Here is a 256,981-nt window from a genome sequence, read left to right on the forward strand (position 1 = left end):
TCAAATTGCTCATTGGTGTAGCCTATTAATCAAATATAGCAAAATGTCTTTATAGCACAACTAAAGTAAAGCGCGCGTTCTGATTGGTTATTTAGCATCTACTAATTCAGTGCCCATGAGTGCACGCTGACGTATGCTTCAACCTGAGCGCGCGCGCTGATCTGTTGCGACATGGCACAAGAAAGGGCCACTACTTCACGCGTTTTTACTTTTTTTCTCGATTTTCTTGCGAATTTGAAAAGCTAAACATAAGAAAAACCATTTCTCCATAATGCTGAGAGACTTTGAGGTATAATGCAAGTTTGAAATAATTCAAAACTTTGTTTTGTTTGTTTTTTTCTTTTAGGTTTTCGTCAGCGTTTACACGAGCACTACACGCAATTGTTCAAATAAGCGCGCGCACTCTTACCTCAAAGAAACTTTAATAAATCTCCTAAAAGTTGTGCTATAAAACAAATGGTAAACGTCACAGCGTGCACTGTTGAGCCACAGATGTCCTTGGGAGGTTTTCTAAGCACTCAAGAAGCTAGAGTCTCCCTCGGCTATTGCCTCGGGCGACTCTTACGCATCTTTCGTGCTTAGCAACCTCCCGCGTGCATCTGTTTATATAATAACCTGAATTCTGCGCGCATTTTGATTGGTTCTTACTGATGATCTATTAGAGTACAGACACATAGATGACGTCACGCGGTGGTGTGACTCGCGCGCGTGATCAGAGTTTAAATTCCAGAGTTGTCGGCAAAGTTTTTTCAAAACTCGCGGGGCCACAACAAAGCAAAAAAGTTCAGCTTAATTACAAATCTACAGTGAGAAAAAATACACCAAGCATCGTTCACCTTTCGAAGCATTTAACTGGGCTAAACAAGCTTAAAGAAAACAGTGAATTATTCGAGAAATCATCGAAATCTGTTGTGAAAGTGTTTGACCGATGTTGAAAACAACGTAGCTCGCGGGTAGCGGCATTGCTCACACTGAAGTTTACTGAAGTCTCGTGTTATTATATGAAACAAATAGATTCCATTTTGCCGTGGTTCTGTTCAGTTGTAGATCACAGAAGACGTCAAAATGTGGTATGAACATCAGTGACCCACTCGCCTAGCGGCTTGTGGGCCACTTTTCTGTTCATACCACATTTTGACGTCATCTGTGATCTATAACTGAACAGACGCACGGCAGAATGGAATCTATTTGTTAATAACTCAATAGTGCACGCTGTGACGTTTACCATTTGTTAAATAGTAGAGGTGTGTATTTACATAAATATACAATGATCTCAAAGATTACTTTTTGATCTCATTAAAAGCAGCGTCGAGCTCGGCACAAAATTTCCTTTATCGCAATATGTGAAAATTATAATATGTTTAACAAATAGATTCCATTTTGCCGTGCGTCTGTTCAGTTATAGATCACAGATGACATCAAAATGTGGTAAGAACAAAAAAGTGGCCCACGAGCCGCTAGGCGAGTGGGTCACTGATGTTCATACCACATTTTGACGTCTTCTGTGATCTATAACTGAACAGACCCAAGGCAAAATTGAATCTATTTGTTTTATATAATAAAACTCTGATTTGGACTATGAACTCTGATCACGCGCGCGAGTCCCACCACGGCATGACGTCATCTATGCGTCTGTACTCTAATAGATCATAAGTAAGAACTAATCAAAATGCGCGTAGAATTCAGGTTATTATATAATGGAAATTAGATTTCAGTTACTATAACTCGCTATAAATTGCATTTGTCCTGCCGTGCTTTGAGGCAAGACAGGCAGGATGGTGCGAAATTGATTGGAAATGTAAATTGTAATAATCCGACGGCATTTCCTTGTGCATTTTGGAAATAAATAGAATCTCTTTTTGGGTAGCAACATTCGTGATTCTCGGTGAAAATAAGATCTCGTTTGGTCAACAAATTTTCGAAATTTACTCAGGTTAATACGATTTTTATTTGGTCATGTGGTCAATACGTAACTTACCCGGTAGGTTTTTTCTCTCTTTTGTCAATTTCAAAACAAACATGTACATATTTATTTTAAAAGAACAGCTCCAAATGATGCAATAAGATCAAATGAAATATGGACGGAAATTAAGAAAGAAGCCCAAATTTAACCATTCCAAGCAAAGTAAAGCTATTTCCGTGAACTACTAACGAACCATTAGCTAACGAACGTTTTGGCACGAGCACAATATTACCATGTCAAATGGTGCTCAACATACCAGGTTCGATACCAGGTGCATAAAAGACATTAAATGGGGTGAGTAGATATTACCGTGTGTAACAAAACAGATAAGTGTGGAGTTTCAATTTAAATAAAAATGCATTTAATGCATGTTTAATGATCTCTTGGAAAAAACAGGTCATTTCATGCGAAAAGAGTGAAAATCACGTCTGAAGAAACATCGAAGAGTTTTTCGAGAAGTTCTTCAAAAGCCTGAACGTCCTTCACATCTGAGAAAGCGGTTTGTAACACATCCTATTAAATCTTCATTTCTGAAGTGATTGAAGCAAAGGAGGCGGGACGTTTTCAAACGCGGGTGGGGGGGGGGGACATCGTACTCCAAGCCAAGCACATACTCCTCCTGTGGCACATCCCCCTACTCTAGACCTTAAGTGTTCAACGACACTTATATCTTCTTCGGTTATTTGGGGCCCCGCCGGAAAGCAGGGCGACGAAAAATTAGTCTATAGACTCATTCAGTTGTTCTCCTCCACGGAAATCTTTAGTAAAAGGCGAAAGATTTATGCGTGTTGAAGGAAAACCAGAGTTGACAAAGTCCGAGCGTGATCAGCGGGTGTTATACGGCGTTGTAACAAGACACGTGGGACAAATAATCTCTCAGTGAGCCCTTTATGTGCGCATGCGTATTGCATACACTCCAACTTTTATGTGACGGGCTACACTTGAACGATTTTTCACGGCGATTTTTATTCCATGTAACACAAAACGACTTTTAACGCAACTTTGTTGCGGCGATAACGAGTCGAAAAAGTTAACGCAACGTTTAAAACTTCGTTCAACATAATCTCGTTCCCAAGGACGAAGCCACAAGAGATCTGGAAACGAGATGACGTTCAACAATGTTAAAGGATTTTGAATTGAAAACTAATTAAAGACCCTGAGCATCTTTTCGCAACAAAATGTTGCGTTTTAAATCGTCTAGCGCGCAAACGTATCACAAGCAAAAGCACAGGTTTTCAATAACCTTGTAAAATTTGTGGGTTTTTTTTTACAGAAAAAAATGTGAAATGGATGTCGTAAAAAGCAATTCGTACTGTTCCTGCCAATCGCACCAACCCCGCCCAATATAAAAGAAGTGGAAAGCACGAGGCAAACACGGGTAAATTAACTTTTACCTTGATGTTTGTATCTTTAAAACACGACCAGACAACAGATAAAAATACCAACAACTTTAATAAGGAAATCACAAGCAAAAACCACTGGTTTTCAATAACCTTGTAAAATTTGTTTTCTTCACAGAACTTTAATAGGTGGTTTTCACTGTCACGCCACTGTCCAAAATTAACTATCAAGTAAAAAAAATCTAGAATATTACAGGTTGTAGAAAACTTCTATATAACTAGACTTCCTATTCTGTTTTTATTACCGCGAATTGCCCTATCTAGACTTCAAATAGGTAATTCTCTTACTGTCCAGAAACCAATAATTAAAACTTGACAAAAGCATCAGTTACGTAGTTGCCAGGGAGAAACAGTTTTCCAATCCATTTGAGTCCGCTCCAGACCCACTCGGTCAACCATACGAGCCCGAGGCTCTGTAGCAAAGCATATCATCACTGATCCATCCTCTTCCCCAGGGCCACGCGTATTTTTTTTAAATGACATGACGTAGTGGCCCTGGTAACGGTAAAAAATATGATTTTTTTGATTGGCTGATAAAAACTGCATGCGTAATTAGGTAAAAAACGAAACGCTTCTACGCAATTTTAGTTATACTTCCGGTCATCGAAACAATTGAAGATGTAGCGGGCAAGTTTGAAAATAATACCGGAAAAAGACCGAATAACACTGGGAGTTTGTTGGAATAACGTATTCACGAAGCAGACCTTTGTTTATGAACGAATGACAAGTACATCTCTTGTAAGGTGTTACTCGGTTGTACTTTTTATTGCATTAAAAATATTGCAAACATTTGCACCATCAACTTAGCTTATACAAGATATACACACTTAATGAAGTTCATGAATTACATGAAGATTTTGAAATTCAATGTGATATTTCTTACCGCTGCTTAATAGAATGATACCTCGTCGATCAGCGGCTTTTTTAGTTCTGAATTTTCTGCAATACCTCCGCATGGCAGTATCATAAACCGTCGGAATGTTATCGGCTGATGATATCCTCGACTCCATGTTTAAACACTATAACAGCGCGACTATAACTCCAATTCCTCTGGATTCTAACTTTGCCTTCAGATAATATTGCGTGTAGAGACGACACAACAAGAACACATCTATCAGCCATGCAATTCAATGTGTTCCAAACGAATCGAATTGTGTAAATATAAGTTATCAACGACTTGAATTGCCAAAACCAGCGGGCAAAACACAAGGACAGTCGTTCTACTTAACGACTACAGCAGGCAGGGCGGCTTCCTGTTCCATTTCTTGTTTCTTGATGTCCTCCGACAGTTGTAGCAAGGATTGCTGTACAGCTCTTTCGAACACCAAACTCAAATCTCGTATTCTTTCAAAATTCGTTTTCTTCTCGTGTTAGTCAGCCCCAGCCTTCCCCTTTCTTTTACTGAGCAGACGCAGACGAACATTTATGCAGTAGGCATGCGCTACCGGATGTCGTGGATTTTACGACATCCGGTAGTCAGTGTTACCAGAGCCCTTCGTTTCGCCGACCACGTGACCAAAAGAAACGGAGGCTCTGGGAACGAGAATGTCACTGATCGTGCATGTTCTATCACGAAGCATATGCGTACCAATGCGCATGCGTATTTGAATAGCTTATAAACTTCAAAATTTTTTTGTCCCACATGTTTTGTCGCACCAAGTTCAACATCCCGCTGATCTTGGCCGTCTTTCATTAACTCTGGTTATCCTTCAACACGCATAAATCTTTCGCCTTTTACTAAAGATTTCCGTGGAGGAGAACAGCTGAATGAGTCTATAGACTAATTTTTCGTCGCCCTGCCTTTCGGCGGGGCTCCTAACAAATTAAAGAACAACAACTTATACAAACATGGCTCCTGATACGAATTTGTAAAACGACTTCTTTACACAAGCGGGAAAAGTTGCGAAGTCGATTGCCGAGTTTTAAAGCTATCTATCATTTGGACGACGCAGAAATTTTACTATCGGGCGGGAAATTCTCGCCCGTTCCAAATTACCAAGGAAAAATCCCTGGGAACGAGGTTGGGAGAGGGCGATAAACGGGATAAGCACGTTAAAGGGCGAGTGGCAAAAATGGCGAGGGGACTAAGGCGAGGAAGCGAGGGAGCCCTTGCCTTCTCCTCCATTGGAAATTTCCATTGGAAATGTTTTGATCCGCAGATCAAAACAAACAATTATCCAATCACTGCGCGAAATTGGAGTCACATTGTGTGAGCTCTGTTTTACATGAAATATTCATGATGAATTTTTTGATCGAAATCTAGCCTACAGAACAATCGGTTTACAGAGAGATCAAGAGAGAAGTTATTTGGCATTTAAAAAACCCCTAAAAACAGTAGTTTTCCTAAGCTAGATAAACACCAACGGAGTAATAAAAAACTGAAAATAAACAAGGATGGTTTCGACTGACGAAGAGTAAGACGGATTATGAACAACAAATTTTTTTAAAAAAATTGTCATTTTTTTTGTCTGGGACGTAGCTCCTTTAAAAGGCAAAACCATCGTGAGGTAAAGTCGTTTGATAATCATCTGCTTTTTCTAATAAACAAATTGCTTGTTATAGGCTATTAATCAGATATAGTACAATGTCCGAATGGTGAGGATTTACATGAAATATACAATAATCTCAAAGATTACTTTTTGATATCATTAAAAACAGCGTCGAACTCGGCACGAAATATTTTTTATCGCAACACGTGAAAACAACGATATGTTAAAAAAGCCCGGAAATTTAATTGAAGTTATCTATATAAATTGCTTCTTCTGTCTAACTGTGCTTTGAGGCACGAAGGCTCGAGGCTTTTGAGCTGATCAGACTGGCAGAGCGATTTACTGCAAATTTTATTGGAAATGCAAACTTTAATAATCCGACAGCATATTCTGATGTATTTTGGAAATTAATAGAATGTCTGTTGTTGGGTAACGACTTTCGTGATTCTCAAATAAAACAAAATCTCGCTTGGTCAAAAATTTACTCGGGTTTATACAAATTTTATTTGGTGCCCTCGAAAATCGGTTTGTTTCCCTTGCCAATTTTAATAGCCGACATACATATTCAGGAAAAGCTCTATGCAAATAAAACGATGTCATCAAATAAAATTTGGACGGAAATTAAGAAAGAAGCCATGATTAAACCATTTCAAGCAAGGTAAAGCTATTTCCGAAAAAAGCTACTAACGAACCTATAGCAAGGGAGCATTTTGACAAATAAATGACTCATACAATATTAATATAACAAATGAGTGATCCGCAAAAGTCGTGTTCTTATTTGCGTTTTTAACGTCGGTTAAAATCAACAACATACCTGGCGGATAAAAGGGTTTGAGTAAATATGACCGTGTGAAACAAAGCGGATAAGTGGGTAGTTTCCATTCAAATAAAGATGCATTTTAATGATCTCTTGGAGAAAAACAGGTGATTACATACAAAAAGAGAGAAAATCACGTCTGAAGTTACAGCGAAGAGTATTTCGAGAAGATATTCCAGAGTGTTTTGAGTTTAAAAACTCCTTCATTTTTGAAAAGCGGTTTGATTTCTACACGCCCTAAAAATCCTCATAATTCGTCGGAATTGAAGCCAAGTGAAAGCGTAATTCGGGTAATACACGTCACTGACTTTTCAAAGCAGTTTTTAATCTAGAACATTCAGTTCAGAATGTCTTTTCCTTCGAACAGGACAGTTCTTGAATTCGCAGAGAACCGCAGTGCTACAAACGCTCCCGCCTTGTGGTTCGAAGACAACGATGTATCAAAAGGAGCAAAAATTGCAGCCTATCTCTTCATCTTTCTGGCCTGTTTGCTCGGCAACTCTTTGCTGATTGCCGTCGTATACAAGAACACTAACCAACGAATGCGAACGCCAAGTAATTATTTCATCGTCAACATGGCTTGTGCCGATATGTTTCTTGTTGCGTACATGATTCCCCAAAACATGATCCTCACCGCGTATGACCACCGATGGCTCATCAATGGAGTAGCAGGCGAGGTGTTTTGCAGCCTTTTCTTCTTCGCTGGTCAAATGTCTATATTGGTTTCCACTGGAAGTTTATTTTTCATTGCTTTGGATCGATATTTTCTGGTGTTTTATCCATTAAAAAGAATGATCACACCTCAGATTGCCCGTCGCATAATTGCTGTGGTGTGGACTTTTGCAATAATCTTCACCGCGCCTCTATTTATCATGGGCAGTCTAATTGAAGTTCGCACTAGATATCTCGTTTGTACTTTTAATTTTGCGATCATAGGTCTTGTCATCGCGTATTACTTGTTTTGCTTTATCCCCATCATATTAATAGCACTCATCATCATTATCATTCTGTACATCGCCATTGGATTCAAAATCAAATAAGTTTTAGTTTCAAAAAGACGGTAAAATCGCAAATTTCACTGAGCTTGTACTCTGACAGAATCGACTAAGGCCTAGTTCAGACGCCGATTTTTTCATGAGCCGAACCTAATTCCTTGAATTAAGTACATGAAAAGATCGGTGTCTGAATCAAAATAGAACGGCTCCTTTAATTTGGAACGGCTAACGCGTTCTTCCCGCCTGGCTTAGCCGAGAATTTCGCCTGTGGAACGCCTTTGGAACGGCTTTGATTCAGACGCCGTACTTTTCATGTGCCGATCCTAATTCATAAATTATTATAATGTATTTTGACAACTTTAACTGGTTTATTGGAACTGTATTAGGAACGGCCTCGGAACGGCCAAAAAGTACGGCGTCTGAATCAAGAGGCGTACTTTTGTTAATTTGGGTTGGTACGGCGTCTGAACCGGGCCTAAGAGCTCACTGATTGACGGAACGGGATAATGTCTGCCGCCATCGAAAGTTTGCCTTCCATGGTAATACACAGTGATGTGATACGAAATATTGCCACGCACGCACTACATGTTAATTACGAGAGGCCAATGTTTGATTATTATTAGACAATGTTTACAATTGAGGTCAAAACAGTTTTGAAAAGTGGCGTGACTATTCTTTTCCCAAGTCTCCAATTGTACTTCATAAATATTACCGATCGATTTTTCAATCGTACCTGACTCGACTACAGCTTGCTTCAGCTTATTTGTGAAAAATCAGATAAACCTCAGCTTATTTCTAATGAAAACAACAGCAAATAAATAAGCGTAAGCCCCCCTTAAATTATATGTATCTAAATATTTATGACAGTTTATTTTTTTATTGTAATTGTAATGAAGGTAGCAAACGCGAAAATTCTCGCCGATTAGTCAGTGCTTAATCCTTACTTTTCATTACAGCTTCCATAAGGTGAAGAGAAGGTTTATTTCTTCCTGCGAAAGTTACGAATTGACCAAACGATTTAAAGCCTATATTCATTTCGCTATGAAATTAATATCCGACTCTCGCGTCGGCCTGCTTTTCGCGGCTGTGTTTGCGATGTCCTTTGCCTTCCATTGCATCAATGCCATGGACGAAACCCTTGATGGTTTGCGACGAGAAGATCAGGTTGCTGCAAAACATCCCGAGCCACTGCGAGAAAAAAGATCTGTTAAAAATAATGCAACACCCAACACGCCGGACATTCTTAAACGACTGCAAGCATTGGAGGAAAAGTAAGTTCAATTTAATATATACTTTTGATACGTATCTGGTATTTATTTAAACTTCTACACCTTTTACTCAGTTCAACTGAAATAGAATGAAGCGTCGTTGAATGAAATTAATAAATACTTGTTGTTGTTAGGGCGATCGGTTTTTGTCATGAAAATATTTTTAAGGGCAGTTACAAACCTTTTTTTTTATCATGATAGAGACTTCTTGCTCGAAGACTGTAAATTTCGCACAAGAAAGACCAAAAAAGAGAAAAAATGAGAACATGAGTAACATTTTTTTAATGTAGATGAAACTTTATTGTTTATTAGAAGAATATTTTCGTCCAAAGAGTAAACTGGATTTCATTCATTCAGTGGACCGCTATCATTCACCATTTTAACCATGAAAAATTCTGAAACATTCTTACATTAACAGCTATATCCTATTCTCACAGGCATGCCAACAGTCTGAGAAGTGCAAACTTTACAGCTAAACGACTTCAAGAACTAGAAAAGAGGTTAGGAATTGTTTTGCAAAATAACATATTCTTGTTAAAAAAGCCCAGGTTGTGATGTTCACTCGTGCATGGGGTTACTTGCGAGAAAACCGTTAAAACGATGTTAAAAAGAGTATGTTTAAATAAACTTTCTTGTAACTCAATTTATTTTTATTCATTTCTTCTAAAGTTTCGCAGATAAGTTAAGTCTGTGCAAGATTTAGTTTCGCTGTCTCCCCTTTTTTGTGTGTGTAGCTGGTTATACATTAACAGTGTCTATAACCGCCATAGAGTTTACAGTTACTGTTAATTAAAAGAGGTAATTACTGTAATTACTGTAGTATGTGTACATGTACCAAGTTCCTGTCATAGACGTATTTCTTCAGTTGTTGATTACAAAATCACCAGCTTTTATCATTTATCTACTGAATCTATAGACTGGAGGCCTTGCTCAAACCTAAATCAGGCGATTCGTGGTTCTTGGCCTATATTTTAGGTATGTATATGGTACACATTGAAAATACAAAGAAAACTGCCTTTTGATTTTGAGTACTGAAATGTTCATGTGAACAGTCAGGACAATGGTATTTTGTTCCCCACAACGAGAAGAATCTCAAGCTGATCTCAGGAAATAGATAAATTATTGATTTAGGGCAATTTAAGGTTGAGGTTTATAAGTGCACTGTGCACTTAGTGAGCAAGAAATGCACTATGATATCAGTACCAAAAATGAAACTAACTATAAAAGCAGCAAATAAAATATGCAAGGGGTGAACGAGGAATGATAATTGGCATTTTGTTTTTTAAGGACGTTCGCGCTAATTGTTTATGCGCATCCCTACTGCGTACGTAATTCATGTCGCAACGCCATGCCGCGTCATTCTTTGAGCGCGCGCGCTGAGTAAAATTTCTTCCCTTGCAATTTGCTCTCTTAAATGGTTGGTGACCCCTACTTTTTTCTTAACGAATCACTTTTATTAATTAATATCCACGTTTTGCGAGAAAATGAAAAAACTCTATCGAGTGGAAGTTTGATTTTTTTGTCACACTGACGGTTTGAATTCCGCTTTTTGAAATTTCCTTTTTGCCGTACGACAGTTTCAAATGCGTTTTCCAGGGTTTAGTTTTACAAAAAAGATGGCAAAACTAGAAGTTATTTACGCAACAGACGCACTTCTACAAAATGTGACTAAGATCGTTAGCCTCTGTTTACTCATCTTCGATTTTTAACTATAAACCCTGTAAACCATGCTGAATTACGTGCGTTTTCCACACGCTTTCTCTCTGAAACGAAGTCGGTGACCCCAACTTTTTTTGCATATCTGACACAAGTAACTCATTATCTGACCGCAGCAAAAAAATTAAAGAAATATATCGAGTAGAACATTTTGGCGCGAACGTCCTTAAGAGCGTGATTGGAATTAAAATATTTGCTGTTCATTGAGCTTATTTTCTATTCTTGCTTTGAATATATTTTTAGGGCGAAAAGGTCAAAATAATGGGCAAGGCATGAAGGGACCACCTGGACCACCCGGAAAAATGGGTCCAAAAGGGTCAAAAGGTATTCAAGGACAGCACTTACAAACTAGACAGTTTTACAGTAATAAACATGCCGAATTTAAAAACATGCGGGCGTTGCACTGAAAAACGCTCAAAACAAAAGGTGTTCATTATGACAGTAGTTACAAACTAGACAATTTTACAGCGATAAACATGCCAAATTTGAAAACAGGCAGGCGTTGCATTAAACGGAAAACGCTTAAAATGTTGCATTCTAAGTAGTTGTACTGTTTTCTTTGAGTGTCCAGAAAGACATTATTTAATACGTGTTGATCATGCTAAACTAAATAACGGATGCAAATTGGCAATGGAAACCTCTACATTGTCAGAAATATATTTTTTTTTTTATGTGTCTATCTTTCAGCTGGAGGATTATTGCTGTAGTTGAAAAACTAGTAAATACCCTCAGCAGCAAGTAGCATGCACTCAGAGCATATAAAGATTTGCAGTTAAGAGCTGGAAAAGTGGTGACATCCATATCATGACCCGTCATGACCCGACACCTACCTTCACACTGATTTCTAAAGTCTTTTCGTCCTTATCCGGAGACAAGGATGCGCATAAGAAAAGCAAACGCATTATTTATAATCACTCTAGAATACGTTTGGTACACCTTAAATCTGTTTAAGTATTTTAGATGTTAATTTGCGCCATAAAAATCTTAAATATTATTATTGCTATTATATTGCAGATTATATTATTATATTTATATTGCAGGAGAGGCAGGAAAGCCTGGTAAAAGTGTTTTGGCTCCAGGCCCTCCTGGACCTAAAGGAGAACGTGGAGCTGTTGGGAGAACTGGACCACAGGGAGCCAAAGGTGAAAAGGGCCAAGATGGGAAGTCTGGGGTGCAGTATGTTCGCTGGGGACGAACCACATGTCCTGGTGGTGCTCAGCTTGTTTACAAAGGTAGGAATTGGCTAACGTCAAATACTTCTTAATGTGTTTTTGAAATTGACAATTTTTTATACCAACAAGTAAGCCTTTTGTTTTATATATCAGGTGTAATTGGTGGTGAATATTTCGTTATAAACTGGTCACGAATCGAAGTAAATTAAGGTGTTCTACCAAATTATTCAGAAAAAAAAGATAGTGTATTAGTGCAAAGCACTAAATACGCTGCTGATAAATAAAAGGTAAATAATAATACAAAAAAAAAACCATTTACATGGCGAAAATAATTAAAAGTCTATAATAATAAAAAACGAACGTTTTCCACTATTCTTTTTTTATTTTTTTAAAATACCATTGAGCAGCACACAGCAACAGATCTTGTCAACTTTCTTTAGTTTCGACCCGTTTCGTCAGACTTCATCAGGGAGTTTAAACAAGATACATAAAGGAACCATTTTTATACCTATGCTATAGAGTACAAATCACGTTCCAACTAGGGTGTGAACAGCAAAATACACCTACAGGAATTTCAATTAGCTAGCTTTTAATGTCAACTAATTCTTATTTTCTACAGAAACAACGCATTTTCCTAATCATAACATCCAACCTCTTTTGACATCGTTAGGTATAATGGGTGGTGAGCATTTCACTCACCAAGGCGGTGGAGTAAATTACCTTTGTCTTCCACACAATCCAAAGTATGACAGATACAAGAACGGATGGCAGAACTCGGGATACGTGTATGGCACTGAGTATCAAGTCAGCGATAACGACATATTTAAGAAGAACGTCCATGACTATGAGGCACCATGCGCGGTTTGCTTCGCGAAGTCACGTGGTTCAATGCTTATGATTCCCGCACGGAACGACTGTCCATCTGGCTGGACCGAGGAGTACCATGGGTACTTGATGACTGGATACTACGGTCACGCCAAGGGATATGACTTCATCTGTGTTGACCAATACGCAGAATACGTCGCCGGTACGAAGGCCAACAAGAATGGTGCGTTACTGTACCCTGTGCAAGGACGGTGTGGCTCACTACCGTGCGGTCCATACGTCGCCGGGAGAGAGTTCACATGCGCTGTGTGTACCAAGTGACGAGAAGATTGTCACTACAGGGGCTATTAAAAGGCTTCCAAAAAAAAAAACAGACCAGTGATTTCGTAGTCTGTCTTGATTTAATGTAACGTAAAACTGAACAGAAACTAGATATTTCAGACAAAGATGTAAACCATGATAAAGTTCACTGCTTTTAGTATATCCGTGCAGGCGATACACATGGACTCAGTGTATAATAACTACAATAAACAATAGTATAATCACTCAAAATGTTGTCTCGTTTGCTTCACTGCCATGTCGTCTCCAGAGCCCGTGATCCAGTTTGTTTACGCCAACAATAATATTGATACCTTTAGCTGACTGCTGTATTGTGGACCCCAGCTGTATTTTAGCAATTTATAATGCCGAGGAAGCAGCACTCAATTCAAACCACTAAATTTGCAACTGATTGATTAAGCCAGGAAATGCACAACAACTGCCCAAGCTAGTTACGTAAACTATAGATCGGCTGGGTGGAGGAAACTTTAAGGGAGACGTGTCGCTCATGCAGTTGTTCGCTTTCATTAAACTTTTCCTAAACCTTTGGGCAAAGGGAAGAAATCACTTCTAGCTGGATAGAAACGAAAATTTCCATTACGCCAACCCTCATGCAATTTCCCGCAGTTATTTCAGTAAAACGCAGGTGTCATGATGGCGTGAATTAAGCGTCAATGTTTTAAACGTGGCCTACAGCCCGGGTTAAACGTGGATGAGAGTAAACGAGAGTTCAGATATATTCTCCACCTGTGTTGTTACATATGGTCACATAAGGTAGATTCTGAAGCGGGTCAAAACTTAAACTTATATAAATACTCTCGCACTCTCTGAAATTAGCTATATCACAGGAAAAAACTTAAACAATGAGAATATTTTAAATCCACTGTTTTTTGCTTATAAATAGCCATAAATCCCGCTTAAAGGAGGCTTCAGTGGTTGCAGTGGAAATTACTGACGAAATTTAAATTTAAACTAATTTCGTGAAGGGTTGAAACCAAGACTAAACCACCCAAGCAGAGGGTAGTAAGCCTGCGGTTCGCCCTCTCGCTCTCGTTTGACCGCCAAATTTCTAGCGCTTTCATCTTCTCCTATAGCTACTCATGTCGAATTCGGAGCTTCTTACAGTTCAACCATATAGCATGTGCAACTATGAAAGTTTACAGATTTCCGGTTCTTGTCAACGATAGAACTAGGCCGAGGGTATTATTTTGACGCTTTTTTTATCTGTGCTTTAAGACGTAATGTACGTGATGCTATGGTAGAGATATACCTTCTCTCAAAAGCCCATTTACAATCAGGTTTCTTCAAATGTCTAAAAAGCTGATTTGGTTGCCTTTCATTTTTTTTGCGATTTTCAAAACTTGCAATTCTCTTTTAGGAGAATTACATAGTATGGATTTTATTTTAAAAAATGGCCTTCGCCAGATTACAAAAGTTCCACTACAATTTCGAGGAAACACTGAATGTTGTTTTATAACACAATATCCCGGTACTACTTATTATCTTTCATCGTATGCACCATCAATCTCGTTCCCAGAGTCCACGTTCCCCTTGACCAGCGGTCGGAAACGAGGGACTCTGGGAAAGAGTGTTTGAGAGCGACATTTCATTGGCAAAAGGTGAGCATGCTCAGTTGAACCGGAAGTTGAAGAGAAGCACAATTTTCGTGACCAGATTATCCAGAGTTTGCCGCGTTGAGAGAGAAGTTCTGGTGTCGAGTTCAAAATACCGGGAAAATATGGCGGACAGAACTTCAATTCGGAAAATCACGTCTGAAGTTACAGCGAAGAGTATTTCGAGAAGTTCTTTTATATTTTATATCTATTTATCTATTTTTATAATATTAGTATTTTTATATTTTATATTTGTATATCTATTTATATAATATTAGTATTTTTATATTTTATATTTGTATATTTATTTTAGTGTCCCCAATTAGCTATTAAGCTAAATACCCAGACAGACAGTTTATGTATATATACCTGATTGAAGAAACGTTGACCCGTGAAAAGCCTAAACGATAAAGGATGCGACCCAAATGTTTACTGGGAAATCGGAAAAAAGTAATCGTCATCTGTGACAGAATGAACATTATCATACGACAGGTTCACAAATCATGCTCTTATAGCTCTAAAAAATATATTGCCTTGATCATGAATAAATAGGATATTACTAAGCTTTTATAATGCTGTCTACCCATAATCCCATTCGGTCTTATCGTTAATGGTTTGAGCTTTTCATGGGTCAACATTTCTTCAATCAGGTATATGTATGTCTTCAAAAGCGTGAACGTCCTTCACTTATGAGATAGCGATTTGTAACACACCTTATTAAATCTTCATTTTTAAAGTGATTGAAGCAGAGGCGGCGGAACGTTTTCAAACGCGGGTGGCATAGGCGTACGAGGCGGGGAGGCGAGAGGGGCTGCTGCCCTCCCAACGCCGAAATATTTCGGGCAAAATGCTTGGAATTCGGGCAAAAGCATTGACATCTTCGGGCAACACCACGAAATTAATTAAAAAACGTTCGTTTTCTTAAAGCAAGCAAGCAAGTTGAGGTTTGTACACAACTATTTCAATGCACGTTTCGTTGTCCATTTTAAATGCCTTTTTATTCGGCTTTCAATGCATGTTTTTTTTTCCGGGCAATTAGGTCTCCACCCCAAAGGTCCGAAGGTGCCCGTACGCCTATGTCGGGTGGAGAGGGCATCGTACTTCAAGCCAAGCGCATACCGTAAAATTCCGGTTATAAGCCCCCCCGCTTATAAGCCCCCCCGGTTATAGGCCCATCAACCTGGAAACAAAAAAATACATCCGGTTATAAGCCCCCCCGGATATAAGCCCCCCTCTACCGGATGACAGCACTGAACTGAGCTCAATGTTGCTTTTTTGTGCGTTTTAACTTAAAAACGTATTTCGATCAATACTCCTGAGGCTCTTTTCGAAACGTTTTTTTCCTTCCGGTTATAAGCCCTCCCGAATATAAGCCCCTCCGCTTATAAGCCCACCCAAAAACCCTTACGAAGTTGTATAAGCCCAGGGCTTATAATCGGAATTCTACGGTACTCTTCTTGTGACGCATCCCCCTACTCTAGACCTAAAGTGTTCAACGACACTTATATCTTCTTCGGTTATTTGGAGCCCCGCCGGAAAGCAGGGCGACGAAAAATTAGTCTATAGACTCATTAAGTTGTTCTCCTCCACGGAAATCTTTAGTAAAAGGCGAAGATTTATGCGTGTTGAAGGAAAACCAGAGTTTTTTTATGTTTAAGGCGGACGGCCAGGCTCCCTTGCGGGCGGTGCAATGCCTGCCGACCAAACACGCCTCATCCTCCCCCGAAGAGGAGGGTCCACCTAAACTGAGGGACAACCATGTCGCCAACTTCGCCGGGGGATCGAACCCCGCCTCCTACAAAAATTAAACACAAAACCAAACTGAACACGAACGGGACATTAAACGGAAACAGACGGGAAGGCAGTACTTCCAATCAAGGAGACCGCAAAACATGGAAACAACGAGGCACAGGGCAAAACAAACATACAGGACAACACTACAAATGCAGTACACCAAAAAAGGAGACCGCAGCACACGAGGGGAAAACAGGCAGACGGCAGGAAAACAGAACAACGGCAGGAAAATCAGCGTCTTGAAGCGGGACGAGGTTTCGGGGGCTGACCACTCGAAGCAGAACGAGGCTTCGGGGGTTTACCACCCGAAGCAGAACGGGGCTTCTGAGGACGACCAGGGAACTTTTGCGGAACAACATCAGGAGACAAAGGAGTACCAACAGAAGCAGCAGGGCCAGGGAAAGGAGCACCTGCAGGAGGCCGATTAACATAACATCTATAGTCTTGTTCACGATACACCTCATAATTCCCAAAGATCACTTTAAGCGTCTCGAGAGGGGCGTTGATATCAGCAGCATGGATGGGAACAGGATCAACAGCAAGACAGGCAGAGGACTCGGGAGCAGGACTGGCAATGGACTCAGCAGCAGGACTGGCAGAGGCCTCAGCAACAGGACTAGCAGTGGACTCAACAGCAGGACTGGCAGAAGACTCAACAGGAACAGCAGGAAAACTGGCAGGAGGAACACTAGGATCCAATAAGCGAGTCTCAGGAAGCGGGTCGCGACCAGGTGGAAACTCACTCATGGCAGGATGACAATCTTTCATCACAGGATCAAGGTAGAAACATTCACGGTACATTTCAGGCGAGGCAGTGTCATCTAGCACACAGCGACGGGTAAGACGACCCAGGTCAATGAAGGAAAAAGAGCCATCAGACTCACGAAGAACAACAGCATTAGGGCGATGGGCGCGATGAAAGTCATCAATGGAATCCTCACTCACAAAAGAAGGCATCGGAGGAGGCGGCTTAGTCGACACAGAATCATCAGCAGGAGCACCAGTACCAAGGTCAAGGGTAGACGTGGGGACAGGCTCCGCAGACTCGACAGAATCAACAGCAGACTCGGACAATTCACCAGACTCAAGGTCAGCAGCTGAATCAGACTCAGGGCGTTGACGTTTGGAAGCACGTACACGCTCATCAGGCAAAGGATCAAGGGGGACAGAAGTGTCCATCTCATCAGAAGGGGCATCATTAGCACGACGAGTACAGTCACGGGCGAAGTGGCCAGGCTGAAGGCACTTGCGACACTTGTCGCGAATCGGACAATTGGCAGCACGATGACCAGACTTGCCACAAATGTGACAGTCCAGGGGCTGATCCCGGTACCAGACACGGCACGGATAACGGAGGACACGAAGCTTCGACGGAATCTCATCACGAAGACACATCTTCAAAATACGGGAACCGGTGAGGATGTCAGAGGTGCCATAAACGCACGACCGGATATCAAGGACTTCGCCATAAGCAGAGAAACATTCAGAAACCACAGCGTCAGAGACTTCAACAGGACAATGATGCAGATAAACGAACCGGACGGAAGGCTCAGCTTCGATGAGGCGAACTTCAACACCACCAATACGAAGACCAGCACTATACACGTTATCACGGGCTCGAACAGACTCGAACGTCACGCGGACGAAGAATCCAGGGACAAACTGAATGGCTACGATCTTGTCATCATCATCGACAGCATCTACGATCTTCTTAGCAAAGTCTTCCTTCTAACCACTGCGTAACTCTTCAGGTACCTGCAAAACAAGCGTCCTAGGACGCTCAACCTTATCGCCAAAAGGCATGACGAAAAGGAAGAAAAAAGCGAGGACACCAACTGGCTTGGTGACCTAACCGGAGAAGAAACCGGGAAGGTCCAAAATGGCTTCCAACAAGAAACACACTTTGACAAACTGTCGATTTCAAAGAAATCACAGCGCGTCCTTACCAACTTGGACACAAAAACCCAACCAAAAAATGGCAGGGCCTCCGGCCATACAAGCGTCAGGAAAACCAGAGTTAACAAAGTCCGAGCGTGATCAGCGGGGTGTTGAACGGCGTTGTAACAAGACACGTGGGACAAATAATCTCTCAGTGAGCCCTTTATGTGCGCATGCGTATTGCATACACTCCAACTTTAATGTGACGGGCTACACTTGACGATTTTTATTCCATGTAACACAAAATGACTTTTAACGCAACTTTGTTGCGGCGATAACGAGTCGAAAAAGTTAACGCAACGTTTAAAACTTCGTTCAACATAATCTCGTTTCCACGGACGAAGCCACAAGAGATCTGGAAACGAGATGACGTTCAACAATGTTACACTCCTTCTTATAAAAGCGTGAACACTAAAAAATATGTCTGGAATGACACCGCGGCAAAACGCACTGCGCATGAGTGGAAAATTAACATCCGGTCAGTTTTGTATTTCCGGTTGACTATGTAATCCAGTCGCGTAAAGTTTAAACACAAAACTTAAAGAATCCCGCCCACCCACTTTGCATTGCGCGCCTCTATTGTTGTTATTATCCGGGGACTCCTGATATCCGTTCCTTATATGGGCACAGATCTAAGACACCGTATCTGTTGTGTACATGCAGAGAAAATATGAGGATTTCAACACAAGAAAACAAGATCCAGTTCAGGAACGTCAACAAATGGACAAATGGCTTGAAAACAAACTTAAAACTAACAAAATTAATTACTGTTGCTCTCTAGACTGATGTGAAATATTTTAGTAGACTGGTTTAAACAAGGAATATTTCGCTCAGAACTTACTTGGAACGACTTCATCTTCATCTGCTTCGTATGATCTGCACCGTTCACGAAGGTCTTCCAGGCTTTGGTGAAGTAATATTTCGGCAAACTGGCTATTACTAAGCCCTTTGATACCAAGGCTTTCCTTCCTTTGAATCCAGAGGTCGAACGTTGATTGCCGCAGAATAATTTTCTTGGTTTGTTCCGTCTTCGGCCGACCGTGCTTTGGAACGCGAAATGCCATCCGACATACAAACGAGTATTTAAATGACAAATTGAAAGAAACCAATAAAATAGACACTCGAAATAAACCACAGATAATTACTAAAGATTTTGACGGGAGTTAAAGCGCTTGGATTGTTGACCACAATATTGAAATTATCCAAAACTAGATGTCATACAAAATGGCGGATTATGCTTTTGAGGCGCGCAATGCAAAGTGGGTGGGCGGGATTCTTTAAGAAATTGCAAAGAAACTTAAGGAAAATAATGGTTTAATTCAAAAGTTTATTTATTTTTGTAGCTTCATACTTTTGCACCATAGGGTTTCCTGCTTGCACCAACATTGAAAATGATGCTTGAAGTTTACAGTTCGCAAGCGCTCGACAGTCGACAGCGGCAATTTCGTTTTGACTGTGTCTATCACTTTGCCCACTTTAATTGCTCGCAAATTAAGGGGCGACAAATGAGAAAGAAAAACAACATAAAACCAAAATAAAGAACCACTGAACTTTTAAGTTTAGGCTTTCGATAATTCTTGCCTTCACTGAGAAAAAAGTCACAAAACAAGAAAGAAAACAGCGACAACAAATTATTCAGCGTGGCCGAGTGGTTAGAGCGCCGGACTTGGAATCTGGAGGTCCCGAGTTCAAGTCCCGTTCTGACCATTATCTGGATTTGTTCTCGGTCGTCCCGAGTTCAAATTCTCGGTCATGCTTGTAATGCATTAGTCAATTGAAACCCCGGCCCCCCGACCCCCGGGACTTAGCGGGGATTTAACGCGTCCAAAGCCGGGATTTAACGCACTTTTAACGGCGCGTTGGCCCCGGTGGGCGGTGGTTTTAACAAAATGTCAGTAGACCGGGGCCATGGAGCGGTGATTTAACAGCACGCGATCACTTAAAGCGGGGACGGCAGCCGGGATTTAACATAAAGGACTAAATGTTTTTCTCAAAATGTTCGTTCTGAGGAATCCCTTCTGAAAAGTCTCCACGCTTCTTCCTTGATATTTAAAGCCTTTCGCGACGCCTGGGTTTGTATTTAATATGTTCACACGATAAAAATAGACTCATTGTACTTGAAATCTGCCATCTTTGTACACTATCGTCTCCAAGAAAGTAGTTTCTGTTTCTGAGATTTCAGCCGTGAATCATATCATAGGGTGAAAGCTGTTCACCTTTAGAAGAAATTCTTCTGTTTTGTCACTTCTTGTGTCCGTCGTCAATAAATCGTTTCCAAAGAATAGGCTCATTGCTACTTGTCTGAGTATTTCGTTTTCTATTTTGGCCGTGAAGATGACAGCGGAAACTGCGGCGATTGTCGTGCCCATGGCTGTTTGATGTGCTTAAAGATAATCTTTTCCATTGAATTGGAACGAGCTTTCTTGAAAGATCACACTGAGCAACTCTCTTACCGAGTACGGCAGGGCCGTAGCTAGCCAGAGGCAAGACGAGGCACTTACCTCGTCTAGATTTTAACCCAATTTTAATAACAAATTTTTTTGTTGGGGAAATGATCCCAAGTTAAAAAAGATTTATTTCTCTCAAGAAATACCTTAAGAAAAATCTTGAAGAAAGAGTTTCAGGGCTTCTAGATTTCAAAATTTTCTGAAGGGCATGCCCCCAGTTCCCCCTAGCAAGATCTTGCCTCTTCTATGGCAAATGCCCTGTACGGGAGGGTTTCCTTGATGAAATTCTCCGTATGCTTCGCATACAGTGTTAATGAGAAAAGGAAAGCTTTTTTAGGCTGTTTGGGCATGGCACTGTAATCTTCTCAATGAAGTTATTAAAGTCTGTCGCACGAAGCTTGTCGCTGTGCTATCGGCTTAAGTAGATGGTCAACAAAAGCTGAAATACGTTCTGTAGGGCAATCACACCCCGATATTATGGGTCTTCCGGCAGGCGTGTTCATAATGGCTAATTATGGGTTTTAAATTTGACAACTTTGTGTCTCTGACCACGAAAAACAATTTTTTTTATAAGTTTTTGGCGGAAACAAACTACATCAGGTTTCTTTTCGACCTCGTAACTATACATGGACAATAAATAAAAGAAATAGATATTTCAACTTCGGCCACGAAATCAAGATTTTTGTCCGTTTTTTTTTCCTGAAAGTCGATTCGGATGCCCCCGCTATGCGGGGTTTTTAACAGACGTCTAGGCCCCTAGGTTGGGGAAATAAGCCGGGTTTTAACACTTGGTAAATGTTAAATTCCCCGGTAAGTCCCGGGGGTCGGGGGGCCGGGGTTTCAATTGACTGATGCATAAATAGCCAACTGGCCTGCCTCCTGCCAGTTGGGATTTTTAACCATGTTATGTTTATTTAATAGATTTTATTTGTTCAGTATTTGTTTCATATACACGGCCCCACAAGCTTCTAGCTTTAAACACAAACCGTGTATAAATAAAGTTGCTTTACCTTTACCTTTACCTTTTAAAACAACATTTGCTCAGTGTTTGCTTGGTTCAACATGAATGAATTGAGTCTTCGATACTCCCGGACTACCTGGAGTTTTTGCTGGATTGAAAGCTGTTAGCCGAGAAGCTAAACAAGTTTAAATTGTGTTTCCATTCAAGACAAAGGCAATTTGATTTTCTTAATCCTCCTCACAAGGTCAAATATTCGTCTATTTGGCGGATGTTTTCCACATTTCCAGTCCGTGTGGCTGCCTCACGCGCGAACATGAAACTTGCAGATTCGCACATGGCGTTCAATTTACCAAACTTTCAAACTATCGTACCGGTTATCTCTCCTCAATCTAAAAGGAAAAACAGAATCAAAGTCTAGTTTAAAAACTTGCTTTAAACCAAAAACCGAATAATTAAAAATCGGACCTCACTACCGGGTGTTATTTAAAAAAAAAACTTTAAAAAGTTTTTATACCTCTGCTGAACGAAAAACAAACGAAGCCACGGCGTGCTGTCATTTTTTAGGCCGAAGTGTTAGGTTAAATAAATGTAGAACTGAAAACAATTAAAGCTAAAAAATACACAAACATGCAACCGATTACTGGATAGGAAAGTATGAATTTAGTCAAGGTTAATCGATCAAGAAAAACTGGCAAGTAAAACTCTGCCTTCTCGCCTTGTGTGATAAACCAAAGCTTGTTTAAGCTCATCTGCTGCTCAAATTCAGCGAATCCACGACTTACCTTTACTAAATCTATCGAGTATTGTTTCGGTCATATTTATCCATGACAGCAGATTAAAACACCGCAATTCACAAAGCAAAACAACTAAAACGTGGGCCACGACTGACCTTGAACCGAAAGCGTAGCGACTAGCGAGTGAAGCCCGTTGAGTGACTGGAAAGATGACCGGAAGTGCTAAATTCAGCGCATGCGTAGACGTTCTGCCGCGGTGTCGTCTGGAATGTTTGTGTTTAGCCAATCACAAGCGAGAACTTCAGACCGCAGAAACCACAAACAATAAATGAGTTTCTATCGGTCACGGAGCAACTTAAGTTCATATTTTGTTTCAGGATACACGCTCTGTCTTTTTCAGGAATTTAAAGAACTGCTATTCTTTCGTATCGAGGGCCACATCCAGAACATGGTTTCAGGGATTTTTGAAAGAAAAAAAAAAGGACAGTTTCTCTAGCGACGTTATACGACATGGTTCAGCGCATGCAGTATGTTGTAGACACGTCTAGACATAAGGGGCGCGATCCATTGGACCAAATTTTTCGGAAATTCCGGTACAAAATCAAATGGAACAGAAAGTTTCCGGAAACTCGTTTCGAAAATTTTGGTCAACTTCTGGAGGTTGTCCTCAAATTCCGGAAAATCGGAATTCTCGGAAAATCCTGTTCCATTCGCCAATTTATGCTCGGGCCCAGTTTTTCCCAACCCGGAAATCGACAAAATTCGACATGGCGGTCATTCCAGCTGCTCGACACTGATCAGTGTTCGTCTTGTCTTCTTGCGGCAGACAGCTTATAAACTACGTTATTGGAACACGTGTGCTTAGCAAGCTTTGGTAAGCAGTTCGAAAATACGTGCACACCACGTATAATTGTCTTAAACGAATGCGATAAGAGCACATCTTGTGCATCCAAATGTTTCCGTAGATGTCATAAAAGCAGACGTATGTGTTTCCAGTGTAAACTTTTCGCATTCTTTACGTTTAAAAAAGCGTGGAGCTACGTTTTTGAGCTAAGTGAAAGGATAGATGGCTTCAGAATTTATCAAGAGGGAGTAATATCTTCAGTTTTCTTTACTGTTTGCGGGAATGGAACTAGCCTGGCCGATTCAAGTGGAAAATACCGTTCCATTTGACAGATGAAAATTTCGAAAATTCAAACCGAAAATTTTGGTCCAATGGATCGCGCCCAAGATGTAAACACGATAAACCGAATATAAAATACAAAATTGTGGAGTTTTCGTTACTGATTGTAAATCTTTTCGGTAGAACAAGGCATTCGATTTATTTTGGCAAACGATTTCAACCTTTAAACAATAAGAGGTTCCGTGATCGTAAGACTGCAAACTGCAAAGGCTCCAGACGAAAATTATTGAAAATGTTGGTATGATTGGTGCAAAGTAAACACCTCAATCGCTCAATCGTTTGATTTTCGCTTTTCCTTCCCGCTATCGTTTCGCTGTTATCGAAGAAACGAACCCTCCTTCTATCAGTGTATCAAATACGAATTGCAGATACGAATTCGTTACAATTTTTGAAAATTGCCGGCAACTGGGGCAAATCGTAGCGTCGGGCGCATCGGTTTTTCATTTTTTTTATAAAAAAAAAACACTCAAACATATTCTTCAGTAGGGCATTGAATGTTCTCAAAAAGGAAGGAATTACAGTTAGTGTTTACTTGTAAATTGGAGCGAAACGAGAACCGAATATCGTTCCGTGACCGATGGAAACCCATTCGTTGTTTGTGGTTTCTGCGGTCTGAAGTTCTCGCATGTGATTGGTTAAAACACAAAGAACATTCCAGACATATTTTAAGTGTTCACGCTTTAATAAGAAGCGGTGTAAAGGATTTTGAATTGAAAACTAATTAAAGACCCTGAGAATCTTTTCACAACAAAATATTGCTTTTAAAATCGTCTAGCGCGCAAACGTATCACAAGCAAAAGCACAGGTTTTCAATAACCTTGTTGTTTTTTTTTTACAGAAAAAAATGTGAAATGGGTGTCGTAAAAAGCAATTCGTACTGTTCCTGCCAATCGCACTAACCCCGCCCAATATAAAAAAAAAAGTGGAAAGCACGAGGCAAACACGGGTAAATTAACTTTTACCTTGATGTTTGTATCTTTAAGACAGATTACTTTTTGATATCATTAATAGCAGCCTCTAGCTCGGCACAAAACCTCTTATAAAGCAATACGTGAAAATAACGATGTTTAAACGAAACTCCCGTAAATTTAATTGAAGTTATCAATTTAAATTACTTCTTCTGTCTTGCTGTGCTTTGAGACACGAAGGCGTGAGGCTTTTGAGCTGATCAGACTGGCAGAGTGATTTACTGCAAATTTTATTGGAAATGCAAACTTTAATAATCCGACAGCGTATCCTGATGTATTTTGGAAATAAATAGAATCTCTGTTGTTGGGTAACGACTTTCGTGATTCTCAAATAAAACAAGATCTGTCTTGGTCAAAAATGTACTCGGGTTTATACAAGTTTTATTTGGTGCTCTAGGAAATCGGTATTTTCCCTTGCCAACTTTAATAGCCGACATACATATTTAGGAAAAGCTCTATGCAAATAAAACGATGTCATCAAATAAAATTTGGACGGAAATTAAGAAAGAAAGTCACGATTAAACCGTTTTAAGCAAGGTAAAGCTATTTCCGAAAAAAGCTACTAACGAACCTATAGCAAGGGAGCATTTTGACAAATAAATGACTCATACAATATTAATATAACAAATGAGTGATCCGCAAAAGTCGTGTTCTCATTTGCGTTTTTAACGTCGGTTAAAATCAACAAACATACCTGGCGGATAAAAGGGTTTGAGTAAATATGATCGTGTGAAACAAAGCGGATAAGTGGGGAGTTTCCATTCAAATAAAGATGCATTTTAATGATCTCTTGGAGAAAAACAGGTGATTACATACAAAAAGAGAGAAAATCACGTCTGAAGTTACAGCGAAGAGTATTTCGAGAAGTTATTCCAAAGTGTTAAACTCCTTCATTTTTGAAAAGCGGTTTGATTCGTACACGCCCTAAAAATCCTCAAAATTCGTCTGAATTGAAGCCAAGTGAAAGCGTAATTCGGGTGATACACGCCACTGACTTTTCAAAGCAGTTTTTAATCTAGAAAATTCAGTTCAGAATGCCTTTTCCTTCAAACAGGACAGTTCTCGAATCCGCAGAGAACCGCAGTGCTACATACGCTCCCGCCTTGTGGTTCGAAGACAACGATGTATCAAAAGGAGCCAAAATTGCAGCCTATCTCATCATCTTTCTGGCCTGTTTGCTCGGCAACTCTTTGCTGATTGCCGTCGTGTACAAGAACGCTAACCAACGAATGCGAACAGCAAGCAATTATTTCATCGTCAACATGGCTTGTGCCGATATGTTCCTTGTTGCGTACATGATTCCCCAAAACATGATCCTCACCGCGTATGACCACCGATGGCTCATCAATGGAGTAGCAGGCGAGGTGTTTTGCAGCCTTTTCTTCTTCGCTGGTCAAATGTCTATATTGGTTTCCACTGGAAGTTTATTTTTCATTGCTTTAGATCGATATTTTCTGGTGTTTTATCCATTAAAAAGAATGATCACACTCAGGACTGCCCGTCGCATAATTGCTGCGGTGTGGACTTTTGCAATAATCTTCACCGCGCCACTATTTATCATGGGCAGTCTAATTGAAGTTCGCACTGGATATCTCGTTTGTACTTTCAATTTTTCCATCATAGGTCTTGTCATCGCGTATTACTTGTTTTGCTTTATCCCCATCATATTAATACCACTCATCATCATTATCATTCTGTACATCGCCATTGGATTCAAAATCAAGCGGGCGACACCTCCTGGAAATCAACTGCCATCAACTCAGGAACGACGCGAGCGAATGACCCACAAGGTGCTTACAATGCTTGTCGCTGTTGTGGTTGTGTTAATCGTGTTTCGTTTTCCATTACTCGTTGGACTGTTGGCATGTTTTACCGGTTTGACAGATCTTTGCCGCAAACCAGACTATATGTTCGTTGCGTGGTTTTTGACTTTTTCTAGCAGCGCAGTAAATCCCTTTATTTATTTCATCTTTAACGAGCAGTTTCGCCATGGAGCGAGGGTAGTCTTAGAAAGACTCATTCCTTGTTGTTTTAAAACTTCAAATGAAGTAGCTGCAATGCAAACTAGTGTTCACCAAATGCCGACCCACTCTGCACGGCAACTTGACGAAATTGTCCACATGGATCAGTCAGAATTACATTAATTAAACTGCAAGACAAACGAAAGGAAGGACATTTTGGAAAAATAAGAATAGTTCAACTTTAATGGTAATGATGTTGGCGAAGACAGTTATGTTTTACTTTGGCCGCAGGGAAAGTTCCGTGAAAAGTTGAAAGTGCGATACGTTATTCCAGACCATTTTTTTTTCATCAATTTTTAGTTTCAGATAACTGTTTAGGGTTTGCTTACTCGTTATTGTGCTTACAAGCAAAATTTTATGTACATGTACCTGTATGAATTCTCTCGATAGCTCAAACTATCTCTGAGCTCACACAAAAGCTTATCGGAATTTGTTTTTTTATGAAACTACAAACGAACGTTAACGCCGAAATTTTTTTAAAGTAGATCTGCTTTTTATAATGATTTTGCTCATTTATAGCCTATTAATCAAGATTTGCATAAATAACAATGATCACAAAGATTACTTTTGATATCACAATTTGTGAAAATTATAATATGTTGGAAATTAGATTTTAGTTACTATAACTCACTAGAAATTGCATTTGTCTTACTGTGCTTTGAGGCAAGAAAGCATCAGAAAGGAAGGATGGGGTGAAATTGATTGGAAATGAAAGTTTTAATAATCCGATGGCATATCTTGGTGTATTTTGGAAATAAAGAGATTCTCTGTTTGGGTAACGACTTTCGTGATTCTCGGTGAAAATAAGATCTCGTTTGGTCAACAAATTTTCGAAATTTATTCAGGTTAATACGAATTTTTTTGGTCATCTGGTCAACTTACCCAGTAACTTTACCTAGGTCTTTTTATTCTCTTTTGTCAATTTCAAAACAAACATATATATTTAAGAACAGCTCCAGATGATGCGATAAGATCAAATAAATTTTGGACGGAAATTAAGGAAAGGGCCCGTAATTAAACCATTCTAAGCAAAGTAAAGCTATTTCGGTGAACAGCTACTAACAAACCACTAGATAGCGAACGTTTTGACACGAGTACGATATTACCATCACAAGTGGTGCTAAAAAGTCGGTTTTGTATTTTTAATGCGGTTATTAAAAGTTATCAAGTGACAAAAAGGTTTGCATCAACAAACATACCACGCCTGCATAAAAGGGTTTGAGTAAATATTATTGTGTGAAACAAAGCGGATAAGTGTGGAGTTTCCATTCAAATAAAGATGCATTTTAATGATCTCTTGGAGAAAAACAGGTGATTACATACAAAAAGAGAGAAAATCACGTCTGAAGCCGAGCCAAAAGTGTATTTCGAGAAGTTTTTAAAAAGCATTAACGTCCTTCACTTCTGAGAAAGCGGTTTGTACTCTGAACAAGGCGTATAAAATCTTCATTTCTAAAGCGATTAAAGCAGAAGCAGCGGAGCGTTTTGAAACGTGTGGATGTGGGGCTGGCATCGTACTCCAAGCCGAGCGCATACCCCCTGGGGGCGCATCCCCCCTACTCTGGTCCGGATTGTCCGTAATCGATTTGTGAGAATGCATATATACAAGGCATAACCAGACGACCCGCTTCTTAGGCGGTTCTTTAGACGTCGGGGGGCTGACAATGTACGCTATGAAGTCACCACTGCACAGGTAATGTCAAATACAATCTTTACAGATTGCGTACCTCTCCTAGTAGCGTTTTGAGGAAATGAATTTCGCTGAAAGCCCTACACCATATTATCCCGCCAAAGAACGCTCTTGATAAAACGATTTGTTTCTTGACATGTACAAACCAATTTATGCTGCGCTAGCGATAATAGGCACTGAAATGTCGAGGGGGGGGGGGGGGGGGATTTTGTTTGGGGGGAGCTACAGCTCCTCTAACCTCCTAGTCTGCCGCCTATGTGAAGGAGTGAGCGAAAAATTCGGCTGATACACTGCTTGAAATCAGTTTGTTATTTAAAAACTTCAGTTTGAATTCCTTTTCTTTCAAACAAGACAGTTCTCGAATCCAAAGAGAACCACAGTGCGACGAACGCCCTAGCTCTGTGGTTTGTTGAGGACGATGCAACAAAAAGAGCATCAACCTCGTTCTTAGGGTCTCTATCGAGAGACACCCTAGGAACGAGATGAAGGAGCAAAAATCGCTGCCTCCCATCCTGACTCCCTCACTATTATCTTTCTAGCCTGTTTGCTTGGCAACTTTTTGCTGATCGCCGTCGTGTACAACAACGCTAACCAACGTATTCTAACACCGAGCAATTTTTTGTTCGGTCTCTTGATTGCCTAAGCACTTGATCGGACCCTCGGCCTAGTGCCTAGGTACTTTCTTCATCTTTCTTCGCGATTTTGTTCAGTTCCTCGTTGTGTTTTATCACAGGACAATCATGGTCAAATTAATTCACTGGTTAGTCAAGTTATGTCTTTCGATAAATAAGTCTCAAAAGCTTCTTGCTTATTTTTAAAAAATGTTTTTAAAACAAAGTTTATTTCGACGTTTTTGCTTGTTTACAAGCTAAAAACGTAGAATAAGGGTTATGTGAACAAAATTTGGAACCACATATTTGTAAACTCTCAAGGGACTTTTTTAATTTCTCAAGGGACTGTTTTAATTTCTCAAGGGATTACTTTCCGCTGTGGGTGATCACTTGCGATCTCGTGAAAAAAACGTGACTTGTCACATTTACAAACGTTATATAACAATTTTAAAAGTGACATGTCAGCTTTCTTATCTCAACGCACGTGCGTCTGAAAGGCGATCTATAAAAAGCGTCGCACAAACAATAGCCTGCGTGGCCGGCGTTCGAAGGGGAGGGAGAAGGGAAGTTCGAGCGCGAAGCGCGATCGTTTGGGATTGGGAAGGGTAACGCCGTCTCCTTTCCCCCTGCCCCCCACCCCCGCGATCCCAAACGATCGCGCTTCGCGCTCGAACTTCCCTTCTCCCTCCCCTTCAGACGCCGGCCACGCAGGCTACACAAACAATGGATTGCGTAACTAAAACACGAATAAATAATAACTAGCACTTACATCGTTTAAAAATTACAAACGTCAAAAATAAACCATACCAAAAAACTCGCTCTTTTCAAAGATATTATTGAAGTTAAAACAAATGCAAGAGATGGGGGCTTCTTTTAGCTTAGGAGCGGTTAAAAATTAGGCCAAATTTGGTCGCTACATGCAAGCGCAACTCTATTTCGTCATCAGCCTAGGTCGTTAGGGACGTGACCTCGCGTTGACAGGGAATGACAGCAGTGTTGCATGAATCGGCTTTACAACATGCGATCGTATCTACGCAGTTCGAGTGGAATTTCAGTTAAAGACAGCAAAATTCTTTCGTATTTCATCTTCAAATATAATTCGAAAGCATTCACTGTATATATGGCTTTTGTTTAATCCTGGGTCTTGATATCCGACCCTCGCAGAGCCTAGACAAAACGCAGCTTGAGTGTAACGATTTGTTTACGCCGCAATTTAATATATGCGCAATGTTTTCTGCGACAGTAGTCGGAAATATCCGTATTTTTTTCGTGCTTTTTCGCAATCGTAACGATACGGCCTTGAACACATTGAACAGCGGTCTACCTATAACAATTCAAATATGGCGTCGCAAAAACAAAGCGTCAAACGCATATTTTGCTGTTTCATTTGCTAATTTCGCTGCCGTAATCGACTGCCTCGAAAGGTCCTTGCAATTTTAAAGTATAGAATTGTCAGATCTCGGTGAAACTTGCACTGTTTATTTGTGTAATGTTAAGGAATATGTGTATAAATACCCGGCGCGGACGAGCCATTTTTGACAAAATTATATGGCTGCATTTCCTCCGCGAAGATAGGAAATTGTTAAACTAAACTACAAAGAAACTGTAATGATAAGTTCGAAGAACAATGCACAGGATAAACCTTCGACTCATACTTCATGCAAAAACGTCGATATCTCGAAGAGACTTTGATTTTTATTTTTAAAATGTTTAACAAAGTTTATCGGAGTTACGCTAACTACTTCTATTCAAGTTGGGACGAATAAATGCAGAGGGCCGCACAACTCTCTGGCCCTGTAGAAGACTAGTTGACTAGTCGAAATATCGGCCAAATCCAATTAAATTGTTCAATACAAAGTGTCGTCGTACTAGCCGTGCATTTAAAATTACTGTTTTATTTATTGCTATACCTAAAGTGTTCAATCTTGTTCAGTTATTTGGAGCCCCGCCGAAAGGCAGGGCAACGAAAAATTAGTCTATAGACTCATCCAGTTGTTCTCCTCCACGGAAATCTTTAGTAAAAGGCGAAAGATTTATGCGTGTTGAAGGAAAACCAGAGTTAACAAAACATGCCGAAGATCAGCAGTATGTTGAACTTGGTGCGACAAAACATGTGGGACAAACAAATCGAAATTTATTAGCTATTCAAATACGCATGCGCATTGGTACGCATATGACTCGTGATAGCACACATTCTCGTTCCCAGAGCCCGCGTCCCCCTGGACCAGCGGTCGGGAAAAAGCGACATTCTTTATCATACCATTTTTTGTTTGAAGATGATTGGACGCGTTTATGATTTTTTATTGTTTTTATCTTTAAGCAGCATTTTGCAGTTGCAATGAAAATGTTTTCTACTTTTTTAAGGGTGATGTTAACATCTGCGGTTGATTCGTTGTCGTTTAGATACTCTCGAATTAACGTTTGCATAGTCGGAGACCGTAGTGCGTCTTTGAATTTTTGTGCGGAATCATGCTCCCAGCAGAATTGTTTCGGTATAAACTCGTCAAAGCATCATTTGCAGGTATTGCATCCCGATTAGAAATATTCGTGTTAATATTCAGCCAAGTCAATACTGGGCTATAATCTGATAAACAGGATGGCTCTTTCATAATCTATCTCTTTACAATAAAATATGCTACATGTTGAAATAAGTCTTAATGACATATTGAATAATCGACGACACTTGTTCCGTTTTCGTCTACCATGAAACGTGGCTCTTCCTAATGAATTACCAGTAACTCTGCCATTGAGAATTCTGAGGTCCGCGCTTCGGCAGAGTTCAAGAAGGCGCTTTCCGTGGTTATACAAAACGTTCTGTTATCGGCCGTTCCCCACCGACCCAGGCTGCAATTTTTGCTCTTTTTGATACATCGTTGTTTTCGAACCACAAGGCGGGAGCGTTTACTGCGGTTCTCTGAGGATTCGAGAACTGTCTTGCTTGAAGGAAAAGACATTCTGAACTGAATTTTTCTAAATTAAAACCTGCTTTGAACAGTTTATCACCCAAATCATCGCTCACTTCTTCAATCACTTCAGAAATGAAGAGTTTTTAGGTCGTGTTACAAACTGCTTTCTCAGAAGTGAAGTCGGACGTTCACGCTTTTGAAGAACTTCTCGAAATACTCTTCGCTGTAACTTCAGACGTGATTTCCTCTCTTTTTGTATGTAATCACCTGTTTTTCTCCAAGAGATCATTAAAATGCGTCTTTATTCAAATGGAAACTCCACACTTATCTGCTTTGTTTCGCACGGTAATATTTACTCAAACCCTTTATCCGCCAGGTATGTTTGTTGATCTAAACGTTAAAAACGCAAATAAGAAAACGCCTTTCATGGACCATTTGTTATATTAATATTGCAGGTGTCACTTATTTGTTAAAATGTTCGCTAGCTATAGGTTCGTTAGAAGCTGTTTACGAAAATAGCTTTACTTTGCTTGGAATGGTTTAATTACGGGCTTCTTTCTTAATTTCCGTCAAAATTATATTTGATCTTATCACCTTTGTGGAGCTGTTCTTAATATGTATATTTCTATAAAAATTGACAACACACAGAGAGAAAAAGGCCTACCGGGTAAGCTACGTATTGCCCAGGCCAAAAAAAAATCATAATAACCTGAGTAAATTTGTTGACCAAGCGAAAACATATTCCTTCTGAGAATCACGAAAGTCGTTACCCAAAAAGAGAATCTACCTTATTACATGAAATTTTTATTTGGCGACACTTTAATGTTAATTAACAAATTGAGCGATTTTTCAAAAAAATCGCTAATTTAAAATGTTGTTAAATACGGATTTTCATGAAACTTTGGAAAATTAAGTGACTTATATTCCAAAATTTTGGAAAAATCGGTAAATACAAGTGTCACAAAATACGCGGATTTTTCAAAATCGAGAATTAATTATTTATTAAAATTTACATTTCCAATCATTTTCGCACCATCCTGCCTGTCTGATCAACTAAAAAATCTCAGGCTTTCTTACCTCAAAGCACAGCAAGAGAAATGCATTTTACAGTTTAATTGAATTTCCAACGTATTATAATTTTCACATATTGCGACAAAAAATATTTCGTGCCAAGTTCTACACTGTTATTAATTATCGTCGTAATTTATGTACATCCTTTCTTCTACTTTAGACATTTTTGATTAAAAGGCTATATAAGTGAGCAATATTATTATTAAAAGCAGATATATTTTGAAAAAGGTCAGCATTAACAATCACTGGGTTTGTAGTTTAACAAAAACAAACTCCAGTAACCTTTTTTTATGCCGGAGCTCTCGATAGTTTGAGCTATCGAGAGAGTAATTCGCACCGGTAGATGTACTGATAAAGATTTGCCTATCAGCACAATAATGAGTCAGCAAACTCTAAAACTGTTACCAAATAAAACTAAAAATTGATACGAAAATTGCTCAGCCTGAAAATACCCGAGAGTATTTCTCTTAGCGGTACACCTTCGATCCCCAGTTAAGTTCCCGGCGGGATTTTCTCCCCGCTGCCTGCAGACGGGGTAAAACGTATTAACCGTCTTCACCGTCGTTGTGAATAAATTTAAAAAAGTTCAACACCAAAGAGATATTAAACCATTCTTTTAACCCAAAGTGTCCTTCCTTTCGTTTGTCCTTTGCAGTTTAATGCATTTCTGACTGATCCATAGGGACAATTTCGTCAAGTTGCCGTGCAGAGTGGGTCGGCATTTGGTGAGCACTAGATTGCATTGCAGCTACTTCGTTTGCAGTTGTAAAACAGCCAGGGACGAGTCTTTCCAAGACTACTCTCGCTCCATGGCGAAACTGCTCGTTAAAGATAAAATAAATAAAGGGATTTACTGCGCTGCCAGAAAAAGTCAAAAACCACGCAACGAACATATAGTTTCTTTTGTGGCAAAGATCTGTCAAACCGGTAAAACAGGCTATCAACCCAGTGAGTAATGGAAAACGAAACACGATTAACACAACCACAACAGCGACAAGCATTGTCAGCACCTTGTGGGTCATTCGCTCGCGTCGTTCTTGAGTAGATGGTAGTTGATTCCCGGGAGGTGTCGCTCGCTTGATTTTGAATCCAATGGCGATGTACAGAATGATAATGATGATGAGTGGTATTAATATGATGGGAATGTAGCCAAACAAGAAGTAAGAGATTACAAGACCTATGATGGAAAAATTGAAAGTACAAGCTAGATATCCGGCGCGTAGTTGAATTAAACTGCCCATGATAAATAGTGGCGCGGTAAAGATTATTGCAAAAATCCATACCGCAGCAATTATGCGACGAGCAATCCTGAGTGTGATCATTCTCTTTAATGGATGAAACACCAGAAAATATCGATCCAAAGCAATGAAAAATAAACTTCCAGAGGAAACCAGCACTGACATTTCACTAATGAAGAAGAATAGCCGGCAAAACAATTCGCCTGCTACTCCAGTGATAAGCCAGTGATTCCCATTCGCGATGTTAGCTATGTTTTGGGGAACCATGTATGCAACAAGGAACATATCGGCAAAAGCCATGTTGACGATGAAGTAATTGCTCGGTGTTCGCATTCGTCGGTTAGCGTTCTTGTACACGACGGCGATCAGCAAAGAGTTGCCGAGCAAACAGGCCAGAAAGATGACGAGATAGGCTGTAATTTTTGCTCCTTTTGATACATCGTTGTCTTCGAGCCACAAGGCGGGAGCGTTTGTAGCACTGCGGTTCTCTGAGGATTCGAGAACTGTCTTGCTTGAAGGAAAAGACATTCTGAACTGAATTTTCTAAATTAAAACCTGCTTTGAACAGTTTATCACCCAAATCACTCGCTCACTCCTTCAATCACTTCTGAAATGAAGATTTTTTAAGGTGTGTTACAAACCGCTTTCTCAGAAGTGAAGGACGTTCACGCTTTTGAAGAACTTCTCGAAAAGCTCTTCGCTGTAACTTCAGACGTGATTTTCTCTCTTTCCATTTGTATGTAATCACCTGTTTTTCTCCAAAAGATCATTAAAATGCATCTTTATTTGAATGGAAACTCCAATCTTATCTGCTTTGTTTCACACTGTAATATTTACTCACACCCTTTATCCGCCAGGTATTTTTGTTGATCTAGACGTTAAAAACGCAAATGCGAAAACGACTTTTGCGGACCATTTGTCATATTAATATTGCAGGCATAATTTATTTGTCAAAATGTTCGCTAGGCGGTGAGCCATAGGTTCGTTAGTAGCTTTTTTCGGAAATAGGTTGATCTTGCCTAAAATAGTTTAATCATGGGCTCTTTTCTTAATTTCCGTCCTAATTCAGTCATTTGATAATATCGTTTCATTTGCATGGAGCCTCCTTGAATATGTATGTTTCTATTAAAATTGGCAAGCCTTTTCCGGGAAAAACCGAGTTACTTTGTAAGTTGAGAATTGACCAGAGCACCAAATAAAACTGTATAAACCCGAGTAATTCTTCAGTTGACCAAGCGAGATCTTGTTTTCTCTGAAAATCTCAAAAGTCTTTACCCAAACGGAGATTCTATTTATTTCCAAAATACATCAGAATATGCTGTCGGATTATTACAATTTGCATTTCCAATCAATTTCAGAGACAAAACATCACTCTGCTAGTCTGATCAACTCAAAAGCCTCACGCCTTCGTGAGCCTCAAAGCACAGCGAGACAGAAGAAGCAATTTATATCGACATCTTCAATCAATTTCCGGGGTTTTTTTTTTTGTTCGACGCTGCTTTTAATGATATCAAAAAGTAATCTTTGAGATCATTGTATATTTTATGTAAATCCTCACCTCTACTTAGACATTGTACTTTGTTGATTTGTAGATTATAAGAAAGCAATTTGTTTATTAGAAAAAGAAAATGACTTTCAAACGACTGTTCCATACGATAGTGTTGTCTTGTCTTGTAGTAAAGGAGCTACGTGCCTACGTCACGGACAACGCATCTTGAAAAAATTACATTTTTTTTCAAGTTTGTTGCTCTTAATTTGTCTTATTCTTCGTCAGTCGAAACCAACCTTGTTTATTTTTTGGGTTTTCATTACTCTGTTGTTGTTTTTCTAGCATAGAGAACTGCTATTTTGATGTTTCCTTCAATTTAAAATTAATCACAAAAATGACTTAAAATACCGTGATATTAAAATACTCCTTTAATTAATAAAATCATTTTTTTTAAGTTCTGACTACTCTAATCGCTCGTATAATCTCGTCCTCAGGGTCTCTGGTTGTCGTTGAAATCAGAAAGGACGTGTTTCTCGGGATGTATATTTTAACCGAGCGATTCTGTTTCTTTTAGATTCTCCGAGAAGGAGCATATTTTAATAGCTGTTGCACAGTGTAATCTGCATTTAGTTATTTGTTTTATTTGTTTTCTGTTTTTTAACCATCACCAGAAGATCATGTACTTCTGCCATCACTAAGAAGAACAGAAAGGATCCTATCTTGACTCTGCTTGTGTTAGGACTTGAAGAAATTAGAAACAATGAGGCACGAGCGAAATCGTAGTCATACTTTCCTGCTAGCTGAGTATCCTTTCCTATTTTGAAATGCCTCAAAATATAAACGGAAAAGGTTACTGAAAAAGAACTACCACAAAGAAATCCCGTCAAAACTTTATGTCAAAATTCAATCACCGCACCATTTTGTCAATTCTTCCCTTTGTTATCCTCTACCACGCCCCTTTCTCCCTGGGGTTCTAGACTACGAGCAGTCCCTATTTTTTCGCAGGGTCCGTCGAGCTTGAAGCGAATTTTTTTTTTCGAAGAGTCCGTCGAGCTTGAAGCGAAAAAAATTACGCGCGGGGGGAGGAGGCGGGGCGAGGCGAGAATTTTTTTTCGCTTCAAGCTCGACGGACTCTTCGAAAAAAAATTCGCTTCAAGCTCGATAGACTCTGCGAAAAAATAGGGACTGCTCGTAGTCTACAGGGGTTCAAGCACAAGGAAGGCACTTTTCGCGCGAAGTTTTTCGTGCTCGATCACACGACTCATTCCCAGGCTCCTTTCTTTTCTACGTCGAAAAATGAAATGACGTCATTAATGTACACTTTCAACATGGCGGCGGAAGCAAGTTCCGGGTTGAAAGCTCCATGGCAGGCTATGAAACATCCTACAGCAACGTTTTCAGCACTTTGCCTTTTCAGAATCAAGAGGTATGAGATATTTTTCGTTTCGTAATAAACTACAAGAAGCAGAAGCCTTCGGCTGAAACTCCTATCCTCTGATGATCTTTCACACTTTCTAATTTGCATCTAGTACCAGCTTGTCATTTTACAAGCGTAAGAAATAATATCAGTAAGATCAGACAGGAGCCCATGGATCAGACTACGTCGCTGTTTGGTGCTTTGGCAGTCATTCTTGACTTTAAAGCTTCCTTTTACTCCCTCTGGTTTTGCAAGATGCGAGCTTTCCTAGCAGGGGAAGCTCTATAAAAATACATTCATGTAGTATTTTGCAGACTTGACAGTTTTCCACCCGCGTTAGTTAGGCTGCTGTCAGTTTACAGGCTGGGTTTCGGGAAAGGTCAGAGGAATTTTTTTTTTTTTTTTTTTTTTGGGGGGGGGGGGACTCACTTGATTTAGAGAAGAGTGAAAGAAAGGGAGGATCATCTAAGGGGCTGTTGACATATTTGGGTTTACCACAGTGTAAGAACCTGTGAAATTTTTCTTTGCTTTGGAGCTTTTGTTTTCCTGCTCTATTGTCTTGAGGTTCTTTGTTGTCTTGGACGTTCTTTGTTTTACGTCACTCAGGTGAAGTTCACAGGTTCTTACACCATGCACATATTCATTTGTTCCCTGCTTAACGTCAACTTGTGAACTGTGGGTTTATCTCAACCCCCCCCCCCCCTCCACCTCCACCTCCCTAAACTTATGTCCATAAAGGAAAAGCTCTCCTGCAGGCCTTTTCCTAGATTAACTACTTTCAGTCGTTTTAGTTTGCATTACTGATGTAATTTCAAAACCAGGAACATTATTATGTCGATATATTTTCGAAGACAGTGGAAACTGAAGCTTTCTTTTATCAGATCAGCCGAAATCTATGTGCATGTCCACTTTTCCTATGTATTTTCTTGATTTTTCACTAACATTTTTCAACTACCGTCAAACTGAATTTCACAACAGAAGATAGTGATGAGCATGGAGAGCCCCCCCCCCCCAAAAAAAAATATATATTCAAAACTGAATAAGCTTAAGGAGAGTACAACATTAAGGAAACATTAATGATTTTAGCTGGTTAAAATCACTGGAAAAATGCTCTCAGAAGACTTGAAATGTTATTTTAGAGACCCCAGATTCAAAAATCTCCCCCCCCCCCCCAATACATTAAAGCTGATTTCCAGTCCGTACTGCGCAGACTCGGGGTTTGTTTTCGTTTTTGTTTTGAATTCGTTGAAACCTTACACTTCGGTGATAGCATACATGAAGTTTTTTAGTCCGCCATTACAGCTCGTTTCGTTCAAGAATTTCCGATGAGCTGAAACTTCGGTTTGAAATAGCGTCAAGGTTCTTCTACTCATTATTATTTGTTCTGCAAGGATATCTGGCGTTAATTATGAAGAAAAAGGTAAGTTTGTCGCGGAATTTTTAGTTTTGCTTGTAACTGATTCCTTCATGGTGGGCTCACATAAACATTGCAGCCGAGATTGCGCAGTACGGACTGGAATTCATCTTTAAACCCTGCTACGGCACTGAAAGAGGTGGTGAGCATGTGACTATTTGACTCCTCTGAAGCCCTCTTACCCTAAAGGAGTCCAGTTGACATCAAGTGGGGAACATGTGAATATTTTCTAAAAATAAGTTGCACATGAAACCTTTTTTGACAAATACTGTACATGATTATTGTTTATTTTGTGTGACTAGGGATATAACAAGTATGTATAAAGAACCACCACCAGGCTTGTATATAGCAGCAGATGAAAATGACATTTCAAAGGTTTGTTAACTTAACTTTAACTTAACACAGACAACCCTCCAAGTTTATTTTTTTTCCTTAGTGGCTGTTTTGGCACCAACTGCTAAAGTTTCGTTGCCAGTGAAAAATTTTAGTTGCAAAATTAAGCTCATGCTTCCAATTAGTCTTCGCAATTTAAGTCCCCAGGCTGGGGACTTTGGTTCCAATTTAGTTGCCAGCTCCAAAATTTTAGTTGTCATGATGGCTAAAAATGATCTTAACTTGGAGGGTTGACAGACCGAAGTATTACACTTTTCAGCACTTGGGTTGGTGAAAGCTGCACTTTATTTTAGCCAGTTGGAATACTGAGTGGGTTTTCAAGTGTATTATTTAGAATGATAAAATAAATGTTAAATAATTATAATTGTTATTGTGTATATGTTAATTTTCAGGTTCATGCATTGGTCATCGGTCCACGTGGCACACCATATGAGGGTGGATTTTTTTATTTTTTGATCTGTTTTACTCCTGAGTACCCAATCAAGCCTCCAAAAGTCATTTTTATGACAACAGGAAATGGAAGAGTCAGATTCAATCCCAATCTGTACAAAGATGGCAAAGTTTGCCTTAGTATTCTAGGGTAAGCTGTTTAAATATTCAGGTTACTATCTAATGTTGTTCTGGTTCTAATTTTTAAGGTTAAGTAAAGAGCACATTCAAGGCAAGTGCCCACAAGGCTGCTGCATCCTTAACTGAGATTACAGTTAATTTTGTACCATAAAGTGACATTGGGTATTTCTACTCTCCCCTGCATGGAATGCTTCTTCATCACAGGGCTACTCCCCAGCATTTTATTTACACATACCTTACCTAGTACGTGTAAATTCATACTCCTGGATGGAGAATCAGGGTAAAAAGATACTTCCACAGGGGCAGATCTAGGAGAAGTGTGTAGGGGGTGTGGACCCACCCTGAGATTACCTGTGGTGTTATAGTTATGTACAACTGGTATTCTGCAAAAAAATCAGTTATGCCATACTTTAGGGGTGCACTCCCTCCTAACAAAAATCCTGGATCCACCCCTGTCCTAGATGTGAGCTACACCATGTAAATGTAAAGGGGTTTAATTTACAGCCAGTCTGGGATAGGGTATAGAAATCAGAGAGTTTTGGTCTAGAATAGGGTATCATTATGCTTGAAACTAATCAGTTGCGTGAAGAATTTAGTCTAGACAAAGTTTCCTGGCAGATTACCTTTTTAAAAAATCAGTACGGCAGGCAGTATGGCAACTTTACTGATCCCTGGTAATACTTAGTAACAAAGATAGAGTTGATAAATAGCTTTAGGATAAGAACAGTGTTCTCCCTAGTTTTCAGCACAGCAGGTAAGAAAACTTTTTAAACCGGTAATTAAAGAAATTATTCCCGTAAATCCCAGCCGTTCGGCGGTCCTGTTTCCTCTTTGCTACGAATTGCTGCAGTTCTTTTTTTCTTTGCTTCGAATACTCAGCATTCACGACGGCGTTGTTACAAAGTTGTATTCTGAGTGCTTCTTTTAACCTGTCGTCTGGGTTTTGTTTTAAATACTTACGAACTTATGAGAAGAATTTGACATCGAAAGCTGCCTTTGCCTTCACCACGCGTCAGCTACGGTCAACTAAGCAATCAACTGTTATCTGCATTTTGCATGTTTTTGAAAACTGAACTATTATATGTAAGTAATATTTATCACTTCTGAAATTATTTTTACCTCTTTGCCTTTGTGATTGTTTTTATTTTCAATTGACAAAGTGAAAGGACAGCAAGGATTGCTGCCGCTTCAATGTGGAATTGATCGTGGAAACTGTGCAACAACAGATGTGCACTTGCCGCCAAGTGAGAAAGACCAGCAAAACTTGCTCTTTCTTCGATACCAGCCCTCAGAGATTCGGAAAGCGAAAGGAAATAAAGAATATTGAATACTGGCACAAATTCGTAAATAAATATTGCATTTGTCGCTGTTTATTTTCAATGTGTTATTCTATATTTTCGATCATGACTACGAAGGTGAAACAAGTGGTGTTACTTTGTTATTTACCTGTTGAATTTACAAGATATCTTAGCGATTCTAGGCGGTAAAGAGTCGTGTTACAAGCGGTAAATTTTACCGGTTACCGCCTGATAAGGAGAACACTGTAAGAAGGGGATTTTCCTTGGTTAGTCAAGAACAGGGTCTAAAATGCAGCTGAACATGGTCTAGTATAGGTTAAGGGTGCCAAAGTCCCAGCGGCACAGCCCAGCTTAAAATTTGCAGAGTACTCCCTTCCCCCCCCCCCCCTGGGATGTGGAAGGCACTTTTAGTCTTTTGAGAGTAAATTGTTTTACCCAAGAACCCGAGTACCAGTCACTGTGTTAAGTCATTAAAACATGAGTTGGATATGATTCGTTAAAACCGTCTTCATTTGTTATCAGGACATGGTCTGGACCTGCATGGAGTCCTGCCCAGACCCTCTCAAGTCTGCTCATCTCGATCCAGTCTCTACTAAATGAAAAACCTTATCACAATGAACCAGGATATGAACGGGTAAAGGTTGGTAAAAATCCCACTAAAAACACACTGCTGCCAAAATGATCTACATTTTGGTTTTGGTTCTATTTTTAGTTTCATTATCCTCAGAATTTCCTCAATACTGTCGCTGTTTTGAATGTAGCAGTGATCATTTCAGCAGCATTGCCTTACTTTTAAAGCTGGGAGAAGAGAAAAATGTTATCTAGCATTTATAGCATACCTGCCAACTCTCCCCATTTTCCCGGGAGTCCCCAAATTTTTCATCAAATCTCCTGGTCTCTAGGTTAGAGCACCAAATCTCCCAGAAAATACCTACTGTGGCGGGTGATTTTGGAGAGTATTCAGACATTGTCGAAAGGGACATTCTTACAATGCAAAGATTTCTAGACGTTTCCAGATTTTTGTACTCTGGGGTTTGGCTTGTATGTGATAGGTGCGCAGGCATATAGAGGATAGCTTTACCAGTATCATATACATATGCATTGCATGCAGAGAAAAGCTACCAAAGTACTTATAATATACTGTAGGGTACAAATTGCAGCATGTGTATGTGTACACCCCCTTTTTCCAGGCTAATACTTAAAAAGATTTAAAATTATGTGAATATTTTTAATTTGCTGGAAAATTATATTTGATCAACAGGAAAGTCGCAAAGATGACTGCAAAAGATACAATGAATGCATAAGACATGAAAACCTCAGAGTTGCTGTTTGTGATATGTTGGAAGGAAAACAGAGATGTCATTCAGCTCTCATGTAATATGTACTTGTGATTGGTTCATTTTGTAATTTTAACTTTAGTGTTCCTTTTTTTCTATCTTACTTATGTTAAGTTTTAATGTATTTGTAAAACTGTGGTTGAGTGTTTTTTTTTTAATCAAAATGTTAATATCCGTACCTCTCCTGTAGAAGGTTTTTGCTTAGAACTCCCCCCACCCTACCCCTCTGAAATTCCATTTTAGCTTCATACTTTCCTTCAAAAATTTTGGCTTTTGAGACTCCCACCCCCCACCCCCAAAAAATTTCATGCGCTCTCATCAACTTTGAACATGCTCAAAATTTTCTTGAGAGTCGAGAGAGTTGGACGGACTCTTGTTCTCGCTTGACCAGAGTTGTTGACAGTTGATGAGAGTTGACGAAAAACTCTCATTAGAGTCAACTCTCCTCAACTCTTATCCTCGTTTGGCCCGGGCTTTAGCCAATCTTATTATATGTTTGATCAAAACTCATTGTTGAACAAGAAATACAGCCAGAGTCATTTATTATTTGATTTATTTACCCTTTCTACTGATTGGTTGATAGCACACCACCGTGCACAGCACCTTTAAAATGTCTGCTTGTACAAATAATAGTCTACTCTGATGACCGTTTTTCATTTTCTGTGTCACTGATGCAATTTAAATAAAGTTACCGGTAAGTTATTTTTACTGATGTATTAATTTTTTAATCCAATCACTATTTCAGAAAAAGAATGGAGAAGTTATTCCTTGAGTTTTATGACAGTTACTGGTCAGTTGTCAACGAGAATATGAATTCATCTGGAAAACCAATGTCGGTAGGGAAATAATATGTTTAAGTTCTACAATGGCACTAGCTTGGGGATGCTGGGCATGAAACAACAGGGAAAAAGTGGTCTTCAGGTGCAAGGATTTATAAATTAAAGAATATCATGTGGGCCTTGCATGCAGGGGGGGGGGGAACTCGCATAATTAATTATGAAAGTGACGGGGATGCTCGTTGTCTCGCTTATGGTGGATTCCACGACGCGTTACGGCGTGAACAATTAGAGACAATGTATGAACGGCTTGCGTAAACGTTACGCAAGTCCATACATTGTCTTATTTCACGCACGTTAAAAATTATTCGTCAGTGGAAATCCACCATTAGGGGTGCAAATTTCAGATATTTGGTCTCGCTTAGGGTGTTCCAGGCAAAAGACCAACATTTTTAGCCATAATGGTCTTGTTTAGGGTTACACACGAAGAAATATAGAAATATAAACTCTATTCTTAGTTTTATTTTTTGGTATCTTTTAGGGGTTCTTTTCAAAATTTCCGACAAGCATCCCCGTCCATTTCATATAGGAGTTCCCCCCGGACTTGCATGGCTTTATTTGTAAATCCTTGGTTTATTTGTCTTTTTCGTGGTGATTCTAAAGCTATTGGAATTGCAGTCTGTAAGATCACTTCATAGTCAGATGGCTCCAATCCATATTGCTCTAGATAACCAAAAAAAAGAAATCGCTCTAACCAAGAAGTTTAGTTACGTGGTTGTTTGGACTCTTGGATAAAGGATGAGGCTTGTTCATGTGCAGCATGGATTAAATGCACTCGTGGATTAAAGAACAAGATACCGGTATTTTCGTGCGTAGCCCGCTTGTTTCTTTGTTTTGCTCGGAGTGAAGTCACTTTTTGATGGAGCGATTTGACTTGGAGCAATCTGATCATGGAGCAATCTGACTGGGTACCAGCTATTAACAGTCTAGTCACTGTTAGTGTCCGGGGGGGGGGGGGGGGGCTACTCCCTAGAAATGGCCTATATGGGGAGGCTCCGCCCAAAAGGGGAACCTTTTTCAGGCTTCAGGTATATAGAAGGGTAGGGATTTCACAAGTTTAGGTATACAAAAGGGTATGGAAATCTGTCATTTAGGTTTCTGAAAGGGCCCTTAATTAAAATATTTCGAACAGATGGAATTTATGGCTATGTTATTTCAATTTTTTAAGCGCTACTTGAAAATGACAAGAAAATGTCATGTTCTAAGTCTATACCATGACATTCAAGTATATGAAAGGGGTACCTTTTTTCATATATGTAAAAGTATACGAAAGGGGTACAATTTCTGGCAAAATGGTATATAAAAGGTAAGGGGTGAGAGCTCGGGGTGGAGCCTGCCCATACAAAACTTTTTTGGGTTCCCCCCGGGATAAGTGCACCACTTGCAATATGCAGCAGCAACCTTGGTAAAATTATACATTCATTTCACGTTACACCTGTCATATTGGTACAGGTTGAAGTGTTCAACATTTTTACAGGTCTGTTAAGTCCCAAAAATGACCATCATCAAATTTCTCCTCAATACATTTCAATACTTCATCAAGGGAAAAGGTTATAATAATTATAACTAAAGGTGATCATTAAAGGGAAATGGCTTTGAACTTTTGATAAATTCTCCCAACCCAAGAGAATTTGTAAACAGTGGATTTTGGGGCTCTTTAAATGAAGCCTGGTTAACATGATGTCAATTTGCTTGTAGGATCCTTTTCATGAAAATATGGGTACCTTTGATTATGCATCTATTAAACAAAGACTAGAAGTCATCAAGAAAAGACTTGATGCAAAGAAAGCATTAGGACATGAACTGGATGACCCTTTGAGTGAAGACGAAATAGAAGTAGAAGAAGAAGAAAAAGAAAAAGAGGAGAAAAAAGCTAAAGAAAGTCCTCCTGAAATAGACGATTGGGAAGCGTTTTTATATGGTGATGGTGGTGGTGATAGCGATAGCGATGATTGACCTAAATATAAATTTATGTCTTATTTGTTTATGTGTTGTTTGGACGATCAGTGTTTATGAAACTGATCTAAAAAATCTAAATAAGTTAACATGATGTTATATAAAAAACTAAATTAAATTCAACAACTCTCTGTTGCCTTCCTCAGAGTTTGCATAATTAGAATGCGTAATTAGTTCTTATTTGATAGTTTTTTCAGTAACATCTCATTTGTTTGTTGGTTCATAGTTTAACATTTCAAGATATATAGTCTAGTATGATGCAATCCAGGAAATAAGTAGACAATTGTTAATAAACCGAACAACATTTAATAAGATATATATTTAGACAAACACACTTGTATTTAATTAATTAAAAACACTTCTGACAATAACAGGCTGAAAAATGCATAAATGACAGATATGCAACTTAGAAGTAGAAAAACCATGCTAGACATACAAAATTTAGGTTCTCACAAACTATTGAGGAAATGTCTGATTCCTATCTCCACGAGGAATCACTTGTTTATAGCTTACAACAATACTGTATGTGAATGCTTTACATAATGAAACATCTCTTAAAATTTAGTGCAAGAAGTCAAACAGTTAGGTTGCCCCAGAAATAAAATGGCACAACATTGTACATGATGTACATAATATATGTTTTAAATATTGAATTTGTTTATCTATGAAAAAAGAAAAGACATATTTGTAAATTTTAATCAGAATTAAGGCTCGATAGACACCCATCATCACATACTGTATTAACGAAATTATGTGGATTCGTAAAGCTATTAATGGAATCTTGCTAAATTTTTTAAGTTTTGTTATACAAAAAAATAATAAAATAAAAACTCACTAAGTCTGACAAGTTGTTGCATAATTATTGAAAACAAATTGTCTGGACGACTGGTTTGCTAAGCTAGCTCAACTTTAAAATGTTTGAATTGCAGTAAATGGAAAAAACAAAATAGGCTAAAGCTATAGCTAAGTGGGGCAAAATCAAGAGTCAAACAGCCTTATGAAACAGCTAGGAACACAGGGTTTAATGATTTGGCACGATATTGCCAGACAGTGCAACAGTCTCAACTTCATGCATGCTGCGCACCAAGGAGGGATCAATAGGAATGAGACAGACTAGTTATTTAACAATCACGCATGTCACAGGGCAACCAGTCACACCTCAGTTCCCATGCTGGCCCCAGTTTTTCAAAAGGTGGATAACGATATCCACCGGATAAATATATATATGGTGGATAGTGCAGTATGTTTTGTAAACACTTATCCACTGGATAGTGATTTATCTGGTGGATAGCGTTATCCACCCTTTAAACCACTGGGCCCCAGTTGCTGGGCCCATGTTACTGTGTACTTCAGTCATCAAGAAGGAAAATATTTGTCCTCTACCTTAGTTCACTTTTGATTGATTTACTGGCTAGTCATACTTGCATGGTCAAGGTCCCTAAGGAAACCTTTCTCTGGAGCCTAGTCTTCTTGCAGTGCCAACAATAACATGGATTCACCTACTTGATGAAAAAACTCATCTTTGGCCCCATCCACATTAACCTGGAGAAATATAAAAATGCAGTGTAAAATGTTTTCCGTCCACATTAACCCGGGTAAATTTGAAAGTGATATGCTCCATCGCAGGTTGAGTTACAATGCATGCACCGAGCTATTGTTAAGCTTATGAAACCTTTTTGTTTTGACAGAGAACACACGTCTTTTTTGACGTCAGCGTTTTCAAAAAGTCCTGGTTTCGCTGTCCACACTACACCACCAAGCAGGCGTTCTTGAATTTACCCCCTTTGAGAGCGTTTTTGAAAAGTACCGTTTTTGGTAACCAAACAGACAGACAGTTGGCCTCTCCAGGTAAAAAACGATGCGTTTTCAAATTTACCCATGTCAGAGTGGATGGGGCCTTAGCCAGACCTCAAAAAAACCCTCTAGCTCCATGTGCAGTTCATTTCTAGAGTCACCTTGAGGTACTCTTACCCGGCCTTTCTGAAAGTATGAATCAGATACATTATCAAAGTGTTGCCATCTAGTTGGGGGATACTATCAAAATCACCAGTGTGGAAAAACCACCGTTGGGAATTTGAACCGCTGGAGGCACAATTCTTATCACGTGATTGAGGTTAAATACTTCTCATGAGTTTTCCGACCCTGTTGCCTTGATAGTGTCATTGTTTATACAAATTCTGGGAAAAGAATGTTAACATGGCCATCGCACGACTGTTAAAAAATGATATAATGATGGTCTAAAAAATAATTTTTAGACCATGTGACATTTTTTTCAATCACATGATAAGAATTGTGCCACCCCAGTTAAAATTTCTTATGGTGGTTTTACCACTAGTGATGTTGATAGTAGGAGGACAGGGCCTGGGGTACTAGGGGGCAGGAGGGGTATAAGAGGCAGGGAGGTAAAGATAGAAAGTGGGATTCCCAAGGTGTTAGAACAGGGTAAAATTAGAAATGAGAAAAAAAATGCAACAGTTGCATAATACTTTGCAAAAAAACAGCAGAAAGACAACAATGAAACAAAGAGGCAGGGACAGGAACCAAGAGCAAAATGTATGGGGTAGAAAGACCTCCCCCTGCCCTGTCCCACAACTATCTTGGCTTCACACCCTGGTTATATAGGATCAGTAAGGATGACCCTAACATTCATTAGGGCCAACAACATTTGAACAACAATTTTATTTGTACCAAGACGAAAAAAGACACTTTAAAATATGGACTAGTGACAAAAAACAGCAAAGAGCTAAACTATCAATACCTTATTCTCACTATTTCGCGAGTATCAAATTCCGCGATTTTCGCAAAATATAGGACAGGCGAACTTTCAAATTGCGAAATTTAATATCGTACTGATAATATAAAAAAATAATGAAACTCGGTGTGTTTTATCAGTTATTCTAACATGTTTGAGCTTCATGTTTAGGAGTTTTTTTTGTTTAATTTTGTCCATTAGTTATCTCCCACTCTATCAGTCGCATTGTTTGAACTGTTCTCTGCCGTCAAGTTCCTCAAAATCTTGCTCTTGCAGTTGTAGATGAACCTATTAGGGATTTAGACTGTTGAATACCTTATGTTTTGTTTTGTGTAAATTGTTTTGTTTGCTGTTTTTACAATGACTTTCATATTAATTATGTTTTTAGTTTCGAGGTCAAAGCTTCATATTGAAGAATAGATAAAAATCATGAAATTTAATACACTCCAATTGTAACTTCCTCTCAAAATCGCGAAATTAAGTACTCGTGAAATATGGCTCTAATTTTTCGCGAAAATTAAGTACTCACAAAATTTTGTGAGAATAAGGTATATTACTACAATTAAATATAATGCATTACCAGTAAGCAGTTGAGACTTATCCACTTTACGAATTATCAATCCCCAGTCTTTGTACAGTTCACCACACATGGAAGCCTCTATTCCACTCCTGTATAGTGTGGTGAGACAAACTTGCGAGGGTAATGGCACGCTGTGTACCATATTTCAATTATATACAGGCAAACCAAATCTTCATCTCTCTTTTTTTTTTTCATTTTAAGACAAGTACATTATTTTTAAACCTATAATATCTGCCAAATACAAGCAGCAGTCCAGTACATGAACAATATAGTAATAGCCACAATATACATGCAACATTACACACACTTTCAGTGTTACGTCCATAGGGGCTTTCTTTCGCATCCATCTTTTGACATGCTGTTTGAAATGAGCCAATCAAAACTGGTCCATTCTGGTATTTATTTCATGCAAATGTGCCACAAGTTCAGAAGGTCACGCTAGTGGGCTTTGATCGGTAGAATTCGATCTGTCATGTTTGTTTAGCATGTCGAAAGACAGCCCCTATGCAAATAACACTGAAAGCAGGTGTAAAATTAAACTCTCAATGTGTTTCCACTATACTGATTCACAGTCTGATGCCTTCACTTTAATTTTATTGCTCTTGTCAATTGCTTTGCTCAGCAAAGCAATCAGTTCAGACAGATCATGTGAGAGGCACACTTGCATCTGATGTTCCATTTACCACAATGCCTTCGTCATTCTTCATGTTCGGCAATTCTTGTGCAAGTTGTTGCACCACACTCTCGAGATATTCTGGAAGTGTTTTAAATGGATTAGTGCTCGGCTGGAAAAAGTGATGGCTTCTCCGAGCAAGAAGACGCAATGCTCGCCAACCAAAGTTCCCATTTTTGATGACCTTGTATTCATCTTCTACCATAGCATCAGGATCAGCTTGCTCTATGGCCTCAGAGAAATATTCTTCAAGTGTTGGCAGAAAAACTCTGTTATCAGCTTTGCAAGCTTCTAGGTTGTCAGGACATAGATTCCACAGACGGGTCAATTCATTGCTTCCCATTAGCACTTTTTTGGACTTCCACCCAGACGCCATCTCGTCTCCAATACTCACTTTGCGCTTCCTTGTAGGTTTCGGTTTTGATTCGTCTTTCTTTTTCTCCTCTCCTCTTTCTTCGTCTTCGCTCTTTTCTTTGATGAAACTTGGACAACCCTCATTCTTCCATGAAATCCAATTCTCTTCTCTTTCCAAGATATGCTCCACAGCTTTGGCAAATTTGTCACCATCTGGTGGTGTCTCTCGTAGCAGTTCGTACACTTGAGATGTTGTTTCTTTCACCCAGGTGCTTTGCGCCTCATTCAAGACTTGGTTTGGGCTTTTAAACTTGATGTTACCAACAAGGTACTGGCATATGATCAACATTTGCACAAGAATAGTTCTTCTGAAATTACTGTCACTTAGTTGCAAATCAAGGAGCTTCTCATTGGTTAGAAACTTTGCAAAATAACGAGCCACGTCTTTGCTGTCACTCCCTTGCAGATCCTTCAACTCCTTTGCCTTCTTTTTCCACGTCACATGTTCCAACTTGAGACTTCTAAACGCATTCAAAACCTCTTTTGTATTGTTGGTAAATGTCTTCCAGGCCACAGCATTGTTGTAGCACTGAGTGGGGTTTCGGAAATAATCTTGTAAAGCCCAGAATTTTTTGTAAAGATTGAAATCAATTGGAACAGTACTTGACGTTAATTCACCAGCCTCTCTGTCGTCTACTTCCATTTCACTTCCAACAATTTTGTCCTTCTGGTCAGCAGATGCTGTATAAGTTGTGATGTTTTCGTAATTAAATTGACTCATTAAGTTCAGTCCAGATCTTTCAGACAGAGGAAAGAGCCTTGCCAGAAACAGCTGAATTCTTCCACAGAACACTGTGTTCTGAGATGTCGACAAGCGACGTAGCAAATCGTTGGACATCCTGAGCAGAAGATTCTTTCCAGCGGAAAAGAATAAAGGCATTGTCCAAGTGGAAACTTTTTCCTCAACAAATGTGAACAGGGGATCACACTGCTCTAACGTGATACAATCAAACACATCACTTAGCAAAATGAAAACCAAATTAGGCGAACAGTGGCCTTGAATAGCTGACTTAATAACCAAACTAATCAAGAGTTTGTATCTTTCCAGACTGGCCCCTTTGACAACAGCTTCTTTGACAAGATCTCTGAAAACTTGATCAAGGACCAGTTTTTTCTCTTGCTCGCTTCCAGGTGCCTTCTGGAAAACCGCGACTAACTCTGTCTCGTCATTTTCATCCTTGGCTTTGTTCACACAAGACTTAAATTTCTCCCTGGCTGCTTCAAAATTCAATTTCCCCTCGTCCGCCATTTTTAACCGCGTGCAAGGAATCTGTCTTTTGCGCATCGACTATTGCGCATCTTCGTTCCCAGTCCCGATGGGTCAACCGCCATCTTTTATCTGTTTTGACGAAAAATGCCGAAATGTTTACGTCTTGTTGTTGTCGGGGGAAGTTGTGTTGGAAAAACGGCAGTGATTGAGCAAGCCGTGTTTGGAAATCACTCTCCAGGCCAGGTAAAGCTTTTACCTTCAATATTCTTCTTGCTGTTTGCAAGTGTTCTTTGGTATTGGTTGGTGGTACATGATCAAAGATTACTAGCTTAAGTGAGCTATCTTGTTCCTGTACATGCAATAACCCTCTTAATAACAGCCCTCTAAGAGGTCATGTGGTTACCGATATTTTAACAGACTTGTGTTTACAGTCGAACTGAGGAAATAGTGAATAGCTAAAATGGTTCTGGAATGTTCATAGTGTAGTAAATACTAGTAATGATGAAAGTACTGTCCCCCCACTCCGGCCTTCATCAATTATTTTACAAGAAATCAGATCGACAAAAATATGTTAAAGATTTTCTGACAGATTTTTGGTGAACGTAGTTGTCGTAGGCTTTCTTGCAAAACAAATAACAGATATTGATGCTGGCGGGTCTAAATGTGTTTTTGGTTTACCTCTGGTCCTAATAAGGGGGAAAACATATTAAAAGCAACGGGTTGACCCTTTTCTGCAAAATATAACGATCTCCTTATACTCAGAGATAAATTCAGATATTGATTCCAAGCAATATAAATATAAATAACATTTCACTGCATTTCAGACATGTGCGTTCGTACTGTACGTAATACACAACTCTTACCTCGATTTTGATCGATTCATCGGTTGTATTTCGCAGTTGACGATCAAGATCTTACTTCCTTCTTGTCGTGTAGGCCACATTCAAATTTGCAGGGGGATTGGGTAATAACCTTGTCATGCATTCTACCAAAATTTGTAGCGATCGGACGAAGAATAAATTTCGAGGTGAACTATTTACACAGTGGAGGCCACTATCCAATTAGGAGAACGCTCGCAACCACAAAGTAAATAAGTTTGACCGCAGGCAATTAGTTTCGTAAAAGCATGCTCTTCAAATATCGGAAAGATAATCATCAGCAAGACCAAGAAATATTGAGATTCCTTACAAATACAAATATCCGACGACTGCAATGGTTTTAGGTTTGATTAAAGCGATGTATTGAAAAAAAATTAGAGTAAGCTCTTTTAGCGTTTAATTGTAAAGTAAACATTCTAGCTATATTCTGAAACGGAAGAAAACTTCCACCAATCAGAGTATTTGTAACGCAAACAAAAGCGTGATGACATGGCATATCCGCCGTGTTTGCTCGCACGGAAGGGCTAGTGTGCCCCGAAAACGGGCAAGTTGATTGAAGAGAAGGGCCGATATATGCAGGAGAGTTACAAAGTTTTTACAATTCATGTAACAGATTAATGTATAAATGTGTATAGGAAAATTCACGGCATCTTCGACGTCACAGGCCGCCCGAATACACGCAAAATTGCGTGGGTTCTCGCGTGGACGTATCCGGAGTTGCGTGATCAGTGTCACGTGAATCGCGAAAACATTCGACTCGGCACGAAAAGTTCAGAACGAAAAAGAAGACAGTCAAGTTATGTTAAAACATCAAATTTCGTATGGACAGTTTCGTATAGCAAGCTGTGCAAATGCCATGTCGAACAACATTTATCCCCTTGATGTAAAGCTCAAGATTACGCTATTCTCACCCTACCGCAATCTGGAAACGAAACACTATTTGTTTTTGAAATAGCTGCTTGTTGGTAATTATTTTAGCCATCGCTCCTGAAGAAACGATATTTAAAGGACAGTGCGGTAAAGAGTTTTATGCATGGCCAGAAGTTAATAGTTAAATACTCGTGCCGTTTCAGGTTCGCTTTCGTTCTTCCTTCGTGCTTCGGAAAGTCTCACTTCGAAGCAATATCCACGTGCGAAGGATCATATTCCAACTACGTTCGGCCATATGTACGTGCGAATCATCATATTCCAACTACGTTCGCCCATATGCACGTGGGAATCATCATATTCTAACTACGTTCGTCCATACACACATGTCAAGCATCATGTTCCAACTACGTTCAGCCAGCGGTTCATCAAAGCAGTCGATTGTCGATCGTGGACAGTTCGAACGCGCCATAATGATTGTGAAAGTGGCTTTTTTATCGGAATCCTCATATTTAACTAAATCCTAACAATTCATCACCGTATCCTTCTAAAGAATAGTATTGTAATCGTAAAAAGCTACCAGGAGAACTTGAGAAATCCTCGTGCCGTTTCGGTACGCTCTCGTTCTTACTTCGTGCTTCGGAAAATCTTACTTACACTTACAATTACATTACAATTACACTTACTTAACCAGATAGCAGCATTATGGTTACCTTGGTAACCACAATAAATCGATCAGGCTGGCAGTGTATTGTTGTTAATCTTATATATTCAATGAGAAGTTTTATGGTCATCCTAAAAACAATTACCAAGTGATTTTAAACGTTTCGGGGTTCAGTGTATTTTCAGTTCTTTATATATTTTAGGGGCCATTCCATTTAATATCAGCACCCCCCCCCCTATTGAGGGTATTTGGTCTCAACCCCCTCGGAAATAAGATTTGAAGACCCCTTCAGATTGTTTGATCAAAGTGCCGACACATACCCCCCTTCAGAAAAATAAAAAGATCCAAGGTGCCGACATGGCTACCCCCTCAGAAATAACTGCTGAAGAGGGGGGTGCAGATATTAAATGGAATGGCCCAAGTGAGGAGGCCCTGCCAAGGGGGGTCCCCGAGTCGCTTGTTTGAATATTCTCAAAATGTCCGTTGTCGCTGTTTCATTGGTCATTTTAAGCCTTTTTGTCACTTGTCGCAATTTGGCTAGAAAGGTTTTTGTTTGTTGCAATTTCATTTTATGTGCTGTCGCTACTTTTAAGGCCATGTCGCCTGTCGGAGTTTAACTTTACCCTAACAGGGTCTCTTTAGGTAATCGTTTTCAATGAACTTTTAGCCAACGTTTCATACAGTTGAGGACATTTATGAAGTTCAGTTGGACACTGACCGAGGAGTGAAGGAGAGAATAAGAATATTTGACACTGCTGGTGTGGTGAGTCATTTCACATGTTCTTTGGTAATTCATTCTCATCCCAAGAGCCCCTTGTCCCTCTTAGCCAGCTGATCCAGTGCACAAGAAATTAAACAAGTGGCTCTGGGGACACATGATTTGTTTGGCTGGTTTTAACAAAAAGAACAGCCAAAATTAAAATCTCTTTGTTAAATGAGAGTTTAGAACGGTTGATTTGATTGGTTTGATTTGAAACTCCCTTTGTTAAAATCCAGCCAATCAAATCATGTGTGTCCTCAGAAGCACCTGTCTCTCGTGCACAGGCTCACCCAACTAAGACAAACTAGCTGCTCTGGAGATGAGAACGGTAATCATTAACATTATCTATGTCACTTGCAATGTTACATTTTTATGTTGTGCATTTGATCTCTTTCTCCATTAAATTGATTTTATATCTAAAGTTTTGCACTCCCCCCCCCCCATCTCCCATACTGTGTTGAAAAAAATTTCTGAAGTTGCTTGGAAGTCATTTCTGGGGGGGGGGGGTGGTTCTGTTGGCATGTTTTTGTCTTTTACATGTAAATATATTTTTCTGAAGGGGTTTAGAAAAAAGTTTTTTTTTTCTAAGGTCAAAGGAGGTGAAGAAAACTCAGGGTTATTTCTGAGGGGGCGTCACATGGCACTTCAATTTTCTTTCACTGGGGGAACATTTTGACTTGAAATCCTCATCAAAAGGGGGTTTGGGGGGGGGGGTTATAATCATGTAAAATGGAATAGCACTGCATTTCTCACTTGTCATTTTGTACTAAGGACAGTTTTGTGATTTTTCTTTGATCCAATGACAGGACTCAAGTAATGGAGAGCTTTCTAAACACTATCTTAATCTGGCAGATGTAAGTATTGCATATTTTGTGATGAAGATAAGAAATGTTGTGACCACAATAATTGTGGTAATTATTACAATGTTTGTAGTTATCTTTTATAGTTTTTAAAGAAATTAATTGTGCTGCTCTCAGCAAATCATGTGGGAGGTGTGGTGTCCTAATGGCTAGCATGCTGAACTCCAGATTGAGTGGTCTGGGTTCAAGTCCAGGCCTGGGGCACTGTGTTGAGTTCCTGGACAAGACATTTTACTCTCAAAGTGCCTATTTCCACCCAGCTGTTCAATGCTGGAGGGAAAACCTGCGATGGACTAGCATCCCATCCAGGGGGGAAGTAGAAATACTCCTAGTCACTTCGTGCTATTGAAACTGGGATAAGCTCCGGCCTGATGGGCCTCTAGGCTTGAATGCAGACATAACCCAGCAAATCAGGATTTAGTTATTGTATTGAGTAGACTATTATTATTTTTATACTGTTAGCCTAAATTTGAACACAGACTAGTTAATTGGTTAGTAAATGTAACAGGAAATGGACTCAGAGAGAATGCAGGAATATCAATTCAGAGAGTATGCAAAGATTTTGAAAATTTCTCAGAGCTCTAGGAGATAGGTACATCTTCCCTGACCTACCTAGTTGGCTTGCATCTCCAGTAATCAGGAAATCAGTACCTCTTTGAGAAAATTTAAACCAGACCATGAATTGAGAGCATGGTAAAATTGTGTGTTCATGTTCCCTTGAAACAGAGATCTAGAACAAAAGTGATGAAAATGAATGAAATTAATCACATTCAGACACATGACTTGTGGATGTAATGTAAAGCTAAGAAGTGAGGATAGACTTGTTATGTGGGATCAAGGGCTTGATGAATATGCTAGTCACAAGAAAGGAGCCATATTTATTGAGTTTTCATGTACAAATCATTGTTATAAAACAGCTTTGTTTTCCTGTTTTGTAGGGATTTCTTCTTGTCTTCAGTGTGACTTCAAAGAAATCCTTTCAGCATGTTCAAGCCATCAAGAAAGAAATAGACAGAAACAGGGGAAAAGATGTAGGTTTACAGTTTTAGTAAGCAAATTTAATTGAGCACTTTAGGTAGAGAATGGAAGGGGGTGGCTTAATGGTAAGCACATTGGACTCGAGATCAAGCGATCTTGAGTTCAAGCCTTGGCTGGGCACTGCATTGTATTCTATTGGGCAAGACACTTATCTATCATAGTTGCTCTCTTTACCCAGGTGTATAAATGGGTACCGGCAAATTAAATGCTGGACCTGATCCTCTGTTTGACTATCATCCCTTCCAGGGAGGAGTAGAGATACTCCTTAAGTCACTTCATGCTACAGAAACCAGGATAGGCTCTGGCCTGATGAGCTACCTGGCCCACACGCAGGCTTTACCTATAGGTGGAGAACGCGGGTTGTGAAAGTGATAATCAGTTATCCAAAGGTCAAAACCTACAGATCCAAGAGCACAGAGAACGCAGCACCATGCGTCAACTTTGTTTACTGTTGTTGACTATTTTAAATTATTGTCTAGTAAAAAACTTTTATTTCTAGACAACTTAATATCAGGTTAGACCTTTGAATAGTTTTACAATATTATCTTGTAAAAATTCTTGTTTATAGTTTCCAATGGTTGTTATAGCCACAAAAGCTGATATAAAGAATGAACGGGAGTGTGAATCCCTTGTCATCAAAAAGTGGGCTGAGGCAGAAAAAGGTACATTGTAAACTGGTACAGGTGCATTATTTAATGGCCATGGTAGCTTTACCGAAAAATGTAAATTAGCAAATTGAAAACCTCTTGTTTGCTGTGTCTGGCCAAATTTTTTGGTTTAAATTTTAGGAAAGTGGCTCCAATATGAATGAATGAGTTAAACTTTGTTGTGCACTTTTACCTTAAAGGAGAAGTTCACTCCAGAAAAGCGATTTATTTTCTTTAAGCCAACAAAAAGTTTACACAAAGATAATAATTTTATTCACCAAAATTTCAGCCTCCAACGTTCGCTATAACCCTACGAAATCTTTCCCAAAACTCGACAACTGAACGCTGCCATCTTGGAGCTGGTAATGTATGTGTGACGTCAAAGAGCTCAGCCTGAAGTTTGGCAGCAAAATTTTGATAGTCCAAACTCCTTGTTTTTTGTATATCTTGGAGCTCTGTTTGAGCAAAATGGAGCTGCACAAACAGGCATTTTGACAAACAAAAGCCACTACGAAGAAACAAGGAGTTTCGAGTATTTAAATTTTCCCGCCAAACTTCAGGCTGAGCTCTTTGACATCACGTATACATTACCAGCTCCAAGATGGCGGCGTTCAGTTGTCGAGTTTTGGGAAAGATTTTGTAGGGTTAAAGCGCACGTTGGAGGCTAAAATTTGGGTGAATAACATAACTTTGTATAAACTTTTTATTGGCGTAAAGAAAATAAATAGTCATTCTGGAGTGAACTTCTCCTTTAAAATGTTTGTTTGTCAGCAAGGTCATCAAGAAACCAATATATATGAAAAATACTTTGTTTAACTATAGCTTGCATATTCTGTATTGGTCTCACTTGTTTGGGTTTTATGCAAGGTGATGGATCGACCAGTCCTTAACTTGCAAAAGAAGGAACTCAACTAATTTTCCTTTTCCCAACATATAGACTGAACAAGCTAGTTCATAAATACTATATATAAAACTATATGCCAAAATTCCAAAAAAAAGATATTGCACTAAACACAATCATGTGTCTTTTTGGCCACTGGTACGGGCAAGATGGCGGAATAGACGTGTCCGTAAGAGCTCCGCACTTATTAGCTAATTTAAACCTAATGTTGCCCATGTTGGATGATATTGTCTATTCATCCAAGAAATCTATTACACTAAAGCGAACATCAACACAGAGAAGCGATTCTAGCGCGTCTGAATCGAGCTCTCCATCGGATAAGCGACTCAGGAATACGAAGCACATTGAACTGGAAGGCGAAGTCCAAGAAGTCTTCGAAGGAGCAGTCGAAGCCTCGCTTGCCGTAGATATGTCCGAAATGATGGCAGAGAAGCTCGACGAAATATTGGCCAAGCTGAATAAGCTTGACAGCATCGAAACAACTCTAAATAATCTTTGTTCAAAGATGGCCACAGTGGAAAGTGATGTATCGAAGCTGAAAGACGGCGCACGTGTTACCGATGGTAAACTGGAGAAGATGGATAACGGTTTACAATGGATGAATACAGAAGTCGAAGACTTGAAATTGAAGATAACGCTTCTTGAAACAGCTAAAAAAGATCTACACACGCAGCAACTTTATGCAGAAGCTTATAGCCGAAGGGAAAATTTGAAATTCTTTGGACTAGCTGAGAGAGAAACAAAGAGCAGCTCAAATAGCAGCGAGGTGATCAACACGCGTAATATCCTATTTGAGTTCCTGGAAAAAAGGCTTGGCCTTGAAAACCCAGAAAAAGAAATAGAGTTACAAAGAGTTCATCGCATTGGAAAACCAACTGCTGGAAAAACGCGACCAATTATCGCAAGATTTCTTCGCTTTCAAGATCGTGAGATGGTATTAAAAGCTTCCTTTCGTCTACAAGATCCGGAGATCAAAGTGCTGGAAGATTATCCGCAAGAGATTATCGAACGCCGACGAAAACAGATGAAAAAGTTAAAGGATGCCAAAAAGAACGGTATAAAAGTCTCATTTAGTAAAGCCGAACCAGATAAACTCTATATAAATGGTAAATTCATTCCAATGTAAAGCTCTGTTTACGTTCGGACGCGTCTTTTAGGTCGCAATTCAAATGGTTTATGAATTATTATTGTTAGCCGCGGGCCAAAGAGCAAAAATTGTAAACATGGGCTAATAAGTATCGAACGGAGTTCTGAATGCTTGATGAAGTTATCTTTATTTCATCTTGCATTCTTCGAGGGGAGCTATGTGTATGTTTATTTATATGTGATTTTTTGTTGCATTTTAGTTAGTTTCAGTTTAGTGAGATGTTTTTTCGCTGAGATCACACAATTGGGCACTACACGAAGAAATTTTCCCTATGTATTGTACTCAAAACAGTCATTAATCTATTTATTATGGATGTTCTTGTTTCTTCAGCCTTCTGTCGTTTATTCAAAATTTAGCTTTCAGATTTGGATCTTATTATTTATGCATGTTTAAAATATGTCAGCTTGTTTAAAAATAATTTCTTTGAATGTAAGGGGAATTAGCAACTTCAAAAAAAGGCGCACTATCTACACGTGGTGTCGCAGAAAGAACGCAGACGTAATTTTTCTACAAGAAACGCACTCAAGTAAAACAACAGAAATACAATGGAAAAATGAATGGGGCGGAACAATGCTTTTTTCACACGGCAGTCCGAATTCATGTGGGACCGCAATACTTATAAACAACAAGGCCAATTGTACAGTGCTTTCCACAACTCCGGATCCCTCGGGGCGCTTTATTATTTCTAAAATACAAGTCGATGACAAAGTTTATGTTCTTGTTAATATTTATGCACCAAACAAAGATAAAGATTCGGTCCAATTCTTTAACAAATTGCACACCTTGCTTCAAACTGAAAATTTAGATTCTGAGGAGAATATTATTTTAGGCGGTGATTTCAATTGTCCTTTAAACCCAACTCTAGATAAACGAGGGGGCATTATGATACCAAGAAAATCGGTCGTGAGTAGCATAGAATGTTTGCAAAATGAACTCGATCTGATTGATATCTGGAGAGTGCAAAATCCTCAGACAAAAAGCTTCACTTGGAGTCAAAACTCACCGACAGTACTGTGTCGTCTAGATTTCTGGCTCATCTCTAACAATCTTTGTGATTTTGTCAATTCCACTGACATTATACCTGCGATACGAACTGACCATGCGGCAATAAGTTTAATTCTCGGTAAAGTTGGAGAGGTAAAAGGACCTGGAATGTGGAAAATGAATGTCACACTTTTAGATGACGAAGAATATCTGAATTACCTAAGTGTTAATATTCCAAAATGGAAATCAGAGGGCGAAAAAGAATTATCAAACAAACGCTCGGTTTGGGATTGGATCAAATACAACATCAGAAAACACAATATTAAGTACTCTAAAGACAAAGCTAAACAACGAATCGACAAGGAAAGAATAATTCAACAGGAATACAAAGAAGCAACTAGGCAGTTTGAAAATGATCCAAGTGATTTGAACAGATGTTGTCTGAATGAGATTAAAGAAAAACTGGAATTATTGTATGAAGAGAAAACAAAAGGAATAATTGTACGAGCAAGAGCTCGCTGGCATGAGCACGGAGAAAGAAGTACTAAATACTTTTTAAATTTAGAGAAAAGAAATCACGTCAAAAAACATATTAGAAAGCTGCTAATTAGCGGCGCGATTACAACTGATCCTTACCGTATACTTACCGAACAGAAAAATTTTTATCACAACTTATACAAAACAAGTTCGACAGACACCGATTCTATCAAGTCGTTTTTAGATAATTTAAACATACCTCAATTGTCTGAAGATCAAAAGCAATCATGTGAAGGCCAAATTACAATTGACGAATGCAAACGGATTTTAGAAACTTTTCAAAACAACAAGTCCCCTGGAATACCAATCGAATTCTATAAAAGCTGTTGGAATCTTATTTGTGAACCGTTCATTAACTGCGTAAATGAGTCCTTTGAAAATGAAGAAATGTCCAACTCCCAAAAGCAAGCTGTTATTACTTTAATAGAAAAACAAGGAAAAGATCGCACGTTAATGGAAAATTGGAGACCCATCTCGCTTGTCAATGTCGATGCCAAAATAATATCGAAAGTAATTGCTTCTAGACTTAAAGAGGTCCTACCTCACATTATTCACTGCAATCAAACCGGTTACGTTAAAGATCGTTATATTGGTGAGACGGTAAGATCGATTCTTGACATCATGGATTTCACGGAAAGAGAAAATATACCTGGTCTGTTGATATTCATAGATTTTCGAAAAGCTTTTGATACTTTAGAATGGAACTTTTTGTTTAAGTGTCATTGTCAGAGTAAACCAGGCAATGCCAAAAGATGGGGGTCAGCCGATTTCCCTCATATTTTCAGCATTTAAAACCTATCAGATAAGATTAAGATTGGTGGCATTTAAATGATTTTCTGCCTTTTCAATCTTGAGATTGACCACCCCCCTAGTTTTTGGCACAGAAAGTGCCAAAAATCCTCATAAAAAAGGCCAAATTCTCAGTACAGGAAACAGATCTTCCTTTTGCATTTCGTGCACAAAAGTTTTTCTCAAGGTAAATTAACTGGTTGTTGATGTTTTACATTCTTAGAAACACCTTTCCAGTTCAACTGTAATTTTTACTATATTTTCTAAACTAGGTAGGTAGCTTGTGTCTTGCCACAGAGTGAATTTGGGGGATTTTCAAATTCAATTTTTTCAAAAGTGCGATAGTTTATTTTTTATTAAAAGCCATTTTATAACAGTCCATACCCTTCTTATTCGAAAACAAGAATTTATTGATTGGCACGATAAATTTTTTCTCCACGAATTTAGTTCAAAAATTGCTCTGATCGCTCTTATGGCTATTTTCCCGCCAAAATTAAATCACACTAAAATATCACATAACATCGATACAATTATATTTTGAAATGAAATAGTTGTATTTTAATTCATTGAAAGGAGTAGAAACTTCATTAAATGTGTTAATAATTGATTTCGAATTAACTATGTTAATTAACCCTCGGACGTACAAGGGGGGGGGGGGGGGTGAATGCCACCACCCCATGAGGTTTTTTCTAAATTTTGAAAAAACGATTTACTCTACAATGCTGAAACTTTCATTAGCTGTTCATTCATCCTTTGCGGAAATTTTGATATGTCAACGATGTGTCCGTGGTGTGTGACGCTGCCGTGACAACGTCATAGATGCAAGCAGGTCTTGCCAAAAATCGTCATTTTTACCATTTTTCTTAATTTTTTCAGGTTTTTTAAAACAGAAGTGCAAGATGTGTTTATTTTTACATTCCGTAAGCATTCTGGCTTGATTTTGCATCAACTCCCGTTATTTTCTGACTTTCTAAGAAAATGTTGAAATCCAAGATGGCGGATTCAAGATGGCGGCTCTAATGACGTCACGTGATGTCATATGACGTCACAGCCAATTAAAATTATGTCATCTTATAGAGTACGCTGAGGGCTTTCTTCCAAGTTCAAAATAATTTCTCTACGCCTTAATATAACGAAAACTCCGGGGGAGGGGCTCCATCCACCCCCCCCCCCCCCTTGTACGATGGTGGGGGTGTGAGTTGGCTTGTACGTCCGAGGGTTAAAGTAATAGATACCGCAGTCCGTGCATAAATTCATTGTGTATTTCCTGCGAAAACTAAGTTGTATTACGTAAGCATTGCTTCGATTTTCATAGTTTAGTTTGGTATGTCTTAAAAGCGAGATTATAAACGTAATATATAAGGCGGTCTTTGAAGTAATGATCCAAGGTACCAAAGAAAGACACCACGAGTCGAGACGTTATTTCTCACGTTCGACACGGAATTTTGTCAGTTTCAATTCATACTATCACGTTTCATTCGGGACAAACACTCTTATATAAAGTATGAATTGTTCGTTAGCTTCACAAGAATCACCTTGTAGTCTTCTCGAATATAGAACAACTGTTCTACCGTTAGATGCTTGAAAACATGATGTTACAGTTCGCTTACTACTCGAGGTCTTGTTGTGAGTGTCAAGCGAGGATGGCGATCTCGAAGTTCAGAAATCACTGAGGGAGCTTTCTTCATTCAGTTCAGGTCACTTTGACTTATCCGTAGATAGAGTGGCAGGTATGAGCATCTGTCCAGAACACTGAAAAAGAAGTAACAGGCGACTGCATTTTCAAGTTAGTCTCGAATTCTTTTCATCCTAAAAGAGACACAAAACACACACACAAGACCCAAGTAAACATAGGTAGAAGTTCAGATCAGCTGTGTATTTTTTTCAAGAACCTTTAGTGACAGGAAGCATATTTTTTCATTTCTATAACTCAAGTGTCATCGTGACGCACCCGAAGTAAGTAGTAACACCAATTTAACCAATAAAAACAGAAAACATCTCTGTTTTCATCTTTGTCGAGGACTGCATTTTCGTTTTGGTCATTGGAGAAAACTGAAATGTGACCCAGCTCGTGTGTGAATTTTCATAGAAGCACAAGGTTCATCAATTTATATGGGCATCGTTTACCGATATAAGAGATAAACAAAATGTTCGTTTCAGGTCACGAGAATCAATGTCTAGTATATGTCTGTGTCATATTTTATAACTGAATCGTCTGGTCAGATCAGAATTCGTACCCAAGGGATAGTCAAGCTAATCCATTATAGGATGCTTAAGATGCACACACTTTTGCTTATGATTCGCCACTATAAGAAAACTTATTTAACTAGCTCTGGTTTCCTTTCTTATTCAAAACTATTTGTGAATTAAATTAAGAAAAATAATTCTTAATTTTTCTAGCACAAACGCCTGGTCAAACTTGACAAAGGTCGTGATAGTGGCAACAACAGTAGTAGTAGTAGTTGCCTTTATTTAAAAACACGATATGGATAAAAGCTTACAGCTTGTGGGGTCGTGTAAATTAAGTATTTAAAGTTAAAAATATTTACTTACAATTAATTAGGCCATTTACATTTGTATTTGATTTTATTGTTTCGTGTTGTGTACCTTTCAGCCACGATAAATTTCTGTGAGGGCGTGGTTCACCTACAACCTTGAAGCAGATTTCATTTGTACTGTAAAAGATTTGTACTACAGAAACCCTAAGAAAAAATCGTGCAAATGGAATATTAAGCCGACCTATTGCCCGGCTTTTTAACTATCAAAATAAATAATTGGGCGGGGCGAGAGTTAGCCGATGTACAGGAGAAATGCTTACACGAGTATACATCGCGCCAGTGACACTGTAGTGCATGTCTAACAATTATATTCGTTTTTCCTTTACGATCACTTGATTGCCTGTACAACAAAATATCCAACATTCAACCAACATAAATTAAAGGAAAGAGTAAGCAAGTGATCTCGTTGTTCAAATGTTGAATATTTATAGATGTAACCCACTGGCATTTCAAAAAAATGATGTTTTGTATACATCAGTTTCCTTGATTCTAAGAAGCTGGGTGTGGCCATTACAAAACTGTGTATCACTGTTTTATATTTGAAAATTAGTAACCCGAGTTTTCTATGAGTTAGATTAATCAACGAGGCTCAGCCGAGTCGACTATCGCTATCCAAAACATACAGTGGACTATCGCTATCCAAAACCTAAAATTTAAAGCACTTTTAAGCCAACGCACAATCATGCGCTATCAGCGATTATAGTTCACCAAAAAATTTTCTCAGATTCTGATTGGATTAAATTGATCACGTGACGCGATGGTGTCCATCCGCGGAGGGCACTATCAGCTCATAGTGCCCGTCCGAGAAAAATGCCCGGATGGATAGTGCCCGCCCGTGAAATTTTTTGTAAACAAGTGTGCCTGCAGACAAAAAAAAACAACCAAAATCACTGCATTTAGTGGATTTCTTGTCTGATTTTGTTTCGTTTGTTAAATTTCGGCTTTCAATTGAGTTTTTTGTTTTGAAAAGTAAAAAATAATTCACGATGCTCGTTTTTGAATGGGCGCGCCGAAGCCGGAGAAAATTTAGTGGTGAATAATAAAAACGATAGAGTGTTTCTGTCTCGGAACTATCGGTCTGATAGTTGCCCCTTGGAAATTTGATGTTCTTAAAACTAGCATATTAGCCCTTAAAGCTTCGCTTCTCGGGTTAATATTTTTTTTTAAGAACATCAAATTTCCGCGGGACAACTATCAGTCGATAGTTCCTCGACAGAAACACTCTATTGTTTAAATAGTGCCCGTCCAAGGAAAATACCCGAAAGGATAGTACTCGTCCGTGAAAATTGTTGTAAAGCGGGCCTGCAAACAGAAAAACCCCACAAAAGTCACTGCATTTAGTGGGTTTCTTGTCTGGTTTTGTTTTGTGTGTTAAATTTCGGCTTTGAAGACTTTCATCTGAAAAAAGATGTCCTGTTTACAGTCATAGCAGTCAAAATGCAATCATCATCGTCATCATCATCACCACCGCCACCCCCACCATCATCATCATCATCATCATCATCATCAACAACAACAACAACAACAACATTATCATCATTATCTCCACAGGTGCTCCATGATCTATGATTGTTATTTTATTATAGGAAATGAAAGCTCAAATCTATGAACTTTATGGGCCATATTGCTGAACGTTGTGCTTCTGTGCAAATTTAGATGGGTGTTGGGACATATTACAGTCGTCTTCAGTGATAAAAACGAGAATACAGTCTTCAACAACATATATCCAAAACAGAGATTTGTGCGTTTATTGGTCAAATGAGAGTACATTAAATAATTAGCACACAATTTCATCAAGAGTGTTACAATAACAGTTGCTCTATAGCCAGATTGTATAAGCAATGGTATAAGGAAAAAATGCTTCCTATTACTAACGATTCTAGCATAAAAATTGCTCAGCTAAACTTCTACCTGTGTACGTCTACTTGGGTCTTGTATGCGTGTTTGTGTCTGTTTTGGTATGAAAAGAACTAAAGACTAACTTGAAAAGAGAGGAGCTCAAATTACAACCAGCGTGACAGTGTTACAAAGGTCATGCAAACACGGCGTGGGTCATTAATCTGTTTGCATTGATCTTTGTGCAGTGATAGCAACAGGTATCTTTTCAAGGTCGCCAGTCGCATGCAGTCGCCTGTTACTTCTCTTTTAGTATTCTGGACAGATGCTCATACCTGCCACTCTATCTACGGATAAGTCAAAGTGACCTGAACTGGATGAAGAAAGCTCCCTCAGTGATTTCTGAACTTCGAGATCGCCATCCTCGCTTGACACTCACAACAAGACCTCGAGTAGTAAGCGAACTGTAACATCTTGTTTTCAAGCATCTAACGGTAGAACAGTTGTACTATATTCGAGAAGACTACAAGGTGATTCTTGTGAAGCTAACGAACAATTCATACTTTATATAAGAGTGTTTGTCCCGAATGAAACGTGATAGTATGAATTGAAACTGACAAAATTCCGTGTCGAACGTGAGAAATAACGTCTCGACTCGTGGTTTCTTTCTTTGGTACCTTGGATCATTACTTCAAAGACCGCCTTATATATTACGTTTATAATCTCGCTTTTAAGACATACCAAACTAAACTATGAAAATCGAAGCAATGCTTACGTAATACGACTTAGTTTTCGCAGGAAATACACAATGAATTTATGCACGGACTGCGGTATCTATTACTTTAACCCTCGGACGTACAAGCCAACTCACACCCCCACCATCGTACAAGGGGGGGGGGGGGGGTGGATGGAGCCCCTCCCCCGGAGTTTTCGTTATATTAAGGCGTAGAGAAATTATTTTGAACTTGGAAGAAAGCCCTCAGCGTACTCTATAAGATGACATAATTTTAATTGGCTGTGACGTCATATGACATCACGTGATGTCATTAGAGCCGCCATCTTGAATCCGCCATCTTGGATTTCAACATTTTCTTAGAAAGTCAGAAAATAACGGGAGTTGATGCAAAATCAAGCCAGAATGCTTACGGAATGTAAAAATAAACACATCTTGCACTTCTGTTTTAAAAAACCTGAAAAAATTAAGAAAAATGGTAAAAATGACGATTTTTGGCAAGACCTGCTTGCATCTATGACGTTGTCACGGCAGCGTCACACACCACGGACACATCGTTGACATATCAAAATTTCCGCAAAGGATGAATGAACAGCTAATGAAAGTTTCAGCATTGTGGAGTAAATCGTTTTTTCAAAATTTAGAAAAAACCTCATGGGGTGGTGGCATTCACCCCCCCCCCCCCCCCTTGTACGTCCGAGGGTTAATTAACATAGTTAATTCGAAATCAATTATTAACACATTTAATGAAGTTTCTACTCCTTTCAATGAATTAAAATACAACTATTTCATTTCAAAATATAATTGTATCGATGTTATGTGATATTTTAGTGTGATTTAATTTTGGCGGGAAAATAGCCATAAGAGCGATCAGAGCAATTTTTGAACTAAATTCGTGGAGAAAAAATTTATCGTGCCAATCAATAAATTCTTGTTTTCGAATAAGAAGGGTATGGACTGTTATAAAATGGCTTTTAATAAAAAATAAACTATCGCACTTTTGAAAAAATTGAATTTGAAAATCCCCCAAATTCACTCTGTGGCAAGACACAAGCTACCTATCTAGTTTAGAAAATATGGTAAAAATTACAGTTGAACTGAAAAGTTGTTTCTAAGCATGCAAAACATCAACAACCAGTTAATTTACCTTGAGAAAAAATTTTGTGCACGAAATGCAAAAGGAAGATCTGTTTCCTGTACTGAGAAATTGGCCTTTTTTATGAGGATTTTTGGCACTTTCTGTGCCAAAAACTAGGGGGGTGGTCAATCTCAAGATTGAAAAGGCAGAAAATCATTTAAATGCCACCAATCACAATCTTATCTGATAGGTTTTAAATGCTGAAAATATGAGGGAAATCGGCTGACCCCCATCTTTTGGCATTGCCTGGTTTACTCTGACAATGACACTTAAATGCCTGGATGCTTTTAATTTTGGCCCTGAATTCAAGCGTTGGATTAGTACTTTTTATAAAAATATTCAAAGTTGTGTGATAAATAATGGAATGTCATCAGAATACTTTAATCTTACACGTGGAGTCAGGCAAGGTGATCCTTTGTCTCCATATCTCTTCCTTTTAGCTGTCGAGAGTTTAGCGATTGCCGTTAGGGAAAACGAAGAAATAAAAGGAATTGCAATTGAACGACAAGAAACTAAACTTTTACAATATGCCGACGATACAACTGCTGTTCTTTCTGACATAGAGTCAGCCCACAAACTTTTTCAGTTATTGGACAAATTTAGAAAACTCTCAGGTTTAAAGGTCAATAGTTCAAAGACAGAGGGACTGTGGTTAGGCTCTTTGAAAGGAAATGAAATGAAACCGCTTGGAATCAAATGGCCGCAAGATCCTATAAAAGCACTCGGGATCTTCTTCACATACGATAAAAAACTGCTCTATTTAAAGAACTTCTCAGAAAAACTCGACAAGATAAAAAAATTGATCAATATCTGGTCTTCTAGAGGTTTATCTCTCTATGGGAAGGTTACTATCATCAAAACTTTGCTCCTACCGAAGGTTGTTTACATATCCTCTTTGTTACCTACCCCTGAAAATATAATTAAGGAACTAAACCAATTGATATACAAATTTTTATGGAAAGGTAAAGACAAGGTAACCAGGGTATCTGCGATAAATAACTATGAGGAAGGAGGAATCAAAATGGTTGATATTGAAAGCACGATCAAATCTCTCCGCCTCTCCTGGATGAAAAGAATCTTTAATGATAATTCCGGCACATGGAAGAAATATTTAGAATATCTTCTAACGAGGGAAGGTGGCTTCTATCTTTTCAATTGCAACTATAACATTAAAGATTTAACTATAAATTCTCAATTCTATAGAGAACTATTGAAGTGGTGGTCTGAATTTCGCACAGAAAATGCAGCTGACACCAATTGGAAAAACTTAATTTGGAATAACCACGAAATAAGAATAAACAACAAAACAGTTTTCTATAAAAGGTACTTTAATTATGGAATTCGGACCGTGGAAGATCTGCGCTTTGATCTTGACAATATTGATTCCTATGAATTACTTGCGAAACATATAGAGAAGACGAACTTTCTGGAATGGACTGGTCTACGCCATTCTGTACCGCCCAATTTAAGAAATACCAATTTTGTTCCAGATTACGCAGAACTGAATCCATCTTTTAAGATTGACGGCTGCCTTTTCGATGTTACTAAAAAGAAATCAAAGGATTACTACTCTCTTTTTGTCCGTAAAAAGGCACGCTTTCCTAATATTGCACAAAAACTTAAGTGTGAATTTAATTTATCCGATGATGCATTGAAAAAAGCATTTTTTCTTCCTCATTCAGTTGCTTTTGAGCCATATGTCAAGGCCTTTCAGTTTAAGGTATTAAACTCGATACTTTATACAAATTCAAAACTACATAAAATCGGTTACATTGAAGATGATCTGTGTTCTTTCTGCAAACGGGAATCAGAGACAATACAACATTTCTTTTTTGACTGTTCCTACTCAATTTCCTTTTGGAAGGATTTTGAATCATATTACTTAACTTTGACAAAGCAACAAATACATCTCAATTTGAAAGATGTTGTAGTCGGTGTTCTAACTCCGGAACGTCCCTTACTAAATTATCTATTACTTGTAGGAAAAATTTACTTATGGGGTTGCAGAAGAAACAATGAACTTCCGAATATAAGAGGTTATAAATTAAAAGTAGCATTAAAGTATGAAACAGAGAAATACATTTGTACTAAAAATAATACATTAGATTTATTAAAGAAGAAATGGGAAATGTAATTGCTAAGTTGTTAACTTAGATATACATTGTATAAGGCTCAAACAGGTGTAACTTTGCTATGTAATTCTTGTATGTAATTGTGTGATTGTGCGATGAGTGAGCGAGCGAGTGGGTAAGTAGGTTTAAGGTTTAATGTAAAAACTCGTAATGTTTTTAAGTATTGTTAGTGGTATAAGTAGTAGCTTGTATTGTAAATAGTGTATGTAACTATGTGTTATGCAAATAAAAATTATTAAAAAAAAAAAAAAAAAAAAAAATGTGTACTAGCTTTGGAAACAAACTTCCAATGTATATGGCTTGTATATGTCATTTACTGCCCATTTGAGCCAATTAAGAAGTATCTCATCTTCTAATCAGTACCAATCAGTACCCAACTACCAGCTGTGTCAGCTGTCTATATCTTAATTATTAAGAAAATTGTTAATACCTTTAAGTATATTTTAACAATGTCAAAATTTTGAAAAATCAATGTTATTTTTTACAGTTCGCCTGACAGAACTTAATGTTGGTGACAGGAAAGCTCTGCAAGATCCCTTTGTGCAGATAACATCAAGAATGGTCTCATGTGCTGGTAGGCATTACTCCCGCTGTAGTTGCTGATGGCCCAACAAATTTTGTTAATTTAAAAAATCTCCTGATAAAAAATGAGCTAGAATGCAGCAGGCTTTACAAGTCTTCTGAAGTTACTAAGGAACTGAGGGTGTAAACACATTATGCTGACTTTTAAATAGGCTTTCTTCAGTTGCTTTAACTCAGATTTGTTTGGGTTTTTTGTATTTTTATTTCTGCATGTGGCAGAGTGTCACGAAAAAAAATTGAATTACATCTTGGCTTTTGCACAAGCAGTCCTTGATTTTTTCTTGCCCTGGGTTGTTGCATGCTTGTGTTCAGTTTACTGTTTTTCAATTTAGTTGGCAGACGACTTGCCTGGGCACTTGTAGCCTGCGTAGCAGGCGTCTGAGTAGTTTTTGTAGCGCTCATATGGGAGAAACGCGAAAGGTGCGAGAGGGCCACGCGAAACGCGCTGAAAACTACACAGACGCCTGCTACGCAGGCTAGGGCCCTTGCCTATGCAGACAGCATTTTTCTCTAACCCTGATATTTTTTTGCAGTTTTTTTTCTTCAGTATGTTAAAAACATTTTTTAAGTCTAATAATCAAAAAAATCCTTGATATAGTCTTTCTGCGCAACGGCTCCCAGAAGCAACATAGCTTATTTTTTTTTATTTTTTTTTAAGGTAAGGGGTATCTGCAATCAAGTCATTCAGAAGTGAAGCGATTTCTGTCCATGCGTAAAAGCAGCAAATCCATGTCTGCTTCCAAGGACTCTGGTCTTGATGTCACAAAGGAATAACAACTTATTTTGACAAAATAACTCTTATTGTAAGGTATGGAAAAACATTAGACTTTTGTACTAGCAGTCTGGGTTCAAACTTGGCCAGGGTTACTGTGTCATGTTCTTGGGCAATACACTTTACTCGCATGGTACCTCTCTCCGCCCACAGGTATAAATGGGTACCAGCGAATTTATAGTGGGGGTAACCCTGTGATGGACTAGCATCCCATCCAGGGGGAGAAGAAATACTCCTGGTGATTACAGTCAAAACCGGATATTCTTTTGATGGGATGATGATGGCGCAATCTTCCAATATTGATGGACAGTTTGTTCGTCGCAACTTGCAACTTGCAATTCAAATTTGCCTGAGCAAGTTGCCAAGTTCCGGTTTTCATTTTTCCCGAATGAAACATAATAATTCTGCCTCTGTCTCAAAGAAGGATGAAATAAGTGTACTTTGGTCGACTGCTTATCAACAGATTGCAGCAAATTAGTGATAGGCTTAGTTGAAATTGTTAAACTTAGAATTGCGCTTAAAAATTCAAATTTGCTCCACAAGTTACAGTTTACTGGTTTGTAATTTTGAAGCGTAATTCCTAACTTAGCAATGTAAACTAAGCCTGTCGCCTATTTCTTGCATAATGGCATTCTGTTGATGAACAGTCAAATAAGGGGCAATTATTTTCTGTTTCTTTGATACAAAGGTGGTACAACCTCGTTTTATACGGCAAAATGAAAACCAGAACTTGGCAAATTGCTCAAGCAAATTTGAATTGAAAGTTGCAAGTTGTGACGAGCAACTTAAACTTGGCTCGACGCAGGCTTTACCTATAGGCACGTAACATGTGCAGATGTTATAACACTGTGTATTCCATTGCATGTGTAAAGCTCCTATTATTCTATTTATTGTGTTTTTCAGAGTACAATTCCAAGAAAGTTGACCCAGTACATGTGTATACATGTATGGACATTGACAATGGGCAGGCAGTGGTGACTTCCTCCTCTGTTTACTAAACAGAGGAGCTGTTGTACTCACAAGTGCTCTTGGAAGCTTTAAATTTCCCAGATGGTTTTATATATTGATGTATATAAGATTTGTATAAAAAATATCATATTATTTGAACAGTATTTCTGACCATTACTTGGATTTGTAACAAGGCAGTCCCTAGTAAAATTAATTTAAAATGAAGAATTGTCAAGCATATGAATTGGATTGTAATGAGCTAAACATTCTGTCATTGAAATAATAAAATTACAAATAAGCTTATAAACAAAACTGAATGCAAAAGAAAGAGAACTACATGTAATATATCGGACGTGAGAGAGAATGTTTCTTCACGTTTCTAAACACCGAGAAGAAAGTTTAAAATACGACGCACGGCGGGGTATTTTGGACGATTCAAGCTGTCGGTGGTTAAAGTTGAAATGTTTCTAGGAAGTAGTCCATCAACTCTCTCCTACGCAGAGGCGCCTTTAGTGAAGGGGAAAAGGCGAAAATCGCGCGCTTTCGTTCTCTCTCCCCAGGCTCTGCGCGCTTACTTTTACCTCTCCCCATTTCTGCGGAGGAGAGAGGTCCAACCATCTTCTGTGATCTTCCTTGTAAATGATAAAAGAACTTCTAAAGTGTAAGCCTGCGTGCAGCCGTCTCCTATTTCCTTAGGCGGAGACAAAAAAAAAGAAGCGTGCAGTCTCGGCAAGCGTGGCCGAGTGGTTTAGGGCGCTGGTGTTGTAATCCGGAGGTCACCGGTTCGAGGCCTGCCCTTGCCACTAGCTGGATTTGTTTCTCGGTTGTCCCGAGTTCAAATCCTCGACCACGCTTTGTATATAGCCAACTGGTCTGCCTCCTGCCAGTTGGGATTTTTAACCCTGTTATGTTCATTTATAAATTATTTGTTTCCTTTGTTTCAGTGGCATGCCTGTAAACTAGCTATCTCGTTGAGATATGAAGCTAAGTGCATGACCACTATAAACACATATTTTTATTTTTTAAAGACCGGGCCAAACGAGGATGAGAGTTGATGACAGCTGACCCTCTTATAAGGTTTCGTCAACTCTCATCGACTATCATCAACTCGGGCCAGACGAGAACGAGTGTCCGACAAACTGTCATTGACTCTAGTGAAAATTTGAGCACGTTCAAAGTCGATGAGAGCGCAGTACCATGCCAAACGAGAGTGAGAGTTAAAATTCTCATCAACTCTTATCCTCGTTTGGCCAGGGCTTAAGAGATGTCTTTTTTAATATTACCCCTCAATGAGATGCTACTCCATTGCAGGTAATTTTACCCCCTACTCCTTCACCATTAACCCCTACCCCCACCCCCAATCGCAGCCATTTGCTATATGGTCCTATATTGCCTTAGCAATTTACGCTATTTGGTGGAGAGGGGTACTGTGAGAGTAAAATATCTTGAGCAATAACACAACGCCAGGACCCCAGCCACGGCTCCTCAAGAAAGAGTGGACTATTTTTAAACTAGAGTCAAAAGGTAAACTATATGACCTACCATGTTCCTTGATCTTATGACAAAGTGTCAAAGTTTCACATTTCTCGGCGTCGAAAAATACCGCTTTCGAGTCTTTGATTTTTGTTCGGAAAAGCGAGAAGCAAAGGGGAGCCAAGTTGAAAATTTTAATGAACTTTTAAAACGAAAAGTAAAATGCTAAACTAAGCTCAAGACTGACAAAGTACAACCTTCGTTACAATCTAATGTTACTTTCCTAATGTAAGGTCTGAGCAGCAGCTTTCGGCTTGGCACTTCCAGGATGGTATGATTGGAGAAAACTGCATGAGCGTGAGCTACGATTGGTCGTTGAGGATCAATGGATGTTCTTGGAAACCATCGACCAACTATAGCTGCATGGCGCTCCGAAAACTGGTGCTCTGTCTAACCGCGCCCAATGATTTAAACAAATACATAAAATGACGCCTCAATTTATATTAAACGGCGAACTAGCTTCGAAATAAAAATCGACAAGATAAAACGCTTGAATGTTGACTTGCTCAGCTGCGCTTTTGGTCTCCAATATTAATTTCTAATCCAAGAGAAAGTGATATTTTTCATGTTGTTTCAAAAATTCAGTTCTAGCAAATAACTTCATAACAAAAAGCTTTCTCTTGTGGTATTTTCACGCTTTTCTTAGCCAATCAGGGGCCGCGGCCTAGCCACTCCGATTTATAAAATAGGGAACAACTTCACCTCGTGAAGTGCTTCGTTTTAACCTTTTTGTTACATACAATTAAAATACAAGTAAACGAAAGTTAATTACAAACTATTTACAATAAAAATTCATAATTAGAAAATTAAAAAAATTAAAATATATACAATAGTTCTAAGTTAATTTAAAAGTAATTAAGAAAGTAGTGCAAATTGTCAAAAACGTCCGCGTGGTTACACAACTTAATACTTTAGTCGAACGCGTTCTCTTTTTTAGTTGATATTGACTAAAAGATCAATCTCGGTGATGCCACACCTATCCGCCATTTTTTCGTTAATGTGTTTCCTCGATACGTTTTCGCCTACTGTCCTAGACTGTTCACAGCCTCCCGCTCGCTCCCGCCCCCTCCCCCTCCCCCGAGCTTCGCGCTCACGCTCGCCAATTCTCTCGCTTTCTTTGAGTTGAAATATAGAGAGGCTTTGGTAGCAAAAGGCCACAGCGATACTAGTGATTATTAAATAAATCTCATCCCGTTGCTTTATCTAATACAATGTACATATAAAGTCTATGCAAGCTGTGCGCACAGCAAGTTTTTTTAAGTGCATCACGCCAGCATCAAACCTCGAGCTGTTAGATCATGAGTGACTTGCAGATTATGTCGGTGTTTCTCCAAATACGCTCCGTGAAGGAACCACCGTCTTTCAATTTCGTTGCAAATCGCATTTCGTCTGGTTCTTTGGGGCTGTTCACGGCTTGGTTCTTCAGTTGATAGTTCCTCTGGTACAGTTGTTGTCTCAATTTTTGAAGTTGTCACAAGCTTCTTCGCTTCGCAAGGTTTCAAACTCTTTCTCTTGTATTCGCGTTCCTTACCATCCGCAAAACAAGGCGAACCATCAAAGCTGACATTACACGCTGATTGTCTTTGGACTGAAATTATTGCTTCTTGATCTGATTTTCGTCGCAAACTGCCGATCCCAAATCGTGGCATAGCTATCTGTGAAAGAAATGAAGATGCACCGTTTGTTAATTACACTAATGTTCCTACAAATCAGCATGTGTACTTGAAACTTCTTTCTTTTTTAGTTTGAGCGGCGACAAAACGATTTTGTAACAAGTGCGGAACGATTGGTCATGTGCCGTTTTGAAATCTTCAAAAATCTAAGACATTCACAGTAGTAAAAAATGATTAACAAGCTTGAAGAATTATATACTTACATTTGTAGCGCTACTAGAGACTTCGTAAAAGAAAAAAATTATAGAGCCAAAAACCTTTACTTGTGAATGACTTCAAAATTATGGCTTCAAATGACTTCAGAGTGCGCGTTTACAACGGATAGAAACTAAACAGAATACTGCGTAAAGACATGCTAATAGGTATGCTCATACCGTTTGCCCACATTCACTATAAGTATGTCTCTAATTAACACGCATAAGTGTAAAAAAAGTACGATAATTTCTTCAAAACGTTTGGACGCTTCACAAGTTCCTTTGCAACTTGACAAATTGAGCTAATTGCTCTTGTTTGTTTATTTGTTTGTTCCTTTCTTTCTTTCTTTCTCTCTCCGTCTGAATGGAATGCAAGTTGTTGGAATGTAAGGACCCGCCACACCTATCCTCCATTTTTTGTTAATGTGTTTCGTCGATACGTTTTCGCCTATTGTCCTAGACAGCCACTCTCTTCACTCGCTCCCGCCCCCTCCCCCCTCTCCCGCACTTCGCGCTCACGCTATCTTCGCGCGCCGATTGTCCACACTGATACGATTAATCAAGGATGGGCGCTAACTGAGGAAATGCATAATATTTAGTATTACCCTACAAACATCAATGGCGGATCAAGAGGGATCCCTTTTTCGCGTGTGTATGTTGCAGCTAGGGCTTTCCACAAGTTGCTCGAGATTTCCAAAAAAGTTGCCCGTATTTTCTCAAAAAGTTGCTCAAAAGTTGCTCCAAAAATACAAAAAAGTTGCTTCTGATAATAAAAGTTGCTCGAAAGTTGCTCCAAAAAATCCAAAACGTTGCTTCTAATCGAGAGAATTTCTCTAAATATATGCTAATTTCCCTTTGAGAGTAAGATTTCTAAGCAGTTTTATGCACTTTTACAGCAAAAGAAGTATCTAAACAACATATTAGGGGGAAAATTTGTTAAATAACAAGGAATTCTTTAACTGAGAAAAATCGTGATGATATCGATGACGTCATGTTTGTGACGAATTTTGTAATGTTTTAATATGCAGAATGAGCCGAAAGGTGGAACGTCTTAAGATGTTCCTCCAAAATCTTCGGCAAACTTCGTAAATCTTCGGAAACGTTCGTATTGCCTTTGAACAACACTCGGATTATCTTCGGAGATCTTCGGTCTGAAAATTGCTTAAAATGCAAAAAGTTGCTCGAGAGAGAAAAAGTTGCTCGAAGGGTAAAGAGTTGCTCGAAACATGAAAAGTTGCCAAAAAGTTGCCGAGCAACTTGTGGAAAGCCCTAGTTGCAGCTTAAATCCGTTTTCAAATTAAATCCGCGTTTCCGACCTTGATTAATCTGCTTCAACCTGAAGATAACACTTTTACATGACAAAAAATAACTTGAATTTGTTAAAAGAAAGTCCAATAGATTGTTATCTTCAGGTTGATACAGATAAAACTAGGCTGGAAACGGATTTAACCATAAAACCCGGAACATGTTCACCCAAAATATTTTTAGCGAGGGGGGAGGGAGGGGGGGGTCATTTAAAAAAAATGTCTCTCATAAAAAAGGAGGGTGCCCAGAGCCCCTGGGCCCATCCCCTAGATCCGCCACTGAACATTTCTTATGCTTAGCACAAACTGGTTTAACCCTTTCACTCCTAAACGCGCATTCAGGCGCTATTTGGAGGTGCAGTCATTGATTCACTTGTGACGTCATTAATTAGCACGTCAGTGGAATTTCGTGATGAGAATCTGATAGAGCTTGAATCGACCTTTCTACAGGACTGTTCATTTTGAATATCAGTTGCATTCTGACAGAGCTAATCAAAGAAAAACAAAATCCATTTTTGGTGCAAAATCGTTGTTAAACAGGCCAGTACACCTGTAATTGGTCAAGGTCCCCTTTTCAGGATTTTTCCATTGATAATGTCAAAACTTTTTTGGCCAAAAGATAGGATATGAAGAGTAGAAAGTAACGAGAATAAGAAAGCGAGAAAAAAAGGAAGCAAAAGGGGCAAAAAAAATTTGGAACGGTTCAGCAAAAAAAAAAAAAAAGTCCAAATTTTGGCTTATGCGCATGCACCAAAGTAAAATATTGTACATTTTTACACAGAATCTTCATGAAAATGTTGCTGAAGTGTAAAAAAGTGCTTCTTTAGCAAAGTTGAGGTAAATTCCAGACCATAGCACCAAAATTTCAGTTTAGCGGCTAAAAAAAACGCGTTTTTTGAGGAAAACTTGGGGGTCAAAGGGTTAAGAAACTCAACAATACTAAACTAGCTTGTTTGAGGAAAAAAAAACCTGGGAACGAGCTGATCGATCCTGCGCGCGCTGCGTCATAAACGCTTATTGTGACGTCAAATTTTCACTTCGCTCTTTTTCGCGGAACGAACAAGTTGTGTGTTCATTGTGAGAAGAAAAAAAGTTTTGTTGTAAGCATGAAGTTGGTACATCTAACAACGGCGCTGACGTTTCTCTTGTTGTTTTCATATCTTACGTTTCCTGCTGAACGAGAAGGTAAGATATTTCTGGTGTTTTCAAACTCAATTCCCGTTTTTCTCTTTCTCGCACTCTAAAATTACTACCCGCGAATCTAAAGAATGCGTTTCTCTGTTAAAATGTTAGACACATTTGCTTCACTCAACAAGTCATATAGATTTTATTCGCTGAAAACAGAAAAAAAATAAATGCCAGCTTAAGGAAAAATACTGTAGCTATTTACCGATTGGAAAATTGAACGAACAAAGTTGTTTGATTTTCCCGTAAACTAGACAACTGTCTTTACCATGGAAATATTTACAGTGAACACGATGCACGCGCTTTCTTTTTTATTTCTTTTTGACGCGCGCGCTCAAACCGTTACATTCAATATTCAAATTCGTTTTTGTGTCTAGTGCAAAGCGCAGACATTAAGCTATAACGCTAAAATTTTTCAGTAAGTACTTCATATATAGCAAATTATGACGTCATACTAACCAAATTCCACTGAGATTTCTAATACGTGACAGCGTACACGAAGTATTTTACAGAAATGCTTCTCTGCATAATAGTAGTCGATAATCACTCGTTTTGCCTTCGTTATTCCTTCGTGAACAACTGATGACAACGTAGAACAAACGGAACAAGTCTAATTTGAGATAATTAAGACATTAATTACGTCAAAAAACGTCAACACAATGTATTGCGCTAAAAATAATAAATTCTCGGACGTTTGAAGACCGTTAAAAGACAGCACGCGCAAGACCCTGCATTCAAATGGGATGAACGTTGACTTTGCTTTCTTGGGACAGTGCAAGCGCGCGCTTGCGGCGAAGATGCATTTTAAATTAATTTAAATGTACACGCGCGTGCTGTCTGTTAACCTCATTTTTTACACTTACGAAGACGCGCGTGACGGTATTTTTAACGCTCACGAAGAGACAGAAGTGTCGAAACGTCCGAGAATTTATTGTCTTTTAGCGCATCAACGACACTTTTGTTCAGATGTACGCGAGAGTAATTTATTTAAATCTCTTAATGTACAAATTGCTTCTCTGACCATGGCGCGTGCCCGATATCTTACATTGTGACAATGCGAGCGCGTGCTAAAAGCGAAGACGCGTGCTGTCTGTTAACGGTATTTTTACGCCGATGAAGAAACAGAATTCTCGAAACATACCAGAATCTTTTGTATTTGAGTGCACCAAGAATACTGTTGTTTAACTTTGTTCATACCATACATGCGCTACACAGTTTTTTCCTGATTCGCGTACAGCTGTCGTGTACACAAAAAGTTTACAGTCGTGTACAGTTGTCGTGTACGCAAAGTTTGCTTTTCCACAAAGCTAACGGATCCAGCTTAGCTTTTCCACGAAGGTAACAGATTGGAAGAGTGTCAGAGGTGAGTGAGCTTTTAGTTTCTTTCTTAAAACGTATTTTTTCGGTTCGCCACAGCTTTCGAACTAGGTGTCAATCCGGCCGAATGAAAGGTTTTGAAAGTTTTCGAGTTAATTGTAAGCTTACTTGGCGCCGACAGAATCTTCATGCTGTAAATTTGCGAGCGACGTCTTTGAAGCTTGAGGGGAGATGCACGCGGGAGGTTACTAAGCACGAAAAAAGCGCAAGAATCATCCATCTCTTGCTTCTATGAGGCGACTCTAGCTATTATGCAACGTCTACTGCAGATGGCTTTCCAGCATCACCTTGCACTTGTTGATAACTTCTACCCATATTTCTTCACTACACTGTTGAAGCTAGAATCCTCTACAACTATAGTCTATGCCGACAAAAACCTAATAAATACACTACCGTGACCGAGCAATACAGTAATGCACAAAGCTCAATAAAGCTCAGCACTAGACACATGTACGCAGTGCGGACCTATTTTTCTCAGCAGCTATACCTTTCATTAAAGAGTTGTCCTCTTTATTTGTTTCTCTTACTATTAGACATATTATTGTCATACACGGCCACATTTGGTTTTTGGCTTAATTTTGGCTTTTTGAACGAGGAAGTTAAAAGTTTTTTGAAAACAGAATGCAAAACGTGACAGTTATAAAATCGTTTTATTGCAGAAACTCTGCAACCAGTTGAGAATCAGGACTTCTTCTATATGGATTTTACCCATGGCATGATGGGGCCGGAAGCAGGCTTGACAAGGTTGGTGCGTAAAAAGACTAGTTTTAACTGTTGTCTCGTCATGTTTTCAAGTCACAAACCTGGTCCCCCGGCATCTCCGGGCGAAAAGAATACCCTTATTCTTCGCGCCTTACCGCTACCTTGAAAGTGGAGATGGCCGGGGGACCAGGTTGGCCGTGCAACCGATTGAATCAAACTTTTACGGCAATTTTTGACGGAAAACACTGTGAAGTTATATTTTGTTGATAAGCGATTGCGTTGGACAGTCCAAACTTCCTCCCTCCATTAGGGAAACAATGATAGATACAGCTGTCCATGGCTGCCATATCCTCGTACCCAGGGTCTTCGTTCACTTTGACCAGTGGTCAGGAAACGAGCGTTTCTTCAAGCCTGCGCAGTAAGGAACGAGACTCTAGGTACGAGAATGTGGCTGCCACTGCCTGGGTGATATGGCTGTACACATGCGTGAGGTACTAGCCAGGCCATATGGTGTTTGCTTTTGTATGTGTGTATGTTTTAAAGAATAGTTAAATTTTCTTTTTTTTGTAATCTTTTTAAATTATGTACATATTTTTTCATATATTTTTAAGATCTTCTATCCCTGTGCATTTTATTTTTATTTAATGTCTTGCAGTGATGGGAGCATGCTTCCCTTTGCAAGACCCCCCACGATGTAGATGAAGTCTCCTTCCTAATTCCTCAGTTCTTGCTTTTCTCTCAGACCGCGCCCACAGGCCATTCTTGAAAACAAAAAATATTTTTCTATTTATCACTGATCATTCTTGAGAGAGCTTGGAAAAGAGGTCTGGATATTCTCCGCTGCTCTCCTTCTTCCGCTCTACGTGCACACTTTCGCTTACCGTTTACGTACATAATAGACATAAGGGAAACGACAGAAGGAAGTCGTAAAAGGACTCCTACTAGTTTGAGATATTTGCTTGTTTGATAAGTGTTACTTTTTATGACGAATTTTTTCGATTAATTTTCAGTGTGCACACTTTTTCTACATTTTTGATGGTTTGTTTTGATTTTTTACTTTAATGCCAGCTTGATGCCGAGGGAGAAGAGGGCAAGGTTTTGATTTTTACTTGAAACGTTTTACAGATCAAGTTGAAGCGTAATTTAATAGAGAATTCCTAAATTAATTTATTTAACTTTTCGAAAAGCGCGCTGGGAACGGGGTTATTATGTCACAACGAATGTAGTGCGACTAACGTCATCACTCTGATTTGTCATATCAGAAGCACATAATCTTCAAAAATATTTTATCACACTTCGACGTCTCGCGAGGGAGGGGTTCAAGAGACGGAAATTTCTCAATATTCCTCGTTCCTGTTAATAGTTTTGGACAATTCGTTTGTCTTGTTTTTTACAGAGGGATAACATTCTTTATTCACCCTTTCTGTATATTGTTGTCTTTTCTTTACTGAGTTTATAAAACCAATTTTAGAGGTAACGTCAGTGAATGTGACATGAAGTGTAAGTGATCTGCCTTGCGTGACTGACGTCATCACTTCGATACATCCTGAATTTACCTATCTGGGGGGTCTTGAAGTCTTTTGGTGTTTGTTTTTTTTTTTGATAGAAAAGCTCTTTGCGAGAATCAGCAAATTCAACATGAGTAGCCCAAACATACGAGCTGATTTAATCCTTTAATATTTCTTTCTATAAATTTTCCAGGCGGATTTTTTTTTTTGGCTGACCGACTTCCGGTCACTAAAGGATTATGCATATGGACGTAACTGATATGATAAATATACAGTGTGATGAAAAAGATTTGCATATTTATATTTCTGTGTGGTACTGTACTCATCGATTGTCACGAATTTTCAGTCAGTTACACTAAGACGAGAAACTTCGACCTAAAGGCAGCGCTAAAGTAACTGAGGCGAAGAAATTTCAATCGAAGTAACTTACAACTATTTTGTCGCCGCGAATATTTTAGGTGGGTTTTATTTTATTGTTACTTTTTGCTCATTTCGTGCGTAGGTCGATTTTGAAACGAGGGATTTGTTTCTACACATGTCAACTGTCCGCATGCGAAACTAAAAGATGCGGCTTTTTTCGCTGCCTTCAGTTGCTTGTATTTGCCACTGAAGAAAACCACATTTCTCACGGTGTTTAGTTTCAGTTGTTTTTTATTTACGAGACTCTGTCACAAGAGCGAAACACTGGAGTGGATTTGTTTCTTGTCTAAATATGTAGAATTAATTTGGTCGGTCAGTGGTTACCTTTATGTGCCCCTATGGTTTTATAATAACATCAGTAGAATTTCGTCACAGCGCGATACATTATATAAGATCATATAAAGCCTGTATCCCAATATGCTTGAAGCAATCTTAACGTGAAGCAACTGCAATACAGGTTATGTATAGAAATAACACGCAAATTCGGCCTGTTTCATTTATATTCCTAGATAGATCGAAAACGATGGACAACAAGTATTAGATTGATCAGTTATTAGGGAAAGGGCGAAAGGCTCCCTGTTTCCCTGAACAGTTTAGAGTGAAAAAAAAGAAATACAGATAAATAAAATACCAATATATTTTTCGTGCAAAGACACAAGACACAACCAATCTACCATCTGAAAATAATCTGTCTTTGTTCTGTCAATATTTTGAAAAGTTTGATATATTATTCTGTATGAAGCAATATTTTCCTCTCAAAAATCATTCCAAGAAACCAGGTGAGCGGAAAACCAAGAATATGCGACAGAAAAAATACAGCAAAAGGGCTGAAACTTTGAATTGACAACGAAGCAGATGAGAAAAATAAATATTGTTGTCCTTGGAGACTAGCTTATGTAAACCTCATTCAAAACACTTCTTTGAAGTCATTTGGAGCTGCCGCTGCATAAGTTAAGCGTTTCTGTCTTTTTTTGCGTTGGTTTTTCAAAACGCTTTGTAAGTTTTAAAGCAAGATATACTTTAAAAGCCGGCTTTCGAAGCTTTAAAGGTATAAAACATTTAATAAACCGACTTTTCTTGTCGATAGAATTACGAATGGGGCGAGCGAGCGATTGGGTTTACACTCCAAAACTCCGATTCTGTCAGTCTTAGCTGAGGTGAAAATTCAAATTTGAATACCAGCTGACACTTTTTCCGACAAAGGAAATTGAAGATGTCTGCACGCAAGCAAAAACTGGCTTACTTGTCGGAATTAAATGGCAAAGGCTTTTTTTATCAAACCTATACCGGTTGCCATTAAACTAAGGTACATATTTATTCAACCGTGATCTGCAATCAAGTTGTCACTTTAGCCGGTAAAATACGAGAAACAAGATGAATTTGCCACGGTACTTGAGAACAATGTAAATAGATATGGCGTGACAGCTTATGTCACGACATATTAGTCACGTAAGAAGCATCGACATAAAATTTTATGTTACTAAGGTAGAAAAATACCGAAGATTTAATTTAACCATGGTGAACACTTGGTAGATTGGGACGGATTTAATATGAACGACAAACTTTAAAGTTGGGCGAAATGTTTTAGATACATCATACGGAGTGAAATGGGGTTAAAAAGATGTGCCAGAAATTATTTATTTGGCCATTATGATAAAGAATTGTCTTTTAGCGGGCTTTTAATAATTCCTCTTTTCAAATCCATTAAGCTGTCAAGTTTTGACAGCCAAATATGACAGCCATGAACAAGTTGGGGGCTTTTATAAATATCATAACTACTCATATTTTTTAATTAAAATGAGTTCAAACAAGAACTGGCATCCGTATGAATTACCGGTTTGTTCTATTTATGGTTTATCTGAATCGTGTCTGAACTATTACAAACTCTGGTTACTTCAATTACGCTATGCGGACGTATTTTTTTTTTGAAGAGTTTATGCTCTCAATTTAGACTGTCCTTGGAAATGGCTGAGAACAATTCATGCGTATCGTCGTCCACCGATTTTAGTGTATTTGTTTACTGAAAAACTTAAGCTTTCGTTTCATTACAATTTTCATTTTTCAAACGCCGGTCAAGCGGGAATTTTTTTTTTTTTTTTCAAAAAATGAAATTGATCTAGAAACTGTCATGTTTCATTTTCCACTCTCAAACCACATATCTGTGTGGATTTAGGCTTACAAAAGCGGCATTTGTTACGTATATACCTAATAAAATGGCTGTACCGATTTACTTTGTAACACTTTTAATGTTTCTTTATCAGATGAATTTGTGAGTGTCGATTTACCAAGTTGGATCAAGCACAAGTTCACCGGGTAGCTTGGGCTTTAAACTCTGAAATGGCGCCGGATAACAACGAGACAAAAGGGTACGTCATTGTTTAATTCTACTATTTACTACTTGTAACAACGTCAGAACTGCTCTAGATAGCTATAAAGAAATGTATCGTGCAAGTCTCTAAAACAGACTGGGATGAGTTGGAACCAACTGGAAAAAGTGGCCAAGGACAGGGAAAGATGGAGATCTCTGGTGGACGACCTATGTTCCACAGGAACTTAAGGGTTTAAGTCAAGTCAAGTCTCTACAAGCAAAAACTCCGCTATCAATGCCTTACTTACTGATCACTTCAGGGTGGAGTATTTCCCGGTATATAGGTATATGTTGCCCAACGGGTCCCCAAAAAGTATGGTTTTCGACCAATTTTACACGTTCTAGTTTGAATACTATATGGTGAAGACTTTCTCTGCTTGGACTGATTGGTCTAAAAAATCGTTTCGTTATTGAACGGACCGGCTACAGGGAAGTTATTTTATGGGACCAATATATACGTTAAGAAAAGATAGGAAAGTGACCAAAAAGGTCACTGGATAGACAAAAACTTCTTCAGATTTGAAAAAGTCTGCGAAGTTTAGAGGACAGGTCTAAAAAGTGGTAATATAAGGCTTCGGCTAGAAAATAAGTCTATAAGCAAGATCTCAACTAACATCTCCGCAAAAATCGTGTATAAAAATGATATCCAATGTTTGACAACTTCATTCGTCTTCAATTATAAATCTGACGTATCTCCATTTTCTTTCAGTTGTTGCTGTGAACACCGCTATAATCCTTGTTCTCTGTGGTCGTCGTTCTGTAGCTGGTTTGTGCGCCGTCTTGAACACTTTTTCGGTTGGTTTGGCGAAGGAATTGCGAAACACCCGCTTTTTACAATCCCAGTATGTCTCGTGTTCGTCAGTATTTGCTCCGTGGGCTTTGTCTGGCTAAAAGCCGAGAACAGAACGGAAAAGCTGTTTATTCCTCAGGATAGTCAAGCCATTAAGGATCTTGACGTCGCGGAGAAGTATTTTAGAGTCAAAATTCGAGAAGAGATTTTACTACTTGTTGCGTCTTCTGATTCTGGAAACGTTCTTACTCGCGATTGCCTAGAGCAGGCACTAGAAGCACATGAAGCGGTCGTGAAGTTGAAGTCTTATTCAAAAGTTTGCGCCACGTTGTCCGGAGAAACTGCAAAATCTCCAGAGGATTGCATGATGATAAACCCCTTGGAGCTCTTCCAGTTTGAGCAAAGTAAACTGAACGTCTCAGATTCAAAGATCCAAGCTCAAATCTCTAGCGAGTACACAAACCCGAGTTTTTTTCTCATGCGCAATGGCCGTCCTTTCAGATACAACTTCAATCGCATGTTTGGTGACGTAACAAAAGATGGTAGCGACATTACCAGTGCAAAAGCTTTGCAAATGGTTTATTTATTCCGCGATCCGAGTGATGAAGAGGCGAACAAAGAAGTTCTTGAATGGGAGAAAACATTCGTGAAAAAAGCCGCCTCGTTGGTGGACAAACTGTCCTGCTTTTCAGTTTATTATTCCAGCGAGCGGAGCTTAGATGACGCAATCTCTGAGAGCAGCGGTTCTGATATCACACTCGTGTCAATCACTTTCACTCTGATGGTCACCTTTGCTTGCGTCATGCTGGGCAAGTTCCTGAATCCGCTGACCGGACACTCTTTGCTCGCGAACGCTGGCGTCTTCGCAGTGGCTCTTGGGATTTTAGCCGGGTTCGGTTTAGCGATGTGGTGCCGAGTGCCTTTCGTAAGCATGGTCGGAGTGTTGCCGTTCCTGATCCTCGGAATCGGAATCGACGACATGTTTATTCTGGTAGACGAGCTCGATCGACAGCAAACTAGCATGTCAGTGGTAGTTGGGGACAAACAGTTAAAGAGGTCATGGCCCGTTCAGGTGCCACTATTACCATGACAACAGTGACAGATTTGGTAGCATTTGCCGTCAGCACCTCTACCTCCTTTCCAGCGATAAGGTGAGCTGCATAACGCGACAAAGAGGAGAATGTTGAGTTGTAATATGCTAATGGCCGTTTTTATAAGAAGACCACCTTATCCGTAAGAATAGACACATTTAGTATATACTAAAACAGTGGGTAGCGTTTTTGGCGCGCGCTGATTGGCTACCATAGGCGTACGGGCACCTTCGGACCTGGGGGGCGGAGACCTTATTGCCCGAAAAAAGGCATGGGTTGAAAGCCGAATAAAGAGGCATGAAATGGACAACAAAACGTGCATTGAAATAGTTGTGTACAAACCTTGCCTGCTTGCAAAAAGAAAACTATAGTTCTTTAATTAATTTCGTGGTGTTGCTCGAAGGTGTAAATGCACTGAATCCTTTTTCTTCGGAAATATTTTATTTATTCACTCTAGTTCAGCAAAAATTAAAGTATTTTTGGGGAGCCAATTAACATTGTTTTTCCCCCACTTGAAAGTTATACAAAAGCGTGAGAAACATTCAGGGATGAATGGTATAAACATTTTGTTGAAAGTTTTGAGCTAGCCCTGAGAACTTAACATTTGAGTCAAAAGCATTAGCTTCATCATATTTGTAACAGGGTCTTACACTGGATCCACCGCGCTCAAACGCTCAAGCTACGGAAAAGCTGATTGCAACTAAATCAAACTGAGGGGTCACGCAGAATTTGCGAGAAAAATCGAATACGCGATTATAGCAATTTGCGAGAGGAAACGAAAGCAGATGAAAGAGAAATTTGGACTTTTGAACCACAAAGAACGTTATATTTCCAGTACTTTTTTCTCTTGATGTAATTCGTTTTAACCATAATGTTGAGATTTGTCGGCTTATTTTCTATTTTTTCTCTAGGCTTCTTGCCCGAATTCTAAGCATTTTGCCCGAAAAATTTCGCCACTGGGGGGTGCTGCAGCCCCCCTTGCCCCCCCTTGCCCCCCCACCTCGTACGCCTATGTTGGCTACTCAAACTCCGAATATCCTTTGTTATTCACCTCCGAGCAACGCGCACGAGAAAATTGTAATCTTTGAAGGGTAAAAACTAGTCAAAAATCATCCTTTCGGGCTATATTATCCCACTGTTTTAGTATACACTAAAACAACTATTCACCTCAGTGTTGGTGGCTAGTGGTGGATTTTTACCTCGCCGCTTTGCGTCTCGGTAAATACCCACCACTAGCCACCTCCACTCCGGTGAATATTTGTTAATTATCCCGAAAGCATTTAGCCGGAAAGATAATGCGACCGGACGAATAGTGCGTCTTCTAGTATAAAGACGGCTACAAGACGCATTATCCGTCTAGATGAGTACTTTTGAAGTGCCCTGAACGACGAACTACGAAATATACTTGATCAGACAGAGCCTGTGCCGCAACAGAGGACTATCTGTCCGGACAGAAAATGCGTCCTCTAGCGTCCTCTAGTATAAGAACGGTTCATCGTAACCTCCCTTCAGTTTATTATCACTTCTTTGGAGTTTTTCTATCTAAGAAAACTGTTATTTTGACCTCGGCCTTCAGAAAAATGACTTACAAAATCCTGTCAGCTTCTTTATAATTGGACTGAGAATATTAAGATGGATTACAAAAAAAGGTTATTTTTTCAAGCGCGCCATACATAACGTAGCTTGTTTCTTGACGTTAAACCAAATTCTCTCAAAGAGAACAATAGAAATGTTTACAAAACAGTAATGAGAATTTTAGTTCTGATCATTGTCTGTTGTCGTTTATTGTCAGGTACTTCTGTGTGTACGCTGCACTAACGGTGACTTTCTCCTACCTCATGATCGTCACCTATTTCGTCGCCATTATGTCTTACGATGTGAGAAGAATCAAAGCCGGTCGCCGTGACTGTTTACCATTCTGCCGCGCACCACCGCCAAAAGAAAACGAGCCGGCCTGGGACGAGCCTCGCCCACAGACTTCGAACAAGGCGATGCTAGCTTGGGCCAAGTTTCTTACTCTGCCTATCACCAAGGTAATGGTGGTCATTTTTTCACTGTCGTTTCTTGCCGCGGGAATATACGGAGCTACGAAAGTGGATGAAAGCTTCGACAGAAGTATCTTAGCCAAAGATGACTCATACCTAAAGAAATTCTTGGGTGCACAAGAAAAGTATTTCGAATTAGCCATACCCGTCAGTATTGTCGTGGATGGCGATGTTAAATATGAAAAAAGTTCAGTTCAAGAAGAGTTGAGAAACTTGGCGAACATTGTCACCTCCAACGAACATTACAAGGAAACTAATTTGTCCTGGATCGATACCTTTTCTAAGCACGCTCAGGCCTATAATATGAATATCAAGGGAACAAATTTTGTACCGGGATTATTATCGTTTCTCGCCATACCGCAATATTCATACTTTAAACAAGATTTGAAGTTTTCAAGCGATAATAAAACACTGATAGCATCTCGTATTATAGGCGTCATGAAGAACTCGAGCAGCTCGACATTTCAAAAGAACGCCATGCTAACCCTACGCAAAGATCTCTCGGACGAGTCGAAACTAAACGCCTTCCCGATCACTCGTGCGTTTATCTTCTTTGAGCAGTACGCAATAACCTCAAGTGAGACCATAAGGAACCTTCTGATCGCGGCTTTGGCGGTGTTGATCGTTACGAGTCCTTTCCTGGTGGACTGCACGGTGACGTTCCTTGTGGTCCTCAATTTTGTGGCCTTGGTCCTTGAACTGTTTGGTTTAATGGTCCTTTGGGATGTGTCCCTGAATTCCGTTTCCATGATCAATCTTGTTATGGCCATCGGTTTCGCAGTGGACTACAGCGCACACATTGCGCATGCGTATGTGATGTCAGACAAGGAAACAGCCAATGAGCGGGTCGTGGACGCTTTGAGTACACTGGGCGCCAGTGTCTTTATGGGAGGTGAGTTTAATTTAGCACGCTTTGTGTCATAGTGTTTGTTAACGTAGTTTTTGTTTGGTAAGCTTTTAAACTTGCGCAACGTATCATAATCAATCAGAGCAAAGTTTTGTGCTGTCCAACAATCAAAGTAAAACCAAAACCAATCCTGATTGTAGTAGCAGCAGCTGTAGTAATAGTATATCCTCACTGCACACTCATTAAGTCATCGCATAAGGTTAAGTTATGGGAAGAGTCCAAGACTGATGAGGTAATAGGCTGTACAACAAGGATATGCACAGAGCTTGTCAACCGCCACCAGAGGAGGTGGGTGGGTTACAAAAGATAACTTTCTATTGGTAGTACAGGATGAAAAGAACATGTTTGTGGGGCAACAAAATTTATACTCAAAACGCGCAAAAGCGTTACTAATACTACCAGCACGAGCAATCACGGGGGGATGCGAAGAAATAATGAGCTTATTAATTATGAAGTAAGAACAGCTATTAAATGCGGCAAAACCTTGTTGAACAAGGGTTACTTAGTACTTATGCTTCTTTGCCGTAGGTTTCAGCACCTTCCTTGGTATGATAGTTCTGGTATTCGCCGCTTCGGAGATTTTCCGAATATTCTTTCGGATGTTCCTCGGTATAGTCCTGTTCGGCCTCCTCCATGGCTTGTGCATTCTACCTGTTTATCTATCTTTGTTTTGTTGGAGACCCGCTGTTACCAAGCCCCTCTCGGGACGCGTCAGCGTAGAAAGCCTGGAGGGCGGGGCCGCTGACAACGAGGACGCGCCGTTGGAGAATTGCGGCAAAGCGGTTGCCGGAGGATCAGGTAGGGGAAGAGATCTGGGGAGCGCGTCTTCTAACGAGGGGTTTGAACTAAACGAGCCAGTGAAACAAATGGATGGCAACGTTAATGAACAAAACATGAGCCAAGAAAACGAGGATGGCGATAAAAGAGTGGAAGACGCAGAGAGCCAAAAAGACGTGCTTCCGGTTAACAGCAATGAAAATGCTAACCAAGAGCAGGAACCGAATAATGAAAAAGGGGACAATGCGGAAAGTGAAAAGAAAGATCTCGCTACAGAAGAAAACGAGTCCAAGAGAGAAAAGCCTGAGACATCGGCCAGTAAAGATACTGTTTCAAGTGAAGAGAACTTATCTGATGCTTCGACAAAGTTGTAGACTAGGCTTGTTTGATTCAATAGTTTGTACAGATAATTTTTTCTTTCAGTGGCACGTGCCGTTGACAACAATCGGTAATTGACATCTTTATGTTGGTATTCCTACTGCTTGACCAATCAGAAGCCACATGTTGGAAAACCAACAGAACGGTCAGCTGTCAAGAGTTATGAGTGACAGCAGTACAAAAGCCAAGTCTCTGGCTTCATATGTATGTAATGTGATCAGTGAGATTTTCGTTCTATAAAACAGTTTTGCTTTTAAATTATAAGGTATAGTAAGTATACATCAACACCTTTGTTGTATATTTGTAAAAAAAAAAAAACCCAGCAAATTAATGAAATCATTATTGATGACTTATATGCCCGAACTTTAAAACTGTTTTTGTCAAAAACCGTTAATCTTAGAACCGAATTACAAAAGAAAAATCATCCTGGAAACTTAACTACAGGGTGGAACCCCAATATCACACTGACTAACAGTGAAATATACTGGAACAGAACCCCGGTATAACGAACACACTTCTTCATACCGGAGTTTCACTGTATTTCAATTTGAAGACGAGTCATAACATTCACAAACAATAATTATGTAGCAATGTAGCGTTATTTTTGACCGGTAAGTAGCCTTTTATCGGCTTCAGTGTACCCCGGGCAGTGTACTAACGAATTGTGATGATCATTTTTGTATAAACTTATCTAAGTTTAATTTAATTAGTTATTGTATATTTGAGAGAATGTACAGAGAATGTAATTGCGATATCAAACGGTTTGTTGAACTGTAACTTGCATGCTGAGTGTTATACATGTACATACAGAAGTATTTTTCATAACCCGACCCATAAAAATAAACGTACGGCATCTATGCATTGATTTCTGGTGTGAATATGTTAAATGAGTGAATAAATCTACAAGGACAATATAAACAAAAAATTTTCTTTGACGTTTATGTTACGTTTCTACTCAAAAAGGGAGAAAAGATCCTTGGAAACCACCCTCAATCTCCATTCGATTGCATTGGGCGGACATTTTGAATTTCTAACCCTTTCACCCGGCCGTGAGTTTTCCCCCCAAACCGCGTTTTTTAACCCTTAAACTGAATGTTTGGCGCTATGATCCTGAATTTTACTTAACTTGGCTAGAAAAGCTTTTTTCACACTGCAGCAACATTTTGATTACGAATCCATGTAAAAAAATTGCAATACTTCACTTTGGTGCATGCGCATAAGCCAAAATTTAGACTTTTTTGCTGAACCGTTCCAATTTTTGTGTTTTGCTGCAGCCGCAATGGCTGCAAGCAAAACACATTGAGAGCTGAAGTTTGTGCCGTAAATGGTGTAAGTGCCGTAAGGTGTAAGTGCCGTAACAGAGGAGAAATCTGAACTACCGATGTCAATCAAATCCATGAACAAACAAAATCGAAACCAATGAACCGTAGCGCTGATCGCATTCGAAGTTACGGGCCAAAGTATTCGAACGCAAACCACGTTGGACACGTTGGAAAACAGAAAACCGATTTAAAAGTATATCGCATTGGGAAAGAAAACAAACTGTGGCGCGACCACTCCAGTTTTATGAGAAAATTATTCTGCAGTTTTCATCATTTACGAAAAGAGCGAAGACTTGGAACCTCGCCGAAGGTCATAAATATTTTCTCCAAAGGACCGGTTAGTGCACAGTTTGTAAACTTTCGCTTTGAAAATAAACTTACCCTCACCTTGTCTACACTGTCTACAGCATACTAGTACTGTATTAACTCTGAACTTCATATTTTAAAATAAAATGTATGAACGTGTAACTTGTCACGCAAAGACAGCTGGAAAGGAATATACCATGCTGGTAGGCTGCACCGCTAATTGTAGCTGTATTCGAGCTATATAAAAGACAGCTAGAAACGAATTAATACTAGTAACATCACAATGGGAAAGAAACTTATTCAGTGGTGCACACCGTCGAAAACAAAGAAATATTAAAGGAAGTTCTCATTCACCAGATTCACTGCATCAGATGCAACATTCGTCAGTTCGTGTTTAAATGCGTGGCGACCAGTTTGTTTACTAGTTATTAAAAAATAATACGGTCTTCATTTAATAAACAGTTCATCCTTAAATTTCAGCTTTTCTACGACTGACAGGTAGGTACTATAGTATAAGCCCCGCTAAAATAGCTGGAAAGGGAAAGTTTTTTGAAAAATGAATTTTTGACTGCCAGACGCGCTGGCGCCACATGTTTATTTTGTGAAGATTAATTAAACGCCGTGAAAAATAGAATTTGATGTCCAGCGAGCCACTGCATCTTCGGCTACGCAGTCCTCAGTGAATCCTCCAACTTCACAAATTTCTAAAACTTTAAGAAAACGAACTTTCGCAGAATCAAAAATTGGTCCTTATCGATCTTCCGATCTTGTTGTGAAGACACTGAAATTCGACGAGTGTTCATGCGTGAAGGGATGACTGACGAATGATAATAATTATTTGTAAACTTTCGCTTTCAAAATGAACTTTGCGTTACGTTCAACGCCGTCTTTCTGTTGTTGTACGCCGGTGCGCGTGCGATTATTTATAATTTCTGAATTTTGCATATTTAACTCAGGGTGACACAACAAGTTTGTTAAGAGTTAGTTGTTCCAGTGGGTGAAAGTAGTTAAAGAACCACTGTCTTGTCACTAATAAATATATCACATTGAGTTCTTATAAGGTCAATAGATTCTGTCTTTTTCGTTGTTGTTAAAACGCTACCATTGTGACAATGATTCCAAATACAACTAACGGTAACCAGTGAGATAACGCCACTAAAAGAATCACATTGAGTTCATTGAGATTTTTTTATAATGTTAAGAGTTACTGTTTTTTATCAAAGAGACAATCATGTCAGACATTACGTTAACTTACTAGTAATTAAATTATGTTTGCTGTCTTTGATTTCAACATAACATTGATCAGTAAAATTATCAGGATTGAATTAACACAAAGTGACTACAATATAGTGCAATTATTAACCTGCACACAAGTGACAGACAATAAAAGACGTTGGATTTCAATCTCGACTCACTTGTCTTTCATCAACATGTTCCCTAAGACTTTGCTCTAGCAGCAAAACACATGGACCCATTGGGGCCCTATTTTTTTACTGCGCCCCAGGCTAATTGCTGGTTTTCACTGTCACGCAAGTAACGACACTGTTACACGCTGCAAAAAAATATCTAAATCTTTTGAGTAAAAAAAAAAACAACAAGAATCAGTTACAGGTTGTAGAAAATTACTAGATAGTCTACGTGTCCAAGTCTCAGGTCTGTACAGTATTCCGTACTCGAGTTATCCGTTAAAATGTTTCACGAAATTTTGGAGAGCACAGTATGGAAATTCCATGCTGGAGTCCGTGTGAAGGGGCACCAAGATGGCCGCCGGAAATGAATGAAAACATCTGGCATTCACTTCTGCTATAAAAAGCGGTCAGTTCACCTTCGTGAATACGTAAACACTTACATAAACATTTCTTGTAAAACCTCAATTGTTCAGATCGTTAAAAATCACAGGATGAAGCATTTTTTTAAAAGTATACGTGACAGCCTTCAGGGGGCCATTCTGATGTCGTGTGACGCAAAACTCCGAAATTCAAAATGTTATATCTCAAAAACAGCGGATGCTAATGAGCTGAAAACCTTCAATAAGATATGTTGATGACGTCTAATAGCCAGTAAAGGGTAAAAAGTCATGAAACTCGCGATTCTGGATTTTCCAATTTTGATGACGTCACGTGAAAACCAAGAATACCCTACTCTAGGCAAATTGCAATAACTCGAGTACGGAATACCGTACAGACCTGAGACTTGGACAAGTAGATTATATTGTAGTTTTCTACAACCTGTAATATTCTTGGGGTTTTTTATTCAATAGGTTTGGATTTATTTTTCTCGCGGCGTGACAGAAAAGACCAGCTATTTTCTTGATAAAAAGCATCATTTAGGAATTTTTAGAGCAACTTTCGAGCAACGTTTTAGATTTTGAAGCAGATATCGAGCCCCTTTTAAATTATGAAATTTCGAGCAACTTTTTGGGACATTTCGAGCATCTTTGGGACAGCGTTACCCCTCAGTCGCTTTGGCCACCAACTGTGGATTGCGTGACGTCAACTCCGACCGATAAGGACTGCGAACGAACGTAAACATGGCGGCAATGTTTCAACGAAGAAAGGTTGACTTGTTTAAAACCATTATACTACGCCTTCACAGGGGCTGCTTTTGCCCCATAGAAGGTAGTAACGTGGATCAATCAAACGAGAACACTTCTGATGATTCAGGGGCCGATCTTCGTGGAAAAAAGCTCGATTTAGTTGTTCCATCTTTGCGAGTGGACCGAGTGCTTGCCAGTGCCCTGGGCATCGGAAGAAGGTTTGTGGCCAACATTGGCCAAGATAGAAATTCTCTTAACTTGTTTCATACATTGGTTACAATAATTTTAAAGTATTTGTTACCATATCTTAAAATTACGATAATGAAACTTGGACAATTTTTCCTCAAACGTGTTTTGACGGGGGCTTGAGTGTTATAGATGAGAAGGGGGGGGGGGGGAGGTGTTTGGGGATAGTTTTATATTTGAGGAGGGGGGGCTCCTTCCTCCCCTTCCCTTATTTTACAAAGCCATAACTTAAAAGGTCTAACCTAGCCACACAAGTAAGTTAAACATGTCAATTAACCACCAAAGTATAAACAACTCATGGACACTGCCTTTAATTTTTTCAGCTTTTTTTGTTTATCAACTTCAAAACATTAACCTATTTCTTGTTTACATGATTTACAGCAAAGTGAAAGACTATGTTGTTTCCAGAAATGTATATGTCAATAAACAGATAACAAGCAAAGCAGCATCAGAAGTGAGCATATAACATTATTGCATTGTTTCACTTTATACTTATGTAGCTGAATATGAGTAGCTTGTGATGGGGTAGATGAGGTTGTGTATTAGAGTACACAAACCTGCCAATTCATTCTTGTGCTTAGCCCAATCTGTCATCTGCCACTATTTGTATTCAGATCATGAAAAAAGTAAAAAAACAATAGAAAGGAGGCAGTGTGCCGAGTGGTTTAAGGCGCTGGTGTTGTGATCCAGAGGTCCCGGGTTCAAACCCTCCAACCTGCCACTAGCTGGATTTGTTCTTGGTCATCCCAAGTTCAAATCCTCAGCCATACTTTATATATAGCCTAGCTGTCTCGATGAGATATGAAGCTAAGTGCATGACCACTTTAAACAAAATTTACATTTACATAGACAAAATGCAATAATACCAACTGACAAGACTGATAAAAGATCTGTTATCCAAACTTGGTTTAGGATCCATGATCTTAACTTCAAGGTAGTCAGTCAGTCCTAAACCACTCAATTTGTTCCGAAAGTCCACAATCTGTGTGATTTTTATGGCCAAATCCATTGATCTGAGAGCCTATATTCATCCACCTTGTTAATCAACCAATTTGGGTGCAGTGGCAGGAATATTTCCATAGTGACTTTAGTTTCTTCATGGCACAGAAACTGAAGTTAAGCTGCCTTACCCATAAGCCATGTGGCTCCTCTGATTTCTTGCCTTGCAATACTCAGTTACCTCACTTATATGTTGACTAAAATTACACTGGAAAGGGGAAGGAGGTGTGTTGTAGTTTCGGGTCCAAGGAATCAGGATTTATGAACAGAATATTCAGAGAACAAACTCAGCGGAGCAACACAAGGTTTTTATTCTCCAACACACAAGGACTGGCATTTAGTACGCATGCAGAAGTCCACAAATTATGACCAGAAATGGCATTATAAACTACAGCAGGGTGCTACCTCACTCTATGAACAGTTGCCTTTCTAAACTAGGACTTGAATGGCCTAGGTTACCATGCATTACCAATTAACCCCTTGTAGTGGCAGATCTAAGGGAGAGGCATGGGCCCCCACCTTATTTTTAGGCCAAATAGAGGCCCGTAGAGCCGAGAACAATTATTTTTGAAAGCCCCCCCCCCCCCCCCCCCCTCCTTCTTGGGTCTCAATGATCAGGCTCCCCACTTCTGGATCCACCACTGCCTTGTCATGTTAATTCTGAGGAATATTCAGCTGTGGCATGTGCTAACACTTTGTGCTTCCTGTATCTTAGGTAAATGAGGGAGATGAAATTGACCTCACAAGATCCAAAGAGGACGACAAAGTAGCAATGTCCCGGTTCAAGGTGTTAACAATTGACAAAGATTTGACAAAGAAAGCCAAGCGACGCCTAAGTGGGGTCCGATATGGCAGTATGACAATTTCAAGAACAGATTTTGATAAAGAATACACCCAGCCTCTGGAGTGAAGCTCATTCATATCCTGACCAAAGGAGGAAAATACAACTGAAAAACCTCCATTTGCTGACAGCTTACAGACACCTTCCATAGGTGGACACCTCCACCTCCAGTAAGGGGACACTTAGCTATGGTCCTTGCATAAGCTGACACCTCTCCAAAGTGGACACTTTTTCAGCTCCCAAGGGTGTCTACCACAGGAGGTTTGATTGTATACTATCATGGCAAAGCAGGGTTTGGCAACAGAGGCATGCCAAAGAAAAATCAGTGTGGCATCATTTTCACCGGGTCTGAACACAAGGACTGACGGTGCAACACTCAAACAGAAATTTATAATGAACGGATAAACCAACCACCATATTGTGCACTTGGCTGCTGATGAGATCACAGATGACCATAGAGCAGTTTTCAATTGAGTGTCGTAAAACCAAAACCAAAGTAATCAGTCTGGCCAATCACAAACGACACAAGCAATCCAGTGAACCAATCAAAACTCGAAGCAAGTACATGTAGCTGGCACGAAGCGCGGGAAAACGTGCGCGAGCGAGTCACGATTGGTTTTGGTTTTACTCCTGATTGGCTGAGAAAGTGGCGCAAGATTTTTTAGCCAATCACTAAGTGTAGTAATGCAAAACCAAAGCTAACGCAATTTACTTTCGACACTCAAGTGAAAACCGCTCTATGCATACCCCCTGATAAAACGGGTTTAGTGGCAAAACCTAACGATGAAACCTCTCTCATTTCATACTCAACTGACAATCTGTTGAGTAGTCACCAGTACACACTTAGATAGATACTTTATTTATTCTCAAGTAATTAATTGGGGCTTTTTATGCCCCCAGCTTTAATGGATGGCAAATGTGTCAAGACACAAGTAAAAGAGATAGCAACTTCAGCAATTACAGAAATGGGAAAAATCCTTTTTCAGTTGGTATGATTGCATTTTGTCAATGTAAATATAAATGTTCGATCGGCATTTGTTTATGCTGGTTGATATTCAAAACCATGGAGATTGATACACAGTACACATGCTTCACTAGGCTGATGACATTTGAAACAATTATGGAAAATGCTAGTTCCATAAGGAACTCACCACCCAAGTAAGACATAACAATCCATAGGCGGCAGAGCAGGGGGGAGGGGGGGCAGGGAGGCTGTTGGCCCTTCCACGTTTTGGTGCCGAAAATATCGCATGCGCAGCTAAAATTGGTTAGTCAAGATATTCTTTCTCGTGAGTGTGTTCTAACATCTTCTAAACTTATTTGAAAGTTTTCGGGAAACTTCGTTTATCTTTAAAAAAGTAAGAAAAAATGATCGAAAACGTTCGCATAGCCTTCGAACAACAATCGGAGAATCTTCGGAGATCTTCGGTCCAGAAACTGTTTAGAAAACAAAAAGTTTATAGAGCAGAAAAAAGTTGCTCCAAAGATGAAAACCTGCATGCCGAATATTGTAAGGACAGTCTTAGCCCTCTCACGTTCCAAAACGATCCGCCGCCTCTGTAATCTAGCATGAGGTCAATATGCTGCCCTCGGATAACAAGAGTTTTGTAAAGAACTCATTACCCAAGTTAGAGGGAATAGTCTAGCGCGAGGCTGATTTTCTGCCCCCCAAAAAAAACAAGAGTTCCATAAGGAACTCACCACACAAATAAGAAATAATAATCTAGCACGAGGTTAATGTGCTGCCCTCATATAACATGAGTTCCAAAAGAAACCCACAACACCCGTCAGACGTAATAATCTTGTACGAGGCCAATATGCTGCCCTCAATAGGTTGAATATATGAATACTTAACGACCTCACACATAAATCGGCGTAAAGATGTAACGAGGAACTTACCACCCAAGTAAGACAGAATAATATAGCACGAAGTTAGTATGTTGCCCTCAGATAGCATGAGTTTCATAAGGATCTCACCACTCTAGTTAGACAGAAGGATCTAGCACGAGGTTAATATACTGCCCTCAGATAAAATGAGTTCCATAAGGAACACACCACCCAAGTAATATAATTATCTAGCACGATACGCGCGAAATCAACATGCTGCCATCGGATAACATAAGTTCAAAAAGAAACTCACAAACCTGGTAAGACATAACAATCTAGCACGAGGTTAATATGCTGCCCTTAGATAACACGAGTTCCAAAAGGAACACACTACCCAAATAAGACAGAATAGTCTAGCACGAGGTCAATATGCTTCCCTCTAATGACATGAGTTCCATAAGGAAATAATCTAGCACGAAGTCATATGCTGCCCTGAGATAATATGAGTTCAATAAAGAACCCACCACACAAGTTAGAAAGAATAATCTAGCACGAGGTCATATGCTGCCCTCAGATAACACGAGCTCCATAAGGAACTCACCACCCAAGTAGGACAGAAAAGCAGTCTAGCACGAGGTCAATATACTGCCTTGAGATAACGAGTTCCATAAGGAACTCATCACCCAAGTTAGATATAATAATCTAGCACGATGTTAATATGCTGCACTCAGATAACACGAGTTTCAAAAGAAACCGACCACCCAAGTAAGACAGAATAATCTAGCACGAGGTCAATAGGCTGCCCTCAGATACCATGAGTTCCAAAAGAAACTCACCGCCCAAATAAGACAGAATAATCTAGCACAAGGTCAATACGCTGCCCTCAGATAACATGAGTTATAACATAAGTTCAAAAAGAAACTGACAAACCAAGCTAGCACAAGGTTAAAATGCTGCCCTCAGATAACATGAGTTCCATAAGGGCCATAAGGAACTCACCACCCAAAAGAGAAAGAAAAATCTAACACGAGGTCAAAATGCTTTCTTAAGATAACATAACATGATTTTCAAAAGGAACTCACTTCCCAAGTAAGACAGAATAATCTAGCACGAGTTCAATGTTTCCCTCAAATAACATGAGTTCCATAAGGAACTCACCACCCAAGTAAGACATCGTAATCTAGCACGAGGTTAATATCCTGCACCTCAGATAACATGAGTTCCAAAAGAAACCCACGACCCAAGTTAGATAGAATAATCTAGCACGAGGTCAATATGCTGCCCTCAGATAAAATGAGTTCCATAAGGAACGTCATCGCCCAAGTAAGACAGAATAATCTAGCGCAAGGTCAATATGCTGCCCTCAGATAACACGAGTTCCATAAGGAACTCACCACCCAAGTAGGACAGAATAATCTAGCACGAGGTCAATATGCTGCCCTCAGATAACACGAGTTCCATAAGAAACTCGCCACCCAAGTAGGACAGAATAATCTAGCACGAGGATATGCCCTCACGTAACACGAGTTCCATAAGGAACTGCCACCCAAGTAGGACAGAATAATCTAGCACGAGGTCAATATGTTGCCATCAGATAACAAGAGTTCCATAAGGACTTCACCACCCAAGTAGGACAGAATAATCTAGCGCAAGGTCAATATGCTGCCCTCTGATAACACGAGTTCCATAAGGAACTCACCACCCAAGTAGGACAGAATAATCTAGCACGAGGTTAATATGCTGCCCTCAGATCATACGACTGTTCCATAAGGAACCCACCACACAAGTTAGAAAGAATAATCTAGCACGAGGTCATATGCTGCCCTCAGATAACACGAGCTCCATAAGGAACTCACCACCCAAGTAGGACATAATAATCTAGCACGAGGTCAATATGCTGCCCTCAGATAAAATGAGTTCCGTAAGGAACTCACCATTAAAACCAATTTTAATTACATGATGCTTTGTCATCACCCATCAGCATTTAGTCATGTAGCATGTTTTTAATTGTGCTGCTGCTGGTATCCGTTCAATAAGGACTATTTAATACACCCTAAAAAGTGTAGCTTGAAGTTTTCAAAATGATGAAGGCTAGGAAAGAAAGCCATGAAAAAAAAAATATATATATCTTAAGACTCGAAAAATTCATTGTTTATTATTCGTTGCAACTTCAAATTCTACAAATGGTGCTGGAATTTTCACTTGTCCTATTAACAATGCTCAGCAACATAAAACCACAGGTATTTAGTTACACAACTGTATGTTTTTTGCTGCCATATGTGAAAGAAAACTATTGACTGTCGGCAAAAAAGGTTTGACGCTTATGGATTATTTAGTCTTTCTATTTTTGCAGATAAGTTTTGAATTGCCAACTCCAGGCCGCATTCATTGCTGATTTTAAAATGTACCTGTATTCACAAAAATTTATGGAAGCTCACTGTTACACTAAACATTAACCCCGGGGGGGGGGGGGGGGGACTCCCATATGAGAGTGACGGGGATGCTCGTCGTCTCGCTTAGGGGTATAAATTTCGGACTTTGGGTCTCGCTTAGGGTGTTCTGGGGAAAATGCAAGAAAATGACAATATTTTTAGCCGTCAGGGTCTCGTTTAGGGTTACACACGAAGAAATATACCAATATAAGTTTTATTTCTCAGAATTTTGGTATCTTTTAGGGGTCTAAAATAGCTTGAGCCACGCCCAGATTGGTCTCTTTTAGGGGTTCTTTTCAAAATTTCTGACGAGCATCCCCGTCCCTTTAATATGGGAGTCCCCCCCCCCCGGACATTAACAGTATTCCCAGTTTATACAAGTAGGCTTCCAAACCTGCTAACTTGTTGATAATATGTACATTACCATGCATACGATGTATAAAAGATCAGGCTTTCAACATTTGTTCTAACTATACCCACTTATAAATGTACATGTAACTGTAATAAGACTGTATTTTTTTATTGCTGACTGTGCTATTCTATGTAAATGTTTGATGATTTACAATGGCATCAAACATGGCAAAAGTTGTGAATACAACAAAAAACTCATTTTTTATGAGGGCTTGAAAATGGCCATATTTGACTCAAGGCGATATTTGATTTTGAAATTATCTGATTTGGCAGTTGACAGCCTACATGTATTGTGAGCCAAAGCATCTAAGCTCCCTTTACAATTGGCAATTAATTATTTAAAGCCTACACCTTTTTCTACCACTGCAGCAATTTTCACTATGCATTTTCCTGCTTGACATTGTGTGTCGTTTTAAACTATGTATTAACCTACTTTAGAGTAGTATATTGACAATGCAAAGTTGTTCAATGTCTTCATTTTTTATAAGAAGAAAATAAATTGGTTTCACTGTATAATGACCTGTACAGACTCAACCCTTATCATTCTAGGTAGAGATAAATAGAGAAGTTTTCAATTGAATGTCGTAAAACCAAAACCAAAGTTATCACTTAAGTCAATCACAAAGAACTCAGACAATTCAGTGAACCAATCAAAACTCAATGGTTTTGGATTTACTTCCGATTGGCTAAGAAAGTGGCGCGAGAGTTTTAAACCAATCACTGAACGTAGTAATGCAAAACCAATGCAAACGTGAATTAATTTCGACACTCAAGTGAAAACTGCTCTATGCTAACACTGGTGAGGGTGGGCCAGATAGATTTTTTCAAAGCTGGAGTACAAAATACCATCTAGTCTTGGGCACTGACATGATCATATATATATATTCAAAAACTTAAATATAATGAGTTTTCAAAGTTCTCATTATGGCAAAACACTTGGTTCCTGGTAAAACGAAGAGGTAGGTACTGAAGGGATCAAATGACAGGATATGCAAATGAAGCTACAATTGAATACCTCAAAAAAACTGTTCATGCAAAAAAAAAAAAACCCAAAAATAAAATCCTTCAAATGAAATGAAATAAAGCAAGGGATGACATAATATATGATATAAAAATTAAATTCCAACCTTTCATACAAAGTGCACCTTAGATTTAACCCCACAAAAATACCTGCTAGAACAGGATTTCCCCGGAAACCCTCCACAGCTACCACTAAGTTTGATTTGCCACTTTCCTCCTAATTTTTATCAGGTTCTTCCCTTTTAACTCTTTTTACATAAATATTCAGATAACCCAAATATTAAACTCTGGATCAACAATATAAGATGTCTGACACATTTGCCTTCGTATAATGTTATTATCGCAAATTAGATGAAAATTGCAAGATAAGCGCAAGCATAGGCACAAGAAAATCCTGGGTAAAGTAAGAACAAGACAGTTCCTTATCCTTGTGCTCATTTCCTTATTTCACCAGTGGGAACCAGTGTAAAAAAAGTTCAAGAGTAAGCCAGTAAATTTTCAGTGACAACACCATCACGAGATCAGTGTCCTCCAAAACAATTGACTTCAATCATGCAATGCCAAGGACTGCTAATGTGTATGCCACTTTAGCCTCTGTGTCCAGGCAAACTATGGCATACCCAAGCATATCCAAGCCACAAGGAGTATGAGGAGCAGTGCTGGAAATAATTTTCTTACTTAAAGGACATGTGTCCTTCCAAACTTTTATTTTAAACGGACAGTAGAAAATTGGTTGGACATCAATTCGCATTTCAAATCAAACACGTTAAAAATTTTCCATGACGTAGTCATGTAAGTTCTCGGATAATGTCCGAACATATTGCAAAATTGGCAGGACATTTTGGTATATTTGATCAGACAGTGTAGGATGACTGACAGTAATTTCCGGCACTGGAGGAGGGGTTAAAGAATTTCCTTCCACGCTCCTCCCCATTGTCCTCCTGGTAAGGGTCATGAATCATGAGATTGAGAAATAGAGCGGTTTTCACTTGAGTGTCGAAAGTTAATTGTGTTTGCTTTGGTTTTTCATTACTACACTTACTGATTGGCTAAAAAATCTCGCGCCACTTTCTCAGCCAATCAGAACTAAAACCAAAACCAATCGTGACTCGCTTGCGCACGTTTTCCCGCGCTTCGTGCCAGCTACATGTATTTGCTTCGAGTTTTGATTGGTTCACTGGATTGTCTGTGTTCTTTGTGATTGGCCAGAGTGATTACTTTGGTTTCGGTTTTACGATACTCAATTGAAAACTGCATTAAAGCAAAAGATCAAGAAATAAAAGCTGGAACAAGCATGTTAACGTAACCTGGTGTTGTGCTTATTGCAAGTGTGAATGTTCTTGTGCTTATGCTTGTCCTCAGTTATAATGTTTATGCTTATTTTATAAGTGTGAACCACCTGGGGTCACAACGTTTGCTTACATGAATCAGTCAATATTTTCTTCTTAGGGTGAATTGAAAAATGTACAGGAAATATGCAAACAATTCAGACTAAACTTGTTACAATCCCAGTATTATTATGAGTAGTATTGTTACCATACTCATATTAAAATAATTTTTACATTTTTTAAGTCGTGCGAATATTGCTAAATCTACTACAGTATTTGGAAAATTTAAGCTACTCTGTACATGTAAGGTTTCCAAAATCTATACGTGCGCTATTTAATTTGAACACATTTAGTACTCTTCCCAGCAGACTGCTACACTTATAAAGATTTTTTCCTCCTTACAGTGGTTGCATATTATATACAGAGGATAATACATGGTTGCGTGGAGATATGAAATTTTTCTTCAGGTGTTCAAATGGATATCTCACGATCGCAAGTGCATGAGCACAGTGAACAAGTGAGATATCAATTTAAAAAAAAAGGAGAAAAGAAATTTCATATCTCCAAGCAAACATGTATTATTTTGTTTATTTAATAAACCTACTAATAATGAGGTTTTTGACAATTTTCCAAAAGTTATGTCACAGTCTTTCAAAACAACAATGTAAAATAAGTTGATCTTGTGGTACAGCTAGATGAAACCCGTGATGCACTTTTAATCACTGTAAAGATGACGTAAAAATCTTGGGTTATACCGTACCATCTCCTGGGAAGAGTAGTAAAAGAAGACATCCTAACTATCTACTCTGCATTTTGCCAATGATCGGCAGTGGATGGGCTTCTGTGTTGAAGACCCAGTGGTCCAATGGAATAAGGCTGTCCTCAGAAAATATCAAATACAAGTACTTCAGTGTTTCCGCCAAGAAAAAACTCTGTTGGACATCGTCATGTGAGACTGCTGCTGTGGCAACATCTCTTATTCCACAGTATCCTACACCAACACGACAGTACTTCTCAATGTTCTAAAAAACAAAAACGAAAAAGACACAATTACTGTATATAAAACCTTGATTAATACATCTGATAGGTTATCAACTCACTAAATTTAAGATAACAGTTGTAGGCCAAATTGCTGGCAATAGGGCAGTCATAATCTATTATTTCAGACTTCTGTAAAAGATACATTACATGTTTTTTGTTAAGCATAATATTATTATGGTGAGAGCCAACAAACCTTAAAAACCAGAAACAAACAGAATGCAAAAAAAAAAAAACACACACACAAATCAACCCACAGACATGACTTAACTAATTGATTAAATGAGCATATGTTTCCTGAAAGGTGACGCGTGCTTAAATGATTGATAGCAGTGAAAAACACATTAGTTGATTGAGCAGAGTTTGTGTATCAAAAGTTGCAGTGATAAATGGCCAGTTCTTTGAGGGTTTTTTTATAATATTATTCCAGAGGACTGCATATATCGGGGCTTGTTAGGTTTAGAGTATTCAAGTAAGAATTAAACTTATTGTTACTAACCTGAGCTGCCTCCCAGGCCCATTCCCGATATTTGGGATCATGTGTGAAGCGCCACATGTAGAAGTATGCCTCAATAACTTCAGGTCGAAGGATGTAGTATCTCTCATTACTCCGTAGACCTACTGCCTCGTGCGGGCCCTCAAATCTAAATGCCTCTGGACCAATACCAGTAGCTGCAGAAATACAGTTAGAGGTTACAAGCTGTACTTAGAGGTAAAGTCTGTTGCAATTGAAAGGATCTGGTGCCATTTTCAGGAGGAAGAACCAACTAATAGTATTGCTGCTCTCACTGGCCTGGACGTTTAAGTCCACTATAGGGCATACCCCAGCATTTCTGCAAAACTTCCCAGCTAACAATTCGCTAGTACCAATTTATTCCCTTGCATAGAAAGGGCCACCATGAGAGTAAAATTGTTTGCCCAAGAACAACACCATAGCCACAGTCAGGGCTCAAACCCAGAGGACTCAAGCTGCGGACTAACACACACTTTCACTGTAACCATTAGGTTGACACATGTTATAGATAGTACATGATTGTATAACCTGATAAAGGCACTTTAAAACAAGTGTTGCATATAATCTTAAGAGTTACTCCATTACCTGTTTTGCGGTATGACTCATGACAAGTGTTAGCAATCTCTCCTCCAAGGTTGATGAAGTGCTTCTCATTTCTTGAACCTTTGGCTCCAAGAGCAAACATTCCAGCAGTGAAACATGCCTAAAAAAAACAAATAGAAATTTTTTTTATGTGAACTGTGATGACTGGCATTCTTTGCTGTTTACCAGAAGGCAAGCATACTGTGAAAGGCACATTTCCATGCTTACTATTTATTCTGATGACATGGAAAGTTGCATTCAAAGTCTTACCAAGTGATCCATCTTGTGTTCCAGCCTGCCAAACTTGTACTCCGCAATGTATGTAAGGTTGGATGGTGATGACCTTTTGACCAACATTCTTTCTATTGCCTAATAATAAATGAATGAAGAAAAGAAGGAATATTAGGAAGAAAAGAAGGAAGGAAGAAAGACAGGGAGTGAGGGTGGGAGGGAGGGAAGAAGAGAGGGAGGAAGGAAGTAAAAGAAGGAGGGGTTGGTTGGACTGAGGGAGGGGAGGGGAGAGACAACCTAAAGAAACAGACTGCATGTGGCAAATGCTAGCACATACTGCAGGGGGATATGTGTAGCTAGGTCACCAGATGGAATAACTGACAGGACACATGCTTTTTCAAACCCTTATACTCAATAACCCTAACTAGTAACTAATAGGGAGCAGGGATAAAGCAGTGGTGAGAGCTCTTGCTTCCCACCAATGTAGCCCAGGTTTTTATTCCTGGAACCGGCGTCAGATGTGGGTTGAGTTTGTTGTTGGTTCTTGTCCTTGCTACAAGGGTTTTGCTGGGTTCTCCGGTTTTCCTCATCCACAAAACCTGCCACCTCAAAATTTCAATTCAGTCGGTGGTTCAGGGCCACAATAAAAAATACTTATTGTGCTACCCCATAAAAAGTTTTTTTTTAGTAAACTCTCAGCTGTGTTTTATTACAAAACTGCAAACCTGATTGGTTCTCCCATTGTTGTTCTTGGAAAGTGAAATAATAGTTTCATAATTATTCTGGAAATTTGGCTTAAAAAGCATAAAAATTTTGGTTTTGGACTGCAATTCTTCAGTGTCTACTAAACCTATGAGACTACCCCCCCCCCCCTCTCCCTATTTTCTTTGATTGATAGCCAACTCGGCTGCACCTCGATGACTATTTGCTCATAGAAAACTCAAGCTCCTAGTCTTATTGTTAATTAGAGCACTGCTTAAATTTAAAGCCAAAATAATAATAAACAACTTAGATAGGGGTGTTTGATTAACATCTTGCGAGTAATGTGAGCATTTATATTTTTCCTTTTGAAATTCACACAATGACCTCACATCTGATTGCATGTCAGTAATACGAGACAGAGCATTCACGGATTGAAATGTTTTCTCTTTTCAGGTTTTATTGTGATATCACCAGTACTGGCAACGCAAAATAACACTTCAAGTAGTTAAACAAACCTCCACGGCCTTGTCGTACATCTTTCTGGCCTGATTGTCTGTCTGTCCGGTCATCACCCATGACTTGATCAAGTACTCATAAAAACTGTCTCCAAGTGCACCCAGAGAAACATGCTCTGTTGAGTTCAGAGAAACAAGTTGTTTATTTACTTTCTGGAATATCAGATAACCTGATACCAGTTCAGGATAACAAAATTAAAATTAAAAAATGTTTTCTTTGAATCTATTTTACCCTTTCCGGTATAGGATCAAAGTAATGTTTTCCTTTCTAAAAAATGTAATTGCTACTGGACTGCAGTTCTGGATATTTTGATTTGAAAGGGTGCCTCAAAACAATGTAGAACTGCTAAGGCCAAGATAAGAGAGATAAATTAGCCAACAGTGAGATTCTGGTAAAGGTACGGCAGGTTGGCCAAGTGTAGTAATTCACATAAGGTAAACCCTAATGGGCAGTAAGGTAAAGTTAAAGTCTGTGTGGGAGCCTAAGTGGCCCATACAGCCAGAGCTTATCCCGGTTTCCGCAGCATTAAGTGACTAGGAGTATTGCTACACCCCCTAAGATGGGATGCTAATCCATTGCAGGGTTACCCCCCCAGCAGTAAATTCACTGCTACCCATTTATACACCTAGGGTGGAGAGAGGCACTGTGAGAGTAAAGTGTCTTGCCCAAGAACTCAATGCAGCGCCCCTGCCAGGTCTCGAACCTGGGACGCTCAACTCAGAGTAGAGCGCGCTAACCACCAAGTCACCGCGCCTCCCACAATGGGCAGTAAAGTAAGTTAATAAATAAATATCATTGTTTGTATTGAATAGATAAACTTCTGTCAGCAGCATCTTGTCCTTGGACAACTTTTGTGAAAACTGAACTTTATATATAAATCATCGCATATTAATCTTCACAATTTACTTTAGAAGAATATTGTAAATAATTCATAACTTACGTGAGCCCCAGACTCCACTTCTGGGGTTTAAATAGTTGGGGTACAATCCATTTGGCTTGTCTATCTGATCCAGAACTTCTCGAACCCTGTGAACCTAGACCAGATTGTTCAAGTTCTATGTTAGCCTTTGCTTAGATCTTCAGGGTGTGGTTGTGAAAATTAGGAAATGATAATCCCGGAACAGTGTCAACTGCAAACTTTACTATAAGTTGTAACTTTTTTTTTTTGTTTATGTTCAAATTCCTTTAATTTGTAAATGATGTGGTAATCTGAAATGGCTGAAAAATCTAAAAACACTTGGTAAACTTTTAATCCTGGATTGAAAGTAGAAATAAAATCTACTAGTTCAGTAGTCTGTGGGTTTACCAGAAACCACCACTTTGGATGTAAAACTAAATTAAGTTCTCTTTAGTTAACCTAACCGGCATGCCTTGATGATATCTTGTCAGTTAATAATTGCTTCAAAAAAATATCCGTAACTACATGTAAGCTATGTACAATGTACGGGGATCTCCAAGGGTGGGGGATTATTTCAGCTAACCACCCTTACTCTCAAAGCACCTTTAAGGTGTATATGCTATCTACACAGCTCACCTTTTGAGCATAGATTGGGTCTCCTGTTATTTTTGAGAGGTAAACAAACTCCAAGTGCATAGTGCCAAATTCTGCAAGAATGGAACATCCGCCTGATGCCCAGCCCCAGTTATGTCCACTGCCACTAGAGACGAGAAAATAAAAAGAAAATTCCAAACTTGCTCTATAAGATCTTACAACTTGCTACATACACATACACCTACAGTTATGAAATGGACACCTAGTAATGGAAGCATTACAGCCTGTAGTGTATAAACCGACCCTGATGCTTTATAAACAGTATGGTACAAGTCTGTTAATGCCCTCCCCCCCCCCTCTAAAAACGCGGTTCCATTAACTCAGATTTAAAATTTCTTACAAAAAAACTGTTTTTGTGTTTCACATCATTATGTTAAGATCTTTACTTTACTTTACCAAGGGATATTCTTGAAGGCACCTTACATTTTTAAAATAAATACACATTTTTTTGAATTGCAAAATCTCTTCCAATGATAGGACCAATGATAAGACCCCCCCCCCTTCCCCCCCTAATAAGCACACCCCAAAAAGAAGGCTTTTGAACAAATTTAAGTCCAGTCCTGGCTCTTTACCAGAATTTTATGGCATCTTGCTTTAAGCCAATGAAAAGGTTCGGATTAATTTTGGTGACGGCATCACAAGTTCCTACCTGGCAAAATTTACCATTGCCCATGGTATTCCTGTTGGTGAGTTGAATGCTGGCAGAAGTTTGTCTCCGACCTCTTTGGCTTTGACTTTGAATACCTGAAAACAAGGCATTACAAAAATAATAAGAGTTGTACCTAAGTCACAACTACAAGTACAGTATAACCTTGGTAACTTGAACTCTGATTACTTGCACTCCCCCGCTAACTTGAAATGAGTCCCAGGGGGGTACTTAAAGTATACATGACGGGGGGAGGGGGGACCAACGTATTTTTTTGGGGTTGAAATTTTACACGCGAATCTGTCACATATTTTTTTAGCTCTTAAAAAGATTCACGTATTTTTTTGAGGTCTTATCTCCGAGCAAACTTTTCGTTTCGGGTTTTCATTGCGATCAGTGGATCATAAAAATATTCATACGAATATTCAGCGCCGTGTGTTCCAGAAAAACTGTATCAAGAAGACAATACAATGTATTTAAGTATTGTATTTTTTGGGGTTGAAAATTTTGATGCCAGGTATTTTTTGGGGTCTAAAATTTCAGGCTTGTGTATTTTTTTGGGTTTGCAATATGAAGCTCTGTCGCATCCCCCCAACCCCCCCCCCCCCCACCCGTCATGTATACTTTGAGTACCCCGCCTGGGAAATGAGTCCCATTTCCCTTGGATTTGACCTCACTTTTCAGCCATTTTTACTCGGTTAACTCGAACTTGGATAACTTGACCCCTGCTAAGTCAAACTAAATATTTTGTTTCTCTTGATCAAAATTTGGGTCAAATTTACCCACATACCTCGAATTCCAGTATTTGCAACTTGCAATGGATGCCAGTTGAATTATCCCATTAGCTCTTCTTGTGTATTTCACAGTTATTTCCCAATTTTATGAGTCAAACATACATTCATGTTGTGTCAGTAATAATAATATTATTATGCTAACCTCGTCTCCACTGAATGCATAGGCTGACAGAAGTCCACCAAGAAATCGAATTGTAGTTTCAAACACAGATACATCTGAAGCCTATGAAGAGAAAGCACAACTGGATAAGTTCTGAAAAGGAATATCCCCTTACTTTTCCATTATACTAGGATATTAAAAAGTAATCAAAATTTAATGCATAATTCGTTTGATAGCAAGTCTGATATAATTTACATGACTGTGTTATAACAGTCAAAATGGCTGTTCAAAGCATTTGGTGCCACTAACAACAGAAACAGTGCTACTTCAGATCTAGATTATACTCACATGATTGAAGCTAAGAGACATCGCCACCCATTTCCTGGCTCTTTCAAACTCTTCCTTCATGCCCATGAGGTAAAGGGTGTCCAAAGCATCAACAATTGTGGCGCCAGATGACGAGGACCCAAAAATTGATGCAGAATGTCCTGACTTGGAGATCGGTCGTAACTCGTTACTGCCCCAAGCATGGTTAACATAGCCAGACCATGCATGTTCCATCATCTAAGAGAGATAATTACTAAGTGTGAACAAAACAATTACCAGGGCTTTTATTTTAGGCATAAAGGCAATATTATTGGTTTCCTCACGAGGGCAAAAATTTTTAAATTCAACTTCTTTATAGCAATAAATTTAGTAGAGATGCCTAAAGCAGAGAGGTAAAATCATGCTTCACTTATTTCCTCCTCCCATGGTAGGGAATATACCTTTCCTGCATTCCAACGGTCAATTGCCAAGTCGAGGTGAGGGTGGACAAAACTACAAGAAATGTATGAAAATGTCCACCCCAACTTGTTCTGGTGCTATTGTTCATACGCACTGAAGTAGAATGCAGGAAAGTTCTATAGGGCCAAAAAAAATTATGCTTACAGATTGATCAATTTGCTCCTACCCAGCCCTTAATAAAATCTCTGAGTCAGTTGTCTAGGTTTCCTGGTCAGCTCTAAATTATTTTACAAGGATATTTAGCAGCTCTAAATCTTGAGAAGGCAACACTTGTTCAATTACACCTGTGTGAGCAAGTGACACCAATCCTGCTTTAAAAAGGTTTCGGAAGCCCTATTTAAGCTTATTTTTTATTTCTACAGGTAATATCTCAAAGAAGCGCTGCCTTAGGATGTAATACCAAAAATTGGTCTGAAAATTCACTATGGTAAAAGATTTAGGAACCTTTGCCATCACACTGGCATTGGGAAATATTATAATTTAACAAATACTCCAAGATGCTATAGGGTACATGTAATTTATTTGACAAATTATTTTGAATTTTGCCAATACTTGCAAATAGCTCTTGCTGGAGTTCCACTAAAATCGGGGAAATATTTAAAATCGTGATAAAATGAATTGCATAATTTTACTTTGTCTTTTACACCTGTGAAACATAACAGCTGAATATAAGAAACTCCAGCTAAACAAATAATCTAAACATTTCAGCATAACATAAAATAATTAAGTCACTGTTTTCAGTCAGATTTAGTATAGATGACAAAAAATACAACGCATTTCCAATCTATCTTGATCATTGTTTCGAAATGGGAAGTTAAAAATTAACATTCAGAATAAATCGCGTCATTGTTTTAGAATACTTCAAATAGCGTTTTACGAACGTGTACAAACAAGAGTAGAAAAACATTAAAAATTACTCGTGGCAAACTGTCATCAGGACTGTAGCAAAATACATTAAACTTTTAACGCGGAATAAAAGACCATGCAGTTCGCAGTTTTATAACTTTTTAAAAAACCTTAGGACAAACATAACCACATAAGCTTATCAAACGAGCCGAAAGCTTAATTAAAAAACAAATTATGCAAATCTCCTTTACCCTAAAAGTGACTGAGTATAATAGCACTCAATAAAACGTTAACACGTCAATAGGAACTCCTTAACCTACCCTTTTAACAAAGTTTCTTCTTTCTTTTGCAATTTCGTCCAAAGGCTCTCCTCCAGTGATTCCCTTCGCACCAGTATCATCGACTTTTGAACTATTGACTAATTTCTCAATTTTAGCTTGCTTTTCAGCATGTTCTTGGGATTTTTTCTCTTGAATAAATTTCTCTTTTTCCTTCTTTATCTTTTCTATCAACTCCTTGTGGTTTAAAGCCGACATTTTTTGTACCCTTATCACCGTTTCGTCTCCACCTTCACCGCGAATTTCTCCAAGTGTCGAGTCTTTTTTCTCGCTAGTGAGTTGTGGATTGTCTGTTCACATGCAAATAAAAGAATGAAGATAATTAGTGAAAACCACGTTAAAATACCACAAGGTTTCCTCCATGAAGCCATGAAGTCTACAAGTTAACGAATGTCAGGTATTATACCTGCTACTTGTTTCACAATTGGTGTTTTAGGTGCCTTGATTGGCATTATGTCGCCTCCGGCACCAACAAATCTCTTGTACGCGTCCTCTAAATATGTCCTATCTCTCAAGTCAGGCACGAAAAAGAAAGCTCCAAAACATAAAAGAAGAAAAGCTACAAATATTAACATTAAAACATATTTTTCCCTAAGCCTAAGTCCCGATCTATGACCGGGAATTGGATGAAAACCTCTACTGTGGTGAGTTGGCAAGATCGCCATGTTTGAAGAACTTTACGCCGCCATAATGGGTAATACCGCTGTGTCACCATGCTCAAGGGCGCCTTATACTGTAGCGTGGCTGCTGGATTGGCTTCTTCCAGCGCGCGAGTAATCACACGCGCGACGCCCACGCGCGAGCAGCCACCTGTCCGCAGGTAAGTCCGCAGGTTAGGCATTTTTATAGCCTCAAACGAAGAGAAGGAAAGAGGGAGAAGGAAAGTGTTGGCTAAAAGAAAAAAATTCAAAAAATTCGTCATCCTCATTTTACGTTAAAGTAAACCCTTTACTCAGATAAAGCGACAATACGTTTGATCGTAAATGAAGGGGCTGACTGACCAGCTCAACATGGCGGCATGAAGCAGTTTCTTTTCACTCGAGCATCAGCCGTTCGCGTTGGTTTCAGAAGAATGAGTTCTATTGCTGAGTCAGTAGTTCAGTATGTATCCCCAGCTCCTGGGGAATTTGTGGCATATCGACAAACTCCAGGGAAAACCCCAGGGGTGATTTTCTTGCCGGGACTAATGTCCAACATGGAGGGTACTAAGGCGATGGCCTTGGAGCGATACTGCAGAAGTATTGGACATTCGTACGTAAGATTTGACTACAGGGGACATGGGATGTCTAGTGGAACAAGCCAAAAATGTACAATCCGAATGAGGAAAGAAGATGTGCTGACGATTCTTGACAACGTTACCAAAGGTATAAGCTCATTTTAATTTTAACCAATCATAAAATTCTCTCTCCCCCGCCCCCGGCCCGACCCAGGGGCGGATCTAGGGGGAGGGTGCAGGGGTTGCGCACCCCCCTGAGATGACCTGCGGCTTTCAAATACAACTGGTATTTTGCCAAAAAAATATATGGTTTATTGGTGCACCCCCTTCTAAGAAAAATCTTGGATCCCCCCCTGCAACCCCCCCCCTCTGGACATTCAATGGTGGAGTGGAGATACAACCACCACCACTCCCCCTGTTATGTTGCATTTAAGAATTTGATAGTATACCAAGACTGTCCCATTCAATTATTATTTCCTTCATAAAATCACAATTTCTGCCATCACTTATTGATCACAGTTGGTGATATAAAAGATAAACTGAAAAAGATAATTATAATATCATACCTATAACGTCCTTGGTTACAGTCTCATTAAGACAAGATTTTTGGTGTTTTGTGCACCAGCATTCCAAGAACCCCTCACTTGCAAAAATGATTTTGGAAATAACACTTTTAGGGTATTGTTTTTAAGCCCATCAGCCTGGTAACAGAGATTCATCTATTCCAACTATTGTCTATATGCACCCCTCTCGGCACTGTCACATTGTAGCTCTAGAAAAAGCTACTGGATGCAAGATTGTTGCTAGGAAAGAGGTGTCAGGGTAAGGACAGAGGGCAGTAAAAGGGACAACAACTCTACAGCAGGTGGGAGAAGAGAGGTTATGAGGTGGGATTTACTAAGTTGGTCAGAAGGAATAAAAGGTATTGGATTGACAGAAGTCCAGAACCCTCTGTTCCACCACCCCCCCCCTCCCCACCCACCAGATGCAGATGTGTGAAGGGTGATAGTAGATATACCTCTGACTTCTACTCACCCCTTCCTTCATAGGCATTCACTGGATTCTCAGCAGATTTTAAGTAGCCTACTGTTTTGCATTTTTTTTAGGTCCCCAAATCCTTGTTGGCTCAAGTCTCGGAGGATGGATCATGCTACTAGCTGCCACGGCAAAACCTGATCAGATTAAGGGTCTTGTTGGGATTGCTAGTGCGGTGGAATTTTTGCAGCGTCGTTATGATAACCTCCCAGACACAATTAAAACAGAAGTGGAGTCTACAGGAAAATGGATCATACCTTCAGAGTACAGCAGTGAAGAACCATATGTGTTGGATTTAAGGGTAATCAAGGAGGCACGACAGCACATTTTAAAAGAAAATGAACTGTACCCAATCCACTGTCCGGTTCGTCTTATTCATGGCATGAAAGATAGTACTGTACCATACCAGGTTTCACTTGATCTCGTCAACCAACTTGAAAGTGATGATGTTCATGTTACACTCATTAAAGATGGAGGTCATAGACTTTCTGATGTCAGTAATCTCCAGTTTATAACAAGAACTTTGGGAAATTTGATTGACAAAGTGAAGCACGATGAACAGTGTTCTCTGTAAGTTACAGTGAATGTAAAGGCTTTTCCGATCAGATGGCTTCATGGTAGATCCTGTAAGAGCTTAGATCAAGTTTCTTTTGCATGAAGTAGCAAGGGATGTTATTCCTCTTAGATGAGCACAGTGATGAACAGTATGACACTGAAAAATCTGAGGCACAGAAGGCACAGTTGGACACTATGAGGCACAGCGAGGCAGGGTTGGGCGCTGTGAGGGGTGCTGTGAGGCAAGTTTGGGCACTGTGAGGGGTGCTGTGAGGCAAGTTTGGGCACTGTGAGGGGTGCTGTGAGGCAAGTTTGGGCACTGTGAGGGGTGCTGTGAGGCAGGGTGAAGCACAGTGAGGCAACAAGTGAGGCAAAATGGTGCACAGTTAGAAGGAGTGAGGCACCAAAAGGCACAGGACAGCACAGTGAAACACAGTGAAAAACAGCGATCTGCTAAATACAATCTCGTGAGCCGTGATATGATAATAATTGACCATAAAGCAAGATCCCAGATTTATTTTTTGCTGAACTATAATTTTGGAAAATTCTGTGAAAGATCTTGGTCTGAATAAAAGATGAAATGATTGTTTAATTTTACTTCAAACGTCGTCTGTAGCCCTCTTACCCCTTTACCATCATTTGGACATTTTGTCTTGTGTAAAGCACAGTTAGCTATAGAAACTATCACGCATAAAGCACCAAATTCGCCTTAAATATGCGTTAATTTTATAACGCGTTCATTTTGTTCGCGTTGTTAAAATGCTTCGTTATATTTCTATAATAGGATAAAAGTTTAAGATGATTTACGGCTGAAGAAAATTAAACTCTAAAGAAAGATTATCACCCTGAGACAGAACGTTTTATGCTTAAAGCTAAGTTAAGCCAGATAAGCGACCAGCCTCTATTGTTTAAGCGTGTGGTAGCTACGAGAGTGCATGCATTCTCGTAAACGACAGCTCTAGTTACAAGCACTCCTTTTTTGAATTTCCGCGTAAGTCGCGACACCTTACAAGAGCTTCGACTAATACATAGATTTTGCCAGGGCTAAAGTGGAACTCCACAGCTATTTATTTGTTGAGCGAGGTGCCGACTTGTAAATAACGACAATAAATTAAGATCTCGAATCATCGTGACGATTGCAAACAAGAAAATACTGGTAGTGAATTGCTATTTCCTCTTTTTTTTCCACTTGTATATCTACCCTACCCTCACCTCTACCCTTCCCTTCCCTACGCTACCCTACCCCACCCCACCCAAAAAACGTTGGAAGGCCAAACTACAACGCAATCGTTTTCTTCTTCATTACCGTCCAAATGACATCTGGTCAAGACAAAACAACGTGTGCAATGTCAAAATTTCCGAGAGATTTTGCTCGTCGAAAATGTCAAAACTACGAAGATCATTTGTGCACAATAAAATCAAACTTAGGTAACAGGAATGTACAAGAAACAACTTAAGTTATAGTTATCAAACAACGTACAACTGCGAGATAACTGGAGAAGAAGGGGCGTGTTTCTCAAGTTGGCTCTGGCGCGACTCTATCCATATTTTAATACTAAATTGTTTACCACCAAGATTCAACGTAGTACTTTATAGAGCGGTTTTCACTTGAGTTTTGCTTTGCTACGCTAAGTGATTGGATTAAAAATCTCGCGCCACTTTCTCAGCCAATCAGAACTAAAACCAAAACCAATCGTGACTCGCTCCCCCACGTTTTCCCGTGCTTCGTGCCGGCTACATGTATTTGCTTGGAGTTTTGATTGGTTCACTGGATTGTCTGTGTCCTTTGTGATTGGCCAGAGTAATTACTTTGGTTTTGGTTTTACGACACTCAATTGAAACCTGCTTTAATACCTTTAATTACAGATAATCCCTCCCTGAATAACTACGTAATATCCGACACGTTCCGCTCCTAGCAAGAGTGCTGCACGTGCAAAAGTTTGTTGAAAATAAACGTGCGATAAGTAGATAGGCAAAAGAAGGAAAGGAAAAAAAAGTATTAAACTATTAAATAAATTCTCTTTTCTACCTTACTATTTATTACCGTATTAATTTTAATAAGTGCCCTGAGCGCTAATTAAATTTTTGGACCCGATTAAAGTGGGCGCTTATTCAAGGTGGGCGCTAGTTCGAGGCTGGGCCCTTATTAAATGTTCACCATTTTTAGCAAGAAGTGAGTTTATTTTTGGAGCAAAACAATAAATAACAACAAAACGTGAAGATGTACCAAGGCAGAATTTTAACTGTGCATTGACAGTTTCTGTAAAATACTAAGAAAACTCGATCTTTGGCGGGGAAGTCTCTCCGTAGTACTAAGTCAATTTCAATCTCATTGTCCCAGTACTCCTCTTGTGCACTTCACTTTTTTTTTTTTTGGGGGGGGGGGGGGAGGGGGGGGGGGAGGCTGGGCGCTCGTGGGAGCTTATTAACTTTTCCTACCTTCAGGATGGGCGCTTATGGACACTTATTTGAGGTAGGACGCTTATCAAATAATTACGGTAATTATATAAACAATCATCTGCCCACAGCACTCCAGAGGCATGGATGTTGAGCCATTAGCCAGGCTGGTTCCTTTGGTCTCCCTTGTTACGTGGGAAGTCGACGTCTTGACTTTTTTTTATTAACAGTTTTCATATACATCACGTTACAATTACACATAACACGAATTTTTACAGGAAAAAAATAGGAAAAGGAAAAGAAGTAACATCAATATTCACACAAATTAAAGATCTATTTTACATGTAATGCATTCAATAAGCTATATAAGACGAGAGGTTCATTAGCACTTAAAAGTATTGTCATTAAATATATTCTCAGGCATACATGGCTTTTTCTTTGCAAAAGTTTCTGGTGAAAACTGCGTTTTATGGGGGTACAAGATTTCGACATGCACCAACGGTCGGAAAGAAAGCCTGGAAATCCTTCTATTTTGGGATTTACTTCTTTTGTTCTGCAGGTCCATATGAAATACCTGGCCACAAGAAAGTAAAAGTATTGTTTTGTGTGGGAAACGTCTTGACTTAAAATCGATCTTGCATAACACCTGTCTGTTCGCTCAGTACGTATGGTCTTGACATTTTCTTTCTACATGTTTTTGTCCTCTTTGCCGCCACTTTGTTTTGTTCATGTATTCAGGCAATATACCAACAGTTCCACTTCATCTACCATTGGATTACGGAAGTTGCAATTCCACAGTAAAGAGTTCTTCAATTTCCTCATCAGAGACAATCTAGCACAAAAAAATGAAATAAAAATTACTTGTTATAGCTTTCATAACTGATGTTCAAAGCATGCCTTAATTTTTATACTTCTTTTGTCCATCATTTATGTTCAAGGACATCTACAACATACCTTTTTGTGTTGAAGTTTACACGGAGACTGATTTAGTAACATATCAGAATTTTATTCTGATAAATAGTGCCAAACTGAATGAAATGCGTAGTGTCTACGTACGGCACAATATTGTGATAATTAATTTGTCCGTTTTTAATCAAAGAATCTCATTTCCTCGAATGATGGCAAATAGCAAACAGAATTCCCAATACGGACCTCCCGACCGGCAAATAACATACATTTATTTTGCACATTTTTTGCTTAATATGGTCAAATGGCACAATAGTGTAATAGTGGTAGTATTGATCCATCAAGGTATAAGGACTTGAAAGTGCTGAAAACCATTGCCAGCCACCTCACTATACTTTGTTTTTGTTGAAGAAAGTCAAAGCCCAAACTCTGTGTAAGTCAGACAGTTAAGAAATTAAAGGGACAGGTTATCCAACAATGACTTCTTCACTGTTTAAAGGGACTACATCACAGATTTTAACAGATTTTTGAACAGCTAAAATTTATATTTGTGTCATAGGAAACTTTAATGGTTCATTTTTCTTAACAATTGCTATTTAAGAGCACTAGAACTGTTTAAAAGCGTGTTTGCCAACGTTTTTTAAGCCATTTCCGGGCACCTTCAAAAATATCGGTACCGTTTATAGCCAAAGTTTGATTTCTATCCCCATAAAGGTTGTATCTTCAGTTTAATATTCAAAGATAAATGTTTTTATGGGTTAAGTTGCCTTCCACTAATTTCAGAACAGTTTAGACCAAAAGTCTGCGAAATCCCTGTGACATACTCCCTTTAAAAAACTGACCCATATCTTACTTGCGTGAATTCTTCAAATGTCAATCTTGTAGGTTGCTGCAGGTCACTCCAACTCAAAATGCTTGTTATAATTCCCAAGACATAGTCATCTGTCATTTTTGGCCCAGTAACCATTCTGAACAAGCTAAACAGTTCACTGTACGACAAGTATCCATCATTATCAGTGTCCAGTAATTGAAATGCAACTGGTAGGAAAAAATACTCTTAGATTAGATGCTGAATTATGAGATACACATGGACATCTTTCTCTATCTCCACACAGGATGTCTTTGACCTGGAGGGACTCCCATATGAAAGGGGTGAGGATGCTTGTTGGATAAGAGACCAATCGGGGTGTGGCTCAAGCTTTTCCTGACCCCTAAAAGAAAGCAAATTACAACCGGTAATTTATATTTGTATAATTGTTTCTTTGTGTGCAACCCTAAAGGAGACTTCGAGGGCTAAAAATCAAGCGTTTTGCCCGAACACCCTAAGTGAGATTAGGTAAGGGCTTGCTGCCGGCTTCTTCCACTCAGTGGCTGAAAGAGAGCTTATGATGGGGTGAAATTTCACTAGAAAACAAAAGACTTTAAAGACTATAAAGACCAAAAAAGCCACAGAAAAGCCGGCTGGGCTTTGTAACGAGTCTGATCTTATCTTTTCTTAGCTTCATCCCTGCTTCATCTCTCTGGTTATAAGCCTACCCAAAACCCCTCACGAAGTTGTAAAAGCCCAGGGCTTATAACCAAGATTTAACAGTTTACATTAACATCTTATTGGACAAAGAAAGAGGGAGGTGTTGTGGTCATGCCTAATCCTTGAATTATTCTCTTTATTTTTTAAGACAACTCACTCTGATGATGATTAGATGCAAAAACGGGCATAGGCAAAAAATTAGACAAAAATGGAGGTATATATATATATATTATATATAACACAAGAGACAGAGTTCACGGGAATCCAACATAAAAAGCAAGTTAAAAATATGATGTGCAGCAGAGTATTTGACGAAATGCGAGGTACCGGTGTTGGATAGCCGATGAAACACTGACTCAAGTGTTTATATATCTCTCAATCAAACCAAACATCTATCCTGACCGGGCACCAAATCCCCATTTATTTTCTTTTTTTATGAAATTTGATTTGAGAAGTAATCAACAGACCCCACACAGGGAAATGACAGTATTCCTAACAATACTCACACTGTTTCTTTCATCAAGTGAGTTAGTGGACCAACAGACAGAAGCTATGAATGATTGATGTCAACTTTTTCCTTGCCAAGATAACAGATGCCACTTTAGGCATAATGGTAATTCTCTGTATGTCCAGGAATGTTTGAGTTTATACCACCATGTCTGCCCTCTGGATCAAGCGTGCAAACCTCTTCAACAGCCTTGATATCCTTCCAGTGACTACAACAAAAAAAGTTTCAGTGCACAGAAGAAATATTACCGGTAATTTTATTATGTATAACTAATTTATGGAGGGGGACAAGGGGGCCTGAAACTCCTGCCTCCTGAACTTTTCACTCCTGCTTCTTGCCCCTTCCTGAGTAGTACCCTCTTTTTGTACCATAATAATTTATTTTCTATTGTGAAATATAATAAAATGTTGCAAAATTTTACTCATTTTCTCCTGGCTCCTACCACTGTAGGAATCCTGCTTCCAATTACAGCCCAGTCAAAATGTGCCGGCAGCGGCAATTTTTTCGCCTACAACAAAACAGCTGAGCGCCTACTACACACTTAAGTTTATTAAACTTGATAAAATTAATCAGGATTAATTAATTTTGACTTTGCCATAAAATCATCATACAATAAATTAATGTTAAAACAACAATTACTTTGATCTTGTTTTGCTTGTATCACAAGAAATATAAACCAAAACACAGCAACAAAGTTTCTCCCCGCTCATAACACAGCCAAGAACTGCCATATTTAAAAATCGCCACAGAATGCACTGCAAACCATTGAAAGAAAGAATGTATGTCATGTATGCTAATGGATAGGATACTGGTGATGTCTCACTGACTGAAGAAAAGGCAATATTCTAGTTGAAAATAATTAGTTTAGCAACAAATATTGCTGTAAATGGAACTTAATCAAGCTGTTGACGTTTTATTTACCAGTCTTCTGAACATGTAAAAATGCTCTTGCAGTTAAAAAAAGATGGTGTCCAAACAAGCTTGTGGCCTCTGCTGCCTACTACTCCAGTCATCTTGCCTACTACTCAAAAACATTTTGACTGGGCTGAATTATTTTCTCCCTTTTTGACAGAGAAGTGATATGGGAAAAATGAAATCTGGAACTTGTCAAAACTCAAATGGAACTTAACAACTTGCTGGAGAAAATTTGAATCAAAAGTTGCAAGTTGTTTTGAGCAAAATATTGATCAATATTGAAACACTGGGCTGCAACATTGTAAAGTTTGGGTACTGAAACAAACTGTATATATAACTTCTAATAATCAATAAATTACAAATAAATAATAAGTTATTGTGTGATTCATTTATAATGTTACAGGGCTTAAAAAAAGTGCTGTCCAGTCATCAGCTGGGACAAGTAGATTCCTTTGTTTGGAAAGCAACTTTTCATGCTCATTTGCCTGATGGGCAAACTGGGCCCAGACAAGTCATCTGCCTACCAAATCACAAAAAAGTAAATTTAGACAAGCATGCACTGCCCTGTTAAAGTAAACTTTGAAAGCTACATGTCCAAAGGCCAAAGTTCTTTTTCAAGCTCTGTTTTACAGTCCACAATAAGTCACATGTACATACGGTTTGAATTAGCTTCTAACTCTCTTATTTCATCTTCATTTCCAAGTGAAGCTCCTGCCCCCTAAAAGAACAAGAACAGCAAGGACAATATTTAATAAAAGTAAATTATTTTACTGCTGTATAACATTCCTATAATAACTGTAAACCTACTATATGTCTCAACTATAACATAGGTGGTGGAGCAGGGGTGCCCCCCCCCAAACAATTTTTTTTTGGGGGGGGGTCAGACCCTCCACATTTCAGTGTCAAAAGTATCACTAGTACAGCATAAAATTGGTTTGGCAAGACACAAATCGTTTTATCAGGTTTGTGCTTGGTTGGATAATATGGTGTAGAACTTTTAACAACGCTCCTTTCTCCAAAATGCTACTAAGCTAAGGAGAGGTCCGCAATCTGTTAAGAATGTGTTTGACAGGCATTGGCGACTGTAGAGCATACATTTTCTTCCCTTTGATGTCTAAAGAACACCCCCCCCCCCCCAGGAGATATGTGTTTTGTAGTAATTTCAGAATATAAAGGGTTAATAACTCTCCCTGCCAAAAATAAAGAAATATGGAAATTTGCAGTTTTACTTATCTATATAATCACTTTACACCTAGAAATTTTAAAATCCCTTGGATTGAGTCATTATTATCTTTCAATCAAATTAATTTGCAAAGGCGGGCATTTCCATTCACTTTTCACCTTTTAGCAGCACTTTACAGACCACTAATGTCCAGAGTTAAAAAATGCCATAAGTAAACTCATTATTAGATATCATTCTGCTAATGGGCCTACTAGACACACAGTTTTTCATATTTTTTACTTTCATTGGTTTTCAAGATAGACATAAGAGTGAGTCCCAAGTCAGTTCAAAATCAAGCATTTAAAATATATCTGAAAGAATAAAAAATTATGTTCACTGTTGATCAAAAACCTGTGGTCAGGAATGAGATAAAATGAGAAAATATATTCAGCTTGCCTGATTATGACAGTGTGGATTAAAAAAGTAAAAATTTAGCTGGATGGAACGTCCTGAATTGAATATAGGTATATCAAAATAAGAAACACAGAAACAGATTTGAAAATCAGCTATAGGAAAAATAGCCCAAATTCAGGACTTAATTAGGAATAATCCATTTAATGGGATGTTACTTAAGTGGAAGTCAGCTCTGTGGGATTAAAATGGTAAACCCCCTTGTTAGTAATAGGAAATGACAAAGTTAATGTACCTTTTAAAATACTACATATGGTGTATTTTGATGACTTACCATAAGAAAAAAGTTGCAGGAAATGACTAATATGTTTTCCACTGATAATGAAATCTTATATTTTCAAGACAAAATGATAAAATAGTCAAACTATAAGGAAATAAAATGTCATGTTCCTTCATTTACAATCACTATGAAATATTTTATCATTTATGCCTTTTCAATTTTGGTATCATAAACAGACATTTTGATTTATATACAAAGTACAATTTCCTGGAACCTGAAAAATTATGGACGTAATGTATAGTTTTTTCTAAAGACAAGGCCATTTAAAATGGCTTAACATATTGACAATTTTTATCCTTAATAGATCCATTAGTTGCCATGAAAACTCCACTATCTCAGGAAATATTACCAGCAAAATGATCCTAGTTCTTAAATACAAATTGCCTCAAGGTAAAAATGTTGATCTGTGGAGATCTAAAGTGGAAACACAGACATGCCAACCTAGCAAAATCAAAACCTGGGAGATCACCCAAAAACGGAGTAAAACAATAAAGCTTTGCCTTGCCGATTCAACCACAAAAACTTATCAAATATCTTAAAGGTTCCTCTAAACTTGACCAAAATAAGTGTGAAAGCACATATTTCAAGCACTTTCCGTGTATCCCAAAGATTTGGTGACCCATTATTTAGGAAGACCAGGAGATTCGGTCTTTATCTGGGAGACTCGCGGATAATTCAGGAGAGTTGGCATAGATCAAACTAACCATGAACAATGACCAGGTTTTTTTGTCTCAGCCATGCACCCATCTATACACTTTATTTTTGATGAAACCTCCCCGAAAGGGTCACCATTAAATGAGGCCAGATAATTCTGCCGCAGGGTAGCTGCTGCAGAAAGGTTCAATCGTAAAATACCCTAATTCGCTTAAATTTTATTATTTTTCATACCAAAAAGTTTTTACTCTAGACTCATAAACCATATATTTTCATTAACATTTTTGAGTTCCTGAATTATAAATGAAGCACTAGGATCCACATTAAAGTTGTCATGTTTGACAGCCAGGGTAAATAAAGAGACCCCTCCCACCGCATTTTAGAATAAAACACCATGCACATTTCCAGCTGAGCAAACCAATATTTTTAATTAAAACGAAAGACAATTTCCAAGTCCTCAAGTGGTACGCTTTTAAATCTATTTCAGCAGCCAAAGCTTTTAAGCATTATGTACAGGAAAATAAGTACTTATATGCACTTACGGCAAATGTTTATCGACCCCACCGTCCATCTTATCACAAAGGCCTCCGCCAGGAAAAATTGTCTTTGAAACCATTATGAGAAAAATACCCCGCTAGAATCACCTGTTTCGCCCTATTGTTCAAATAGTCCATTAACTTGTAGCATTAGCGGCCTGTAAACGCATTGAATTTCGCTTTTCATGTGCAGTAGATTAAATTTCTTGCGCTTTTATCGAACAAAAGTGCAATTTTGACGCGGCTCGCAGTAAAAAAGCTTTCTTCGACCTTCGGTAAATCCGCGAAAATTTGCTAAACGGAATGAAAATTACTGTATTTAATACCTGGGAGTTCTCGCACCTTTGGCTAATCTAAAAACAATACACATCTCACTTCTTACCATAGCTGAATAAGCAGAAAACTTTCGTTGCCTCCAAGAAGCACAAACATGGCGGAGAGTTTACAAGATGACCTCCGGTGGGCCCCCACTGGAGGCCGGATACAAATCATCTACACTTACTGGGGGAGGTGGAGAGGAGAAAATGTCGAAATTTTAAATTTCCTCTCGTGAAATTTGGTGATAATTTTGCGCGAATATTACACACTTTTTCCGGATAAAATGAAAAATTACTGAGTATTAGGAAATATATATTAATTGAGTTTGACTTTAACAACAATCATTCCTGTCCAAAAAAGTCAAACCATGCTAGTACCATGCGGACCATGCTCTAAAAAAATCCGACTGCAAAAGCCCTGAAGATAGGCTTTGCAGTCGTATAATACAGAATAAAGATAAATTTACATTTTTAAAATAGATTTAAGCACAACAAAGAAACAGGATTGTTTTGCGTGACCAATAAGCCATGTGTCTTCGCAAAACGTGTGCTTTGCTTTTAATTTACAACCTTTTTGCTTCTTCCGACACCACACATGTCACAATAACCATATTTGCATTAGCTTTGCCGCCTGAAAAGTACTAATTTGCTTTTTAAATGTGTGAATTCAAACGCTGTGTTTACGAGTTTTCGACACGAGCTTACAGCGGCGCACAAGGTTTTTGTGGAAGCCCCGACGGTCAAAACAATGAGTTGTCTTTGAAGGCTCGAGTGATTGGCCAGAGTGACTCTAAGGTGTGAAAATCTCCTAGCTCCTGACGACAGCCGAGGCACGTCTAGACTGTATTTTGGCGCTGCTCAAACATTTTGTTAAAGATTTCACGCGTTCCTGTACTGTTCCGTCTTGTCCTAGATCTAACACGACTCTTCCGTGAAGAAGACCTTTTCGTTGTTTTCGTGACTTCTGGTAAGTGCGTTATACGGGCCAATTCTTGTCCAACATGATAACGTATTAAACTCGAAAAGACGCATATTCCTTGCTCATTAACACCTAAGCTTTTACCTTGTTCACCAGTCATTGCCATTTTAATGAAGCTGTGAAGTTGCCTGTGCTTTTCCATTCCGCCTATCTTTGAAAGGAACTGGGAAATCCTGATCGCGTATCGAGCACATTAAGGTAACTTTACAGCCCATGACTACCTAATTTCGTAATAGAGTGATTTCGTGACTCAAGGTTGGCTCATTAATTCTTGAAATTATAATAACATAGCTCCTTTCTTCTTCCGATTGACAGGAAAACCGAGCAAGCCTAGAAGAAAACACCCGCCGTATAGCTAAGAGGATCTTTTATTTCTACTGAAGCCGCAAGATGAAGTGAGTGCTTTGTTGTTACAAATTTGTAAATTGGTTAAAAGGAAGCCGGGCTATTCAAAACAGGAACCTGATAAACTAAAGGGGTTTTCGTGAGCGTTGAATTGACGGTGTGCAGTGCAAAGAAGGAATTTCACAAAGTACTGTGTCAACAGACAAATTATGTCGTGTTAAGCTTTACTGAAAAGAAAGCACGAAAAAACTGCACGAAAAGAGTTTCAGGCGAAATAATGAAATTGATGTCTTCCCTTCTAGCTTGGAATCACTTGCGCTTACAAAGGGGTTCTTGTGTAGTTGTCATGTTTTACCGGTGAATTATGCACGGAACACAAAAACCAATTACTTGTACATGCAGATCCGTGAAATCAATGAATTTGGCCATTTGCAAGTATATGTCGACCTTAAATTCATGCGAAGCAACATGCCACACTTTTCATTCACGGCGTGTTCGTAAACTCATATGTTTCTAATCATTTCAGCAAAATTTGGCGCCCATGGATCGAGTCACCCGAAGATCATCAAAGAAAGCAGCGACCACGATACGCGGTAAGTTCACTGTTTTATTCAATACGACAGCTTTTAAAACTATAATGGTATGATTATTTCGCAACCCAATTGGGTTACAGCCTTACAGCGGGCAAAAAGAACATTTTTCAGTGAAAGTTGTACATTTCGCTGCGGGTTTCAGCACGAAATTATGTCACGCGCGTTCACCTCTTTGTTCCCTGTTAGTTCGCAGTTTTTAAAAACGTTCAGATAAAGGGTAATAAGGCCAAAGATGACAGCTTAGTCAACGCTTTCTATCAGTTTTCTCATCAGTGACGATTTTTTTTCGTTTTTTTCTTTGTTTTAGTAAGCTGGCGGATTTAACACGAGGAGTATTAAAGCAAAAGCCACTCCTTCAATATCTATTCATGAGCTATTCATGGTTTTCTATGATAAAAATTAAATTTACAGTAATTTAAAAAAAAATCATTGCTACTCGTTGTTAATTTGGATCCAACTTTTTTTAAAGTTGCACTGAGACCCAACTGGATCGAACAAATCGACACTGATTCTTGAATGAAAAAAAAAATACAAATTCAAATGAAAAATTAAACTAAGAGAGTCTTTCAACGCCGCCACTTTAGGCCGGGAATCAGAAAATCTTATATAGGTAAGGTGACAGAAAGATGGTTATAAATGGCAAAGAAACATCGGGATTTAGTCCCTGAACATAGCATAGATCAGGTCAATTGAATCAAAAGATCTATTTCAATGGAAATTCCCTTGCAATATATAGCCGCGTTTCTAGCTATAACGGGTCCCAAATGATATCCGATTTTCGGCCGGGCGAAGACGGCCGGCGGGCTATATTGGACACTTTTTATTATCGGTTATTTTTTTAAAAAAAACACTTGTCCACAGTTCTATATATCCAGATGCATTCACTTCAGTAAATCCTAGAATTTCTTAACGAGTTTCGTTAGACGCTTCAAAAGCCACAAATCTGGCGGAGGGATGGCAAGTACCCACGGTACCTGGAAAAATTGATGCTCTCTGATTGAGCTTCCTCGAGTAACACCCCTCCTACACCTGCTCTTGAAAATTTCCTTTGGTTACTATTTTTTTTTTTTTTTTTTTTTGCATTCATTGGACCTCGTGAGATTGTGAAAGTTTTATAATTTGCACAAAAAATGAAAGAAAACTATATGGTCTCGTAATTTTCCGGCCAAACCGCCCCGGCAAACGCCCGAAAAAAGAAAAACAGGGCCGATAAATTTAAGGTCTTGACCGATTGAGAAACGCTTCGGTGAAAAGTACTTTTAAACGGAGTTGGACTTTAAAACTGAATGCTAAATTAGTCAGTTTTGGAAAATTTTGATCAAATAAAAGATGATTTCGATCGAAGGCTTTGTTGTTGAAATAGATTGCATGCGACATCAGTGTTGCATGTGAATTTGGATGTAACAAAAACTCAGGCTCCCGAATAACGAACTTCCATGTTTTAGGGTTAAGCATTGCCGTAGCCGCCATTTGGAATTGAATGCTGCAGCAGAAAAAGCCGATGACACTGAACTTTGTTCATGTACTGATTGATATAAACGGACATCGGAACGAAGCAAATGAAACAGTTTTGGAACCTAGCGAGCCAGATAAACAGCCAAAATCACATGAACAAAGAGAGTCGCCATGGCCGGTAGATTCGTTTGTAGACGGCTGAAACAACAAGCGCGAATGTCAAACCACTCATACATGTACTCATTGAATCTTCCAACTTTGTTCTCGATATTATTTGATAGGTACAACTTTTAGAACTATTAATAATTATAATAAACCGTAGAACTGAGAATTAATGAATCTGATATCAAGAGATGTTGAGTGACTTACAGCATTACAAAAGCGTCAACTCAATTTTCAACAAACAGTGAATTTTGGGCGTCAACGAAAATTAGCTTTCTACCTTTATTACTAAATTACGATGAAACTAGTCAATACTTTGTTCAGAAATGTGGAAAAATCAATCAGCCTTATATGTAAATAACAATAGTTACAGCAGAAATATATATATAGTTCGTTAGCGAACCGACTTCAGATGTAGGCGAATCGACCAAAGAACGAACTGCATGGTCGTTAGCGAATACACTCGTAGACGAAACGCCGGACCAGCTACCCTATAAGAAGTTCTAACTTCTATTAAAACCCCCTGCTTAAAGGACCGCAAACCATTTACGGAAATACGAATGTAAAAAACCGAGCCACTGACCACAAATTGATTTTTAAAGAACCCCCTGACATACGGTATGTTAAGAGGATATTGCAATGGAAATTCCCCGTTAACAGAAAACATTGTCGCTGAGTTTTCAATACTTGCTCGCTTCCCTTAAAATCAGCCACTTCTTTTCCCGATAAAAAGCACTGCTGTAAAATCTTAAGATAATATTCTGTTATAATGTCGCTTGCTCATTCATTTTTTTTACTTTTTTTTCTGAACAGCCCTATGGACAGCTGAATAGAGCAGGAAATATAGAGCAACAGCCACAATTTAAACATCCCGTCAGGTAATTTCAGCTGCCGAGAATCTTAGTAAAACTACTGAGGATCTTAGAAGTCAGCTAGCTCTTGAAAAGCACTGTTTTTGCGAGAATTTAGAGAAATTGCCGGGAATCTTATTGAGAACAACCAGACCAGTTTGAAAATCGAATAAAACCTTTCCTTAATGGTTTAAAACTGTAGAAAAACGTTAAAGGAATACTATGAAGCTTATAGGAGTATAGAGATGGGAAAACCGTTTAATCAGTGAGACGTGAATGGATTGCATTGAGACAAACTCGACTTTCGTCGTGTGGACAGAGTCAAGCTGGCTTATGGGCTACAACAATCAACTATCACCTTTATTCAATATTTCACTGACAGTTGGTCGCTACAACTGAACTGAAGTTTTTTATCATAGCGGACCTCATACAGCTCAATTTTATCAATAACGTTAAGCCGTGGTACAAACGTCGAATTAAAATTGTCCATCAGACATTGTCGACAAAGCGGAACAAGATTTTCTATAGTTCGCAGTTATAAACGATTTTCTTCTGAAAAGCAGATCGGTAAAACAGTATTGCAAAATTCGGACCGCTCAGTGAACTAATCGGAACTTTTCCTTTACACTGGACTAGTTTGCCATACACCCGGGAGTAAAGCCTCGAAGGTTAATTCAAATTTAGGGTGAGCTAGAGTCGGGGGGGGGGGAGGGGTGGGAGGGGGCACTTATTCGGCGGGATGGGGTACTTGTTTAATTTTCCCAAATCATGGCTGCCAGTTTTGATCCCTACACCTCAGCCGACTCAACTGCCTTCTGCCTTGGTGGGCCCCTCCATAGGGAGGCTTCAAAGAAGCTGTTGCTGACATAACTAGTGCACTAGAACTGCGATGACGATCGCCCCAAAATTTCTCAATATTTTTCTGATAGCCTTTTTTTCTAGTGCACTAGAACTGATTACATTTCACATGGTATCCGTAATTAATCTTGCTTAGTTAGTTAGTTAACACGACAAATATCATATTCAACCTTTGTGGGAGGGGGGGGGGGGGGCGCTAAGTCAAAAGGGGACAATTACTTCAAATACTAGATACCTTTTGCTTACTACGTTTAAAAGTAACTTTCTGTTTACATTTCATGACATTTAGTTTAATTTCTCTTATAGATTACTTTGGACAAAAGCTGCGTATGATTACATGTATTCCTCAGGTGAAACACTTCTACGGAATTTCCCTGTTCAGGCAACAATTCAAGTCGTAGATCAGTATGACAGTGATAGCAGTGATGACGATGAAGACGACGATGAAAACATCGGCAATGAATGTAGCGAGCAAGAAAATGCAAAGAAATGCAAACAATAATATTTATTATTTTAAAAAGAAACATTGTAAATAAGCGAACCTTGAGAGGAAATATTCATATATCCGTATATACACACAACGAAGTGTAAGAAAGTTATTTAAAAACAGCTTTAAAGCATGTCGTGAGTTTAGGGTTTATATGATAAACTTTTTGAATAGAGTTAGAAAGTTTAATATAAGTAAAAAGTAAGAATGCAGTTTATTGATCACAGTTAGATTTATCCAGATTTAACATGATTTTAATAATATTTAATAACATTATCAAGATTAAATTGTGATTTTATTTCGTTTAACTGTATGTACTCATTGCTGTACACAGCTTAAATTGTTGGCTAATAACCTATTATTTTTTTTTATAAATAATAGTTATTATACAGTTGTCAATTGTTTTATCTGAGCTGTCAGATATAGCGGTCATATAAGTCTATTCGATTCATTGTCTATTTAGTAAATCATTTTGTTGTTGTTTTTTCTGTTCGATATTTTGTAAGAAATAGTCATTTTGTTTAGTTTTAAGCTATTACTAGTAATTAAATAATATACACTACCATGCTAGCTCTAACACGATTGAGAGTTTAATAATGGATATAAAGGATCAATTTAGATACTTGCTGCATGCAGGCTTAAAGAATAATTCTTACTATTATACAGTTTTGTAAAAAAACAAACAAACATGCATATATTTCTAAAGATATTATATAATTCATCCAAGCTTACAAAAGTATGTGTGATGTGAATGCAAAGTTCTGCTTCAGTCCAATGTCTATAGGAGGGGTTATGCAGCAGGGTTTTGTCTCAAAAAAGAAGGTCTAGTCTTAAAACAACAAAACACTGGTCAAAACAAACAAAAAAATCTTTGTTTTTATCACAAATTATGACAAATACTATTAATTTTCTATGAATCAAGATAAACAAATTTTCTCTGTTATTCAAACTTTATTCATATTGTTTATAATTTTTCACACACAAGCATTCTTTTAAGAACATCAGTCATTTGTAACAGGAAAATAATATTTATGATAATTATTATTATTACCAGTATAAATAAGACCTGTAAAGCCAAGCTGATGCCACTGTAAATTCCCCAGTCAATATAAATATTTTATACATGGATATAATGAATGAAATAAACATTGTTCGATTGGTTACTTATTATTTTTAATCTTGAGGTTGGGTAATGAGGTTCTCAGAACTCCAAATGCTAAAATCAAACTGGAAATAAACAAATTATACAGTAAAAACCTGCGTGTAAGAACCTTGGGATTTAAGAACCTTCTGGCAGATATTTGCTTTTTTAATACCCCAAAATATAACAACCTGTTTAGCCAACAAATTCCAACAGGTTCTTATATGTGGGGTTTAACTATTTAATTTATACACACGTATATTTTTTTACCAAAAAGTACAGTACTGTATCATTGATCAATTAATGTTGTTGGACGTTTGGCAACATGGGTACATTAATAAATATTTATAATGTAGAACAGACCAGATTGTATACTATTTTGTGATAATCAACAACAATGTTTACTCTGTAGAAATTAAGAACCTAATTAAAAACCTACTTAGCCTAAACTGTCAATAAGTACCCCATAATACAAGAACCTGTTTTGCTAAACTCTGAAAAAAGTAGGTTCTTACACGCGGGTTTTTACTGTAAACCATGCTTGCCTCAATGTGTTCCCTTCATCAATTTACGTTTTTCAAACTTGTTAAATTATTGCACCTTCTTTCTCTTGAAATTGTCTTGCCTATTTGATACCTCTAAAACCCACCTTAAAGTGCATATGAAGCGAAATTTTTTTTGCACAATTTTATCCTTCAATATGTTAATAAAAACAACTGCAAAGTTTTAACTCTTAAAAAAAAAATTTGGTCCTGATTTTGGCGCTGCAAAAAGCCTTATTTTCTGTTTAAAAATGTCCAGAAGACTGGGGCGAGTTTATGCGCTTGTGACGTATTGTTGTGGACAGCTTGATCACGCTTTAGTCGCCAATAACAAGGTAACTAAGGGAATTTGTACAACTTAGACTATTTGGGGCACCAGCCACGCAATATCTTTCTCCTCTTCTTAGTTGACCTTAGTTTCCCTCTTTCCGCCATGTTGATTCCAAGAATCTTGTCCACAACAATACGTCATCAGCCCATTTTGACCGCGCGATTTGAAGGACAATTTTGAGGGCAAAATAGCGCAACTTTCAGGCCTTATAAAATTGCGAGTTTTTTCTTGATAAGGTTCAAACTTTGGGATAGCGTCTTAAACATACAGAACTTTCGAAATAAACAAAAGTTGATTTCGCTTCATATGCACTTTAAGTGAGCATTACTGAAAGCCCTGATAATTGGTTACTTTGTATCATTATAATAACTTCTTTAAAAAGTACTTGAAGTAAAAAAAAAAACATTAATATTAACATTAAACCAAATGCAAGTTCTCAGAATTCAAATCAGAGATCAAAGAAAACCATAGAACTATTATATTGTTTCCATATTGTGCAGTTCCAGAAAATATTCATACCCATCCCAAGGAAGGTCATTGGAAATTCTGAGCAGGTGAGGGGTCTCAAAAGCCAACATTTGTAAAGGAAAGTATGGGGCTTAACTAGAATTTCCAGAGGGGGTGGGGGGATTCAAACCAAAAAACCTTCCATGGGAGGGGTATGGATATTTTTTGGAACAACACATTTCCTTGTTAGAACTAGACATGAAACATGTCTTTAAAAGTTGTTTCGTGTTTTTTAAATTAGTTTTTATATTGTTCTAAGAATAATTTTTATTTTCCCCTATACTTCCTCATCCCTAGTATTGAAATAGAAGTTCTTTATTTTCTGGGCTCTTTATGTCAAGTCTTTTTATAATCATCATAACCTTTCCACACACATAGCAATACCCATTCCACCACCAATGCACAAAGCTGCCACGCCTCTTCTTGCTCCAGTTCGTTTTAAGCCATACAACAGAGTGACAAGAATTCGACTCCCAGATGCTCCTATGGGGTGTCCAAGAGCTATAGCACCTCCACTGACATTGACCTATGAAAAATTTAATTGAAATAAAAATACATAAATTATCAACATTACTACTGGTAGTTGTATGTGAGGTGCAGTGGCCTAATGGCTAGCATGCTGGTCTCTGGATTGAGCACTGAGTCTGGTTCAAGCACTAGCTTGCAAAGCAGGCGTATTTAGTGAGCATACCGTAAAATTCCGGTTATAAGCCCTGGGCTTATACAACTTCGTAAGGGGTTTTGTGTGGGCTTATAAGTGGAGGGGCTTATATCCGGGAGGGCTTATAAGCGGAATAAAAAAAACGTTTCGAAACGAGCCACGGGAGTGTTGATCGAAATACGTTTTTTAGCTAAAAACGCACAATGAGGCAACATTTAGCCCTGTTTAGTACTGTCGTCCGGCACAGGGGGGCTTATATCCGGGGGGGCTTATAACCGGATGTATTTTTTTTGTTTCCAGGTAGATGGGCCTATAACCGGGGGGGCTTATAAGCGGGGGGGCTTATAACCGGAATTTTACGGTATTTGTCGAATGCATTTTGATCGGGCGCCATCTTGGATTCTTACTCAGGAGAGGATTGGGGATAGGAGAAATGTGTCCTAGGGTAGTAGGAGTGAGGCAGAAAAGACAAACCTCTCTCAAACCTCTTCCAAACCTCTCTCTGCCCTCATCCAACATGGCGGCGAATCTACTCGATCGCAAACTAGTACAATGCGCGCCCACGGAAAACGCCTGCACTGCAGGCTATTCAACTGAGCCCTGGCCAGAGTCACTGTGTGATGTTCTTTGGCAGAGCACTTTAGTCTTGTAGTGCCTTTCTCAACCCAGGTGTACAAATGAGTCAGTGGCAAACTGAATAATGGTGTTAACCCTGCAATGGACTAGCACTCCATCCAGGGAAGAGTATAATTTATATTATAGATGCATAATTGAAACTGCTTAAACTGCTTTTTACATTAATTTTGTACCTTTTCTGGATCAAGTCCCAGATCTTTAATAACAGCACAGGACTGGGCAGCAAATGCCTCGTTCAGTTCAAACAAGTCAACATCTTCAATCTTCCAGCCGGCTTTTTTAAGCTGAAAAAAATAATAAAAAACACACTTGTACAAACTCAGACATTCTTAGAAGTGCAAATTTTACTTATAATTTGTAACAAAATAATATAAACACTGCTGCCTCACTCCTACATCCTAGGTTGCTTTTCCTCTCTCTCCCCAACTAGGCAAGCCTCTCCTGAATTCAATTTCAAGATGGCACTCCCCTAATCAAAATGCACTTGCTCCCTTAAAAATCACTTGCACTGCAGGCTACAGTTGACAATACTATCAAGACTGTATATTAATAAGAAATCACTGTACAACAATACAAGCTATACTTACAGCTTTCCTGGTCGCAGGGATGGGCCCTGTGCCCATCACTGCTGGGTCAACTCCAGCCTGACCCCAAGATACAATACGAGCTATAGGAACCACACCCCTCCTGGTAGCTTCAGCATATGACATAAGCACCACTGCAGCAGAACCATCATTGATCCCAGAGGCATTGCCTGCTGTAACTGTACCAGTTCCGTCCTGTAGAAAACAGGGTTTGAGACGAGCAAGACCCTCCATACTAGTGCCGTGACGTGGGAACTCATCTTCTGTAACATCTATTGTCCCTGCAAGTTAACACACCCGTGTTGTTAAGGCCAGGTCCATTTTAATTAGATTTTTTGGTCAGTGGAGTCAGAAGGCTTATTAATATAAATGCTTTGATTTTTATAGCATGAAGTGCCAGGGTGGCATGCCATATGCATTATTAACCAAGCGTGGGGTCAAGATGGCTGGATATTGGCAAGTTCTTTTTTGTGTTTAAAAGAGTGATATTCAGCCATCTTGACCGAGGATTCATTATAATGCCAAAAAGATACATTTTTTTTGCAGTATCAATGTGGGAAATCCCAAGCAGGCAAGATAAGTTCATCTTGCCTGCTCAGGTAGCCAATCAGAACACAGGATTTGCTTCATCTTGCCTGCTCACGGGTTCAGCCACATAATATTAAATGTGTATTACAGATACCCGGTACCTCTCTAGCATTCTGTCAGGTTGCCCAAAAAATAGCTGAATTCCCATTCACATGGAAAGGCACAATGAGAGTGAAGTTTCTTACAGAAGAATCCTACTGAACATTTTTTTTGTTTTATACCAGGACTCCAGCTGGGGCTCAAACCTTGCACGAGCTCTGAATCTGGATTTGGACACATTAGGCCACCATGCCGACCCCAGTTATGAGACACTCACAGTGTCAATAAAAAACCTTTATTACACGACTAAGGCGGTCCGAGGGCCAATAACTAAATCAGCCAATCAGATTACTTTATTTCCGCTCCCGCGAGGGCCGATATTTTCCAAGTATCGGACCGGGTTTTGTCCCGAATGATCCCGCGCGATTTAGCGCAAGATTTTTGTCTATCAAATCAAAGATGGCGGAAAGTACGGACGATATTTTCCGTAAAAATCACTGCAAAACTCCTGAATGGATAAGAGAACCAGAAATGCCCTCCTTCGACCTTCAAATTCAAGAATTTCTTGAGTTTTCTACTAACGGTGAACAAGCAGAAATGACGGAATGCTCACCTACAAGCGAAACTTTGCAACGAAATGATAACAACAGCCATCACAGTGAAATTGAATGCGAAGTCATTAATGATAGCCAAGAGCTAGAAGATTTTATTTCTGCGCAAAGGTCAAGCAATACAGTCAAGAAAACGAAGTCCGATATGAGAGCCCTTCAGCGTTTTTGTTCCAGTATTAACGAAACGAGAGAGCTGGAAAAAATGACATCGTCTGAACTTGACAAATTACTGTCAAAATTCTTCAAGGATGTAAGAAAAGAAAATGGCGCAGAGTACGAGCCAAGCTCGCTGACCTCTTTTCAACGAAGCTTCCAACGCTATTTTACAGAGAAAAAGTTACCTTTCAACATATTTGAAGATGAAACGTTTTCCCGTTGCCGTCAGGTCCTTGCTGCTAAACGAAAGAGCCTTGTCCAGAGCGGTCGCGGTAACAAGCCAAACGCAGCACGGGAGTTGACCGTAGAAGAGCAAGATAAGCTCTTTGAAAGCGGCCAGTTTGGAGACCACGATCCCCTAGTCCTACAAAGGACCCTTTGGTGGTTCCTTTCATTGCATTTTGGTTTCCGGGCCAGAGATGAATCGAGAAAGCTGTGCTGGGGGGATGTTTTACTGCAAAAAGATGCTGAAACAGGTCGAGAGCTTCTTGTTTGGCGAACGGAGAGAGGGTCAAAAACCCGCCAAGGAAACACTGAAAATGGCCATAAAAGACCTTTCTTGCCCAAGCTGTTTGCAACTGGCGATTCTAGATGTCCGGTGAAATTTTACAAAGCATTCGCAAACCACAGGCCTGAGGACATGAAGAAACCCGAAGACCCGTTTTACCTGGCAGTGAAGCACAAAAGGAAATCCGACGACAACATCTGGTATTTGCGTACACCACTGGGCAAAAATCAGCTTGGAAAGTTTATGTCAGATGCAGTTTCTGCTGCTGGCCTCCAGTCAGGTGAAAAGAAGCTCACAAATCACAGTGTCAGGAAAACCAGCATCGGTCGTTTGCTCGACGGCAATTTTCCTGAAAACTACGTGATGCAGCTGAGTGGTCACAAAAATATCCAAAGTTTAAGCTCGTACAAATCTGCTTCCTTGGGCCACCAACGCCAGATGTCAGACACACTCAGTGGACGAAAAGAGCCAGAAAATGCCAGTACCAGTGATATCAATTCTTCCATTCAGGACAGTGCAACCTCCGTGAGCTGTTCATCGAGCTCGAACGCCCTCGAAGGTGTTTTTGCAGGTGCAAATATTTCCTCTATATCAGGATGCACTTTTCAAGTCATGACAGGGCCCGTTCAGTTTGTAAACCAACCAGCTGCAAAGCGGCCAAGAAGAATCATGATCGAAAGCGACGACGAAGATTAATCCTGCTCAAACTTTCCAGTGCCAGCCATCGCGTGTTTTGAGTGACGCGTTTATGACAAATAATTTTTTTCAGCTCTGAAGTTTGACTAATTTTCCTTTAAGTTTCAAGTCTCGAAGTGATTTCGATAACAATACATTCAATGTTCAGTTTGTTAGATGTCATTTTTTTCCTCGTTTACTGAGCACTTTTCATAGAACAGAGCTAAGTTTTAGACTTTGTGAAAATTGAAATTAGTTGAACTGGTTGAATGAAATGACAAGCTGGCCGCTTTTTGACAGTTGACAGTTTCTGCCACCGTTGACAGCGAAATTTATAAGAGCAAATCTTATTGGTTAAATAAAAGCAACTTAAATTGATTCCAGCATTGTGACGGCTTACTCGTGAAAACAACACGTCACCGTGAAACCGCTACATCGGAGTTTTTATTGCTTTGAAGATGAAATGACCTTAAACACAGACATAATTATAACTCCTTTAGCGCGCGTAAAAGTTTTGCCGCACATTGGTTTCCACGACATCTACCGGGAAGCAATTCTCACTACACAAAGTTTTCAGTCGTGTAATAAATCTCTTATTAACCAAGCTTGCTCGGGACCGTACTGGGCGAATATTGGCCCTCGGTCTTTTTTGTACGGACCTCGCTGCGCTCGATCCGTACTGACAAGACCTCGGGCCAATATTCGCCCAGTACGGCCCTCGCGCTTGGTTAATAAGATATATAAACTAAATAATCAGTAAGTAATTACAAAGGTAACTATATTATTCACCTACATGTATGACGTATCAGTCAGCCACCATCCTGCTTATAAAGAAAATTATAATTTTTCTGAGGCTACCTTTACGGTAATTTACCTTTTCTTGTTTTGATAGGGATAGTGATAATCTCTTCTTTAAAATAACCTTCTTTCTGTGCATTCTCCACTCTATTTTGAGATACAACTGCAAACTGATCTTGGTCATCCCTGCTAACTTGCCACTGTTTTGCAACATTCTCGGCTACAAAATAAAAAATAATTATGCTTTCAACTGTTTATATTTATACATTATGTATAACATGCAGCTCTTGATCTAAGCATATAACTTCTGGTTGACAATTAACTTTTTTAGAGGTAAAGGTAGGTAAAACACTGCCTCATCCCCAGTTGCTTGCGATCGTTGGGGAAATGCTAGTTAATTATCGAGGAAAGCAGGAGGTGAAGGACTGCTTGCATTGGGGAAATGCTAGTTAATTATTGAGGAAAGCAGGAGGTGAAGGACTGCTTGCACTTCGTGCTTGCTCCCAATTCCCCACTCCCTGCTCCCGATCAAAATCCGCACTCAATCGGCCTTGGGAAAGCCTGTGGAGGAGGCAGGGTAAATTAATTCAAGGGATAAGATGAGATGTTTTTACCTGTTATTCCCATGTGGTAATTGTTAAAGGCATCAATAAGCCCATCTAACATCATGGTATCTACAAGTTTAGCATCACCCATCTTCAGTGGTGACCTCATGTTACAACAGTGTGGGGCCTGGAAGAAACAATAATGCACTTATGTTGTAAGTTAATAAATCATTAGCCTTAGTTATGGAAGCACACATGTTTGCCTCTGGTTGGGTTATATTATCACGTAACCTAGCCCTAGCAGACCAGACAGAGGTGCTCCGAAGGGAGAGATTGAAGTAAAGATGGGTCCTTCCTTGCTTGAAAAGGGAGATGGGGTGGAACTTCAGGGAAGGGGCCGCAGCTTTTCAATTCTTGCTCCAATAAAGGGGAAGGTGCAAACAAGTTTTCTGTGGCCCTTGGATTTTACATTTTTCAAGATTAGTTGTGCCAAAGTACTGACTCAAACCAAATCCACTCCAAGCAGAATATGGCAAAATATATGCAAACACTAGTTGTAAGGGAGAGTTTTGACATTGGTCTTGAGAGAAAAACAGAATTATTATGGAAGAAAAGACACTGTTACCTGACTCATACTTTCCTGACCCCCAGCAACAATGACAGCTGACTCATCATTCAAAACAGCTTGGTAACCCAATGCGACAGCCTTTAAGCCTGAACCGCACAGCATGTTTACACCATAAGCTGGAACAGATGAAGGGATCCCAGCATTCATTGCTGCCTGGCGTGCAGGTCCCTGGCCCTGTCCTAAGAAAGTAACAGAAAAAAATAAGTCAATAAAACACCTAGCAACAGCTCTGTTATGAAAAAAAATTGTATGCCTGCTGAGAAGATAATGTTAATTTTAAATTCATACTATATCCTTTTGTGATTCATACGTCATTTCTCAAAGTAACATACCGGTAACTGTAAAATCATGAGTCAGACTTTATATGAGCTTTTGGTACATTGCCTCCTAAATTGGCGCACTAGGAGACCATTTCAAAGTCATAGATAGTAGTCTCTGGAGGACAAGGTTAACAAAAATTTGGTCCCAGGGGTGGGCATTTGAAAATCTATGTTGCATGATAAGCAAATGTCCAGTAAAATGTTAGTAATGTTTTCAAAAAATAATGCTAAATGCCAAACAAGTTTGGCCCAGGCAGAGAATGGGGAGCTGCAATGCAGGCATAACTTGAGGGAGTGCACACCACCACTGCCACTGAAAATGTTTGAAAACAAAGATGGCTGGGGGTGATAGAAAAAAGCAACTTGGGGTAGAAGTTAGACTGTGTACATCAGAGAGAGGGATGTCTGTGTAGCAGTGTCACTAATTTGTTCTGGAATTATTTTGCATATTTTTTTAGGGGAGGGGGCAGATGTGCACAGGCTAGGTAGAAGTGAGGGTTGTAGGGGGTGGGGGGAGGCCAAGAGAGGGGAATTTTCCTTCCCACAACTTCCTGCCCATCCCAACCCCCCGGGGGGGCACTCCCATATATGGGCTATATAGGTATGTGCCGCCCGATAGGGTATGGTTTTTGAGGTTCTCTTTACTAATACTTGAACGGGTAGTTCAGTTTTAAGATACCTTTTTTTCGTTGATCTGGGCGTTTATTAAAGCTGATAGAATATAGGTACCCTATCTAAGGATCACACCAGGAACAAAATGCTAAAAGGACCAAAAATGATACCCTATTTAGATTTTATAAAGATATTTGTTTGGCCGTGCGCGGTTAGCCGCTATTTGGGTCGTCACGGAACACTTGTCCTTCCCTTGAATAGGGTGTCATTTTTCGGTTTGGGGCCTTAAAAAGGGTATCAATTTTCGCTTTCTTTATCTTTAAATAGGGTAAGGGTTTATCAACCTTGGCGGCAAGGAATACCAGGGTGGTAGTCAGATACAACAGGCAGCGCTAAGTCAACAAAAACACTTGTACTGCAAGCTAGGGAATGGGGCCCGGGAGGAGATTACAGGCCTTGTGACTTTTTTACTTTTGTCCCCTAGCCTGTGCACACCCACCCCCTCCCCTAAAAAAATCAATTCTCTAATTTCTCTTGAAGGGACGGGGAGAATGTACACAGGGCTATCACAAGGCTTTTTTCCAAACAATGGAGGTAAACACCTCTGGGGAAAAGCATAAGAAAAAGAGAATATTTACATATACAGTACCCGCGGTGCAAACTTGTCCCATGATGACTTCGGCCACGTCAGACGCTGGGACATTGCCGCGCTTCAAAACATTTCGTATGACCATGGCACCAAGTTCATGTCCTTTAAGTGAACTAAGACAACCGTTCAAGTTCCCGATTGGTGTTCTTCCTGCAGCAACAATTACAACATCCGAATTATTATACCCTGAACTGGACGCCATTGTGAAAGAAGTTGCGGGAGAACCACGCGGATTACCCTGGGGACGAAGTTGGAACTTCTCGTGTCCCTTTACACAACCATCCATTGGAAAATAGCGATGCCACTGAGTTGATATGCTTGCAGGCTCAAGCTTACAGCAAACAAGAAACAAAACATGGCGTCGCAAGTCGATGTTGTAAGTTTGCGTTAAAATTTCTTGTTTCCTGTTTAATTTAACTTTATTTTGTAGCCACCAAACTTTTCCTTAAAGAGCACAGATTTAAAAACTGTCATTATGTTTTTACTTCAGCGTGAGGACTCGGAATCAACTGCGATGAAAAGTCGGCCCAGTAGCAGCTCTGTTGATGACAAAGATACAGAAGAAGCCGGCCCGTCATCAACCACGGCCGCTGAGAAACGTGCAGAAAGAATGAAGAGATTACGAGAGCTTAATCTCAGAAGGGTATTGTAACATTTCAGTTTAATTTCTTACAACATTATTCAAAAGAACGTGTTATGATTATCTAGCTTCTGAAGCTATTAAAGACTAGCAATTAATGATTCTAAGGTCTCTTGGAAAGTATTCCATTTAATCATCATTATACCATTTCACTTGGAAAGCTGTGCTCTAACAGAGCCGGGGTGCCACAGGCAACTAATTTTTGTCTCTGCGCAACTTGCATAACTTTGAAATCATAAAAGCTTTTAAGAGCTGGGCACCCAACACAGCTCTGGAGTCCCGGGGGGGGCACTCCCCTATATGGCCTATACGGGGACGTGCCGCTGGATAGGGTATGGTTTTTGACTCCTCCGGTCCTGAACAGGGTATATAATTTCAAGCTCCTCTGTCCTAAACAGAGCCTGAACTGTCCTAGACAGGGTATGGCTGCAAGACTGTCGTCCATGTATTTACATTGTTTTCGCTTTCGCTTCAATAAAAAGCATTATTTTATTCGGCCGGATAGGCGTTTTTGCATTTCAATGCTTCAAACATCGCGTATGGGACGCAATCACCATAAAGCGTAAATGATTGTTGATGTTGTCCTTTGTCCTAAATAGGGTCTTAGAATAGGGGGTGTTGTCCTACACAGGGTAGGCATTTTAAGTTTTTATTGTCCTAAACAGGGCCAGGGTTTCAAACCTCCAGCGGCACCCCTATACCTAAACTTAGGTCAAGTACCCCCCCCGGGTCTGGAGTTTGATGTAATTTAAACTCCAGCTAGTCATCATGATAATGTCCTGATGTACACTTCAATCTTTCAGCCATAAATGAGGGCTACCGGTAACTTAGACTATGTCTAAATAATAAGTCCAAAGTCTTTGAATCCATTGGCCAGATGTTTATTTCATTTTTCCCAGAATGAAGCACGTAAATTAAATCATCAAGAAGTAGCAGAGGAAGATCGAAGAAAGAAACTGCCTGCAAATTGGGAAGCCATGCAACGTCGAGTAGAATGGGAGAACAAGGAAGAAGAAGCCAGAAAGGTACATACTACTACAGTTTGTACACTTAAAAACTTCAATGGCAAATTGTATAAACACCATGCATCTGAGTGTATTCTCTTAAAACAAGAAAGACATCAAAAACAGCAACCATGCTAGATTTCATTAGATTTCATTACACCCACTTTCAGTGTTTCATGCATAGTTGTTCATAGGCGGCGGGGCAGGGGAGGCTGCAGCACCCCCCAGTGAAAATTTGGGGGGCTGAGCCCCCCCCCCACATTTTGGTGCCAAAAATAAATGCAGCGTAAAATTGGTTTGTCAAGATATTCCGTCTCGTGGGTTAGTTTAAACATTTTTGAAACTTCCTTGGAAGTCTTTGGGAAACTTCGTTTATCTTTGGAAAAGTTCAAAAAATGATCTGAAAGGTTTGTTTGGTCTTCGAAAAACAATGGCCGATTCCCTCTATGGCACGCGCCTACAGGGAATCATGGTAGTTGAATTCATCGTTGCTAAGTCTTGCGCGATCTCGTGCATGGTTTGATGAATACAACTACCATGATTCCCTGCAGGCGCCCGCTATAGAGAGAATCGGGCATTGGAGAATCTTCGAAAATTTTCGGTCTAAGAAATGCTTAAAAAAAAGAAGTTGCTAGAATGAAAAAAAAGTTGCTCCAAATTTGAAAACCTGCCAAGTATTTTTGGGACAGTTTTAGCCCCATCACAGTTCCAAAACGATCCGCTGCCTCTTTTTTTATGGACATCCATCTTTCAATGTGCTAAATACAAGACAGATCAAAATCCACAAATCATAGCCCACTAGCATGACCATCTAAACTCGTGTGCTCATTTGCATGAAACCAGGATGCATTGGTTTTGATTGGCTCATTTCAAACAGCATTTCAAAAGACAATGTTGAAAGATGGATATAAAAAGAAAGCTATGCATATTACACTGAAAGTGGGTGTAAATCAGATGTGTAAAGAACATTCACGAACTCCTTTATTGTGCAAGAACTTGTTTTGTTTGTATAGATATAACACGTGATCACCTGAATATAATCGATTGTAAATTAGACTTTGATCAGTCCTTTTGCGAAGCGAAGACGAGTACACAAGATCGAGTTTCTTACGAAGTTTTTATGTTGTAAATAGGGACGAATTTCAAATTAAACGGCAATTATTTCAATTATGATCTCGAAGCTTATTATTTATTCTTAAGACATTCTCAGAAAAAATAGTGTTTCCATTTACATTTAATAAGTAAATCAAACATCTGCTTAGTAGACTTGCTTCTGTGCTGATTTATTTAATTAGGAAGCTGAATCTCGTGGGGAGGATTATGACCGAGTTAAGTTGTTAGAGGTTACAGCCGAGGATGCTGACAAATTGGACAGGAAACGAAAGAAGAAAAACCCTGATCAAGGCTTTTCAGGTACCCTATATAACTGTAATATTGGTTTGATAAGTAAACAATATTTTATTGATAAAGAACTCTTTACTAATATATTTTTCATATTTTTAGTGAAGAAATTCAAGATTTTTAGTTACAATGTAGGTTACATTGTCTAGAATCTATAATTAAACTTTGCCGTTGTATATATACAGCTATTTCAATGTTATTAATGTTGTCTGGTCAAAGCTTAAAGCTTAAAGGCAAGACTGTATGGTTTTTTGGGTATTCACTGGAATTTTACGTACTGGCTTAAAGGAAATGTACAAGTTTGTTTTTTAATTTGCACATGAAAGATTCAAGAATTTGTTTTCCTCGTAGGAGGCCTTTCTGTAGCTTTACTTTTTACCGTTGCCCGTTAAGTTTTGACTTCTAGAATTTAGTGTCGCTAAAAGTACCTGTACCTTGTTTCCACTTGTTGGAAGAGAAATTACCGTAATGATTTGAGTTAGCGCCCGGGGCGCTTATTTTCTTTTGGCACCTCAAAGGAGGGCGCTTATTCGAGACAGGGCGCTTATTTGGGACAGGACGCTTATTTAATTTTTCAAAAAACAACCAAATGTTTAAAACAAAACTTTAATAAATATTAGCAAATTGTTGAAAGTTCAGCTACTTTTAAAAGAATTGTTCATTTAAGCAGTAAATATTTACATGTACGGTACGGTAAATTTTCATGCGTTTATCTATTCGACGTCGATGACTTCAGTAGGGGCATATATCCGCAACAGGGGCCGCTTATTAGAATAGGGACACCTATAAGAATGGGGGCGCTTATTGGAATAGGGGCGCTTATTTACAAAAACACATTCGAAAGGGGGCACTTATTGGAAGGAGGGGGCTAAATCGAATCATTACGGTAAAGAAAACATGCAACTTTGCATTTGTCACGTCTATGTATCTAATTAGTATTCAGCACGTGCAGCTGCTCTCCTCTTCCCATACTACCTTTCGGTTTTGGGTTAGAGCTTTGACCGGACAACGTTTATTAATTGAAAATAGCAGTTTACATCATTACTGACTGGACACTCAGTTCTTGTTGCAAGATGACCTTCATGTTACAATTTGTTTCACATCACAGACTTTGCTGCAGCTCAAGAGAGACAATATCAGCGCCTTACCAAACAGATGAAACCTTCTACTGATGATTACAAGAGAGAGAAGGAACAAAAGTAAGTTCCCCAAGGCCATAAGAATTTTGCACTTGACTCCATGTATCCTGAAACCACTTATTTTTAATTTGTTAAACCAAGTCAAAAGTCACAACTGCCGGACGGTGTAAATATTAAAGAGTTAAAAGTAGAGCTGCTTAAAATTGAGTATTAAAAGTAATTCTGAATTTTGTGGTTTTGTTTTACCTGGTACTTTGTTTTGTGATTTGATTTTGTGATTGATTCATTAGGAGTGAGACCAGAACCAGTGTTGTTACTTGCTTACATATACCTTTACAGTGTACATGGTGTACTTATGAATGGTATATTTGTGTAAGAGCCAATCAGATCATTTTCCACACATTCCGCGAAAACCACCCAGAGCAGAATATGATTAACGACAGTGTAACACAGACGTTCCTTTTCACAATTTTTTTTTGATGGGAGGTGACAGCTGTACACAAGCTAGTTCAAGCTAGTAAAAATAATTTGCTTTGAGGTTTGATTGGTTCACTGGGTTGTCTGCAACCTGATAAATCGCCAAAAACTGCACTAGTTTCTTTTTTTAGTTGCTTTTGCCATTGTTCATAATTCCATTGTTAATATTATTTTACTTAAATGTAAATATTAATAATAATTATCGATAATATTTTTCGATATACACAACTTATAATTGGCTATGCTAACATCCAAAACAGTGTTTAATGATTGTACACTTTGCATTTTGTTGTAGAGGGGAGGACATGTATCGAGGTGTTGATGATGTAAATTATGGCGGACAGGGGAAAGTTCCAGAGGCCGCAGTAGACAGGATGGTTGCTGACCTAGAAAAGCAGTAAGTACCGTTTAACAGTCTTTAGACAGTCATTCTTGAAAGCGCAAGATGCATTGGTTGAATGGTTAATGAACTGGCCTCTGTTGTGCAAAGTATGGATAACGCTATCCACCGGATAAATCACTACAGTCAATTCCCTGTATAAAGGACACCTTCAGGACCATCATTTGGTGTTCATAGTAGAGAAAGTCAGTAGTAGCGAGAGTTATTTTCAGTAATTCTTATTTGCCAGGACTTCAACTCCTGTCTGTAATAGCAAGGGTATCCCTAATAGCAACATGTCCACAAGGCAAGAGTTGACTGTATCTTGAGGATAGACAGTGTAAAAGTTTTGATTTGTTAACACTTATCCACTAGTTAGTGACTTGTCCTGTGGATAGCATTATTTACCCTTTAAACAACTCTTGGACTTTAGATCAAAAGATCCAGGTTCAATTATGTCCTCCGTTTTGTGTCATGTTCTTGGGGGTAACCCTTGACACTTCCGCAACATGTATGTGATACATATACTACAATTAAGCATGCTGGCTTTGGTGAGCCATTAGACTCCTCTGATCTTTCCAGGATCAGAACAAATTTTAACCTTTACCTTGAAGACCATAACATTCAACATGACAGATGTTCATGCAGGTATCCTGACTTGTACACACTCAGATGAAAAATACATGGAATACTAATCAGCAGATTTATCATATTACAGTCGAAGCTCTCTTAACAGACACTCTCGTAAGCGGAAAGCTCTTCTTGCGGCCGCCTTGTTTAAAACCCCGTTTTAACTGCCATACAAACTCTTTATTTTTACATTCTCTTTAGCCGACATTCCCGTAAGCGGCCGCAGACACTTCCAGAGATAATTTACGACTTAGACTTTTTCTTTGTTTTTAAGCTCCTGTAAGTGGACACCCTGAAGAAAATCCTGTTAACAACCTCTGTATCTTGTTTTTTTATCAATCGACTTGACATCGCCGTTCGTCACAATGATTTTACAGTCATTAACAGTACCATATTTCAGTGCTTGTTTTGTCGTCATCCACGTCCGTCTGGTTATGTTAGCTGGGCAAGCTCCCATAAGCGGCCATCTATCCCATAGTCCTCTATTGGCTGTTTACGAGAACCGGTGTCCGCTTACGAGAGCTTCGACTGTACGTATAATTGATGATCGATTGGGTGGGCTCTGTTTATTTCCAATAATTGATTATGAAATCTTAAACTTTTCCCAACATTTCCCTCTTCATCAAAAGGTGCTGTGTGAAAAAAGAGCCTGAAAACTAGGGTGATAACATAAGGCCATAGGTAGTCTCAGTTGATTTATTTCAAACTTTTACCTTGTAGAATTCAAAAGCGTGAGAAGTACAGTCGGCGAAGAGCTCAACAAGATGAAGCAGACATTGATTACATCAATGAACGTAACATGAAATTCAACAAGAAACTTTCCAGGTTTTATGATCCATTCACTTCAGAAATCAAACAAAACTTGGAAAGAGGCACTGCAATTTAGCTTACTCAAAATAGAAATTGCTTGTTTTAAAGATGATTTCCAGTCCGTACTGCGCAATCTCCGCCTGCAATGTTTGTGAGTCTCACAAACAGAAGAATGTTTACTAGCAAAAATAAAAATTCCGGGACAAAACTTACCTTTTTCTTTATTATTAACGCCAGATATCCTTGTAAAACAATAATAACGAGTAAAAGAAGCTCGACGGTATTTCAAACGGACGTTTTAGTTCATCGTGAATTCTTGAATGAAACGATCCGTAATGGCGAACTAAAAAACTTCATGTACGCTATCACCGAAGTGTAACGTTTCAACGAATTCAAAACAAAAATGAAAACAAACCCTGAGTCTGCGCAGTACAGACTGGAAATCATCTTTAAGTACTGTGCAGATGTTTATTAATGAATTAAAATTTTAACAAAGTTTTAGTTAGAGTCCAGGCTCTGTAATTTGTTACCTCATATAGTCGTGTTACATTATTTTGTGGTAATTTACAGTTGAAAGTTGCCCCTTTTTAGAGGAACACGTGGCATTTACTGTTCATTTGTTTTGGACCAAGAACAAAACACGGGAAAACACCAACATGTAAATGGTGAGGCTAGTTGCACGTGCATTTTTTGCAAACAAATGTGTTTTGGGGGCGGTGGTGACTGCAGTGAATATTCATTAAGTTTTATTATAATGTGACATAATTCTTGAGCAATAAAATTGTCCTCAAAATATAGTTGCTTATTAGCTGTTAATACTACTATGGATGGGCCGTAAAAATATGTTGAACCAAAGTGGTCTTAAACAGGATGGGGTCAAGTAATAATAATATGTATTATTATTCATATTAGTACTTGGTAAACCCACTTAATTAAAATAATGATTATAATTTATTAGGTATATTTTAATTCTACTTCTCATCACATTTAATTTGAAATCTTGTCTACAGTAAAGTGAATGCAACTGGTGCATTTATTGTAAATTTTGTACAAAATCTGAAGACAATTATTTGTCATTCAATGTTTATCTACATTTTTCAGTCATCTTATCAGACACTCAAGACACTTTTTTTTGTATGTTCACCCAATTTTTTTTAGCAGGTAGTCATGAAAAAAGTATTCTCCCAAAAATGAGGTGAGGCCCAGGCTCCTCCCCTAGATCTGCCACTGTAAAGATTTGGACTGTCGAGAATGTGACTCAGCTTTTGTATTGGCCTAAAAACTTGATAGGGCGGTTGTTAGACGGGTTCCTCTGTAACTTTGTTCGTTTCATGGCAAAGAAACTGAAAATCTCTAAGATACTGTGGTTAGTGCTGTATTGGTAGAGCTGGGATTTTTCTTTCATTTGTAAATCTTTAGGGTTTGTTTACTTCAGTTATCAACTTTTGTTCAAGAGTAAAATTATTTCTTTGAAATCAACATTGCATGGAAACAATGGTGATGAATAAAAAAAAAAATGCTTTTCAGAACCAAGACTGTTGTTTTGTTAATGTTTTGTAATGTTAGGGCCAAAGGAAGAGAGTTGAAAAAATAAATGTGGATGCTGCCAAATTTATTCATCATGCCCCAGTTCGTAGGATGGCTAATGCTATGCACTGGATAAATCACTATCCATAATAAGATAGAGCAGTATCTTCTGACAACACTTATCCTCTGGATAGCAATATACCAAGTGGAAAGCATTAAACTGCTAACCGCCGCCTGGTTAGCTCAGTTGGTAGAGCGCCGGACTGCTGTGCGGAAGGTCGTGGGTTCGAACTCCAGACCGGACCAACACTCAGGGTCTTAAAATAACTGAGGAGAATGTGCTGCCTTTGTAATTACATCTGCAAATGGTTAGACATTCTAGTCTTCTTGGAAAAGGACGATAAAACATAGGTCCTGTCTCCTGTATCTTCAGTCTTCTAACAGGGACGTTAAAGAACCCACACACTATTCGCAAAGAGTAGGGCACGAAGCTCCCGGTGTTGTGGTCTGGCCTTTACAATTGTATCTTAAAATTACAAGCGCATTTGAACATATACACATGGAAAATGCGCTATATAAATACATTATCATCATCATCATCATTAGTAAAGTCCTGGTGGGAAGACTTAAAAATGTTTGGGGTATTCCACATTTTCGTTTAAGTTACATGTATACATTCTACAAGTGGTGTAAAAATGTTTTTCACCTCTGAAGATACGATAAGCATTGTAGGGAGTCTCACCATGGACTCGCTTACTACAATTGGCATAGGACTTTCCAACAAAATTATTGCGGTTTTCAGTGAAATGCGAGCTCTGAAATTCTATTCTCAACCAACGGTTTACGCTTTTTGCTTCAGTCAATCATCTTAGCGGACCTCTCAAGAAACAGAAGTTCACTTCATTCGAGTCAAAGGTTAAGTCTGTCAGTTGTGATTGGTAGATTTCGATCCATTTTGCTTGTTTCTGTTTTTCATGGTTCGTTGGCTGTCGCCATAATTATGATTGACGGCAGCGAAAAACACAATCGTTAGTTGGATTTTGAATTCCAGATCACATTTCACTGAAAACCACAATATTTTGGCTTGGTTTAGTCAAACTGTTACAGTTTATGTATGAACCGACCCATTCCCATGTCCAAGACCAAATGTCAAATGGAAAAAAATGAGACCTAAGACCTAAAATCCGAACAGTCGAACAGTAAAACGGTTGTAAAGACTACAGGGTACTTTCTTCGCAAAGGAGGGTTACAGTGTGTTTGATTAAGAAACAAATGACAATCTCGTTTGACTTATTGACATTCTTTTCCTATGTACGTGAGCCAGTGCACGTAGCTTGAGCGTTGCCTTGGCAATATGGCGGCCATTTCACTTTCTTGTAAATAGTTTTTTGGTCGTTTGCAGTCTTTGCAGTTTGCAACCAAAATTCAACCATGCAGCATGAATTTCCAATGCCATGTTTTGTGTTTGCAAGGAAGAAACTGCTGATTTTTTTTAAAAAAAGAAAGCCTTCTATGAAGAAGAAGTGGCCCCGCCGAGAACGAGTCAGGTCAAACACGGTCCAAATACGCTTCATACGGTATCTGAAATATCCACAATTGGGGTCCAAAGTTTCCACCTTTCCCGAATTTGAATTTTTTCAGATATTTCGTTGGTTTCATCGTTCAGAGAAACAGCAATGCCTTTGGAAACTTGGGAAGGATTTTCATGATTTTAACAGCTTCTTGCCTGTTTTCCCGCCGAAACTGTGTCAACATCTTCGCGCGAGGCAAGCTTCCTCTTCCTCGCAGAGCCATCCTCACCTGAATATTCTTGCGGAAGATCGTAGTTATAGCCATATGAACAGTCCAGCTTGTTGAAAATTTGACATTCTTCCATGTAAGAAGTAAAAACAGTTTCTTGAATCCAGCGAGAGAGCTCGTCTTCCATATTTTTTTTGCAAGACCTCACGTCACAAGCTCACGGAATTATCCACTCGCAAAACGGAAGTTGGAGTCAACTTGCAGAATAGAATGTCGCGATGGAAGATTTTTCTAGAAACACTTTCAGGGTTGTTAAATAAATAACGATGGAAGGAAGGTTTTTTCGACTCAATTCAGCGATTATTTCTACGTGTTTACCATGCGTTTGTCTTTCCCACTATTTTTAGTTTCTTTTGTTCCAGTCCCCCGTTCCAGTGGACCATTTTTACTGTCTCCAGGGAGGGGTGGGAGTGTCAACAAATTTATTATTTTAATTCACGATTCTTTTTTCCATATCAATTTAAGGATATGTTTATTTTCAAAATATATGTCCGAAAAAAAAAAACATAACTGAAATGTTTCGGTTTCATGTGTGATTACTCCCACTTGCGTGGGCGCGTCAATTTTTCCACCCTCCCTACCCTGGTTAAAATTTATCCTCCTCCCCAACCTTCCCTCGATTTCGCTTGCGGTGATCTTTCTTTTCGACGAAGCTCTGTCTGTACGAGTGGGTTGGTTTCGTCTTTAGAATGTCTCCTAAAAACACGTTCAATGGTATTGGTAAAATCTTTTTATAGTGAGATGATTTTTCGATACTGAAAAGATAATTTGAGACGTAAAAATGCGGTCAACGAGGCAAAATCTACTTCCTTGATGGATTGCTTCTGTGAAATTTTCCCCACCTCGAACATCTCTGGCTCAACTTGAGAAACGACAAGGTAGGCACAATTATTTTTCTTCTTTCACGATAATCTGGGAAAGCAGTGCTCTTGACATTGTATTAAAAATCTGACATTATCTGTTTTAATAACGCTCGCAAAAAGACCTATATAGGCATTTTGATCGTCTGTCACGAGGTGATGTAAACAAACATCACACTCGAGCGATTCAAATACATTCAAGAAGATCAGAGAAATCTTCGATCAAAAATAAAGATCGAGAGATCAGAGGAAAGGAAAATTGATTTTGTCAACTGATTTTACTGGCGAATTGTTTAGCAGTGTACTGTCAAAGCAAATTGAATGAAAGAAAACGACTGTCATTTTAAAATAAATTGACTGCATGCATTCAGGATCTGAATAATGGCATTAATCTGGGATTAAAATTTCGATTTTTGATTTTCTTTGTATATTGCACATTGTTTTATCTGATAATCAGGGCTTTTTGTTTGATGTGTGATCCCAGTTTATCCCCAAGATGACAATTTTACATTCGGTTTTTGCCAAAACCGGATTTGTAGCGGCTTTGAATATTTGCATACCCTAAATGAAAGGAAATTGAAAAGCTCAATATATAAGGGCAAGTTATCGAAGCTGGATAATTTCAGTTTTTAAGGTCCGTACCTGTATTTTCAAAAGGTTAGAAAAATAAAACATGATCGCATTTATATGAATGATTTTTTGATCAATTGGAAAGTTATGCTCATGCGATCATGAACAAAATTTTGTTTTTACTCTGTGTTCATTCAGGATCATTACCTTGTTTTGTACAGATCACGCCACCGGTATTGATAAATATTTAATCGACAAAACGAAAATTACAAAATAAATATTCCATTGAATTGGCACTCCTTAAAATTGTACTAGACAGCCAAAAAATCCCTTGATTGTAGATTAATTTTAAAATTATTTTTTAAATAATTATCCCAAAGCCAGAACGGTTTTTTCATTTAATTGTGTATAAAATATGTCTTGGTAATCTTACTTTTGGAAAAGTCTTAATTATCTGAATACAATTCCAATTAGGTACATAATGGAATGTCATTCATGATTAATGAACTGAGTTGGTGTGGAGAAACTTTATAACTTGGTTGGAAAGAGAATTTTTGCATGCAAGTTATTACCAAAATTTGTTTGTATTTGGTCTTGTGTTTCATTTCCCTCTATAAAGAAAGTAAAACAGACTCCATGAAAGGAGATTTATTGGGCTATAAAGAAGTTAAATTGAGGCATAAATTATTAAATGATTGCTTTTGAGATGTCACGTCATGATCATGTAAATTATAAAAAAATATTATGTCACCATGCCTGCAGTATGTAGCTGTAAATACCATACCATAAAATTGTGGTTATACCCCCCCCCCCCACACTTATAAGCCCCCCTGGATATAAGCTCCCCCCTTGCTAGATGACACTGACTGAACAGGACTAAATGTTGCTTCATTATGACTTTTGAACTTACAGTTGATTTCAGTTTACTTTGGCTGCCCGCTTTGCGAAGTTCGTTGCGAAAGTGGAAACTTTGTTACGAAGTTACCAATTACGTTGCGAAGTTTGCGAATTAAATTGCGAACTTCGATACAAAATTCCCAACTTTGGCCCGAATTTATTAAAACCTTCTGTAATTATGTTATCAAAAAGGGCTTTGCTATGCTAAACTGTTGGAAACAAATGTCATAAAAATAAAAATATAAAAGGTTCGAAAACTTTTATGTTCAGTGAGCCGTAAACATGTTGTCTCGACAAATTAGTCTCTGTCGCACTGCGTCGGCTTTGATTAAAATCAATTTTACATATGGGTAATCCATCCGGTTTTATCCGGCTTACAAACGCAGAAGACTTGAAATTGATGATTATGCCTCACAGAAATCGTTAAATGTGTATTTTCATACAAAAAAGTTAAAATTTCACCAAATTTCTGCATGCATAAAATTTATTTATCGGCAAATCACTTAATGCGTTATCGCTGATACGAAACATTGTCTTATTACACTTCAAGCTACTTCAACTTTCCTTGACCAGTTCTAAAATCATCAAATTCAGATATCGCCATGACTTTCAAGCAACATGTCATGTTTCTTCTCAACTACCAAACTTGGAAAGTTCAGTCGGGCCGAAGTTGGTAACTTTGTATTGATTCGCAAACTTCGCAACGTAATTGGCAACTTCGTAACAAAGTTTCCAATTTCCCAACGAACTTCGCAAAGCGGGCGGCCAAAGTAAACTGAAATCAACTGTAAAACCGTATTTTGAGCAACACTCCCGTGACCCATTTCGAAATGCTTTTTATTATACAGCTTATGAGCTACCCCGCATATAAGCCCTTCCGTTTGTAAGCCCACCCAAAACCCCCTTAGGAAGTTGTATAAGCCCAGGGCTAACTGGAATTTTACAGTATACTGGTAAATGGATCAGAAAACTGTGGATAGTATGAGAAAATCAGTGTTCTGTGTCTGTGGCTGTTAACATAGTATATATAATTTTTTTTTTCCACATATTTATTACCATTCTGAAAATACATTAAAATACATTAAGTGTTTACAAAGACTCTCATAAGCTATTATATAGTATATATTAATTTTTGTAAGCTATTAATTTTGTAAACTATTAATTGTATATAAGTAGCACCTATATAATTGCCACCTAGCCTGAAATTGTTTCTGTGTATTATTTTTTACAGCAATATATTTCTCGGTTCTGTATTTTTGGTCAACTAGTTCTATAAATACTTCAAACTTTGGAATTTTAGATTGTTTTCGACTAAGCCATATATGCAGTTTTGCAAGAGTTATAAGATAGTTTAACAACTCGCATTTTTCTAATTTACCAATGTATACATCTTGTAACGTGAGTTTAGACTCACGTTGGCCAGAGAGTACAAACCAGAAGTTTTCAAAGTTTTCCCAAAAGAAACGAGTCAGAGAGCAATCGTAAAATAAATGATACACAGTTTCTGGGTTAACCTTGCAAAACGTACAGGTATCATGTGAAACATAACCTATTTTTAGCTAGTCGCTTATTAATAAAAACAATATCATTTAGAAGTTTAAACTGAAAGCTTCTTACAAAAGTTTCCGATGAAACAGACAAATTAAGAAAAACCCTTGACACTGTACTGTCATCTAAACCAAAAGCATTTTTCAACTTCGTAAAACCCCTTGATACTATTGCCTTTTTTGTAATAAGTAATTCATAAAATTGTTTACTTTTACATAATAAGGGATCGAAAAGTTTTTCCCCACAGTAAAATTTTAATGAACCGATTTTATTACCATCAACATCCAAAACTTTTAAGTTGCCAGGAATTGCACTTCTAATTCCTGACCACATTAAAAAGTTTGAATGTTTCAAACCAGCACTTGTTGCAATATTGTATGACTCTTCATTGCCCTTATTGAATTGCATCTGGCTAGTTGAAGTAATTCCTGCTTTTACATAAATTATTGTGGTAGTAAATGCTCTTGCCGTCTATTTTGATAAGCTTATTGTTCCAGATTATATTTTCGGCAGTGAGAGACGTAGTAGAAAAAAAGTTTCTAAAATCATCCCACCATTGGAGGAGTTCATTATAAAATATGGAATGGAAGTTATAATCTTTAATATCATAATTACAACTAACAAAAAAAATTCCACCGTAGTTATCCAGCAGGTGGTCAATAAAGGCCTTCCATGGAGTCCGGCCCGACGAAAAAATTCTTCCTAGCCAGGCTAATCTTAATGATTTAATCGACGTCTCAATATCTGTTAACCTAAGCCCCCCAAATTTTATGTCATTAATTGCTGCTAATCGGGCTATCTTATCAGATCCATTCCACAGGAAGTTATATATAATAGTATTGAGTTGCTTTATAAACTCTTGCGGAGTTGGCAAAACTGAGAACACATAAGTCATTTTCGAAAGCAAAAAAGATTTAATAATTGTAATTTTGCCAAGCAGCAAGAGGCCCCTGCAGCGCCACAGCCGTGTCTGCAACCGGATACCTTTTAATTTATCGTAAAAATTTTTCTGCAACTGTTCAGTTTCATTATATGTGAAAACTATTCCAAGTGCTTTAACAGTGTTGACCCATTTTAATGCAAGGGGCGCCGCTGTATTATTTCGACAGGAGCCTATCCACATAGCTTCAGTTTTCGTGTAGTTGAACTTCAAACCAGAGCACTTTTCAAATTGATCTAGCAAAACAAAGATATGTTGTGCACTATCAACATCAGGGACAAACGCGGTAAGATCGTCAGCATATTGTACAATTTTGAATTCCTCATTCCCTATTTTAATACCTTGAATATTTGGTTTACTTCGAATAGCAGTTGCTAGAACTTCAGCAACAATAATAAAAAGATAGAGTGACAACGGGTCTCCTTGTCTGACTCCTCTTTGTATCTCAAAGTGAGATGTGCACATTCCATTGCTTATAACGCAGCTGGTTATATTTTTGTAGAATGTTTCTATCCAGCCTTTTATACTAGGTCCAAAACCAAACACGTCTAAACATTTTAACATAAATTCCCAATCGATGCTGTCAAAAGCTTTTTCAAAATCAATGAAGAGCAATATACCTGGTACATTTTCCTTCTTTGTATAATCCATAACATCTATAATAGATCTAGCTGCTTCACCAATAAACCTGCCTTTTACATATCCCGTCTGATTACAATGAATTATTTCCGGGAGGACTTTAATGACTCTAGCTGCGATTACTTTAGAAGCAATTTTTGCATCATAGTATATTAAGTGCATGTATCAGGGTTTTCTGTAGATTATTGGCCACTTTTGACTTCCTCTTGGATCATGCATTCATAATGTCAGTTGTTGTTGTAAGGTTTTCCCCCTGGAACTTAAAATTTATTAGCGCCCTTCATAAATGTCCTTAATTATTTAATCAAGATCAATGGAAAAATAACTCTCAATTACGTAAGGTACCGGTAAATGGTCCTTTAAAAGTATGCTTTCTCGCAGAATTTAAGTCAAATTGCAGGGGTCTCGGGCCATCTCAATTTCTTTTGTAAGGCAAAGAAACAAAGTCTCTGGTTCTCAAAAAAGACATTAGGCTTACTGCTCAAATTTACAAATCACTATCCCTTTAATTAGATTTGACACATTCAAGTTACAGTAATTACTTCAACCAGACCTGTTTCTTCATTCCTTTTAGAGGTCAAGAGCTGTGGTCCATTTAAATGGCTGCACCAGTATTTGTTTTTCAAGGGGAGCTGTTACATCAGGCAGCCATCTATGATCAGAGGGATCTCCTGAAGTCTCTGCTAAAAGCAGGTGTCCATGGAGAGGCCAACAGTCCTGATCCTCGTGGATTAACACCGCTGCACACTGCTGCACTTCATGATAGTGTGGAGTGTCTAAAGGAGTTGTTGGAATGGAAAGGTACCCCAAATAATGTGGTTGTAATGTAATTGGGAAGATTCCAGCTTAGACACGGCACATTCCAGCACAGACACGGTTTCATTTGTCCGCTTTCGATGCAGCTACGCCTTCGTTTACACGGCGCCGATCGAGACCACTACTTAAACTGGGTTGTTTTGAAAACGCTGTCAAAAGTGGAGCGTTTTCAAAATGATACGGTTTCGTTGGTCGTGTTAACGGCAAAACCACATCAATTTGAAAGCGGTAACGTAATTTGGCTGGCTCACAAAGAGTAAACATGATGAACCTCGTATGGAACGCAGCACTTGCTTATACAGTCATTTGAAAACACTCGAAAAACGGTTAAATAGGTTCCATGTAAACACTTTGAAACCATGTCGATTTCGATGCGGTTTCGAGGTTATAAAACTGTGTTGATTGGAAACCGAGTCCATGTAAATGATGCCTTAGTCAGTGGATGAAACCCAAGTGTCCCAGGGGGGTACTCCGGCTTGTAAATGACGAGAATGATCGAATGGAGGCAAAACTCAGGACCCCAAAAAATCCCTAAGTCTTCCGACATCACCCCAAAAAATCCCTGGCCCAAAAATACCCCCCCCCCCCCCCCAACCAAAAAAAAAAAAAAAAAAAAAAAATCCCTTGTCAAATTACCCCTTAATTGCCAGGAGGGGCAAAAACATAACACAAAGAAAATCATAAAAAATTAAGCGCATAAATACGCTAAGGCCGCAGCAAGGCACTTTTGTCCGTTTTAATACCCAAAATAATCCCCTATTTAAATCAAGTCACCCCAAAAAATACTTGCCAAATTTTCCAACCCAAAAAAATCCCGCTATCGAAAATTTCAAACCCAAAAAAATCCGTTGATCATCCCCGTCATTTACAAGCCGGAGTACCCCCCCCCCCCCCCCTGGGCCAAGTGTACGACCAGTGAAAAGCTATTGAACAGTTCTTTCATGTGTGATTCAATTCACCATGACAAGCAAATTAAATCGTGTCGGGTGTCGCGGGCTTATAAAGCCCCGACTAAAGAATTGAACATTTTAGTCAAGTATCATGTTTAGGTGAATATTTCTTACCGACAAAAGCTTAGATTGCACAGTTCCAGAAAATATCCATACCCACCCCATGGAAGGTCATTGGAAATTCCAAGGGTTTGGGGGACTTAAAAGCAAAAATTTTTAGAGGAAATGTCAGGGCTTAACTGGAATTTCCAGAAGGGTGAGGAGATTCAACCCAAAAATATCTTCCGTGGGAGGGGTATGGATATTTTCTTTTTTCTAGTTATGAGTTTTATTATACTTTTTATCATACATTGATTGAACTTTGGTCATTTTCAACAGGAGATGCAAACATACAATCTTCTCCAGAAGATAACTGCTCAGTGAGTGCCTTTGATCAATATTCTTTCTACACTTTCAGGGATGTAGCTAAAAAACACACAAAGCTGGCTCATCAACAAGCCCAGCTGGCTTTTCTGGCCTTGGCAGCTCCAAGAGTTTACCTAGTTTTTGTTTTCATGTGAAATTTCAGCCAGATTTAAGTTTGGTGAAATTACCCATAGCCAAAAGCTGGCCCCTTAGGGATATCAACCCTCCAAGTTTACTTTTTTCCTAAGTGGCCATTTGGCCACCAACTACTCAAGTTTTGGTTGCCAGTGAAAAATTTTAGTCACCAAATTAAACTGATGCCTTCAATCATTCCTCTCAATTTTAGTCGCCAGGCTGGCGACCTTGGTTCAAATTAAGTCGCCAGCTCCAAAATTTTATTTGCCATGGCGACTAAAATGGTCTTAACTTGGAGGGTTGGATATCCTACCCTTTTTCTTCTTTGTTTGAATCTGATTAAACTGACTGGATCCTTTTTTAGGGAGGAGGTTTTTCCATATTCTTGCCCAGTTAATGTTTCTTGCATAATTTTTCAATGGCTGCAAGATGGCTACCGGTAATAGATAGCTTAGACACAATTTGCTAAAAAGTGCCAGAAAATACTAAATGGGCTAACCACTAAGATGCCAACCTTGTTAACGCAATAGGAACATTTTACCACTGACAGACTAAACACTGCCCTGTTTAGGGATCCCCGCCTGCTGTAGATAAGATATTTATGGCATGCTGCTAATATGAATCAAGATTCCACTTGACAATTCTCCTGTTACTCAAAAACATAAAAATTAGTTTTCCAACAACATGAAATCAAGCTGTAGTGATACCTCCCAAAGTCAACTTTGGCTACTTTTCAGATAAATAGAGCTAAGGGACGGACCCTTTTTTAAAATTTTTATAATTATTCCAAAAAAATTCTTGCACAAGAAAAATAGTAGAAAGAAATCATGCACAAGTAAGCATGGGAAAAATTCGCAAAACCCAGCTACTAAACATGGATGGTGCAAAAACGAAATCTTGTAGAAGGCAATGTTGGTTAAAAAAAAAAAAAGGTTCTTGCAAATACCAATGCTGAAAAAATTCTTTCTCAGAAGAAATTACTTCCCCCCCCCCCCCCCAAAAAAAAAAAAAAAAAAAAAAAAAAATTATGGTCCATCCCTAAAGTCAAGTTTTGTTTTGTTTGATTGACAGACTGCTCTTCATCATGCTGCACGTAATGGTCATCGCCGCTGTCTCAAAGTCCTTATTGATGCAGGGGCAAGAACTGATACTAAGAACAAGGAAGGCAAGACAGCGATGCAGATAGCATTTGAAAAGGGGAATTATGAGTGTGGAGACTATTTAAGGACTGTGGAAGGTAAACTGTTGTTTATGCTTGCTTCATCAGAGGATCAATTCAATGTTTAATTTATATATAAGAGTTTATTTTTTTTTGTGGGGGGCTCCCCTTTCCCCCTCTTTTTTCTCCCCCCCCCCCCCCCGTTCTCTCCTTGTTGTCCATATCCAATGTGAATTATAACGAGTTGTTGCAAAATTTTACTTGTTCTCTTGGTTCCTGCCACCTTAGGAATCCCACTTCCTGCCCCCTTTCTCTCTGGCTCCTGCCCCCCTGTCCCCCTCCACTATAAAGCTCTTGCTGAAGGAGGGGGTGGTGTGAGAGATCTTCTTATAAGGCACTGATGGTGATACTTGTCAAACCTTTGAGGGTTTAAACTGTACGTTTTGGCACCACTTACATGTAAAGATGTTCAATCTCGAATGAGAATTCTTGTAGCCCCCACCCTGCGCCTAGGGTCTCATCCCTACTGTTTTGTCAGCTTTACACTGGCCAATGTTCAAAGTGACTAAACCAATGTGCTTAAAGACATACTACTGAAGGAGGATATTATTTGTGTGTATGATATTAACAGCTGGGTTTTATTTGTAGGTATCAGAAAAGCAGCGCGGGAAGAGGAAGTATCCCGAGGTATGCACAACTTGTGGGATCTGTACTATGGGAATAACAAATTATTTGAATCAAGTTCTCATTATTTCAATTCATTTCATGTTATTGTCTTTTTTGGCCATGTTAAGTTGTCCCCTATAAACCTGGTGGTTTCTTGGTAGACTCCTCACCCTACCACAGGGCTGCAAATAACAGTAGGTCATCGGACATTGGCCGACCAAAATTTGCTCATGTCTGAAAAAATTTGAATTGTGGTCGGACAATTTTTGATCATAAATCAAAAGTGGTAACTTGTGAGTGGCCTTTTGGTTTTGGTGATGTCCGACCACAATTTTGTTTTGTCTGACCAAGATGGTGTCTTAGTAGGACATAAATTATGTCCTTTCAAGTGAAAAAAATTATTTCAGCCCTGTTACCATAATGCTATTGCTGTAAAATTTTAATTCTTAAGTGGCTAATAAAATGATGATGATGATGAAGTTGATGCCAGGATTTCTTGGATTGAATTGATTATCATTATCATTTCCCAGTAATGGTAAATGGCCATAAAAGCCCAGCATTCTTACCTTTTAGTACCAAGAAAATATGTTATTATGTTTTAAAATTTATTGAAATTTACAAATTATTGGATCAATACAACCATCAGACCACCAAATTAGTCAATTAGCAACAGATGACTGTGTATCAACGAAAATTTGTTTTAACTACAGTTGAACCCCTATTAAGCGGCCACCCTCAGGGAAATGGCAACTGGCCGCTTAATAGGGGTTTGTCAGAAATTAGCATAAGGTCTTTTTAAAAGGTAACATTATTTCAATACAAAATAAGGTGAAAAGGAATAACGGAATCACAGGAAGACGACAATAAACCTGTGTTTGAATGATTTTTATTTTATTTATTTTATTTATCACGGTCTGAGCTTGTTGGAAAATAATTTAAATATCGTATATGACATTCTTATTGGCCGCTAAATAGAGGTAAAAACAATAGAAGAACGCTCATCGGGACGGCAGAAAGGTGGCGGTGGCCGCTTAATAGGGGTGGCCGCTTAAAAGGGGTTATATTTGCAGTATTATACTGACAATATTTTCTGGACTTAAGTTACTGAATGCTTAATAGGGGGTGGCCGCTTAATGGGTGGCCGCTTAATAGGGGTTCGACTGTATGTAATTTCGTAAATGCAATGTAATTTATTTACCCATGTAACACAGAAGAGTTTAGAGCTTGTTAAGATGTGTACGTGCATCGAAGATCAAATTAGAATTTGGAGTGTTTTTGTGAAGGGAGGAAAACTGGAGAGCACGGAGAAAAACCCTTGGAGCAAGGACATGTACAAGAACCCACCTATGGCACCAGGCCGGAATTGAACCCAGGCCACATTGGTGCGAGGCGAGCACTCTCACCACTGCGCTACCCCTGCTTGCCAGTGGCAAAATTATGGCCAATACAGCTCAGTTTGACTGTAAATAATAAACATATTTTTTATTGTCTTGTTTGTTTTCTAATTTTTCTCAGAACTCTTTCGCTCTTGTACCATTGGCGATTTACCAAGAGTGACAAAGTTGCTAGAGGAAGCAAGTACTGTTACAATCAACAAGTTGTACCAAGGAGGGTGTACCCTGCTTTACAAGTATGTAACAAATTTATCGCTCTCATTTGCTTTTCATGCATCTGACATGATTAATGCAATATTTCTGTGTAGTCATTATTGATTTAAGTAAGACATGTTAGTAAAATAATTATATCAAATTATTTGTTTTCTGTGACATATAAAGTGCAAAGTGCCTGCCCTTGCATAGCCTATGTGTTGCCATACCCACCCCTTCCCCCCCTTCCCCCCTTCCCCCGATGCTACACCTAAGGCCAGTGGGATACCTGGGGTTTTTATATTGACAGGGACAATCAAAGGATTTTGGGGGGGGTTGAAGTTTTCGATTCTGGTTTTTTTTGGGGTGGCTTGATTTAAGTAGTATTTTTTTAGGTATTAAAAAACAATGATCTAAAGATTCGTTGATGAAAATAAACAAACATGAGTGTTGAATTTCTAAATATAAATGTTTTTTTTTTTAGTTGTATTATAATTGCCCTTTTCTGGAAATCCATCTCTGTCGCTTGAAATCCCACATACCCCCTGGGCACATCAGCTACTTCTTGCACCAATCCCAAAATCGAGTAAGCCCTCTGGTCATTAGTCTCCTTCTCAGACATTTTTCTGGGTTGTTATGCAACACTTCTGCCCACTAACAGCTCCCTTTACCCTAACCACATTCCTTTCTTTTTGTTTTGATCACAGCAACTTTGGCACCTATCTGAAAAATTGACAGTTACCAAATGCTAAAAAGCTGCTACTGCCATGTGGATGGCTTCAAATCTAGAACTTGAATGCCTGCTATAATTGTTTTTCCACATAAGGTTTCATATCAGACATTTTTTATTTGAGAAAAATTTGGTTTAGTTCTTTTTTTTATTAGGAACTAGATTTTATCTCTTTTCTTGCATCTTTTTCATGCCGCTGAGAACTGAAATTGAATAGCTTGGCGCAAGACTATGCCAAGTGACTTTTTTTATGATATTTCTTCCAGGGCCTGTCAAGGTGGCCATCTTGAAATTGTAAAACTCCTACTAAGCCGAGGCGCAGATGGCTCCCCAAACACTATCACAGGAATTGCTCCACTTTATGCTGCTTGTCTTAGTGGGAATGTTGAGCTGGTGAGACTCATGGTACATGCTATGCCACACACAATCAATATTCCTTCTAAAATGGACAATTCCACGGCTCTTCACGTGGCAGCGGGTGAAGGAAATGAGGAGATTGTTAAAAGCATCCTTCAAGTTTCTAGGTGAGTGCAGTTGTCATTAGTTAGTTATAATGTACTAGTCATGCAGGATGTTGGAAGAACACACAAAGCTTTTTATTTGTTAGTGTTCCTCTAACAGCCCAAGTGAAATATGGAAAGGTTTGAGTCTGTATATGAGCCTAGTGGCCCTTCAGGCCAGAGCTTATCCCGGTTTCCATAGCATGAAGCAACAAGGAGAATTTCTACTCCCCCCTGAATGGGATGCTAGTCCATCACAAGGTTACACGTACCACCAGGGTTGAATTTGGCAGTACCCATTTATACACCTGGGTGGAGAGAGGCACTATGGATTAAGTATTTTGCCCAAGAGGCTAGTGCACTAACCATTAGTCCACTGCATCTCCCTAAGTGGTTTATGGATAACCTAATAAATATGCATGTATCTTATTAACCTGCTTCTTGTTGTTTCATTGGTTTTCTTTTCTTTCCCCAGGGATGGTGAAGAGTTGACTCCTTGTAACAAGATTGACATGAGCGTCCGTACATCAAATGGCATGACAGCTCTTCATTGTGCTGCACAGGGAGGTTTTGTAAAGGTTTCCGAGCAACTGTTAGATTGTCGTCACAAGTGGTGAGTAGCTTTGAAAATGTTACTAACAGTGGAATCCTGATTTCTTGAACCTGCAAAAAATCAATTTAAGAAAGAAAGGGGTGAATACAGATATTCAAATCCGCCGAGCCATGCTAATTTTTGGCCAAATCCATCAATCCGCCACTATTTTCGTTCAAATCCGAATCTGCATTACTTGAAAAGTTTGTGTGGTAGAGTTTCACTGCAATGGACAGTAGATGTTGTTTTTTATGCCAATTTTTCAAGAAGTTTAGTTTGCGACATTTCCGCCAACACACTTACGAAGACTGATCAAAGTGATTCAAACTTTGTTGAGTGTCCACGATCTGAACTCCCTAACATGAAGAGTCAGGAATCCTGGTCAAAATTCTTATCTGCGAATTTGCTCAGTGTATCACAAAGATCCGCAATCTGAGCGCTTTTTAAGGCCAAAACCATCAATCTGCGAACCTTTTCACTCCCCTCAAGAAATCTTGAGTTCCAGAAACTGGGGTACCGTAATGATTCGATTTAGCGCCCGGGGCGCTTATTTACTTTTGGCACCTCGAGGGAGGGCGCTTATTCGGGACACGGCGCTTATTTATTTCTTGAGAAACAACCAAATCTATCTAACAATAACAGAAACTGTAACAGTTAGAAATTGTTTAAAGTATAATTGTTCATTTTAGCAGTAAATATATACATGAACTGTACGGCAACGGTCAGGAGTTTATCTAGTTGACGTCAATGACTTCATTATGGGCAGTTATCCACAATAGGGGCACCTATTAGAATCGGGGTGCTTATAAGAATGGGGGCGCTAATTAGAATGGGGGCGTTTATTGGAATAGGGGCGCTTATTTACAAAAACACATTCGAAGGGGGGCTCTTATTCGGAAGGGGGCGCTTATTGGAAGGAGGGCGCTAAATTGAATCATTACGGTAATCTTGCAGTGACTGTCTTAGTGAAGCAAGAGAAACAACTTTTGGTTCAAGGCATTGGGATCAAGGTGTGAGAAATCAAAAGTTCAAGAAATCAGAATTTCAATGTTCTTTTGTTTTGGAGGTGTCCACGTAAGGAAGGTGTCTGATCTGAGGGGTGTAATTTTCACAAGTACTAGTAGGTAGGGTACAGTCAAACCTCTCCTTACAGACAGATGACTTGGTGTGAAAGTGACCAAAATTCATATAAACTTTACCTCTGAAGTGCACTGTAGTGCGGACACCTTCATAATGTGAACGAGTCTTCCCTGCCCCTTTGGTGTCCATATTTAATAGGTTTAAGTGCACCTTTTTAAATTGGTATTGCATTGTTGCAGTGCTGGGCCATGCCAGGCAAACCTAACAATATCAGTGAATGCGAGAAGTGACATGGGACATACAGCTCTGCACAACGCCGTCATGGTTGGATACAGAGATGTTGTTAGCTTACTCATAAAACATGGCGCAGACGTCAACCTCTGTGCTGGTCATCAGGGAGAGAATGACACAGCTGCATCACGTGTCAATCTTGGTTCTGACATGTTAACCCCCCTGGAGATCGCCTGTCAGCAAGGAGACTTGGAAATGCTGAAGTTGTTACTGAACAGCGGGGCTGAGGATGCTGATCACAAGTGCCTGAATTCTGCCATTTTAGCTGATAATATTGAAGTGATAATGATCCTACTTCAAAGAGGTAATGCATAATGAAAGTGGATCTATCAGGTGGACGGTCCATCAATCAATCAATCAATCAATCAGTCAGTCAGTCAGTCAGTCAGTCAGTCAGTCAGTCAGTCAATCAACATCCAACCGATGACGAAGAATCTCGCGAAGATAATAACCACACGAATAACATGGATGATACAGAAGTTCTGTCAGCTAATGACATTTTAGGAATACCTATCACATCGAAGGAAATACATGAACATATTTCCAAACTTAAAACAAAAAAAGCAAGTGGCGTGGATTCTATCTTAAATGAAATGATTAAACATGGAAGATATTATTTATTGCCTTCATTAGAAAAAATTTTCAACGATGTACTTAACACCGGTAAATTTCCTACCGATTGGAATATTGGGGTGATAAGACCCATTTACAAAAAGAAGGGCGATAAAAGCTCGCCAGCCAACTACAGGGGAATTACTCTAACAAGCTGTTTAGGAAAATTATTCACCTCAATTTTACAATCAAGATTAAATAAATTCATCGAAACTCACAACATTCTCAACCCAGAACAATTTGGATTTAGACCAAATGCGAGAACAACAGATAGTCTTTTTATTTTGCAACAACTCATTCATTAGTACACTAAACAACATAAGAAGCTTTATGTTGGTTTTATTGATTATGAGAAAGCTTTTGATAGCGTATGGCAGTCTGGGTTGATTTATAAGTTGCAACGTTACGGTATCAAAGGCAAATTCCTAAATGTCATTAAGTCCATGTATTCTTCGATTAAGAGTTGTGTTCGCATAAATAAAAACACAACAACGGATCTGTTTTCATGCAATAAAGGCATAAGGCAAGGTGATGGATTAAGTCCAGTTCTGTTTTCTTTGTTTATGAATGATTTACCTGATTACTTTAGAGTCAACAAATGCAAAGGGGTAGTATTAAACAATCAATTACTTAATTGCCTAATGTACGCAGATGATCTATTAGTATTAAGCGATTCTCCAGAAGGATTGCAACAATCACTTGACGTTATTCATAAGCACGCTCAAGAATGGAAGCTAAAAGTAAACACCAAAAAATCAAACATCATTGTATTTAGTGGTAACGGTCAGAACAAACACAAAAAAGATTATAAATACGACAATGAAACTTTAAATATTGTCGACAAACAAACATATCTAGGCATAGAAATGACATCTTCTGGTCGTTACACCTATGCAAGAGAAATAATTAGCAAAAAGGCTACCAAAGTTATTTCCATCATCAAACGATTTCTATCCAACATTGATTCATCAACAATTGTGATACGAAATAAACTTTTTGATGCTTTAGTTAAACCCATACTTTTGTATGGTTGTGAAATATGGGGACCCGAACTTTTATCATACAAAACACATTTTGATAAAAGTACAATTGAACAAGTTCACATCCGGTTTTGCAAACAAGCATTAAATGTACCATGGTATGCAGAAAACGTAGCATGCAGAGCAGAACTAGGTCGATACCCTTTAGCAATAGACATTAAAGCATCTATCTTATGCTATTTTCAAAGATTAGAACATAAGATAACCAATCCCATATTAAATCATGCATTTCTTTACGCCAAAAAACATACTAAATCTGTTAGTTTATTAAATGATGATGAAGCATTAGGAATTCTCTCCGATAATGACACATCAGCCCCACAACTTTCAACGAATTCTTGCTCTAAAATTAAACATAGATTAAGAAAAAATTATTTCCAAAATTGGTCAAAGGTCCGAAATTGCGCGTCAGTTAGCTCTAGAGAAAAATTCACTCACAAAGAAGTTAAAAAAGATTACCAATTAGAAGAGTATCTCACTACAGTTAAAAATCCAGCGCATCGAATAAAAATAACTAAACTAAGATTAGGGGTACATTCCCTACGCATACAGACTGGAAAATATGAAAATGCAGGAGCATCCATACCAGTTGAAGAAAGAAAGTGCTTGGTATGTAAGGAAAACCACATAGAGGACGAACAGCATTTTTTAATGTATTGCAAAGGGTATAATGATATTAGAAAAGAGCTTCATTCAATCGTGTCACAAACTGATCCTCGCTTTGTAGATTTAACTGATCATGAAAAAATAAAGTATCTTCTTAAACTAGATAATTATGCTACCTCTAGAATCATAGCTAAATATATCTTCCTAATGTTTCAAAAAAGAAAAGAAGTTTTAAATTGAAAGTTATATCAATAAATAGTTGTATAAGTAATAGTCCAATAATTACCGTAAACGTTTGCATTGTAATTTCATTGTTTGTTATTAAGTAATTTGTTAGCATTGTTGCTATAACACCTTTATTGTAACTAGACCAATACCTCCCTTTGGAGTGTAAGGCACAATAAAGATTTACTGTTACTGTTACTGTTTAATAAGTCAGTCAGTCAGTCAGTCAGTCAGTCAGTCAATCAATTAATCATTCATTTCCACACATTTCTTTGTAAATCTCAGTAAAAGTTTGTGGAAAAGTTTACAGATTCATTGGCGTTTCATCTTGAACACGCTCAGTGACACCATAATCCATAATTTACACCGTTAAGCAAGACTACAAGCACCCAAATGAAATTCCCCTTGCACTGGGGATGATAGATCTAATATGTTATATCAGTAATCCAATTTTAAGAAAAGTATTGACATCACATTTTGTATTGTTGTTTTTTTTTTTTCATTTAAAACACTGTATTCATTTCCATGTATATTTCTCCTTTGTCAAAATTGATGACAGATTTTACCATTCAAAGTTCTTGACTATCTTTTATGCATTTTCTTTTTCTGTTTACAGGTGCCCAAGTTGACCAAGAGCATAAGCTGCACCCATCAAGAACAAGCAGCAGCCCTGAAGAGATCTGGAGATTGTCGGCAGTACCCATCTCTATACTTTGGAACAACATGAAACTGTCAAAGTTGGAGCATCAATGGATATTTACAGCCGCAAGTACAATAAATCCGTACGACGGAATTGTTGCTGGACTGCATCCCTCACTTAAAACAATAACACGTGTGGATGTATCAAGCAACAAACTTTCAAAGCTTCCAATTGTGTTATTTCAAATGCCTGCGTTGAAGACGCTAACTGCGTCGGAAAATGCCATTACTGGTCTGCCCAGCCTGTGGCTTGGAGGAAAAAAAGAGATGACACAGAAAAACAATTTAAAGCCTGGAAAGAAACCGTACAGTTCCTGCGAGAACATTCAGGAAAACCTTGCTTTTGAGGAAAGCGAACAGGATTTCACTTACGCTGAATCTGGTTGGAACTGTCCCCACTTAGAAGATATTGAATTGCATCACAATTCCCTTACATCCTTGCCTACCTGTCTTTTTGAATTACCGATGCTGAAATATTTAAACGTTTCCAAAAACGATATACAGACTCTTCCCTTTGAGATGTGGACTGCTCCTGTGTTGAAATCGTTGGATCTGAAGGGAAATTTTGTGAGGAAGTTGCCAGTTATGAAAACAAGACGAGGAGGACGAGGAGGAAATGGAAAAACTTCAAGTCTGCCTCGTGCTAAAGTCCTGTCTTTGAGCAAAGATAACTTGCCTGTAGACATGAGGTCAGAGTTAACTATTATATAATTATAGTTATCATATAAAGCAAATGAAAGATCATCGCAGTAATGTACTCAACCTAAGCAGTTGAGAAAAGCAAGCCTGAAAAAATTCAGGCTTGAATGGAAATTGAACCCATGACCTCTGCGATACTAGTGCAGAATTTCATATAATTATTCATTTCATATAGTTATAACGAAATCCACGAATGTGATTGGTTCATAGCACGGCCTTTCTTTCACCAAGTTGGAGCTCGAGTTGCTAAGGTGCACAATAACAAAGTGTCCAAAATTTGCGTGCTGTACATGTGCACGGCCTTTTTTGGTTCTTTCTTGCGACTGAATACTCCTTTATTTTCCTTAAACCTTTCAGAAATGGCTTTTCCATGCGAATTTTGTCAGAGGTCATAAATCGTTGAAAGGCTTTGCTTTGTCTAAATTTTTTCCTCGTAGTACTTTATTTATACCTTTGTTAACTTGGCCTGCAAATCTGCTTTTTGGCACACTTTTTGTCATTCGTAGGTTGTGAATCTACCCCAATGAATAACATTGTTTTGGGAGGGTTAGATAAACTTGCAAAATTGGTTGGCTGAATTTTATGGGTAAAGTGTTTTTCGTGTTGAGAATGCACCTTTTCATTCTGTGGGTAAATTTTGAACTCTAAAGATATTTTTGGCACAGATACTTGAATATCAGGACAAGCCACTGAATTTTTCAAATATAACACAAGCCTTGGTGTTGAGAATTTTCGTTAAGCTAAAGCTCATCCATTCGTTTATTTATTTGTTTATTTTGTTTTGATAGCCAAGTGAATGGAACCTTAGAAAGAAAAACAATAAAGACGGAAAGTGCTGAAGTAAATGGCAAAAAAAGCCACCCCTTGAAAATGTTTCACCACAGTCAACTGTGGGGAACAAGACATGGCGACGAGATAGAGGACTCGGACTCCGAAGAGGAAGACATTGATCCCACAAAAGGATCTTCTTTACAGAAACTTGATTTGTCATCTAACCAAATAGTGAAGATCCCTTTAGGCTTGTCTTGCTTGGCTACCAATCTTGGAACGCTGAATTTATCAAACAACAATATTTCTGACGTCCCCTCACTGGCTCTGTTTCCAACATCACTTGGGACGTTGGATTTGTCGCATAATAACTTGACTGCATTCCATCCCATTGCTGAAAATCATATCCCATATGGAACTGGGACAGAAAATCGATGTTACAATGTCATTGAAGGTCAAAGACCGAGTAGTATGAGAAGAAGGATTAGCGCAGAAAATGGACTGCAGGTCGGCAGAGCACGACTTTGCCGACATTCAAAGCACAGAATTCTGCCGCATCTGAAGCGGCTCGACTTGAACAACAACAAGCTTGAGGAAATTCACTTTATGCTTCCTCGAAATCGGCCTGCGTCGGTTGCCTCTGTCACTGACACATCACCAGCGAACTCAAGGAGTCCAGGGATTTTGTTTCCCAGCTTACAGTCTCTAACTCTCAGTAACAATGAGCTGTGGAGTTTACCAAGGGATGTAGGGGTTCTCTCCAAGCTTGGATCCCTGCATGTCAGCCACACGAAAATCACGCGTTTGCCACCTGAGGTTGGGCTTCTGTCGGAACTGTGGGACTTGCAGTACCAGGGTCTGCAACTGCAGGATATAGAGCCCAGTGTGCTGGAAAGGAAGAAGACCAAAGATATTGTAGGATACCTGAGATCAGTTTTGGAAAGGTAAGGTATTCACTGGCTGCTGAGTGGGGACAAAGCCGATTTATATAATAGTTCCTATAGTTGAAACAGTTATAGATGCAGTAAAACCATTCTCACGATGTACAAGACTAGCTTGGATCCGTTTCCATCATCACCAGTGAGTGTTAGTCACTAACACTCCCTTATGGTTTCCTGTCTTTTGTCATGCTCTACAAAATTAACTATTGCAAAGGTGTCTAATAAGGAAGGATTTATCACTCCGCTGTTGCCTGAAAGTGTTATGGATGCAGAAAGCATTCCCTCAATTTACAGAATGCATCTATAATTGCAATCCGTTTCCATCCTCGTCATCGTTAGTCATTCTGACTTCCAAATGGGTTACTATCATTTGTCAAGTCCTGTTGTAGAAAATCAAGAGAGTGTAAGAGTGTTGTACGATCGAAGTTTGATCAAGAAGAATTTATTTACAAGCTATAGTTCGAAAGTTTAATAAATACATACTACAAAATCTTGCAAATTGTAATTGATTTCCGTCCTTGCAATTGTTAGTCATCCTCGTTGCCAATGCGTCCTTGTTGAGTCCTGTACTACGAATCAAACCGTTGCTGTTGAAATTTCTTTTCATGTAGTTATGTTTAGAATGTCATGCTTAAAGTATGTGACAGCATTCTTCAATAACATTATAGTAAAATCTCCATGCAAAGAGGACCGTTCATTATCTCCTTTAAAGCAGTTATTTGCATTTTTTAGGTCTGAGCCTCACCCAAGCATGAAACTCATGTTTGTTGGAGTTGCAAACATTGGTAAGACGACACTGCTGAACCAGCTCAGACAAGAGGGAACAGGCAGCTATCAGAACTCACCTCCTGTCGGCTGGACGGAGAGGAAGGTCAAGAAAAAAAGAGCTGGGTCAACCATTGGTAAGTGAACGACTGCATTCCTTGTGAGCTCCACTTTGCTACAAAACTAGCATTTGCCGTGATCCATATACCTGCGCGTCCCACGTCTCCGATGCGTAAAATTTCCTATAGACGCAGGGTTGAATTCCAGCTGCGTCCATCCGGACGCAAACACTGCCAGCACTGTGTTTTTGCTTTTTTCTTGGTGCAGAAAAGCGGTAATTCAAGATGATAAAATTATCTTGAAATCACGGTGGCGTGAAAAAGCATAACAAACGCTTTTAAAACTACAGAATTCCAACCACTACATGAACACTTACACCGCTTTCTACCCGATCCTTTACTTTCAAATATCGAAAATTTTAAAGCCGTGCTGTTTGGGACTCACAGGTTAATGGCTTGATGAGTCCCAGGACTCGTTGACCTAAATTTGTAGATGGATCACTGCATTTGCTTAAAGAGATTCATGTTCTAATACCTCACTCAAAAAATAAATGAGCATAAACTCTGCCGCGAAAGTTATCACTGACGTCAGCTTGACGTCATAAGGTATGTCGTGTTGCCTAGCAACTTGTATAACGGTAACCGTGGGCTCAGGCGGCGAGAGGCCGACCTAGTAAACCACCCATTCCCACGAATGATAGAGCGGTTTTCACTTGAGTGTCGAAAGTACTTTGCGTTTGCTTTGGTTTTGCGTTCACTACGCTTAGTGATTGGTTTAAAAATTTCGCGCCACTTTCTTGGCCAATCAGGAGTAAAACCAAAACCAATCGCGACTCGCTCGCGCATGTTTTCCCACGCTTCGTGCCAGCTACATGTATTTGCTTCGAGCTTTGATTGGTTCACTGGATTGTTTGTGTCGTTTGTGATTGGTCAGAGTAATTACTTTGGTTTGGTTTTGGTTTTGGTTTTACGACACTCAATTGAAAACTGCTCTAATAGTATCAGTTTGCTGCCAATTTGTCCTGTATTGAATGACTGTAGTATTTTAAGGGTCAGCTACAACGCCCGAGATGCCATGCTATAATAATAATGAAGACTGTAATGATTCGATTGAGTGCCCGGGCGCTTATTTTATTTTGGAGCTCAAGGGAAGGCGCTTATTTCTTTGCTTGACCCAAACATCTGAATATGTTAAACAAAAGAGAGATCTTTCGTTTGAAGGAGTTGTCGCCCTCACGTGAAAAAAAAAAACGGTCAAGACACTGGAAAGACCAATTCTTTGTAATGCAGGAATGATGTGAGCATTTCAGAAAAAAGAAGGGACATGGTGCTTGGTAAAATAGGGTCGCTGAATAACGAAAGTGTATTTAAAGGTAGGCGCTATTTGTAAAAGGGCCCTAATAAGGAGGGAAGACGAACAATTATTCGAAATTATTTATATATCCCGACTTACTTACTCCTTACCTTTTCACACTTTACATGTCTATTCTTTGCTTATTTACTTCTTACTTAGTAACTCCCTACCTATTTACTTCTTACCTGCTTTAATCCTTACCCACTCACCCCTTGTCAGGTCGCAGTAAGAAAGCTGAAGTGAATATCTCCACTGTTGGTGTTGATGTGTGTGACTGGATCTATCCAAAGAAAACTGATTTTGCTTTTGGACGAGCAGACAACAGACCAAGCATCAAATTCAGCACCTGGGACTTCGGTGGACAGGTGAGGGATTGGAAAGGGAGGGGTGGGTGATGCTAGGGCGTCTGACAAGCCAAAATGACCTGGCATGTGTTTGCAATAACTAAATGGTAACTTGACTTTACCAAGAGCAAAGGCCGCAGTGGGGAGTATTGGCCCTTCTGTCATAAGTTGTGGCAGAAGGCAATTTTGCTCAATAAGGTCCTGAACAATGATTGAGATTACATGCGGTAGCAACAGCTTATCGAATTTCACTGCGTTATCAGTTATGATAAAAAAGAACATTTTGTGCCCATTTTTGACAGAGTAGAACATGTTCGCGCACTCGTTGCCTTTGGAAGGGAAAATCATTCTTAATTTTTGGCTTAAAATAAATAAAATTGAAGTTTTTTTAATGCTCCCATTTTTAGTCTCTACTAAAACAAAAAGACTACTCGCCATCGTTTTCTTTGAGCGATAGTCAACTAGACTGCATGTCGTTGACTATTTTCTAATGGAAAACTCGAGCTTTAAGTCTTCAATAGTTGAGTACGGCATTTGTTTCAACAGCCAGTTTCGAACGTCATATTAAAAGCTGATCAAATGATATCTTTCAGCGCGAGTATTATGCCACACATCAGTGCTTCCTGTCTCATCGCTCACTGTACATAGCTATGTGGAAAGTCACAGATGGTGAACAAGGAGTGAATGAAATTGAGCCCTGGCTGCTGAATATCCAGGTTTGTTATCACGATTCTTACGTTACTACTATGGACAGTGTTCCTTTTACAATATTTCCTTGCCTGTGTATTCATTTCCATTGTGCGTGAGAGTGTTTTTGGTTGTATTTGAACAAAGGAACATAGTCTGAGATAGATTACTGGGGGTTTCATATTCTGTGTGTTGTACACACACGTTATTGACAAGTTCATACATCGTTACACTTATCTATTACGCTACTGTAAAAATATGCCATTACCTTAAACGATATGTCCACTATGCCATGTACTTTATAATAACCCCTGAAGATCGAAACATGCCACAACATCCCAGAACACTCTTTAATTGCAACAACACTTTGAAAGTCGGGAAAATAAGTGCCAGTTGATGACGACATCACTTCTCCGAGAAGTGAATGAGCCCGCAGTTTTCCTCCCAGAAGTTGCTAAGCAACATGACGTATTTTGTACGCATGATTGCTTTCGGAGTACTCCTTAGTGCTCGCACTAGCTTTTGATTGGATGAAATAATTCGGAAATTCATCAAGTACTTTAAGTGCCAAAGCGGCACTTATTCCCCCGACTGTTGACACCTTAGCTAACCTTATTTTGTAATGTCCCGTGTTAGCTGTTTCGTGTTTCTGGTTTTATTACATGAGATGTTTGACAAATAAAAGACGTTTTGCTTTCAATTTATTCTGGTGACATCCCCTTTTAAAGTTTGACCATAATTTTATTTTAAAGGCTCGTGCTCCAGATTCTCCAGTTATCATTGTTGGAACACATTACGACATGCTGGAAGCGGACAAGCGATCAGAGTACCTCACAAACCTTAGGACCATGATATCAGACAACTACATTGCCACTGAATTTGGTGGAAGAGTTCAGAATACACGAGAACGAGGCTTACCCAAGGTGATGGCCATGATCGAGGTCAGCTGTAAGACTGGGTACCACATCCGGGAGTTACGGCAACTGATTTACACCACTTCATTTGAGATCAAAGAGAAAGGTAAAAAAGTATATAGTTTCGACAGGCTTTCTAATGAATGGTTTGGCTATGCGTGTGTGGTGAAGGAAGCACTTTGTATGGTGACAACAGAAACAAAATAATGAACAAAGCAAAACAGAAAAAGTGCCAGAACGCTCGATGTACGAGATAAGGAAGGACATGAAATCTCCTTAAATAGGATTGCAATGCAAAATACCACAAGTATTGACAGGGGAACCCTTAACAGTAACTACTCCCCTCGCTGAAAGGTTACCTTAAGCTAACAATAAATAACAATTAAACAGCTAATAATGCTAATATGTTCAGAGTCATGTGTTGAAGAAACCCGTTGTTCAATGTTTGAATAACCCCATTAGGGTACAATGTTGGGTGAAAATAATGTAGTTTTCATTCTTATAGGGCCTCTATTGATAGCAGTAATTTTGTAATTTATAATTACTGAAAGAGCAACCCTGTTTAAATAAAGGCACTCTTCTCTTCTAATAGAAATGAGTGTCGCAGAAATTAACGCACTACTTTTTTAGCGTCGGGTGGCAGGTCTCGCAGGGTCTCACATGAATAACTCGCTATCCTTCGAGAGAACAAAAACAACAACAACATAAACAACAATGGCCCTAGCCTTCAAAACAATAGCAATTGCTACACTAGAGGACCAGTAGAATTACAAGCTTACGAAAGCTGTTACACTGCTGCTTTATTAGCAACCACTTTGGGGGGTGGGGAGAAGCCACGAGCCAAGCGGCCCACACTGCCGGAGCTTATCCCGGTTTCCGTAGCATTAAGCGGCTAGGAATATTTCTACTCCCCCCTGAATGGGATGCTAGTCCATTGCAGGGTTCCCCCCCAGCATTATGTCGCCGGTACCCATTTATACACGTGGGTGGAGAGAGGCACTATGAGAGTAAAGTGTCTTGCCCAAGAACACAACACAAGTGACGCCGGCCAGGGCTCGAACTCGGACCGCTCGATCCGGAGTCCGGCGCTCTAACCATTAGGCCACCACGCTTCCACTTTGGGAGGTACGGTGACGTAATAGTTAGTGTGCTGGACTCTGGACCGCGCGTCCATGTTCAAGTCCTGGCCTGCGTCATTGTGTTATGTCTCTGAAAAAGAAGCTTTACTCCTACAGTGCCTCTCTCCACCTGTATATATGGGTATCAGCGAATTTAATGTTGGAGTTGGGGGTGGGTAACCCTGCAATGGTCTCCACCGCGGTAAAACGACAGAAATATGCAAAAAAAAAAAGAAAAGTACTGCAAAGATAAGGTTTTAATTTTCACAGTTCAAAGTTCGATACATAACTGGTATCCTAAGGGTTTACTAAGTTTTTTGGACTTTTGCTAAAAAAGTTCTACGTGTTTGAAAATAGCGATATGCGGACTTGTCGGCGCCATTTGTCAGAACACCTTTGGTTCGGATGCGAAACATTTAAAAAGTAAAAACACTCGTTTACCTGAGATAATAGGATTATGCTTTCACTCGGCAACTATTTTTATCTATCCTTGCTCGTACTAACACTTCAATACGAACAAAAAACGCCGAAATGGAAAGAAAAGCTGCCCGAGACGTTTGACCGCGGTGAAGCAATGGTCTGCCATCTCATCCAAGGTGAGAAGAAGCACTCCTAGTCGTTTATTGCGTAAACTGGGATAAGCTCCACATTCGCGTTTTCGACGATGCGGTAGATATCGGTTATACAACCTCGTACAACTGCCCTCTGATTCGTTTTTGTCTCTGCCTCAACAGGAAGTCGTGTGTCTCTGTTGAAGACTCCAATTCCAGCCAGTTACATTGCAGTTGAAGACGCTGTTGGCGTGATTCGTGAGAGATGTTATCGTGACGATCAGACTCCAGTTCTCAAGTCCGAACAATTCAGGTAAACATTGCTGTTTGTGAGGCGGTGCCTCAATGGTTAGCTTTCTTGATCTGGATCGAGAGGTCTGGGTTTGAGCCTGATCAGGCCAGTAGTATTGTGTTCTTGGGCGAGACACTTTACCCTCTCATTACTTTCTCTCCAAACAAAAGTATAAAGGAGGCACTGGCGCATTGTTGGAGCGACGTGCTAACGGATAACCTGCTATTGACTAGAATCCCATCCACGTTCACCTAGGAATTTAAAAAAACACCTTATTTATAAATGGCGTACTCACGGAGTAAAACTGCCATGGAAATCGGGATAAGCTGTGGTGTTGTGGGAGACTTGGCCCAAATGAGTCCAGACTTGACCTTTACTCTAGTTTAGACAAACCATTATACATTCCGTTTTACAACTCCATTCATCATAACAACAGACACTAACTTTTAACAGTTGCTCAAGTTAACAGGGAAATGCGAAAAGAGCTTTATTGTCTCGTCGTTGTGTTTGTGTTATAGTGCTGCCGTCGAAGCTGAGCTTGCAAGACAAAAGGTTCATCTGAGGGGGCCGGAGGAACTACAACAGGCGACAAGATTTCTACATGACAATGGTATGGAAAGTATCAAAATAAATGAAAAACCCATGGATTTACGTAACTTAACATAATAAAAACACGTGGGTTAGGGACTCGAAAGTGGTTCGAACTCACACCAGAGTTGAAGGTTTGTACACTAATCGCGAAACGTTTTTTTGATCATTTACATGGCACTTTTGAGTTAATCTCCAACTGACCTTGTTAAACTGTCGTTCCATGGGGAAAGCTTCTAGTTGTTTCTTTCTTTTTCAAATTATTTTTTTGCCTTCTTAGGTGTGTTGCTACATTATGACGACCCACTGTTGCGTGACTTGTACTTCTTGGACCCTCAGTGGTTGTGTGACATGTTAGCACACGTTGTCACGGTCAGGGAAGTCAATCCACACATCAACAATGGTAAGATACACAATGTCTGAGAATTGTCTAAGCCCGCTGTTTTCGGCAGGCACGATGCTAAGTAACATGACGTATTTAAACACCATGCTGACGTGACTTTCGTACTGCTTGTGCTACTGGCGATTGGATAATAGGAACCCGTCAAGAGCTCTTCGAGGGTCTTCGGGAATTCTGACATTAACGAAGATTTGTACGAAAACAGCACGTGTTCAGGAGTCCTCAAGATGAGGCCAGGGATTAGGAAATTCGCCAATTTTTTTTTTTCGCAAATTTCGCTTCTGTTTCAAACGAGTCGTGGTGCATAACGTTAACAATGAAAATATGTTTCATTTGTACGTAAATGATTGTGCTAGTGAAACACATTTTCATGTGAAACGATTTGCACCACTTTCACAATAGCTGTTTAAGCTAGAGGCCTAAAAAACCCAATTGCTCGTACTTATGTCCAGGATTGAACGCAAGTATTGTTTAATGAGTACTTCATGTTTGACTGTGTTATTTGACATTTCCATATTACTTCATATTTGACTAATTTTGGTGTGTTTTGGTGAACTTTTATTAATGAGGACACTTTGTGATGGCTGTCATGAGGAACGTGAATCTCATTAGCGTTCAATCCTGGACATATCTGATTGCTCGAGCATAAATTACGTATCTATCTAGTATCACTGTATGTATCTATCATTTTATCAGGTAAACTAACCATCGTCAAAAGTGATGGCACGATTTCCAAATTATTTCCTCCTCTCCCCCCTCCCCTTTGAATGTTGAGCTCCCGAACATATTGCATAGACAATGAATTCAACATTGAAAGGAGGGAGGGGGACTTATTAAAATGTTTGCATGCACCATTGAGAAAGTTTAAGCGTCAAGTATCCGCATTTTTATCTTCTTAACTTAGCGTTTCAACTACTTCTTCTATGGTTGTAGTTGTCTTCGGTACCTGAAGAATTTTAATTGTCAACTGGCCAAGCAGAACATTTCACAGGCACCTCGGGAACACATCGAAGATGTGGATTGAGGGGGGGGGGGGATACTTAGATGGATGCCAAAATGCCAAATTTCAGCACGCGTTTATGGTTTTGTCTTATTTTTCCGCTACATTTTAGGTGTAATGAAGCGCTCCGACTTATCTCAGATCTTCCGAAGTGAGCGCTTCCCAGCGAACCTAATGAGCCAGTACATTAACCTGTTAAGCAAGTTTGAAGTGGCGCTGCCATGGAGTGCGGAGTTCCTACTTGTCCCCTCCCTACTCCCTGACAGTCAGCAAGAGACCAACCAGCCCGTGGCAGCTGGGGTCAGTTCTACAGTGGCTCAAGCCATGAATTCGACTGCGTACACTAAAGGCAAGGTTCTGCGGAGACAGTACGTGATGTCCTATGTGCCCAGTGGGTTCTGGCCGAGACTGGTCACCAGGTTAGCGATGATAAAAATGAGCAGTTTTCCAGTTACGGAGCGCTTTTTATATTGGTTGTATGTTTGCCGAGCTAGATCATCGGTTTATAAATCTAGTGTGACATACTCTGACCAATCGGAGAGCAGGTATTGTCTTATCAGCCAATCAAATGCAAAACCCAGTCAAATCACGTGAATTTTCCCGCCTTTACACCTTTTCCTTTTTCCCGCGCTTAGCGCCGTTTACTTGCTTTCCCGCGCTTGGAACCGGTAACCATATGTTTTCCCGCGCCTGTCACCGTTTGTTTTTGTGTTTTTGTGTTTTTTGTTTTTTTTGTTTTTTGCGTTTGGCACCATTTACATCGCTTGATGTATAATGCAGGGTTTGTAAGCACCTTAAATTTAAAAAGTAAACCCAAGGTCTTAAAAGTTCATCAATTTTTTTTTCTCGTTTAATAATAAAGATAAATATAACAGGGGATAAAATAAACGTAGCTCTGAAGTTAGGTTCTTTTTTTAATATTAACACCCCAGAATCTTCTATGGCAAGTCCTTGAAAGTCCTTGATTTTTGCTCCAAGAAAAGTTTACGAACCCTTACGCTATTTTATCGCGTTACGTTTGGCTTAAGTTTCTTTTGCGTTCATTGGTTTACTTTTACATGCTACACAAGAAAACTGCAAATATACAAAAGCTATTCTTGTTTTTAGGGTGATCCCAGATGAACGAATCCGCGATGCAGTTAAGTCATGTTGTCAGCTGTCTCCTGATGGGCCAGTACAGGAGGGTGACAGAGACAAACTGGCTTCTGTGGCGCAGCCAGAGTGGTCATGCTGGAAGACTGGGGTTGAATTGTCGTGTTTTGGTGTGAAGTTGCTCAGGATTTGTGAGCTAGAAGGAAGACCATTTTATGGTGCACCAGGTACTGTGCAAGGAATTGGTCGTGTGTCGCTTGCCATCAAGAGAAAATTAGCCATTGAATGAGCACTGACATTGCGCTCGAGTGTTAATTGGATAAAATTATGTACCAAAATTATTTACATCTTATTGCAAACTTCTGTGTTACTGTTTCAACTATCTAATATATATATGTTTTGGGGGGGAAGAAAAAGGGGGTATATATATAATAAAAAAACATTTCTAACAACACGAAATCGCTTTAAAGACGATATTACAAAATAGCTACACTCGCGTGAAATTTCACCTATAGTTTACATGGTTCTTGTAAAATTTGAAATTCATTTTTTTAGGCTCTGATGAGAAATTGTTGTTGGTGTTATCATGGATAACTGAGTTACTTATATCTTTAGCTTTTAAAAAGGGTAGAAAATAATGTAATAGGATTTAAATTATTTTGGTACTCGAATTTTGTCCAACTAAAATTAATATTACTCGATTTCCTGATGGATTGGCATTATTGTCTCTCCCCCCCGTTTAAAATGTATAAAAATCATTTGTGTCTTTCAGATGACATTGCAAATCCATTACACTACAGACGAGAAGTACACGACACTACACGGTATTCCACAATTGAGGTTGTCACGCCGTGTGTCCGTATCAGAATGGAAAAGTTTGAGCAGCGCAAGAGACTGACTTCAAATAGGAAAACCCGGGGAAGGCCAGACGAAGGTTAGTAATCTCTGTCACAACAAATTTAACGTGGTTTAGGGGAATCTTTGTTTACAACATTTGCCTCATTAGCATTAGCGCTTCAGTTTCTGATCGAGCTACAGAAATATCAGTTATCAATATTGAAAGGGCATGTCACAATTCAAACTTTCGCTGTAAACTTGAGCCCGATTTATTAAATACTTTTTCTTTGACGCATGTTTGAAAACTCAAAATTTGCCTCCAGAAATTTTGCAGTTTTTGAAAGTTGATATTTCTTTCAATATCACACGTAAAGAGCTAAAAACTTCGCCGCTTATTAAGTGTCACAAGCTCTTTATACTTCTGGAGTTATTTTGGATATAGCAGGACGCCTTTTCTATACACAAAGTCGTATGCTAATGGGGCAAAATGTATACCTCAGTGACGTCAGCAAAGATTGCCCTATATGGAACTATATGTCTGCCTGACAAACGGAGTCGCTAGTAGACGCAAGAAAAATGGCTTGAAACTAAAAAGAAAAGCGTAAGAACTGTAACATCTGTTCTCGAGTTATTCACTAATCGGCCAGTTCTGACTAATGGAAGGAGCCCTAAGAGTAAGACAACGTTTCGTATATTTCAAAAATTCCTTTAAAACACCATGTTGATTGTTTGAATTGCTTACAGACCGCCGCGAAGGATCAAAGTTGATTGGTTTCAAAGTGAAGTCTGTTTCAGACAGTTGCATCCAGTCCGCCGCTCGGCTGATCGCCATTACTGCTGAACATATGGACACACTCATCACCGATTGGTTCCCAGGCCTTGATGCCGTCACGGTTCAAGGGTATCGCCTGGTTACCAGGATTATCCCGTGCCCCAAGTGCATCATGGCGGTGTGTGGGGTTAATCATGAGGAGATTGAGAAGGAAAGTGAAAGCGTAGCGATGAATGTCCCTCTGATATCATCTTCCGGTCCAGATAGCGGCATAAATCTGTCCACGACTGACGGAAGCAGTACCAGTGCTTCGCCTTGGCCGAGTCCTGTTCATGTTTCAAGAAGACCTGGTGCTAATGGAGAAGGTATGGGGCTCCCAAACAAGATCATATTATAACCTGGGTGGGAGAAGGGGAGGGACGGAGATCCCTACAGAGAGGGGAAGGGGTGGGAAAAAAATCTCTTTGCGTAATAATATTATAGCTTGGAGAGAGAAAGGGGGAGCTAATAATGACTTCAGCAGTAGGGAATCCCCACTGCTAATAAGGGACACCTAACTAGAACTTATCTAAAATGAATATAAAACCGAAATAGAAACAGATAATACATAACATAATTCTGAAAGAAATTTACAAGCGACATACAGAAAAATCCTGTAAGAAAAATTAAAATTATGAATTGCAAAAATAGCAGCCACTACATCCATCTAAGATGTTACTTAAATCAAGCCTGCGTATCTAGGTCTTGAACTTCTTGAGACTGACGGCCGATCTTTCTTTATTTGATAAATTACTCCAGAGTCTTTTGCCTAGATATAGTTCCTAATGGACGCAGCCCCGGGGTAGCAAGGACGTCCCGGGTATCCATTGAAAATTACAGTTAAGAAAATATAGTACCTTATTACATGAAATTTTCGCGACACGTTAATTTCGCGATTTTGAGGTGCGCATATTTCGCGACACTTAAATTTCGCGATTTTGCGAAAGTTTTGTATTTTGAATCACTTAAATTTTGCGTTTTTGAGTGAAACACTATTGACATTTCATTGGCAATATTATTTAACATGTCCTTGAATTAAATAATACGACTTTACATGGCTTTATCAAAAGAACAATAACGTCAAATTTACAAAAACGCAACGGCGGGACTAAATGACAACGGTAACAACAGAACAGTTCTCACAATGTCTACAAGTAGGTGCTTGTACGTGAATTATTGTTCTTGAGTCAATTGACCGCAATATCCATTTACATTGAAAATTCCTTCCTTCAATGGTACTAAACTAATACTTTATTGATTATTGACATAATGCGAGTCACCTAATTTTTGCGTCATGTTATGTTCGCGACACTTATTATTCGAGTCACTTTAATTTCGCGAAATTAAAGTGTCGCGAAAATTTCATGTAATGAGGTAGGTCAGCTTGCCAGTGGGTGGTGTTTGGGGAATGAACTTAAACTTCCTTGCGTGTTTAATATTTGATGAGTATGGAGAAATGCTGTTTATTTTATTTAGGGAGCCCGCCATCACAGAACAACGGCGCCTCCGATATGCAACAGGAGCTGAGCCATGGCTCTCCCCAGGCTCCGCCACGCGATCGATTCTTGTCGGAGCCTCAGAGATTCACGTTTGGATCTGTGAGTACCGAGCGGGAGACTGAGGAAGAGAGTTCCAGTTGTTTCGACTACACTGACTACACGACTGATCAGGTGAGGAGAGTGTTGTTATAAGTCTTTTGGCAGACCTGGTGGCTGCAGGGAATACCTCGTTTGCTCTGTGAAAGGGTGGGATTCTATACAGCATTTAATTTTTTCTTCTCAAACTCTTCTCTAACAATTCATCAAGATAAAACAAAGGAAAACAGAAACGTGATGATCGTTTGGATATGTTATCTTAATAGCTTTTAATAGCATAGATTTTTACGATTTTATTTCTCCGTTTACTTCTTTTAGCTTCGATTGACAGGATATATAGATCAAACCTTCAAGAGAGTGTTTCTTCACATTTCAAGACACCTTGAAGTTCGTCAAAAATACTCCGGTGCACGTCGATTTTTCGATATCTTCTCGGTGTTTGAAGATGTGATAAAACGGAACTAACTATCCTGCACGCAGTTGATGTAGTGAGACAATAGCGAGACACCTCATGACATATTTACACCGCGTAACACTCAGTTCATGTAGAATACTACTGACTAAAACAGTACAACGGTTAGCCTAACTAGCACTGCGGTTAGCCCAGCCTGCACTCCTGTTAGCTTAACTAGCACTCCGGTTAGCCTACTTTAGCTTGGGTTGCTTGCGGTTAGCTTTTACAATAGGGTTAGGATTTCTATCTAAAAAATCAGGGTTCTTGGCAGCTGGTCGTCAGTGGCCTAGTGGTTTCGCTCCCGCTCGGCATGCCGGCGACCCGGGTTCGAATCATCTTAGTCTCACTTCATCAACTGCGTGCGAAATAGTCACTCCCATGATGAAACACACTCTCTCGTGTTTGATATATTACATAAAAAGGTCAATAAGCGACATCGGAGTTCCAATAACACATGCGTGCGTCAGGATAAAGTCCTATATATAAAAGTAAAAAGAAGCGGGAAAGTAATTCATGATCTTTCCTTTGTTTAATCTCGTGAATATGGGATTTAATCCCGACGCACGCATGTGTTTTTGTAACTCAATTAGCGCTTATTGTAATTGTGCCAACGGTAGGTTTTCTATTCACTCGTAACTAAACAAATTAATGTACTATACTAGAGCTTTTCTACAACATGCATGACAAGAAGATTAGGAACAAGAACGATCGGTCAGTACGGGGTGTTTTCGTTTTCAACATTTATACTTCCATTTAAACCATTTCAGGCAATAACGGCTTTACACCAGGTTGTAATTATAGTAAAACGCTCCTAACACAGGCAGGAGACCATAGCAAAAACAGGTGTTTGTTGTGGTTGAAAATGATTAGCGAAAGCGGCGAATAAAATCTCGCGAAAGAAGAATAAACAACGCGAAACCCGTCTCATAATCTCCATAACGAAACAATTGAGGTTTTGTCTTCAATACTTTGCTTTATCTGATGCGCATGCGTAATCGGAGACATGGCCAATACTAAGTAGATTGTCCCACATGTCTTGTCGCATTACGTTCAACATCCCGCTGATCTTGGCCATAGTCAATAACTCTGGTTTTCCTTCAACACGTATAAATCTTTCGCCTTTTACTAAAGATTTCCGTGGAGGAGAACAACTGAATGAGTCCATAAACTAATTTTTCGTCGCCCTGCCTTTCGGCGGGGCTCCTTATAAGTTCAGAAGAAGAATAGCTAAAATGAACGACGTTTTCTTTGCCATGGCTTTGCACTTCTTTGGCAATGCAGGACACTAGAGTTGACAGCATCTGCTTCGTGAGAAACGATTGAAAGCTTTGTTGTCTCTCGTGAATATTGGAGCAGTTAAAATTCGATGAGAGCGCAGTATACACTCATCTTCGGAGACCCAGGGACAGTTAGTCGGGGCTAAACGAAGTGAACCCGGAAAACGTCGGAGTGGCAAAAGTTTTCAAGAAGGGCTGAAAACTTTTGCGTTTTTCCGGGCTTATTTCGTTTCACCCCGTCTAACTGCCCCTGGCCTCCGAGGATGAGTCAACAAAAGCACTTTTGACATTTTCAGACAAATGAAGGCGGCCTTTACGGTGTGTGACCAGAATGTAATTTGAACTGACATCTCAAAAAGTGTGCGGGCAAGAAAGAATAAACGGAGTTTAACCTGTTCTTGTCTTTAGGCCTTAATAATATTCGAGTAATCGTATATACATAAGTGCTGAACAAACGAACTTTTTCTCCTTTTTCCCAGAGCTCAGACGGTCGCGGCAGTGAAAGCAGTCAATCATTCTCCCCAGAGAGGGGTGGCAGGGGAGGGAAATCGTCAAGAAAGGGCCGCAGGACGAGAGGCAGTAGTGACAGCGAGGAAAGTGACGTGGCGGACATGAATACCAAGACCAAGAAGCCTGGTCAGGATAAGAAAAGTCAAGAAGAACCTAAGAAAGGTAAGGAGAGTGCAATGATGGTGTTATAAACGTAACCTCGGATATTATAAGTTTTCAATCTCTCTCACACACAAAGTGCTTCTTATTTCTAAGATTCCCATAGTCAAAAGAGTTACAACCACAACACAGGTAAAGTAGGGTACGTCTTTGTTCGATAATAGTGACCCATCAAGCCGGAGATTATCCCGGTTTCCGTAGCATGAAGCGACTAGGAGTATTTCTACGCCCCTTCTCCTTTGGGTGGAATGTTGGTCCGTCGCAGGGTGACTCCCAGCATCAAAGTTGCCGGTACCCATTTATACACCTAAGTAGAAAGAGGCACTATGAGAGTAAGTGTGCCAACTGAACACAACGCTGTGACCCCTGTTGGGAACCCGGACCGCTCGATCCAGAGTCCAGCGCGCTAACCATTCGGCTACCGCGTCTCCCAGAAACACAGGATAAAATTCGCTTATTTACACTTTGATGTCTGGAACAGGGTTGCCACAAGCCAACCACAAGCGTCTATGTTGTTCTCGCTTTAATGTTCTTTATTATTTCTTACTGTTTTGGCCGTTACATGTACACCACAAGGTTAAGCAAATCAACCAACTGCACGTCGCCTATTTGTGTCATCACTCTTAATAGATACATAAAATGGTGCGCTTTATATCTGTTACTTGTTGCGACTTTCCTGCTATCTGTTTTCTTTGGCCCGATGAGGTTCTAGCCCAACAAACACGATTTTTGTCTTGGTCAAATTCCGTTCATTTTCCACCGTTGTCCTTTTCTTTAACATTTTATAATTTTCTTTCTTTTTCTCTAATTCCTCAGGAAGTACTGACAGCACTGAGAGTTTTAAACGTGGATCGTGTAAGTACGGCTCGTTCAGAAAGCGGCCCACTAAAGATGACATGGTGATTTACTCATTTGAGTTTGAGGAATGTGTTCTTGCTGCGTACAACACTGACCCCGTGGAATGTACCATGCATGGTCCCCTGGAGCTCAGGGAACTCGCCCCGGATGCTGTAAGTATTGAAGTGTTGAAGGTTTGTTCGTTGTCAAAGTCCTGAAAAGTTTTGTCAGTGTAATACTTATTTAGCGGCTACCTCTATTAGGCGGCCGCGGTCACCTTTTCCGGCCGTCCAAATCAGGATTTGTCTAGATTGTTTTTACCTCTATAAAGCGGCCACCAAAAATTTGATACGCGTAGTTTGGCCTTGTTTTCAACAACCTAATGATAGATAAAAGTCCGCCGAAATAAGAGTGACGGATATTCCCCAAAAACATTCAAACACATGCTTGTTATCGTAAAATGATGATCTTTCGGTTGCCTGGCAATTAAGTGATGTTTCTACCACGCATTTTGCTAATATCTGACGAACCCCTATTAAGAGGCCACTTATCATTTCTCCAAAGGTGGAGCTTGCACTCGTTATAGATGCGCGTCTCTTGGTCAATCACAGCATGTATTTTGAGCTGTGATTTAAATTTTAGTTCTCATTGTGTCCTCAGATGTTCGAAGACATCGCTCCCAATATGAACATTCAAGCGTCCGACATCACACGAGGGAAATTTCTGGGCAAAGGAACGTTCGGTTCAGTATTCCGCGGGGAACTGAAACAGACATCCGGGGACTCAATAACTATCGCCATGAAGATGCCGCTGAACAATGAAGTTGGAGAGGAGGCGCGGCCGGAAGAAGTTCAAATGGCTGCAGCGGCCATGAGAGCATTGAAAGAAAATCCAACTATGGCACTTAATGATGCATATAGGTCAGAAAACGCTGTGTTTTGTTATTTGACCAAATTTTAACCACCTGACTTCAACAAAATTATGTTTATTACTGGCATCGCCTTTGACACTCGTCTGAAAATAGTTTTTTTTTTTTGAGAAATTGTGATCTTAAACTTTGCTAATTACTTTGGCGATTTACTAGGAAAACAAGAGTAATCACTCTGACCAATAACAAGGACACAGGCTATCTTGTGAACCAATCAAAACTCCAAGAAAATACACGCGGTCAGTGCGAAGCGCGGGAAAACGTGTGTGATTGATTCGTGATTGGTTTTGGTTGCAATTCTGATTGGATGAGAAAGTAGCGTGAGATTTTTAAACCAATCACTTAGCATAGTAATGCAAGACCAAAGCTAATGCCTGTTACTTTGTACCCAAGTGTGTTAAGTGTCAAATTTTCCTTGAGGTAAGCCATAAGGTGTAACCTTGTCAGGGATTTACGTTAAGTGGGATTCGATCGTACACCTCAGCAGGGCAACCATGGAATCAGAGTGATTGTTATGTACATTTTTTTAATTTTTCACAATATAATGTGGTCTGTCTGTCTGTCTGTCTGTCTGTCTGTCTGTCTGTCTGCGTTTGTCTATCTATCTGTATAACTTACTCACTACCTGTTTGACTGCCTCACTGACTGATTGACTAACCTCCTACCTACCTGCCTGCCTGACTGACCGACTGACTGACTGACTGGCTGGCTGTGTAACTGGCTTATCGACGGACTCGCTGATTGACTGTTTGCCTGACTGACTGACTGACTGACTGACTGACTGACTGATTGATTAATTGATTGATTGATTGATTGATTGATTCTTTTAGGACCGTGCGTCAGGAGATGTCCATCCTTCTTCCCCTGAGACATCAGAATATTGTTTCGTTGCTAGGTTACTGTCTAAACCCGTTCTGTATGGTCTTGGAGTTCGCACCGCAAGGGGCCTTGGACCGAATTCTCGCCAACTACAAGAGAGCTGGAGTTCGCCTTAATGCCTACGTCATGCAAAAATGTATTGTACAGGTATTGAAACGTTGAATTGTTACTTACGTGGTTGAGTTACAAAATACAGAGCGGTGCAAGATAGAAATTATGCCTCAAGCTTTGACGTGACTTTGCGCTCTCGGAAACGAAACGCACTGCTACATTTATGTAAGGTAAAATCTGCGTTTGGGCCAGGTGACCCATCAGGCCGGAGCTTATCTTCCGTAGCATTAAGTGACTAGGAATATTTCTACTTCCCCCTAGATGAGATGCTAGTCCATCGCAAGGATAACCCAGGCATTAAATTCGCCAGTACCCATTTATACACCTGGGTGGAGAGAAGTACTATGAGAGTTAAGTGTCTTGCCCAAGAACACAACGCAATGAATAATCCCGACCACCGCTCTATCCGGTACTCAGCGCACCAACCATTAGGCCACCGCGCCTCCCTCCCCAGTAATTTAGTATCTAGATTTATTTTGTACTCCTATCATCTATTTAGTAACTTTTCTTTTTCTTTCATCTCCCCCGCCTCACCCCCAGCGGCGTCTCTGTGTTTTCTTTCATCTCTAGTGTGCTTCGGCGTTGAAGTATTTACACCGTCACCATATCATCTATCGAGACCTTAAGTCAGAAAACATTTTAGTTTGGCAGTTCCCAGCTCCCTCCGGCCCAGGTCAATCTAGTCACCAAGTCACCATCAAGCTGGCTGACTACGGTATCAGCCGGTCAGCGGCGCTAGCGGGAATGAAGGGCCTGGGCGGTACTCCTGGCTTTATGGCCCCCGAGATTGAAAAGTATGTCGGGAAGGAGTTGTACACGGACAAAGTGGACTCATTTTCGTTTGGAATGTACATTTATGAGCTAGTGACACTACATCAGCCGTTTAATGACCTCAACCCTGCTCAGGTGAAACAGCTTATTGTGGAGGGTCACCGACCGCCATTAACAGCTAAGGTTTGTAATTTGGATCATTTGATTAGCAGTTTGTCTGAAATGCACAAGGCTGTATACCCAAAGATGGTGTTACCTAGAAGACGTTTACATGTACTAACACTTTGTCACGTTAAAAGCTAACGAAGTGTAACATAGCCCTCTGGGTATTCTTTTTCACAAACTGACTCTTTAACGTTCTTGCTCAAACATGCCATTTAAAAGCTGCTTTTTGCTTCTGTTTATAAACGGGGCCAAGTCCGAGACTTTCATGCTAAATTCGTTTTACTCTGACTCACTTATAGCGGTTTTCACTTGAGTGTCGAAAGTAATTCGCATTTGCTTTGGTTTTGCATTACAACGCTTAGTGATTGGTTTTCTCTAGTTTTCTCGCGCTTCTTTCTTAACCAATCAAAAGTAAAACCAAAACCAATCGTGGCTCACTCGCGCACGTTTTTCCGCGCTTCGCGTCGGCTACATGTATTTACTTCGCGTTTTTATTGGCTCACTAAATTGCCTAAGTCTTGTAACCTAAGTCTTGGCCAGAATAATTTCTCAATTGAAAACTGCCCTAGTCTCTGCTGACATGTAATTGTTCATTTTCATGAGAAACGTTTTTCACCGGGCATCGTTTTGAAACACTTTTTGTATCTTTTAATCATGTGTCCCCAAATTAGTAACATAATCTTCCCTAGCTATGTGGTTTTGACGCTCTAATCAAGTTTGTTATTTTAACATTCCTTCAACAAAGATAAAACTAACAATCAAATGTAATGACCTTTTGTAGGACAAGAAAGCTCCAGTATTCGTCCTTGATCTCATGGCATGGTGCTGGCAGCAGGAAGCAGACAGGAGGCCGCCATCACATCACATCTCACTACTAGCCTCTGCAACTGAATTCCCTCGCCTCTCTGACGTCATCACCTTCGACAAGCAGGTCAGTTTAATCCTACAATTCCCAAAATGTGATCAATTGCTATTTTCTCTTCACAGTATCACTGAAATTATAAGAGGAAAGGTAGCGAGATTAAGGAAAACTATCAACTAGGAGTCATCTGCGCTATCATAAGCACAAGTCAAAAGCCAAAAGCCAAAGACCTTTTTGCATAAAAAACATAACATAGTTATAGGCTTGTAATTTAAGCGATTAAAAAGGTGTTATCATGCACAAGGTTTTGGTGAATAAGAAACTTTGGCAGACTCGGAAGAATTTCAGACGCTGTCTTTCTTTCAATAGAACAAAAGAAAAAATACCGAAACTTGTTACGGTTCAAACAGTTGGCCCTCATAGAACAAAACGTTTTTGTTTTAGTTTTTGTTAACGTTGAATTTCGGGTTTTTTTAATCTTTTTTGTTAACTTTTTTAGGGCCTGTTTATATGGACTAGAGTTGTCCCTGGTAGGAGAGTTACCCTCTCCCCCGCACTACCTTCTACCGAGCATTTATATGAGAAAGTTGTCCCTGTTGACCGAGCCAAAACTTGGCTCTGTCGGTTTAAAAGACTGGCGAGAGTTATTTTGAAATATCTTTTAGGGCGGCGTTTTCTAAAATCAGGAACGCTGAAACATCGACGAAGACCTGCCTCCTCCTCAGGCGCCTCGATTTTCTTTCTCCAAAAAAAAAAAAAGGGGGGCGGCTGGGGAGGAGGAGGGACGAGACCATTTTGGACAAATTTACCGCCGACTTCGATGTTGTTTTGGTCGATTACAGCATTTGCGCATGCTCCGTATGTGTCAACATGTGCCTGGCCATCCTCTCCCCAGGGCACGCGGAGAGGCGGAGGATGGGAGATGGAGGAGAACGCCGCAACTGTAGAAGATGGGAGGACGAAGACCAAAACACGGAGTGAGAACGAACGAAGAGACGAGACAGACAGACACCTGGGCTGGGAATGCACTGATCCGCAAAGAAACAAATGGAGGACAGAAGACGATGTGACACACCGCTCAGATGAACCTCATGCTCTCCGGTCTGCCTACCTCCGGACCAAACAGACCAACCGCGGATGTATCAGCTGATGAATCCCGACCCGTGACACATGACTCCACCCGGATCAACTTCATCTGTCGTCTCCTGTCCACCTGCTGAGTCCCCGACAGAGAAGGGGACCCTCGAACGCCACTCATGTCGTATCTCCAAATCGCCCCGCTCAGTCAGCCCCAGCCTCCCCTACGAGCAGGCGCAGACGAACATAGAGGGGGCGCACGGATGCGGGAACGACATCGGAGTGGACCAGAGCCCCGCGCCGACCAGGAAAAGAAAGGAAGGCCGGGAACGAGAATGGTGCCTGGCAGGCGAGGCGAAAATAACCAAACTGTTTGTATGGAAAAAAGTTGGCTTGCTCCCTAGGGTCACCCTACCTTCAAAGCGAGTGACCCCCCACCCAGGGTCACCCTGCCCCCCGAGCCAACTTTGCAATTTCTCATATAAACAGTTCGCAGCTATTTATAAAGAAACGTATGAAAAGCTCTCTCGCCCGGGGTGGCTCGGTATGGAGGGTAACCCTCCTACCAGGGACAACTCTCCTCCATATAAACAGGCCCTTAGATAGCATACACGGAGCCAAACGTATTGCCTTTTAGCCGGTTAATTCCTTTACGATGTGTTCGTAAAATCGAGGTTTCTTTCATCCGTGGGAAGGCCCAATCAGTACCTTCCGATATATATCGCTTTATCGCAAAAAAAGATCACAGTTTTTCACACCGTATAATGATTGTGCTTTTCTCTCTTCTTCGATCGTCTTTAGCTGGGTTTGAACTGCGCGGTTACCGCTGGGTCACGTGTCAGTCAGAGCCGCGGGGCGGACGATAGGGCCAGCGTGGGCTCAGAAGTATGGCTCTGTCGGAGCGAGCTGAACGCTGGGATAGGTACAGGAAAAATCAGTGTTCTTGGCTACAGCCGTGGTCGATGTTATCACAAAAAGGTAGATGAATTTTTAGATCTTCTTGTTGTTTTCAGGACTTCCAAGGCAGACATCAATGAATGGGCATAGTGTTATGTTTTAAACCGCAGAATCATCTTGTACAGCACAATAAACAGTGTACCACAAGAAAGTACTGCTCAATGACTTTCATTGAAGGGCCACAGTGACACACAAGGGACATCAGATAACTGAGTTTAAATTATCTTGTACAGCACAAACAGTACCATAAAAAGAAAGGAACAATAGCTCTTCAGAGGATAGAAAAAATTACTTCGGGGGATAAATCAGGGGCTCGCAGCAGCCCTGCAGAGGTTACTAAGTTAAAATCACAACTAAAAATATTATTTTTAAAAACTGATAGTGTTTCAAACTGATTTAGATGTTTCAGTGAAATACCGAAATACTGTCCTTCTGATAAAGGAGTTTCAACCAAACGAGCTAATAAATTTAAAATGCTACTTTTTCTTTTAACTTCAACTCGTTTCTTTGAATCTTTTTCGTTCGTCAGGAATTTCTCGTGGGCAAGTCCTGCATCCGGGTTGCTTGCAGTGTGGGAAGCACGGTGTGGCTTGGGACCGAGTCAGGAACGCTCCACGTGTTTTGTGCAATGACATACAAACAGCTCTGCAAAGGATCGATCCGGTCGAACAGGTTTTTGCATTTCTTTTGTCACTTTATTCTATTTTGAAGTGGGGGTAACGCTGCGATGGACTAGCATCTAGGGGGGAGTGACAATACTCCTAGTCGTCTAATGTAACAGAAAACGGTGTTTAGCACCAAACTAACGGGTCATCTAGCCTTTCCGATACCAAGGATTACAGTGTATTTTAACATTTTCTATATTAATAGCGTTTTTGATTTTAGCCAATCAAAGTGGACTAATCATCCCAACCATTTTTTCGACTTTTTTGCTTGTTTACAAGCAAAAGTAAGAGATTAGCGGTTAAGTGGGGGTAAATGTGGAACCACATTCTTGTTAACTCTCAAGGGACTGTTTTAATTTCTCAAGGGAATACTTTCCTCTGTGGGTGATCAAAGCGCGTGACTTGTAAAGTGTCACTCTATAGCAATTTCTACTGGTACAAGTCTTTAGGCGCTATTAAATATTAATTTAACCTAAACGATACAACGCAATTTGTACTGGTACAAGTCTTTCACACACTAAAACGTTGCTAATAGTTAACCAAAGGGAACTCATTTCTTGATCTTTTCATCCCAAACTTTGATCTACTCTAAGCTAGATAAAAAAAGTTCACTTACCTTTCGTCTTTTGTGTGATCTTTTGTGTTTTTATGGTGTTTTGAGGCCGTTAATTCCTCACTAGTCGTCACCGCCCCCGATGCGGAATTCAGTATTTTATGAAGCATTTCTCACGATCAGTTGACTCAAGCGGAGGTCAATCGTTACAAATTACAGTGAATGTATGGGATCAGAAACCCATAAGGGTTGAAACGTGTAACGCGCGCGCACAGCGTTTGAATATTCATTTTGCTAAGTACCATATTTGGAAACACGAAGAGTTTGTACGCGAATGCTTTATACACGTAATGACACACGCAACCTAATGTTTGGTTTTACGGTAAGTTGCTTGAATTTCGACACCGTAAATTTCTTACTGAAACTAAAGAAATACATTAATTGTATCGAAGCGAAGTTCTCCAGACTACTTCACGAAGATGAAACAGGAGAATTTAACCAAATTTAACTTTATTCAACCAAGCCTGTTCAAAAACAAGATTACGCCATCGAGCACGAGCTAGCGCGCGCTGTGAATTTTATCGAAATAATAGTAATTTTGGTTGGTTAAATGTTTCTCGTGATTTTCCAAATATGGTACTTAGTGTAAACGAATGTGCAGACGCTTTGTACAATGCGAATCATAGGGAGTTACACGTTTCAACCCTTATGGTAGACTTGCTCCAAGTCGCTCGTTAGATTCGCAGGAGACCGCTGGATACGGAAACGGAGGGCGCGCGCGGGCACGAGAAACAAAATGGCGGAGGATCGGCAAGTGTCATTTGATTTCCTTCGCGCGCGCGATTTCAAAGGCGATTTTACTCAAGTGGTTTTTCGCGCGGCGATTTTATTTAAGTAACTAAAGATGCAAAGAAAAAACGAGCGACTTTGGGCAAGTCTACCCTTATGGGTTTCTGATGGGATCAAATAGCGCATACCGTGACGCTTACGTCACGCGACCTCAAACACAGAGACTTGTAATTGTCTGCCTGTGATTGCAACATCATTAAATGCAGGTGTGAAGTGATATTTGCAATTGTTTTTGTAGCCTGTTGTGAAATTACTTCCAGTGGAAGCAGTAAACGCTAAACGTTTTTGCTTCTGTTCAGAAGTTAATGCATCGCCATTAGAAAAAATAAAAAAGGAACTGTTTTACTGGAAATGTAGTCGTTAGAAATGGCATGTGTAGCCGTAAGGTAAAGAATAACGCGAGGAGAAGCGGCTTTTGGTAGTATCCAAACGAAAATTTACTTCTTAGTGTGGGGTTAAGATTGCGTGACGAGACAAAAGGTAACTCTGTCGTGCGTGACCTTTATCGGGAACCCTGCATTAAGCCGAGTAGAAATCTTTCTAACTCGAAAGGAAACAACTATTTCGATTAAAGGCAAACGTCAAAGTTTACCATTTTTAACCAAGCCAAAGTACATGAGTCGCAAAGTACCCAGCCGTCGCGACTGACAAATACAGCATTTTCTCCTTGAACTGAAAGACGTTTGAATTCTTCCATGATATGTTCGAACAACAATGCCCAGGATAAACCTTCTACTCATACTAACTTCATGAAAAAAAGTCGATATCTCGAAGAGATCTTTGATTATAAAATGAAAGATTAAACCTGGGTTATCTTTTATCAATGTTGCCCTCCAGCCATACAGAGCTTAGTACAGCTTACTGTGTATGTATTTCAAATAGGTACATCTTAAACATGATCCACGTTCCGCGAGCGAACTGGGTTCTAGTGGCATTGGCGGATGGCTCTGTTCTGGCGTACAATGACAACATCTCTAATCACTACCATTACTCCGAGTCGGCGGGGCAGACCCCAGTACACGAGCTCCTACCCAACCGCGTGTACACCGGCAACGGAATCCCCATTCATTGCATGGCAGCTCTGCCGTTGAAGAAACCCCAGGGAAATGAAGTCCGACCGGAAGCTGCGGGGGATTCATCCGAGGACTCCGACGACCGGAACAGTCCGTGCGACGAGTACAACTGCGAAGTTTGGTGTGGGCAAGAAAGAGGGAGAATAACAATTCTTGACGGCGAAGAGCTTCAGAAGATTTGCACCAAGTCAGCTGAAGACAGTGAACCCGACTCCTCGTCGCAAAGGGAACACAGCGTGTCCCATCTTGAGACTTGCCAGACGACCGGGACTACCATCAGCGGAGATGACCCCGTCGGTAGGTCCGTATGGGTGGCTTTGTTCCCCGGCACCCGCGTGTTCCGGTGGGATGCCCTGGAGAAGAAGATTGTACGCAGTGTGGATTGCTCACAACATCCACCAAGATTTGAAGGTAGCAGCCTAATCTGTACTTTCGTTCCTTTGCCCTCGCTTGCCTTTCCATATCTTCCCTTTGATTTTCTTATTCTATTTAGGAAAGAGTTCTCGTGGCTGAGGATCAAACGACCATCCCACCCCTGACAATCCCCCTGACCCGTCCCCAGTTGTCTCTTATGAGAATAAAAGTAAGACGCAGAAAATGATGGGAATTAGGAAGCAGGGTTCGTACGGGGCATGGAAAACCTGGAAAGTCATGGAATTCAAGTGTGGGTCATGGAAAGTCATGGAAAATGGTATCGGTTGTACAAAATAAATTAGGCAGGTTATTTTTTGTGAGGAAAAGGGTAAAAACGTACCCGAAATCAAGATAATTTTTGAATATTTCCAAGCAAAATGGTCAAATTTAGGTCATGGAAAACTTTGAAAAATCACGGAAAAGGTCATGGAAAGTCATGGAATTTCAAAAGCTCAAAAGAGTACGAACCCTGAGGAAGAGACTCTCGCCTTTCCTCTTTCCCGTCGCGCCTGGCGTCCCGTCACCCCTGGCAATTTGACGAGTCGGCATCCGTCCGTCTCTTTTCACCTACCAATTTTATTGTTCCTGTTCCTGTGGTTCATTAGAACTTAACACAATAAAATCTATTCCTGTAGGGAATCCCACTTTTGTAGGGGTGTACAGGGTGCCCTGGTGTTGTGGTCTTGTGCTTTGACATTTTTTGGTCACGATTCCTCTCTTCGATCTGACAAAAATGCTGAAGTGGGGCGGGGGGGCGGGGGGGTGAGGCTAAGCTACGATGGACTAGCATCCCATTTATAAATAATACCTGCCGCTTTATTCCTGAGGAAAATGCGAGGCTCGAAAGCAGACTTTCATTTTTCTTATTTATTTTCTTTCTTATTTCGTATTTAATTAATTATTTCGTTTTCTTGGAGGTCCAAAAGCCAAGGCACCGGTCAGAAGAGGCGCGGACCCGAATCCTTTGAGCGGTGAGTGACAAACAAAAATATGAGACTTTTATTTTTAACCAATTGTCACGAAGCCCATTTGTGGTCAGAGAGTCCTTGTTATCGGCCATCTGTACTTAAAGAGATATCCTGCGATGTACGCAGTTTGCCAAAACTCTTCGGAGGACATAATGTTTAAATTAAGCAAATAAAGGAATTAACATTGTTCGAAGCCAGGCTGCTCTTAAAACCTTTTTCAAAAACACCCCGGGAATTACAATGTGGCATTTATTTATCCTTTTTTTTTTTCACCAGCTTCCCGCGCCCAAGTGAATTCTCTGCTTGCGGTGGACAAAGAACTGTACATCGGTACAAGCTTTGGCTGTATACTGGTCTGCAATAACCTCTCTCTTATGGTCTATACAATAATACGCTGTCACGACGAGTCGGTCAAACACCTCCTACCATTGGTAACCACGCCTGTTGTCACTTCACACTCGACGAGCGAACAGACGAAGGCACTGGTGCTGAGTTGCGGGCGAGGTTACCGCAGTCTTGGCGCCAGTCTTTATGGGCACACCTCGTACCCAAGCCGTCGGAGTGGAAAGACTTTCTTGAAAAGTGAGTCCGTTGTTTTGGTCTGGCTTGCGGACGTTTGGGAAAGTTGATGACGGAAAATGGCCAGTGGATATCAACGTGAAACCTGATTAAAAACGTAGGGAAATGTTTAACCATCAATATGAGCCATTTCGCATTTCAATTAAGATGGTCTCAAGATCTAGTGGCGTTTCAAATGATATGAATGGGTGACGTTGCATCGTCTCGCACACGCGTGGAAGCCTCGCGTGAATATGATCGGATCAAGTATAAAATAACTGTCTTTCGGTGTAGAAATGAACAGTTAAAAACTGAATAGCCCAGAAATCAATGTGGTATTTAATATATTTCTGTTTTCATTGACTTTTGTGAGAATCGTTTGGAAACAGTTAATTTTCTGTCGAGAAATATCTCTAAATTACCTGTGTCCCCGTCCTTTAAGTGTTTTCGTTGGAATTTGCGTTTATTTGGGTCTATTTTCAATCAAACGCAATACTATTGAAATTTGATTTGCGTTTAGCACAATCTTAAAGAAAAACTTAAATATAAATGTTTAGTTTAACCGAATTATTAGAATCAATATTTACCGAGGTTGATATAATATATCTATGATAACACAAAACTTGAATCCAAATACGAAAATATATACAATTATCTCAACAAAATTAAATATAACTATAGGTAACGAATCATGAATGTTATAGTTAAATATAAATCATAGGCAGGGTCCCAAAGGGTAAGGTCTACGAAGCCCTGAAGATTTTTTTCCTCAACCTCGGTTCCTAAGGCTTTTTTCTGCTTGGTACCCGGACAAAAAATGTCCCTTCTCGTTCTTAGGAGCCGTGGAGCCCTATTTTGCTGTACTGATTTGAGCCCTGTAATTTTAAGGCTGCAGCCTTCGAGCCCTGAACCCCTTTGGGATCCAAAAACTGTCGTACTAAGTAGCCTCGGAAAAATGGCTGCATGACACAACGTCACAACAGGTGAACAAAATGGCTGCTTTGAGCAGCGAGAAAGACTTCCTTTCGTTATGTCGAAGAGCAGTTTTCTTAGTTATGTTTGTGTAATTTTGCAGCGGTTTACAGACAGAATGATTGTAGCATCTATGAATCATGGAATCCACGCGTGTTTCACGTGTGTTTCACGCGAGCTTTACGTGTGATGCACGCGTGGTTCCAGGGCGGCTTTGTGCACAGTTCGTTTCAAAAACGTTCAAAATCGATCATACCTGAAATAAATAAAATAGTTTAATGAAATTTATTTTGAAATTTTACGTTTAAACTCTTCAGAACTTGAAGGGTTTAAGGAGAAGGCTGGTTTTAAAAATCGCCGCTTTAATACATTTTATTAGTTTCATATCACATTCAAAATGCTGTTAATTTTTGTATATTTTATTGTCATTGATCATTTGTTGTTTCAATTCGTATTTTGTAATTTCGTTTTTGAAATTAATCTGAATTTATCGATTTTTTTTAAAAAATGAATATTCAATAAGAATGTTATATTGAACTTTAACTCTGTTTTAATTTCCGTTACTGAGAGATCTACGTTACTTTCCTGTTACATTAGTTTATTAAATTCTTTTTTATATTTTTTATGTCAAACTGGTCACAGGATATAGGGAGAGAAGTGTTATAAAATAAAATACCACAGAATTAGTTCAACTTTTACTGTCATTGCTACAAGCATTGTCCACGCCGAGCCGAAACAATCCGTTCACCCTACCGTAAACGATTAGGGTGTGATACTATTCTGCGAAAGGAACATCAATTGCAGCGACACTAGGTAGGAAAAAATCACAATAATTTATCTATACACACAAGATCGTACACAGAAAGCCCCTCCCCGCCCCCCTTAGTTCAAGGTCTGGTTCCGCCTTTTACCGTACCCAAATTCGAAAGTAGCCAATCAAAAGTGCGATCTACTGTCCTGATATCCTACGATATCAAGTCACTGACCTGATATGCCATCATATCACGGTCACTTTGAAGTAAAGTAGTGTTACTGTACGATGAATTGAAAAGAGGTTTTAGCAATAAAACAGAACTTCGTAATTTAAATTTAGCGGTCGTAAAAAGAAGAAAACTTTCCCGCCAAAACTAAACTTGAGCGCGCTCGCCAATTGCGCGATGTTTGCCGACGAGTACTGAGACATTCAGACAAAAAAATGGAGTCGGACTTTCCAAATTTTTCGTTTAATTTTGATTTTGAAAATTTAGAGAATGAAACACTAAACAAACGAGTGGAAAAAAGGCAGAAAAAGAACTTGGTTAAAGTGTTGAAGACCAAGTCAACACAATTTGCAGTACGTACCTTGCAAGCAGGGCTTCAACAGAGCGATAAATATAACCGGATTTTTGGCTGAATTTGGGTACGGTAAATACCTAATCGTACCTTTTTGGTACGCTTCGGCTGCATATCAGGCTCGTTTGGCCTCGCCATGGGTATTTTGGCTCGACTACGTCTCGCCAAAATACGAACCATGGCTCGACCAAACTCGCCTGTTATGCTACCGAAGCGTAACAAAAAGGTACGAGGAACGGAACGGGAAGGGAAAAGCGCCCTGGGAACGAGGTTGCGCCCTGCACTGTCACTGTCATTTACTTTCTAACGAGTATAGTTTGAAACGTAGCTCTACTGTTTTGTTGTTTTGTTTTCGTCGCAGCGATATGTACTGGGCACGAAATCACAGTACGCAAGAAAACGTAGCAGGGATATCAGTACAGTGTATACCCAATTATTTTTAGCGGGAGGGGGGGGGGAGTCTTTTACCAAAACTTAGGAGGCTCGTCCCCTCCCCTAGATCCGCCACTGAATGAAGTCTCCGTTTTGATGAAAACGGTTTCAGTATTTCACTGATCGTTTTCGTGGGAACAATACAAGGTAAAAACAAATATAAAAAGTTGCGTTTTCAAAGGAAAACGTATAAACTTGGGTGGGGCCAGCTGCCTGGGAAAACAGAATCGAACACAGCCCGGGAGGCGGAGGCACTCAGAAAAGTTTTATACGGGGAGGCTCCGCCCCCAGTTCTAACCCCTTACCCTTTTATATACCATTTTGACAGAAATTGTACCCCTTTTGTATACCTTTTACTGAAATAAGGTAACCCTTTTATATACCTAAAAGACATGGCATAGACTTGGAACAATACAGCCATACATTTCGACTGTTGGAAATATTTAAAGGCCATTTTTATACCTAAATGGCAGATTTCCATACCCTTTCATATACCTTAACTTGTAAAATACCCTACCCTTTTATATACCTGAAGCCTCAAAAAGGTACCCCTTTCGGGCGGAACCTCCCCGTATAGGCCATTATAGGGAGTGCCCCCCCCCCCCCCACCTCCGGGGGCCACAGGCTGTTGTAGCGCGCTCATCTACACCGAAAAATTCCAAGCTGATGACGTAACATAAAATTGCTCATTGGTTGTCACCTGGGTATGAATTTTGGACGATAATGGAGGAAAATTGTCTCATACGTTTCGGGGTTACTGCCCCTTTTTCAATGGAAAATTTGAAACGCCAGAAAAAAGGGTAGTAACCCCGAAACGTATGGAGACAATTTTCTTCCATCTGGGGCATTATTTACAGTTTGATATTATCGTTTAAAATCACTTGTGTGTGCTACACAGCCGCACGAAATTTCTATTAGAGATTTCTTTGTTACTATGAATTTTGGAGTAACAACCCATTACCGATCACACGGATATCTGTGTCCCAAGATCATAAAAAGAATTCCTCGTACTAATAACCATGTACTTGTTTTAAAAACGCAAGAGTTTAGTGGTACATCACAAGGTTATTCTTCGTTATTCTTTGTTTTTGCGCCCTCTCTAGCTAAAGGCTGTTTTGCTTTGTTGATTTGCAAAGAGAGGTAACTTGTTAACAAAGACGAAAACAACACTTTCCAAACATCGCCAAAACACCTGAAAACTGAATTCTCTAGACCAAACAAATATTATTATTTGAACTAATTAAATATGTAGCAGTGTTGTCTTGCTGTTGTTTACTTGATAAATAATGGATGCGCCAGAAGCAGACACAGCAAGATAAACCTGTTTTGTTCCAGAACCGTGCGACTCGTGCGTCAAGATGGGAAATGCGTCAATCCACGTCCCCAGAGACCCCAGAATTACAGATCGGTTTCATAGTTGTAATATAATTCCGGTAAAATTTTAATTTCTTCCCATATCTGAAATTCTAATGAAAACTGAGGAAAACAGAAGTGTTTGAAATTGCTGTAAACATTTCAGCTTGTTTTCGGCAACTCATTCGTTTAATTAGAAAATTAAAGGTCGCCGTGTTTTCCGTTACCAAGTTCGTACAACGGTCGTTTAATTTGTTTTGGAAAATTCTATAACTTTTTTTGAATAACACCCTCAGTACTAAAATAATAGAGTTTTGTTTAAAAGGATTAGGCCCCTGGGGCTGTTTACGTATTATCCTAAACATTTGTTTTGGAAAATACGTAAAAAGTCCCCAGGGCTAAATGCTTTTCAAATCCCTCTCATTTTGGTAGCAGGTTGTTTAAAAAGAGGGAAAAACGGAGGGGGGGGGGGGGCATATGGGAGCTTATGCTGTGACGATGGTTGCTTATGCTCGTTTCCGCAACCCACTCGCCCGAGCTCGTTTTTTCCGCCAAGGAAGAACGCAGTTGCCGAGAGGGTAAAAGCAAAGGAAAAGAGAGCAAACAATCCATTTGCTCGCTGGAGCGTCTGTATTAGCTCGCAACTCCCGCGAGTCCGTAGCATGACTAGTCTCCAAGGCAGGCGCTTTTTAGGCGCGTCGCGCGTTTCTCTCCCCCCCCCCCCCCCCACCCACCCAAAAAAAGCGTCTGCGTATGTCTTCCGCGTTTCCTTTGGTGCTTGAAAAACGATTCGCTAACAGTTATACTGCATTTCAGTCAACGACCACAGGAAACAGCTGAAATTCAAGCTGCTCCGTTTCAATTTGACACGGGTATCGCTGTTTGTGGAGACTTCGTGGACAATTTGTTTTCTTTGCCTGAACCAGCCAGAAGCTATTACGTCTATTACGCGCCAGGGCTGCGCAGATGTGTTAGCGACCGTTAGCTACTGGTTCAGAAAACGTCACATACAGCGTATTTCAGCTTCCAGAAAAGCGCTTGTTTTATCAAACTGTCAGGAAACCGCACGCATGAATTTAGACTTCGACCTCAAAGAGAGTTTACAAAAACAATGAACGTTAAATATTTTGGCGCACACGTAATAGCGTGGATGTTATGAGTAACCCCCCTTTTTTGCTGATAAATTATTCACCCTTTCGAGTCGCATGCGGTTTGAACTCTTATCCAAATATTAACACTGCTTCAATAATTTGGCAAATTTCTCGAATTTGGTAGAAAGAAGAGGACGTATCCAATAATATTTTTGCAATTTTAATCGAATGTAACAAGAAAATCTGATAACGTTTCAACGTTTGATTGACATGGTTTATTCTGACCTGAACATCTGCCAATTAAGCAAAAATTTGTGTACGCACAAACATCAATTCTCCGAAAAATTTATAAATGGAAGTTTCGCTATTCACTTTCTCATAAAAAAATTTCGTATTTTGGTAAAAAATTTACGTTTTACGTTCGCAGAGTATAAATCGTAGTTACCCTCAAATAAATATTACGTCACGTGGAAAATATTTTGTTTCCATGATTAGGGAAATTACAACATGTACAAAACCATAGCAACTAAAAAATAACTTAAAATGGACTTTGGCAGTGTTTATTGCTTGGCAGATCAATCGTAGATCGAGTTTTATATGTACTTTCTGCTGTAGTAAAAGTTAATTGTACTTCAGAACAAAAATACTTCCCTTCAAATTGCCCTTGTTTACAGAATCGATTCGATGTCGCTCTAGCAACCATTTGGAGCTAAAGAAAGTTCATTAAAGACTCAACATTATTTTCAAACCACGACGAATTTCATGAATGGTTAATGAAAGCAGCTGTCTCGCTCATTACAGGGAATCAAAACAATACTTTAGATCACCTGGAACTACTTCTATTTAAAGACTTCAAAGGAAATACGGGAAAACCATTTCACTGACATAGATTCATTACGAGAAACGCAAGTAATTTTACATAATTTCTAAAGTCCGGTCAATAAACTAGCACCATTAGTTGGTATGCACTGGTTGTTATGCTGGTCTATGAGAAGCGGTCAAGCCCCTATTTTGGGGTAGTCGGAAGGAAAGCAAACAAAAAATACGCTTGTGGAAAAATGACCGCGCGCGAATAATCAAACCGTTTCTAATCCTTGCGGGAATTAGCCTTGTTTTCTCGATGTAAAATCTTTCACAAATTAAGGACGAATTTTGACAACCATGGTGTTGTTGTCAAATTCCAGAAGAATTCACATAATCCCCAAAACAATGCTATACAAATGCCTACGCAAATGACGAGTTAAACTGCCCACACGTTCGCGACTAAAAATTTCCATATTTCTCTGGAAACGTACAATGTTGAAAATAAGGTGGATGGCTTCTGCATCAAACTTTTGCCAAAATCTTCAACTTTGCAGCTCATAAAATCGAAATCAATTTATTATCCAAGGAATCTAGTCGGAGAGGGAGAAAGAGCTTGTCTTTGAAAATTGACGGCAGAAAAAATATAAGCTTTGGTTTTATCGACCCCGAAAATGCAAATGCGCGTACATCGCTTTCAGCTGCCCATAAGCTTTACCTGTTTTTCACTGGGTTCCGTTGAAATTTCATATATTGCCACTAGAAATCAAAATTCGCATTCTTTCAGTAACGGCGAATGTTTTCATGCCAGGACTCAGTATTCAAAATCAACGCCAAGATTTCTTCGCTTGTGAAATAAGTTTCGTAATGACCCATGCTGCCGCCCAATTACTGGAAAAGATTTCGCAACGAACCAGAACATCGATGTTGATTCTGAAGTCGCGGGCGAATCCCGACGTATTTCAAACATATTTCTGATGCAAATTTGTGCAAAATTTCATTTTCTACCGCCAATTCTTGGCCGCATGGACGGCAAGGCGAGATAAAGAAGCGATTATTAAAAGGCCGCATGGTCGACAGATTTTACATTGTACGCCAAAAAATATAATTTTCAACCCAATCGAAAATTTCGGGGGTGTCGGTCCATGAACCAAGTACACGTGCTGATAAACAAACAAGTTTATTGCAATAAAGAAGAAAACTCGTAAACTCGGACAAAATCTTCAAATCGGCAATTTTTTTTTATCACACGCGCTCAAATGCGCGATATTTGAAAGGCGATAGACAGCGCCCTAATTCAAAATGCTTCAAGGTTTATTTTCTCTTAAATAACAACAATCAAGAAAATTACACACAGGGTACGACTGAAAACAAGTACAGTGTCCACAAATATTCACAGAAAAGCAAATATTTCCTGCAAGTTCGCCCAAAATCACGCGGGTGGAAACGACAAAGCCGGCATGTTTTTCTGTACAAAATGGAAATTTGTGAAACAAATACTAATGCCAAAATAATAAATAACCTCAAGCAACACTAAATTACAGTTCAGTCTCAAAAAGTACATGTATTGAAGACGAAAAGAAAAGCTTACAGTTGCAGAAAGTTTTCTTGCAGTGCCGTACAATGATGTGGGGGGCCACGCCATCTTCATGCGCTCGCCAAGTTTTTCAGTTTCGTAACGCCATGTGGTCCAGAAATCTCTTTGTATCTGTAAATCGTGAATTAAATAAATTGTAGTCCGTCAGGAAATGATAAGATCCACAGTCCGTGCACCACTGCGAAAATGATCCAGAGCTCAAGGAAACAGTCAAACAAAACATTTCTAATTGCAAGTTCTTCAGTCTAAAGTAGGTGTGGCGGCAACTGCATTTACTTGAACTGTGAGCGTGAAGTTTACTTGAGAGCAGCTATTAACATCGCCACACTCATCAAAAGAACGGACGGTAAAGCGTTAACTCCAAAGCTTGCCGTTGTTGCCTGCGGTTCCGCCGTTGTTGTTGCCGGTGGAGCCGTGGCCGATGCGTTTGTGTTCGAGCCGCCGGCAGCACTAGATGCGTTCACGACGTTGGCAGTTGCAGACGGTTGAACAACGGTAGTAGTGCCGCTGCTGTTATTAATCATCACGGCCAAGAGAACCACAGCAACCAGGGGTACTAAGCACTTCATCTTCGTTTTCTTTTATAACGTCTAAGACAACCTTCGACCTCGGAATGTCACGTTCAGCAAAAACTCTTCAGCTCAAAACCTCAAACGGCGGGCAAGTGAATGAACTGACCGGGCAGTTTTCTCCTTGTCAAATAGCGTGGAGGTGACAAGTACGTCATTACAAGATTGATTTGATTGGCTTATTTGATTCAGATATGTTTTCATCCAATCAAAATGTTCAAAGCACGTGGAAAGCATGTGTCTTCAAGCCTCGATTTCGTTCAAAGGCAGCTGGGATCCAAAATGGCGTCCATAGTTGTGGCTAAAGAGTTCGGCTATGTCATCCTCACAACCGTTTCGTCTGGGTTCATGATTGCATACTTGGCGTGGAATGTGGGGAAAGCGAGAAAGCAGTACAATATACCTGTATGTATGCTGTTTTTCGTATAATTTTACGTTTTAACGTAGAAGTAGCGAGCTTCAAGCTGCAAGCTTGCTCGTGATTTTCCGCGGTGCGGCTGCATGGTCCATGTTGTTACCAGCAAAATAAATATTCATCGTGATTTCAGCTTAACAGGCGGTATATTATAAGCTTACTTGTAGTCTACTATAGCACGTGTTGAAAGCTTGCTCGATCATGTATTAAATTTTCATATTAGTTAAAGCTTGTACAACCCTGTTTGTTTAGTTTTTCTCCAGGGGACTTGAGCTTACTTTTTCTAGAACCAATATAAGCTTAATCTAAAGCTTTCCTTAAAATACATCATTCAGTGCACTTCATCCAATTTCACAGCTAAAACCTTTGAACTTCTTTGTTCATAATTAACCTTTAAAATTCAAATTAAGTTATGTTTTTCTTTTGTGACCATTCCAAAGCTGTTACTGTCATCCTTTTATAATTTATTTATACATTTCTTCCCAGGTTTGTAGGATTTTTACCATATTCGGTAATGTGCATTGTTGTCATTATTGGAGACCTACAGACTTTCATTTTATATTTTTCGCTTTTGTTTTTCCTATTTTGCAAATTACCAATTCATGGCATTGCTACTACATGTAGCAGCACACATTCCCTTTTGTACACACATTTTATGGCTGAACAATTTTTGATGATCTATACAATGTATTGATATATAATTTTGTTTGTGATGCCAAAATGTGTTTCACCAAAGTGTGAATGTAATTGCTTCCTTTACATCCCGGGGGGGTCTCTTTTCTTTTTTTTTTTTTTTTTTTTGAATTTTGTGTTATTTTTTTTTTTTTTTTTTTTTTTTTTTTTTTTTTTTTTTTTCCCCCCCCCCCCTTGCCCCCCCCCCGCTTTACATGTGCCAGACAAATTTTCAACTTGTTTGTCTCCCTGATAATTTGCCCCCAAGATTATTTCTAGTGTTGATTATGTAAGGCGACATTCTTTCCCAATAATGCAATGTACTTTGTTGGAAAAACCAACTGAATGATACTTTAATATTATAATTTTTTAGAGAACTGAGAAAACAGGGATGTAAATGATAGGTACATGAGGACTTCAGGCTAAAAGACTGTGTCTGGTTGGATCTTTCTTTTAATGTGCCTAAATTTTCTCCCTGTGATCAACAAAATGTCACCTGTTAGAAATCTTTGCTACATCTTTGGTAAAGAAAACTCAGCTCACATTTTCTTCACTAGTCATATGTATATGTATAAATTTATTGAAAAAAAAAGGTGCCTTTTTAAACTATTTAGTCTGAGTGTAAGTAAATCTCTATGTGAATGTCCGTAAAAAAATATATATATGTGAAAACTGAGTAATGTAGGGGTGCAAATGCACTTCTTGCATGTGAGACTTAATAGAGACAAGGCAAAACTTTTACTCAAGGCTATTATCCATTATTACTCTATATAAAATGTGTGTGTTGCCCATGTATGATCAGAATGTTGTTATCTGTCATCCATACATAACAGATATCCTGCAATGTATATAGGTTGCCAAGTTTTGTCGTAAGTCTTACTGTGTGACTACAGTTTTTCTGGCTGCAAAATGTGTTTCGTTGACAATTTATTGAATTATGAGACAACTACATGTATCCTGCTCAATCTTGCAGAATAACGTCTGATTTAAGCCACCTCATGGGCTATGTATCAGCGCAATTCTGCACGATTTTGCAGGATAGTTGTTAGTATTGCAGTAGTAACAAAACTCATACAGAGGCATGTGGTTTGAAAAATACCCAAAACTACAGAAGGGCAAACACTGTTTTTGTTCTATGAATTTTGTGAACCATTATTTCTGTATCATTTCTCACAGAAGAACATGATGATCTCTATCCTAGATCTGCAAAAATTATAAAAGTATGAGTACTTTTGATTTGATTTTGACATGTCAGTTGTGTAGCCACCAATCAGATGCAAGATGAAACCACAAAGAAAGCAAGCAAATTTTTATTAACAATCCGTTATAGTGCAACTACTCCAACCAAGGCCGCCTGACAAAATTCTGTACCAATTCATGAATGAATTGAACAGTACACTTCCGAAAAATTATCAATATAAGCAAGCTGCATACTTCAGTTGCAATAAGTCTACGACCTTTTTGATCGTTTTAACACTCAAACGCTATTGGTCAATTTGTGAAAAAAAAATTGGGTGGCCTTGGTTGGAGTAGTTGCACTGTAAGAAAGTTCTGTTGCTTTTTCTTTCAAAAACTTTGACTGTTAACATTTGGCATTGCACTATGTAGTTGACTGCAACCAGTCTCTCTTTTGTTTTAAATTCTGTGGGGGTGAATGTGAAAGCGAGCACAATATATGAGAAACCAGTAGCATGGGCACCGGAAGAAAAGCAAAAAGAGAGACTGCAATGGTTTCATATAGCGTTTCTGATACACTTTGATAGTTCCCATCAGTGATACATTAACCCCTCTGCCCAAATTTGAACACAATACTTGCTTTCATTAATTTGACGAAGTGGCATCAGTGCTCCAAGCTCAAGTTTTTCAGAAGTTGCCTTTTGGCGACTTCCTTTTGTAAAATGGTCGCCACAAGAAAAAGTTTGGTCACCAAAAAGCAAAACGTTTTACATGAAGTAATACCACTGATCGTGATGAGCTGAATTGAAATCATTCGCAGAATGTTCCGCAGTAATTTTTGTTGGCATTCCAGAGTTTTTTTCGTTGATCTGTTCTAATTATTGCCCCCGCAGGGCTTTCGCCCAGAGCCGAAAGCCCGAGGAGGCATTCATTGTAGCTTGAGCGTATGTATATAGAGAATGTACTTACAGTCAAAATATACGGTATGTATACCAGAAAAAATCTCGATTTGCTCCAAAAAGGCCGCAAGGAATGTAGGGTAATGATGACGTTTTGCCGCAAAGCTTCTCTGGGTAATGATGACGTATAAGCAGAAGATTCCCGAAGGAGTTATGGGTATTATGACGTTACAAAAACAGGGGGGTAGCGGTAAATGAAAATCCCTATCTTGGGTAAGAACGGTATTAAAAAGACTGACGTGTGTTTTGGCATCTGTTACACGTTGATTACTCCGATTTTTTGGCTTACGCGTGTTTACAGATTTGTGCGAGCAGTTTCTCTGCTTTGGATGTGTTAAGTGATATTTGAAGCAGTTGTTAGTAATACGTCGAAAGATTTCGAGCAATCGGTTTCGTGTTCTTGGCTACGTGTGTTCCAAGAGCTGGTTCGAGTGTTAAGGTGGTTTGCTTTCGGGAGTTGCCTGTGTCTTATACATCTTACAAACAGTAATAGACAAAAGCGTGAACTTTGTCGTGTAATACAAGGTAATTCGTTTCGCCAACAAACTGTCAGATTATTTTATCCAAAAAGTGGTTGAATAAGGATCAAAAATTGTTTTCTCAAATCTTTGCCGGAATGTGCCATATTTTGTTACTCGTGCACTTCAGGCTTTTTGGCCCGGAAATTATTGTAAGTTAATTGTGATTGTTATAAGCCCGGAAATAATCTTGCGTGTTGTCACCACGAAGAATGTGTTGTGTGTTATTTCCGCTAGGTGTTATTTCTGCGCGCTAGGTAATATATTCGACTTGCACTTGTGAATATTTTTAGGACGCAATGGTGTCACACAACAAGAAATTCCACAGCAAACAGACCAAACAATGTCTTGACGTACATGGCACAGTAAAAAAGAAGCCTAATTTTAAAGGCGACAAAAAGACTCCACTAATCCTGATTGCTGTAATACAAATTATAAAAAGGCAGGGGCAGCTTTATAGTGAGAACTATTACTAGTCGTGCAGAATAGTAAACAAGATAAGATAAACATGAAAAACAAGTTAATTCTCATGCTGTGCAGAAAAATAAAGAAACATAAATTAGGTGATTCCACTGAAATAGAAGGAGTATTAAAAATTTTCTGAAACTTGGTCCAGGTAACAATTATGTTATGAGCATTAAAAAAATGAAATAAAAAATGGGGGTCACCGCGCTAGTTTTTGTGTAAAATGGATGGGCATTATAGCAAATTTACGACCCGCGAGATATATATTAGGAACCCTAGTAATCCAAATGGGGATCGCTATTGTTTCCAGAAAAAAAAACATTTTTGCATTAAAGAATTAGTCTAGTTCAACAAAATAGACTTTGATCTTATATTAAAAACTGTTCTTATTGTACAGGAATTAAGATAAGGAGAGAAATTTAAGATTTGCTTCGTGCGCACGTTAACGGCATTACCTAAAAACGTGTTTTTTACGGCATTAAAATTAAAATATCTCAATGTAGAATTTTAAACTTTTTTTTAAATCGCGATATATTGTAGACAACAGTATGACATTTAAATTAATGCATTAAAAAATGGGGGTCACCGTGCTCGTTTAAGAGAAAACGACCATTTATTTCCTTACCGAGCTGAGCCTGAAGGGAATCTCGTAGTGTTCTGTGTGCGCGCGCGCTCGTGCGCGTGCTAAATGACGCGAAAACTTATGCGCAGAAAGGATGCGCAATGCAATACCGTGGAATCAACTTAAATGTGGTTTTCAAACTAATGGCAGCTCCAGGATCAAAGAATCAAACAGCACAGTCCAAGCCGAACGGATAAGCAAGATGCACGATTGAAATGGTTGTAATGGAAAATTTTGTGGTGAAATTTGTTTGGTTCAGTAATTACAGTGTATACTGCAAAGAACAATGATGCTTAGCCAGCCCTTTACACTGCACTGGTCGCCAAATTGGCGAGCTTTTTGGGAAATTTTGTCAGCAAATTTCCTTTTCACTCGCCATGGAGGCCATAAAAGTAATGGGTTATTAGGAGAAAACCTAGACTGATTGGAAAAAATTGTTTATTAGAAGCCTGTGTTTATTTTGTGTAAGTGTCTTACAGGTTTTGATGTTGGAAACAGAGATTTGAACATGCTCGTGACATAGATGATTAACTTCTAATGTTTATTTCACTTAGCCTCACATTATTTTACCAACATTTCATCACTGTCAAGTTTAATTTATTCACAGAATGTTGCAACTTACTTTATGCAATAGTCAGCAGAATTGCAAACAAAAGTCTACCGCCCATTAACCAACCAACCAACCAACCAACGGTGTAAGTGAATTGGCAGCCAGATATGATACCCCTATTTGTATTCTGCAAACACTTGTTATAACCACTTGCAAGTTTGCAAGCATTAGATTCCAACCCTAACTCTTTTGCTACTTATGCTAAGCTTAAAATGAAAGTACATTTACAGCGTACTGTAACAAAATCAACCGCCATGTTATGCTGCCTTCATACCTCTTGTACTTATCTTCTGGTGGTGTTTGGGAAAATAAATTTACCGTAATGATTCAATTTAGCGCCTAGGGTGCTTATTTACTTTTGGCACCTCAAGGGAGGGCGCTTATTTAACTTTTTGAGAAACAACCAAATGTTCAAGACAAAACTTTAATAAATATTTAAATAACTAACAATAACAGCAACTGTAACAGTAACAAAATGTTGAAAGTTCACTTGCTTTTAAAAGAATTGTTCATTTTAGCAGTAAATATATACCTGTACGGTATGGTGAATGTTCATGAGTTTATCTATTCGACGTCAATGACTTCAGTAGGGACAGTTATCCACAATAGGGGGTGCTTATAAAAATGGGACGCTTATTAGAATGGGGGCGCTTATTGGAATAGGGGCGCTTATTGACAAAAACACTTTTAGAAGGGGGGCGCTTATTCGGAAGGGGGCGCTTATTGGAAGGAAGGCGCTTAATCGAATCATTACGGTACTTGATTTTCCTAGCCAGTGGAAAATTGTCCTTATTATGTGAACATGTATTTATTCTTGGCGTAAGTTTGTTTTATTTGTATGTTCTGTTGTTCAATGATCTTACAGTGCTTCTTGTGCTTTTCACTTTCTTTAACAGTACCCAAAAATGTACGATGAAAACAAGCCTATTTTCAACTGCATTCAAAGAGCACATTTAAACACGTAAGTTGAGCAAGTTTATTACCTGTAGACAACCCAGGGAAGTTGGTAGTAGGGGAAGGCCTTGGTATATCAGAGCAACTTTTGGGAGCTGTTGTGCAGACTTTGCTTTGAAAGAATTTTAATAGAATACTCCCCACAGGGCTTTTCAGTAATTATTTACAGTAAAAGGGGTAAAGATAATTATAAACTACACTTCTAAATTCTAAGGCTTACAAATAAAATTGGAATTAAAGTAAATAGTAATTTAATGTTGAAAAGAAGATGTTTTTGTAGCTTTGCTTTAAAAGAGGGGTGTCAGTGGTTCATGGCTCTATAAGAGAATGTTCTTTGGTCTGCTGCGGTCCTGAACCGGGGAATTTGCAAGCTGTGGTGTAAGCGGGTTTCCCATCTGTGAACATCAGAGCTTTTACAAAATTTGTTGCATAAATAACTAGATGACTGTATTGTGGATTTTGTGACATGTTCAGCTGCAATGCAGGGTAGCCATTATCACCTTGGGAGAAAAAAGTGTATGACCAGTGTTATCTTGAAAACAAGCTGTGTTCACTTTGTTAAGTTTTATGCATTTAGTAATTTAAATTTGTCCATCTTTTGCTCTTCAGTCTTGAAATGTATCCTCAGTTCTTGACCTTTCTGCTTCTTGGAGGACTGGAACATCCTGTAAGTACAAAAAAAAATAATATTATGATGCGGGAAATGTAGGAAACATCTATCAGAAGGATAGTGGGAAGTTGGTGGGATGATTCCCCAGTTGTTGAATAAATAGTGGTACAAATACTCCCTTACAGTACTCATCCAACCTTTTGGACCCAAACTTAAGGAGAAGTGTTGAGGGTAGCAGGGTTCTATCTACATGTACAGGGTATTTAAGGGGTAGAAGCTTCCAACCTAAAATGCTCAGCTTCCCCCAAGAAATATTGTTACATTGTATAATTACAGTATATAAGTAACTATATTGAAAATATCATCCAGACACGACAAGGTCAGTGCACATGAAGTAAGTATTCCCTGTCTTAGAACACTAATTATGTCTCAAAATGCACCAGATTGCATCTCAGTGCATATCCATTTCAAAAAAAATTTTTTTTTTTGGGGGGGGGGGGAGGGGGCATGCCCCTGGACCCCCCAATAGAACCCTGGGTAGAGATGGCAGCAGATAAAAATGCCCCACTTTAAATATCCTCCCTTCCCTACTCTGAACCCTTAGGTTTACACAGCCTGAAGTTAAACCCCTAAATATCCAGTGACAGTGCCTGTTACACATCATGTTGACAATAATGGTACCATAATTTTTATTTCTTTTCTCTGTCTCTAGGTTGCATGCTCAGTAGGAGGAGCGGTATGGATTGTATCCCGCTTATTCTATGCCCATGGATACTATACCGGGGGTAAGTAGGCTTAAATAATATGGCCATTTCTGGGGTCCTATTGTGTGACCTTGTCAATAATTATTGTAAAGCGAGGTGGTTGTATTAACAGTATGAAAACGGAGAATATCTATCAGCTTCTAGCCCATATTTCAAAACTGCTACATGTACATGCAGCAGGGTGTTCATTAGGCATCGGATATCGGAAAATTCTCCTTTTACTACGTAGAATTCTCCGGCTTAATTTTAAAGGCCTGTAACTATTTTTTTATAAAGATGCGGAACCTTTAAAAATCATTCTCCGGTTACTTTACACTATTCTCCTGTTATTACAATTCTTAATGAAAACCCTGATGCAGGGTTCTCTTTAGAAGGCGAGACCCAGGTGCCAGAACCAGGATATACAAAAGTTGGTACCCACTTAATTTCAAACTGAACATAAAGAAATTTACTTCATTGTGTTCTTTTCTGCCCACCTACTTCTTTTTTGGTGCCTTTCTACTTCAAAACTTAATGAAACCCCTGTAAATGTAGTCCAAAACTGACTGTGCAATGCTTCAAAGCAAACTTGATAATGGCTTCTTCATTTGGATCACTGCCCTGTTGTTTAGCAACCCCCTCTTCTCCTTACTAGCCCAAATGTTCAGTTGTCTTCATATCCTAGATTTGGTTTAAGGGGTAAGGAAATAAACAATGTTTTATGCTACCTTGACCCTCATCAGCCCGACTTTTTCAAGTTTAAGGCCACTTCTTTCTCACCAGTCTATAGCCACACCACTTTCTAAGGATTTTTGTAACAAGTACAGTACATTTTAGCAAGGCCAGACCACTATTTGTGGATTTCCAATTAATACCAACACCTTCACCTTTGGATTGTCAGGTAGCACTAAATGTTGATGACACTGCCCCTTTAACTGTAAATCTTTGTTATTTCAGATCCTAAGAAGCGCATGAGAGGTAGTTTTGGTTACCTTGGCCTGGTCACTCTGCTGGGGTGTACTGTGAAGCTGGGGCTCCGTCTGGCGGGTGTGATCAATGTCTAAACAAAAGTGATTTCTAGAATAAACAAAGTTTTTACAGAGTCGTGAACTCCTTCCTCAGCAGTCATTTCTTTTAGCTTGTCACCCAGCCGAATGCATGAACAAACGACTGACTATAAAATAAATAACACTAGCTGTATCTGATAATTGATTTTGTATTTTGCTATGAGTTTCTCTGACCTACCTCATGTATGTGTATTTATTATTCAACAAATGCGCGAGCTGCCCATATATGTTAAAATGTTAACGTTATCTGTCATCTGTACATAACAGATATCCTGCGATATACGTAGGTTGCGAAGAATTGTCCGAAATCTTGTAAAGCCCTGCATAATTATAGTTTTTCTATCTGCAAAATGTGTTTTGTTGACAATTTGTTGAATAATAAAACAATTATCCTGCTCAATCTTGCGGAATATCGTCTGATTTTAGGCAACTCGGTCTACGGCCTCGTCGGCTAAGTATCAGGCGATATTCCACGTGATTTCACAGGATAATTGTTAAGTAAACTGACATTTTCAAGAGTTTTGAGTTTGAGTTATAATGTCTTAGGTATTAGTTTTGGCCTGAAAAACGCTCCGGTTAGCACCCAGTTTAATATTCTGGCCTGGTTGATTAGCACTTATTTAACCTGAATACCTTTCTAGGTGGCCTAATTAGCACTCATTTTAGTCTAATTAGCACTCCGGTTAGCCTAACTAGCACTTAAGCTAGGCCGATTAGCACACCAGTTAGACTAAGAAAGGTTTAAAGCTTTCATATGTAGATAAGGATGATAACACTATATGTTCATGTTTACACTACATGTAATTTCAAAATTGTGCTGTGATTGTTCTGAATGTAAAATTCTTATGTTGTAAGTGTAGATTTTTCTCCAGGATCTAATTATAATAGCAATAATGATAATAGTTTCTTTTAGAAATTGGAGTAAAAATGTCTGTTTTTAAACGTGAAATTTTAACTCGAACTCAACTTGATCAGCATCAAAATAATTCTTTCGCATTGTTTTTGTGCTAGTTAGTTAAACTAAAACGGTAATGTTTTTGTTTTTTTTACTTTGTCCAACATGTAAACAGTTTTACATGTATCATTAAAAACAAAGATGAGAGATTCTGACAAGTTTCTAAGTACCTTATTGTTATTTATTTTCGCGGGAACTTAATTTCGCGAAAATGGAACGGGCATATTTCGCGGGACTTAAATTTCGCGATTTGGCCAAAAAAGTACGATCAATGGAACTAAATTTCGCAAAAATTGTCAAAATACTGGTCTGCATTAACAAAGAGTAAGTCTCAAAATTGCACAACTGATTTTAATTTTCCACAGGAATTGTTTCCAATGACACTGAACAAAACCATATAACAAAACGATACTTAAAAACTTAAAACAGTTTGGCATGTTCCTGTGTTACAAAGCAGAGCTTTTTTGACGACTGTACCAAGACAATTGTGTAGTAAACTGACGGCAACGTTGATTAGTCATAACAAGTTATATAGAAGGGTATTAAAGTTCGCGTCGTTATTTTTCGCGAGAACCTTTTTTCGCGGGTCTTTAATTTCGCGATTTTTTGAAAATCGCGAAAATTAGGTCCCGCGAAAATAAGTAATAATAAGGTATATGTAGGAGTTAGTTTCCTTCACGTGACCTCTAAAAAAGAAAACTACTGTTTTGGTTGTTTTTGATACAGCGTATGTTTTGCTGGAACAAGGTTCTGTTGGAAATGTGGAAAAATTATGGAAATCTTCAGGGTATTTTTCCTTCTCGGACAAAATACGGAAAATAAAGTTAATGTAATGTATGGGAAAGATATGATGATTGCCCTAGGGGGAGGCGGGATTTGTACGAGATCCTGCAAAACAGGCGGATTATTTTTGTGAAGCGTTTTAGGAATTGCTCGACGCGCGAGGCCTGTTCTTCTGGCTAAGAAAAAACTGAAAAGATAGCGAGAGACCAAAAAAATGATGATGGTGATGAGATGTTTGAATCCAGTCATAAGGCTCAGCCCCAGACCATTTGCGTTCATCACGGGTGATAGTTGTGAACGTACACATTTAAAAGACAGTAATAAGGCCTTAGTGGTGGTGGGAGGGGGTTACTTTGGCGAGAATGTACCACACCGCGTGCAGCGATAGGCTTGTGCTGGGGAGGTGCAGTGGCTTTGTGCGTTATGGCCAGAGACGACGTGTTTTGTGTTCAGTACTTTAGTTTTACGACAACTTTTTCCACCCATGAGTAAAATTCAGGTTATAGGCCCATCTACCTGAAAACAAAACAATACGTACGGTTATAAACCCTCCTCCCCAAATATAAGCCCCCTCTGCTGGATGACAGTACTGAATAGGGCTTAATGTTGCTTTATTATGCGTTTTTAACTTGAAAACGTATTTCGATCAATACTCCCGTGGGGTGTTTCCAAACGTTTTTTTTTTTTTTTTGTTATTCCGCTTTTAAGCCCTCCCGGATATTAGCCCCTCCATTGTATGCCCCTGATAAAGGTTGGTTTTGTTCAACCCAAATATTGGACCAAAATTAACAATGATTAATTTATAACATCAGTCCCTAGCTGTTTGATCAGCCCTGCATTTAAAATTTGTTCCTCCATTTATAAGCCCACCCAAAACCCCTTACGAAGTTGTATAAGCCCAGGGCTTATAACCGGAATTGGCGTAAGGGCAACGTAACAAAATAATGTGTAACCTGCGCTGGATGTACTAGCATCCCAGCTGCTTCACGCAATAGCCTGAGTGAATCACCAGCCGCTTGAACCCGCTAAACAGACGATGGTTTATATTTGTACATGTACAGTTGCGCCACTGATGTACGGTGTGAAGTCACTTGGGTGGTATGTCAGGCACAAAAATCTGTGTTTAGGTGGAAGCTATTCGCGCTAAAGACCTCTCTCCTCTGCAGAGGCCTTTTTTGGCACTGGGAAATCGGGAGAGGAGAAAAATAAACACGCCGAGCCTGGAGATAGAAAAACGAAAGCGCACGGCGTTCGTCCTTTTCGCTTCCACTGAAGGAGCCTTTGCGGTAGCCTCCCACGCAGTCGTTCTTAGGGGCGATCGTGTTTAGTGAAACACGATCGCCCCTAAGAACGACTGCGTGGGAGGCTACCATTGCGGAGGAGAGAGTCTAAAGACTGAAAATTGAAAGCTGTTTAGCGCCAATGTCGCAAGTTAACACCTTCTTTTCACTAGAATGTAGTGTACTATTGTCCTTTTGGATAGTAACTGTAATTTAGACAGTCTGATGTGTGAATAACAACCATTTCAGGTTGTGGTGATCCATGCAAAAATTAATACCTTGTTTGCATTTTGTTTTACACAGAAGAACACCGGCTGTAAAAGAGCTATTGTAAGCTGGCGCCTAAAATGAATCGCATTTACTTGTTCAGCCCCGATGTTCTAAGTAAATTGCAGGTGAATAATGGTTTGACAGCGTTCTTGCTTATTGAAGCCATTGTTTTACAGTAGCACGAGTCTTACATAAAATAAAACAATTTCTTAGTCGGTAACAGGTGTCTTGGACCACGTGGTTTTTACTCAAGAAAGCCACGTGCAGGAACTTGTACAAACGTTTCTATCGCTCGTGGAAAACTTGACAAAATACGAAAGTATTGTTAGTATTCCATCGGCTTTTCATTGCGTAAAATGGGCTCTCTAATGAATGAGACCCACTCAGTACTTTAAAAGTACTTAAAAGTGTTGTCAGAAAACAATATTTGCATTTTCCATTGTACAAAAGTGGTCTTATTTGTACTTAACTGAAAAATAATTAAATACTAAGCTGCTTGGTGGTAACACATGAATCAGTGCTCGTAACATGCTGTGAACAAAACCTTAGAGCCAACATTTTTTTTTTTTCCGAAACCACGTGCACCTTTGTAAAGTTTTAGATGAAAATCGTAATAAAACTGGTGATGGGTTGCACCACGTGAAATTTGCATAATATGTATTCTTTTACTTACTATATGACTGAGAAAAATTAAACTTAGCAATTACACCGTGAGTTCGGGTCTCCATGATATTTGGCGAGACAAGGTGGCGAAGTCCCGAGCAAACTTTAAAGGTCGATGGAAACTGAGAACGAGTTTAGTATAACTCAATGACTAATCTATAAAACATAGAATGTCGACAAAACGGAATTGATAGACGGTATTGTTTAATCCTTTTTAGGCAATAATGTATGGAAACCGCACGCGCACTCCCTTAAGAAGCCTTCTATTTAACAATTATTCCACGAGCGCGCGTTGGATATTAGATGGTAGATAGCCAACGAGGTGCGTAGCGCCAAGTTGGCTATAACGATCTCATATTCAACAAGCGCGAGTGGAAAAATTGTTCAAAAACGCCCAAAGAATTACAATATTTAAGCTCCCCAGCTGTTTTCGTTGACGCGTTTCGGCTACCATATTTGTGGTCAATGGTATATTAGGATTTATACCATGCCATAGAAAATACAGCCAATCAGAATACAGGAAAGCCGTTGTATATTCGACGGTATTCAACCCAACCTTCCCATAGTGCGCTGCGACTGTATTCTCGACGAAATTTAGTAAGCTTATTTTCTATGGCATGGTATAAAATAGTTACACAACACTTTCTCGTGGTATACTATGGAATATCCCACTTGTCACTTGTATTTTCTTGGCATACACACTCGCCTAAAGGCTCGTGTGTATACCAAGAAATACAAGTGACTCGTGGGATATTCCATGGTATACCACTCGAAAGCGTTGCATAACTAGTATTTATATGAGCTCATATACCATTGCCTGTTTATAACAAATCAAAACGCAGGAACTGCAATATACCATTCCTAGTTTGATGGATATAACACCGACTTGCAGCTAGCCAATCAGGTTACATGTTTGCCAATAGTCATAATAATAAGTGATAAAAGTTCAATAAGTTCAATGTTTACAACAAACAAAAGCTTCGGAACCAGTCAAGACCTGTATTGTGATATAAAAGCTTATAGGCTTAACCGGCATCAATACAACCCTCAATTAAAATACTGCAAATAAGCCGTGTTAAAAAAAGATAGAAGCCCATATTTTATTCAAAACCTCGAAGCGACGCCTGAGTTATAATTACAAAACAGTTGAACAGTTGAAATAATCCATGCGCCTGTGAAGTGGACACCTGTCACACGCGGACGCAGAAAGGAGAGGGAGGACTGGGGTAAACAGATGCAGTTCATGGGTGCGAGGTTTAGGGCCTGTTTACAAGCAGGTAGGGTAACCCTAGTGCTAGGGTTACCCTAGCAAGAGGGTTAGAAGATAGCCCGGGTTTACAAGCAAAAATTCGCAGGTAGGGTAACCCTACTACCCGGGTCAACTTACACCGGTTACGCTTCAGTTAACCTTGTAGATATAGCATGTAAGAAGCTGTTATTCGAAAATAATTCCGTTCCAGTGCAAAAATACGACAAATTGTGAATGAACACGATGTTTCTTGGTCACAATTCGCTGTTCTTGTCGGTATTTTTAAACATATTTAGCTTCTTGGAGCCAAAATAAAGTTGTCCCGGGTAGGCGAGTTATCCCTAGCAGAGCGTTTACAAGGCGCTAGGGTTCCTAGCGCTCAGCTAGGGTTACCCTAGCGCTAGGGTTACCCTAGCTGCCTTGTAAACAGAAGAAATGTGGGAGCGCCAGGGTAACCCTAGCACTAGGGTTACCCTACCTGCTTGTAAACAGGCCCTTAGTCGAAAACGGCGGGAAAAGTTTCCTCGCTGCCCCTGGGTCTCTGCTCCTCTTTGGTATTTTACTATTTGGGGCCCACAGTTAAAGCTTAAACTGTGGGCCCCAAATAGTTATGTCACACTCAAAGTATGTCACACCTTTAATATTTTTCCGCCTGTTTCCTAGACGCATTACTTAGCGGTTTGTATACGCATATCCGTAGTTGTTGTTTTTTGCGAAATGCAGAATTGTATCTAGGTATATATACAGGTATACTTGATTGTATTGTTAAACTCCCTGAAGAAGTGTGCGCTAGTCACACGAAACGCGTAGGAGAAAATAAAAAAGTTTTACAACTCAAGTAGTTCGCAGACGTGCTGCTCACTGGTTTTACTTAAAAAATTTTTAAAAAATTTCCACACAATGTAATGGACAAAGAAATACACACAGGCGACCCTAGCAGGTAAAAGACACTGTCCCATACCTAGCCTGCGAGCAGGCTCTCTATCGGGGGCAACGCGAATATGTGAACTCTTCGAGCGCCGCGCGGTCCCGCGAAGCGGGGGCTCGCTTCGCCTACGCACTCGCGCCTTCGGCACTCGCGGGATCGCGCCTTCGGCGCTCGAGGAGTTCAATAATAATATATTCACGTTGCCCCCGAATAGAGAGCCTGCTCGCAGGCTATCCCCTACCCCGTTTGAGCCTGGGCGACAACACAGGGGCGAAAACTCGCAAGACGGCACACCAGGGGCACACAAATGAATACACTTGTACAAGAAAGCGTGACAATTTATTAAACAGAGAAGACACTTGCACCCTCAAATAAATTAATGTGGCTAAAATATTGACAATTCAGTGAGCACTAAAGTGTTGCCTGAAGCCCGGTTTTCACTAACGACGCAAGCACAAGCGCAAGCATAAGCGTAATCACGCAAAAAGGACAAATTTTGATCCTTGTTCTTGTGCTTGCCGCAAGCACAAGCACAGTGCTTTTGCTTGAGTCGAAGTAGTTTTCACGATGAAATAAAAGCCGTTATTCTTGCGCTTGTGCTTGCGTCGCTAGTGAAAACCAGGCTTTATGAGTGCCCTTATGAACAGCAGCTCATAGCACTAATGAAAACAAGAAACAGAGGAGTGGATTAAACTTTGCAGTATGTATACAGAGCGACATAAGAAAAATTTGACAACTGTACATGAAATTATACTTATTAAGTTTCAAAACACTGCAAACTATTAGACAAACATTAGCCACTGACAAAGGCAGTATGGGAGGTTTGCATACACCCCCGCCAGGGTAGTCTCCGCCCTGTTAAACTGCGTTTTCTTTTCTTTAAAAAGGTATTAAGTATAAAAAACTCCCATACATAGGGAACGAAGTTGCACTGATCGAGCACACATTATACTAAACTACAAGAAAAGTACATCATCATCATCATCATCATCATCATCATCATCATCATCATCATTATCGTCATCATCATATTTTTAGGGAGGAAATTACCATTAATAATCTTAAAAACATTGAGTACACGTGAAATACGCTAAGTCTTAAAAATCTTAAAATTGTCTAAATATTTAAATTATATATTAAATTACACGTTGTAAATGGCTCAGATCGATCTTTCATGAAATCGCTGATATTTCTTCATAGATGAAAGTATTCAATGATAAACTTTAAGAAGTCAAATAAATCTTGAGCCATGGTCTTCTTTAGGGGTTCTTTAGGGGCTACTTGAAAAGGTTTGATACGGGGAGGCTCCGCCCCTCGGTCCAACCCCTTACCCTTTTAAATACCATTTTGACAGAAAAGGCGCCCCTTTCGTATTCCTTTTATTGAAAAAAAGGTACTCTTTTACATACCTAAATGACATGACTATACCTAAAACAGGAAGTCTATTCTCATTTGTATTAGCGTTTACTAAATTAAAATGATACAGCCACAAGGTGCGCGTCTGTTCGAAATATTTTTTATTAAAGGCCCCTTTAAATACCTAAAGGAAAGATTTCCCTACCCTTTCACATACCTTAACTTGTAAAATTCCTACCCTTTTATATACCTGGAGCGTGAAAAAGGTACCCCTTTTGGGCGGAGCCTCCTCGTATAGGTCATTATAGGGAGTGCACCCCCCGGGTTGATTCAATTTTTTTAAAGGCTTTGACGTCCCTTGCACAGCAGAGTACCCCGGAGCTTATATATCAAAACTACTAGGTAAATCGGTTTTTTTCTTGCAGGTAGGTCTTGAAACCTTTTCGTGAAAAATGCCCAAACCAACAGCCAAGGGAAAAGAAAGTCGTCAGATTTTACTGAACTGGCGGTTTTCTTTTATATTCATGGAAATATCTATTATCTTAAAAAATTTTTATAAATAACCCCTCAGGCGGGTGGTATAATGCCCGAGGCTGAAAGATTGTCGAAGAATGAATAGTTGGAAGAAACGAAGCCCGAGAGGTGAAATTTTGAGGACAATCTTTTAGTCGAGGGCATTTTCTCCAATATACCAGCAAGCCAGAAAGGGGTTTATTTATTTTATAACCCTCCGCTTAACTACTTCAACGTACTTTATCGCCAGTAAATTTATAGGAAAAAACCTACGTAATACAAATCCGGCGTAACTGTGGTTGAAACAAATGAAAGTTGATTGGTTTACGTGATTTTTTAACTCTGTGATTTAAAATTGAATAAAGTGACTTCATTTGTTTGTTTTCTGCTTGCCAACAAAATCAGGCGACGGATATCAAATCGGACGGGGTATATTCGCTGATACCTGTCGTCCGATTTTGTACCACGTGATGCGTTTTGTCCAATGAGCACCACAAAAATTAGTAGGTGGGTTTTAGGTGACTTGTATACAGTGTAATCCTCATTTCCTCGAGCCTGTTGTATGTTTACTTGTAACCGTTTTGAAATTTTTTCCTCGAGCCTTCAAGATAACGGTGTGTGTGTTTACTTGTTTGCATTAAAAAAATCGAAAGTTCGCCTGAGTGTATGTGGGGTAAAATTACAGTGTTCGACTGAGTGAAGCAAATCCAAGGAAAACAACTTTTGGTTCGAGTTAGCTGGAAGTTCGAAAAATCAAGAGTTCGAGAAATCGGGATTTCACTGGCACAGGCGGCGGAGCAAGGGGTGAGGGAGGGGGCAGTTGGCTGAAGCCCCCTCAAACGATAATTTGGGGGCTCAGCAACCCCCCCCCCCCCACGTTTTGGTGCTGAAAATATGAGGTATAGGTATGGTCTAGAAAAAACTGTATCGAGCCCCTTAAATCAGAAGATGTCTGTCCGTTACATGTATTGTTTTTTTAAAAATATACATAAAGTGTAATCCTCATTTCTCGAGCCTTCAAGATAGTCGTGTGTATGTTTACTTGTAACCGTTTTGAAATGTTTGCATTAAAAAAAAAATCGAAAGTTCGCCTGAGTGTATTTGGAGTAAAATTACAGCGTTCGACTGAGTGAAGAAAATCCAAGGAAACCGACTCAGTTTGGTTTAAGTTAGCTGGAGGTTCGAGAAATCAAGAGTTCGAGAAATCGGGATTTCACTGGCACAGGCGGCGGAGTAAGGGGTGAGGAGGGGGACAGGGAACTGAAGCCCCCTCAAACGATAATTTGGGGGCTCAGCCCTCCCCCCCCCCCTCGAGCTCCCTCTCGTGAGTGAGTTCAAACATCTTCGAAACTTCCTTGGAGTTCGGGAGAAAAGTTTAAAAATGACCGGAAACGTTCGTATGGCCTTCGAAAAACAATCGGAGCATCTTCGAAAATCTTCGGCCTAGAAACTGTTCAGGAAACAAAAAGTTGCTAGAACGGGAAAAAGTTGCACCAAATATGAAAACCTGCCGAGAATTTTTTAAGACATCCTTAGCCCCCCCCCCCCCCCCCCCACCCCCTCCCTCCTCAAACACGTTCCAAAACGCTCCGCCGCCTCTGACTAGTAATTTAGAGCTGAAGGAATAACCTACAACGACTACAACTAGATCTTTTCTGTACTGCGAACACGAAATCACTTTCCTCCAACCCAGAACTGAGTAGTTGCTTCTGAGCTGGACGTGCAACGGAAAATCGGATTAACAGTACGATAAAATCCAAAGTTGTCCTCGTCATCTATCACATCACCACTCAGCGTTCCGTCGAAGTCGCAACCATAGTCGAGAAAAGAGGTGTCTATGTGAAGAGGGACCCAACCTTTTCGATACCAGGTCGCTGCCGTGCAATCCGTACACTCATTTCCCCGGATATTGACAAGCTCATATTTCCGACAGCTGCCTGTCACCGAGGGTATGACTCTGATGATGTCGAAGTCTTCAAATGAAGCTCGCAGGTAATCCCTATATACCGTACCGTCTGTGTTGTATCGGCAAGTAGCTCGCCAGTGAGTCGACTGATCTCTGAGCCAAACAAGGTAATACCGTGGAATCAAGTACGCCTGCCAGTTTGGGGCATCACCGCTGACTACACTTGAATCAGAGTAATCGTAAAAGACCACACCACCCTGTGAGACAAAAAAGGTCAAGCAATGATGACTGGTACGCGGTGCATAACTCATGAAATGTTTTTTCTTTGCTCAGTTGGTTCATTTTAATTGCGAAAGAAAATAACTACCCTATTACCTCGAAAAGGTTCTTGTTGGCCAAACTAAATGACTGGATCAAATTCCAAGCAAACCCGGGCTCTGAATCAAAATCACAGAAAACTTGGAGAGTTTGATTGCTGTCATCTTCAATGGTATATACTCCAGACTTGTCGGCCCCAGCTGCTTTGTAGTCATGACAACTTCTTTTCAGCTGAATCTCGCAGTGTTTTCCAGCAAACGGTACCGGACATGAGCAGTTGTACCGAGTGCTCGTGGGCTCACAGATTTCATTGCAGACTCCTCCATTGAGGCAAGAATTGTTCTCACAGCAGCCATTGGTGCAAGTGCCTTCAATAGCACATGATGCCTTGCTACTGTGAATCTGTTAAAAAAAAAAAACAATTTAGTTGAAGGCTGGTTTTTACTGGTCACAAGCATATCGTAAGCACAAGCAACCTCGTTCCCAAGGTCTCTCTCACCGGGAGAGAGAAGAGAGACCCTGGGAACGGGACCAAACAAAACAAAAACGAACACACTCATTCTTCACAGAGGGTACTGAAGGGGGGGGGGGGGGGGGGGAGGGTATAAAATCCCATTTCCCAGCCCTTATTTTGCCCAAATTCCAGCCTTTTGTTTTTCCGATTTTCCAAATCCCAGTCCCAGTTCTATTGTTTATTTGTTTGTGATTCCCAGTCCCAGTGACCCAAATCCCATTTCCCCAGTGAAAATTTGCCCAAATCCCAGTTCTCATTTTACCTTTTTAGACCCCTCTTCACAGTAATGCTGTTCTCACTGGAATCGTCGAGGCACAAGCATAAGATAAGTATAAGCACATGAAAACAAAATAGTTCTTTCTTTTTGTGCCAACGCTTATGTTTGTGTCTCGGTGTTTCTTAGTGAGGACATCATAAGAAGAATGCATGCGTGTGTTTGTTGTTCTTACGCACTTATGCTCGTGCTTAATTATTCATTGCTTTATATAATAAGCGGTATTACTATAGTCTTAGCACTTTCTAGAAAAAAAAACAGCATTAATAATAATGTGCTATGCCTAGGTTTATGAAAGGGTTACCATTATCTATGGAAGGTATATACTTTTCCCGTCAAATATGGTGTATATTTTCTTGTGACTGAATACTCCTTATTTTTATTCTTAAAATCTAAACAGCGAACGTTGCCACATTTTAGTAGAGATGATAATCGTCAAAAGGCGTCGCTTTGTACGTTTGTGATTAATTGGTAATTTCCAATTATGTCTGTAACCATGGGCATACCGGTAAAATTCCGGTTATAAGCCCCCCCGGTTATAAGCCCCCCCCCGGTTATAGGCCCATCATCCTGGAAACAAAAAAAAATACATCCGATTATAAGCCCCCCCCCCCCGGATATAAGCCCCCCTCTACCGGACGACAGTACTGAATAGGGCTAAATGTTGCTTTATTGTGCGTTTTTAGCTCAAAAACGTATTTCCATCAACACTCGCGTGGCTCGTTTCGAAACGTTTTTTTCATTCCGCTTATAAGCCCTCCCAGATATAATCCCCTCCGCTAAAAGCCCACCCAAAACCCCTTACGAAGTTGTATAAGCCCAGGGCTTATAACCGGAATTCTACGGTATACTATAGCTATAAAAGCTTGTGTATCACTTGTATAATTACAGACAAAATTGCATTCCACGCAGTCCCATTGTCTAATCTAGTTCTCTAACATCGAAGCGATCAATTTCCCCCGGGGGAGGGGTACTTCCGTAAATTTTGGATAGGTGTGTGCCGCGAAGGTTTCTTAAACCCTGACCCTATTTAAGGATGAAGAAAACGAAAATTGATACCATTTTAAAGGCCTAAACTCGAAAAATGACACCCTTAACAAAAACTGAAAATGGCGTGAACCGGTCAACTCTATTTCGTTTCTGTAACATTTGAAGTCAACTTATACTTAAACGGATAGTTCAGTTTTAACAGAGCATTTCTTTTTCCTTTAGCTAGACGTATACGCACTGCAATTTTAGCTGATGCAATTTAGGTTCCCTCTGTAAGGACACGGGGAACACAATGTCAAAAGAGGCAAAAATGACACCCTATTTAAAGATCGAGAACTTTAAAAACCATTCCTTTCCGCAGCACTTACCTATATAGCCCATACATGGGGTGCCCCCCCCCCCACCCCCGGGACAATTTTACCCATTTTTTTTTCAACACCCCTGCAGTGCTGGAATGAACACTTATAGGAAGACTGGTTTCTTTTTTTACCAAGAACAGGCAAAAAATAAACAATTACAAAAAAGAAAATTGAAAAACGTAGTAACATCAACTCATGATCTCGAATTTGTTCGCAACAATTAAACGGTGCCAAACTAATATTTGTAGTCAGACGGATTGTTTTTCCTGTTTTAAAATTATGTTTTCCTTGACACGACAATCTGAACTAGCTTTTTAGATAACCAAACATAAATAACAAATTAGAATTAACTCACCTCCCTTCGTAAGACATAGTAACTTGACCCTGGTAAATGCTTGAGAGAGGTATCGTTGGTAAAATGATTTCCTTCATTTAACTCGCAGTATTTTTCTTCGTTGTTTTCCTTGTAGTTGATTGACACACATCGACAGTCCTGTGTACACCAGGTGTAGCACTGAACTGGGTTTAACACGACGGAACTGTGAAAAACATGGCCAACAAACTCTGAGTCTTTCACCGCATCTCGATGTATATCAAGGGAAATCTTTTCGCATGTTCCTGTGAGACATTGCCCCTTAACCTGGAAAATTGTAACGAGAAAGAAAACAAACTTTAAAGCAATCATGTCAGTTGATCTACATTGCACTAAGTATTAAATCAGCACTGGGAACTCCTTCCACAAAGAAGATAAATAAACAGCGTTGTATCCTACTCCTGATTGGTTAGTCTTGATGTAAATATCCGATCAAAATTCTTCTTACTCCAAGCATAGAAACTAGCAGTATCACAGAATATTATTACCGAGCTTAAAATTGACCATCTTTATTATTTATTACACACTTGATGATTTCGACATTGCTGATCATAGCAGTATGCAGGACGCGTGTCACACATCAACCTAGTAAAATGGCCCAGCTTACAACGAATCTCTCGTAGCTCAGTTGGTTAGAGCGCCCAACCGCTATCTGGGAGGCCATGCGTTCGATTCCCGTCGGGGACAAGTCGGGGACTCAGATTTTTTCTTTGTCCCATGCTCGTGTCATGTTGAACACTTTATCTTCAGTAATTAAATGATATTGTTATGCTTAGTGTTGTTTTGTATGTATTTTTTGGAGTATGCACCTGTAATACATGTTCCAAAATCGAAAATGCTGTTATTATTGCGATTATACTTTGTGCCCTTGGCCTCAATAAGTTTTCTTCAGTTCAAGGTCAGCGATAACTTGAAAAACATCGATACAAAAGACCGAGGCCCCTCACTAGAGGATAAATATTGTTTCCACAGGCGAAATTGGTCAAATTAATAAAATTTGCGGTTGTTGATATTTCAGACAATAGTACAAGGGAATGATTACAAAACGTCAAATCCCACATTATGTAAACTATTATGAGAAAGAAAATTCAAACGCAATAACATAGACGGCACCCCACTTTTTAGATGGGATGTAGGTTGTTTAGCCCCCAAGTCGATTAGCCCCCAGTCTGCTTGCCCTAAATCTTAAGTCTGTAAGCCCTCAGTAAAATGATCATCCTGCAATAATTTTTTTTTCTTTTAGCCTTCTTTCACTGTTTTTTCCATTTGTGATATGACAGTGGCTTTCCTGAATGTTTTCAGTCGAGTACACAAACCGAAAAACTTAATTGAACGCAAACCAAACAAAATCAACTATAAAAGCAGCCTATACGACATGGTGAAACTGAGGTAAATCAGTTGATGTGAAAGTGGAAAGGTAAATTTGGATAGAAAGGATTATATATTTTCTCGGCATCAGTAGAAATGTAGTGATATTAACACTTCGAACTTATAAGAATTTCCGCGTTTTACATCAAGCAAAGCAAAGCTTCACTTGCTTTTGCTTTCACCTACTCGAGCAGTCGTATAAAGTCCGCTAAACTTTGTATTAACTATCATATTCATCCCGAGTTACCAGTGAAGAATAGTTAATTGACTTAAAGGACAAATTTTAAGTGGCAACTTAACTGGCAAATTGGTAACTTATCTGGGAATTTACAGATTGGGGGCTAAACATCCGGATACCGGGACTACCTTTAGATGACGACACTTTTCAACTTGCAGCACAGCTGAAATTAGCGTAATTGAAGTTGCGCAACTCAATATATGGTTTTGAAAATATTTTACTCGGTCAGAAAATTTTATCAGCTTTTTCGGTTCGTTGCATGGAATTGTGGTAACGACGTTGTGTATATCTGAAATAATGTTTCACATTTACGTTGCCCATGCTTCTAGTTTTACAAAACACAAACTACAGGCTTACCAACCTAAGCCGTTTGTGAGGTCACAGCATACCCATATGAATATTCAAATTTCTTGTCTAATTGCTATTGTACATATTAAAGCTTCCTAAAATCGGCTTTTACGGCTTTTTTTTTAATAATAATGTGAAGTAGAAATATATTCGCATTGTTTAGGTTTGATTTTATGCCGTTCTCTTGGCGATTTGAAGCGCGCGAGAGCTGTTCTAGGAGTTTAAGTTTTCGACTCGTGTACAGAATACAAATATTTACACAAGGCATGCAACTTCGACATCGAAAAATCGGGTACCGCCTCTGGAATGTAGCCGAAAAACATTTTTTTCTAAACTCGCTTTCATCGGAGATGTTGGTAAAGGTAAAGGTAAGAAAGAACAGTCTTCGAACTATAATCTGGCCTAATTTGAGTGTCGTTGTTCTTTTAAGAGGTCTTTTAAACTAGCTGGAATATCAAGTAAGTTCGTAAATTTGCCAATTTACGATGATCTGTACCACCTACTTGGACAATTTATGCAGTTTCCGCTGTCAATATTACCTATGCCCTCTCCCGTTCGGAACTCACGACGGCGAAGCCGAAGACAACGTAACTAGGAAATTAATTTGTACTCGCTATTACGTGGATTTTTGGAGTGATCTAACGAATATAAGTGTGAAGAAATGTTTATATAATTTAAAACATTAGAAGTTGAGGTGCAAATTAAATTTTCCAGTTCACGTTGTCTTCGGCTTCGCCGTATTTCTTTGGGGTACCCCAGAGGACGTTTTGTAGTGGAACACGTTTTGCTTTCTGGACCTTTCTGGGGAGAGCATAGCTGTAATTTTGACAAATTTCAGCGAAAATTGCATAAGTTGTCCAAGTAGGTGGTACAGATCATCGTAAATCGGCAAATTTACGACCTTATTCGATATTCCAGCTAGTTTAAAAGTACAACAGCACGAACTGATTGTACCCAAATTAGGCCAGACTATAGTTCGAAGACTGTTATTTCGAGGACCAAGATCTCCGAAGAAAGCGAGTTTAGAAAAAATGTTTTTTTTCGGTTACATTGGTTTCATAGCTTTTAAAATACTGAAAACTTACATGTAATTTTGCATATTTTAGCAGAAAAAGGACTACACTTTTCGGCTGTGTAGAGCAGAGTTATCAGCTAGGTCCTAAAGTTGAAAAATTCGCTTCTAAATCAAGGTCATTTTTCAACCTTCGTTCGATGCCGATCAGCAGAATGGTCATTATATTCTTGATTTCGCATTTCCAGGTGAATCGAGGGAAAATTTGCTACCTTTTTAGAAAACTAGAAATGTTTATGAACAAATTGATATAAAAATTGTTGGTGTTCGATGCGAATAAAATATCTGACAGCGGCCCGAAAAATGACTATTTTTGTAGTTTTTCAGACGTTGTGGCGGGCCCGAACTGCCCCGAAGGGGCAACATATTTGATGGCTCCTAACGCAGCCAGAAAATCATTTTGAATTAAACCAAATCTGTTTAAGTTTTAGCCTCGGTAATGTCTTTCAGTCGCTAGAGTTTCAGGCAAAATTATTTTTTGGCGTGAATTTGAGTGGGTGTTTTTCAGGAAGACGGCCTCTTAAATCCCAGGGCCTTGTGATCGAGGTCCGGTTGTTTTTGTCAATTTGAGGGATGCAAATAGAATGGAAAGCAACAGTACCGCGTTTGAAATACAAGGTGGAGTGGGGATCCTCCGAACGGAAAAAGATGGCGGCGGCTGTTTCACCACAATACCTTGCGAACCTTACACAGCCAATAGGGCACAAAGACCAGCCACATTTCTGCGAAACAATGGTCGTCCTTGTAATAACATTGCCATTACAGGGTTTGAAAAGTTAAAGCTCTTATGTACGTTTCCATGAGCGTTTTTAGCGTTTCCGAGCGCTAGAAATTACAGGTAAATGTACCAACTTTTTCGGTACAGTGGACTGCACTGTAAGAACGCATGAGTTATTCGTGAAATGGGTGTTGTCAATGTGTATAGTGATTCCTCGCTGCTGCTCCCTTTTCAATCGCACCAACCCCACGCAAGATAAGAGGAGTGAAGGCAACATTAGAAAAAATACGGGTCGATTAAATTTAACCCTGATGTTTTAAAACCACAACCAGACAACATATAATAATACCAAAACTTTTAACGAGAAAATCACACAGTCACAAGCTTAAACCGTTGCATTAGTTATCAATAAGCTTGTTAATTGCGTTTTCTTCAGAGGACTAACAATAATAAAATAAGCAAAGTTCATTTCTAAACAAAAAAGTGGACAGCTCAATAGAATCGTGGCCACTACCACTTATTCTTGTTCTTATTCTTGTGTTTTTTCTTTGGCTTTGGTCGCCATACTGCTTTCTTTGGCGCAGGCGGTAAATTGGCAGCAGCTATCCTGTCTTTGCGAGCTTGCCTGTAAAAGAATTAAAGCAATTTAAGTTAAGAGAAGGAAAATTGTGCGTTGACCATGTGCATGTGGTTTTGCATTTGCCAAGATCGATCTATAATATTCTGAGCTAATCTAACAACTGACTAAGCCTGCAGTGGTTTTCTTCATTAATGTTCCTAATTATCAAACTTAAAATTCAGGAAAACTGTTACTATAAACCGGCGAGAAACTTTCGTAAACTCTGTAAGTCTTTTAATCTTCAATCAATTTGTTTTTGTTGTTGTTTAGCGGTATTTTAGAAAGCAAATGAAGCATTTCCGTTGTCGAACTTTAAATAAATCTTTTATTCACCAAAATTAAACAATCTTTCTGCTTTTTTTCCTTTCTAAGCTTCGCTCGAATTGAATCAATAACTGTTAAAAATCTCCCGCGAACTCTTTCTACTTTTCCTTAATATTTGGAGGACTGGGGAGAGCGACGAAGGAGAAACTCCAGTGAAGCTCTGACGTCATAGCGATAACAAGCAAGAGTGGAGTCTGGAAACGGGACTAAACAGAACTCACCATAATCGTCGAAAGAAGTTCACTGTCAATGTAACCAACAGGTGAATGGAAAGGAGAGCAACATTCACAACAACAACAGTACACATCATGTAGAAGAAATCTTTCCAGGTCGAGGCAACAATGCGAGCTTGAATGAATTTCATATGGGCTGTTGGGAAAAAATAGTATTTAACTGAAAACTAAACCACTAAACAATGCAAACCAGAAAGAAACAAAATGAGGTTCTTTGAATAGGGGCGTGTTTCCATTATCTTTTGGCTTTATGGGACTCGCCATGTTGTCAAAATATAAATTCTGGCTTCTCGGTAAAAAGGTGAAATCTGTGTCCGAGCCAAGTGGCCCATACAGGCCGGAGCTTATCCCGGTTTCTGTAACATTAAGCGACTGAGAGTATTGCTACTTCCCCCTTGGATGGGATGCCAGTCCATCGCAGGGATTACCCCCCCCCCCCCCCCACCAGCAGCAGTAAATTCGCCGGTAACCATTTATACACCTGGGTGGAGAAAGGCACTGTGAGAGTAAAGTGTCTTGCCCAAGAACACAACGCAGCGCCCCGGCCAGGGCTGGAACCCGGGCTGTTCACGCTAAACATTAGGCCACCCGAGAACCCGAGCGCGCTAAACATTAGGCCACCGCGCCTCCCACCTGGCTTCTCGATAACCAAACTCAATTCCATCACTATGACATGCAGATCAGACTTTGCCAATCTGAATAACGAGCTAGCAAGACAGCTGGCGTATGTTATTGGTGAGAAAAGTGAAAAAAATGGCTATTAAATTCCTTAGTAAGAAAACTAAGCAAGATGATCAAAATACACCTCAGTCCAAATTGCGCGAATTTTAGGCTATTTCTATACTACTCTGTTTTAATTAGCGCGAATTCGAATTACCCTATCTAGACTACAAACAGGTTCTTAACTTACTGTCCAGATATCCATAATAAAACCTGACAACAGCATCAGTCACGTAGTTGCCAGGGAGAAACAGTTTTCCAATCCATTTGAGTCCATTCCATATTTTCTCGGTTACCCATACAAGGCCATGTGACATCCAGTCTACCATCCACGTGTCCCCATTACAGATCCGCTTGACAATCCAAGTTAACCCGTTCCAGGCTTTATCAGCCAGCCAGGTTAATTTTTCGCCGATCCACCCAGTCGTCCATGTGATTCTATTTCAAACGTTTTCAGCCATTGCCTCTGCAATGTCACAACATTTGGTCCATGTCTGTTTTGCGGTTGTCACTGTGAAGTCCCAGACTCTCATCAGGAAGCTTGGAGACCCGACTTGGAATGTTCTGTGAACTTGACATGTGGCATTTCGGGGATATTCAGTGGATTCTTTGAACCTGTGGATCTGACAATAATAATAAGAGAGATGAATGAGAAATCCGCATACTGTGTAAAAAAGAGTGGTATGGATAAAAAAAGCTGTCGCGCATAAAACTTAAACTAAACTAAAACTGAATATATTAGTTTCTTGATCAAAGCTTCACATCAAATATTGGTTGCGGTTTCACGACGGACAAAATTATAAACCTCACTTCAAGAGGGTAAAGTTTAATACCTTTGTATGCTTGGGTGTCCTGATTTTACTGGAAGTACTGTTTAAATATGCCAAGCCTTTGTCATCAATGAATTCGAAAAGAAGTTTAATGTCCACTTTGATCGATTCGATTTGCATCTTAACCACATAATCCTGTAACAAGAGAAAAAAGAAACATCAGCTTATATTAAAAACTATCAATGGTATATTGCAATTCCTGCGTTTTGATTGGTTAACAGGGAATGGTATATGAGCTCATATACCATTGACACAAACATGGTAGCTGATACGCGTCAACGAAAATAGCTGGGGAGCTCAAATATTGCAATTCTTTGGGTGTTTTTAATAAAACAATTATTCCACTCTCGCTTGTTGGATATGGGATCGTTATTGCCAACGAGACGCTACGCGCCTCGTTGGCTATCTACCATCTCATATCCAACGCGCGCTCGTGGAATAATTGTTAATTATTATTATATCAGCAAATTATCGACATCATTGGTAGGTTTGCCCGCTACGCTAGACTTTTTACGCAAGAACACCAACCTTGTCAAGCCAGCTTCCAGAGATGGTCGTGCGTCAAAAAGAAATGAAAAAGAACGCGCGCGCGTGCGTCATGTTCACCTGTGGATATTTCCATGGCAACCGCAGTTGTCTAGTTTTTGGAAAAACGAGACAACTTGATTCGTTTATAATAGTTGAAAACTGCGTAGCGTCTTTTATGCTAGAAAAAATTGTTAATGTTCCAAAATGACGCTAAATGGCGGTATAAAACTGCTCCGACGTTTCGGCAATACTGCCTTCTTCAGGGTGGCACGAAGAAAAATCATTTTTCTTCGTGCCACCCTGAAGAAGGCAGTATTGCCGAAACGTCGGAGCAGTTTTATACCGCCATTTAGCGTCATTTTGGAACATTAACAATTTTTTCTAACTTGATTCGTTTGTCAAATTTCCAATCGTTAAATAACTTATTGTTCTTAAGCTGGCGTTAATTACTTTCCTGTTTTTAGCGAATAAAAACTAGCTGACTTGTTTAGTGAAACAAATATTCATAACATTTTCAAAGAAAAACGTATTCTTTAGATTCGCGGGTTGAAATTTCAGAGTGCGGAAAAAAGAACGAGAATAGTAGAGTTTGAAAACACAAGTAAATCTTACCTTCTCGTTCAGCAGGATACGTAAGATATGATAACAACAAGAAAAACGTCAGCGCCGTTAGAAGATATACAAACTTCATGATCACAAAAAAACTTTTTTCTTCTCGCGATGAACGCACAACTTGTTCGTTCCGCGAAAGAGAGCGAAGTGAAAATTTGACGTCATAATAATCGTTTATGCCGCAGAGCGCGCGGGATTATACAGCTCGTTCCCAGGTTGTTCTCACTGACAAGCTAGTTTAGTGTGTGCTAGAGTTTGTGCTAGAAATAAAGTACTAGTAATAATCAGAGATAAGGAGAGTGCGTCCGACCCAAGATAGGTACACAAGATAAGGCTAGCAAACGTAAACCGAGTTACGCGACTGTTTATATCGTCATACAAATGTGAACAAATTTGAAACGACCGCCAGGCCCGTAGGGTGGGGGTTGGTTGGGGGGGGGGGGGGGTTCGGGGGGTTCGAACGAACCCCCTAAAATTTTTGAAGTCGGCATTTTTGGGCGGTAAATGAGAAGTTCTAATCTTTTGGGCTGGTTAATTGATGTTCGTCTTGCTTTCCATCCTTGTAGTGGCGCCCGCGGCAATCAGAACTAGCGTTTGTTGGCTGGATAAGCAAGCATGCACATTTGTTGTTTTTTGGATTTCTGGACAAAGCTCTTAGTCTTTCTTATAAGACAGTGTGTAACATTGCAAAAAAATCCTAACCAAAATTTCTGAAAGTTATAGAATTACCCCTAGCCAGGGAACAAACAAATATTCTGTACTTGCTAAGACGTGGAACATATTCAGTAGTTGTTTCTAAAATACATAATTGTATAACATGTCAGATAATTCATCATTTTTTCAATTTCTTGTCCACTCATCCACCCTGCATGTAATTTTAATACTTGTGTTTTGAAAACTGTCTAAATGCATCTACTCATTTCTGAACATTTCAGAATTTTTTTAGAATGAAAATTACTTTCCGAAGAGCTAATATTGAAGGAAAATGCATTCCACCTCAGAAAAGATGTCAAAATGCAGGAAATGGCACTTGAGAGAACCTAAATTTGCAAAATTTCCTGGGGGCATGTTCCCAGATCCCCCTTACACTGGCGCCTTCGGCGCTCGTGTTAGCGCCTCCAGCGCTAAAAAAAAAACTCCCAAAAAAAATAGAACAACCCCCCTCAATAGAATCCACCCTACGGGCCTGACCGCGCGTGCAACAAAAAAACGCATCCAACATCACTTGAAACTATCAGTGAAACAATCTCAATCCAAGGGAACACTACCGAAACGTTTATTTTTCAGCACAACTCACAGGGCAAAGTCGAAAACGCAAACCGAAGGGGATTGTTAGATTGAATCAATCTCGTTCCCAGGGTCTCTCGCAAAGAAACTGTGACGTCATTAATTAGCCAACCTGCCACATACCAAGATACATAGAACGACTTTCACTGGACAGCAACGGGACTACACGCTACCACAAGATTAGGATTCGCGCTGTCTTTGTGGCTCAATGTCAATGTTGACGTTGTTGTGACGCAATTAATTGCTTTCTAATGTCTAATCACATGAGATCGAGGCCAACTTGCCACATACCGACATACATACATAAAACGATACACAGAACCACTTTCGCTTGCGCGTTCACAGGACAACCACGGGACCACAGGGATGCGTTCAAAGTAAAAAGGCAAAATTGTATGGATCCACAAGAAAAAAATGCCACTTCAGTGGCGGATCTAGGGAAGAAGCCTGGAATCCTTCTACAAACAATTTTTTTTAATTGATTCCCCCGCTAATAAAATATTTTAGGTGTACACACACGAAAAAGGAATCCCTCTTGATCCGCCACTGATGTTTGGATGTTTGTAGTGTGATACAAAATATACTGTATTTCCTGAGTTAGCTAGAGCACCCACCTTTGATTAAGTGCCCCCTCCCCCTTCTAGAATCATGAGGTATCCTTTTTCAGGTGTCAAAAATAATATTGTATTAAATTGAAGCTGATTGACAAGGGAAGCTTAAAATTTGAAATAAGGACCCCGCCCGTTAAATTTTCGAAAAATAGGTACAAGTAGCAACATTTTTAATCAGTGCTTTTCCCAAGGCTGAAGTTTAGGAATAAGACTGGAATGAATGATTGCCTTAGGGCCTGTTTATATGGAGGAGAGTTGTCCCTGGTAGGAGGGCTACCCTCTCCCCCGAGCTATCTTTTGCCGAGCGTTTATATGAAAAAGTTGTCCCTTTTGACCGAGCCAAAACTTGGCCCTCTCGGTTAGGGCTTTCCACAAGTTGCTCGGCAACTTTTTGGCAACTTTTCATATTTCGAGCAACTTTTTCCCCTTCGAGCAACTTTTTTCCTCTCGAGCAACTTGTTGCATTTTGAGCGAATTTCCAGACCGAAGATATCCGAAGATTATCCGAGTATTGTTTATGGGCCATATGAACGTTTCCGAAGATTTACGAAGTTTGCCGAAGATTTACGAGAAAAATCTGAAGACGTTTCAACTTTCGGCTTTACAAAAACCCCTCTGCAAACATGACGTCATCGATATCTTCACGATTTTTCTCAGTTTAATTTAAGAAATCACGGTTATTCAACAAATTTTCCCCTTAATATGTTACTCCTTTTGCTGTAAAATTGCATTAAACTGCTTAGAAATATTACCCTCAAGGGAAATTAGCATATATTTAGAGAAATTATCTTGATAAGAAGCAGCGTTTTGGATTTTTTGGAGCAACTTTGGAGCAACTTTTATTATCAGAAGCAACTTTTTTGGCTTTTTGGAGCAACTTTTGAGCAACTTTTTGAGAAATTACGAGCAACTTTTTGGGAAATTTCGAGCAACTTGTGGAAAGCCCTACTCTCGGTTCAAAAGACTGGCAAGAGTTGTTTTGAAACATCTATTTTGCCTGCCTTTTTTAAATAAGGAACGCTGAAACATCGACCACGACCATTTTTTGGACAAATTTACCGCCGAATACGATTTCAATGTATCTGCAATTTTGTTTTGGTCGACTGCAGCGTTTGCGCATGCTCTGTATGTGTCAACTTGTCCCTGGTAGGCGAGGCGAAAATAACCAAACTGTTTATATGGAAAAATGTTGGCTCGCTCCCCAGGGTCACCCCACCTTCAAAGCGAGTGACCCTCCACCCAGGGTCACCCTGCCCCCCGAGCCAACTTTGCAATTTCTCATATAAACAGTTCGCAGCTATTTATAAAGAAACGTATGAAAAGCTATCTCGCCCGGGGTGGCTCGGTATGGAGGGTAACCCTCCTACCAGGGACAAATCTCCTCCATATAAACAGGCCCTTACTTGTATGTGGCTTGTGTTTACCACCAGTTCCACGACCTCATTTCTACGCCTTTTAAGTAGACTTCAGGAGGATGTCTAAGGCCTCGTAATGTGTTTTGTTGATGCCTTTTTGCTCTATCGTCCACACTGATATAATCGAAAACGCTCATCGTTTTCATTGAAAACTCAAACATTTAAAAACGCCGTTCAGAGTGGAGACATTTCAAAACGCAGCCGCAAATATCAGCGTGGACGGCAAAAACAGAGGCTTTCGAAAAAACTGAGCTGCGTTTTTGATTTGGGTTATTTCACATTTCTTAGTTAAAATTTTAGCCATTTCTTAGCTGTTAGTTAATTTTAACAAATTTCCGTCAAAAAAGACTCAGTGGAGCCTTATCATTCTATGGGGAACCTCGTGAAATCCTTGGAAATATTCCAGAATAAAAGACCTCGGAATTCTTCGGAAGTCATTGGACGCTTTAATCATCATGGTCACGTCTTTACGGCGTCACGTCGGAAAACCTCGAACGATCTTCGGTTATTCTTCGGGTGACCCTGACTACACAACCTGTTTTGATTCTCTGGATGCCTAAACGGCTTGTGCAATTTGAGAACTTGTTTACACGAACACCTACGTTCGAGTTTTTTCAAACTTACTATCGTGTTTATGTTTTGTGAACATAATTTCTGTTTTAATTGTCAATTTTAAAGAGGGTCTATTAGCCATGTTCAAAACGAGCAGGAGACTGGGTACGAATATTCAATATCGATTGCACTGAAAAACTGGGCCCGCCATCTGAAAGAGCATCCAAAAATTAGTAACTCAACCAAATTTGACAGTTATTGGTTTAAACGCAAAGGCATGGAACTCTTTTAAAAATCGTTAAAATAAGAGAGCTTAGTATGGCTGGATGGACAGCTGTCCCTCCAATCCATACTAAGCTCTCTTATTTTAGCAATTTCTAAAAGTGAACCATACCTATGCGTTTAAACCAATAACTCTCAAATTTGGTTGAGTTACTAATTTTTGGATGCTCTTTCAGATGACGGGCCCAGTTTTTCAGTGCAATCGATATTGAATATTCGTACCCAGTCCCCTGCTCGTTTTGAACATGGCTAATTATACTCTGGCGGTCTGGCGGATAAAGCTGATTTTGAGTGACGGTCTGCTGGTACACTCTTTGGCGGTCTACGATTAAGACATTTATGGCGGTCTCGGTCTTCAGGACAAAAGAAAAGAAATTTGCGGTCTATAGGATGAACAAAGTACAGCGGACTGCGGACTGAACGACCCCTTATAACAGACCATCTTTAAATTTCTTTCTTATCAAGAAAATAATTGTTTACTTCAGCAATCTTGCGTTATGAATTTAGCCGAGTGGTAAACAGTTTATTTGGTCTAAACAGTTCGCAATAGATGTCTGCAAATTTCTTTGCTGCGACATTATCAAAGAAAATATCCGCGCTATAGCATTTCAAAAAAAAAAAATAGCAATAATGAGCGCATTTAATGTGGGATTAATCAAAAACTTGCGGATAAATAGGTATAAAAGATGTTTTTCTAACTTGATTTACAGTTTTATGACCGCAAGCACGATCGATGATATTGGCACAGGAAAAGAAACCGCAATTTTTTAAGATCGTCATGTTATTGCTAAATAAAAAGCGGTGACTGGTTCAGTTAAATAATTAGAGATCCTCAATTTGATCTCATCCAATTGAATCAGTGCACCGGCGAAGCAAACTGTACGAACATGTTTGAGACCTCATTAAATATCGCTAATTGCAGCTATTCGGCAAATCTGACCTATCCAATTTCTTGCGGTTACTTTGCTTTTCAGTTTTCTAGTTTCGTCTTCACAATATCTTGTGTACGATATTAATATTTAACAGCCTCATCTTTTCAAAGTTTCAAAGTAATTTAGCTCATTCCCAAAAGTTTTCTCCAAGGATAAGTTTTACATACAAGATGGCACCTGGGAGTTTGCTGCTTCAAGTGGCGTTTTGCGCCATATTTTCTCTAGCAAGTAAGAATTCAGGTTTAGCGTGAAAAAAATTGTAGTTAGTGAGTAAGTTACTTGTTTTAATCATCATATCAAGAAACTCGGCGCCTGCAAACATAGTTAAGGGTTTTGGAATGAATAATATATCACTTAACAGGAATTGAATTACTTGCATCTTACTTTGGAGTAATATAGATCTTTTATCAAAAATTACTGAAACTACAGACAGAAACTGATTCATGCATAAAGCCGATTTTAAGAAAAGCGTTTGAAATGACATTTTTATAAAAAAAATCAATAAAGAAGCTTCAACCCTCATCGCTTGCTGATGGAGCAAAAACGTGAACGATAGGAATTAAGCCCGAACTTTTCTTTGCGTAAACAGTTCGCCGTTGCTTTTTTAAAAGATCTCGGAGCACTTTTATAGTACATTGGCCTTATAACCTAACTTACTCTGGGTAGCTTGATAGATTTCACACTTTGAAAAAGTTACCAGCGACTTGGGCGAATTAAAATAATGTGATAATGACCTGATATCATTTGGTACACGTATTTGTTCACAGTATCGTTTCTCGCGTAGCTTTATCAGCAAATTATTTCAATTACAGCAATGAAATTCCTAGTTTTCAATAAGTTTTTCAATATTCCAGCAAATGATTTGCCCTTAGGATCTGTTTGATACATTTTATTTTCAGATACAAAACTCCTTTTTCGAGAAATATCAATTTGCTAAACATGTCAATTTAATCTCTTGTTTTCTAAAATGTAAACTTCCCGAATAAACAGAAAATCCACAAATCGCCACAAACAAGGATGTTCTAGAAATATATGTACTAAATAATTTATTCAGAGCTAAATTATTTTAATGCAGTTTATTGTAGAGTCTCTAATCGGCGTTCAAAGACTACATGCGATAGGACTGTGAAGTAAAATCATCATTCTTATTATTCCACTATTGCGCCATTTTACCATATTAGGGCAAAAGAACGCGCAAAACATGCTACGTTATTACTCTGTGGAACAGGGTAAAAATATGCTCGGACAAACTTACGGAATATGAACCCAAACTTAGTGGAAAAAATAGTGGAATAATAAATCCCTCATTCGATGTTTTAACATATTACACGAGCGGACATTTTGTTTATTGCTCGTATTTTTCCTCGCCCTTATGGGGCCCTGAAAAATACTACACAACTCGCAAACTCCGCGCATATTATATGTTAAACCATCGAATAAGATATCTTTATTATCCAACTCCGCTTGTATTAGTGGAGTACAAATATTCAACAACGTCCACAAAACACGTACAAATATTAAAATAACTAGTAATACGTGACTCGCAGGGCCTCGCGAAGCTCTGGGTTATTGTTGCCTAGTAACGGACAAAATACAGCAGACAGAATACAAACAGAAACTGAACAACAACGAACTGCACGATTTAATACAGATACTTCGACAAAATACCGCGGACAGAATACAAACAGAAACTGAACAACAACGAACTGCACGATTACAGACACCTCGACAAAATACAGCAGACAGAATACAAACAGAAACTGAACAACAACGAACTGCACGATTTAATACAGATACTTCGACAAAATACCGCGGACAGAATACAAACAGAAACTGAACAACAACGAAATGCACGATTTAATACAGATACTTCGACAAAATACCGCGGACAGAATACAAACAGAAACTGAACAACAACGAACTGCACGATTACAGAGACTTCGACAAAATACCGCGGACAGAATACAAACAGAAACTGCACAACAACGAACTGCACGATTACAGAGACTTCGACAAAATGCCGCGGATAGAATACAAACAGAAGCTGAAGACACAAGAATACAGAGATTACAATTACTGAGACAAAATTATACAGACAGACTTTTAGTAGAATCAACTGAGCAGCTACAGGATAGATTACAATTAAGAAGGGAAAGTGATGCAGCGCGCTTACAATTAGAATCGGAGGAGGAGAGAAATATTCGATAACAGTCTGCTCGAGAAAATAGTGCCACGCGTAGACAACAACAACAATTACAGCAACAGCAACAGGAACTAAACAGAGATGATTATCTTTCCAATGGATGGAGAAATCCCGATCAGCCTTTACATCAGCAACAATGGGTTCAGAACGAAATGGCAAATTTTCATACAACAATGAACAGTTTTCAACATCAGCAGTTTATAGCCTAAATAGGCGTTGAGGGAGTGTTATGTGGAAATCAGTGTTTTTTTAATCCGAAAAGAAAAACAATAAAAATGAAAGGCTCAGGATTCGAACCCACAAAAAATAAATAAGAAAAAAACAAAAAAACAAAAAAAAACCCTAGCCGGATTTGAACCCCCGCCCTCAGTCCCGAAGATCTGATTTCAAGTTCGACGCCTTACCATTAGGCCACCAGCGCGCGGCGGCCGTGTGACGTCATTTCCGCCACACACCAAGCTCACAAATAAATAAATAAATAAATAAATATATATGACCGTAAACTCCACACGAGATTTCATCCCGCCTGAGCCCTTTGAGGGACAAAATTATACACCCCGCTACGCTCGGCCTTCGGCCTCGCTTCGCGAGGAATAAACACACTGCGGTGACAAACATGACAAGACAGTGAGAAACTTTTTCTCTACTAGCCATAATATTTGTTTTTTTTCTGTAGGTTTTAAAGTCTGTTTGTTGTTAATTAACAACATTGTCATTATTTTTAGCTTAGGTACCAGTCTTTATTTCACGTTAAAATTTTATTGTAATCTTTTTAACGGTCACTTCTGAAGATGTATGTTGTAACATACGGAACGTTAAGTTCGTAATTCAAAGTTTTTTCCGACATGCGTTGTCTTGTCATGTTTGTCACCGCAGTGTGTTTTTTATTTTTATTGAAGTTAAAATGGCCTAAGAATAAGAATGTCTACGTACAAATGTCTCATGGTATTTGTACTTCTCTTATTCACCTGATCCCGCTGAAGCTTTTTAAAACGGTGGAAAGACGGATTTTCATCATCATCATCGATCCTTTTCGCGCCATTGGACGCATAAGGCCTCTACAGTCTCTCTCCAGCGGGAGCGGTCTTGTGCCGCCTTCCGGATCCCATTCCAGGTCAAAAAACGGATTTTAGGGTTTAGAAACTGTTGGATAATACATCTCTAATTAGACTTTTTAGTACGAAGTATAGCTGTACATTTTTACTTGTCATTAATTAATTTGTATTTGGCTTGCGCAAGATAAGCCGCACCACTCTTAAAAATATACAGCATTACTATAACTTACTACTGTCTTAACAAAAAAGGCAAAATCTATTCATCCTATTTTCATTTGTTTTAGTCGGCCAGATTCCTAAACTCGAGATGATTACGTCGTTTGTGAACGTGACGGATGTGTTGAGGCATGGGTAAGAAATCATTTGTTCCACTTAAAGGGAAGTAGTTTAGTCCCCGAATCTCCCTCCGATCCCACGTCTCGTATAGGTTCAACCCTATATAGGGCGGGGAAGGGAGTCTTCAGGGATTGGACAAAGGAAGATTCGACGCGAAAGTTTGAGGAGAGCTGGGTTTAAAAACTCGCGCTCTCGATTGACAGCCGCTTCTCATGCGCTTTCATCAAATTTAATCCTGGTCAAACATTTCAGTGGGGGGAACAAGTGCCAGTTGATGGCGACATCACTGCTCCGAGAAGTGACTCAGCCCACGGATTTCGTCCCAGAAGACGTATTTGTACGCGCGATTGCTTTCGAAGTACTCGTGAACGCACGCGCTACTTTTTAATGGATGAAATAATTCGGAAATTCTTCGAGTGCTTCAACGAACATTTACCAAAACCGGCACTTATTCCCCCGACTGATTCAGTTATGGGGTCATGAGAATTTTCTCTCGTTTGACAGGCAGAAGTACCAACCCTCGCGACTCTCAGCCCATAATTTTAAATTGTACAACATAGTTGAAGAAAACTTTTGCCCGGTTCTATAGTTAGTAGAGGGTCTGAATGGGGGTACCTCGATAACACTAAACACTTAATTTTTTTGGCTCTTTAACATGAAATAGTAAAAGTTTAGGCATTTTAACACTAACAGTAAAAAAATTGACTGTAACAGTAAATTTTCTCCAAAAAGAAACAAAAACGGCTCCAAAAAGGCCAATATTATTTTGTTTAGTATATGAAGAAGTTTTCGGTCATTTTTCGACGATTTCCAATCAGTTCGGAAGATTTCTGAAGACTTCCGAAAATTCCTGAAGATTTCCGAAGATTTCCAAAGACTACAGAAGAATGAGAAGATGTCCGGAGACTACCGAAGATTTCCGAGGAGAAATCCGAAAATTTCTTTAAGTTTATGAGTGATTTTATCTTATTTTTGAAGAACTGATAAGAATTTACAAGGCTAAAATGTTTTATGAAAAATCCTTCAAACACTTAACAGTATTTTCTCCGAACACAGTAAACATTAAAAAATTGGCCAATGTAACAGCTAACACTAACAATTATGGCAAATAACGCTAAACACTAAACCCTATTCAGACCCTCTTAGTAATACGGCTTCAAGGGGTCTTAAATTGGTTTTTCTTAAGACGTCTAAACTGATCTTCCTCTGTCGTATCCATCTTGGTTTTTTTTCGGTTTACTGGCCAACATGATGATTTGAAACATTGCCAGAAACGGTGTGCCAGGGGGCAAACGTTAATAACGGGATAATGCTCGGAAAATAGGCTCCTCTCAAAGGTCGAGTATCCTTGCGAAATCGCATTTTAAGGCCAAATTATCAAATGCAGATTTCATTATTGTGGTTAGTGTGGAATAGTTACGCGACAGCCTAAATTATTAAACAAGTTGAAACTTGCCAATTATAGCTAGCTTTCCTTTAAGAAATCATGGGTCCAATTTGCATCGATTGTACTAGTGTCACATGGAAAAACTAACATGGTGGCTGTCGTGTATATTTTTTTCTCTCCTCTGCAGAGGCTCTCCCTGAGATGACCGCTGAGGCACGAAATGAGTGGAGCGAGCGTTTTAAGCGCCTGCACTCATTTCGTACGTCAGCGGTCATCTCCCAGAGTGCCTTTGAGGAGGCCGGAGAGAGAATATTTTCACTGATAACCTTTTTGGGGCGGAATTTTGCAAAATTGTTAAAAGCTGCCATGAGATAGCCAACTCTTCTGGTTTTCATTTTTTAAAAAAATTATTTCAGTACGAATTTTTCTAGCAGAGTTATTGCAAATTTTGTGTTTTGCGTGACTAAAACGTTAATCCCCAAAGGTGTTATAACATGTCAACGCTTCGGACCTCTGGTGAGTTTCACGCGGGAATACATCCAGGGATGCTCGAATTACGTAATTTGTTCACGAAGAGTTTGTGTTTTATTCGTGGTCAACGCAAGGAGAAACGATCATGAAACGATCATAAAAGCGGAAACGTGAGAGTTCGCCCTGGGTTAAAGGAAAGCGAACAAAGGTCAACAAGTTCAATCAATGAAGCGAAGAAATCTCAGCTCGCTGCCAGCGACAAGGGTTCGTGGTATTTTTGGAACGGCCTTTACCTCGTTGCCTCGTTGCTTTCGAATTCCGCGCGCCCGATTTCGTTATTGGCATTATGACCATGGATAACAAATACATATGATGGCTGCAGATTGAGTAGCGAATAACTTTTCCCACGAATTCGAGACTGTTTTGTAACAAGCGACATCAGGGGGCTGTATGTGCAATTTTTATTGGTCGGCGGCATGGGCCGCATTCACACCTGCGTTGACAAGGTGTGAAAACTAGTAAAATCTTTTCGGCCCGAAAACTCGAGGTTTATTTTTTCATGAATGACCTCTCTTCAAATGAATTAATAGGGTATGTAGATTTGTCGGATTTTTACGAAATTTGGCCGAAATGATCGTGAAATATTGATGCACAAAAGTGTGTCGGGCATTTAGAATATTCGAAATATTTTTCCTGTGACACCTCTTTACGTGACGCGAAACGAAAAATTTCCTATTGGCCAACTTCAGAGCCTATTTTCTCAGAAACCAATAGAAAGATCCAAAATGCCCGACACACTTTGATAGCCTATCGTGTGCTGAGTGATGTAGTGCAGTTTGTTTTGATGTAAGAGAGAACGTGGATGCGGGTAATTCGGCGAAGCGAACATCGATAATTTCAAGTTTGACGGCTCGCGCGCGCTGATCAAAGCGATAAATTCCCAATATTTTTACATATTTGGATTCTACATTTCATAACCTTTCCAAAGATATATAGTTATCCATGGTTTCACCGAAAAAGACGCGCGTACGAAATATTTTCCGAACGGCACCCCAAGAGGTTATCAGTAACCAGGTGCCCCTCTTGACTGAGTAACATTATTATCATTTGTTTTTGTCACTATAGTGACCATTTTGGGTACATCACCACCCTTAAACACGCAGATGATTCTCTTGCTCCCGCTAAGGGTGTTCGCGTGATTTGGATGTTAGCGCCCTTCATCAAGTTCAGTAATTTAGTCTCATATCCCCGTGGTCCTCCCCCGCGAGTAGTGCAAAAGGATGACAGCATAACTTTCAAGGTAATGTAGAACACTATCAAGTAAAAATTATGTTACCCTATTATAGGAAATTAACGCTTGTGTTAATTAAGGTATTTGAAATTAACGCGACTTAAATTAACGCGAATTGAAGGAAAAATTACTTTCCAATAAAGGAAATTAACGCGAAAGAGGGGGCGACATTTCAAAATGAAGGAAATTAACGCGACGTACACAACAGGAACAAGTTTATTTCAACACTTGTAGGCGTATAATCTTTAACGAAAGCAATGTTCGTGGTACTTTTCCCACTTTGAGCGTTCTTCGCAGTATCAATTATAGTTGCAGATGAAATAATGCTTTTTCCTTGGAGTCACGAACGTCTGGACTGTAACGAGAAATTGGGGCCAAAATAATGGAAATTAACGTCATGGAAATTAACGCTCCACTTAATTAACGGTGTGGAAATTAACGTTAACAAAAATTAACGCGACTTAAATTAACGCGAATGTTTGAAATTCGCGTTAATTTCATGACGCGTTAATTTCCTATAATAAGGTAGTTCATTAAGATACAAAATTGGGGAGGCGTGATGGCCTAATGGTTAGCGGGCTACTCCGGTTTAAACGATTCTGGTTTTAGTCCCGGTAGGGTCATTGAACTAGGCTTGAAGGTAGAGTTTAAGTTTATCTTAGGTACGCCCAAATTTTAAAGTTTGCAAATGATTGTCGAATTATAATTTACTTTTTTGAACGTGGAAGTTCGACTAGACGTTAATTTCTGGCATAGATTAACTCGTAATTCTTGAATTTTTGGTTCGCTTTTAGGGTGGTAAGCTGGGTTTTCATCTGGATTTTTACTCAGACTAAAGTTAATGTTTTTACACGTTTAAATGATGCAAATTCACTCCACTCCAACCTAACCCTTTCCTGCAGACGCCCATATAAGCATGAAGAAGGTTACAGAGGTTAAAGAAAGAGTTAAAAGAGCTGTCAATTTACAATTAGTAATTTTTAATTTAAAATGACCATCGTTAGAATAATCCCGGTACCTTCTAGTGTATTAAGCCAAACAAAATTAGACAGGTATCATTATTAATTGTTTTAGAATTTGTACCTTTTCGTGGTGAAAATGACATCGAGCCACAACCACATAACGATTTCTGACTACCTTTTAAAAGGAATTTTTCAAAACGTCCCACGATCATCCATCTCATTTATATGGGAATCACTCGGGCGCAATTCAACCCAACCCTAAAGGATTACACACGACGCACTCAGGTATATTTTGGGTGGCTATGTGTCGCCGGTCTCCAAAGTAGCACCGCGTTTTGGAAAGAATTTGCATTCAAAATGATACCTCGTTGTAGGAAAAGGTCAATTTTCTAACACCCCCTTTTGACTGCTAATAACTTGAAACTTTCGTACGTTCGAAATGCCATACCCCGTTTTAGAAATTGTTTCCAAAATGGACCCCCCGTTCTAGATCGGGAGCCAAAATCACGACCCGGTTGGGCGACACATACCCGTATAGGCGTTTTGGGAGAGCACCCACTCCGGGATAACAAGACGGAATAATTCTGCTAATTCTGTTTCATTTGATAAGCTTGATGAGGTTGTCTGGGGTGCCGAGAGTACGATCTCCTTCAAAGTTCAGTTTGATCCAGACAAGAGCTTAAAGCCCAAGCATTATGACATAGTCACTCCTGTTCAACTTCTCTACTATGATGACTACACAGAGGACTCTGACAGGGTGGTCCTCAGCAAAGGAACGTTGTACACTCACCCACTTGGTAAAGTTTCTTTCGGCATCGAACTACCAGGTAAGAGCATTTAATGCGTGACAGCTTGCGTGACTAAGGTCAAATGATCACGCCATATCTAGAAAGGATACCTGCATTCTCGTCTCCAGAGTCACTCGTCTCTCTTAGCCGGTGGAAACTGTGCACGAAAAAAAGTGGTTTTGGGACACATGATTTGTTTGGCTAGATTTTAACATAGAGAGTTTCAAATCTAGCCAATAAAATCAACTGTTTCAAATTGTTGTATGACAAAGGAATTTTAAAGCAGTTAATTTGATTAGCAGTTTCTTTTGTTAAAATCTAGTCCATCAAATAATGTTCCCACAGAGCCACATGTTTCTCGTGCACAGGCTCCGCCGGCTAAGAGGGACAAGCGGCTGTGGAGACGAGAATGGGATACACGAGGATCAGCGCCAAGCATGTTGTCGATTGCAAATTTGATTCTGTTTTAGCAATCAAATGCTCTTCAAATATTGTTCAAATTTAAAAACGTGATTTACATAATTTAGAATCCTTTTTAATAACATAAACGCAATAATCTGGACATTCTGATTGGCTAAAAGTATGCTAATCAAATTTTTTATAAACTTTGGGACACTATTTCGGAGTCAGAGTCATGATCAGTAGATTTGGGGTTTATAAAAACACAATTGGGGCTCATATAAAACCTATACTATCAAATAAAACATCGCCAAACGTTCATGTATGTAATGGGTTCAATATTTCGTTTCCAGTCTCCCTTTGTCACTGCCTTCTCTAGATCACTTTAATTTACTTTAAACGTCAGGTTGTTCTGAGCCTTTGGGAATGAAAAGTGGAAAGATCAACGATTATCAAATCTCAGCTTCTTCAAGTTATGATGAGGCTCAGCCTTCGCGAGCGCGAGAGAGTAAGTACGTTAATGTGTAAACTACTCGTAGACTACGAGAGCATAAATCCGTCGTGTGTGAAACGAAAAAAAAGCACCAGTGGGAACTGATGATCGCGCGTCTTAACCGCAGATACTTCGGGGCCATATTTTCCTCTTCCTATTCCCACCCTGTGGGAGGCGCGCTGGATTGAACGGTCCTGTCCGGGATCGAGCCCTGCGCGGGGTCGCAGTGTTGTATTCTTTGCAAGACACTTAACTCTCATAGTACCTCTCTGCACCCAGGTGTATAACTGGGAACCGACGAAATAATGCTGGAGGGGAGGGGGGGGGGGGGGGAATACACCGCAAAGGACTAGCATCACATCCAGTGGGTAGTAGAACTATTCCTAGCTAGCCGCTTAATGCTTTTGAAACCGGGACAGCCTCAGGCAGTATGGGAACCTTGGCTCAAGGCTTCTCTTATTCCCTCCCGACACGAGTTTTGAGTTATGAGTTATGTTACTATTGTTTCTCCCTTGTACGTTTTAAGATCATCACCCTCAGGTACATCACACCAATATAACCGTGTCCCATAAACACACCACTATTCTAAATCCCGTTATTTAGGTACACGTTATTTCAGACTAAACCCGGGTTCGGAAAATGAACCCTTGCGTGTGCACGGCTCATGTACATCTAGTCCATAGGGACATCACACCAATTGTTAAAATGATAAAAAAAAAGGGTACAAAAGGGAAGAAAAGATCAACATCGGCTTCTCTCTACGTCAATTTGGGAGCGAAATGGCTAATTTCCATCAAAGTATAGTATGTTTAGTTCAGTATGTACTAAAACAGTGGATAGCGTTGTTGGCACGCTCTGATTGGTTTCTCAAACTCCGGATACCCTTTGCTCCATTTACCTGCGAGCAACTCGCGCGCGAAAATTGTAATCGTTGCCAGGAATAACTGAGTTGAAAATAATCCTTTTGGGTTATTTTATCTTGCTGTTTTAGTATAAACTACAAAAAATCTTCACCTCAGTGTCAGTTGCCATTGGTGTGTATGCTCGGTAAATATCCACCACTGGCCACCTCCACCTCGGTGAACAGTTGTTAATTATTCCTTACCTAAAGACAAGTACCCTCCTTGGCTATTCTCACCGTAAAATTTCTCAAGATGTTATAGTGTTGATTTTCCTTTTCCTGCTGTTTACTTCACAGCCGAAGACGCTTGGTGCGCAAGGGCTGACACAGAGGAGGAGAAAAAGAATCAATACATTCAAGTGGATTTCTTGGTGAAAACTTGCGTGACGCGAGTGGGTACCATGCGACGTAGAAGTAAGGATCACTGGGTCAGAGAGTATTACCTGCAGTACAGTGATGATGACGTCACTTGGATTGATTACCTGGAAAATGGTCACGTCAAGGTGAGTGGTAATATGGGCCTTACAAAACCACGACGGTGACGCTGACGACAAAGTCGATTTGAAAATGAATTTATGTTTTACTTAACAATCTCGCAACTTTCCTGATTTATTTAGTGCGTTCATTTGTGTCAGAACAAATCTCTAGCTGAATATGTTGGTGCATTATTAAGTTCAAACTAGAAACATAGAAAATTCGCCGTCGTGGTCCGTTATCCACACTACGCAGAATTTGGTCATGTCACGTGGTTGTTTTACAGAGGACGACAAAGAAATGTACCAATATGGATAACGGACGTGCTAAGCTATTATACTGCTCATTAAACCTTTTGTTTGGCGACGTTCTCGTTGCAGTCGCCATCGTTACCTGCGATTGGGCGTTATTTTTTTAAAAAAAAAGAAGGCTTATCGCAAGTTATCGCCGTCGTGGATTCGTAAGGCCCCTAATAATGTTTTTCTGGGCCTAAAGGGCCGAAAAGTCTCTTCATATAGATTCAATGTGTTCTGGGTGGCATGGTGGTTTAATTGGACCCCGGATCGAGCGGTCCTGGCCCGAGTCCTGGCTGGGTTGTGTTGTGTTTTTTTTTGGGGGGGGGGAGCTCACTTTACTTTAGCAGTGAATCTTATCACCAGGATTAAAAAAAGGCACCGGAGAAGCAACCTGCGATGAACTGGCATTCCATACAGGGGGAGTGGCAATACTCCTTTTCGCTTCACGCTAGGAAAACTGGAATAAGTTGCGAGGGAAAAAGGGAGTGAATCGAGGACTTTCAATCTTTTAGCCAGAGTCCGTGTTCTTAGTGCTGACCAAAAAAAGGCGGGCTCAGGAGATGAGAATGATCTCAGCGGGGACAAATTGAAGGAGTTTATTCATTGTATGGTACGCTTTGGTGGTATATCAGGCGAATTTGGGTACAGTTATTGAGTCTATATATTATTCTATAATCTACTTCACAGGTTAGGTAATACCTGGGCTCCTGGTAATACACTAATCACGGTTATGAATATTGCCTTGTAATAGTAAAAATATGTTCTGAAGGCTGATTTCATTTCGCTCTATAAAAACCTTCTGTGCCTGTAATGAAAAGACTCAAAATCAGAGATGTAGAATTTTGGGTGCGGAGCTCTGCTAGGGTATTCCTAACAAGACTCCTTGTTTTCCTTATACGAAGATGTTCAAGGGCCCGCAGTCTGTGGACGACACTGAAATGATCGTCCATCGTCTCCGTCATTCAATCGAGGCTAACAGCATTCGTCTGCACCCGTGGAAGTCTGAACAGTTGGTGTGCCTGCGGTTCGAGTTGTATGGCTGTGACATACTCGGCTCACCAGGTATGACAACAACAACAACAAGGTTTATTTGAACTGTAAAATTACTAGTTACTTCTTAAACAATAAATAAATTAAAAATACATACAGTTGCTGGTCGCCCAAAATAACTAAAAAGCTAAACTAGTTGGGTGGCCACCATTTATTAATTTAAGATAAGGTTAGAAAAGAGTCATTTTACATTTTACACACTTAATTAAGGAGGTAGTTTACAGAACAAATAATTCTTAAGCATGTATGATAGAGATGCCACTGAACTAGTGCGAGATACGTGTTGGGGAAATATTGGTCATGCATGTTTCTTTCTTCCACATTTGCGGGGCAGGCCAAAAACAAGATCGATAGAATACGCACACAAAACGCGCACAACTATAAATATTAAAAAATGCTAAAATCCCTAGACAAAAATTACATTTACAGCTGGCCTGTAAGTTAAAAAACACTAAATGATCTCAACTTTCACCTCTTTTAAAGTTAAACCAAAACTGTAGACACAAATAGAAAAAGATTTCTACTGTGAAAAATAATAGAAAGGCAGTTTACTTTTGTACAATGTTTCCAAAAAGCAAATCGAAGAGAGTAATTCGTGAGTGAGTTACATGGTACAACTTTGTCACTTGCGAGTTGCGCGCGCTGCTCCCGCCATTAAACAAATTGTATGTAACTTTCATCATTTTACATTGTCTGAGACATGTTCAAAATGTTCAAAGACATGTTCAAAATGCTATACGTCAGTTTTCGTGTCGTGCGCAAATAAGTTGTAAGTTTGATTACATGAAACAATTTTTGTCGTAGGCCGTGTACTGGGTAAATCGACTCAAAATGCTCCTTTTCATCATGGGCTATGTTTTCTCTCTTTTTCAGCCAACTGCATATCTCCTCTTGGCCTTGAATCCGGAGAAATCACCGACGAAGCCTTGACACACAGCCTTCCTGTTTGGGATCAATCCAAACCTCAATACATCCGGCTCAACTCGGTTGTGCCAATGTTTCCGTACGGTTGGTATTCCCGTCTCGGTCAAAATCCACCTGATTATCTACAGATCGACTTTGGCACACTGCGCAAAGTCACCAGGCTGTCCACAATGGGAGGCTATGGTATATTTAGCATGTATTATGTTGCAACGTACAGCCTTGCCTACAGCAAGAGCGGCTTGACTTGGGTGGATTATCAAGAAAATGGACAAGTTAAGGTAAGTGATTTAAAAATCACTAGCACATTTTGAATCTTAATTCTAGTATCCCCCTCCCCCGGGGGGGGGGGGTTGGCGCTCTCTCTGTCACGAAACACTATCGTTGGATTACAGAGTGAGAAATAGGGCCCTTACTGGACTATGTTGTGATAATTTCTTTAGGCTATCAGAGGACCGAAAAGCAAACAAGAATCGCTGTACCCGGTCCTCGCCAAACTTGCTGAGCCATTTGTGGCGCGCTATGTACGAATCATCCCAAGCGATAAAGACAGCAACTTTAAAGTAATGAGAGCAGAAATTTATGGATGCTTTGCTGAGGAATTTCCTCCTTATGGTGGTATGTTAACGTTTTCTCATTTGTTACATTTCTAGGCATAGACAAAGTGTATGCTAAGGTGGCCATCTTGATAAAAACTTGTATATCGAGTTGGAGTGTTAAACAGTGACCTAATGTTTAGCGCACTGGACTCCGGATCGTTGCGGTCTGGGCTCGAGCCCTGGCGGGGTCATTGCGGTGTGTTCTTAAATTGGATCTGCATCTTTTGGATTGTTCATGAGCGGTGAGGGACAACTGTACGAGCAGTTTTAGGAATGTAGGTTGATCCTGTGTACCTGTGTTATTTTGTCCTTCAGGTGTTCCTGAGTACGCCAGACGTTCTTTCCTTTTGGATCCTGTTACTGACTGGTTTTACGCGTGCATGTACACCGCTGAAACGTGAGTATCATGATTCCCCTACACGATCCTTGCCCTGTCCTATAGCAGACTATGAGGGGAGGCTCTACCCGAAAGGAGTCCCTTTCTCAAGTTAGGCAGGGGTATATCAAAAGGTCGGGATTTCACGCGTTGGAGTATAATAAAGGGTAGTGAAAACTGCCTTTTATTGGGTTTCCACAGACGCGTAATTTTCTACGTGCGTTTACGTGCGTGAAACGTACGTTAAAAAAGTACCCGTCAGTGGAAATCCACCTTTGGGCGTTTAAAAGAGTTTTTCAAAATAACTCGAACCAGATCTACCGAACAGTCGATCCAGCTAATTTTAATGGGGTTGTTTAAGTGATAAGTTTAGAAAATATGAATTGAGGTACCATGTTTTATCGAAGGTATATTAAAGGGTAATCTTTTGTGCTAAAAATTGTATATAAAAGTGTAAGAGTTTGGACCTCGGGGCGGAGTAGAGTTGAGTAGTGCCCGGGCTTTCTAGCTTGTGACCGTTGTGCAACCAAACACAAAGTATTACAACTGGCCAATCACAACAACAAGGAAGATGACACAACAAAACATGCGGTTGGTATCAAGAGCAGGAAAACGCTTGACAGCTACATCACGATTGGCTTGGATTTTGCATCTGATTGGTCGAAAAACTATAACTTTAATTTAAAAGAAATGTAAGGTAAGAGAGGGGCCTGAAGGGGTAAAATGGAAACTTGGATTTGGGCAAGTTTTCACTGGAAAAAGGAATTTAGGCCACTGGGACTGGGAATCACAAAAAAATAAACAATAGATCTGGGACTGGGATTTGGAACATCGGGAGAACAATAAGCTGGAAAATGGGAGTTGGGCAAACTTTGGGCTAGGAAATGGGATTTTAGATCCCTCCTTCAGACCCTCGTAAATAATTAAAAATAATCGATACTTAAAAAGCCTTAAAAGGGGATAAGCCATCGTGACTGAACTTAATTTGATTATTTCTTATTCTCATAGAATCGAAAGTAGCTGCTTTTCAACTGCAGATGGCGTGGAATGGACTGGTATGCTTCTTAAGTTTATCTTTGTGTTCGCTTCTTGCAAATCAACGAGTATTAGAATTGTGAGAATGCGTCATGAGCAAGCAATGCGTGTAGAACTCTATGTGTAGCTGTTGTCTTTTGCATGCCATACGGGGCTACGTTTTTGATACTTGTAAATAATTATGGGCGTAAAAATCGTCACAAGTTTAATTTCATTCATTTCCCTATTTTAGCCATAAAATCTTTAATAATCAGTGTGGCAGCCTCTAACCCAACTCTGAAGGAAATTTACGGTTTGGATCGGCAAATGAACTACCATCGCAGCCGTGATTCGGGTGAAACTTGGCGACAAATCACGGATGGTTATTTGAACGTGGTACAAAAGGATACAAAATTGATTCAGGCCACCGCTCTTCCCGAAAACCTTGTGTCCGGGCTGCCCACGGCTAACCTAACAGCGGTCGCGAATTCCACTGGGACCACTTGGGGAGGTGAGTGTAATAAGGAGTTACTTTGCAGATCTTTGCAATAAAAGCAACGGTACCGTTAAAAGAACTATGTCATGGGGATTTCGCATTTTTTTGATCTCAACTGTTCTGAAATAAGTGGTAGAAACTTTACCCATGAGAACATTGTCTTTGAGCATTTAACGGAAGATATAACCTTTATTTGAGGATAGAAATCAACTTCGGCAATAAATATCAATTCTTTGAAGGCGCGCGGAAAATGGATGGAAATGGATTGCAATTTGAAAACGTTTTCAAATTGCAATCCATTTCCATCCGAGCCATTCGCAGCCAAACGCACTTTTAAGCAGTTTTAGTGCTCTAAATACAAATTGTTAATAAAAAGGGACCATTATTTTTAGGATTCCTACGACACAAATATAAATTTGGGCTGTTCAGAAATCTGTTTATTCTGTTAAAATCCGTGACATAGTCCCTTTAAAATTCCAAACATAAGTCCTGGGCTTTTATTTGCTTAATGTCTCCTTCAGGTGGGCTTATTGAGAGGGCTTATATATGAAGGGGAGCTTGTTTTTGGATGGAAATTTGCGTTTCAAAAATCTTTGGGTTTCTAGTTTACCGGGATACTGTCTTAAAATTTTCTGATGCATTCAAAATACCACATGGTAAAATTCTCTAAACAAAACGATATGAAACCCAAAGCAACTCCTGCATTTGTTCAACAAGCATTACAGGTCTCTACATATAACGAAGAGAATGAATATTAGAAGAGACATTAATTGATATTGTTTTTATTTTAATTTCGTAGTCTCCGGGTCTGGAATTCACGTGATGACCGCTGGAAGCAATGCGTGGAGCCTGGTGGGTTCATGGAAATGTTGCGGGCAGTAATTCCAAATGATGCAAACAACGCAAGTGTCACTCATCATTGTACAAACATATAAAACCTTTGAGAGATTCACTTTTCGACGCATGTAATCTTCTTTGAGCAAGGATCCATAGTTTATCTTTGTTATGTATCAGGAAGTCAAATAACTCTGGTAATTTGTAATCAATCAATCAATCAATCAATCAATCAATCAATCAATCAATCAATCAATCAATCAATCAATCAATCAATCAATCAATTACTGGTATATAGTACAGACCAATGCGCGGAAGGTAATGGTTTCTACTTCTGTTGGGGACTCATGACATGTTTCTTTGTCCCACGCTGCTTGTAACAAGCTGAATGCAGTTACTACAGCTACAGTATTTGTCAACTCTTTAAACCTAATTGAAAAAAAATGTTGTCCGAAAAAAGTAGAAACTATTAACGAAACGACCGTATGGAATTAAGGAAGGACTGAATTACTGTGTGCATTTTAAAGGATAAGATCTGAATATGGATTTCTTTTAATGCTGTAAAGTGTCTTTTTTACTCTAATGTGATTACTCTGCGCTCTATAAATAACTTGTAGCTTATGAATCTAACGAGGTCATTTCCTGCACATCACTAACTAAACGACTTTCTTTTCATAAGAATAAAATTAATTGCATGGGTAATCAGATGTAAACCAGGTGAGCTGTAAGTACTTAACTTATTATACACCTGAAACTGTAACAAGGCTTCCGCAATTTCACGTAACGAGGCTTGGTTGTAATTTTATCACAGCATGTCTACGGGACTTTTAATTATTGTTATTGAGGGTTAATAAATAATATCGTGACTTGTGGTCATGTGACTGCTAAATGAGCTGCACAATAAAATGAAACAAAATAGCAAACTTACTTCGTTATTCTCTTATAGTTGTAGTTGAATAGTGTCATTGGGCAACATAACAAAAACCATCACCACCATGCACCACTAACTGATCACCGCAATTACTTTTTGTATAGCGTGGAAGCTGTTTGGGACGAGGACCTCTATTGTTTCCACATTCAATTTTCTTCCGCGCGAATATTAGCCGATCAAAAATAGGTGTGACTTTGACACTTACCCACAATAGACACGTGGTCAAACACTTCTAGCGAGCAAAATATTTCTTGGCAAGTCCCCCTTTTCACAGAGATATAACCTAAAGGAAATTGAAACAATGAGAATTGCTTAATAAGCTACACAGTAGCGTGCATTGAAGCTGTATTCGGAGTGCACCCCGACTGTTTCAATATTCAGATTTTGAGATGCGAATATAGGCCGATCTAAAAGAGCAGTGACTTTGACACTTACACACAATGGCCAAACCCTTTCTGGCGTGCAAACAATTGGCTCGCAAATCTCCCTTGAGGCAGAGATATGGCAGCATGAATATTGAAACAACAGAAATTGGTTAGTGAGCAATATATTGATGATGGAAGGTGCTTAAATGCAAAAACAACATTTTGCTGTAGTTCCTTTCCCGTCGCCTAAGTTACACGACAATTAAGTTAGATGCCACGATTGGGGTGTTAAACCTTTAAGTACTACGTTATTGATAAAATAAATGGGTAAATAAACCCATGCAACAACCGCTGCCTTTCTTCCAACACCAACGTTGACGTGGGTTGCAGACCTCTCATTACTTCATGGAGGTCTTCTTTATCCCCTTTTTTAACAGCAGTGGGTGATTGTTATCCCCATTTCATCTGACCTATAATTTTGTTCTCCAAGAAAGCCCCATTCTATTTTGCTCCATTCTATATTAACCCTTTAAGCCCCGAGGCGACTGGTCTTTTTTTCTTAATCAATAAAT

At 39.4% G+C, this 256,981-nt stretch overlaps 18 protein-coding genes, 5 non-coding genes and 2 pseudogenes across 32 annotated transcripts; 15 read left to right on the forward strand and 10 right to left on the reverse strand.

Annotated features, from left to right (window-relative positions):
- Positions 1–2,650: 2,650 nt before the first annotated feature.
- LOC144659029 (U5 spliceosomal RNA) lies at positions 2,651–2,771 on the reverse strand. Its single transcript, XR_013571840.1, has one exon. It is a non-coding gene; the product is annotated as a U5 spliceosomal RNA (small nuclear RNA).
- Positions 2,772–5,056: 2,285 nt separating this feature from the next.
- Positions 5,057–5,177, forward strand: LOC144659032 (U5 spliceosomal RNA). Its single transcript, XR_013571843.1, has one exon. It is a non-coding gene; the product is annotated as a U5 spliceosomal RNA (small nuclear RNA).
- A 1,632-nt stretch (positions 5,178–6,809) lies between these two features.
- On the forward strand, positions 6,810–7,709 carry LOC144658980 (neuropeptide SIFamide receptor-like). Its single transcript, XM_078519503.1, has one exon. It carries the CDS (start codon positions 7,017–7,019, stop codon positions 7,707–7,709), a length of 693 nt encoding a protein of 230 aa, XP_078375629.1. The 5' UTR covers positions 6,810–7,016.
- An 843-nt stretch (positions 7,710–8,552) lies between these two features.
- LOC144656532 (uncharacterized) lies at positions 8,553–13,174 on the forward strand. 2 transcript variants are annotated; one of them, XM_078516755.1, is made up of 6 exons: positions 8,553–8,935; positions 9,370–9,432; positions 9,849–9,907; positions 10,892–10,972; positions 11,689–11,880; positions 12,491–13,174. In XM_078516755.1, exons 1-6 carry the CDS (start codon positions 8,706–8,708, stop codon positions 12,964–12,966), a joined length of 1,101 nt encoding a protein of 366 aa, XP_078372881.1. In that variant the 5' UTR covers positions 8,553–8,705; the 3' UTR covers positions 12,967–13,174. The 2 variants fall into 2 exon arrangements, with proteins under 2 accessions (XP_078372881.1, XP_078372882.1); XM_078516756.1 differs by having other exon boundaries at positions 10,892–10,954.
- Positions 13,175–16,101: 2,927 nt separating this feature from the next.
- LOC144659033 (U5 spliceosomal RNA) lies at positions 16,102–16,221 on the reverse strand. Its single transcript, XR_013571844.1, has one exon. It is a non-coding gene; the product is annotated as a U5 spliceosomal RNA (small nuclear RNA).
- A 9,243-nt stretch (positions 16,222–25,464) lies between these two features.
- LOC144657424 (neuropeptide receptor 22-like) lies at positions 25,465–27,801 on the forward strand. Its single transcript, XM_078517770.1, has one exon. It carries the CDS (start codon positions 25,636–25,638, stop codon positions 26,743–26,745), a length of 1,110 nt encoding a protein of 369 aa, XP_078373896.1. The 5' UTR covers positions 25,465–25,635; the 3' UTR covers positions 26,746–27,801.
- Positions 27,802–30,234: 2,433 nt separating this feature from the next.
- On the reverse strand, positions 30,235–34,989 carry LOC144657222 (neuropeptide SIFamide receptor-like). The gene has a single exon (XM_078517526.1). It carries the CDS (start codon positions 34,664–34,666, stop codon positions 33,557–33,559), a length of 1,110 nt encoding a protein of 369 aa, XP_078373652.1. The 5' UTR covers positions 34,667–34,989; the 3' UTR covers positions 30,235–33,556.
- Positions 30,865–30,985, reverse strand: LOC144659030 (U5 spliceosomal RNA). The gene has a single exon (XR_013571841.1). It is a non-coding gene; the product is annotated as a U5 spliceosomal RNA (small nuclear RNA).
- A 1,950-nt stretch (positions 34,990–36,939) lies between the features above and the next one.
- On the forward strand, positions 36,940–45,687 carry LOC144657374 (ubiquitin-conjugating enzyme E2 Z-like). 2 transcript variants are annotated; one of them, XM_078517721.1, is made up of 7 exons: positions 36,940–37,053; positions 38,761–38,833; positions 39,244–39,431; positions 41,242–41,359; positions 41,981–42,093; positions 42,802–42,892; positions 44,591–45,687. In XM_078517721.1, the coding sequence occupies exons 1-7, from the start codon at positions 36,941–36,943 to the stop codon at positions 44,846–44,848; spliced, it is 954 nt and encodes a 317-aa protein (XP_078373847.1). In that variant the 5' UTR covers position 36,940; the 3' UTR covers positions 44,849–45,687. The 2 variants fall into 2 exon arrangements, with proteins under 2 accessions (XP_078373847.1, XP_078373848.1); XM_078517722.1 differs by having other exon boundaries at positions 41,242–41,353.
- Positions 45,688–47,422: 1,735 nt separating this feature from the next.
- On the reverse strand, positions 47,423–50,527 carry LOC144657352 (THO complex subunit 1-like). The gene is made up of 2 exons (XM_078517695.1): positions 48,161–50,527; positions 47,423–47,612 (listed from the first exon to the last, which is right to left on the reverse strand). Exon 1 carries the CDS (start codon positions 50,514–50,516, stop codon positions 48,825–48,827), a length of 1,692 nt encoding a protein of 563 aa, XP_078373821.1. The 5' UTR covers positions 50,517–50,527; the 3' UTR covers positions 47,423–47,612; positions 48,161–48,824.
- Positions 50,528–50,566: 39 nt separating this feature from the next.
- Positions 50,567–71,365, forward strand: LOC144657385 (NF-kappa-B inhibitor-interacting Ras-like protein 2). Its single transcript, XM_078517736.1, has 8 exons — positions 50,567–50,720; positions 53,554–53,649; positions 54,453–54,500; positions 55,445–55,537; positions 56,113–56,206; positions 69,434–69,520; positions 70,187–70,336; positions 71,204–71,365. The coding sequence occupies exons 1-7, from the start codon at positions 50,622–50,624 to the stop codon at positions 70,300–70,302; spliced, it is 633 nt and encodes a 210-aa protein (XP_078373862.1). The 5' UTR covers positions 50,567–50,621; the 3' UTR covers positions 70,303–70,336; positions 71,204–71,365.
- A 6,869-nt stretch (positions 71,366–78,234) lies between these two features.
- Positions 78,235–90,365, forward strand: LOC144657326 (patched domain-containing protein 3-like; annotated as a pseudogene). Its single transcript, XR_013571507.1, has 6 exons — positions 78,235–78,500; positions 79,174–79,258; positions 83,406–83,510; positions 84,222–85,453; positions 87,186–88,330; positions 88,874–90,365. The product of XR_013571507.1 is annotated as a patched domain-containing protein 3-like (transcript).
- Positions 90,366–92,439: 2,074 nt separating this feature from the next.
- On the forward strand, positions 92,440–96,887 carry LOC144657390 (uncharacterized). The gene is made up of 3 exons (XM_078517740.1): positions 92,440–93,882; positions 94,292–94,364; positions 95,625–96,887. The coding sequence occupies exons 1-3, from the start codon at positions 93,659–93,661 to the stop codon at positions 95,817–95,819; spliced, it is 492 nt and encodes a 163-aa protein (XP_078373866.1). The 5' UTR covers positions 92,440–93,658; the 3' UTR covers positions 95,820–96,887.
- A 2,825-nt stretch (positions 96,888–99,712) lies between these two features.
- Positions 99,713–112,150, reverse strand: LOC144657347 (mannosyl-oligosaccharide 1,2-alpha-mannosidase IA-like). Its single transcript, XM_078517688.1, has 13 exons — positions 111,820–112,150; positions 111,396–111,703; positions 109,792–110,007; positions 109,486–109,566; positions 108,553–108,647; positions 107,886–108,009; positions 107,292–107,385; positions 106,351–106,466; positions 105,173–105,271; positions 104,906–105,023; positions 104,306–104,478; positions 100,364–103,790; positions 99,713–100,022 (listed from the first exon to the last, which is right to left on the reverse strand). The coding sequence occupies exons 1-12, from the start codon at positions 112,076–112,078 to the stop codon at positions 103,566–103,568; spliced, it is 1,908 nt and encodes a 635-aa protein (XP_078373814.1). The 5' UTR covers positions 112,079–112,150; the 3' UTR covers positions 99,713–100,022; positions 100,364–103,565.
- A 263-nt stretch (positions 112,151–112,413) lies between these two features.
- On the forward strand, positions 112,414–114,782 carry LOC144657380 (palmitoyl-protein thioesterase ABHD10, mitochondrial-like). Of its 2 annotated transcripts, XR_013571510.1 has the most exons (3): positions 112,414–112,777; positions 113,736–114,529; positions 114,562–114,782. XR_013571510.1 is itself a non-coding variant. In XM_078517730.1 (2 exons), exons 1-2 carry the CDS (start codon positions 112,432–112,434, stop codon positions 114,236–114,238), a joined length of 849 nt encoding a protein of 282 aa, XP_078373856.1. In that variant the 5' UTR covers positions 112,414–112,431; the 3' UTR covers positions 114,239–114,782. The 2 variants fall into 2 exon arrangements, 1 of the variants encoding a protein (XP_078373856.1); XM_078517730.1 differs by having other exon boundaries at positions 113,736–114,782.
- Positions 114,783–116,817: 2,035 nt separating this feature from the next.
- Positions 116,818–124,145, reverse strand: LOC144658752 (calcineurin subunit B-like; annotated as a pseudogene). Its single transcript, XR_013571777.1, has 5 exons — positions 123,959–124,145; positions 121,131–121,191; positions 119,557–119,766; positions 118,376–118,560; positions 116,818–117,448 (listed from the first exon to the last, which is right to left on the reverse strand). The product of XR_013571777.1 is annotated as a calcineurin subunit B-like (transcript).
- Positions 124,146–124,562: 417 nt separating this feature from the next.
- LOC144658753 (protein ripply2.1-like) lies at positions 124,563–130,310 on the forward strand. Of its 4 annotated transcripts, XM_078519222.1 has the most exons (6): positions 124,563–124,688; positions 124,807–124,860; positions 125,188–125,267; positions 125,744–125,810; positions 128,241–128,305; positions 129,443–130,310. In XM_078519222.1, exons 3-6 carry the CDS (start codon positions 125,263–125,265, stop codon positions 129,636–129,638), a joined length of 333 nt encoding a protein of 110 aa, XP_078375348.1. In that variant the 5' UTR covers positions 124,563–124,688; positions 124,807–124,860; positions 125,188–125,262; the 3' UTR covers positions 129,639–130,310. The 4 variants fall into 4 exon arrangements, with proteins under 4 accessions (XP_078375348.1, XP_078375343.1, XP_078375344.1 ...); XM_078519217.1 differs by having other exon boundaries at positions 124,610–125,070; XM_078519218.1 differs by having other exon boundaries at positions 124,610–124,860; positions 124,969–125,267.
- A 146-nt stretch (positions 130,311–130,456) lies between these two features.
- On the reverse strand, positions 130,457–140,376 carry LOC144658750 (acetyl-CoA acetyltransferase-like). 2 transcript variants are annotated; one of them, XR_013571776.1, is made up of 8 exons: positions 140,155–140,376; positions 138,571–138,752; positions 138,015–138,132; positions 137,477–137,620; positions 134,029–134,306; positions 133,615–133,725; positions 131,950–132,670; positions 130,457–131,413 (listed from the first exon to the last, which is right to left on the reverse strand). XR_013571776.1 is itself a non-coding variant. In XM_078519216.1 (7 exons), the coding sequence occupies exons 1-7, from the start codon at positions 140,354–140,356 to the stop codon at positions 132,500–132,502; spliced, it is 1,206 nt and encodes a 401-aa protein (XP_078375342.1). In that variant the 5' UTR covers positions 140,357–140,376; the 3' UTR covers positions 130,457–132,499. The 2 variants fall into 2 exon arrangements, 1 of the variants encoding a protein (XP_078375342.1); XM_078519216.1 differs by having other exon boundaries at positions 130,457–132,670.
- Positions 140,377–140,485: 109 nt separating this feature from the next.
- Positions 140,486–148,163, forward strand: LOC144659026 (pre-mRNA-splicing factor syf2-like). The gene is made up of 7 exons (XM_078519560.1): positions 140,486–140,530; positions 140,645–140,797; positions 141,694–141,819; positions 143,094–143,211; positions 144,308–144,398; positions 145,111–145,212; positions 146,545–148,163. Exons 1-7 carry the CDS (start codon positions 140,510–140,512, stop codon positions 146,708–146,710), a joined length of 777 nt encoding a protein of 258 aa, XP_078375686.1. The 5' UTR covers positions 140,486–140,509; the 3' UTR covers positions 146,711–148,163.
- A 2,450-nt stretch (positions 148,164–150,613) lies between these two features.
- LOC144657314 (leucine-rich repeat serine/threonine-protein kinase 1-like) lies at positions 150,614–198,058 on the forward strand. Its single transcript, XM_078517649.1, has 34 exons — positions 150,614–150,839; positions 155,990–156,216; positions 157,560–157,600; positions 158,793–158,958; positions 159,529–159,567; positions 161,062–161,176; positions 162,129–162,386; positions 162,838–162,975; positions 164,274–164,629; positions 167,425–168,196; positions 168,995–169,918; positions 170,648–170,817; positions 172,313–172,458; positions 173,031–173,153; positions 173,877–174,144; positions 175,891–176,020; positions 176,518–176,609; positions 176,868–176,990; positions 178,100–178,406; positions 179,095–179,306; positions 179,852–180,013; positions 180,661–181,053; positions 182,204–182,397; positions 184,533–184,725; positions 185,539–185,732; positions 186,220–186,479; positions 187,318–187,513; positions 188,048–188,431; positions 189,195–189,344; positions 191,154–191,330; positions 191,839–191,981; positions 194,259–194,860; positions 195,781–195,834; positions 196,108–198,058. Exons 2-34 carry the CDS (start codon positions 156,015–156,017, stop codon positions 196,458–196,460), a joined length of 8,037 nt encoding a protein of 2,678 aa, XP_078373775.1. The 5' UTR covers positions 150,614–150,839; positions 155,990–156,014; the 3' UTR covers positions 196,461–198,058.
- On the forward strand, positions 183,858–183,978 carry LOC144659055 (U5 spliceosomal RNA). Its single transcript, XR_013571861.1, has one exon. It is a non-coding gene; the product is annotated as a U5 spliceosomal RNA (small nuclear RNA).
- Positions 198,059–204,782: 6,724 nt separating the features above from the next.
- LOC144658744 (glutathione S-transferase 3, mitochondrial-like) lies at positions 204,783–213,488 on the forward strand. Its single transcript, XM_078519211.1, has 5 exons — positions 204,783–204,941; positions 210,870–210,934; positions 211,537–211,594; positions 212,250–212,322; positions 213,238–213,488. The coding sequence occupies exons 1-5, from the start codon at positions 204,819–204,821 to the stop codon at positions 213,342–213,344; spliced, it is 426 nt and encodes a 141-aa protein (XP_078375337.1). The 5' UTR covers positions 204,783–204,818; the 3' UTR covers positions 213,345–213,488.
- A 9,453-nt stretch (positions 213,489–222,941) lies between these two features.
- LOC144658519 (uncharacterized) lies at positions 222,942–226,399 on the reverse strand. The gene is made up of 3 exons (XM_078518946.1): positions 226,061–226,399; positions 223,626–223,970; positions 222,942–223,507 (listed from the first exon to the last, which is right to left on the reverse strand). The coding sequence occupies exons 1-3, from the start codon at positions 226,388–226,390 to the stop codon at positions 223,019–223,021; spliced, it is 1,164 nt and encodes a 387-aa protein (XP_078375072.1). The 5' UTR covers positions 226,391–226,399; the 3' UTR covers positions 222,942–223,018.
- Positions 226,400–230,332: 3,933 nt separating this feature from the next.
- LOC144657858 (uncharacterized) lies at positions 230,333–232,047 on the reverse strand. The gene is made up of 3 exons (XM_078518220.1): positions 231,909–232,047; positions 230,987–231,134; positions 230,333–230,447 (listed from the first exon to the last, which is right to left on the reverse strand). Exons 1-3 carry the CDS (start codon positions 232,045–232,047, stop codon positions 230,333–230,335), a joined length of 402 nt encoding a protein of 133 aa, XP_078374346.1.
- A 6,859-nt stretch (positions 232,048–238,906) lies between these two features.
- On the forward strand, positions 238,907–256,028 carry LOC144657346 (uncharacterized). The gene is made up of 13 exons (XM_078517687.1): positions 238,907–238,995; positions 242,310–242,376; positions 245,345–245,519; positions 247,083–247,299; positions 248,066–248,167; positions 249,351–249,556; positions 250,726–250,885; positions 251,747–252,075; positions 252,238–252,412; positions 252,709–252,790; positions 253,778–253,824; positions 254,037–254,294; positions 255,079–256,028. The coding sequence occupies exons 1-13, from the start codon at positions 238,938–238,940 to the stop codon at positions 255,159–255,161; spliced, it is 1,959 nt and encodes a 652-aa protein (XP_078373813.1). The 5' UTR covers positions 238,907–238,937; the 3' UTR covers positions 255,162–256,028.
- Positions 256,029–256,981: the final 953 nt, after the last annotated feature.

The sequence above is a fragment of the Oculina patagonica genome, chromosome 6, assembly GCF_052425735.1.
Source record: "Oculina patagonica isolate OP01 chromosome 6, crgOcupat, whole genome shotgun sequence".
NCBI classification, from domain to species: Eukaryota; Metazoa; Cnidaria; class Anthozoa; order Scleractinia; family Oculinidae; genus Oculina; species Oculina patagonica.

Bases quoted from the DNA above. Each gene is read 5' to 3' on its own strand.
- LOC144658980 (XM_078519503.1), top strand. From the start codon at position 7,017: ATGTCTTTTCCTTCGAACAGGACAGTTCTTGAATTCGCAGAGAACCGC.
- LOC144656532 (XM_078516755.1), top strand. From the start codon at position 8,706: ATGAAATTAATATCCGACTCTCGCGTCGGCCTGCTTTTCGCGGCTGTG. The intron at 9,433-9,848 runs GTTAGGAATTGT...CTGAATCTATAG, and splicing joins CTTCAAGAACTAGAAAAGAG to ACTGGAGGCCTTGCTCAAAC. The intron at 9,908-10,891 runs GTATGTATATGG...ATATATTTTTAG, and splicing joins GTTCTTGGCCTATATTTTAG to GGCGAAAAGGTCAAAATAAT.
- LOC144657424 (XM_078517770.1), top strand. From the start codon at position 25,636: ATGCCTTTTCCTTCAAACAGGACAGTTCTCGAATCCGCAGAGAACCGC.
- LOC144657222 (XM_078517526.1), bottom strand. From the start codon at position 34,666: ATGTCTTTTCCTTCAAGCAAGACAGTTCTCGAATCCTCAGAGAACCGC.
- LOC144657374 (XM_078517721.1), top strand. From the start codon at position 36,941: ATGTACACTTTCAACATGGCGGCGGAAGCAAGTTCCGGGTTGAAAGCT. The intron at 38,834-39,243 runs GTTTGTTAACTT...GTTAATTTTCAG, and splicing joins ATGAAAATGACATTTCAAAG to GTTCATGCATTGGTCATCGG. The intron at 42,094-42,801 runs GTAATATGTACT...TCACTATTTCAG, and splicing joins AGATGTCATTCAGCTCTCAT to AAAAAGAATGGAGAAGTTAT.
- LOC144657352 (XM_078517695.1), bottom strand. From the start codon at position 50,516: ATGGCGGACGAGGGGAAATTGAATTTTGAAGCAGCCAGGGAGAAATTT.
- LOC144657385 (XM_078517736.1), top strand. From the start codon at position 50,622: ATGCCGAAATGTTTACGTCTTGTTGTTGTCGGGGGAAGTTGTGTTGGA. The intron at 50,721-53,553 runs GTAAAGCTTTTA...ATGAACTTTTAG, and splicing joins GAAATCACTCTCCAGGCCAG to CCAACGTTTCATACAGTTGA. The intron at 54,501-55,444 runs GTAAGTATTGCA...CCTGTTTTGTAG, and splicing joins ACTATCTTAATCTGGCAGAT to GGATTTCTTCTTGTCTTCAG.
- LOC144657390 (XM_078517740.1), top strand. From the start codon at position 93,659: ATGGCGGCAATGTTTCAACGAAGAAAGGTTGACTTGTTTAAAACCATT. The intron at 93,883-94,291 runs GTTTGTGGCCAA...CATGATTTACAG, and splicing joins GCCCTGGGCATCGGAAGAAG to CAAAGTGAAAGACTATGTTG. The intron at 94,365-95,624 runs GTGAGCATATAA...CCTGTATCTTAG, and splicing joins CAAGCAAAGCAGCATCAGAA to GTAAATGAGGGAGATGAAAT.
- LOC144657347 (XM_078517688.1), bottom strand. From the start codon at position 112,078: ATGGCGATCTTGCCAACTCACCACAGTAGAGGTTTTCATCCAATTCCC. The intron at 109,567-109,791 runs GTGAGTATAATC...TTCTCTTCATAG, and splicing joins TGTCTCTTAGCTTCAATCAT to GCTTCAGATGTATCTGTGTT. The intron at 103,791-104,305 runs GTTAGTAACAAT...TTTGTTTTTTAG, and splicing joins GGGCCTGGGAGGCAGCTCAG to AACATTGAGAAGTACTGTCG.
- LOC144657380 (XM_078517730.1), top strand. From the start codon at position 112,432: ATGAAGCAGTTTCTTTTCACTCGAGCATCAGCCGTTCGCGTTGGTTTC. The intron at 112,778-113,735 runs GTATAAGCTCAT...CATTTTTTTTAG, and splicing joins TCTTGACAACGTTACCAAAG to GTCCCCAAATCCTTGTTGGC.
- LOC144658753 (XM_078519222.1), top strand. The intron at 125,811-128,240 runs GTAAGTTCACTG...TTTTCTGAACAG, and splicing joins AGCAGCGACCACGATACGCG to CCCTATGGACAGCTGAATAG. The intron at 128,306-129,442 runs GTAATTTCAGCT...TTTCTCTTATAG, and splicing joins CAATTTAAACATCCCGTCAG to ATTACTTTGGACAAAAGCTG.
- LOC144658750 (XM_078519216.1), bottom strand. From the start codon at position 140,356: ATGGCGTCCAGTTCAGGGTATAATAATTCGGATGTTGTAATTGTTGCT. The intron at 138,133-138,570 runs GTAACAGTGTCT...TGTTTCTTCCAG, and splicing joins GTCAGGAAAGTATGAGTCAG to GCCCCACACTGTTGTAACAT. The intron at 134,307-137,476 runs GTAAATTACCGT...GTTAACTTGCAG, and splicing joins CCCTATCAAAACAAGAAAAG to GGACAATAGATGTTACAGAA.
- LOC144659026 (XM_078519560.1), top strand. From the start codon at position 140,510: ATGGCGTCGCAAGTCGATGTT. The intron at 143,212-144,307 runs GTACCCTATATA...TTCACATCACAG, and splicing joins CCCTGATCAAGGCTTTTCAG to ACTTTGCTGCAGCTCAAGAG. The intron at 144,399-145,110 runs GTAAGTTCCCCA...ATTTTGTTGTAG, and splicing joins AAGAGAGAGAAGGAACAAAA to AGGGGAGGACATGTATCGAG.
- LOC144657314 (XM_078517649.1), top strand. From the start codon at position 156,015: ATGGCTGCACCAGTATTTGTTTTTCAAGGGGAGCTGTTACATCAGGCA. The intron at 162,976-164,273 runs GTGAGTAGCTTT...GCATTGTTGCAG, and splicing joins TTAGATTGTCGTCACAAGTG to TGCTGGGCCATGCCAGGCAA. The intron at 176,991-178,099 runs GTAAGATACACA...GCTACATTTTAG, and splicing joins CAATCCACACATCAACAATG to GTGTAATGAAGCGCTCCGAC.
- LOC144658744 (XM_078519211.1), top strand. From the start codon at position 204,819: ATGGCGTCCATAGTTGTGGCTAAAGAGTTCGGCTATGTCATCCTCACA. The intron at 211,595-212,249 runs GTAAGTACAAAA...CTCTGTCTCTAG, and splicing joins TTGGAGGACTGGAACATCCT to GTTGCATGCTCAGTAGGAGG. The intron at 212,323-213,237 runs GTAAGTAGGCTT...TTGTTATTTCAG, and splicing joins CCATGGATACTATACCGGGG to ATCCTAAGAAGCGCATGAGA.
- LOC144658519 (XM_078518946.1), bottom strand. From the start codon at position 226,390: ATGATTGCTTTAAAGTTTGTTTTCTTTCTCGTTACAATTTTCCAGGTT. The intron at 223,971-226,060 runs GTGAGTTAATTC...TTTTTTTAACAG, and splicing joins ACTATGTCTTACGAAGGGAG to ATTCACAGTAGCAAGGCATC. The intron at 223,508-223,625 runs GTAATAGGGTAG...TTTGTCTCACAG, and splicing joins CCAACAAGAACCTTTTCGAG to GGTGGTGTGGTCTTTTACGA.
- LOC144657858 (XM_078518220.1), bottom strand. From the start codon at position 232,047: ATGGTAGACTGGATGTCACATGGCCTTGTATGGGTAACCGAGAAAATA. The intron at 231,135-231,908 runs GTAAGTTAAGAA...TTTTCCCAACAG, and splicing joins TTATTATGGATATCTGGACA to CCCATATGAAATTCATTCAA. The intron at 230,448-230,986 runs GTGAGTTCTGTT...ATTCTTTTACAG, and splicing joins AACTTCTTTCGACGATTATG to GCAAGCTCGCAAAGACAGGA.
- LOC144657346 (XM_078517687.1), top strand. From the start codon at position 238,938: ATGGCACCTGGGAGTTTGCTGCTTCAAGTGGCGTTTTGCGCCATATTT. The intron at 247,300-248,065 runs GTAAGAGCATTT...TTTAAACGTCAG, and splicing joins TTTCGGCATCGAACTACCAG to GTTGTTCTGAGCCTTTGGGA. The intron at 250,886-251,746 runs GTATGACAACAA...TCTCTTTTTCAG, and splicing joins TGACATACTCGGCTCACCAG to CCAACTGCATATCTCCTCTT.